This window comes from Amia ocellicauda, chromosome 3 (assembly GCF_036373705.1).
Source record: "Amia ocellicauda isolate fAmiCal2 chromosome 3, fAmiCal2.hap1, whole genome shotgun sequence".
Taxonomy (NCBI): Eukaryota; Metazoa; Chordata; class Actinopteri; order Amiiformes; family Amiidae; genus Amia; species Amia ocellicauda.
The window spans coordinates 37226131-37514488 of NC_089852.1; the positions used below are offsets into that span (position 1 = coordinate 37226131).

Here is a 288358-nt window from a genome sequence, read left to right on the forward strand (position 1 = left end):
TGACCACCATGTACCCATCCTCTGATGGCTACTTCCAGCAGGATAATGCACCATGTCACAAAGGTCGAATCATTTCAAATTGGTTTCTTGAACATGACAATGAGTTCACTGTACTAAACTGGCCCCCACAGTCACCAGATCTCAACCCAATAGAGCATCTTTGGGATGTGGTGGAACGGGAGCTTCGTGCCCTGGATGTGCATCCCACAAATCTCCATCAATTGCAAGATGCTATCCTATCAATATGGGCCAACATTTCTAAAGAATGCTTTCAGCACCTTGTTGAATCAATGCCACGTAGAATTAAGGCAGTTCTGAAGGCGAAAGGGGGTCAAACACATTATTAGTATGGTGTTCCTAATAATCCTTTAGATGAGTGTATATCCCACCCACTGACAGGTGACATGGTGACGAGATTATCAATGTTATTCACTTCACCTGTCAGTGGTCATAATGTTATGGCTGATCGGTCTATATATACAATAGCATTTTTGCCCTTTTGCTATGAGGATTCACCAGCACGAAACAAATAATAGGTGCTTTTACACTGCAATTTCTGATCCGTACCTCTGAAATGGCAGTGTAAATGCTCGGTGATCGGATCAAATGTTCCTCTCAGGGAGATGGTACAGATCCGGATCAAATGCATCGGTAGCATTTGATCCTGGCAGTGTAAACGCTCGACTGCCTCCAGTCCCAGCATGCACTGCGGCGGCGTGTTTTAGAGACAGGGGGCAGACAAACAGCCTTCACATCAGTGGAGCAGATAGACCACATTCCTACTTCCTATATTATACATAATATATTTTTAACATTAATACTAAGTGGCTTTCTATTTTGTGTTAACAAAAACATATATATAATTGTATTTTAATTTAAAATGCATACATGTGCAATATATACATGTGCATGCGAGGACCCCTGTGGCAGATGAGAGTTGATCCTGATCAAATGGCAGTGTAAATGCAACATCACTGTACCTGATGCATTTGATCTGAATCAAAAATGGCCGTGTAAAAGCGCCCAATGAGAGAGAGTCGTAGTTTTCGGAAACAGGTTTAGTTTACAGAACAACAGCTTTTTAACGCACTGAACAGTCTCTCTTACTTTCTTCTCTACTTCTGCCCCGTAGGATATTGGGCACTGCATTTATGCCATTGCACCCTGTGACCAGCTCCCCCAATCACTGTGGCCCCCCTGTTTCCATGCAGGGTAAACCCTCCTTGAACTGTCCACGGACTGAAGCCCACACAATTTACCAAACAATACAACAATGACAAACATCAAACACAAAGTGCCCCACCCCCCAACACATAGAACTGACTGACACTCAGTGCAGATCAATACAACCCCCTCCCACCGAGGAAGCACAAAAACAAAATCTTAACAGTCTTAAGGAACTTTCACACCAAACGCGACCCATGACCCTGGAAGCCCTCACAATTTCCCTCTAACTTACAACACAAACAAGACCAAGGGGGCAGTTAACATGTTATGCTTGTGTACAGTAAGCAGGATTAGTGAGTGGCAATCCCAGAAGGAGCTATATATAGATCCACTGCTGGATGAAGGCCTCCCCATGATGTTTCCACTCGATCTATAGCTTCTCTTTTCCAAGCAACGCCTGCAAAGTTTATTTTTATCATTCACATTCTTTTTGTGGTTGTCTTCTAGGTCTTTTTTAATTGAGTGGGATCTAATTGAGAACTTCCCTTGTTCATGTTTGAGCTGTACTTGCATGTCTGACCTTTTGCCATTTGAACATTTTCACTCTTTCAATTATGTCACATATTTTCATTTGTTCTCTCCATTAATTTATTTTACTATCTACTCTAATTCTTCCATCTACATCTTTCCATGCTTCTTTGTGGCGTCCACAGTTGCTGTAACATTTTAATGTTTAATGACATGGTTTCAGAGCGATAAGTACTGTATGCACTGGGGGTATGCATTGTTCAAATACTTTTTTCTTCAAGCAAGCAAGTAAGTAATGAAGTAAGTTAGTTAGTTAGTTAGTTAGTTTAACCACCTGTTAGTTAAATAATTAGTAGCCCAAACTCTGGACCGTACAATCTAGCATTTCTCAGTGTTTTCATACTTCCAACAAACATGGCAACGTGTAACATGTAACCTTTATCCCGACACTCTTTTCAGAATTCTTCCTTAGGTCTATTTTTTTAATTTGTAAGTGCTGTGCAGCACTGGAGAGCAGGCAGCTCGGGGCTTCTCCCTTGCTACACAACAGCAACCAATCCCTGGGTAGGCGTTTACTAGGGTGACTCTGGTGCTAGTGCTACTGAAACTTTACCGTTTGCATGATAGAATACCATTGGGAAAAAGGGGGGAATGCTTGGCTGGATGATGTGTCATTGAAAATGTGTTGTTGTGGTTATGCCAAACTCCCAGGGGGCACGCGTTGGACATCATTTGGTGATACTAAAATAAAGAAGAAAAGTAAAACATCACAGCTATGTATTTAAGCATTATTGGGTGTTTTTAAGGGGAATTCCCTTACAGCTGTCAGTGCAGAAAGGATTAAGCTTAAGCCAAGTCTGCATTTTAAAAGAGGAACTTCACTTGAAAACACTGAAGAACATGTATGAACTATTTAAAAAAATGTATCTTCTGAAAAGTTTTAAATTCTTGTATGAAAACAAATGAGTGATACTAAAAAGGTGTTAATTACTGTAATTTGTTCTTTTCTAGAGCTGCCATTTTTAGTTTCACACACTAGTAACAAAGTGTGAGATAATTTTTTTATGATCTCGGCAGTAGCACAAAAAAACAGGCAGTTGTTTGGGAAATAAAATAAAACATATACACCTCTACCTTGACATAATGCGGTCCTTGGGAGTCAAAAACCCTTCCCATGTTAATTGCCATTCACATTGAACACAGCTCAAATGCCGCGTGCAATTTGTTTCTAGTGTACCAAGGCAGTTTTTCACTGGATGGTTGGATTAACCTGTAAAATGTCTATTATTATTTAACTCTGAAATGTTTTACTTGGTAATCAATAATGTTCAAATAAAATACTTAAGAACATAAGAAAGTTTACAAAGGAGAGTATGGTATTCGACCCATCATGCTCATTTGGTCTCCATTAATAACTAAGTGATCAAGGATCCTATCCAGTATATTTTTAAATGTTCCCAAATTTTCAGCTTCAACCACATCACTAGGGAGCTTTTTCCAGATTGTGACGCCTCTCTGTGTGAAGAAGTGTCTCCTGTTTTCCGTCTTGAATGCCTTGAAGCCCAATTTCCATTTGTGTCCCCGGGTGCGTGTGTCCCTGCTGATCTGGAAAAGCTCCTCTGGTTTGATGTGGTCGATGCCTTTCATGATTTCGAAGACTTGAATCAAGTCCCCACGTAGTCTCCTCTGTTCCAGGGTGAAAAGGTTCAGTTCCTCAGTCTCTCAGTAGGACATTCCCTTCAGACCTGGAATAAGTCTGGTTGCTTAATTACTTAATATTACATTGATGCCACAGAATGCAATCATGTGCTTTGGCCTGCAACGAAACGGCTTTGCAATGCAATCCTGAAACTTCCAGCTTTGATACATTGCTAATAATCTTGACAAAGGTCACACATTACATATTCATTGACCTTGGGTTCTGGGTTCTAATTCATAATCTCTGGACCAGATCTCTTATTAGCTGTGCATTGTAAAAACACACGTGTCTTCAAGTACATGTTGTTTAGGAATGTTGCACAGTGACTACCAAGAAGCCCGTCATGCATACATGGTTGAAGGATAACCCCAAATGCCAACATCAGATTTTTCAAAACTATTGCATTTACACAGAACTGTTAGGGAGTTTACCATTCAAAATAGATTTTAAATGTCAAAGAACAAATAAGTAACCATATTTACTGAATCACCCAGACTTTTACTTCTCCTTTTGAGTTAGAAAGTGACATACTGGTAATCCACCCTTCTCTGGAGAAGAAAAAATGATTCTCGTAAAGCCCTTGGAAACAGGCAAGAAAAAAACAAAAACATTTAAAAAGCACATTATGTGTGTGTGTGTGTGTGTACTGAAAAAGCTTTGTGGCTGCACTCTGCGAGGGACACTGTGTAGGCTAAACACTTGTTCCTCATTCCAAAAACCTCAAACAAAAATGTCGACATGGTTATAGTGGGTCCACCCATATTCTGGGTCCACAGTAATGTTAATAGTATGATCTCATTCACACCTAGAATATATTGTGCAATATTACTGCAACTGAACTACGCTGAACGTATATGCAAATATGTATGTATTATGTATAACACCATCTCGTGTAAACACATCAAACACAATTATAATCAGAGCAATGACTGCAGGCTAAATTTAAAAATCAAACGGGAACTGCACATTGCTGTCACAATCTGCGCAGCCAGCATATTTGCAGCAGTGGCTTAGGCTGTGCCTGCTCAAAAAACAAACACAAATAAAACCAATCCAAACAACACCAAGGAAGTGCAGGCTGTTATACATTGTAATTGTTAAAATTGTCAGTGAATATAAATAAATGAAATACTTTATTACATATGACAGTTCTGTTAACTTTGAAGTCTGCATTTCTGAATGATTGGGTCCTTTCTCTGTTTAGTACGCTGTGTAGTGACTTTTTCTTACGTAGACTGTAGCCATTCACTGTGAGCTACGCAGTAAATGGACACTAGGTGCTCTGTGAATGGCAGTAAGTAAGAGGTGTTGCACTGGTAACAACGAAAGCTTGTGTGTGGATACAGCAGCCGCGGAGCTGCTCTTCATGGCCGATTGCGTTAATGGTTATTTTTCTCATTTATTTTACATGTTTTAACAGGGGTCCTGTTTGGTCTAATTCGGTAAGTTAGATTAGGTTATTTATATCCCATTCTGGATGCCTCTCTTGCCGAGTTTACTCAGACGAGCACTTTCAGGATTGCAGAAGACTGTTTCAGTTAATGTTTATTTAAAAAAAAGAGTTTATTTCCCCCCTTGCTATATACATTCAATACATTTAACAACAAGGGCTGTGCAGAACTGTTTCAACCGAATTAGTAAAGTGTCATCTATTTATTGTAGTCGGACTACTTTTAACGTGAGGTTCTTGATATGCTGAATTAGTGTTAAAACTGGTCAAATTATGTTATTATATTATTTTAAATACCCATGCAGATGAAACATCTCAATGATGTTATATCCGGATGTAATATACATCTATGTTAACTGGGGAGAGCATGAGAATATATTTAGTTTAGTTTGCTCAATTGACTGTATTCACTTTCTAAAATCTCCCTTCACTTTCAAAATATGTGTTCAAAGTGACTCTTGTACTGCATAAAGAAATCCACAATATCTGTATGCTGTCATGGCTCCCTTTCCTGGGGAAGATTTTTTTTGAATCATTATTACATTACATTACATTACATTATTTGTCATTTAGCAGACGCTCTTATTCAGGGCGACTTACATTTGTACCCATTTATACAGCTGGGCATTTTACTGGAGCAATCTAAGTGAAGCACCTGCTCAAGGGTACAACAGCGCTGCCCACCTAATGATAATGTTCTTTAACCTTCTCATTATGTTTTATTTATATTTACTCAGTGAATAAGTGAAAGATGCCACTTGGAGAGGGAGATACAAGGAAGCAATTCATCCTCAATACAACTGCAAACTATTTTGGCCTTCAACCCTCGGACCCAGCTGTCCTGTCGCTGAGCCACTGCGTGGAGTTGAACAATTTTTTAGACGATGGCAATGAATTTGTGCTCTCTGTGCATAAACCAGATGATGAACTGCTTATGTCCAACAAGGTGAGCAATAATTATCAATACTATTTATAATTTAGCTAAAATCACTTATTTAGCTGGCTTTACATTATGTAGATCTCGACTACTACCAGTTGACATATTTAGATTTTGTGACTGGGTGTTTGGTTGTTTGATTTCATTTTTACTGGGTCTTATCAACAATAACATTTACAAGAAAAAACATCCCTTGTATTGTCTGTGATGCACTGTAATAATTTTAAAAATTGATTTTTTAGGGGGTTGTGCTTTCATTTGCAGGTAGATTCAGACAACCCCCAAGACAAGGTGCTGGTATTCTTCAAACTGCGTCCTGATGTGATAACAGAAGACAATATCCACAGAAATGTCTTGGTCTCGTCCATGTTGGATTCCCCCATTAACTCCCTGTATCAGGCTGTGCGCCAGGTGTTTGCACCTGTCCTTCTAAAGGTGGGTCCTGTATATTCCCACATTCAGTCTTCACATTTATTTCTCTGTAATGTTTCCCAAAATGCAGTACTTAAACCTATGTGACACTGTGCTTTTTGATTCGGAAGGATGAGAAGTGGAGTAAGAACTTTGATCCAAAACTCCAGAACCTTCTAACCGAGCTGGAAGTAGGCCTGGGCTCAGCTGTGAGGAGATTAGATCCAAGTTACCCTACAAAGAGAAGTTGGAAAGAAGATGATGTTTTGGGTATGTAGATTTGTACCTCTTCTTTAACTGTACCAGTGAATTTATCTGACTGTCATGAGCTTCCACTAATTTACTAGTATAAGTTATGAGTTTCCCCAATTAATTTGTTCCATATTGGGACCATTATGTTTAAGAAAACTGTTGAAATGAAATGTTTTTTATACTACAGTCCATTGTCAGAGTTTAGAACGGCAAATGTCTCACAGTGTTTCCTCTTTGCTCCAGGTATTTTAACACCATGTGATGAATTTCAGTATTGGGCAGATCTCTCCAGGGCTGCGGGGAAGTCCAGTATCAAGGAGAGGGCAGCTCATTTCAGTAATCTTTTTCAACAAATCGAAAAGGTTTTTGCACGTTCTCCTTATTTTCCTTGATTTATCAGGGGTGAAAGCATTGTTCATTACTGAGAATAAATACTGAATACTGAATACATAAATAATGAAATGCCTAAGTTACAATAGCAATTCTTATTTTGTTTGACAGGATTACAGCTATCTGGAAAGTGTTTCGTTATCTGATGCTGTAGATTTGGTGGATGTCACAAGGGAAACCGTGGATGATGTTTGGAGACAAACTGAGTACGATCCTTACCCAGAATCACGCATGCAGCGTTTAATGGATGTCATAGGTATGGAACTTGAATAGAACAGGGGAGCTGAATAGGGCAAATGCTGTTTAAAGTACTTTCTTAAAACCACTGATCAATAGTGAAGATCCGAGAGAAGCTGATTTAACACTCAGCTCTCCTTATCACAATCGCCAAATGACATGAGCTGGGATAGGGAGGCCCCCAGATAATTTTTTTTTTTTTTAATCAGAACCTTTTTGTTTTGACTGGTCTCCATTATGAGTCATAAATGTCTTACTTTGACTCCTAGTCTTTTCCCTGTGGTGCTTATTGTCAAACAAGATAAAGAAGTGATTAAGTATTGATAATGTCTTATTTTCCCTGTCTGTTGGATGATGTATTGCAGGCTCCGCCCTGGGCAGGTATGTGCAGAAGAAGCTGGGCTCCTTGAAGCTCTGGGATGACGTCTTTCTCTCTGTAAAGGAGAGCCTAAGGGCTGGCATTACTGTCTGTGAGCAGTGGGTCGGGTGTTGTGAACATCTGACTGGGGAGCTATGGAAGCGCTACACCCCACATCAGTGGCAGGGCGACAAATATTACCCACAAGGCCTTGGGAAGTTGGTGAAACGTCTTGAAGAGGTTCATAGTTTTAGTTATTACAGTTATTATGTTATGTAAAGCTTACCACACATACAGACGACAGTTGTGCAATTGATGACAATTTTCATATAATAGTATATATAATTTAGGAATAATTTATATCATTAATTGTGAGAATGTCGGGCAGTGTGGATGTGATCAGGTGTCATTCTCACTATAGGTCTTAACTATACGTATCATCCATGAGAAGCTACTACGTCTCTTGCCAGCTGATAAACAGCAAGTGCTCTCCACGGCCCGCATTTTTGAACCATTTGCGGGGCTCAATCCCCTGCACTACAACCCCTACACTGAGGTGAGTCACGTTTCTATGTGCAATCTGAGAGCTTCAGACCGTATCAAAGCACGTTTTATAATGTTTGCCGCCACCCAGAACTTTACAGCTCTTCTGATGCGTTTTTTTTTCAATTACAATGAGGAAATGAAAGACTTTTAAAGCTGAATGTGTGTGTTGTCAACCTTAAAGGACACTAAGGCAAATTAATATTGCAACGGAAGTCCTAGACAGAAGTCCTTCCCTGTAGGTTTGAGCACAATCCTCTTTTTGTCATTTCCAGCCTCTGTGGAAAGCGGCCGTGTCCCAGTTTGAGCGAGCCATTGAGCCTGCAGAACAGGAGATTGCCAGCAAGTTGAAAGCCTGTATTGTAGATGTTCAAGAACACCCACAGCAGGTAACCATTTCCTCTTGTGGTCGGTGGCTGTTGGCTCTGTGATTCTGTGCACTTTAAGATGCGGTTTGCTTTTGAAGTTTTGAGTTTTCCAGCCAGACTTAAGAGAAGCTGAAGCTACGTGAGGTGATTTCCAGAGAAGAGGCTCTGAGAGGTTGTTGAAAGGTGTCTGCTAAACAACCATGCCTGGTAACATCCTCTCAGAGCTAGCATTTTGTGTGTCAGCCTCCACACACGATTTTGAAACAATCTTAAAGAGCTGATGAAGCAGAATGTACTTCAACAATCCCTTCATCTAGAGCTGCGACAAAATAACAGGAAGTTATCAAAGCCCAAGTTACCTAATTTTCATAGATGAAGTATGGTTTTGTTGCCGTTGGCAGTCTGATTTAAAATGCTGCTGAAAGAGTACACAGTGCAGTTCCTGACACAATGTTGTGATAACATTTCAGAACGTGCCGATGTTGAAATAATATCCCGGACGTTTTTCTTTCTGTTACTCACATCCGGAGGAATTTTTTTAACTTAAGTTACGAGCCCAAAACCATCATTGCACTCCTGTGTGCTTCCCTAATAGGAGTGATGTCAGACGGATGCAACAGTACAAGCTGTCGCCTGTGTTGCTCTGGACTTATAAGTGACAATTGCGACATATCAGCAGTACAATTGGCCAGTGTTGTACTTAAACAGACTAAACAACATGCAGTGATGCTGTAATAATGCAATTCATCAGATCCCTGCCTACCCTTTCACTAGTACTACAGAAATAACTAAAACAGTACTTTTTATTTCAGCTCCTGCAAACCTTCCAGAAATATAAAGAACTGATAAAAAGGCCAAACATTAGTAAGGATTTGCTCTCGGAGAGGGAAACATTACTAGCAAGACTAATAGACTACACTAAAGGTATGCTGAGGTTCACATACTTCCTGTACCTTCATCAGTTTCCTGTGCAAGGTGGACAGTGTTTAAAATTGACATTTGAAACAATGTAAAACATTATAAACTGCAGGAAATACAATCCTGCTGGAAGTTATATTTGCTTATTTATTATTTATTTTTTCATTTTATAAAATACTTCTTTGAAGGCAGCTAACTGGTATTTAACAGCACAGTATTGTTATAATGAATATTACTCACTTTGTTTTATTTAGGTTATTAACCAGTGTTTTCATGTCCTGAGTCAGGCCTTCGCACAGACTTTGAGAATCGCTGTCATGGGGTCCCCGGAGAGAAATCGGGACCCCTTGCTGGCAGAAACCTCCCTGAAGTTGTCAATAACATTGTGTGGGTCCGGCAGCTGGTTTTAAAGGTAATGTCCTCAATTCAGAAAAGTAATATGAAATCACTGTACTTAATATTTAAGAGCTTAGGCCTTCACCTAATTGTTTTGTTTGTTTAATGTGCTTAAGTGGGAATATACCATAATGTTAAAGCTTTTCTCTTTCTTTCCTGCTGTGGATTACTTTTCGTATAGGTGGAGGATTCCATCAAAATATCTGGGGCCCTCCTGTCCGATCTGTCTGGGTTTCGCTCCTTCGTGAAGTACTCGGACGATTTGCAGGAACAGCTCCGGGCCTACGAGCAGGATCAGTTTGACGATTGGTCCAGAGAGATCCAATCAGGACTGACTGATCCAAAATCTGGCATCAGGTAGGAGGCCTCTGAGGGTGTGGACTGGAGCTGCAGCTGGGGTTGGGTCGGAAAAAACCCTTAACGTGTCAATCCTATGTAGCTCGTTTCCCTGTGCTTTGACACTTACAGACTCTGTATGACACGGGTTTACATGCATCCTCAGCCCTTTCATGTGTTAACCAGTTTATCCACGGGAGATTTAACGCGATCCTCGCTCTCGCAGTTTGCAAGCCAGTAACCGTGTGATGGAGCTGGATCATACTGATGGCACGCTTAAGATCCAGTACTCGGACCGCCTGGTGACTCTCCTGAGGGAAGTACGTCAGCTCACTGCCTTGGGGTTCGCAATTCCTGCTAAAATCCAGCAGGCCTCCAGCACCGCAGAGAAATTTTACAGACAGGCTGTCATCCTCAAACAGGCAAGTTCGTGGAAAGACATTAACAAGGTCTACTACTACTGCAGAGTTGTGTGGGGTAATTAATTGAGGTTGAAGTGTATTGATTGTGCGTGTTTGTGTCGCAGGTGTCTCATTTTTACAACACAATAGATCAGCAGATGATTCCCTCCCAGAGACCCATGATGTTAAACTATGCCTTGGCTTTTGAACAAGTCATTAAGGTAATTCAATACTGTGAATGTCAATTGTTATATGTCTTGCAGTTATTTAATTTTCTGTTTCATTTCACTCTTAAAAGGGCAGTTTAATGGTCATTTGAACGAAAGGGAACTTTAACAAGCAATTTCTTTACCCCTCGTTGGTTCCTCAAAATAAAATATAACCGTAGAAATCAAGACGGAGAAAAGGCATTGATGAAGGCCTCTCCTGTTTGATGTGCAATGGCTTGTTTTATTTCAGAATATCTCTATACTCTGATGCTTAATAACAGTATTTCCAAACCACGTGCCGAGATTCCCTGTTTTGTAAGGCATTTTCTTCTTATGCAGAATCCTAAAGCCCATTCCCGTGAGTCGGGGGAAAAGGTGCAGATAACCTGGGATAACCCAAAAGAACTGGAGGTGTACATCGGTAAACTGCAAACAGCTGCAGAGCGCCTTTCTACAGAGAACCGAAAACTGAGGACGTGGCATATGGACTTCACTGAAAAGGTACTTTTTTAATGTTGTTTTGCAGCGTGTGGTTTATATATGTACAATGTGCACAGGAAAGAGTTGAGAACATCCTATCGATAAAGATAAAGAAATGATCAATTTTAACCAATTCAGGGTCTTTCAAACCTGTTGAATTACTGCATTTAATGACACTTTAAAAGCACACGTGAGATATCATAGCTTAAACTGGATTTCAATGGCAATTCATTTATTATTTTTTGGTTTGTTTTTGTTGCAGCAGATTTGCTTTGGATCCTGTTATCTATGTATCTTTAGAATGATCAACATGTTCAAAAGGTCTATTTCAGACGTTTGGGTGTGCTCTTGTGCTCGATTCAAAGAATGCTTCACATCCTTCACAGATAGTCACCCTTATGAATGTTGATCTACTGCGGCACCAGCAGCGATGGAAAGATGGGCTACAGGAGCTGCGAACAGGCTTTGCCACTCTGCAGTCACAGGTGTGCACGGAATTATATGTTTTGCTTACATATATGTAGCATGTGCAGTCAGGACCCAGTGTGAATGCACATCCATGCCCAGAAAGGGATGATGTCACTGTATCATACTCCAGAACTGTGCACCCTGTGACGTATAGGTTTCTTTAAAGGTCAAAAGACTACTGTTAACATCTGTTCATGTCCCATGATGGGCGTGCACTTTTGTTCTCGACATTTGGATGGATTTCAAAATATGCAAGCTCATGACTCTAGGGAGCCGCGAACGCGTGTCATCACTGAGAGATGTCAAGCTTCACTTCCGCTCTGCTTGGCAACGTCCCAGGGAGTGCCTCCTGGTTCCGCACTGACACTCGCTCACTGACGCTGCAAACCGCACCAGAACTGATGCTTACCATTCAGTCGCTTGGCTGTGCTGTGCGTGCCTGTGGTTTTCAAAACAGGTGCATTTGCATATTTATACACGCTCCCTTTTGGCGCAGCATTCTTTGATCTGATTCGAACCCTGATGGGTAGCCAGTGTATCTGCGCCAGGCATGCAGTAATGTGTTTTTATTATCTATACCGAAGAGTGCAGTGTAAGCGATGTCTTTAGCTTGTCAATTACCTGACTTTTTACAATAGTCAAAGAAAACAATAAAATATGTATTTATGTAACTGTTAAGATGTATTTTTTTAATGTTGTATTTATTATTTTTAAATACAATTTGCATGCATGTGTAGGGCTTCCGCTCCAGTGACATGAAAGCATGGAGACAGCACTGGAATCATCAGCTCTACAAAGCTTTGGAGCATCAATACCAAGTCGGTCTGGAGGCACTCAATAAAAATCTCCCTGAAATAAATATTGATTTAACCTTTAAGTAAGTAGTTAATTTCTAAAGTGTCTTGTGTTTCCTGAGGTTTAGAGTGTGCATAGTATTATTATTTCTTAGCAGACACTGTTATAGTGGAATACATGGGAATGTTTAATTGTCTGCTTTGGTTTTTCAGTCAGGGTTGAAATTGTATCCGTTCTTTTGTGAAGTTCTACACGTTGTGATTTTTTTTCTCTTGAATTCTGCACAGGCAGGGGAGGCTACAGTTTAAGCCCCCCTTTGAGGAGGTCCGTGCCAAGTATTTCAGAGAGATGAAAAGGTTCATCTCTATTCCCAATCAATTCAAGGGAGTGAGTGAACCCGGCGAGGAGCTCATCTTCTCCATTATGATTGACAGAAATGCCAGTGGCTTTGTCACCATCTTCAGTAAGGCAGAAGACCTCTTCGGCCGGCTCGCCCTGGTGCAGGAGAAGTTCAAGGTTTGCCACATTTCCCTGTTGTCTGACATATTTAATCATTCAAAAGCGTTAGAGGCAAGAATGTGCATCAGGTATCTTGGTTCCTTTTCATTCTTAGTCTCTGTAATTTGTAAGTCAAGTAGAATACACATGAATTTAAATATGCAGTGTGTCTGTTATCTATATGATTTATATTTTGCATGTTAATCAATTCATAAATGTAGTAAGTTTATGGCACATGGTTTGTTTTACCATACTTATTTGACCATTTTCCAGAGTACAGGAATCACCATGCACAGCAGATTGTTTTTGTTTTTTTAAGTAAAACTGGTTTCTGAACAGTAGGCTATAGTTTATGTGACGTCTTGTTTTTGTGTGATCATAACGTAATGCTAAAACTGCAGGACTTTGCAATACCTTTCCCCAAATGTTTCTTAACTTCGAGGGGCTGCTTTTTTCTTTTCCCTTTTTATTTAACCCAGATGTATATGTGTTCATGTGTGTGTCTGTCTGTGTGGAAGTTTATGTGGCAGAGTGGCAAACCACAGTTTCTGCCACTGGTTTCACAATAATAACGAAACTATCTAAGGACAGATAAAAACAATAATATTGATATTATGCACTCACTGACCCATTCGCTAATCCCCTGAAATTGTCTATAAATACAGAGAAATGGCTGTAGTTTCCCTAAAAATTAAGCTGTACTTCTGGCAAGCCTCTCCAATATGTATTTTCAAATTCTTATTTACTTGACTGTTTTAAAGGCTATTCTTATTCCCATGTAAATGATCTTCCTTTACCAATCATGCTGTGCTTGTATTGTCAGGAGTGGGTTGTGTTGGGCCAAGTGGATATTGAAGCTTTGGTAGAAAAGCATCTCCACTCTGTCCAGGACTGGGAGAAGAATTTGAAGGCACTGAAAGCCAGAGGAAAGGAATCTGAACGCTTGCCGAGGTATTATATTCAACAATGTGCCGGAAAGAGAGAGCCTTGCAGGATTTTCTTCTCTCCTCAGTGTTTTTTTTTTCAGGAGTGTGTTATTATTATTTTTTTTTAATGTTGACTTTGTATTGCTTTTTTTCTTTGTTCAGCTAAAATACTTGTATTGCTTCACTGAACCAGCAAATGGCATTGCAGGATAACTGCTCACGGTTCCCACCTCAGGTTTGCTGGGAAGTGTGTGTATTGCTGTGTGAGAACAAGCAGTGCAATTATTGAGAATCGTTAAAATGCAAAACCATTTGTGTAGATTTATCCCACTTTCAAGTATTAAGCAGATGTATATCAGCATCTGTTTTCAAAGTAATTGAGGTTTGCCTTTGAGTTCCCCCTGGGATTAACCTACCTGCTGGATATTGATTTATGTTTAAGACATCTGCTTAAAATGTTGCTAAGTTTTCTGTGGTCCCTTAATTTGTTTTACCCTCCATTTTACATTTTACAGCACAGAGAAGGTGGATTGTATTACAATCAATTGTGATCCTGTAAAGGCTGTGATTGATGACTTAATTCAGAGGTTGTTTGATGCTCTTCTCATGTCTTTGAGGAAATCTATTCAAGGTAAAACTCATTGGCACAGTAATTGAATGCAATACTGAAAACACAAAATATGTATAATTCATAGAGAATATTGAAAACTGTATAATTGGATTATGTTTGGTTGCTTGGTTCTTGAGGGATAAAAGCACCTTGTCCTTGGGATTTGCGTACGTGATGTGTACAGCCATCCTTTACTTATTGATGTGTTCTTCTTCACTTCAGCTCATCTGCAGGAAATTGACACATTTGTTACCCAAGCAATGGAAACCTTATCAACTAGACCCGAAAGCATTGATGAGATTGGCGAGGCTAACATCAAGCATGGGGAGCTGCAAGCTAAGAAGCCTGAAGTAAAGATTTCGCCTTTTGTGAAGATGTTTATTCAGAATTATCATTACCACTGAATTCTAAGCCGTTTACAAATTATAACCACATAAAACAATGAAAGTGCTACCGCCCCCGCCTGTAATCTAGATTGTTTTCAATGTGTGGGAAGTAATAAAAAGATGTCACTTCAGATATTTTATTTAAATTCCCACACATTTCAGTTTTCTGATTGGGTACCTCATACAGTGAGGTAGAATTCTTATTCCCTATGACATGAATTTGGAAGTCAGCTGTAGGCCCAGGCTGATGCATAAATATGTGATCTTGGTTTAGGAATTGATTGAGTTCTCATTGTTCCTTGATCATCTTTGTTTTCATCCAGATTTTACCACTATTTCAAGAAGCTGAAGAGAAAAACCGCCTGCTGCGCTCAGTCGCCGGAGGGGGTCTTGATACCATCAGTATGCTGAGAGCGAAGTGGGACAAGTTTGAGCTGATGATGGAGAGTCATCAGCTCATGATCCAAGAGCAGGTATGGAGCAGACAACCATAGATATGGGAATTGAGCTTTGAAACAATCTGAGCAATAATCACTGAATCCACTCTAAGGAGATTTGACTTCTCTTTGTTGTCATATTGATACAGTTGATGTATTTTTGTCTCTTGTGTGCAAGGTGGAGGTGATGAAGTCCAATGCAGAGTCTCGGATCAAAGTGTACCTGCAGGATCTCGAGAAGTTTAAAGCCCGCTGGGATCAGCTGAAACCCAACGATGACATAATTGAATCTGGAGATCAGGATGCCCTTCAGAAGTGTGTCCAGACCATTAAAGATAAAAAGATGGAATTCGGTGAACTGGAAAATACAAGGAAAAAGCTTGTGTGAGTATCATACGGGATTATGCAATATTTCCTATCGATTTGAAAATTGTTTCTACTTTTACTTGACATTTTCTCATGCCTTTAGTGAGGATTGCCGTCACTTTGATTTGGAAGAGCCTGACCTTTCCCTCGCACACGAGATTGTCAAAGACATTGAGGAGTTTTCAGAAATGTGGTCCCTGTATGAAGAGTTCCAGGAAGGACTTCTGGAGAAAACCAAGGAAGACTGGATCACTTTCAGGTCTGAGTTTTACACGTGTATATGTGAAAGGCTCAAACGCAAAAGGGCTTACATCAGACAAAAGTGGCTTATTTTCCTTGTACTTCTACAGGAGCAAGACGTATATGTTTGAAGAGTTCCTGTTCATGTGGCAAGACAAACTCCGAAAACTAGAGGAGCACTCAACGATGTCTGTAAAACTACACAAGGAAATTGACAAATACAAGGTAGGGATATGTATTTGACAAAAACAACCCATTCCGGGTACTTTAACCTCAGAATAGGCCAAGAAACCCTTATCTTAAATGACCTTGTACAGTATTGTTTTCTGTCCATAAGGAATAAATGCACTGTACCCTATTAATGTGCACTGCCGTTGTGTAGATGGTGGTCCCGGTGCTGAAGTACGTGAGGGGAGAGCATCTCTCCCAGGATCACTGGCTCGATCTCTTCCGTCTCCTCGGGCTTCCCAGAGGCAGCACCCTGGAGAAGCTTGTGTTTGGGGACCTGCTCAGAGTCACAGATATGATTGTGGAGAAGGCAACAGAACTGAAAGTATGTGTTGAGTTTATTTTGAACTTGCTTCCATTGAAATAATTTTTTTTAATCAGAAAGGCAATCACTCTAATGCTTCTGTGCTTTTTTCTGTCAGGACCTCAATAACCGGGCCCAGGCCGAGGTCACTATTCGAGAGGCTTTACGTGAGCTTGACTTGTGGGGCATTGGAGCTCTGTTCTCCCTGACTGACTACGTGGACAGTCAGAGCAGAACCATCAAGCTCATCAAGGACTGGAAGGATATTGTCAACCAGGTGGGGGACAACCGCTGCCTCCTACAGTCCCTGAAGGACTCTCCGTATTACAAGGGCTTCGAGGACAAGGTGTCCATCTGGGAGACCAAGCTGGCAGATCTGGACGAGTACCTCCACAACCTTAATGCTACCCAGAGGAAGTGGGTGTATCTGGAGCCGATTTTCGGTCGTGGAGCATTGCCCAGAGAGCAGGCACGGTTCAAGAGAGTGGATGAAGATTTCAGGTCAGAATCTACGCTGTTTTAGGTGTTTCCTATGGTTTCACCTGTCAGAGCTCTTGCTAAAGTAGTGTGCATTGTATGAGGAGTATAATGAAGTGGCTGAAACCCAAGCATTTTCCTTTCTTTTGAAGTGCACTGCTTGTGTTTCTCTAGGTCTATCATGTCCGACGTGCAGCGGGACAGCAGAGTGACCTCGCTGAGTTCCCGAGCAGGGATCAGGAGTTCTCTGGTCACTCTACTGGACCAGCTGCAGAGATGCCAGAAGTCACTCAATGAATTCCTAGAGGTAAAGCTACTGTTTATGTAACATCAGAAAGGAATGTTAGCATTCAGAGAACAAGGAAGAGTAGTGCATCTGAAGCATTCAAATATGATAATAACAATCATAAAATGACCTTGCCTTTAAATAGCTTTTTTGATTCTGAAGAATCCCACAGCACAGCACATGTGGGAGGGCAGTCATTAAGGCACCATTGATGTGCGGTGCTCTCGAGGGGAGGGGAGGGCAACTGCTCTGCGCCTGCAAAGCAAATAAGGGAATAAAGTGAGGAACTACTTGGCCAATTAATTGGAGAGGAAAACAAAGCAGGGGCTGATTGGAATGATGCCTTCGATACCAAGGTTTTCACACCCAGCCAGAAGTCTGTTTTGAGTGGATTGATTTTTTTAAAGCGGTTGGATGGATGTGTTGCCACTTTCAAGATGTTTTTGTCAGAATCACCATCAAGGCAAGATGGATGCTTTTCAAAGCAGGAAGCTGATACAGCCAAATGAGCGAGCGTTCCTAAATGAAGTGAACTTGAACTCATTGTTTGTGTCCGCAGGAGAAGCGCTCTGCCTTCCCACGGTTTTATTTCATTGGGGACGATGATTTACTGGAGATCCTTGGACAAGCGACCAACCCCATTGTCATTCAGTCTCACCTGAAGAAACTGTTTGCTGGTATGTTTGCCTTTTTCCTCTCAGTGAATGTCAGTGAATGGTGATCTTGCTCATTGCGATGGATACGGTCAGTGTTTTGTGGCCATGTGCTCTGAAGAGTGAGTCTGTTGTGCTTGTGGCGCTTTGCAGGGATCAGCAGTGTGGATTTTGACGAGGACTTTCAGCACATCACTGCGATTAAATCTCTTGAGGGCGAAGTTGTTCCTTTGAAAAACAAGGTTCGCATATCAAATGATGTTGAGGTGAGGAACGTTTAAGTTACCAATTTTTTTTTTTTTTTCTTCTTCTTAATTTTTCATGATGTACTTTTACTGAAATGTTTCCGCTGTTGTACCAAACAGGTCTGGCTTAGCGATTTATCTGCAGAAATGAAAGAAACGTTGAAACAGCTGCTGTTCGAGTGTGTTGCCGCCGGGAGACGCTCCGGTATCGATCCCTCGCGCTTTCCTTCTCAGGTATCCAGATCTCCTACAGTTTTCCTGTGAAGAGTTGACACCTTAAAGATAGCATATCAAAGCTCAGATTCTCCGAGAAGAAATTGGGTATTATATAACTAAGTTAAAGGGAGATGGAGACACACTGACTGTTCCTAAAACTGAATTCACTTAAATACATGACTAACTCTTGTGAGATTTAATCATTATTTCTACATGTTTTGTACAAAATGTTTTCAGATTTTGGGCTTAGCTGAACAGATTCAGTTCACAGAAGATGTGGAGAATGCCATTCAAAGTCAATCCCTGCCACAGCTGGAGGTGGAATTGATGGCCAAGCTGGAGCACTACACCAGTGTGGATACGAACGCGGAGGACTCTGGGAACACCGGTAAATTCTCCAAATGTTTTTTTTAATGTTTGCTATTGTCCTAAAGAAGGTTTTATCCACTTATGTTCTTGGGGGTCTTTGTTTTTGCAGATGCCACTGTTTTGCAGCTCAAATTGAAAGCTCTTATCTTGGATATCATTCATAATATTGAAGTTGTGAAGCAGCTTATCGATGCTCAGGTGCACAATAATGAGGCCTGGGTGTGGAAGAAGCAACTCCGATTTTATCTGAAGCAGGACAGGAAATGCTATATTCAAATGGTGGATGCTGAATTCCATTACACCTATGAATACCAGGTACAGAAAAAAATATCTAGTTCCAGTTTGTTTGTCTGCACTCGTTAACATACAAGTATGTATTATTTATTTATTTATTTATTTATTTATTTATTTAAGTAAGCCCAGTAATTCTGCATTTTTACAGTCAGACTATTTGACCACCAGATGGCATTGCATACTCAAGTAAAACAAATAATTAAAATGTACTGAGACGTGGATAACTTGGTGAAATATAGAAGGCAATAATCAGCATAATCTGTTGACAAAGTGAAACATTTCAACATTCTCAAATGAAAGCACAACAAAAACACCTATGACTGATAATTTTGCTGTAAACCTTCTCATTGAAATATCTCCTTGTTCTTATCTGGTCTGCACATCATCTGGGCTCCCTTTCAGCACAATGATTCTAATTTCAGCTTTCCTTTCAGTTTTCAGTCCTGTCGAACTCGTCTCATAGCATATCAAGGGGGAGTGCCAAGACTGGGGAATCAATTTATCTGTTGTTTCCTAAAGTAAATGAGATTAAATGTGGCTGTTGCTTATGCTGATTATATTGAAAATGTTATTCTTCACCCACAAATTGGTCCTTGGGGGTATGAATTGATGCGGATACTGCTTTGACAAATCAAATGTATCTGCTGCCTCTTTAAAAGGAAGCAATAATCTTCAAGAAGCTGCTATAATAGGGATACTGGTAACCTTGACATTTTTATAGAGGAAAGTGCTCAAATTTAAAAATTAACCAACAGTATTGGATGACACTAGTTGACGCATGAAATAATATTTCATTTGTTCAGCTTTAAGGAGGAAAAAAACTACAGGAGTGAAAATATTCCCTTGTGTCCGTAGTTTAACATGGAAGTGGCAGAATGTACCCTGGTAAAACAACCCTACATATTCAAACACGAGATGTAGCACAGTATCAATCTAGTCATCCTTATCGTACAAAAACCTGTGCCTTTCCAGTCAAGAGTGAAGTTTCAAAATGACACTAAATATACCACTGATTTTGCCAGAGATTAACTTCATTGAAATATTGCAGATAACGGTTCTCTGGGAGACGATTAAGACTGAAATGTTAACCACAGGTAGTGATACACGGCTAACCTTGTGTGACCAGATGACTGCAGTGTGTGCAGCAGTGATAGCGCACAGAGGGATATATTTCAGTGAGAGATATTTGCAGGGAAACTATATTAAAAAATAAATGCATAAACTGGGCACCATATTAATTCCAAACATGTTCTTTGGCCTATTTGATGTTCTATAAACTAATCGGCTTCAGTGGGTTTTCGTAATGCACTAAAAACTCTTTTGTCTGTGAAACAGTTTTGTGCGCGCTTGCATTGCCTTGCTGTGGAAGGTTAACTGCAAACGTCCTTTTTTATGTTGGCTCCCCTGTGCAGGGTAATGCGCCCAAGCTGGTTCACACTCCTCTGACAGATAAGTGTTATCTCACTCTGACACAAGCCATGAAGATGGGTTTAGGCGGAAATCCCTACGGACCTGCTGGGACTGGCAAAACGGAGTCTGTCAAGGCACTAGGTGGATTGTTTGGAAGACAAGTTCTTGTCTTTAACTGTGACGAGGTAAACGGACACATTACTGTACACACAGGCAGCCATGCCCTTTCTGTTTTTTTGTGCTTGTGCTGGAACTTGAAAGATATGCAACTGTGACTTGCACGTCTAATGAAGCAGGTCAGAGGACTGTGGATTGTTATCGCAAGCTATAAAGTTCAAACCACAGACCGTAATTAATGGATGCTGATGGCTTTCAGTTTTTTTTTTTTTCTTCTTCCATCCATTGGGTGAAAGAGTTTAGCATTCAAAGAAGTGTGCCAATAAAATTGTTCACAGACTTTATAAAAATAGGGCAGACAAGTGGTGTGAATCCTTTGTAAAATCATTGAATGCAGTTGTCTGGCTTTTAAAGTTATTTTTTTACAGAAAAAGGTAGCTCATATATTTATTTATTTTCCCTGAAAGGGCATAGATGTGAAGTCTATGGGGCGCATCTTTGTTGGTTTGGTGAAGTGTGGAGCCTGGGGCTGCTTTGATGAGTTCAATCGACTGGAAGAGGCCGTGCTGTCTGCTGTCTCAATGCAAATCCAGGCCATTCAGAACTCACTGAAAAACCAAAAAAATACATGTGATCTGCTGGGGAAAGAGGTGGGTACCCTAGACCTGGGTTTGGATTAGACACATGTATAACTTCCATCACAAATTAGCTATATGGGCACTGTTACTTCACAATGTCCAGCTATTTAGTCTTGTGTAACAGGTCAGTTGGTATTTTCTTTCCCTGGTAGGTGGAACTGGATCCAAATTCAGGCATTTTCATAACACTTAACCCTGCAGGCAAAGGGTATGGAGGACGACAGAAACTGCCTGACAATCTGAAACAGCTTTTCAGACCAGTGGCCATGTCGCGCCCTGACAACGAGCTCATTGCGGAAGTCATTCTGTACTCCGAGGGCTTCAAAGATGGCAAGATTTTAGGCCGAAAACTTGTTGCCATCTTTAATCTCTCCAGGTAAGTATTAGTTTACCCAGCAGTAAGCGTTGAAGAAATTGTGACCTCACGGCCTTGTGCAGCCAACCATAATTACTGTTGTGGAACAAAAGCGTATAAACATTCAAGATCGTTTTGTTGGGGATTTGACTGGGAATTTTGTTATTTGGACAGGAGCCCTACTGTTAAAGTAAGAAAGTCATTTGAAACAATGCCTCGATAAATGCATTAAGTTGTATCGGGCAAATGCAACAGGTTATCTTTCATAGCCATCAACCCAGCTATATCATGTTCTCTGTTTTCATTGTTTCAAATTCAAGTCTCAGTTACATTAAGTAGTGGTTCACTATAATGGGATATACCCCACTCACACCTGATCTTATATGGAGTTAAATGTGAAATGCTCCCCATAGCAATTGAAGTTTAGAGCCATATGCAGCCCACTGAAAATCAAGTTGACTTTTTTTTCTATTTTCACATTGGTTCAAACCTTTACCCCAGAGGGTCTTGGGCATCAGCTTTAAGCCATCGAGCCAATTTCCTTCCACTGTGAAGATGACGTTTTTTTTTTTTTTTTTTTTTAAATCAATATCCTGCAGCATGGGCATCTGGCATCCATTGCTTAATTTTGCAGTTCTCTTGAGGTTTAAGGTTATAAAAATAAAACTGATTTTTTAAGTTTGCATCTGTTGTTGTGCTCTTGTTGCTCAGGGAGCTGTTGACCCCACAGCAGCACTATGACTGGGGGCTGAGGGCTCTGAAGACTGTCCTGCGGGGCTGCGGGACTCTGCTGCAGCAGCACAAGAGAAATGAAGGGAGAGAGAAAAGTAAGTGTGATCAGTGGGCTTCTTCATTGGCCTTGTCCTTTGCAGTCTGTCTTCAGTGCCATATTTCTCTTTCATAGATCACTGAGCATAGGCAGGCCATTTCAGATATGTCAATATCTGCGTAATTTCTTATTTAACAAATGAGTGATCATTCTGAATTCAGATGGCTTTCACATGCATAGTGTGTTTTTTGCCTTAAATAAAATAGAAAGCTGACTAGCAGTAGCTTTTTCACTCGTTTTCATGAAAACTGCAGCTCCTTTCCTCCGAGAACCTTCTGCAGACAAAAGGTCAACAATTTAACTTAAATTATAACTTGAAATTATTGCAATAGATTAGAGTATACACCAGTAGAGTTATCATGAAATATGTAACTGTTTCTTTACTGTACTTTATGTATCTATAGTACATATTTTGCTCTTCATTATTATAACTGATCTATTTCAATATTAGATCTTATGGACACTTGTCCAATACATTTGCGCTCTCCTCATGCTCTCTTTCCTCTGTCCGTCCTCAGTTCAGGAGAGTCACATCGTGGTCCAGGCCTTGCGTTTGAATACCATGTCCAAGCTGACGTTCGCAGACAGCTCTCGCTTTGATGCCCTGGTGAGAGACGTCTTCCCTGGGGTCGACTTCCAGGATGTGGAGTATGAAAAGCTCACGGCAGCTTTACAAGCAGTCTTTGAAGAAGCTAAACTAGAAATAATCCCAAGTCAGGTATGGCTCTAAATATGGAAAATGGACACAAGAAATATACTGGTATAACCAAACTATGAATACCTGTATCAGTAAAGGCATTCGATACTTCTCACAATGTATTCAAAACAGTTCTGTGACATGGGAAGATGGCATGTCTGCTGTTATTATTTTTTCTTTGACCATGTATTTATTGGTTTTAACAACAAGCTATTTTATACGATTAACAATTGGTCATTTAGTAACTTGTTATTAGACATGTAATCGAGATAATTAGAACACTAGAACATCCAGTAATGGCTGGAAATAAAAATTACACCCTAGAAATAACAGAACAGCATGTGTTTTCCGTCAGCAGAAGTGAGCTGATTCCCCCTCTGTCTGCCTGCCCCTGGGGCCAGGCCTGGGGTGGGATCTCTCAAGCTCTCAATTTCTCAAGAATCTTTTATTCCATTCATTCAACCTCCTCTGCACTCTGATCCCAGGCTTCTCACATCTGTGCATCTAAAATGTATTGCTATACTAGTGTGGAATCCTAAAACACAATCACATCCCCACTAACAAACCCGCCGTGCCTTAGTTATCCACTTCGGTTCGTTGATGTCCCTGCAAAAAAGGAAGTGAACGTTCTTTTAATTAGACTTGTCTTCTGTTTTTGTTTTTCTCGTCGCAAAAGATCAAGAAGTCCCTGGAGCTGTACGAGCAGCTCCGGCAGAGGATGGGCGTTGTGATTGTGGGCCCCAGCGGCGCAGGAAAGTCGACCCTGTGGCGACTGCTGAGGGCAGCTCTGGGGAAGGTTGGCAAGGTGGTGAAGCAGTACACCATGAACCCCAAAGCCATGCCCCGGCAGCAGCTCCTGGGGCACATTGACATGGACACCAGGGAGTGGTCCGATGGCGTCTTGACAAGCAGCGCCAGGCAGGTTGTGCGTGAGCCCCAGGGTGAGAGCTTGTAGTCAAACACTTCTACTTCTGATGATATTTGTGAAATGCCACCAAACTAATAATCTGCACAACTTTTTAAATTTTTTATACACTATCTTTTGGAGTTCGGCTTAAGGGTCTATTTGAGAGAGTTTCTGTCTATCCACAGAAGTCAGCTCCTGGATTATCTGTGATGGGGATATAGATCCTGAGTGGATTGAGTCTTTGAACTCCGTGCTGGATGATAACAGGCTTTTAACCATGCCCAGCGGGGAAAGGATTCAGTTCGGGCCCAATGTTAATTTTGTTTTCGAGACCCACGACCTCAGCTGTGCCTCTCCAGCCACCATATCCAGAATGGGCATGATTTTCCTGAGGTGAGGAACTTGTTTTGAAAATCTGGTGTTATGGGGAAACTGCCTTCGTATTCACACAATATAACAATCTGTTTTTTATTGTTGTTGTTGATGATGATGATGATGTTTTAATTCACCGTGATGTTGTAGAATCCATGTTACATAAGTTATTTCTCAGTTTCAGTTTATTTATTAACTTTTCACAGCGATGAAGACACAGATGTCAATTCTCTGGTGAAATCGTGGTTGAAAAGCCAGTCTGATGAATGCAGAGGCAATCTGGAGAACTGGATTGCAGACTATTTTGACAAGGGTTTGAACTGGGTTTTGAAACAGGTTTGCTATTCATAATATTCAACATTAATTATTCACATCCATTTCTTTAATGCATAGTGATTCTTAGAGATGCTTTTAATTACGCTCAATGTCTTCAAGGCACGCCATGACAAGAATTAATAGAACTTGCTGTTGCATACATCACCTTGAGTGGTTTCTCTGCCTTCTCTCCCTGCTGTCTCTCTGTAGAATGACTTTGTGGTGGAGACGAGTCTGGTGGGCACGGTCTTGAACGGGTTATCTCACCTGAGTGGTGTCCAAGAGCGCGGCCAGTTTGTGGTCAATCTGATTAGGGGTCTTGGGGGAAACTTGCATTTCAAGTCACGTCAGGAATTTTCAAAAGAGGTAAGACAGCTGTGATGGCCTTAAAATATACATCTCGGCTATTATTCTATTATTTTTCCAAACTTGAGATTTAATTGAGAACCGAAACTCCACTTTATTTATGCTTAAAGATTAATTGGCTTTGCTCAATCAGCCATGAAAATTGATTTACTGACTATAAGTACTTTACAAATGATTAGATGCAATCACAATTTCCTGAACCTGTTTAAGATATTAATTCGGTGAACCCTAATTAAATTGCTCTTTACCTTTGGTTTTAGGTTCTGAGTTGGGCCAGGGAAAGCCCACCTGATCCCCGCAAGCCCCTCGACACTTTCTACAGCCCCGAGAACGGGCGTTTGATGGCCTATCAACTGGAGAAGCTGGAGAACTTGTCGGTGGAGGATTTCAGTAATCCTCAGAAACTCCCTGTCATTCAGACGCCCGACATGCAGAGAGGCCTGGATTACTTCAGGCAGTGGCTCTGCAGTGAAAACAGACAGCCTTTCATTTTAGTGGGACCTGAAGGTTGTGGAAAGGGGTAAATATCAGCCTGTCTGGGAATATGGTTAAGTAAATATGGAACTGCATTTGCACTAATCCATTTGTGATTCGATGCCAGCTGTGTCTTTGTTAATTCAGTTCATGTAATACCCTTGCACTTTGATATGAGATTGACTGATTGCTTTTTTTTTTTTTTTTTTTCCATTCCTGCGTTCTTTCCAAAAAAATCCTATCAATGTGGGTGGCATAATCATTACCAGTACTGACTTCTGTGCAACCTATTTTGCCTCAAGGTTAATGTTGCATTTACTTACCACTCACATTTAGTCTGTATCAACACACTAACACACAGGGGGAAAAGGTCAAGAATGAGCTGGATATTTTTGTCAAGTCGTGATGGAAGAACCTCTGATTAATTTGCAGGAGCGACAATTATCCTTGTGTGTTGGCATTTCAGATTTTATTTTTTTTCTAAGCTTGCCCTTACCTTTTTTTTGATAAAATAATGTTAAATATGTCTCCTAGGCAACAGTTATCAATAAATCATCAAGGCCTAATATGAATCATTTTATACCTTCCTTGCTTAAAGCGGAAAACGGTGTCTATTCTTAAGGTCAAAGCCATTGAGTTGCCCCCTGTAGTCCTAACTATTTTATTCTGAATCCCTCCATGTGTTCACAGGATGCTCTTGCGCTACGCCTTCTCCCAGCTCAGATCCACGCAGGTCGCCATTGTGCACTGTAGCGCCCAGACCTCCTCTCGACACGTTCTCCAGAAGTTAACACAGACCTGCCTGGTTATCAGCTCCAACACCGGACGGGTTTACAGACCCAAAGATTGTGAACGCCTTATTCTGTACTTAAAAGACATCAACCTCCCGAAACCCGACAAGTGGGGAACCAGCAATCTGATTGCATTTCTTCAGCAGGTACAACGTAGACGCTATAACGTTAATAAAAAGAAAAAAGTGTTGACTTGCTTTGAGGTACATTTAAAACGTCAATCCTTTCTTCCTATTTTTAATCATGTCCTGGGTTGTAATTAATAATTAGTGGTTTAGTAAATTTTTTTTAATTTCGTCTAGCCTTTTGAAGCAGTAAAAATAAAATGTTACCTTCCGCTCTTGTAACCTTGTCACAGCAACTGTTGGCTGCCTGCTCTATAAATAGGTATCCCACCCTGAGCATTGTTGGGTATTGTTTTGAAGGTGTTGACCTACCATGGCTTCTATGATGAGAATCTGGAGTGGGTTGGTTTGGAGAACATTCAGATTGTGGCGTCGATGTCTGCCGGTGGGACAGTGGGAAGACATGCTCTGACATCACGATTTACATCAATCGTTCGAATTTGCACCATCGAGTGAGTATTCATATCGTCCCATTTGGTAAAAATACATTTAAAAATAAATGCAGCACTTCCACGGTACAACAAGTCCTTCTCATTGTAATATTAATGCAAATATAAGATGCAGGCACCATTAAAATAAACTTCTGTGCCAAACTCAATGCTGTACAGTGTGATTCTAATTGCACGTTCTCTGGATCAGATGAACTGGATTTCACAACTTTTGTTTATGAATTCATTAACTATTGTATTGATTTCAGTCTTAAAATTAAAGTGGAAATACACGATTAATAACAGCAGCATGTATCGGGAGACATTCGAAAACTATTAGATCAATAATGTTGTGTACATTATCCTCTCCAGAAAGACATGTTGTTTATTCACTTTGACTTTTTACAACCTATAAAAATGCTATAAAAATCAATGTGATGAGGGGTGGAATTGTTTTATTATTGACTATTAAAAGTGCTCATCACAAAGCCTTTTCTGGGATAAAATCTCACTTTTAGCTGTTTGTAATGCATGTTTTTTTGCTATGGGATTATCTTCATTGGACAGATTCACTCTGTTTCCAGGGCCATCAATGAAGAATTAAATACACTTCCCATTCAGTGTGCTTAATTGTTATTGGTGTCTTTTTTAGTTATCCAGACAGAGAGCAGTTGCAGACCATCTACAGTGCCTATCTGCAGCCCGTTCTGCACAAGAGCCTGAAGGGCCACGCCGCCTGGGGCACAGCGGGCAAAATCCACCAGCTGGCAGGGTCCATGGTGCAGGTGTACGAGCAGGTATGAGATGGCATCAAACCCAGAGCAGGAGGGAGTTTGGTTATTTGGCAACTGTACTCACAGCCCACTTTTATTATTCTCTACTTTAAATTGAACTATTCATTTATGTTTTTGCTTCGATTTAAAGTTTTTTTGTGTGATAGATGATACCAAACAATGCAGGACCTTATGTATTTGTATATATCGTCCTTCCATGCTAAAGAAATCCCAGTTTTATACAGAATTAAGGTCGTTGTGGCCTTTGTAGAGCCAGTCACACTGATTAGTACAGATCTATTTAATGCTGACCGAGATACGAGCTTGTTCACATTAGCACAGAAAATTATCTTACTATTGCTACAATTACTATAATTAATATCTTCAGCGTTAATGATGATGATGATTCATTCTTCAATACGAGAAATGGATGCGAACCCTAATGAAAAAATGATGTCTATTCCCTCTCGGTCTGTCAGTCACTGATGTCACACGGCCTTTGCAAAATCGTGTGACTGGGTTCCATTATCGTTTGTTTAGATGAGCAGTTTCTATCTGGAATAGCTTTCCCTTAAGCTGCAGGTGCTTTACAAATACAAATTCAAATTTAAATTAGAATATAAGCCTAGTCTTATCAGTTTCTATTACAGACCTTCAATATCTATTTCCGTTTACTTTACAATAGGTCCAAATATAGCTCGCTGGGACAGTTGGGGTTTTAAATCAGTACTGCTCCACCCCCGCGAATAAAACATGTGGTCCAGTTATTAGACGTACAGCTTATTATTTGGAGGACAAGGATTTAGTGTGTGGGGCGAGAGGAGGGGCGGCGGCGCGTGGACTGTGATTTGTGGGAGCCGTGCATAAAGTTGACTTTGACTTTACAGATTTAAGGTCAGTGTCGGCTGCAACTTCCTGGTGACTTATTTATGGTTTCCTTTGTCTTCAGGTCAGAGCCAAATTTACAGTGGACGACTACAGTCATTACCTCTTCACTCCCTGCATCCTCACACAGTGGGTGCTCAGTCTCTTTAGATATGACTTGACTGGAGGTGAGATATCAACTTATTTCAGTGCACCTGCTAGACAGGCACGGTTGTTTGTGAGATGTTGCTGACGTTTTGACAGTTTAGTGTACAAGTGTAGCTGGCACATAATAATTATTTTTCCAAAGCCTGCCTTCACCTTTTCTCTCTTCTCCTGTGTTTATAATCCTCTGCAGTGTAATCAATGTATTTCATGGTGTCTCCCTGACATGTTTCTGTAATTTATTTATCCGTTTCCTTCGCTTGTCTCAAAACTTTAAATTACCTTTTCTTTCTTTCTTTCCTGCTCACCTTGCCTTTTGAATGCTGTAAATCTGGTATGTAACATTCTCTAAGAATTGTGTTTTTTGTGTGTTTAAACAGCACTGTTTCATTTGCTAATACACCAAATGGATTGCCTTCAATACATCTGGCATTTTCATGTCTCCTTATTCCTTTATTTTTTAGTGAAATCTGAAAACACCTCAGATCTCGTGTTAGAGATCATTGCTTACGAAGGGAGGCGTCTGTTTCGCGACCGTATCGTGACCACAAAGGATATCAGTGCGTTTGATAATATTTTGATGTCCGTGACTCATGGAGACTGGGGCTCAGATGTGCTGGAAAACATGTCAGGTAATCCAGGAGACTAAATTTACAGAAGCAATTGCTGATAATTTGTGCAAAGGGAGTTTCAACATAGAACTGGATGCCAGAGCCTTGGCTGAGATCTTGGTTGTTGTTTTTGTTTTTTCTTGCAGCCTTTGCAGTCATAATAAATCATGAGACCATTGTCAAAAGCTTGATTGGCTGTTTTTAACAACAAGGACTTAAGGAGTGTTGGAGGAGAGGTTGTTGATTCTAGAACTTCCTAACTTTTTAATGTAACAGCCTTTTGAATATTCACATTTGAAAGCTCCTTCAAAAAAGGAAGTATAATTTATGTATTAATCAATTTACTTGCCCTTGTAGTGGTTTGTATATGAAGAACATTGTATATTAGTGCTTCTAAAACCATGTTCGTTGCTCTGGATAAAGGTATCTGTTGCATGCCTTATTGTTATGAATGATTGTTTCCTCTGTGCCCTGACGGACTGTATTCTTGGCAGACTGTTTCTATGTGACCTGGGGGGCAGCCCATGAGGCCGGCTCAGTGGTGGCCCCTGGGCAGTCCCTCCCTGCCCATGGCAAACCCCTGGGAAGACTTCATGCCACGGACCTGAGAGAGGTCGTGCACAAGGTAAGGCATTACAGGACCATGGAGTGGACGAGAGGAAACTGCTGATGATGTCACTCCACTAGCTGTTACACAGATTGGAAAGCACTCAAATAATACAAACACTATATTTAAGTGGTTTGTGACTCTTGCTCAGTAGTGCTCTTGTGGAACCCTTAGTGAAAATACTTAAATGTGTAGTGTTGAGTTACTGATAAATACCAATGTCTGAGTATTATTATTTGTTATTATTATTATTGTTAGAATAATAGAGAAAACACCTATTGTGACCTACAGGGCATAGTGCTGTATGGCAGGGACAACAGAGAGATGGACATCCTGCTGTTCCAGGAGGTTCTGGAGTACATGTCCCGTGTGGACAGGGTCCTGAGCTGCCCGGGCGGCTCCCTGCTCCTGGCGGGACGCAGTGGAGTGGGCCGCCGCACGGCAACATGTGTGGTCAGTCACATGCATGGGGCCACTCTCTTCACGCCCAAGATATCCAGAGGTTACGGCCTCAAGCAGTTCAAAAACGACCTGAAGAATGTAAGTGCAATTCAGTCCTGTTCCAATGCTTCCAAATGTCAATCAAATGCTTCCTTTGGCATCACATGGCCTTATAGCAGCAAATGTCCACTAATTGCACAGAAGCTGGGCAGATGACAGGTCAGTTATGATGCAATTTGTATAGAAAGCATGTATTCAGATCAAAGGTATTTGGTTAATCTTTGAAAGCAGCATATTTTCTGGATTCTTCACTGGGCATTCCTGTTGGCTTCCCTGTGCAGGTGATGCAGTTGGCTGGCATTGAGGGCCAGCAGGTGGTGCTGCTCCTTGAGGACTATCAGTTTGTCCACCCGTCATTTCTGGAGATGGTCAACAGCCTGCTCTCATCTGGTCAGTCTGTACACCTTCTCAAACAGCTTTGTTTTTCCTTTTGAAAAGCAACATGAAAGCTACAAAACCTGTCTATTCCTGCCAAAGAGCTGCTTTTGTTTTCTCAAATGTGATTCTTTTGAAATCAGACCTGATTACTGCCACTTTTCACATTAGCAGCTGTTTCTTCTTCACTGTCTGTAGCGGCTCTGCTGTATAAACTGTTTTTATGATGTGTAATCCTAAACTAAACTGATCTCTTCTAGGTGAAGTTCCAGGTTTATACACAACCGAAGAGCTTGAACCTTTGCTGTCAACTTTAAAAGACCAGGCCTCCCAAGATGGCTTTACTGGGCCCATTTTTAACTATTTTTCATACAGTAAGTAGGTCTTTGAGTCTTTTCTGCCCTTGTGCCTTGTTGTTGCTTTTGAATTTCCCTAGAAAATGAAAGGCTGCTCATGTAAAATATTCAGTGCTTTTCCAACCTCGTTATTTCTGAACACAGACTTCGTGCAGCAGGAGAGCGGAAGTCTTTGTGGAATAGAATCTGATTTTTGGCTCATGGTTAATTTCAGGTGATGCATGTCATGCGTTCCTGAGTAATTTGAGCTAATCTGGTTACAGTGTTTATCAATGCAGGAAACTAATGGAAAATGGAAAGCAAGCTCTTGTAAATTGCAGCAATTTAATAAACCTTAGTTCAGTCTCATATACTTTTTAAATATTATTTTTAGCTGTGAGACGACTGTGATGACTGTGCATCTCACTTTGCATTCCTTCAGACATACTTAAATAAAACCCTGTGGTTGTAGGTAACATTTAAACCACTATTCATGTATTTATTTTTTTGGTAATGTGGCATTTTGATTTGAGCTCATGAAGGAGTGTGATGTCAGTAACAAAAAGGTCAGAAACGATTACCCTCAGTATAGGTTAGGCATCTGCAATGCAGCACTTCAACACTGCCTGGCAAACTGTGGATCTCCAAGCTCACTAACACAAAAAGCCTTGATTATGTGCAGCAGTCCCCTCTGAGCTGAACCTGCTTTATTATTAAAACAGACAAAAAGAAACAAATAGTCTTGCAACCTTTTTGCCAATTTGACATTCAGCCCCCTTGGCTTTTAGCTGAAGCATATCTCCATCCTTTTATCAAATCATTGTATATTCTAGGTGCTCTCTTTAAGCACACGCCCTGTGACAGTAATTTCTCTACTGCATTGCTTCACTGGGTTTCTTTTACAGTGTGTTTACCTCCATTCCAGAGTCCTTTTTATTCTGTTTTTCAGAAATTAGTCATCGCTTTTATCTGTGTTTATTTGGAAGTCTGGATTTATTAGCAGGACAAATTACATATCCCTTTATGTTTCTCAGCTATTTACAGACATGGATTTTGAAAGAACAGTGCTGCTGTTTATAGAAAGCATAAGCATATGAAAAAGCATGAAACAAGGAAGCCATTAACTATGTAAAGTAAAATGTACAGCTTGTGTTATTGTCTAGAAATGGGCTCATATTGTAAAGGTAATTTATGTTGTAAGTCGCCCTGGAGGGCGCCCTAAGGGCATCTTCCAAGAAATAATAATAATAATAATAATAATAATAATCTGGGTCTGTTTGTATGTCTCCATTGAGTATTGTGCTCTTATTTGCAGGAATTCAGCAGAATCTTCACATTGTGTTGATCATGGATTGCACCAATCCTAACTTCACCATTAACTGTGAGAGTAACCCTGCGTTGTACCGAAAATGTTCTGTGCAGTGGATGGAAGGCTGGGCTGACAGCAGCATGAGAAAAGTATGTACATTTTCTGTGTAGTCCTCACAATTGTGAGAGAATAAGAAAGATAACAAGAGTACCAACCAGGTTCTGCATAATTTCCCTGGAATTTCAAATCCTTCGCTGTTAACACATCTCGGATTTGTTCTCGTCTTTGCTGATGTCGCAGTTCTCACATTGCCCTGTTTAAGACTAGCGCTCTGACTATTTCAATGTGATCGACTGAGTGTTTCATTAAGTCTTGTCTGTTCATTTTAAAGATGGCATAAAAAATATATATTTTTTATAGCTTATGATAGTATTACTACAACAAATGTTTTCTTTCTTGAATTAATTCTAAAATGCATCACTTTTTGAGGTGATAATTTAGTACTTTCATTGTATTTAATGCAGTAATTAGAGTTTTAAAGTATCTTTCTTCACATTTAAGTTGAACATGAAAATGTCTTCACTTGTGGTTCCACCACTTAGATCCCGGAAATGCTGCTTTCAAAGACAGCTGGAGACGATGACAGCAACAGCAGGAAAAAAGGACATAAAAAGAAATTGTCAGGTATCCCCAGATTCGACTCAGGTTTCTTCTAATGTAGACTTTGCAAAACACAGTACCTGACTTATGGGAAACCACAGGATCGGGAACTCTGATCCTGGAAAACTATAGGGTCTTATCTATTTAATTTAAACCACTTTTAATTATTTACTAAATACTTTCTTTGTCAGATATGTATCCATTGATTTCAAACGTATAAAACAACGTCTCTAAACAACGTCTCTACAAACTGGGCTGTAGACCAGTACATTTAGCAATAATTTGAAGAAAAAATCATCATGACTACACATGATTTGATTTGAACAAAATCTCTGTGGAGAAAATGTCCTGGTTCTGATGGTAATCGATCATAAGGCCTTTCTTGCCCATACTGTATTTACTGAGACTTCAACTAAGATTTGAGAGATCATTTTTCTCTCTTTTGTTCTTTTATAATATCCTGACCCAGCTCACAATATTCCTTTTTTTCACGCTTGCAGGACATGCTGACCTTACAAAATCTTTCCTTATGATCCATGAATCCTGTAAAGAGTATGGAGCCACGCCGAGCCAATACATGGCTTTCCTTCGCATCTACAGGTCTATATACAGCAGCAAGAAAACAGAGCTGATAAAAAGGCAGAGTCATTTACAGGTGAAAAAGTGAAATCCATATTCCTTCATTGTAAACAGATCTTTAAATATATTAAGCAAGATGCTGTATCCGTGTAGCGGTATGAAATATGACACCAGAGCTATTTCCTTAGCATTGAAAAGTGCTTGTGTCGTTTGAAGTACCAATTAAAAATACTTCTTGTACTGAAATAAATATCAAGTGGCTCTAGTGTCTCTGCCCTCTATTATAAAATGAGGGTTACTATGCAACTGGCTTCCTTTTTTTTTATTTTGTTAAAAACCTGGTAAGACACTCTTTTAATCTTACTCTTGCTGTAACACAGGCTGGCGTATCAAAGTTAAATGAAGCCAAAGCTCTCGTGGATGAGCTGAAAGGGAAAGCGGCCGAACAGAGCACCTTGCTGAGAACAAAGCAAGCTGAAGCAGACGCAGCTTTGCAGGAGATTACCGTGTCCATGCAGGTAGGCCATAACGATCTGTCAGTTGTCTATGCAAACCTGTCCACCCACTGGACTAATACACTGCACTGTAGTTTTAGTGGATGTCCCCAGCAGAATCACTTTTATTCTAGTCTCTCGAGACCCTTCTTTTACGATGGTTCTCCTTGAGGCGTCTAAGTCCAGTGTGTAAAACCACCAGGTGGGCAAATAAAATATGCTGTGTCTAAGCACATTCAAAGCACGATGACAGATGCTCATTTAAAATAGCCCCGTGTTCTCCGGATACCATGGTGACCGAAATACAGAAAAAACATCTACAATTGTATATGATATAATTATTATTTTTTTAGATCACAGATTATTACTTCTTAAATCATGATTAATCTAAGTTTAGAACTCAGACATTTCACAGTATTATATCACAGTTCTTTTTTTAAAGATCTGTATGACCCCTTCCATGGGGAAATCATTTTTCCTCCAGATTTTCTTATTTTACCTCTTAAAAATAAGAAATCTTTTTGTTGTAGAGAGAGGTCTGTTTAAAGTGCAGATTTGTGCAGGTACATAACATGAACAGACTATCAACACAGACAGAGTTGTCCTATTATAGCAATTCTTCAAGAGGATTAGATGGCGTGTACACAAGCTGAAGGAAGCCCCCTGTTTTCTTTATTCTTATTAATATGCAAGTTTTGGAAAGTACCTAAAAATGTTTGTTTTTAGAGCTTCCTGCTGCCAGTTTTTACAGTAGTGTTTCTGCCACAGTCCTTAAATTAGCTCAGATTAACTGATTATGAAAGGAGTTTATTTCATTCATGTCAGCTGATGTTTGCACAATGTTGAACTATTAATGACAACAAAAACAATGACAACAATAGTTTGTATTTGTTTAAAATAGCTTGTTATTATTTATCCTCTATTTTTATTTTATAGCATAGGGATATGACAAGTGTTTTATGTTTAACTGTCTTCAATAAGTCAGTGTGCAATTTAAGGTTATACATACTTTATATTGAAGATTTAGCTGATAGCATCTTGTCTTTATTTTTCATTTGCGTCTTTTCCTGTTGACTTTTCACTGTCATTGTGGTCAGTTATTGGACAGGTAACTCTCCCTGCCTCAGATATTAATTGTAAATTAACCCCGTGTCCCTCTCACCACATTTGCTAGTGTCTGGGTTTCCTCCTACACATTCTAAGCATGATTATGTGTTCTGACACGTCATTGCATGCATTATAGAAAGACTTTGGTGTGTAATTCGCTTGGGATAAGCCCAATGACAGTAATGCAGGAAATTGCAAAGACAAGGAGGCAGCCATGTATTGCCTTAAACAATTACTCACAAGTGTTATTTATTCATGATGTTTTGAGCTTCACTTTATGAGGCCTGTGACTCTGTACTGCTGAGCATAAAATGTACATACCAAAGCCTAAACCTCAATAATAGAAAGGAGATCTCTGCTGGTTGAAAATGAAGAAAAGAAAATCAAAGTATTTTACTTTCCAAACAACTCTTGAAGCAGATACTCCCAACCCACTTCTGAAACTGTTTTCATAACTGTGCCTTCCTAGCTTTCTGTGGTACTGGTGCTAGAAATAAAGTTTCTTATAGAGAGGGAAATTCCTGGTTTTGTAGTAGACAGCTTTCACAAAAAGTACTTCTCAGTTTGTCTGGAACACAGTAAACCAGATGAATTCTGTGGAGCTCCTTTCAGTCTTTCAGTCACCTCTTTTCATTAGAGGAGATAAAATGTTGTATTTTTTTTCCTTTTGTTAAACTTCCATTGTGTCTAAATTGTGCTCCTTGAATTCAGAGAATGGCAGAAACTTAGGAGAGTCGCATTGCAGGATTAGATGGATATGAAGCACCGACGTGGAAAGACAGACAATTTAATTCCTACTGTGACAGTGATGGTCCCCAAATATGAGTTGATTGAATTTATAATGAAATGCCTTTTATTGTAGCTGGCCATTTTCAGAAAATAAAATAAAAAATACGAGACTTGTAAGTCATTGTAGACTGTTTGTAGCATTGGAGGTTTAATTAAGAGGCAGTTTTGTCTCATGTGGAAAGAACAAGGATGTTCTCCCACATGCTGTCTGAGACGTGGAAATCTCCCCCGATATGAGAGGTGTAAATGAGATTATAATGTTGTGTGATATCTCGGGATGTGATTAATCTGTGACTACATTCTGAACACAAGGCTCATATAATGGAGAAGTAAAGTTTGTGAACAAGACAAGCCCCAATCACGCTTCACTCTGCTCCAAGCTCAACCAGTGGGATACATGCACACACACACGCACACACACACACATGATCATAAACACCACATAACAAGTTCTTCTCCCCCGCGTCAGTAGCTCGCTCCCATAGCGCCGCAACCATGCTCTGGCTTAAACTCAGAACTGCATCCCTCCGCCTCTGCAGTCTCCACCTTTGCAGCAGCTTCTTAGCGCCAGCCATCAGGTGGGGGGGTTCCCCTGATCTCGTCCTGATTACCCGGCTGTGGTTATTTTGGTGGTTGTCTGAATTTCTCAGAAGGAAGGCTTTCTTGCAACTGTTCAGTAAGGCAGGGTTTCTTCTTTCTTTTCCCCACACAATACGATTTCAAGGGCACTTATGAATCATGAAAAAGTGGTTGCTGGAGCATGCATCTGCAGGGGTCTTGTTTATGCTCTTGCTAGTTTATTAACATCTTTAGGCTCCCATCACTGCAAAGCAGAGGGCTCAAATCAGGACTGAGCATTGTATCAAATGCTGTTAGCAAAGCACTAGTGGCACTCGCTGTAATTGCCGGTGTCATTGTGTGCCACTATCTACGAACACTAAAACCATAGGCAATACATTTTTAAGTCATTGACTTCCATAAAAAATAAACCAATATATGTTTTTCCCCTTGAAGTCCAGTAAACATGGTCTCCAATACTTTAATTTGCTAAATAAGTCTGAAAGATGTCTCTATTTCAGCTCAAAGTAAATGCTAAACTATTAAAAAGGCCAAATATAAACAGAAACAAATATATCAACAGCAAGATAAAAGATGTGTGGTAAAGTAAATAAGGTTCCACTATTGTGTGGTTCCCCAAAGCCAAATCTCTGACCTCATTTGTTGGATAGCGAAGGACCTTTAAATAACTGTGGGTCTGACAGGAAAGCCAAGAACCAGGTAATATATCTGATTTGTAAATGTGGTTTCTATCAGAATGCCAGTGATCAAAAGACTGAGATGGAAAAGATCAAGTACAAGATAGCTGAAGAAGTTTCAAAAATTGAAGAAAGGAAGGCAAAAATTGACGATGAGCTAAAGGAGGTGCAGGTAAGGCATTTTGAGTGATTGTTTAAAATCTCCCTCAGGCATTGAGTTGTTGGATTGATAGTTTTTTTCACCTTTGTACACCAGACCTGTAAGGTATAAAAGTCTTGTTAGAAATAAACACCTAGTCAGTACTTTATAAATGCGTAGCTTACAGGGCGAAAAATATCCACATCCTGATGCTTATTTTCAGGAAAATACCTTTTTATACCTCCCTGTATAGTTCTCTAATTGGGAATTGTATGATTCCATTTATGTGTTCTACTAGCCTCTTGTAGACGAAGCTAAACGTGCTGTTGGAAACATAAAACCAGAGGCGCTCTCTGAAATCCGCTCATTGCGAATGCCTCCTGACGTCATCAGAGATATTCTCGAAGGTGTGCTGAGGCTGATGGGAATTTTTGACACATCCTGGGTTAGCATGAAGAGGTAAGATATAATTATTTCCACACTTTCGTTAAAAGTGACAGTTTCATTTTAGTTTGACCTAAGATTTAATAGTGTTGTGTTTGAAATGGTGGTTAGTCTCGTGATTAAGATGTCGTTATATGGTTTGGCTGCACCCCACACTTTTTATTTCACTGTAAACCGCTTAGATTGAAATTAAACTATGGAGGAGCGTGTAACACACGTGTTTTAAATGACTGGGCACAGTAAACAGTGGTTTATTGTTTCTATACATTTTTACTGCGCGGTATAACAATTATGCCAAAGCAACCCATTTCCTTTACCAGTAAAAATACTTTTTGATTTCTTATACAGCTTTCTTGCAAAGAGGGGAGTAAAAGAAGATATTGCAACCTTTGAAGCTCGAAACATATCACACGAGATTCGTCAGAGTGTGGAGGAGCTTCTGCAACGTAACAGAGCCTCATTTGACCCGAAGGTCAGTTTCCTGGAGTGATTTATGCTTGTAAACTAACAGTGGCTATAGGAAGAAGTCACCCCATTTAAAATACATCATAATGTCCAGGTCTAACACAACAAAATGTGACTCAAAAGGGGGTGAATAGCCATTGTATACGTCACACACAGTGGTGAAGCCTGTGAAATCTGGAGTACGGCAGTCTAACGGTGTTATTGGTTATAGAATGCGAAACGGGCGAGTACAGCAGCAGCGCCCCTGGCCGCCTGGGTGAAGGCCAACGTGCAGTACTCACATGTGCTGGAAAGGATCCAGCCACTGGAGAAGGAGCAGGCAGGTTTACTGGAGTAAGTGTGGACATGGATTTGAATCAGGAATATGGTTTGAGCTGGTTCTCGTGCTCTCTGAATCTGGGGATCTTGTTTTGCTTAGGTGGTGTTTTAAGCAAGTCTACCTTTGACACACAAGTACAAAAGAGCAGATCAAATCATTACATTCTGTTCTCCTTATGCCCCTTCTTAAAACTACTACAGTTTTCTGTCAGACTGTGATAAACTGGACCGTCAGCACATGGGTCTTATGAAAAGTGAATGTGATATGTTGGTAATAACTAAATTATTTGTCTTATAGTAAATTTGAATATGTAATTTTGTCTTTCACCAGAAACCTGCATAAGACAGAAAGCAGAAAAAACAAACTTGAAGACCAGTTGAACTCTGTGGGTCAGAAAGTGAATGAACTAAAGGACAGGTATTGGTTTTCTCTACCTCTGAACCGATTGCTTATTAGTGTGACACACTTCCATCATCATGCTTTCCTTGTATTTCCTGACATTTTGAATGTTTCAGAAACATTTCACAATTTCACATTCCTTAAAAAATGTAGATACAGAAAATGTGGTAATGGTAAGTTTTAATTAGGGATGCAGGTTAGGGTTTCAACAAAATGTCAAAATAGGTAATTAACATAAAATATGTAGAGTTTTTTAATTATCCACCAAAAACATGGCTTCAAAATTATATAATAAATAAATGTTATCCAGCTGACTTGGATTTGTCAATCCAGTTATGTATAATTATAATTAATCCAGATAACATTTTGCTTGGACAAACCTATGATAGCCTTGATAATAAAACAGATGGGCACATAGAAATAATAAAATGTAATTTCCTCTTTCAGATGTAGTACAATTGTAGTCTAATATATTTGAAGGCATTCAATATTTTCTCTGTAATGGCATAAATAGGCAATTACCTGAGTTATATTGCTATTAGACAGCTTGTGACAAGACCATTTATATCCTTCTGCTACAAGTTGTTTGCAAGAGCATGATTGTTCGGCTCACTGACATGTAGACAAGAAGGCAGCTTGCGTCTCCTGAGCTAAATTTAACTTTGGGGGATGCAAGCGAACATCACTGTCATGAGGAAGCGTCTGGGAGTGCCAGGACTGTTGAAGCACAGGGAGAAACGGTAAACACATGAGACAGCATTAAATCTAAGCGTAAAACTAAGCATGACTGTGGGACAATGCAGCTTCGCCAACTATTCACCACCGGCAGTGATCTTTTAAATCGAGATTAGTCTCTTTTTGGTATGTGTTTGGGAGATGTTTTTCATTTTTTTAAAGGTTCCAATCCAGAACAACAGAGGCTGCAAAACTGGAGGCTGAAGTGAGCAAAGCCCAGGAAACGATCGAAGCAGCGGAGAAGCTGATCCATCAGCTTGACGGTGAACACAGGCGGTGGAACGCCCAGGTGCGGTCATGATTTCTGGGTTTGGTGCGGCCTAGACACGCTGGCCTGCCGAAAGACCCCTCCCAGGACTGTGTTAGTCCCCAGCTGGCACTGAGCAGGAAAATACCCTTGCCTCTGTATGTGTAACCTCAGCGACACATTCCACTCATTTCCCAGTGTAACCCCCTTGATGGAAAACAGCCCATGGGAGCTATTTACCTGGTACACCGAGCTAGCGCTTGATAAGAAACATGCGTACAAATATAAACGCGCTTCAGGGGTTTGTCAAAGGGAGCGAGACGGCCTGGCCTCCTTGGCCGTGACAGTTACTTTAAATGCAAAGCAGTGAACAGCATTCACGTCTGTGCTGCTATGTGTTGCCTACTGTTCAGGAGCAGAATACATTCTTATGCCAGGTTTCATCAGCGCTCCTCGCATGAGCCATCTTTTCAGTGATCCATCCCTACGTTCAGCCCGACTGGGTACAAGTGACAAGACCTGACTTGCAGTATATTAAATGTATAAAATAGCTGAAAGAATTAGTACCTTATGATTCACCTTTCTCTCTCACTGGTAATCGCCTATATATATGTACATAATTATATAAAAACATCTCGGAGAAAGGTAATAGTTCCTCTTTAACAACATGCTTAGAGAGGATTACCTAGGGAAACTGGAATAGTTCATTTCCATCATGTAACCTTATATAAATTAACATCACGGAGGCGCCTAAACAAGTGATCATGACAGTACCCAACAGTAACAGGTGAAGCTCATGCTACGTATGGATCTGTAGTAATTCTGTCCTATAATGGCATTAAAGGATTAGCGAGGCTCCTATTGCTAACAGATTGATCAGTGGTGTGAAGTGTTTTGTACTACACGCCACAGATGTCATTGAGTTGGCATCGTGCCACACGCAGGGAGATGTGCCAGTAGCTCAAGCTGCACGATTTTCAATTCACCACCTGAGGTCTTGCAAATGTTAAATGGGCATGAAAGGCTAATTAATTAAATATGCTGTTAAAGCGTATTTGTCAGATATATTGGGTTTAATGTAGCAGGGATTTAGCTTTCAGTGGCTAATTTCAATTTTGGATTGAACATTTCCAAGTTCTTATCAAGCACTGCATATGATATTATGAGAAACGTTTGCAAAAAACTGGTAGCTAAATACAGCTGGCATGTGCTCAGTATTACACCAGCCCTATTACCCTTGAATGTGTACATAAACTGACTTTATACAACTTTACATTTACTGTGTATGTCGAAACGGATCAATACGTTGGTGTTATACCGTTACTAATTTAAAGAACTTAAAAATGACCATTAAAGGTGATTTCCACAATAGAATCAAACATCCAAAGGAAACAGACGGTCAGTATATTGCATGGGGGAAACTGGATAACCCAATTGCACAGCCATCCACAATGCTGTCCTGTTATATTGTGTGGTGGTTGGAATTTGAAAGATGTCTGTGCACAGCAACAGAACAGCAGATGATGATTAGAGCTCTGATTGTGGGACTTTTTGTGCCATTTGTGTGTGTTTGGCCTAGGTGGAAGAGATGACCGAGGAGCTAGAGACATTGCCTAAGAGAGCCCAGCTTGCTGCTGCGTTTATTACTTATCTGTCTGCAGCTCCGGAGGATCGCAGGAAAGCCAGCCTTGAGGAATGGATGAAATTGTCTGGCCTACAGAGTAAAAATGCAATCTTTTCTCTTCTTATCTTGTTGGTATCTGAGGTGAATTAAGTTTGAAAAAAATTGTGCTGTGTATAAAGAGAGATTACATGCCTGGAAGGGCATAGAACTAAATGTTGTTAATTTTGGCACTATTAGTTCTGTGTTTGAACATGTGGTTTACCTACTGTAGTATTTTCATATTTGTTTTGTTTTTTAGTATTTAGTGAGAGAAATAGTCTGAACTTTAGCTGCATTAAGCTGTGACACTTGTTTGTTTTACAAGAACACATTTAATTAATACTCCTCTCATTGCTTTCATTAAAGAGTTTGATCTGCGCCATTTCCTGTGTTCTGAAAGTGAGCAGCTCATATGGAAGAGTGAAGGGCTGCCCTCGGATGACCTCTCCATGGAGAACGCACTGGTCATTTTACAGGTACAGAAACACAAGACTGGGCTGGGCTATACTTGTGTAGGAACAGCAGCAAATAAACTGAAGCCCCCTTTGTAGACTGCACACAGATATTTATATACATATGCTTAGATTTGTTAATGTTACATAGAAAGGAACCACAAGAAAATCATACACATACAGAAAAAATACATAAAAAGTAGACTTTCTTGTGCCTGAGATGACTGATACATATACATTCCCTAGAAAGCTGCAGCTCCATCACATCTGACACATGCCTGGGTCGTCCTTTTGTAAGAACAAACTGTGATATTCAGTCAAAATGTGATTTTAGCATTAGCTGAGAAAATTGTGCTTGTAAAACCAGAAGTGACTTGAACGCAATTTATTTTCCTTCATGTATGAGCACTGCATCCACTCCATCTGCAACCACAGCAATTTTCCCATTTGTTTAATCATTATCATCACTTTTGTTTCCCCAAACTGTTATTGCTGCCCTAGATCAATGCCTTGAAGTCTCTGGTAAGAGTCTCATTCATTTCCAAACTTGACTCCTCTGTAGCCTTCTTTAGATGGTGTGATTCCACTCATTCTATCTCTCCCAAAATAAATAAATAATAACAGGACTTCATTAGCTTATTGAACGCAGTTTGAAAATATTCCCGTGGCCTGTTGTCCACAGCAGCCTCATATCCAATTTGTAAGTGTTATGGGATGTGACATTGTCACTGATTGATAATATCCATAGAATTACTATGTCCAGTACTGTACTAAACAGAACTGATATGAGCTCATTGCTATGGAGTGTAAAGCCTGATCACATCAAGAATACTAATGATTCCTGGCAGAAAAAAGTCCATTCCTTAACGCTTATAAACGGTCCTTCTCATTACGCAGCGGCTTGCTGTCCATTGTTGGACTTTGATAATAATATGTAAAAATCCCATCTTACAGTCATTGTATTCTGTCTTCAATTCTCACTATGTAGGTGGTTATTATGTTAAAAATGTCCTTAGGCTTTAAATTAAACATAATGGTAGACTGACTCATTCCTTTGAGGATTTTTTTTTTTTAGGATTCTTGTCACATGCTTTCAGTTTATCCTCGGTTAACCACCTTTTTGGCTTCTTCTTTACCTTTTCTTAGCGATTATAATACAAGCACATGTATTACTGTGGGTCTCACTTTGGTTAAAAATTTGGAAAAGTTCATTTTCAGTCAGCCGTTAACAAATAATACAAGCGTACATGGAAATCTGTTTTTAAATACACAGGAAAGTAAATTATTACCCAAACCTGAGACCTCCACCCCTCTACTCCCCAAAATATCTTATCTTATACTTGAATATATGCATGCTTTGCCAGTCTAAACCAGATTCAGGCTGGTTCAAGAAGATGTCTTTGTTTTGTGCTGTTATACTGATGAGCCTTATTCGTCACTGGTAATGTTAGATTTGTAATGGGCTGAATCACTAGATCTTATTTTTATTAATTTAAACGTGTTATAAAAAACATCCAAAAGGAAACATTCATGCAGCCATGGTAATGCCATTTGGCCTGCTCTGCTTAATAGCAAGAAGTATCTCATTGTGATGAACTCTTTAAAAGAAAATGCCCATGCAAACTAATTTTCATATACAATCCAAAGATCATTTTTGAAAAGCTTAATAAGATTCTTGGTATATCCCACCCCCCTTCCTTCTCTGTGTTTAAATCTGCCAGAGAAGTGACACCCTTGCGAATCATCTTGACAATGGGGAGCTGGCAGAGCTAAACCTTGGTAACCCCTTGATAATTGCTTTGGTGAGAAGAGAATGCCGGTCTTTCTTTCTTTCAGAGCTGCGCGTGTCCCTTCCTGATCGATCCCTCCTCACGTGCCACCGAATGGCTGAGGACACATCTCAAGGAGTCTCGCCTGGAGGTTATAAACCAGCAGGTATTGATTGATTCTGAAGTTAGATCCAACTCTTTAGATAGGCGGTGTGCCAATTACACAAAACACTGTGCAGAATTAAGCAGTATCGCTCCCATTTTCACCTTGCAGTGTTTCCCGTTCTTTCCATTTTCAGAAGATTAAGTTTAATTTTTTTAACTAGCTACCTTGAAACATGACACTTTATCGATACTAGAGTACCTTAGATATAGAATAATAGATGTTCTGCACCCCAGGTCTTCTTTATCCCTTCATACTTAAAAACCAATGTCGTATGATGTGCCCATGTTTTCATATACTTTACTTCAAGGTGATATAAAAGCACAGAAGTCCAATTTTGCTTTACAAACCCGTTTTTAATGGACGTACATTCACCGCATAATATATTCACCCTTGTAGGACTCCAACTTTATCACCGCACTGGAGCTGGCCGTCCGCTTCGGAAAGACAGTCATTATCCAGGAGATGGATGGAGTGGAGCCAGTCCTGTACCCTCTCCTACGGAGGGATCTTATTGCTCAGGGTAAGACACTCACTGTCAGTGTGCTAGAGGCAGCCATTATGCATGATGTTATTTAATCTGTCAGTCTCATTGAAGATCTCTGAATTTTAGCTTTGTTCTGGACATTGAATTAATTCAAATTCAATCCTGCTGTACAAACACATTGGTGAAACTTTATCTCTAACTTGTTTTAATAATTGTTGTTCACATAGTGGAGTCCGTAACTTAAATATCACTATTAGTCTGTCTACCTGTCAGTCTGTCCGTCTTTCTTCTGAAAGCCACTTGCAAAAATAAGGAAATTATAAATTAAAAAATATGGATACCAGTTTTGCAATTCCAGCGCACTAAATGCTCCCACATTGATACGACACATTTGTGTATTTTTTGCTTTGTTTTAAAGCATTAATGGAGAAACATGAGCATCTAAACAAACTGCCTCCTTCATACAGTTCTCTCAGTCGAAATGCTTTTGTCACCTTGAGCGTGTTAATGGAGCACTGAGGCACTGAGACGAGCTCTCTCATGCTGCATAGTCAATAAGATGCGACAGGATGGCTTTTGTGTGGAAATGCAAAATATGAAAATGCACAAAACTAATTTTTGAAACGGAAATCTCAGGCAGGCACTACCCCCATCTTTGTCTTGCAATGTCTATCACAATCTTGAGTATGTATTGTTGCTTTGCATGCACACAGATTTAAAATATCTCCATTGAATTCACCCAATGTCTACACTAAATGTCTGAATAAATTCTATATAGGTTTCTGTTTCCCTGCTGGTTCTATATGCGTTGCATACTTACTTGTCAGACAGTTCTCATCAGTTTGATTAGTGATATTCTGTGCATAATAGACTTCAAAAGCATCCTATGTCAATGCAGGCGTAGCACTGAAATCTCTTCATTTATTTTCTGGAGCAGTATTCATAGGTTTGCTATTTTTATAATCCATGTCAGTTATAATATAAGTAAATGTAAATAAGGCTATTGGAGTGTATTATAATGTGGCATAAAGTTGGGAAAACATTCATGAATCTAATAAAAACAAGTGCCATATCTGTAAATTTTCTGGGAAAAACAGCACAGTCTTCCTCCTGAGTTAAAGATACACATGTGTCTTTAGAAACAATACTGGCATTGCTGCATTGCAGGCATACACGTAGGCAGTGCCACGTAGACTGCTTTATCTGATGTTCTTGTACTAATATACCTAGAGCAACATTGTCACACGATGTACAATGCCGATATGCTTTGTTGCTTCTTCCTGTGGTTTGCTTCCCTTTCAAGAAGGAACAATACACACAATAACACAATCTGCTGAAATCCGGAGTACATTTAATCTGGACTGCACTGTTGAGCCTTATGGAAATACATAATTCATCAAGCTAAAGTCACAACAATTGTGCTGGCTTTGAAGCAAATGCATCCAGTTAAAATGTATGATCCACAACAATATTAATAATCCAGCCGAGACGAAAAATAAATACATAAATTATGATTTCATAATTCACTTAAACAATCAACTGATGTACAGAATCCCATTGTTTGGGCCAGAGGTAGACTTTTGTGGACTACATGGGTTGCAGTGTTGAATGCAGTTGGCGCATTTCTGACTCGTTTATCAGGGGAAATAGGTCAATGTTTGTTTGTGGGCATCGTATACTGTGTCCACAGCACTAAGTTGGCTTGTATTACGATTTATTCAAGTCTCAAATCTCTGTGCACTTTTAACCTCATAGATGCACCACTGTAAATGAGGTCATTAGTGTTAAGTGACCAGCTTTAGTGCCTGTCATGTGACTTGCTGAAGCAGACAGATGAAATATGAAGCCCGGAGAAGGTGCAACTGCCCTGAGGGGAAACGGGACGATCTATGTGTCATCTTCCAGACTGATAGAAATAAATTGCTGCTGCCCACTGGGGCGTGCAGTGTTCAGGGCAGGTGCCCGGCTGGTCCCTGGTTGTCTGGGGCTTTTTGTGAATGTAGTCTGTCTATACCAGTTCCTCTTCCGATCCAAAAAATCGGGGATATCCTCCTCCCGTTTCGATGACACCACCTGCTGAGCCTAATGTGTCACTGATCTTTATCAGCTTCTAATTAATCATCTCAACTCTTTCACTCTCACGGTGCTGATTTACAATTAATGAAACACAGGACAGGGGATGGTAAACTTGAAACAATCTTGTTTCGAGAGCTCACTTGTTTCGAGAGCACGAGTTGACACGCAAAACACAATACACAGTAATTAGTATGCCAGGGAAACTATTGTCACCTGAGCACAGGCCTAACATGCTTTCCTGATGTGTTCACAGGCCCTCGTTATGTTGTTCAAATTGGAGACAAGACTATTGACTATAACGAAGACTTCCGCCTGTTTCTCGCCACTCGGAACCCCAGTCCATTCATCCCCCCCGACGCAGCATCGGTCGTGACGGAGGTGAACTTCACTACAACCAGAGCCGGTCTGCGGGGCCAGGTAGAGTACAGAAATATACCTTCAAATATGAAAATAAATACACATGCGTACGTGTTGTTCAAAGATTAACTTGCTGTGTAGATAAGAAATGAAATCTGCAGGATTTGATACATTTTTTAATATATTTAGGCCGTTACTTTCCTTTCTTGCCAACTGATTAGTCTTCTCAACCTGCCACCAATGCGCGATAAGAGATACAGTATTTGCTAGCGTGGCAGTTTCTATTTTCTCTTTTTTTTAATTCTGTGCTGTGGCAAATCTGAGGTTCCTTTGTGTGCTTCCTTGCATTCATCAGATCCAGAGCTAGTCTGGAGAGATTACAGAGAGATTTGTAAGATATTGTGCATTTCATTTGTATTTAGTTATTTATTTATTTGTTTGTTTTTGTTTTAAATGCATTTTAGTGTCGTATTTGGGGGTTGTCTTGGGAGGCAGCTCTTGAGTTCTGTTGTCTGTATTTTGTATAAATGATTCTGCTTTGGAGTTGTGTGTTTAAAAGCCCCTCTGTGTATGTGTGTGTGTGTGTGTGTCTTTTATTGTAGCTCCTGGCATTAACGATACAGCATGAGAAGCCAGACCTTGAAACACAGAAAACTATATTGCTGCAACAGGAAGAGGATAAAAAGATTCAGCTGGCTAAACTGGAAGAGTCCCTTTTAGAGGTATTATTTGCATACTATCCAAATCCAAGTCGATTTTAAGTAGCAGCACTTAATATGTTCAGTTTTACTATCAGTATTTCTTTCACGTTGCAAAAAGTGTTTGTACAGTGACAGAATTTGCTATGTAGTTCAAACCATATTTGTTTTTTGCTAGTTATGGCATCATCCATTTCAAATTTAATTTACTTCTTGTTCTTGTTCTTATTCTTCTTCATGTTTTTATAAGCCCTTAAGAGGTAGCTTAATGGTTTATTATCTTCAGGTGACGTAGGACATAGCGCTCTGAGAGTACATTTTAAATGCCCTTGACCTTTACTTCAGGCTGTGAAAATATTTCCATTTTATAAATGAGAAATTATTAAGCTTGTCTTAAAGGTTTAAAAACTAAAATACAACTGAGACTTAACCCCTGATGATAACTACAGAAATATACATGCTAGCTGCAATATTGATCACAGTATAATCACATGATTTGCTTAAGTTACTTAGTTTTAATGCATTACTTAGAATCAGTAGTGTTATTGTCACTTGTCACTTGTCACTTGAGAGGCAGTGACATTTCCAGTTATTTTGATTTTCCTGCAATGAGATCTATCCTCTATCACTCTTCTGAAACAATACAGACAACATGTAAGTGCACAGATGTCATTTTCATTATAGCTTTTAAGGAAAATGTGCAGCGATAGAAAAATGTTGTGATAGCATTCAACACTCAAGACTGAAACTGCTATTATTGGGCATTGTGAAATCTTTGTACAGATATCCTTGTTTGATTATTATTTTATGTTTTAGACAATTCTAAACTACTTTGCTATCAGTTCATGGCCAAAGGGTAAAGGTTAATGCCAAATAACCGTACCTCTCCCCTCCAGACTCTTGCAACTGCTCAAGGGAACATTCTGGAGAACAAGGACCTCATTGAGTCGCTGAATAAAACCAAGGCCAGCAGTGCCCTCATCCAGGACTCCCTGACAGAGTCCCACAGGCTGCAGGTCTCCCTGGACCAGGTAAAATGCACCTTGTTGAGCAAATACAGAGACATAGACACTTCATATAGACCTTGCATCACCAGGTGAAGCCACAAAAATGGTGTCAGCTGTCAGCATGACGTAAAGTTTATAATTACTCGGAAAACTCATTCTCTGCGGGGTAAATGATTTTGCTTTTTAATTGATCATCTTTTCCGTCTTACCATGTTAATGCAACTAATCAGATTCGCTGCCTTAAAAGTTCCTATGTGTACCAAAGTGTACCACTGGCGATACACAGCTTTCTCCATGAATAATGCACACATTTCCATTTTTCAACAGCTGCTAATGAGGTGCACCTAGAGCATGCTGACCTTATACTGAGTTTATTTTCTAAGACATAATGCAACAGCCCCTTTTCATTCATATGCACCTTGAGTGGCCCTTTTAATGTGATTATTATTATTAGAGAAAAGCACATATGGTATTGTTCCTTTGCTACTTTCCAAATAAAACAAAAATATGAATAAATATACACTTTAAAATGTTATTTATTTATATATTTAGATAATTAAGAAATCAGTAAGGTGCCTTTTTTGTAACATATTTGAAAGCAACGGTGCCCTTTCACAGTTCACAAAAACACCACACACACATGGCCACCACTGTTGTATACACAATTAACTGCAATTATAGTAATTTTGGGTGCTATGGTGCCAGTGATTATTTCACAGTGCATTCAGAACTGTAAACTTCAATATGATGTTGGTCCATGCCAGCTTTTTAATCTTTCATCCACTGAATTCTGATTTATAAATTACTTTTTGAACAAGCACTGTATTGTCTGTCTTCCTCTGCGTATTCTGCACTAGTCCTCTATAGAGCCTCTTGGCGTTTTCTGCGATGCACCAAGTTTTACACAACAAGTGCACGGTAATTGCAGTTATAGAGAGCGTTGTCTTCCATATTTGATGGCTGTCGTTCTGTGTCCTTCGACTGAAGGCATGAGGAGAAAATAATTCCCACTGCAGGCAAAAAGGCACAGAGACTGGTTAACACGAGGGGCCGCTCATTTTACACAGCCGCTTTGCTTCAAGTGTCTTGTTTAATCGAGGGAACCTGTCCAGATCTCAGACATATTGTACAATTTTGAAATTGAATATATAGCAGACTATCTCTCTCTCTCTCTCTCTCTCTCTCTCTCTCTCTCTCTCTCTCTCTCTCTCTCTCTCTCTCTCTCTCTAAATATATATCGCTATCTATCTATGTATCTGTATGGGTAACCTGAATGCAACAAACGAATTCTTCTAGGGCAAAAGCTAGCGCACCCTTTATTTGCAATTTAGATGTCTAGCGTACGTGTCTGAACTATCTACCTGTATCTCGTGCATCTCATTATAAGGGTTCTTGCAATGCAAAGCTTCTTGTATCAGTGTCCTTTTTGATATGTGAATTGCTCATTAGGATTTCCTACAGACCAATTAGAAAATGAAGGGAAAATGAGCAGAAAAACTAACCAAAAAACACACAGAATAGTACAAAGACTAGATGTTAATGTGTGTACACAGCGATGGGATCTGATGATAAAAGCCCAAATCAGAACCTGGAAAACACACACATAAGTAAGACCATAGAAATCCGCTAAATTAATATTTTGGGGGTATTTGCAGCAGTTGTAACTCCAGCACACTGACATACGAATGGTACAGACATGCACACATTCTCAGTTTATTAGCAAAGGGCAGGGAGACGAGAACAGTGAATCTATGACAACAGCAATGATTAGAAGTATGGTGGGTTGCTGAGAATATGTTCTTTGCAAGGCTTGACAGAAAATGTGATACCCCCCCAATATAGGCTATACTTTCTTGCTATAGTAACTTAATACTATAACAGTATATAGGTTGTAAAACAAAGCATTATAGTTTGCTTCTTTTGCAACAATGTTCCTTTTTCCATTGTGCATTCAAGAATAACTGTAATATATGAATTCCCTTTAATTCAGAATCATTAGGTATGGAACTGTGCTTTCATTGGCATCATTTAAACTGCCAGTGCTGGTATACATTAGAGCAGTTTATACATTTCAATGTTCTCTAGTTTCGTAAATGCAAGGAATATACGGTACAGCAGTGTCCGCTCAATTCAATTACATGCGTATAGAGTCACAGGGTACACACAGTGCTATAGGACATGTGGATGCGCAGCTCTGTGCATTTTAAAAATTGTGTGATGTCAAAAGGAAGTACTGTGTGTATATGTATATACATATAAATAAAAGTGCTTATTGGTATATGTATAGAACTTAGGGGTTCTTTGAAGTCACAGATATTCAAAGAGACTCCATCGTATAGTACATGTTTTGAGAAGTGATTGTTGAACTGTTTTAGTTTTAGCTGGTCAAAGTGAATAATCTATAAAGGTTGATACTTTGATACATTTTTTTTGTGTTTGAAGATGATCGCACTTTCCTTTCTCCAGTATGTTTTTGAAATTTTCTCCTCAACTTTCAAAGGCAGCCTGTGGTAATGTGTGTGTGACATTTTGAAAATTAAAACTGACAAATCGTACCTCAGCTACGGTTGCTTCATGGTAATCTATCCCAGTTGTATGTGATTGTCTGTGGTGTGAAATACAATACAGCCACTTAACAAAAGAAAACATGCCATTGATTCTTCATCTCATTTCTGTGTAATTTCAATTAAATGGTGACATTTTGCAGTCCTTTACATTGGGAAACATGAATAGATGTGCAACAACAGTCATACCTGTGTAACAACCAAAGCTATTCTGAGTTGTGAAGTCATCATAAAGTGCTTGTTTACCTGTTACAAATATAGAGTTCCATAAATGTGATTTGATTTTTTTCTCTGCCTCCAAACAAGAACTGTATATATTTATGTCTTAATGCTTGAGTTTTTTTCTTCTTCACATTTTTCACAAGTCACATGGGCATGTCTTTTCTTCATCTCGGAATTTGTTTTCTGTAAATAACCCCTCATCCTTTCAATTTTGAAAAAGGCCAGCAATGAACAGATTATGCTCTAGGGGGCAGTATTACACCAGTCCCATTTAGTTTTCTTCTCTCTCCTCCGCAGGAACGAGATGCCTATCTTCCATTAGCAGAGAGTGCCAGCAAGATGTACTTCATTATAACTGACTTATCCAAAATTAATAACATGTACCGCTTCAGCCTGGCAGCGTTTCTCAGGCTCTTCCAGCGAGCACTGCAAAGCAAAAAGGTAATGCACGTCCCGGGCCCCTCTATTACACCTTTTCAAGCAGATAATTTTTTCCTTCGAACCAGATTTCTAGCTTGATATCTTTTTAGTTTTAATATATTGTGGATTTCAGGTTACAGATCTGAAAGTCAGAAATGTTAACACTATATGTGTCAGTGTATCGGTAGCATTCTGTGTATGAGCGACAGCAGTGTTCTGGTTAAGTATAAACTGGTTAAGTCAAGCCTCTCTGGAAATCAGCCTCTCTGGGTTTGCAGCGTGGCTTACAATCTCCTCCTCCATTGGCTTGTTTTTTATCATTTCGTTTTTAATGCCCCTAATTAAGCATGTGCTTTGCAAAAGGGGCAGAGGGATTTGGCAGCGGCGTATAAAGCCGTTTACCTCTGGATTGCTGGTTTCACTCTGGGGTCAGCCATGGCTGCGAGGCATCTCTGAAGGTCCCGGCATTGTGAATTTGTGATGATCCCAGCCGCGCTGACAGCGCCGTGGTGTAAATTACAGACCCACCTTCACAGCTGACATTCATGGTAAATCTGCGCAGAGCTTATTGAGGATTTGTTTGGCATAGACGTTGACATACCCTCAGACTACGGTGGCCACCTGTTCTTGCTTTCCCAGGATAACGCAACATTTCAGCAAGGTGTCTTGGGGTTTTATTAGGCCCCACATAACGGATAATTGGGCTAATGTTGACCTGATCGCAGTCATCACCATTCGTTATTTCTGCAGCTTGCACTGTTAGTGTCAACATGCATATTGGAAATTGTATTTAGTGAATATGATGAACATGCCCAGCTGACAACGGCAGACTTTTATAGCCTCCGGGCTGCTGGCAAGCCCCTGATTGCCGAGCCACAGACTCTTGAAGTGTGCTTTAGTAGTTGTAGTCTTGCCTCTGACTCCCGTAGCACTCTCGCCCTCCTGGGATGGAAGGAGGCACAGATGGATTGCGATACAGGAAAAAAAGCTTGAACTACCATTGCCCTTAAACCTCTTCTGCTGATTTCACTGGGTCTCTCAGGCGGTCAGTCCAGGGCTCTTCACAAGCTCTCGATTCTCCCCACAAAAACGCCATCTGTATCTACTCTGGAATAATTCTGTCCTGTAGAGGATGAGCCATATCATGATTATTGTGAAGGACAATACATAAATACATACATAAACAGACAGATGGATATAGTGCTTCTGTTTCTAACATACTTGAATTTACACCTGGATTTGATCAGATCTGCTGAAGCCTGTTGAAAGAATACTTCTGAATACTCTCTTAGAGTGGATGAGGACTCTTAAATAGAAATACACGGAGAACAAACTCCTTTTAAAATCAGTTTTAGTGGCTCTTCAGTGCGTCCGTGTCAAGACTGGAGAATACAATTATTGAGCAGGTCAATCCCCTTCCCTATTTACTGCATTTCTTGTAATGTTTTACCTATGAAAGATTTGAGAGAGAGAGAGAGTAGGATACATTTTAAAGAGATGTTATTCCTCTCATCATCGATATGGTTTCTTTCAGTTTTGTGTGCGGTTATAAAAACACAATCGGGAGCACAGATCGGAGTCGCTTCTCTAGTCCAGTGAAAAAGTGTTGCGGCTGTCAGTGCAGAGGCAGTGGGACGCATCTACCACTATAAAGGTTTTCATGCTTCATGCTCTGGTCTGGTGGAAGACCACCAAGCACTTCTACTGTGATATATAACTGACCTTTACTTTGATGCAGGATTAGCGGGGCACAATGTTCCTTTGACTGGTTACATATTGTGCCTCAGGGTGGAAACAAGCAAAACAGGTCATTGCATTCATTGCATGGTCTTTTGGGCCTTTACAAGGTGCACTGTAAAAACAGGTGCTGTTCTTTGTTTTTTGCTCAAATCTGTTATTGGTCAGTTGTTCGAGAAAGATGGTTATTTTTAAGAAGCATAAGAGATACAACGGAAACTAAACTTGGATGCCTGGCATTGAGGATGTGTCAATAATCCTGGTTAATATTCAGCAAATATATCTGAAATAGGCAGCTGCATTGTGGAGGATAGATTACTGTGGATATTAAATAATTAATGTGTGATTGTTCAGTTATTTATTCATATCTTATTTTTGTCATTTGCATGTTTTGTAATTCTGGAGAGTATAACATTTACCAAGCCAAGGTAAAATTGTTTTTTTCCAACTCTTAAGAGCATATATAGGGGGAAAACACAATCGTGTCTTTCTGATTTTATGATATATATGAATAATCTCCTTCAATACAAAGACTAAAACAATGCTCACCATTATTTTTAGGACTCCGAAAACACAGATGTCCGGATCATGTCCCTAGCTGCATCTCTGAAGAGTATGATTTATGAATACGTCTGCCGCTCACTGTTTAAGGTAAGAGTTATCATGCTCTCTGATGAATTGTTTACTGTACATTGAAAAACCGGATTCATTTCCATGTTGGCACTCGTGGGGTGTGATTTGTAAACTCTGCACTCCGAACAGACAGGTTTGATAATGAGATTACTTTGCATGTATCAGTCGATATGTAATGATTTCTATGTAATATTATCAGTGTTAATCATTTTAGCGTGGCTGATAGTGGTTGGTAGTATGCTTTTCATTATCGTGGAAAAATAGGAGACAATTAATATAGGGAGAGATTACGGATTCTCCACTGAATGACTCGTTTGAATCTCATTTGTGGCTCTATGGCATTGAAAGAGAAGCCAATCAAGTGTATATTTGGCACTATACTACTCATTGTGCCGTTCAATGGTATTTAATTACACTACACTCAATTGGTGATTTTAACAGCTTGTTTTGTTGCTGTGCATTTTAATTAGTGACTTTAGTTTTTCTTGTCCTGTCAACATTCTCCTGATTTTATTTATTCATTTATTTATTTCTGATCAGATTCATTCTTTTCAGCCTACGCATAAATACTGTACACAGGCTTAGTGCAACACCGTGTGAACAGAGTGCATTATGGATCCTTTCCATCTTGGAAGGTTGCCTGTGTAAATGGAGACATGAGTGGAATAACCACATTATCCATTTGAAGGGATAAAGATGTTTAAAAAAAGGCAAAAAACCCCCCGCTGTGATTGAAATATTCGCTTTGTGTTATATAGTTGGATTAAGAACAGCCTTTCGTGATCTATTGCTGGAAGGAAAAGGCTGAAAATCTATTCCAATTAACTTAGCAAAAAATGTTATAACTATTATCAGTAGGAGCCTTCATATGTATTCGGCCCCTTGAAGTGTAACTAAAAGTTAATTCAGAATGAAAATACCGGTGTATGTTCAATATATTTTGACACAAATTAATGCAAATGTAACCTAATTGTATCACTATTATGATATAATATTTTTTATATTCATAAAAGGGTATTAGGGTACATTTGGGTTTCTCTTCCATGAATGACAGACTAAAAGGCCCCTGATGAAATTCACTATAGAGGGGCTATTGTTCCAAATAAATTTTGTCTAAATAGAATGGCATGTAGTAAAGAAGGTTATTATATCAAGGGAATCTGGAGCTATCTGTGCCATTTAAATTACTCTGTTTGATCTTCCAAAATATAATTGCAAGAGCAGTCGTTTGGATTGTGATAAGCTACAGCAGTTCTTTTTTTCTTTTGAAGGGGAATATTTCTGTGTGGAAAGACTTGCATTTATTTAGTTGGCCTGTATTTGTCTTCTTACTTGATTGAAAACCGAGTTTGTGTCTCAAACATTCAGCTGTTGCACCAGAAAATCTTTGCTCCAAATAAAGTTCTGGAAATGAAAACTCAGAAAGCTGTTTTGAACTTTGTCTTTTTGCTTTGTTTTGGTGGAAAGTTTGTTCAAGTTAGACCACCCAACTCAGATATTCAGCAAGATGTTGCATTGTACAGTGTAATAAGGACTGCATGTAGCAAGGATGTGGCTGTTATAATGCGGGATTTCAATTTCCCAAACATAGACTGGGAAAGCCTGGTTGGGGTACAGAAGCAGAAACAGAAATGGTTGAGATGATAAATGACTGCTTTCTAACTCAATTTGTCAGGGAACCAACCAGGGAGAGTGCATGCATTGACTTGATATTTTCAAATGACCAAGACAGAGTCAGAGGGACACTAGTTCCATGGCAAATTTGTGATCACAGTATGGTTAGCTTTGAGGCATTCTTTAAAAAAAAAAAAAAAGGCCCAAGTCTAAAACAATGGTCTACAATTTCAGAAAAGCAAACCTTGAAGGTATGAGGCAGCACTTAGAAGAGGTAGACTGGAGCACATTGGATACAGAGTCAGTTGAAAATGGATGGGTATATTTTAAGAATATACTACTTGAGGCTCAGGAGAAATTTGTACCAAAACTTAGCAAATTGAGGACCAAAAAACACTGGTCAAAATGGTTTAATAGAGGTATGCAAAAAAATATCAAGAGAAAGAAAATGTTGTATAGCGCATACAAAAGGGACGGAGACTAAACAAAATACATAGAATATGTTGAGCTGCAAAGAGATCTTAAGAAAGGGATCAGGAAAGCAAAGAGGTAAATATAAAGAAACATAGCTCTTAGAGCTAAAACTAATGCAAAGAGCTTTTTTCAATACTACAACAGCAACAGGACAATAAAGGAGGAAGTTAAACAGATAAAGGGAAAAAATTGAAGTATCTTGGAAAATGAACAAGATGTGGCAAATGTTCTAAATGAGTATTTCACAGAGGTTTTTACAAAAGAAAAGACAGATAACATGCCACAGGTTAACAATCAGTCCAGTCAAACCCTAGGAGAGATCAGGATAAATGAGGAGGAGGTACTAAAGGGACCAGCAGAACTAAAAACAAACAAATCACCTGGGCCAGATGGTATATTTCCAACAGTACTTAAAGAAATGAGGGACATTATTTATAGGCCGCTAACTCAATTATTCCAAATGACACTTAGAACAGGGGATGTGCCAACTGACTGGAAGACAGCAAATGTCATACCAATCCACAAAAAAGGGGACAAAACTGAGCCAGGAAATTACAGACCAATCAGTCTCACCCGCATCACCTGTAAAATGTTGGAAAAAAATATTAGACAGTTTTACAGGTTAAACCATATTCTTGGAGATAGTCAACATGGGTTTAGACGAGGCAGATCATGTCTTACTAATTTATTAGAATTTTTTGAACATGCAACTGCAGCTGTAGATCATGTGAAAGCATATGATATGATATACTTAGATTTTCAGAAAGCTTTTGATAAGGTTCCACACCAAAGACTGATCCTCAGATTGGAAGCTGTAGGCATTCAGGGTAATGTAAGTAGATGGATTATGGGCAGTAATGTTCAGACTGTACAATGCACTAGTTAGAGCTCATCTGGATACTGTGTGCAGTTCTGGGCTCCACACTTCAAGAAAGATATCGCTGCTCTAGAGGCAGTTCAGAGGAGAGCAACCAGACTTATTCCAGGTCTGAAGGGAATGTCCTACTGAGAGACTGAGGAACTGAACCTTTTCACCCTGGAACAGAGGAGACTACGTGGGGACTTGATACAAGTCTTCAAAATCATGAAAGGCATCGACCTCATCAAACCAGAGGAGCTTTTCCAGATCAGCAGGGACACACGCACCCGGTGACACAAATGGAAATTGGGCTTCAGGACATTCAAAACGGAAAACAGGAGACACTTCTTCACACAGAGAGGCGTCACAATCTGGAACAAACTCCCCAGCGATGTGGTTGAAGCTGAAAATTTGGGAACATTTATAAATAGACTGGATAGTATCCTTGAATCACTTAGTTATTAATGGACACCAAATGAGCACGATGGTTCGAATGGCCTCCTCTCGTTTGTAAACTCTCTTATGTTATTAAGTAGCAAGAATGTTTTCATGAGCACCAAACCTAAATTTGGTTCATATTTTTGAATTGGGGATCGAATATTTTGTAGACCTCATATGAGTTTGTTTGCTTTGCAATTTACCAATTTACTTATCACAACCACATTGACCAATCAAAGACAAAACAAATGAATGTTTGTTCAGACTAGGCTGAGGTGGGTTAGATATGAGAAGCTCAGTGATTCAGTATATCTCTTTTGTTTTCATTTTCAGCATGTCAGTAGTTATTGGCTGTTGGGCTGACAGCTTGCTGGTCCTGCAGAGTTATGAGCAACATCAGACGCATCCTGCTAATGTGGTTTTACATCTTTACTCATTATAATCAATATTAAATTGATCGCAGTGAAAAAGTAGGTGTTTGCTGTTTGAACTAAAGAACCCAAGAACAGCTTCAGATCAACCGAAGACTTGCCGTTTTTTTTTTCTCAATGCTGCTCAATGCTAAATGTAACATTTGAACTTGTTATAAATTGTGTATGTGATCAATTAGTCAGTGTCTGTGACAGCATTATTCTTTAATGTTGAGTGCCTTGTAAGTATGCAAATAGTGTTTTTATTTCATAATGGGCTGAAAAAACACATGTTCTGTTTACATCGTCCTGTGGAACACCATTTGTGGTATGATTTTAGTTTGTGTCTGCATTTCTGATCTTAAATGCTTTCAGGACCCTGTTGTTTTGAAAACAAACACATTACTTAGCACTGCTGCCTGCTGTGTTACAGGTATTCCTGAAATATCATGGCCCTATCATTATAATATTTGCATTAATATACTCTGAGCCATAAATCAGCTGATTAATGTTGTCAAAATTAGATCCCTGGTACATTCCTCTGAAAGTCAGTAGCCAACTTTTGACCCGAGACTGTGTTGTTAAACATACTTTTCCTTCAATCCTCATGCAGATGTTTAATTCCCACTAGACTGTTTCTATCATGCACTGAGGAGCTTTACCTCTCATCATGAAACATGCTCCTGATTTGCATTCAACTCCAGCTCACTTGTTAGATCTGTACAGATACTAAATGCTAATAGGATCGAGTCCCCCCACCCTTTTGGGTTCATTTTGACTTAGTAGTATTTATTATGATCAAATTTCTAGTTTTACATCTGTGGTGTCCTTAGTCGTCTTCCTTGATTGCATTAGCTTGGCTTCTGGAACCACAGAGCCTTTGTAAAAACAAACTGTGCTTCAGTTATGTGAGCTCACATGGGGAGTTCTGCTTCATCTTCAGAAAAGTCTTGGCCAGCCAACTCAGAAAGAGGGGCGGGAAAGCTCTGTCAAGATGATTCGGTTTTAAAGGCATTGTTGGATGACGTGTTCATGGAAGACATATGAGAATCGTGATGTAATACTTGGGATTGATATCCTCTGCGGAAACTACTGGTAATTCGATGTTGTTACCATTCCCTAGTTGATATAGTTTCCAGCGTATGTGAATTAAAATATCAAAATGATTGTAATCCTGTTGGATGTATTATTTGATTATTTGGGGAATACATACAGCACAGTGCGCAGCAATGTAAATTACCATTTTGTTATTAACATCACTGTGTTTTGTAACCCTTTAATACAGGACTGTTATTTTAAGTCTTGAGCCCTAGCTGAAGCCCAACCATTAAGTAGAATACTAATGAAATGAGGCTCACACATTTTCTCCCTGTTTACTGCCTGCTAGATCATATGTGACATTTGTGCGATATGTGTTTTTGCAGTAATTAGATTTCAATAGCTAAACATATGTTTACAAATATCCCTGTGCAGTACATTGAATGTTTTGTTTCTTGAAGTTGAGTGTCACTTGGTTTCTTTCAATAGTTGTTAAATAAGATTGTTCTAGACAAGAGGTTGTTGTGAATGTTTGTTTTCTAAGGGGATTTTCATATTTTCCCCTGCCTGTATACCAGTGGCTATGACTCATCAATGTTGTTTTTATACTTTTGGGGGATTTGCTGTTCTCCTTCTTATTTTAGTTACAATTTAAAAATAGTTGTCTTTCTCGTCACACTTTGAACTATTTTCTTGTTGTTGAGGAGCCTGGCGACAGTGTTTGTAAAAGGTTCTTGTGAGTTTAGACGTATTTGTGTGTCTTTCTGAGTTAAGTCCTTGACTTAAAATTGTATTTGTCAGTGAGTGGAATGAAGCTTTACTGCAATCGTAAATACACACTTTGATGCTAATCAGGGGTTAGTATAAAGAAGTTATTTGTAATATTCTTTGGCAAATTATACAGTGGTGAAATGTTTACTTAAAGTTTTAACACAAGATATTACACACAATTCTTCCTTGTAACAACCTCCCAAAGTCCAAAGCTACAGACTAAGTTTCACATAAAGTTAAAGGAACACATTGTAAAACTGAGGTTTTCTACAGTTTAGCTCACTGACCTTTGGAAAAAAAAAATCGAATACAATATTTAATAGAGCTCTCATATGGGTAATGAACACTACATTAAGGCATATACCTACATGTAGCCCACTGCTGATCTTTGCTGTCTTGTAAATCAGTGGACAGTAATGTGGTTATATTGGAATATCGATAAACAGTAGGCCTGCAGCCTGTGGCTTACATTTTGTGTTGCAGTGACAAATTGTTGCTGTAACCATTAGAAGACCTGCAAGTTAAAAAAACAAGGACATATCAGTGTCCATGCCTACTATAAGTGAGTGTCAGTTATATATACTTATCTGTCAAAAGTAGTGAAATTATTATATTTATGAAAAACTAGTCTGTATACTAAACAAAATCAAATTATTTTATTTTGACTTATCTTTATACTAATTACAGTACATGTCTCCAGGGGCAAGGATAGTTTGGCATTTTGAGCCTCAGGGTACATACCGATGTATTTTTTTATAACTGGTTTTCTACTCAAATGTGGAATTTGAATGGAGATTTGTCCACTGATTCTCAGGGTTGTATCATGTTATATTCCCATTTGCTATTCAATATGAGAATCGAATAAGTTGAAATCACACATTCAAAATTGAAATTGAGCAAAGTGTGCTTAATTCAGTATTATTTTCTCCTGTGAAGATAAGGTCAGCAGGAATTGCATTAACGAAAACCTGTAGATTGCATAGACCAACCTATCCAGAACCCAAAATAATTGAATGAAGCTACTTCTTTACCTCTCAATTAATCAACACTATCTGGTGACAACGGACCAGCTGGTTGTGTAAAGGATGTACACTTATCCCTGTGTTCCTGGGGTTTAGTTTTAAGAAACAAAATGGCTGGAACTGAGAAGAAAATTGTAAAAACTTTCAACATGTGAATGATTAGAGATCAGCTGAAGCCATGACCTTGCCAGGTATTTGGATTAGCAGTGTGTCATTGTTGCTGACAGTACTGTTAACTGATAACAATCGCCAGGCGCAGCTATGCCAGAACTGTGGATGGATGAAAACAATAAAGGCTTCGGAGGTCTCAGACGGTGGTCTGTGTCAATTAAGCAAGGTGGCTGACATCAATTTTTTTTTGTTTTTGATCAAATTAACAGTGCACTAACAGCTTGCATGTTCTCCCTCTTATCTGTAGAGCTCAGATTCTTCCACACTGCCACATTTGTGTTTTTAATATATAGTGCCATATTGCAAAAAAAAACAATTCATGTTTTCGCTGTGTGGAGCAGTTTGATACAACAATTTCAAAAATATTTGTGCATCACGTCCCGTATAACTACAAGATCAAGAACAGGCTACGTTCAGTGGATTAATCCGTTTCTTTTATTCTTTGATATCTTTTGATATCCTGTGCCTAATCCAAAATAGGACTTTCTTGAAATTGAAAAGGAAAATTTAAGCAAAACTCAACTTGAATAAAACTGATTTTAGGATAATTCTTAGGAGAGGGAAATTAAGTAATTTCTGAACATCACTAGGATATCTACCTTAGTGTGGATCTTTTGCTATTAGATTTTTAGATTTGAATGTGTTGGCACAGGTATCACCCCCAGCCCTGTAAGAGAGCAGGCCTGGGATATGGCACCCATCCCCATAAAGTTTAATATAGACATAACCTACTTTTACAGGTTTATTACTACATCATGCATTCCTTCTAAAGCTGCATTTATTTTTTATGGTATCACTAAGACATGCTCCCTGCCCGAAGCATAGGAGGCTTAAGGTCTTGCTAAAGTGTTTTATCTTCACAGCAAAGGGATGGGGGTGAGAGATGGTAAGTAAGTATTATACCAGCACTGTAAAATGTCTGAGGAAATTATTCCTTTTTTTATGACTGCTGACTGAAATATGCCACGGGAAACTGCTTTATAAACACTTATGTCAGTGCGGTAACATATGTTGGAATTTCAGTATGTATAGTTTATTAAACGTTAATGTAGATGAGCTTTAAGGAATAATAAAATGCAACCACTGAGGTAGCCTAAACATTTCAACGCCATCGTGTGGTTGGGGGAATATATTTCTATATAAAAACAACCTTGCACAACATTGCCAGATCTAAATGTCTACGCTGCATGCATGAAACATTGCAAGAAGCAGAGATAGTGTTGATTGAATATGTGCAATCATGGCATGAAATAGAGTGGAATTGAAAAGGAACAGGTTGAAGATTTACATAATTTATTACTGCTTTATTGTATATTTTAATTTGAAGGCCATCTGTGTCCAGTGGCTCCTTGTAGCAGGTCCTGTTACTTTAATTACTGATGCAATTGGACAGGAAACTCAGTGAAAGTGCACTGTTTGCACCTTTGCTTCCGAACATAATTACCCATGATGAAAAAATTCAGTTTTATTGTTTAACATTTCCTGCCTTATTTTCTTGCCAGTTTCAATTGATTCTGATTCACATGCAAAGGTATAAGTTCTGTAGTCACGCTGTATTTCACAGAGCTTCATATAATCTACTTTTATCAATAACCAATAGCTTAAACAAACACACTGCAGTACATTACTGACATATGGTTAACAGTGGAGAATATTAGTGATTTTGAATAACAAATATACCTATTATTTTATTATTTTACATTAAACCAACATACGGTCATACTGTGCATTGGAATACTTCTCAGTTCTCCCGTTGCTTGATTAAAAAGAGAAGAGGAATACTGAGGGTGTTTGTTTTAAACATTTATCACCGATGTGCTGGAATCTGCAAGTCAAGCAAAGAAGTTATGCTTTATCAGAAGGGTTTGTTTCCATAAGACGGAAAACAAGATGCCTTCATACTTCTCAGGGGAAGTAGATGCATATCCATCAAATTTCAGTCGTAAACTTATAACGGTTCCCTAGAAGAGACACACAGCAGTCATTCTTGCTAAGTGTCATATGAGAATAATCCTCAGAGAGACATATCTTCTCTGCATGCTTATGTCCATGTCCTGGAAACCATACCCTGTTGAAACCATTGCACACTATATCCAGAATTGTGACTAGACTAACCAGCTTGTCTCCCTGTTGATGTGGAATCTGTATTCAAGGAGAGAGTGGTCTGATAATTATGCTGCATTGGCTGTAGATCAGGGGTGTGTCAGTCTGGTCTTGTACAGCCCAAGAGTCAGTCTCCTTATTTGAACTGAGATCTCAATTACTGCACTGAACTCGTCAATTACTGAACTGGTCAAAAAGAACAGCCTTGCTAGGTCTTTCAGCTGCTCACGATATAGAGAGACCTGGTGTTGCAGTTGAATGTATTTACCCCCTTTATTTCTATTTTTCATTAACCCATACTTATTTGTCAGTGATATGTTTTCACACTATGTTGAATCGGTGTGGCGGCAGAGAGAGCCAAAGTTGACACCCCCGCCCCATCTTAACTAAGATCAATATAATAGTTTAAAATGAAGTCTGTGAATACTTTCAACTGGATTTTGGCTCTTGAGGAAAATATTTGTCCCCATTGCGTGCAGGGTTTATCTTAGGTGATAAATTGTTGCTTGTTTTTTTACTGTTAGAACTAAAACATCCATCAATTTAATTCACAGCATTGATTAATAATATGGAACATTATAATTAATGTGGCAAGTTATTATTATTATTATTATTATTATTATTATTATTATTATTATTATTATTATTATTATTTTTATGGTAGTCTGGACTTCTTTTTAATATATTCTCTGTGAATTAAAGTTAAATGTGAAAATAGATCTTATCAAATGATATAGTCCTAAAAAACAGTATTCATTTTAAATGACATACCAAACTGCCTTCTGCCTCATGTCTGACAGTACCAGAATTATTGTTACTAATGTATTTATTTATATTTACCAGGCTGTTCATCAAGTCTTGAAAGAGCCAGTATTTCAGTATTTAATTAAAATGCTGAAGCCTACCTCACAGATTACTGTTTTTTGTATAATCTGCTTTCTGGTTCAACTAGCTTCATTTTAGTGTCAGACTGATAGAACAACATGTTGTGCCTTTTCTGCAGCAATATTTCCTTCACAGTACTGCAAAATCCAGGTTCAACTTGCTTGTTCAGTATTCGCAAAGTAACTTGAAAATTCAGTGCTGAAATTAGCAGACACATAGCAGACATTTTGTACTCTTTATGTGTGGATTTTGGAAGATTTGTTTGCCCTTTACTACCACAAATGCCAGTACTATAAATTAGGGAACATGTAGCCAAGAGCAAAGGATTTAATTGTTTTTAATAAAATAGTTTCTATAATTCTGTGGCTATTTTGAATGGCATCTAGGCATCTCCATTAATCACTCACATAACAATGATTTGCTAGGGTTGCTTTCATAGACCCAAGTTAGCACTAGTCATGGACTACCCAATACCATTTTAGGTTTAGGTAGAGTAATCCTAGACCTCTGCTAATTGAGGGCTGTGAAACCAGTCATTAATGTTTTTATTAGCTGTACTAAAACCCTATTAAAATGTAAGTGAAGTAAATGTGAAATCTTTTTACTCCCCTTAATATTTCAATTTGGAAAATGAGGTTGTAATCATGTTCTTGTACTGAATATCACGATAAAGGAAAATAGTTTCCCCCCTTATACATTTAAACATAGTGGTTATACACAACAACAGTTTCCAAGTTTAGCTTTTTAAAGGCTAAAGCTATTTGTGCAGTACTCATAGCATCCCAGCAAAGTGGTGTAGAGAGCTTTTATTCAGGGATTTAATTGTATTGCTCGTGTTCATTTATAAACGGTACTTTACCTATTTGTGTGTGTGTGTGTGTGTTAATGTGTGTGGATGCATAATCTTGCAGGTTTACAATTTTGATTGCTTGAGTTATTTTAACTATTTTCCACAGAGAACATTTAGATCACTACAAGCCCACAAGGCCAGGAGCTGAGTTGTACTGTGTTTGAATCCTGGCAGTGAAAGATAGGAACAACATGCCAGTGCCCTGCCAGTGTTGTATAAAGTGTTGTTTAATAACATGCTGAAAAAAGAGTAGTTGTTACAGCCAGCAAACCATATTAACTAAATTACTGTCCTGTAATGTATGGTGACTGGTTGCCACACAGGAAGGTAAGGGAAGAAATTGAAGATTCATCTAAAGTGCATCCAGTTGTCATTGACAACCAAGGAGGTGAATCTTAAGGTAGGCGGAGTGATAGATATACAGGTCACATACAACAGGATACCGAATTTAATAACATAAATGCTTGTGATCTGTAAATAACCATTTCAGGTCATCAATCATAATATTATCCTCTTTTTTTCTGTCCCTGGTCACACTGACACAGTAATTCCTGTGATGATTGAGTGTCCAAACTCACAAAACCTGCTTTTTCATCACTTTTACAAGGCTGAGCTGTAATGAAAAACTATATAAGACCATCGGAGAAAGAAATGGTGTCTTTGGCCTGCTGTGAGGTAAAGATACCCTGAATATCTAATGGAGGTGTATTTTTTATTAGTGATCAACCCTTCATACCCACCCAAAGGATTATATCAGTGTAGAAAACATACTTGTTGAAGACACTTGTTCCCTAGGTTTATCTATATTTTCGAAAGCATTAACATTTCTAGAAGCCCACGTTACCTCACTTGAGTGTTACATCTTTCACTGCAAGTAACATAATTGGCCAGCTGGAATATTCCTGTTATGCAAGTGTGAGCTTTGTGCTGTTCGTCTGTGATGTCATTCAGTTAATTAGTGTGGCTGTTACATCTGACAGAGGGAGACTTTTTGGAAAGACTCAACAAGTTGTGGAAAGTCCAGCTGTTGCCTTCCTGTGTTGACTGTGCAGCCTCCACTCGCCCTCGCAGAGAGATGAGAACAGAGTATGATTGTGTGTTAAATCTGCAGAGTCCATTATAACAATGCAGTACCCTTAACTGGGGTCAAACCATAAGGAATAGGAAGAAGTATTTTAGGCAGCATTTTGGTAGAAAATCAAAGAACATCACTTTTAATGAACATGTGCAGTGTGTTGTGAAAAGTGAGACTGTGCCCTTTGTGATTGGTGTAATTTTTAGTATTTGTTTGGTTTCCCGTAATTTTTTTGCTGTGGATAAATAACTAAAAACAGAACATACAAATTGAATAAGTATAAATCTAATAACATTTTCTAAACTAGGATATTTGAGGCCAGAAAAAGGAATGGAATGGACAAAATATTGTGCAGGAAGTAACAGTGTTGCTTTACAGATGTTTTTAGGAAAGTGTTACTCAGATGGAACTAACTCTGAAAATAAATTGACCCATTCTTTAACAAAATACATCAATCTGCCGAGTCCACTGGATTTGGATCACTTTGCAGGCTTGTTTCTTCAAAGCCAAACACTTGTACACAATACAGATTTGCTCCCCCTCACTGATTTTAAGGGATTGGCAAGATAACACTGGCATGAAAATGGATAACAATCTTGATTAGTAGCTATTGTTGCTTATCTGCTTCAGCCAACAGGACAGGATCTCTCCAATTCATTTCCGTTTGCGTGGGGTCATGCTTGCTTTCCCATACTAGAAAAAAACCTTTGAGAAAAACACTCTGGTGGCTGTGCTATGGAACCAAGGGCCATGTCTGATGTAATGAAGGGAATAATGTTGTAATTAATGTATCAAATTTACCACAATTAAAGCTCCATGGCTTCTCACTATATTGTAATGGTTTGAAGCAGTCATTTTATATAATATATCCCACAGGAACCTTTGCTTCTCAGATAGATAAAGCCAGGGGATATTTATAATAGTGGATCTTAAGGAGGTGTACTGTGTTGCTGGGTGTTATAGTTGGGAAGGTGTAGATGGTGTTGTTATCTCACCATGCATGCCTACATGGATGCTGACACTTTCTGCTAAATTTGTAATACACGTGCTGCCACATTACACCTATCCAATTTCAGAGTATTAGTCAGCTCAGCAAGCTGTGTTTTGATTAAATTAAAACAGAAATACAACGGGTCCCACAGAAACCAAGGTGTTCTGGTTTTACTAGTAGTCAAGAGGGACTCAACCTATGAATTCCATCAAACCAAACAAGACAAATTGGTTCCTTCCACCCCTGTACTCTGAGATACGGGAGTGTGAAGATGTTTAATTGACAGGAGACTTGAGGATATTGTAAAATAAATAAATACATGAATTATACTTGAGTATCTCTGCCTGCATGAGCACATACACTGACCGATCACTCCGTTGGGTGTTCATTTTTTGCAGGCTGATCAGCTTATGTTTGCTCTGCACTTTGTCCGAGGGATGCATCCTGAGCTGTTTCAAGAGAATGTAAGTCGAGTGTTTTTGTTGTTCTTATTTCCCCCGTTTTTATAATGGAAGGAATCTATTCCCGAATGCCAGCGTAATCAATACAACTCATATTCAAAGAGGGAGAGAGGAGCGAGCAGCCACATACCCACATCCTCTGTTCCCTTGGCTAACACAATCATTGCTATTGAGCCCTGGAACGGTGTGCTTACACCAGCTAATTTCCACTGGGAATTATTACCCTGATCAGCCAGGGTTGCTGCGCTCTGATGAGGATTGGTGTGTCAATGCTTAACATTAGCTTAGCTGGTTGTCCCATCGAGCGCCTCATGACAGTGTTGGCAGCAGTGTGGAGTAGCGTTCAGGGCTCTACACACCTGAGTGGAGGGTCGTGGGTTCAGTCGCAGTTGGGAGACACTGTGGTTATACCCTTGAGCAAGGTAATTCACCTAAATTGTGACAGTAGAAAAAAATTTAAACTATATAAATGGCTGATTGTATGTCAAAAATAATAATTCTGAAATGATAAATTGTAACAAATTGTCTCCCTGGATAAGTAGAAATAAAACAATAATAATGTTGCATAATAATATATCTGTACGCAACAAAGCAACACCTGTCCTTGATTTATTTTGTACCTGTGGGATAGCAGTGCTAATGTATTTTGAGATATTCCTCTGGATTTAACATGACATTACTTTAACATAACATTTACAGAGGAGCCCATTCTGAATGGGCAAAATAAATTACTATTCCACTTATTGTGTCTTTTTTCTTTTGTTCCTCAGGAATGGGATGCTTTTACCGGGCTGATTGTGGGCGATATGATCAGAAAAACAGTATGTTCCACTACTGTTTCTTCTACTCTTTTTATATTTTGTAGCACTGCACTCTCCAAAGGCAGCACCTGATAACAGTTGCTGTGAGGTGGGAAACAGATGCTCACAAATGTTAAAAATGTGTGTTCCGAATAGCACACAATTGATCTGTTTTTTTCCCATGTTCCTTTGCTGGGTTAAGGACACACACAAATCTTTGAGAGAGCAGATTCCCTCTTGGATTGACCAGGACCGAACAGGAGCGGTGGCGTTATTTAAGGTACTAAAGTGAAATCAGACAATGGTAATATCTTGCCTTTTTTTAAACATAATTTTTTACCTTTATGTTCATGGTGCATTTCATTTTTGGGGGGTGAATTTTATAATATGGAGCATCTACTTATATATCTAACATAATGAGATGCAAAGCAGGAAGTTCAAGGCAACATTGTTAAAATGTTTGCAGATATGTTTCTGAAGGTCCTCACTGTAACAGCTAATCTCATCAAGTGACCGTGATGCAGATTCCCTTCAGTTAGGTAAAATGTGAAAGTAATGTAAACAAATACTATATCAAGTCTTTGCTTCCATCAGAGTCTGTTGTTTAGGCTCCATGTATTGGCACAGAAGAAATGCATTGCTGTCAATAAAAAGAGACACTTAAGATTTCATCTTCATTTCAAGCCTCACTGGAAGTTTCTAAGGAGCAATAAAATATTTTCTCTGCTACCCTGACAATTTTTGGCCCATCTTCATAAGTTAAATTGTAGCGCTTGTGATTCTTATCTGAAGGTCAGCAGCTGTGGCATGGCCTTGGAAAGAATATTTCATTTTTATAGAAAAGGAAAACTTCCGTCAATTTTCAGCTTTGTGTTTATTTATTCTCCCACTAATATTAACAGAGAAACTCTGTCATCGGAAAAAATATTGTCTGGTCTTGTTGTGGCCGTTGATTTCTCTGGTGGTGGTGGTTCTGTCCAACTCATCATTATTCAGTTATTGTATTCTCCTATAATCCGTCATAATTTTAAATTCAGTTGGTTTCAGTGTAGTTTTACAGCTTACTTTATGCAGTGTGTGTGTGTGTTTGGTACTATGAAAAATCATTTAAAAACAAAAAATTCAATAAAAAGTTGAAAAAGAGGAATGTTTCGTGTTTTATGTCAAACCTGTAAAGAGAGCACGAGCATCTCTGGTTTTGCATCATCTCCGAGTTTTCTTTACTTTTAGTTTACACTTGCCATTTTGCTGGCACCATTCATTGTAGGAGTAGGAGAAATGAGTAATGGCTAATTTGCTCCTACAGCTGTATCTAGGTGGAGGTACTAAAATAGCACTGTGGAGACCTGTATTAGCTTGCAGGTGCATAAAGTTGGTATTTATAGGGGTTATAAGGGTTTACAAGGGTTTCCGCTTCTTTCAGTCAAAGGGAATGGTCTCTTATTTTTTTGTGTAGCTGTCTTCATTAGTGCCTGAATTACAGTAAATGCTAAGTGATTAAGAAAAAATCATATAGAAAATGCAAAGTGTGAGTCATAACCTGCATACAAAGGCATTATTTGTGTACGTCTGTGTATTAAAGCTATATCATATTGCATGCTATTAAACAAACAAACAAACAAACAAAGCAGGACCTCTATCAAGCCTTATACGATTCATTTATGGTGTATTCCCCTTCAGAAAAGAAGTGTTACTGAAGGCTTTGTTTGCTGCCAATAGTTTGCCAAAGAAAGTAGCACTTACTTCACTAACCTACCACTGCACAATAGGTCTGGTTTCATTGTTATTTGAGAATTCATAACAATTTGGTGTTTTTGGTCAGTTCTTGTCCAATGAAGATGGGAAATTAATTTGAGAGCATGGGTTTCAGAATCCCTAATATGCTAATTTAATTGAATATGTTTTTTTCTGGTAACTCCTTTCTAGAATACTTTCCCATCCCTGCATCAAATGTTATGCCTGGACGATGCAGACCTTTGGCTTACATTTTCCCGCAGTTCAACCTGTGAACAAGACTTTCCACCATCCATTGCAAAGAAGATCACACCGTTTCAGCAGGTGAGTCTTGACATCAAAACAAACTCAAAAGAATAGAAAGATATTAGATATTCAGTCTTCACTCCATGGCCAAACACTCCATCTCTGTGTATGAGCAGTAAAGTTGTGATTGCAGAATTACGGCAATATTATATATATATATATATATATAAATATTAAAAAAAAATGTTCATTCTGAAAAACTGTGAGCACAAGGTGATGAAATCCAAAGCTCCATGCAATGTATTTGCAAACCTGTACCCTTTGTCACTGTGGCAGGGAATGGCTTATGCTTGGCAAAGCAATTTATGAATTCTTCTCTTTGTTTTTCTTCCTGTTCCTTTTCAATACAAGGTCCTGGTTGTCCAAGCAATCAGACCCGATAGACTTCAAAGTGCAATGGCATTCTTTGCATCCCAATCCCTGGGTGAGTTGTTTTGCTTACTTGGAGTCTGTTGGCAGCTGCATAAAGGTTTTTTTTTAATTTATTTTATTCTCACCTTACATCTTGTGGATTTATTGCTGTTTTTCATGTCATCTGTTTGATCTGAGTGGTGTGAACCAAATTCGTTATCTCCGTGTACATGTAATTTCCATTTTAGCATACCTCACATCGGGATACAAAAAGACATATAAAGGGATCGAATACAAAAGATTCCAGCCCGTGCTCTTTGTGACAAAAAGCTTTTGCCATATATTTCCACTGCAATACATTTAAGATTGTTTTATTTTCCATGCCTTCATAAAGCTATGTCTGCGTTGCACCCTCCTGCTTTTAAAATAAGGTGTGCATTTCCCCTCTGCAATAACGGCTAGTAAATATGTGCCATGGAATACAGATTTAATGTTAATTATGTACTTAATTTTAGCATATTCATGCAATTGCACTGGATCATTAATTAATTGATCAAACAAGGTCAATATTTTAGGGGGGGGAGAATAGCCCTATTTTACATATTTAGTATAGTCATTCACCTGATAATAAATCTTTAGTAGGAACATAATTGACAATTAGTGCTGATTTATGCATTTGACTGCTTGTTACAACTAGGACTAAATTAGAAACAAAATAAACAAATGGTGTCCAGGGCACTGCTATTGATTTTAACCTAATGAGTCAGCACTAGCTGGGGATCTGTCACAAGAGGTCATTGATCACAGTCAAAATTAACACTACACAACCATCATAAGCTGGGCTTCTGGTTGTGTTGCAGCAATTATGCGGCACTGCTTGCTGGCCTGTTTGAAGTTATCAGCCCTGTCTCCACCTCTGTGAAATGCCAACAACATCCAACAGATCAATTGTAGCATATGTGTTGTCAGGTGCACTTTCAAACTGAGAGAGACTTGCTTTTTATTTAATTGACCTGTCTGCCATACACACTTTCACACCTTGTCATCCTGTCTGATTTTTGTCATTATTATTTACAGTAATTTCTATTCTGTAAGTGGATTAATCATTACACGGGTATAATTTCCATGTTTCCAGTTTTAGAAAGCGATTCAGTAATTTGAAGTTGATTTAATATATAACTGTAAAGATTATATCTAGTGAAAATGTACAAATAGGGATCTTTTCACAAAAAAGAAAAGAAAAACTTTTGATCCAGTTATTATTTAGTAAATTATGACTGAACCACTTCTATGTGCAAAAGCAAAGCAGTTCACTTTGGTTTACTTAGTAGAGTTAATATTGATCAAACTGATACAGGATAAATAAAGTATTTTGACTCCCTGTTAAAGTATGTCAGGTATGCATTGTGCCATTGTTTGGAGAAAATGCCAATTCTTGCTCTTCTTGGGTAGGTCTATTGTTAAAACTATTTTCTATTATAATCCCCCCCCAGTCTTTTTAAAAAAGGACATGTATATATTAATATATACTGTACATATACATGTGATGATAGATATACTGTGTGTGTATATATATATATATATATATATATATATACAGTACATTGAACATATGTAAAGGTGATTCATTCCTTCTCATTATTCTAAATGGATGTTCTGTAAGAAATGAAGGAAAAGTAAACGTGATTAGGCAATTAGTCAGGTCACGGCAGGCCTGCCAATTCTTTTGCACTAGGACTAGTTAATCATGTGAAGGTAGGGTGTCTTATTCCTGTAGTAAATGAGGAGCATACTTGTTAAGGAATGTCTGTCTTTCATTCCTTCTTTCCAGCCCATCTTTGAACAGTTAGCACTGAAACGTGATACTCAATACAGATTACTCAATACAGGTTACTTTACTGTGTTATGAATAAGACATCTGTCTACAGAAACGTTTCATCCACATTTCTTAGTGCATGGGGATCCTCGATTTCTGATCTGTAGATATTTAGACCCTCAAAACCCTGCTTCATTTCAAAACCATCAAATAAGTCTCCCAGGATTTCTTGCGTCTTATTTTTGGCAGTAGAGGTCTATTGTAATGCTTATTGTTATTGTTATGTGTAAGATTGAATTTAAATTTGTTCTGGGACGCAGTACGAATATTAATCATCAGTCCGGGGCTGCACAGTGTCTGCTGTTTAGAGACGGATAACTTCAAAAACATTTGTTGGCAAACATATTATAACACAGAGCAATGTGCCAAGGCCCATCTTTTCCACAGGGTAGCATGTTACTTCAGATGTACATTCAATGTATTTGGACTGCGACCAGCGCTGCATATTTTCTACATTTCTCTTTTTTTTTTTTTTTCTTTCTGGCTTTACTCCAATCCACAGATTAGCTGCTACCTCAGATTTCATTGTGTTGTAGTTTCCAATGGAGGGTTACTTAACAGTTTCAGATACTGAAGGAGTCATTAATCCTTGACCCATGAAATATGCTTTTCCCTCCTTACAAAATAAATAAATATATATAAATCTTAGTTGTGGCACTAAGTATGTATACTGGTTGTTCTCATTTATCAATTGTTTTAGTGTTCCTATCCATGTATGTTATATTCAGACAATAAAGTCTTTAACAATGCAGCAAAAACAAACGGATATTGTTAATGCAGTTATAGGTACAGGACCAGCCTTTTACAGCTGGAGCAATTATCCCAGTTATTACCACATATACTAGGACGCATAACAAGGTTGTTAAACTGACAATTATGTTTTATTTGTGTCCATTAAATATTCTCATTCTAGCTTTTGCTACTGCTAACATATTTTGTGGCCAACGCCAGAACTTATAGTCCAGCTAGTTTTCCTTCTCTTTAGATCAGGAGAGAACCACTCCTGTTCTTCAGGGCTTCATATGAAGGGCAAACCAAGAACTCTTCTGGAGCTGCACAAACCTTGTGTCTTACCGCCTATCTTTTGTTGTTTGAATACATTGTAAGTTTAGCAGCACACACACACACACACACATATTAAACGTAGGGTAAAGTAATACATCCATTCCTTACAATAGTATGAATCGTGTGGCTAATGGACAGTGAGCCCTAATTAAGGGACAATTGATTTTGCCATTTGTAGGGAGCGTCTTGCATGAAAACAGCAGGTAATACTTATAAATCAGCCTGCTTTTCCTTTTAATTAGGGCTCAATATTGACATGGCCTTATGTATTGTATATGCAATATATATATTCACATACGCAAACATTATTTTCGCAAGTCTCTCTCTGAAGCTGCTTTAACACCCGACAGTTGAACCCCGGACCACCCTGAGTCAGAAATCGAGGGCTTTCACATTGTCATTTTCAACCCAAGACAAAACTCTGAAGCCAGGCTGAACTCACCCTTGCTAGAGACTAGGGTTGAGATTTCCAACCTGGGACAAAGAGCTCAGCTCGGGTTGACATTTTTTAATGTGAATGCAACAGATACGCTGCCCTTGGGTTGAAAACAGAAGCGTTAGTAAAAAAAAAAAAACAAAAAAAAAACCATGGCAATAGCACTCTGGTGTGAGAATGAAGTCCAGGAGTTAGTCTGTGGGCAAATGAAAATATCCAGCGACAGACGTATGGAACAGTACACTGTGTTTGACCAAGATTGATAAAATGGAGGTTGAAATGGTCGTGTCCAACCCCCGGGGAGAATCATAACCCATGTTTCATAGTGTAACTCCAGGGCCGCCCTGGTGCACTCGACCCAGGATTAGATGGTGTAGTGTGCTTTAGATAAAGTAATTATCCTCTGTAGACAAAATACATTCTTTTAATAAGACTGTTGAAGAAATGTGCTTAATCTTTACCTTATGCTGGCACTACCCCACTGGAAAACACTGGAAAACAAGATAAAACACCATAAGAGCCACTTACTTACACCACTGATCGGAGTTAAATCGCCTTCAGGATATCTCTTAGCTGCTTTAAGCAAGATGCTAGTCTTAGACAAACATCTTTTGTGACTTTACCATTTTGGGCCTGTTTTCAGACCTGTTGCATGCTATTTGTTGTTTTATTTTTATATGGGTAGGGGTTAGGTTTGACAAGTCTGATCATTTTCCACTAAAGCCAGAAAAGGATGACAACAACATGTGTAGTTCAACCATCTGTATCAGTGACGAAACTGGTGAATGCTTCACAGGACTTATCCAATTGATATGATCTGTTCAAGATGCTCACTCATGTTTTGTCATGATGCACAGAAAGTCTGACATCTTGTTAGATGCATAGTGCATTTTATCCATTTCAATCTGTCTTTGTACGGATACTTGTCTGTTCAAATATGCATGCAAAAATGAAGTAAACAATAGCTGAAACTTTAAAACCCTTTTTCGTAACTGAGGAAGCCTTTTTGGGGCTGGAGGCAGTTGCGTTAAAAGAAGCATTTACTTCTGACTGGAAGTGAATGACTGCTAACCTGATTTCACTTGACACAGAGGGAGTTGTTTTCAAAACAGATTTTTAAAGAAACGGAAAACCATAATACCAAGCTTTGAGGTCTTTAAACTCACTATTTATTGTGCAGATGTATGCAAAAAAAGTAGTATTCTTTCATGCAGCAGTCCTTATTCCTTAATATTTTGTATGGTTATTGTTTAAATAAGTTGAAATGTAAAACTGCTCAGAAGCTGAAAAACAGCATTTATTTTTGTATTATATTTTGTAATTGCAAGTAATAATTACTCTTATTGTAGATGTATAATGTTTTATACGTTTTCTTAAAATTTGAAGCAGTTGACTATAAAGACAGTGTTTTGGCAACTTTTTTAAATTGAATTGAAATGATCCTTCAGATGATCCTGAAATGAACTCTTCAATTTATTTGCATAGTAATCATGTTCATGACAATTCTGTTGTTGAAAGGATAAACTTGCTTGTGTGACTTTCTTCATTTAACCATCCATAACTCGGGTATGGAAGATTGCTTACCCTCATAAAAATCCTTTTGTTTCAGAAAGCACAGCCATTTAAGATCACTTCCGTTTTTAGCTTTCAAATTTGAAATGGGCAGAATGCCATAATGAAACATTTACATGCAAGCTTATGTTTACACTTTGGAATTAACTTTTTATACGGGTACACGTAACAGTGAGCATGCGTGTCAGCGTTCAGCAGCATTGCATTATGTAAACAGGCCTGTCCATTGTGCGCATAGTAGCATTCGATTGTGGTGGTGGAGAAACTAGTCTGGTCTTATTTTGGTCTATTTCCAATTGTTCAATGTGCGTAATACCTTTTTCAGCAGGTTTCACTGACCTTGATTTGCACTAGTCTTGCATTACTCAACCTAAAATAACATTGGATAGTCCTATACTAGTCCAGCCCATTAGGTTGTAACATACATTAAGTAATATTGTTACTACTTGTGGAATTCTTTATATGCTCCATGTAACAATTTGATTCATAGTATGTTCCTTTGGCCTTTTTGTATTGTCACACTGGATGTACAGCATCTGTTGTTATTTAATATAGTCTTGCATTAAAATAAGTGGTGTTTAAAGCAAAGGAAATTGCTAAAAAAAATAAGTCTGTTTGTTACTCAAATATTAATCAGCATTGGGCATTATCATTCTCCTTTTCACATGTACTGTTAACACTTAAATCATAGAAGGTGCTGTGAGGTGCTGTGCTCTGTAATTGACTATTGATTTATCACGGCGCAAAGGCAGGGGTATGTGATGATGCCGGAGCATTCAGCGCTCAACTCTGATTGCAGATTGTGATTTCTTCAGGAAACGAGATTTTACTCTCTGAATAGATGACACTTGTTCACTTATTCACATGGAATTCCAGGTTGGTTTTCCAATTGAAGGGAAAACAATGGCTCCTAACTAGTGACCGGAATTGCGAATGCATTCAGATATTTAGGAAGATGTAAAAAGGAGGGAGAGCTTCCGATTTCTTATAGAGCTACTGACTTAACTCCGTTTCATAGAGTTAATGATCCTTAGAGGGGAGAGAACAGTCTGACTTTCAGTGAAGAATTGTCTTGCATAACAAAGAAATCACAAAGCTCTTTTCTGGCATTGCCTAGTGCCAGGCGGCAAGTTTAATCCCTGCGTTACTGACCCGACTCCAGTTTCTAACCCCCACACATTTTTCAAATCCCACAGCATCGATCTAGGCCTGCAACTACGGCCAACACAAAGAGTGATAAAAGCAGCATTTTGGAGCTGGTGTTATAAATATCTTGGAAATGCTTCTTATTTTGAACAGCTTTATAGGAAAATTAACCTCTGATATGGCCTCTGAGAGTTCTATATATTTTTTTTTCTTGAAGGTATCCACTAGTTTTAGTTGGAGGACCAGGCAGTTGGCTAAGAGAGAGTTAGGTGACATGAAGCTCAGGACTACAACAAATAATCCACAGGCTGACTTTGGGTCACTAAAGTCAGAAGCTGAAAGTGAGTTGGGTTTGTAGAGATGGAATAGTGAATTATAATATCACATGGATTATGACCTTCCCTGGCAAGTCTGCGGGGATTGTAATAGTATACGATATTGAGGCTGTTCCTAGAGCTTTACAGGACATTAAGTTTTAGTAGTTTTGTTTTAATGCACATTTAAAACTTTTTTTTTAACACAAGATATATCATGACTCGTACTAAAACTTAATTGTGGTGCCTTAGTCTTTCAGAAATTCAAGGTCTACTATTTGATCAAAGGAAAACAGCTTTGTTTTATCTTTAAAATATAAAAATATCCACAGGTTGTTTTTTATTGCTTCATCCATGTAGCTGTTGTAAGCATGGCAGCAGTATTTAATTAAAATTGTATTCCAGATGCTGTCAATTTAAATAACATCACTGTGTTTGTTTTTGTAACTGTTTTCTCTGTGTTGTGTATAGTATTTCTCAACTGTCTTATAGGAGAGTGTATACATCTCACTTTTCTGTATACAACATTGTTTGAACATAACGTGATAAAACGCATTGTGGAATTTACAAGAGTGCTTTACTTTACAAACCATAATAGCTCAAATTCAGTGGAAACCTTGATAATGAATAAAAAATAACAGTTTGCTTCAGCTGTGCCGTTTGTGGCTTACACATTCTAAGCTAATGAAGGGGTTGAATTTAAACCCATTTACCAGCAGTAGTAATCCGCCATATTTTGTAGTGTGGTCCAGAAATGCCATTTTCATTTTGTTCCAGCAATGGCCGATAATCAGCTGCCTGTTAATCCTCTGGTGTTTGGCTCAGCAGAAGTTTACAGCGGGAAGATGTGTTCTAATGTATTTATTCAGAATATCTGTTGTTGGTAACGGATGGCGTTCAGCTGCCTGTACACTGCGGGGGCACTGGGGGAGCCGCAGCCCTGGGCACAGACAGAGCAGTGAGCCATAGACATCACTTTTCACAACCTCTCCAGCGCCTGCTCAAAGTTTCCCATGCAAGTGCTGTCAAGACCCAGGACTGGGATGTGTAATTTCTACCGTGTGACAAGACTAGAATCCGAGGCAGTTTGTATGAAAGGCAGGTTTATGACAATGTATTAAATCTCTGTGATTTGTTTAGCCTTGGCCACCCAACGAGCATAAGGAATCTGCCCTTGCTCAGTAAGTCAAACATACTTGAAATTTGAAGGATGGCAAACTTTTATTGAATTATTATTATTATTATTATTATTATTATTATTACTTTTTTATTATTATTAAAGTGTAAACATTTCTCACAGTGACAATCCATCTAGGCCTGTGCCTTACCTGAAATAAACTATATTTATAATCATGCATATTTATCATTTCTGGTTTACTTTGAAGAGGACCTAATTTAACTGTGTTTACGTAGTCCTTCATTCATAGATCTTCTCTCCAGTTGACTTATTGGTTGAATCCATGTTTTGGCATCCATGCTGTTTTGCCTGGCAGCTTAATTTGTGTGTATTTCAATTGACAAGAAAAAGACACTGTAAATAAATAAATGCTTCTGTGGGGCCCATTTTGGTAACAGGTGCAATTTAAATAGCTTTCAGAAATGTACTTTAAAGTCTGCTTTCCTTAACGTTGCTATGGAAATCTAGGGGAAGGTCGTCGATGGCCCTCTCTTTGCCAGAACCCAAGAGCTGAGGTCTGTATTCGGGACTTGAATATGAATGGCAGTCTTTTGTTATGTTTTTTATTTTGTCTTTACAAAGAGTAAAGGCTTCCTAATCTGGTTTTCATTAAGAAGCCGAAGTGGCTTTATTCTGTTGCTCTTTGAAGTATGATATGACCTTCAATGAGTACTAAAATAACTTTATTTTTCATTTTAGTCGCAAATTATTTTTACCATAAGATTCTAGGAACATCATCTTTGCATATGAAGAGTTTTTATTTTTTGGCCTTTGGTAAGGCAAGGTCGTTTTTCTTTCAAGAAGGTGGCTGAATTGTTAACTTTGAGAGTGGTGTAAACAGCAGTGGGATCGATTTGAAATAAATTAATTGGTATGGATGTAGTAAAGCTACAACAGTAATTGACACCCATGATAGTAAAATGTTCCAGTGATATGGCTGCAAATCAGCACTGGCTATAGTGTTGCCTCAAGCCTTTTCAGAGCTGTTGACATTGTTCCTGAAACACATTGTGTGTTGTGTATAGTGTGTCATTATTAATTAGTATCACTTAGGGGGGGGTGACTTTACTCTCAATTTATGCAAATAATACAAAGTTAAAAAAGCATTCACAGTTCTGCACAAAGTGGTCACAGTAGCAAAGATCGATGGAAGGTAACAAGTAACAAGTATTAACTGTTATTACGGAATTAAATTAATGAGTGTACTTGGCAATTATCATGTTTTAAGATTAACAGACATGTACATGTCATAATTAAATCTCTTATCAGGATGTCAATATTTTATGAACGGATTTAAATTATAAGCTGGGTAATGATTTTCATGCCCCACGAGGAGCTAATTTTCAGAGGGGGTGTAGTGAAGGTATCTGTAAGTATATTGAATGCATGTGTGTTTTTCTTTGTTTATGTATCGCTGACAACCGCAATATAATCGCTTCTAAGCTTTTTGAGGCTATTTTATATTTCCACATCTTATTAAAATGAGGCCTGTTGGTTGCCATGAAACATTTGTTGCTGTTTTAATTAAGAGGGAGAATTCAATAAACAGTAAGGCCCATTTAAACATCTCTTAAAAAGGAAAACAAAACAACGGAAAAAACAAACAAACACCATCTCTGAAGTTCAGAGATGTATGTAAACCAGATTCCTACTTGGAAGATAAACAAGTAGAAAAATAAGGATTTGACCTTGGTTCACTTGATGATCAAAACAAAATCTAGCTAGTGGTGTACCTTTTGCTTTATTTGTTTTAATTAAAACCAAAAATACTCACAAGGGTAATTAAAAAGAAAAGAAAATTAGATGAGATGAAGATACTGAGCAAATGCACCTGGTGCTTTTTTCAGTGTGTTGGGGCGGGGGGTAGGGGCGTGGGATTTACAATATTTGCTTATGTGTTACAATTTGTATTTAAGTCCTTACTAGACCCTGATGTGACTTTTTTGGGTGGACAGGAATGAAAGAGCTCTCTCCACCACCTCTGAACCTAAAGAGACTGTATAAGGAAACCCTGGAGATTGAGCCGGTCTTGATCATAATCTCGCCCGGCGCTGATCCTTCCCAGGAGCTGCTGGAACTGGCCAGCGAGACAGTTGGCAGAGAGAACTACCACGAGGTAAATGTGCTCTCCCAGGCAGTACAAACAGTGCTGCTTATCTCAGGATGACAGGAAGATAACAAGAAGATGCTTTTAGGTTTGGGTTCCTCTCCCGTAAAGAAAGCCGATGAAAAGCACCCATGTTATAAAAGAAAGAGCTGGTCTGATATAAATTTGCAGTGCCAGTTTTGTGTGTGTGTGTGTTCCTCATTACAGTGTGGGTGGGAGAATAGAACAGGCAGTTCCCTAAGGTAATTTGCCACCATTAAGGGTTCATAAAAGCCATCTGAACTTTGTCCCTTTTGTGTGACTGTTTGTTTTGCTTTGCTTTATAGCTCAACAATATCAATTATTGGTAGACTACTAATAATGAAACGGCACCAGATTTGTATTCCTTATGCCTCTTAAAGGGGCAAATAGGACTGCTGAAGTGATGTGTATTTTTTCTTGTTTAGAAACAGCCCCCCTCCCCACAGCCCTCCGTGCACCTCCCCTGACCTTGTACAAGCCACTGACTGCTGTTTCTTTTGGAAATGTGTGTTCCCTCTGTGCAGGTGGCTATGGGCCAGGGCCAAGCTGACATCGCCATTCAGGCTCTCAAGGAATCTGCACGCAATGGGGAATGGCTTTGTTTAAAGAATCTGCATCTTGTTACCGCCTGGCTCCCACTCCTAGAAAAGGTGAGCATGTCCCTGTTTTTGTTTTAATCCAGATGTGACACTTGAATCTCCCATTTATGTGTTAAACAACCATTCTTATTTACAAAGATACCTGTGTCAGATTACCTGTATGTTTTACTGAGATACAGTGCTGATCGTATAAAATGAATGCAGCCAAAATACCCCTATTTAATATAGTATTAATCTTCAGTGCACTAATTTCATTCTTCCATGTTCTCCATTATTCAGTGTATTGGGGACTATTTCAATAGCAGTGAATCTAAACTAGTTTGCCACTCTTTGCAGGTTTAATCAGCTATTAGATAACCTTATTCTCCTCACTGTGTGTGTTAGGCCACAGTAAATTAAATAGCAATTGAGTAATAACATGCAATTTAACACCATCTGAGTGCAAATATGCACTTCAGTAGAGACAGAACATTGTCCAAGTGGTTGTTTTCAACAGCTGTTTATATATATAAATATCTATTATATAATTGATTCACAATATTTCACTGGAATAAAAGTTAGCAATGATTGGTGACAGTTTAGCTCTCAGGCCTGGAGAGCAATAGATCAGTGAAAGCATGACTAGGAACATCTTCAGATCTGGCGCTTTCAATTCATCCCTGCTGGATTTGGTGTGCCATTCATCCAGAGACTACCTCAGCTGAGATTCGCAAGCTGTGGAAAAAACAACTGAAATCTGTCTGTACTCCTAATTCCAGTGAAGGTTATTGAATTTGACAAGGGACCTCATGTTAGTTACTGTGTTTATTCCAGAGAACTATAACCAGGGTATGATGATTACCACAGCTTAGAAACTTGGCAAAGCTGATATTTTTTGTGGTTATTTACTTTACTTTGGCTGTAGAGATGGAGGTTTAGGCCAGGGCTGTGTTTCACAGAGCTGGAAATGAACTAGATTTGAATGTTTCTGCAAAGAGCTTTGGGTCTGGCAGGGCCGTTGCTTTAACACTGGGCTTCTGGTATGTGTCATACTTCCTCACTTATTTATAACCCGTTAAAGGGTCTGTGGCAACTCATTAAAAAGGTCACCGGTGTTTGTGTCTGACTTCAGTTTTATCACTCCATCTAGTAGTGTCTGAACTTTGCTCACCGATTCACAGCAAGGCTTTCAACTCAAATTCTGAGAGTCAGTTTCCATTCCCAGAAGAGAATAACACTGGTATTACTGGTATTATCCCAATTTGTGTTAAGAATGCCTAGTCGCAAGGTAGAGGGCTGCCATTATCAAACATCGGTCAAAGGGGAGCGAACAGCTACATTACACTATTTCTCCCTCAATAGGGTCACTGAGGAGAAAAGCAGGGTTTACCTTGGTGCTTCCATGGGTGAATCTGTGAGGAAACCTGATAAAAGCAGCAGCAGAAAAAAGGCATAATATAAATAACAAGTCTGCCAGAAGATGATAGAGCAATCAGTTTAATTTTGTTGTTGTTGTTGTTTTAAAGTAGAAACAAAAAATGCCTTCCTCTTTTGCAGACAACAATCTCTCTGGGGATCTCTTACTCTTAAAAACAATACTTTGTTTTTGGAAAAATGGACAGTATGAAGCCTTTGGAGATCTATAACTCTAATTATGATTGTGTACAGCAGTCTAGGTCTCATATCTCCATTCATTTGAACGTGCCGTGACCTTTTGTACCTTCTTATAAAACATCTTCTGCTCTTAGCAACTGCATAATGTTTAGACCATGTGAGACATTTGAGCTCTTCTCAATACAGTACATTGCAAATGCTATGCAAAGCATACAATGGTCCAAAATCAATTACACAAAATTACTGCAGAAGTTTGATTCGTTACCACAATCAGTATGTATTGCATGTGTGGCATTAAAAATATAGCTTTTTGAGACTTGATTGTATTCATGGGAAACAATGAGCAAAAAGCAATTTAGACCAAAAACTACTACATATGAGGTTAAGCAAAAATGTTTTGTATCACATCACAAACGTGTTTCTAAACATAATTGTTACATGCATGATGGACTGTTTCTTTACATGACAGAAGATATTAAAAGAAGATCTACAGCATTCCTGTGAGTCACTGTGTTTATCCCACTAGTGAGAAAGGGGCACATTAATTTATATCTGCCTGCAGGCTGGAATCTGTTATAAAACAGATCTCTATGAACTGAAATAACACAACAGCGGAATTGCGCTATAAATTTGTTTTTATACACAGAATTGAATAATTGAGTTCATTCCTTGTGTTTTGTATTAATTTTAATGAAATTGATCTTTTATTTTTTTAGATATGGCATTAAAACAAAATAAATAATCTTCAAAGAGGTGATAGTTTCTGATAAATAGATTTTTTTCGCAATATATCAAGCACATTCTTGGCTTTTGAAATATTATTGTATCATTGTATTATTCTGTTATTGTAGCTGCATAAGTCGCCATGACTTCACCACCAATCCTCTCTCTCTCTCTCTCTCTCTCTGACTGGAGAGCTGTATTTACCCCCATTTTAATCAACAAACTGCAGTTCAACATTGGGGGGAAATGCTAAACTGCTGCTAAGGTTTGGGAGTGCTTCCTGTTGGAGATGCTGTGCACTGATTGTCTTAGGAAACCTTTTAAGTATTGAAGTATCTTGTCCTTTTCCCTCAGACCTGAACTAAACTACAAGTAATGGAGACGACTACAAATAAGTTCTCCTCATCACTCATTGAAAACTCTCTGGGATCCCGATAGATGCTTTTTAAATACATTTGGAATAAAAGCAAGGAGACAGCTGCATAAACGATAGTAGCATAGTGTGCTACATCTTCCAAACCATTATGTAAACATATCTCAAGTATGTAATGATGATCTGGAAACACATTTAAACAGCACCCAGTCCTCAGCGCAAGAAATAACGAATGAATTCCTCATAGGAAGACAGTTACAACTATTGAAAAAAATAAATAAAGGAATTAAGTACATTTTTAATTGAGTATCTAGCAGTGTAGAGTATATGAAAGTCCATGGGAATATTATGCTTCCTAGCTAGAAGTGTATTTTATGAATAAACCATCCCTGGAATGTCTTGCTGCGGTTTCACGATGCCTTACAGCTGTTTGCTATAGTAAGTCAAATAAGCACCGTGCTGCTCTCACCTCTGAGGGGGATCGCCCTGGTTTCTTTCTGTTTAAAAATGCACCTCTTGCTATGGTTCCAGGGATTTCAGATATTACCTAAACATATTTTATCAAGTTTAACGTATGTTATTGCTTTAAATTATATAATGTGTGTGTGTGTGTTCACAGGTTACTTGAAACACTGTATCCTGAAAATAATAGAATTAAAATAGTACACTTTTTGGTTCCTGTTTATGTATAGTTGCATAGATCGAGCTAAGCCAAAGATCACTTTAGTTAATCAACTCTAACCGTAATACAGATATACCACACTGGCTGACTAGCTTTTTCCAGGTACCCGTAACACCTGCTACTAGTATGAAATTTAGAACAGAATCCTGTTACATTTGTCTACTTTCAGTTTGTCCGTTTGAGCGAGGAGCCTCTAGTTTCACAATTACCCTTAGCTGAACTTAAGCATTTTTCAAACGCAATACCTCTGGATTTATTTCAGGTGTTTCAGCAGCTCTCATAAATAGTGAAACTCTTTCTTCAGCACCCACCTCATTGTCTTTTGTCAGCTGACCAGAATACGATTGTTGAAAAGGCGATCATTGTATCTGAGTTCGACTGCGCGACAGTTTGACTGTTATTTTGTCAAGCCCAGAATTTCTTTGCAACAGAAACAGATTTTACCCTCAGGGAAAGAATGAGACTATGAATAGTGTTTGTTGATGTATTGCTTTCTTCTCAGCATCTGGGCCAAAAGAAAAAGGATTTCTAGAACAGGGCAGTAAAATAGATCATGACAGTGGGACATTTTCTAGCCATGTAATGGTTTTTAGTTGTTGTTTCTTTGGTTATTGCTTATTGGAGATTACAGAAATGTTAATATGAAATAGATTTTTAAAGATGTATAGTTGAGCAATATCATCAACATTATTTTATTCTTATTTTCTTTAATTAGAATCAGTTGATTGATAAATTTGCGTTGTAGTTTCCATGTAACAAAGCCAAAGTCCAAACACATAGGTACTGAATCAAACCTTTGTCAGAGTGGGACCAATATCCTTTTTTAAACATAGCCCTTGATAATGGACATAAATAAATAAATAAACACCATTAAGTGATTGCTTGCCATGTGTTTTTGTTTATTCTTCTGTCTTTATTCAGGAATTAAATGTTCTCCAACCAAAGGCTAGCTTCCGTCTTTGGCTCACAGCTGAAACTCATCCCAAATTCACACCTATACTTCTTCAGTCCAGCCTTAAGATTACATATGAGGTAAATATTCACACAATTTACTTTTTATTTGATGGCGTTTTGGTTTGTTGTTGTTGTTGTTGTTGTTATTTGCTAATTAAATGGATGTAACAGTAGTGAACATATTTAGAAAAAGCTTGGTCTTGTATACAACAATTTAGCCTTCTCTATAAGGTGATAAAGAACATGAAGAAATCCACACAACTTGACCCTACAGTTTATATAGTGTTTTGACAAACAATAATTTCAGATGTGAAAGCTACATAATGTGGAAAGCTTGTGTTACCACTCTTTCTATAGAAACACCCCTAGTGAGAAAATAAAAACATATTTTACGACAGGAAATTAATTATATTCCATATGCACTTGCATGTTTTCAATCAAACAGTAATATCCCATGATTCAGATTTTGTCATGTTTCATGGAGAAAACGTACCTTTTTACATTCCGAGTGAAATTAAAAGGACTATACTATATCAGGCCCTTAGTGCTTTCTCAACCCAATGAATTAAGATCCTTAGAAGTTCTGAAGAAGGGTTTACTTCCCCTTCAGTAGGAGATCTGTGGTGCCCATGCATATTGTATCTGTCATGCCCTTTAGAAGAATTTTGTTTGCCAATAATTGGAGCGTATGAGATAAAGCCTTAATTGGAAAAATCCCCATCAAGGGTTATTTCAGCATTTTGCAGTGTAGGCTTTTGTTTCCTACAGATTGAAATTTGGTGCTCTTGAAAAGCCTTTAATTCCAGAGGAAATAAAAGATGCATGCCTTTCAAAATACTGTATGTAGTAATTAATGCATTTGAACACACAAGATAGTGTTCGCATTACACAGCTCTGTGAAATGCTTATTTATATTAATACAATACGAGAGATCTTTCAGAGCCTTGTATTTGTAGCTGTGCACTACAGACGCTCTGAAAAAGTGATGCCAAATTACTGATCAGCACGTGTCATAAATGAGCACTATGCTTCTTCTGGATCTGAAACAAAGCCAGTGTTTCATTTCTTTATTGCTTTAATGCACGGAGAAGAGATATGAAAAGATACAAGCGTGGATTAATGATCACGCCAGGGATTTATTTTCCACCCGAAAGATATGCCTGATTCATTTTATCGTATCCAATCTAAGATAAAAGCCTAAGCACGCCATAAATTAGATTTAGGGTAAACATTCTAATCACTTTTTTGTTCACAGGCGCCTCCGGGGCTGAAAAAGAACCTGATGAGAACATATGAATCGTGGTCCCCGGAGCAGATCAGTAAGAAAGGCCTCCTGCCACGAGCTCAGTCCCTCTTCTGCCTGGCTTGGTTCCATGCAGTGTGCCAGGAAAGAAGGAATTACATCCCTCAGGTACACATTTCATCTCCCATAACACCCGAATAAACCAGCTTTTCAACACTGGCTACTTTGGTTTGGGAAAACAACCAGTTTGACATGAGCATGAGTGCTGATGTATATCCATACACTGCTTTTTCCCGTTCCTTCATTGTGTTATGTGATGTTTTGCATTTCTTATACCACTTTTTGGTGTTAAATATCAAAATTGTATATAATAAGATGGAGATGTTTTGAAAATATTGATGTAAATAGTTTGACAAGTTCCATTTTATTATGTTGTGGAAGTTATTTCGGTAACCATTTTCAGTTTTGAATAAACTATGGTTAAAGTCAACCTTTCTACATGATACTACCTAAATTATGTATTTTTCAATATGATTGTCACATTATCTTTTGCAGCGTACAGTTTTGTTTCAATATGTTCTCATTTCTACTGCAGTCTAGTTCGATTATTTAATTTCTCAGGAGTCATGTCTCTTGATTGTGTTTATTCATTCATGTACACATGTGGAATTGCTGGTTGGGATCAAATCAGATCAAGATTTCATCAGCCACAAAGCCCTATTTTTCATAGAAACTCAGGCCAGAAGCCTTCTTCAGCTCCGTCTCTTCACAAAGCACACAGAGTTGCCAGTCAAATCAGCAATTATTTTCGGCTTTCAAAACTGACTGATAGAAATTGCCACAGGCGGCCAAGGGGTTTCGATGAAATTAAATTAAAATGTTCCAGCCCTGAGGAATGCGTTTTCATCTACAGACACATCTGCAAGACTTTTGCATATTGCAGGTTTATTATTCTGTTGGTTGGCTGTTTTGTTTTGCTCAAGATTACATCTGAAAAGGAGGTCGGTGTCTTTTTTGTATTTGAGATATCAATGACAACAATATTGCAGTAATGTCTTACATTATGTATTGGGATGATCTGACTCTGTATCATCTCATTCTTAAAAACTATCTTTAATTTAGTGAATATGGGTGGCACAAAATAAACTCTAATCGGTCATTCATGTACGTCATTTGGGACAAATCAACGCCCAGCCCTCGCTGAAGTTTATTTGGAAGATTTGTGAAATGATTGGTAAAATAGACATACATTATGCATGATTTCAACACTTGGTGCAGTATGTTTTTGTAATTAAGCAAAATTTCATGTTAAAATGAATTATTTTAAAACGGATAAGAATATAAATATTTAAAAAGTATGTTGCGAGTTTGCATGTGTGCGTGTGTGTGTATTCTTTTTTTCTTTTAGATTTATAGTGATACATATTATTTGTACGACTACTGTCAAGCAAGCAACTAAAATGTCTAAAGACAATATATTTAAAGGCACTGATCTCCTGAAACCTGGACTAAATTAACCTTACGGTCATTCTAATTTAATTGAATCCCAGGATTTGCAGCTGATGGATAACAAAGAGGCAAACTATAAATAAGGGCAATGAAGGATTAATTTGAAATGCATTATTGTCATAATTTTTAAAATGAATCTTCATAATGGATTTGCATCGTAAATTAGTTACCAATTTAAGAACGCTAACCAGCAGTCAGTGCTGTAAGGAAGAATCGTATACCATGACAGTAACTGATATGCAGCATATTTGTCTAGCTAAAACAAGGCAAGTTCTTAAACATGTGTTGCAATATACCTTTGCTCTATATCTCTCTTCTGTGCACGGTTACATCAAACTGAACTTACATAAGTGGTTTTAGAGCAGATCAGTTGGTGTTTGCTTAGTACAGCACTGGAAATTTAATGAACACTTAATTCTTGCTTGATTGCCTTTTGATGGGTCTAACAAAGAAGGGTACTGGGGTTATATCCCCCCATGTAGTGTACAATTCCAGTAGTCATGATTGTATTATAATCTTACATGAATATGTATTGCACTGCTTTCTCCTTTATCTGAGTAGAAATAACTTTAAAAATTCGAGGCCCGATATATGATACACAAATGCAACATTAATTTAATCGATTTTCTCTCCTTATTTTCTCTTCTTTTTCTCTTTCAGGGATGGACAAAGTTCTATGAATTTTCTCTCTCAGATCTACGAGCGGGCTTTGAAATCATTGACAGACTGTTTGATGGTTAGTAATTGAAACAAGGAACCAGAGAGTTGGAAACACAACCACCAGTTTCTTTGGAAGGCAGTGTTTCAACTTGACATTACTTTCTTACTCTTTGGTTCTTTTAATTAGCTAAGTGAATGGAGCCGCAGAAGGCCAAGCATACTTGTGATTCTGTTGAAATAGCTTTATTACCTTTATCTTTCAACTTGCACTTGTGAAGTTAGCTACTGTTCTTTTTCAGTGCAATTTCCATTGAAGATAAAAATCATAAAATAAAAATACATAGTTAAGAAAGGAAACCATCATTACAGTTATAATAAAACCTGTGTTCTCCATAGCTGCATGTTGTTTTAATGCTACTTTGAACCAAGTGCAGAGGTGGTCAAAAAGGAAAAGTGTTGCTGTTGAATTGCAGGAACTAAGGACTTCCAGTGGGAGTTTGTCCACGGGCTGTTGGAAAATGCCATCTACGGTGGTCGGATTGACAACACATTTGATCTACGCATCCTGAGGTCCTACCTGGAGCAGTTCTTCAACTCCAGGCTGAATGCAGGGTCCCAGACACGCAGCAAGAAACTCACCTTCTCCTCCCAGATCACTCTGCCCAGCTCATGTAGCATCATGGTAAGAGTTTTGATCACTCTTTCTTCCCCAGGCTGGGATGTAATCTGGCAGTTCTCTCCTCCCTTTGCGAAACAATGCAAACAAATGCCCCAGTGAGAGTCCGCCTTGCCTATACCGTGCTTGTTCATGAACCCTTCACACAGAGATTTGCATTGCAGTTGCAACAAAATATCGGGGGTTGCGCTACAAACATGAATATAAAATGATGTGCAAATGAAAGTGACATGGAGAACTATAAACTGTAGTGATTGATTGCTAAACGCAACAGCTGCCGGAAAGGAAATTAAAATGTATTTTACAATTATTTGTTTTCATTATTATGATTCCACTTTTCTATTAAAATAATTTCTAACGGTTTAGGCGAAGGTAGGAAATTGTTAATTACACTTCTAAACCTTTAATGACTTTTTAACGTGCCTAATGATTTTAATGAATTTTAGGATTACCGGAGTGTTATTGAAAACCTGCCAGAGGATGACAAACCAGCCTTCTTTGGCCTGCCAGCGAATATAGAGCGCTCATCCCAGCGGATCGTCAGCTCCCAGGTAGGAGGTTATTGATGATTATAATTTCTTCCTGTGAAAATAAAAAAGCTATATCTATGTTTTAAATCAGGATGGAAAGTCAGGCAGCAGAGTAATAACACTTTAAAAATAAAAGAACGAGAGAGAGAATACCCATTAGGACTTCAAAGCGACTTGTACTGCATAACTTGTTTTGAAAGGAGACACTAGACTTCCACTAACGAAAGACGACTTGATATGTGTTGACTTCCATAGCTATTTGGGGCAGAGAAGGTCTTGCAGAGGTGGTCTCCGCACACTGTGAGCGGGCAGGGTTTTGCTTATTCATTGTAAATCTGCTAATTATAATGGTGCGTACAAGCCCAGAGAGGTGAGAGGTGCTCGGAATAATCTGCTGAGTTCACACATTCCGCGGGATCAAAGAGTGAAAGATGCGGCCAAAAAATTAGACGATGACACTGACAAAGCGTTATTTTTGCTGGGACGGTGCAGCATCGAAGGCTGAAAAACATTGGGATTTCCTGTGGAAATGTCAGCTTTTGAGTGGTGTGCACTCGAGGGACTGGGAACAACACAATAATATAAGTGTCCATGTTGAAAGAAAAGGCTTCTTCGCTTCCAGCCCACATGAGTTATTGGAGCAGGTGTTTTCACTAGACCTGTACCTTCATCATTAATTTGCTCTTAATACAAACAGGTTTAACAGATAACAGCCTGCCAGTAAAGGATAATATTTCAGGAGAGTGACAGCATTTAACTTTTCATTGCGAAAGGTTTATTTTGAAAATGAATTAAATATGTAATGGTCATAACGTTTTTTCCCCCAATGTTGCAATCCTTTGTGTCAATAATTAGTCAGACTTTCTCTAGAATACTGGTATTTTTTTTAATTCATTTTGCTGGAGAACAATCCTGGGCTCATCTTGTGCAAATCCTAAAGCTGAGAAAATATCGAATAATGGTTGACTTGTCCACAATGCCTAAATGTTATATTTTTTTATCACTAATGGTTATAAGTTTATATATATTTGAATGTCTGACATTCTATATTGTTCCATGTCATTTATTTTTAGTAAATAGCATATTTTAAATGGAAATTATCTATGGAAGAAATATTTAGCATTCTTTCTTGACATTTTATCTTTCCACTTTTCTCATAGTTTAGTTTAGGTAAACAAACCCAAACTATATGATTCACAATTTCTCTATGGTGTAACCTTTATAGTAAATGTATTTCTTTTACACTTGTAACGAAATGTGAAGAAACTGACAGATGAAAATCTAGTAGCACTCAAGACTCTTCTACTATATTATCAAAATACCTAAATAGCAGCTTAATTCATTCTATGTTCAGTTCAGCTGTAAAGCTACACAAAAAATGTTTCAGAAATAATTTATAAACTTCCTGTGGTTTTGTTCTGTTCGTCAGGGTCACTTAATGTAATGCTTCTCAAATTTGGTAGCAATATTTGAGTGTATTTTAAATAATCTTTGTATTTTAACACATGCTTTACTTGCATACTGAGAATAATGTATTATTTTTTTACCCTTGAGTTAATCTGTGAAGAAAACATCTAACGTGAGATTTTTTTTTTTTTTACAAATACTTTTGCACCAAGCTATTATCAACACACACACCTTCTATCACACCTAACAAAACAACATCTGCGTTATTCTTTGTTTGATCAGCATTTTTTGGGGCACAACAATAGTTTTCTTTAGATTTTAGCTTTTTCCACTTACCTCCTTTTGAAATCCATCATTAAGACACACTTTGAAGCATTTTTAAATTAAGTTTTCAATAGTTTTTTTTCTTTATTTATTATTATTCTTTATTAAATTTGGCCCATTTTCCCACTTTTGTCAGGAGTATTTTAATCAGTTGAGGTCAGGTGTAGTGTGTCGGAAGCATACCTTTGAGAAGCTTCACTTGATTAAATTAGGAGTACTGGGATTTAGATCTGCATGTGGGGCCAGTATGAATCAACAGCCTATTTGGAGGTGGAGTATTAAGTCCATTACTCTTTCTGATATCTCTCTTGGGATGAATGTAGAATCTGAGAACTTCATGGCCTTTATTGGAAGTATTCCCTTCACAGAACAGTCTTGTCATATCAAGTCCAGCACCTCCAGCTCAAATGATTGTCACGCGGTCCAAGAAGAGGAGGTCAAACACAGAGTTTAAGTACTACAAGTAATTTGAAATTCACTGTGTTTGATGAAAAGTCACAATCCTTCTAGCAATAAATAGCATATACTGGAAAACAGCTCTGGAGGTGATGACGTATGAAAAATCCAATTTAGACCAAGAAAATTGAGAGTTTTGTCTTGTTTTCTTGTAATTCAATGCATTTACCTAAGACAATCTTGTAGGGAATCTGGAATGTAAACCTTTCCTGTTGGGAGCAAATTAAAAATATCTGTGAGTATAAATTCCTTAGATTTATTATAAAATATGAAGATATTAGTATGAAATAAAATGCTCTGTACTATGTATTTTATTAAGGTCAGCTCTTGGAATGTTTTTCATTACAAACATTTTATTGTGTTAACTTGCATTCTTCAGAAATATATATATATATATATATATTGTAACACGGCTGGGTGTTGGGACGTGTTGACACAGGGTCAAGGTTAGTGCACAGGGAGACAGACAAACCAGGAAGCCACAGATGGGTTGAAAAACGAAGCGTTCTGTTATTTTATTACCGGCAGTTGGTTTGCGAGACGGGGTCTTGTTATGGGTAGAGGCACAAGGGGGTTACGTTGAACTGGTCGAGGAGCTGTCTTCTGGCACCTCGGGCAGGAGCGGCAATACCGTTCCACAGCCTTGTAAACACCTGACCAAAAAAAAACGAGTTAGAATTTGCTCTCTGGTCTTCTCCTCTCCCAAGTGTGCCCCCAGGACATGGCTGTGGGCCAGCTGCAGGACGGTTGGTTGATAGGCCGCAGGTACAAGCAGTTGTTCAATAACCTCACTGTTTTTCTTGCTTATTTGATGAAGCAACCCATTCCTGACAGCAAAATGGGGATATGTCAAAGGGAGCCTATCATCCGGCTGTCTATCCTCCAGAATTTTCACGTTTTTCAGTGCGTTGGCTAGATTAGGGTCATTCAACTGGGCTGTGCCAAATTGGTCTCGAAGGGGTGGGGCCGATGTTTCCATTTGGTCCGGCTCTTCATTCTCAGGGAATCCCGGAGCTACGTTGTCCAGTAGCCCCACCCCTGTCCTTTCGTCAATGAGGGCCGTCTCCCCATCCTCCTCCGAGGATTCCCTCTTCGGCATCTCCCTGGAAGACCTGAAATGAAGGAGGATTACGACGAGCCCATTTTGTGGTTGTGATTAACACTTTTCTTTTTCCTTTTGGTCATTGTTTTACCTGCTGTTTCGCTGTCTCTCACCGTGTTACCGGGTTCCCTTCGGGCTTCTTCCCAAAGTGCATGGAAAAGTGTACAGTCACGCCCAATGAGAATGGGCACAGGTAGGTTTTCCACCACCTCTACTTGGAGTGTACACGGACCCCGGGGTGTGGCTAACGTCACCTGAGTGGTTGGATAACTTCTGGTGTCCCCATGGATGCAGGAAAGGGAGAGAGGTTCTTTTGGGTCAAGTGCAGCAGGGTCGACAAGAGACCGTTGGACCAATGTGACCATGCTTCCTGAGTCGATCAGTGCCTGGACCATTTGGACTCTGATTCTGACCGAACATTCTGGTGGGGGTTCCACTCTGGTTTCCAGGAAGGTGGTCAAGAGATTACAGCCCTTACTTTCCGAGTGTCTGGAAGAAGATTCAGTTGGCATGGGGACATCATTCAGGTGGCATTGCCATGTGATATGTCCGGTCTCCCCACAGCGGTGGCACGTCCGAGCATCTCAGTCAACTAGGCCCCTCGACCCCTTTCCTTGTTGTCGAGGTCCCTTTTCCTTGCCTCTTTCGTAGTTCCAACTAGGTCAGAGTCCTGCCTCTCTTTCTGGGCTTTTCTTTGGTTTCACTCCTTGGGGTTTGTCAGACTTCAGGCCTCGTAATAACTCCACGGTGGCTTGGTGGCGCTCCACTAGTTCCACCAGCTGATCTGTGGACATAGGGTCCCCTTGACTCACCACTTTCTTCATCTCCCATGGTAGTGCTCTCAAATAGCGGTCCATGACAATCCTCTCCAGGACTGCAGAAATTCCTCCTTGTTCCGGCTGCAGCCATCTCTTGGTGAGGTGGATGAGACCATGCATCTGGGCTCTGGGTGATTGTCCACTCTGGAAGATCCAGGCATGGTAGCGCTGCGCTCTCACATACGGGTTAAGGCCAATACGTTTCAGTATTTCAGCCTTGAGGGTGTCATACACTCGTGCCGTCTGCCTCGAGGTCGTGGTATGTCTTTTGTGCTTCCCCCGTTAGAAATGGTGCGATCAGCCCAGCCCACTGGTCTTTTGGCCATTTCTCTCGCTCCGCAGTCCTTTCAAAGACACTCAGGTACGCCTCCACGTCATCATGTTCATTCATTTTAGGGATAAAGCTTGCCACTTCATTCCTAGAGGGAGATTGTTGTGAGCCCCCTCCGGCAGCAGTCAATCCCTCTGTGAGGCATCGCAGCTCGCCCTGCAGCATTGTTGTATTCTGATGCTGCTCCTGGATTAACTCGTGAGTCGACGCGCATTGAGCGAGATTGGCTTCTACAAGTTGTTTAAGTATTGCTTCCATTTTCCAAGGTGACAGGTCTGTCTATGAACCACCAGAGCCTGCCCGCATTCTCCACCAAGTGTAACACGGCTGGGGGTTGGGACGTGTTGACACGGGGTCAAGGTTAGTCCACAGGGAGACAGACAAACCAGCAAGCCACAGATGGGTTGAAAAACGGAGCGTTCCGTTATTTTATTAACGGCAGTTGGTTTGCGAGACGGGGTCTTGTAAAGAATAAAAAAAAAAGGAAAAACAAAAAGAAACCTATACTCCGTGCTCGGGTCTGGCTAACCTCTTGCTGGGCGTCGGCCTTAACTAGCTCCGGACCTCTGAGAGGCTTACCGGGTTAGGAAACAAAAGAAACAAAACAAATAGGAAGAAGGAAGGCTCTTGGTCTTTGGCCCGTTCAGGTTCCTTATTTCCAACTCCCTCCTTTCCTCCCTGTTGTACTCCCTCTCAAACAAAGGAAATCCATCCCCTTATGTAGGAAGTTGAGTTAGGTTAACGAGCACCAGGTGTGGTGGACTCCAATCACCTGCACCTGCTGTGGGGCTGGGATCTTCTCCATGTAGGAACGTAGTACCTCAAACTGCCGGTAGATGGTGCCATTTCCACCTATAGTACCTCCCATCCAAGATCATTCCCCTTACAGCCTTACAATATATACACTCACCTAAAGGATTATTAGGAACACCTGTTCAATTTCTCATTAATGCAATTATCTAACCAACCAATCACATGGCAGTTGCTTCAATGCATTTAGGGGTGTGGTCCTGGTCAAGACAATCTCCTGAACTCCAAACTGAATGTCTGAATGGGAAAGAAAGGTGATTTAAGCAATTTTGAGCGTGGCATGGTTGTTGGTGCCAGACGGGCCGGTCTGAGTATTTCACAATCTGCTCAGTTACTGGGATTTTCACGCACAACCATTTCTAGGGTTTACAAAGAATGGTGTGAAAAGGGAAAAACATCCAGTATGCGGCAGTCCTGTGGGCGAAAATGCCTTGTTGATGCTAGAGGTCAGAGGAGAATGGGCCGACTGATTCAAGCTGATAGAAGAGCAACTTTGACTGAAATAACCACTCGTTACAACCGAGGTATGCAGCAAAGCATTTGTGAAGCCACAACACGTACAACCTTGAGGCGGATGGGCTACAACAGCAGAAGACCCCACCGGGTACCACTCATCTCCACTACAAATAGGAAAAAGAGGCTACAATTTGCACAAGCTCACCAAAATTGGACAGTTGAAGACTGGAAAAATGTTGCCTGGTCTGATGAGTCTCGATTTCTGTTGAGACATTCAGATGGTAGAGTCAGAATTTGGCGTAAACAGAATGAGAACATGGATCCATCATGCCTTGTTACCACTGTGCAGGCTGGTGGTGGTGGTGTAATGGTGTGGGGGATGTTTTCTTGGCACACTTTAGGCCCCTTAGTGCCAATTGGGCATCGTTTAAATGCCACGACCTACCTGAGCATTGTTTCTGACCATGTCCATCCCTTTATGACCACCATGTACCCATCCTCTGATGGTTACTTCCAGCAGGATAATGCACCATGTCACAAAGGTCGAATCATTTCAAACTGGTTTCTTGAACATGACAATGAGTTCACTGTACTAAACTGGCCCCCACAGTCACCAGATCTCAACCCAATAGAGCATCTTTGGGATGTGTTGGAACGGGAGCTTCGTGCCCTGGATGTGCATCCCACAAATCTCCATCAACTGCAAGATGCTATCCTATCAATATGGGCCAACATTTCTAAAGAATGCTTTCAGCACCTTGTTGAATCAATGCCACGTAGAATTAAGGCAGTTCTGAAGGCGAAAGGGGGTCAAACACAGCATTAGTATGGTGTTCCTAATAATCCTTTAGGTGAGTGTATACAGCGCCTATAGAAAGTCTATGTTGCCTTGAACCTTTTTCACATTTTGTTGTCAGTGCCACATATGGTTTGAGGTCGGGGCTCTGACTGGGTCACTCAAGGATGTTTACCTTTTTGTTCCTTAGCCACTCTAGTGTAACTTTGACTGTGACTCGCTTTGGCTGTGTGCTTTGGTTCATTTGGGTCATGGTGAAAAAAAAAAGGAAAGGTGAACTTCCATCCCAGTTTCAGCTTTCTTGCAGAGGGCAGCCAGTTTTCCTCAAGGACTTTTCTGTACTTGCGCTATTAATTTTCCATTCTATCCTGATAAGTCACTCAGTCCCTGCCAATGAGAAACATCCCCATAACATAATGCTGCCACCACCATAATCAGAGTAGGGATGGTGTTCTTTGGGCAATGCGCTGTGTTGGGTTTGCGCCCAACATAACGATTTGCATTTAGGCCAAAATGTTCAATTTTAGTTTAATCACACCTCAAAATGTATTGCCACATGGCTACAGAATCTCCTGAGTGTGTTTTGGGGCTTGGGATATTGTTGTCACATGCACAGTTGAACCAGTCTTGCACATAAAAAGCCTGTAGCTCTTGCAAAGTTGCCATTGGCCTCTTGATAGCCTCTATGATCAGTCACCTTCTTGCTCAGTATAAGGCAACAAGAGGTGGACATTTTGACTTTCTATAGGTACTGTATAAATAGATATTCTACTGATTTTTAATTGCTTTATTTAAATTTCTGCATCAACAGATGCGTAAGGATAGCCCAGCAGCCTCTTTAGATTGATATCTAAAGCATTATTTAGCTTAAAGCCAACACTGAACTATGAATCTGTCTTAGGAAAACTAATTAAGCTATCTATTATTTTTCATGTTTAAGGTACAGTTGTTTTCAAGGGCACCCTGTTTTCTGTTTTATTGAGCTAAGCAGTAATCTATTCAAACATGCATAAAATATGCAATATTATATTAAGTTTAGATTTTCATTTATTTATCCTGGTATACCAGGTACTTTTAACAGTTCTTTGTAAAAAATACAATTCTGGTGTGGGAAATGTGCTCTTAAAATGTGTATGGTCAGTGAGCTGTGACAAACAGGGTTAGATTCGTGTAAATGGTGCAGTGCAGTTTTCAGTCTAAGCTGCTGTAAAGTGAATCTCCCTATACAGAAATCAATGAATCCCTGATGAGAAAATTTCAGAAACCTCAGGAATCCTAATCCTTTTTCTTAACCCTGTGTTGTGTTCTGTCTGGTTTACAGTCTAGACCTGACAAAGTCTGTCTGTCCCCTGTGAAAAGTTATAATTCAAACAGTCTCCCTTTGTGATGTAAACATTTTATGCACTGGCAGAGAACAGAAGTATCCTATAACTTCTCTGTTGTGAACTGCGGCTCGCTATGCACTAGTAAGTTGAGGCTAGCCGGGAGATTTCATGTTTGAAGTAATTAAAAAAAAAATGAATTTGTCCATTTCTTACACATTTGTGAATACAACGATCAATGCACTATTACATTTCAGTTCAACATGCAGCTTTTGAATGATGCAATTAAAACACTGCTTTTTGTATAAGGCACATTTTACATGACTGATATGGATGGAGAATCTTTGGAGCATGTTTACCTGAGCAGCGCACTGACCCAAACATCTAATTATTTTGCACAAGGAACCCACCCACCTACAGAACAGGCTGAAGGTATATGGATTCACCACATACTTAATAAAGATGTACCCACTGTGACTTCTAATGCATTGTAAATACCATTTAATTAGAAGCGTTGAGTTGTCTGGGGCTTTGTAGCAATATAATTAGCATTCTATCTTTGTGATGTGATTAAAATGTAAACTGGTAGCTCAGCACTTCAGTTCTGTTCTAAGCTTTTTTGAGACCATACAAAAAGGCAGGACAAAGGGGTGTATCTGAGTGTCTGAGGCGTTTCTAAACTCCTCCTTTGAAAGTCAGACTGGTACTCAAGCTATCTGTGAAACTGGTGCTTTTATTAACCGCTGATGAGATGCAACATTAAACACAAATTTGTTATCTGCTCGCGGCTCAGCGTACAACAGTTTGAGCCTGGATTCTTGGATTCTTGATATTTTGTCTAGCAGCAGGAGCCCATGCCTGTCATTCCTAGTGCAAATCCAAACCTACTGCTCTTAGATATTTAATGTTGTTCATTTGTAGCCCCCCGTCCTTCCGATCTACAATACATCTATATTTGATCAGCTGTCCTCAACAGGATTATATAAATCTGTGTCTATTTCTGTCAAGTCTCTGCATAGACCTAATTATAATTAATGAAAAGCCTGTCGTGTCAGAACAGTTTCTTCTGAATCTGACTTAAGACATCTTGATGTTGGATATTATTTATGATTCAAAAATGTTACAAGTAATTCTGCCCATGGCCTCTTTGAATGATACATATGGAACTAGACTCACATTGAATCCCTATAACATGTTCCTTTAGTAAAGCACAGGAGCAGGCGATTGTAATTACTGTTCTTCCTATATTAATTTACTTAACCTGAGCCCAAGTCAGCAGTGAAATAAGATTATAAAAAATGTTTTGCTTTCGCTCAAGTAATATCTTCCAATATGTTTATATTATGCCTTTTTCCCTTTGGTATGGGCTGTGGGAAAAACAAACAGTGTCCTTCAAAGTTTTCTGTCGCTATTAAATTCCTATGTCCACAACATAAAATGTAATCTATGAAAGGAGGACATACATTATTTAATTGTTGATTCAATAGTTTTATTTGAAGATTTTACAGCACAAAATGAAGGGAAGATTGCAGCCAAATAATTATCAAATTATTACACTTCCCTAATGAGCACAGACTACAGCAAATATCCTTTATTCCAGTACAGTTTGTTGACATTCACATTATAGATTAAAACAGCAAACTGATGGCAGGATGATGTACAGATGCACTACTATATCCCCTATTAGACAAGATAAGAGAGAGGAAAATGACCTTGAGATGGCACAGAACAATTCAGCATGGTTAAAACAAACAAATTTAGTCTCTTTATTAGCTGGATCTGGTTAAAAAGAAATTGCATTGAGAAATACAGATTTAATTAATATTTTTTCCCCAGTAACTGGGACATTGAATATGTGCTGTCCTTTAGTTAAGTGTTAAGATCTTACATTTAATTTAAAATCAAATTAAATCTTCCCAAAATAAATGTACAATGCTGTACTTATTGACACTTTCAACACAGTTACTTTCATGTAAGGGCTTGCTCTTTAACAGAGCCAATGGGCAATTAGCTTTAATTTGCTTTCTTCTTTGATTTACCATTTTATAAACATTTGTGTGTGTGTCTAATCCTATCAGTGCCTTGGCACTCTGAGTTACATTACCGCAGCACCAACAGTAAACCTGCAGGTAAAAGATCAGTACCTCCCCTGCCTTCGAGGTAGGGCGTACGCTCTGACAGGCTTCACACGGTTTCGTAATTCAGTTTTCTAAGAAATCTTTATTAAAAAGCACTTCCAGGACTTTTAGATTTTTCTTTGTATCCTTTAGAAGGTCATCTGTCATGCATGCCAATTAAATCCTGTTTTAAGTTTTGTTCTTGGTTTGTGTTTGGTTTTTGAAAGCCATGCTACAACGATGTTGTTTGCTCCCCCCTTCGGTCTTTAATTGAATGAGGCTGGCCATATGGTTGGATTTCACAAAAGCCTGAGGTGCTCACTGAGGGAGCACTGTAGTGCTCTTAGGGCTAATCTAGGCCCTGCTTTTGATGTTAAACTGCTCATTAGTAGCTGTAGTGCATGTGGCTGTTCCCTTTGGGCCAATTACTCAACAACACCTAGTGGGAAGATCGCTCCAAATTGGTAGCTTTACTGAGACCTCACCTATGCCCACACGTCATTGGTATGCCACCCTCTGTAAGACGTACAGTGTAACCTAAGTTGGTGTAGTATTAGTAATACCTATTGTAGTTGTAAGCAAATCAGAAGTTCACAAAGTCCAGTCAGCAAAGTCCCTTCACGTGATCTGTGGAAAGGTTACGAGACAGGGTAGCAAAAGAGATTATGTATGTGGTATATATAGATATGAGCAGAGGTGGGTGTCGTAATATTTGTGAGTATAAATCATAATTTGGAGTTTTCAAGCTACACAGGAGCTTTGAAAAACAATAGCTGAACCCAGTGTTTACAGCCCCCTTTCCGACTGAATTAACACAATCGGGGTAGATTTGGAGCTTGACATTTTGTTGTTGGCCTGGTTGGGGTTCAGTCGGGTGTTTAGCTTTAAAATGGTCAGGTAAGCTACTGATGAAATACAATGGGTTTTAGTGAAGTCTCTCCTTACTGCAATGCAATGCAGTAACATACATCAGTATAAAGAATATAAAGAATATCTATCTATACAGGCTTATACTATTCCTCTTAGAATTTGATTGATTTTGTAATCTCAATTATATGTATTCTGCTATACATAACCGTAGACATGTAGGCAAGCACATCCAATGCTTTGTATTCATTTGCATTCTGAATATGCAGATGGATTTAATTGTTGCCAGCAGATTAGCAATTACTGATCATAGCAGCCAGACTCATTATTAGGAAAAGACATTTGGAAGTTATTCTAGTAAATTCCTCTGACATTAAATATTTGAATTAAAGTGGTGCTATTTGGAGTTGGACACTTTCAGGAAGTGATTGCTAAATGTTGTCAGCCTAAAGTTACTTAATGAATATTGTCTCCTGTTTGGCAATTACTGTTTTTTTTAGTGTGTACTTTTTCCTTTTTAAAATAATTATAGCTTGTAGATAGAATCTGCTTCCCTTTTTTGACTTCTGAAATGTCCTAATTGATGTCCAGTTACCATAAACAACAATGTGCAATGACAATTCAGTGAAAAGGTGCATTTTTAACAAGAACATCACCGCCTGTGTTGCTGCTGTAAAAACCCTCTATGATAACTAGGTACTGTTACTGCGATCAAAGGACAAGCACACAGGCAGTGCTTTTGTGTCATCCCGTTGTTCAGGTTAACAGTGGTGTTATCCATAGAGATAATCTGTAAACAAGAATCTTGACAACAGTTCAGCGTGACCTCAACAGATCTCCAAGAATCCTCCTCACTGGTCATGTAGCCACACAATGCAGACGTGATTTGATCTGCAGAGCACTTCAATCCGGATGTGCAGCGCTGGACACTTTAATGAACATCATGTCCTTTGTCACAGAGATCGGCCTGCAGCAAGTCATTATGAACCCATTTATTACAGCTCATGATGATGTGCAACGAAAGCACCCAAAAGGAAATGTGGTTATAAGCATCTGTAGTGGTGGCTTTGACAGATTGTGCTTTAAGCAGAACCTACTGTGATTGCTAGTGGTCACTTAAATCAGTACAATGCAGTCATAGATCATCTCCTGATTTCAGACAGAATGTGTAGCTTTGGTGGTGATTGTACAATAGTGTGTGATCTCCACATAGGATACATAACACCGTTTTAATATATATATATATATATATATATATATTAGTGAGGGAAAAAAGTATTTGATCCCCTGCTGATTTTGTACGTTTGCCCACTGACAAAGAAATGATCAGTCTATAATTTTAATGGTAGGTGTATTTTAACAGTGAGAGACGGAATAACAACAAAAAAATCCAGAAAAATGCATTTCAAAAAAGTTATACATTGATTTGCATGTTAATGAGGGAAATAAGTATTTGATTCCCTATCAATCAGCAAGATTTCTGGCTCCCAGGTGTCTTTTATACAGGTAACGAGCTGAGATTAGGAGCACTCTCTTAAAGGGAGTGCTCCTAATCTCAGCTCGTTACCTGTATAAAAGACACCTGTCCACAGAAGCAATCAATCAATCAGATTCCAAACTCTCCACCATGGCCAAGACCAAAGAGCTGTCCAAGGATGTCAGGGACAAGATTGTAGACCTACACAAGGCTGGAATGGGCTACAAGACCATCGCCAAGCAGCTTGGTGAGAAGGTGACAACAGTTGGTGCGATTATTGGCAAATGGTAGAAACACAAAATAACTGTCAGTCTCCCTCGGTCTGGGGCTCCATGCAAGATCTCACCTCGTGGAGTTTCAATGATCATGAGAACGGTGAGGAATCAGCCCAGAACTACACAGGAGGATCTTGTTAATGATCTCAAGGCAGCTGGGACCATAGTCACCAAGAAAACAATTGGTAACACACTACGCTGTGAAGGACTGAAATCCTGCAGCGCCTACAAGGTCCCCCTGCTCAAGAAAGCACATGTACAAACCCGTCTGAAGTTTGCCAACATCTGAATGATTCAGAGGAGAACTAGGTGAAAATGTTGTGGTCAGATGAGACCAAAATCGAGCTCTTTGGCATCAAATCAACTCGCCGTGTTTGGAGGAGGAGGAATGACCCCAAGAACACCATCCCCACCATCAAACATGGAGGTGGAAACATTATGCTTTGGGGGTGTTTTTCTGCTAAGGGGACAGGACAACTGCACTGCATCAAAGGGACGATGGACGGGGCCATGTACCGTCAAATCTTGGGTGAGAACCTCCTTCCCTCAGTCAGGGCATTGAAAATGGGTCGTGGATGGGGATTCCAGCATGACAATGACCCAAAACACACAGCCAAGGCAACAAAGGAGTGGCTCAAGAAGAAGCACATTAAGGTCCTGGAGTGGCCTAGCCAGTCTCCAGACCTTAATCCCATAGAAAATCTGTGGAGGGAGCTGAAGGTTCGAGTTGCCAAACGTCAGCCTCGAAACCTTAATGACTTGGAGAGGATCTGCAAAGAGGAGTGGGACAAAATCCCTCCTGAGATGTGTGCAAACCTGGTGGGCAACTACAAGAAACGTCTGACCTCTGTGATTGCCAACAAGGGTTTTACCACCAAGTACTAAGTCGAAGGGGTCAAATACTTATTTCACTCATTAACATGCAAATCAATTTATAACTTTTTTGAAATGCGTTTTTCTGGATTTTTTTGTTGTTATTCTGTCTCTCACAGTTAAAATACACCTACCATTAAAATTATAGACTGATCATTTCTTTGTCAGTGGGCAAACGTTCAAAATCAGCAGGGGATCAAATACTTTTTTCCCCCACTGTATATATATATATATATATATTTATTTATTTTCCCCTCCAATATAAGTAAAGCATAGTAATCAGATTCAATTCAGGTTAAGGTTGTCTGAGGTTTTTTATATCCTTAGAACATAATGTAATATATTCAAACAAAAACTAATGTACTCTGACACATAGTGACCACGTCTTTTAAATAACCTGAACATTCATATCAGAATGTCTTTCCTGTCCTTGTTCTGTGTATCAGTACATTTTGTCACTTTATTATTATCTTTCTATTAGTTTGCTTCAGTTTACCACAGTGATCTCTATGAGGTGACCAGAGTTTTGATGAGGAAATAAAAATAACAACTCATGAATGTCATATCAGTTGTTCTCTCGGACCACTACTCCATTTCTGCCCCACTATCTCTCTATTAATTTGCATTGCAAGGGAATGAAGATCGATCAAGAAAAAAACACTATTGCCTTCTAGCAACTTTCCAACTGTCATGGGGAGGAAATGTCAAATCTGTGATAGTGGTTAATAAAGAGTGTGTCGCCCTGCTGTCATCTACAGCATTTAACAGTCCAGCCAAACTGTGTCATCTCAAAATACAGAAAGCATCCACAATGCACCTGAGTTAAGGTACTGTCTGGTACTATATCAGAAGTGCATCTCTGTTGTCTGACACAGTTAATGGGGTGAGACCAGTGATCTCAGCCTTCCTCTGGACTGTAATCTCGGTCAATCGCTCTATATGCTGTGGTAATAACATATCAATCCAGGATAAAACTCTGAATTATGCAGTTTATTACTCTCTAACAGTCAATTTCCATATATATATATATATATATATATATATATATACACTCACCTAAAGGATTATTAGGAACACCATACTAATACTGTGTTTGATCCCCTTTCGCCTTCAGAACTGCCTTAATTCTACGTGGCATTGATTCAACAAGGTGCTGAAAGCATTCTTTAGAAATGTTGGCCCATATTGATAGGATAGCATCTTGCAGCTGATGGAGATTTGTGGGATGCGCATCCAGGGCACGAAGCTCCCGTTCCACCACATCCCAAAGATGCTCTATTGGGTTGAGATCTGGTGACTGTGGGGGCCAGTTTAGTACAGTGAACTCATTGTCATGTTCAAGAAACCAATTTGAAATGATTCGACCTTTGTGACATGGTGCATTATCCTGCTGGAAGTAGCCATCAGAGGATAGGTACATGGTGGTCATAAAGGGATGGACATGGTCAGAAACAATGCTCAGGTAGGCCGTGGCATTTAAACGATGCCCAATTGGCACTAAGGGGCCTAAAGTATGCCAAGAAAACATCCCCCACACCATTACACCACCACCACCAGCCTGCACAGTGGTAACAAGGCATGATGGATCCATGTTCTCATTCTGTTTACGCCAAATTCTGACTCTACCATCTGAATGTCTCAACAGAAATCGAGACTCATCAGACCAGGCAACATTTTTCCAGTCTTCAACTGTCCAATTTTGGTGAGCTTGTGCAAATTGTAGCCTCTTTTTCCTATTTGTAGTGGAGATGAGTGGTACCCAGTGGGGTCTTCTGCTGTTGTAGCCCATCCGCCTCAAGGTTGTACGTGTTGTGGCTTCACAAATGCTTTGCTGCATACCTCGTTTGTAACGAGTGGTTATTTCAGTCAAAGTTGCTCTTCTATCAGCTTGAATCAGTCGGCCCATTCTCCTCTGACCTCTAGCATCAACAAGGCATTTTCGCCCACAGGACTGCCGCATACTGGATGTTTTTTCCCTTTTCACACCATTCTTTGTAAACCCTAGAAATGGTTGTGCGTGAAAATCCCAGTAACTGAGCAGATTGTGAAATACTCAGACCGGCCCGTCCGGCACCAACAACCATGCCACGCTCAAAATTGCTTAAATCACCTTTCTTTCCCATTCAGACATTCAGTTTGGAGTTCAGGAGATTGTCTTGACCAGGACCACACCCCTAAATGCATTGAAGCAACTGCCATGTGATTGGTTGGTTAGATAATTGCATTAATGAGAAATTGAACAGGTGTTCCTAATAATCCTTTAGGTGAGTGTATATATATATATATGTAATGTGTGTGTGTGTGTGTGTGTGTGTGTGTTGTCTCTGATGGAGTGGTATTTATATAATTTTGTTATAAATTATTTGGAAGGATACCTCACTCACTTTCCCAGAGGAGTGGCTTGGTGATGTCTTAGTGGGGATGCTTGTAATCTGATCCTTTGTCCTCTGTTACAGAGAACCTGTTTGAAATCTCAGTCTACCTGCAGAAGCATGCATATATATATTACACACACACACACACACAGTTAGGTCCATACATATTTGGACAGTGACCCAATTGTCATCATTTTGGCTCTGTATGCCAACACAATGGATTTGAAAGGAAACAATCAAGATGTGCTTTAAGTGTAGACTTTCATCTTTAATGTGAAGGTAGTGTCATCCAAATAGGATGAATGGTGTAGGAATTACACCCATTTTTATATGTGGTCCCTCCAATTTTAGGGGCTCAAAAGTATTTGGACATACTAACATAATCATGAATTAAATTGTGAGTTTCCATACTTGGTTGCAAATCCTTTCCAGGTCTGTACTGCAGCTGTCTTTAGTCCCTGCTTGTTCTTGGGGCATTTTGCCCTCAGTTTTGCCTTAGAAATCAAAACAAACCAATCAGAGAGAGTAAAAACATTAGGTGTGGCCAAATCAACTATTTGGTACATTCTTAAAAAGAAAGAATGCACTGGTGAGCTCAGGAACACCAAAAGGCCCAGAAGACCACAGAAAACAACTGTGGTGGATGACAGACTAATTCTTTCCCTGGTGAAGAAAAACCCTTCACAACAGTTGGCCAGATCAAGAACACCCTCCAGGAGGTAGACATATCTGTGTCGAAGTCAACAATCAAGAGAAGACTTCACCAGAGTAAATACAGAGGGTTTATCACAATATGTAAACAGGAAACAGGAAGACCAGAGTAGAATTTGCCAAAAAACATCTAAAGAACCCTGTACAGTTCTGGAACAACATCCTATGGACAGATGAGACAAAGATCAACTTGTACCAGAATGATGGGAAGAGAAGAGTATGGAGAAGGGATGGACCTGCTCATGATCCGAAGCATACCACCTCATCTGTGAAGCATGTATGGCTGCCCAGGGAACTGGTTACCTTGTATTTATTGATGATGTGACTGCTGACAAAAGCAGCAGGATGAATTCTGAAGTGTTAGGGCTATATTATCTGCTCAGATTCAGCCAGATGTTTCAAAACTCATTGGACGGCGCTTCACAATGCAGATGGACAATGACCCGAAGCATACTGCGAAAGCAACCCAATACTTTTTTAAGGTGAAGAAGTGGACTGTTCTGCAATGGCCAAGTCAATCACCTGACCTGAATCCAATTGAGCAGCAATTCACTTGCTGAAGGCAAAACTGCAGGCAAAACACCCCAAGAACAAGCAGGAACTAAAGACAGCTGCAGTGCAGGCCTGGCAGAGCATCACCAGGGAAGAAACCCAGCATCTGGTGATGTCTATGGGCTCCAGACTTCAGGCAGTCATTGACTGCAAAGGATTTTAAACCAAGTATTGAAACTCATAATTTAATTAATGATTATGTTAGTCTGTCCAAATACTTTTGAGCCCCTAAAATTGGGGCGTCCACATGTAAAAATTGGTGTAAGTCCTACACCGTTCACCCAATTTGTAACTACCCTCACATTAAAGATGGAAGTCTACACTTAAAGGACATCTTGATTGTTTCCTTTCAAATCCATTGTGATGATGGCGTACAGAGCCAAAATGATGACAATTGTGTCACTGTCCAAATATTTATGGACCTGTGTGTGTTTGTGTGTGTGTGTGTATATATATATATATATATATGTATATATATATATATATGTATATATATATATATATGTATATATATATATATGTGTATATATATATATATGTGTATATATATATATATGTGTATATATGTATGTATATGTGTATATATGTATATATGTATATATATATATATATATATATATATATAATATATTCTGACAAATTGATTTGTAAGAAAGAGCTCTAATGCCCAACAGAAATTTCATGCTCCAGAGACCGGTTTCCTTTCACACCGTGGCTCAAAGAAAAATGAAGGAACTACCTGCCAGAGCTGGAATTCATAGATAACTGATGGTAACAGTCACTTTAAGTGCACTTCTCAAAGTAAGTGCCACTTGCTGCCTGCCAGCTCTGTCACTTCAGGACGTTGTGCTTTGTGTGTCCTGCCAAGGACCAAAACAGAGCAGGGCATCCTGCGCAACATGCTGTCTCCAATGTGTTGCTTCTTCAGAGGAAGTTTCTGCCTCATTAGGCTATTAGAGGACAAATGCAACACCAATTTCTGAAGGAAGGGTTTGGCAGTTTATGTGCATAGCCCTCAGTGCAGTCAGTGCCGAGTTAGACGCTTACTTCAAGCGTAATTATTTTTATTTTTTCACTAATCGTCCAAAGCTTTAATTCAGCTTCGAGACAATGTTATGTTTGTGGAATAATTGCAGCTATTATTAACACTTAGAAAGGGGAAAAAAATATTGATATTTTTATGTTGCATCCTGCAGCTTATGTAAGTAGTAAGGGGTGAGGATTCACATGTTTGCAACCCTTAAGATTTTGCATTTACGCATACCTTGTACACATGCATCAGTAGGTGCTGAGACAGTCTGAAAGTAAGGCTTTGTGAATAGGACGCAGAGTAGCCTAAACATTGCTACTGGATATTTCATCCGTCTGTGCTGTTTTGACATTCCCTGACCTTTGCAGTCTTTAGTTGATCTGTGTCTGGCAGTCCATGTGGAGTGATGTTCATCTCCTCAGCTTAGAGCTTCTGTTTCTTTAATGATGTCTTAAAGTTCACATATATTTTTGTCTTGTTGCTGTTCTGGCATTCTGCCATTTCTCTTAATGTCATTCTATCAGTGATTTCAAACACTGTATGGATTGGAGGTTAATGTGTATGTGTGTGCATGTGCGTTTGCTTGTGCACATATGCTTGAGGTGTGTATGTGTGTGTGTGTCTTCACTTCTATGAGGTGCTGGCGCAAATAAGGCAAAAATATATTAAGAAAATGTAAATGTTGTAGCCACGCTCTCACTTATTCACTCTCAGTTATTTAGACCAGACTTTTATATTATTACAATTTCATTTTATTGAATCACTCAACGCGTTTCGACACTGCTGTGTCTTTTTGAAGGCTACCTGATAAGTGAGAGTGCAGCTACAAAATTTTATTTTCTAACATAAGTTTTAGAAGTCATAGATACAAAGAACATGCTTTGATACACCATATTTGATGTGCATTACATTTGTCAGAGAATCCCCAGATCTGAACAAACCGGCCTTCTTCACCATTGTCAGCCAAACTGAACAGTAATACAATTATACAATGTTAGTTATATTCATAAGAATAGAAAATATGACACTGTGCCAAGGGAGAGGAACTGACAGTACTGATGCATTTTCTTAAGCATTTTTAAAGATTGTAGGCCTATCTCAGTTAAAGAGGATAGAAAGGTTACAGATTTATTAATATTATTTTTATTATTAGTATTAGTATTATATATTTTTTTCAATCAAAGCTTCCTTTCCATCACATTTTATTTTGAATGATGATTCCAGTCATGATTTTGGGTATTTTTCAATCACCGTGCTTCTCTACACATTCAACACTTGGGAGCTAAAGTGGTGCAGGTGCTGTGACATCACATCATTGGCTATGCTATACAAGTGTTGGGGATTCCCATGTAAACAGAGCTATTTTCAGTGCTTTCACCTCATTGGATTTAGTCTGTTTCCCAAAGTAATTATGGAATTGAAAGTCATGACTAGTCATCACTGACATGGTATGTTTTATAATGTTACCTCTTTGTTCAGTCTGACTACAGGTAGCGTACCCTTTTAAAAGGAAACATCGACCCCGTTCACACTTGAGATTTAGGCCGGCCCAGTCAGCGTGTGACGCAACTCAAGCCCCGGCCCCAGAGATGCGTGTCTGAGAGACGCGGAATAAACACAATAAACACAGAGTAAACATGGGCACCAAGACAGCTCAAACCACTGCAGGACACAGTATTGTCTCTGTATTATTTGAATGTCATATCGATCTATAGCCTTAAATGTACTGTTACATTTTGCTAGCTCACATCTTTATATATATTATAAAAGTCTAGGCTAAGTAATGAGTTATAATGATGTAAACAGTCTACTCGTTCGATTAAAATAAGTCTATAGCTGGTAAACTTGCTATTGTTTGTTCTTGTACTATGTATGATTGAAGTCTGGAATTTAACAGTATTGCGTTGTGAAATTGTGAACGGGACCATAACTTTATTAATTATCCGCATTTTGCATTAAAACGATATAAATTTAACCGAAGCAGGTTTCCATTCAAATCAGTGCATTTTAATACGAGACCAGCTATTTACTATGCAATCCGAAATGCGATAATATTGAGCCGAGCAGTACAATCACAAATGCCAGCGTTAGACTAACCCGCATATGTGACGCACTTAAAACCGCAAGTGTGAATGGGGTGTCTGAAAAAAGCTGGACTAAATTTGAGGCGGCCCAGGGCCGGCCTAATAAGTGTGAACGGTGTCATCCATAGTGTATTGTTGTTTTAATATGCAGTGTGTGGATGAATGCCAATTACCATCATTGCAGTTTAAGTTGCATAATTATGAATAAGTGCTCCAGCTATTACAGCACTCTGCTGTTATGCTATTCTTACATTTTATAAAAAACTCCACAACTGTGTAAAGTTTTGTTCATTCTGCTCAAAGAGTTAATTGAAAAACAGAAACTAATTTAAATAAAAAGTCAAAGTTTGACATGTAAGCAGTTCAATAAATAGGAATGGAAACACATTGTTCGAGTACTGCTATATTAAGTGCATAGTTTTACACAGAGGTGTCCTAACAGTGGGAAAGTATATAGAACACAGGATGTAATATTAAATTAAGCAGGGAAAGAAACAGAAACAGTTCTCCATTTTCACAGAATTCATTTGATGTGCGTTGTTCTCTTGAAATACAGGTAGGATGCATTTCAAACGCTCACTTGGTTACTTTTGGATGGATAGCAATTGGGACTATATTGGGGTTCTTTTTAAGATATAATAATGAAAAAATAATATGACAGCTGCTTAGGAATATGTGTGTATTTCACAGTACTGTTATCACTTAGTCCCATACGATTACAAGCATAATTTGAATTTGAATTGTTCAGTAAGCTAAGAATAGGTATAACTGACAAATGTTTCTAACTAAACATTTCAAAAATCAGAGAATAACATTACATCAAAATGCAAATATGTATGTTTGCACCATGAAAATACATTAGCTTAAGACATGTGAAAGGGTTTTTCCCTGTTAACTTATATACAATTATATATTATTTTATTTGTAGTAACTATCCAATAATAGTAGTAATACACCCTTACTCGTGACTACAATCTGAGAAGTTAAAGAGGATTTTATAATTCTTTTAATTCTCATCCCTGAGTATATATTTTTTATCAGATGACTTGCAATGTCTAGTAATTACTTTGAACATTTCCTAGATTAGATCTATCATTGAAGTTTGAGGAGATCATTTGCCACAGCTGGAAAGGTAATTTATTTTGATAGTGAGTTGGCGGGTGCACTCTTTGGGGGAAAATATTATGTAAAACGTCCACGGATGTACAAAGGCTTTGTGCTTTCCTTAGAAATAACTAACAAATCTTGCACTGCAGTGGAGTACAAAATGGTAGAAGCTGTCTTGGCTCAGTGAATTGAGAAAACAGCTTTGACAGGACACACAATACGTGGAAAATATGACAAATGGACTTCAGCATAAAAAAAACAACAACCCGTAAGGTATTGCATGCAGGCAATAAAAATGTAAAATACAAATGGCTAAATTAATGATAGTGATGTAAGTGGTGTTTGGGCAGTGATGGATCACAAATTTAAACAGTTCACACAATGCCCATATCATTATCTTGAGGTGTTTAGGGTAAAGAATGGCTCTAGATAGACGATCTACATCCTAAACAATACCAGTCATGGATAATGCATTCGGTTAAGGTCCCCAAGTTTATCAAGATTGCAAGATTATCCATGGAATGTTAAATGGTGAACACCGCTAATGAGAGCTATCTAAGTGCTAATATTCACAGTCAATGTCCTGGATTTAATCAGATCTTTTTCCAAAGGACAATAAGAAATTCCAAACACAGTATTTGATGGGGACATGCCTTTGGGAAGACGCAAGTTGTCCCAAAAGTGGTTTAAAATCAAGAATTTAGGTAGCCAACAAACCTCATGTAGATCGCAATGTGTTTTCTGGGTTAGAATCTTCTATCCTGTTTGAAAATGTCTGCAGAAAACCTACCAATGGTTAGATGGGACTATAACTTCACCCCTAAGGCCTACAGTTGCTACCTGTCATGTTACATTTCACTGCAGTGCAGATGATTATCACAGAAGGAGTTGCAAGCTCCTTGAATTACACTTCTTTCTGCTAGCGCTGGACATTTGGAAACCAGTGGGACTGCAGCTGAAGGAAATAAAAAAGAATAATGGCACATTTGGCAGCACTGTGACACTATCACATCAGATACATGTCAGCTGTAAATGTGTGAAGTATATTTGCATGTTACAGAAACAGTAATGCTTATAAAAAGTGTTTCTAACAATCTAGAAATACATTATTCCTCTGGTTCAGTGTGCCAACAATGGTGTAACATCATCAATATCGTTTTAGCATAGAAAAAGTCAGACATTTTTCAAATGTCATGTTTCAGTTACAGTAATCTGACAAGCATTGCTGGATGCTTTTGTGCACTGTAACACACTATTTCTAATGACATAATCCCGCCTGCTTTGTAGAATGTGTGATTGTTGATATGAATGTTCAATTCATGTGGTGAGCTCTGCTACAGTGCTATACACGACAATGCATTTTCCTTAAATGAAAATGTCATTTTCCTTTGGGCTGAATCTTATATTTGTGGGAACGTTACTTTGGATTAGTTTTGGTCTTTGCTCATAACCATTGTGTTTATATCTACTTTAAAGTATAAATTGCTTATACAATTTGCCAGAGTGTTTAGAGTTAGTTAGTAAGACTGCACCTGCACCTGTTCTGCTTTGCAACTATCAAATTGCTTATGCTGCCCCCTACTATTTGTATAGTTTTCCGTATGTTTCTTTTGTTGTTGTTGTTGTTGTTGTTGTTGTTGCTGTTGTTGTTATTCCACTGTACAATGTGTAACCATAGCACTTTTTATTGACAGTTTCTTGTTGAATGCGAGTTGCCTTGGTCAAAGGAATCATCAAAAAAAAGGAATTGTAACAATTCACTCAATTGACTCCAGCTGTTTGATCTAAGCCTCCCAGTCTGTCATAAGTGTGCTTTCCCAAGGCGAAGTAAACCGTATTAGGACTGCAAATGATCTGCCATGCATCACACCTCAAAGTCATATGTGAGAGCTAATGTTAATATCTATATATCAATCTTTGACTTGCAGTCAATGGGACGCAGTGGAGAATAGATAACTTTGGTGGCAGTGCATTGTGTAGTAGTGACATTCAAAGCATGTAGGCGTCTTGGTTGCTCGCAGTCTTGTCAGGCGACTGATTCACGACGAATTTCCTCTGCTGTTTGCCACTGTCAGTTCTAGCACATGACGAAGCTCCGGCAGAATACCGAGCGCCAGGCGGCACGGGGGCAGCCGTAAAAGGCAAGAGTAATGTTCTTATGCGAACTGCCGGCATGTCCTTTTAAACAATTAACTGTTGTTGAGTACAGCACATAAAACAGAAAGCAGGGAAGAGCAGGAGCGGTGTGATAGACTACCCCTAGTATTAATCACTACTGCCTCCAATCTATGTGCGGGTTATGGGGAGCCCAACTGCCTATGGGAGGTGGCAGATGTAATTTAAATGAAATATGACACCCATTACCAAGGGCAGAGTGGTGATGGCTGATGGGTAAGAAGCGCTAGGCAGGATGGACATTAAACATTAGCATATACGGCATATCTTTTGTAATATGTACATGCGTGAGGGTTGGCGTCACCACAGTGTGAGAAGAATGCTGATGGCAATAATATTATATTTGACAAGCTGATCTACATAATCATGTCTCTGGTTCAGTATGTTGCTACCTACTGTAGGTGTCCGTCTCTACCGCAGTGCAGAGAAGTGTCCATTCAGTTCCTGCATAGGATCTCAATGAAGAAGAAACAAGAGCAATTAATATTGTAATTCAGATTCTGGTAATCCCCAAACTATACACAAAAGTATAATTTGTTTATCGACTTGATGTAGCTTTTTAATTGTGCACTGTTGTCTCTGCGTGAGCCTCTATTTCTCCCATGTTTGTCAGAAAACATTCCTTAATAAAACACTTAAAAACAATTTAGTGAAAATATGATCTATGACTAATTGATTCTGTTTGATGGAAGGCAGGGGAGTATTGTTAAAAGCACATTTCTATCACAGGGAAATGGGAAAAGGCCATTAATGACAACAGTGGCCCAATATCAATTGAAAGAGATTTAATGTAATAAAGAGATAGTGAACCATGACCATTATTCACTCGTGATCTTTGTTAAGCATTATTGCACCATGCTATTAGATTTTGTGGATACGGTTCACAAGCCTATTTTATCTTTTTTATGGTAAAGAAACTTCAGTGGCGCAGATTTACAGTGTGACCGATAACCCCAGTGTCCAGAGACCAACAGTGCTTGTAAATCTGTAGACCAGAGCGTAATTAGAATTCAGTCATCAAAAATGAGATACAGAGTGCGGCCTCCACACTTGTTTTAGCATTCCGTTAGAGAGCTTTTTCTTTTTTTTTCTTTTTTTTTTTAATGTTTATTATAAATATAAATAGTTTATCTTGTATATATCATGCTTCATACATTTAAATTAGATTTTTTCCGCTTATCTACACACCATACTACAAAATGTTGAGGGGAAATTTGACAATATTTGACCATTCTTCTTTACAAAACTGTCTAAGCTCTGTCAAGTTCCTTGGGGAGCACTGATGGACAACGATCTTCAAGTCATGCCACAAACTGGATTGAGTTTTTGTGTTCTGCTTTAATTCTCCTTTGCATGTAAAAATGTGCAAAATCGGTAGAGAAAATATAATGAATTCTGATATTTCTTTGAGGCCTCAGTATATGCGATATTACTGATAACCTAAAACTGACTTGAGTTTGTCTGGCTGCGCTCCTTCAATACCCAAGGGGAGTTCCTTATTTGTTAACTTAAATTAACTGGAATACTTGGTTAAATGTAGATTGTGGTGGAGGTTACCAAAGGAAAGAGAGTGCAGTTTTTGTAGTCTGTACAAGAAACCTCTATATGGGAGTTATTCTACTAAGACTGGCATTCTGGGTTAGGCAGGCCTCCCACTGCTTCTAATGACTGCTCTTGGTGTATTTAAGTGATGGCGTATTGAAACACTGAGCGATAATTCCAAAAGAGTGCGGTCTCTAGGCAATGGACCATTTTGTAAATAATAAGCAGCAAAAAGTGCTGAATCTGTGAAATACTCGTTTTGAGAGCTGTGAAGGTTTGAAGACTGAATTATTTGAATAGTGGGTTACCTCAATCCCCCTTACAGCCTTATTTACTCCTGTAACATTTCAGGGTACAATCCCCTATATGCAAAATAATAATAAGCTCTAGTTTAACATGCTATATATCACTGTAATTGTTATGCAACCAAAGACTGGGAAACCTGTGACAGCAGGAATGAAGGTGTGTATGCAGTAGAAGCAAAAGGATTTACTGCATGAATACTTCTGTAACCAGTCTCTGCACATCCATAAACACAATACACATACTATGGCCAAGACAACATATTACTCACAAAATATAGGCTCTATTCCCCCACCATGTTTCTTCATGCCTTCTTAAACATGCAGCTTCTGATACAAGATTATTAGCCTATTAACATTTTTATTACCTTGACACTGCCCTGTGAAATGTTCGCCTAAAACCTTCACAGTACCCAGGTCTTTAAATTGACTTGCAACCTCTGTGGTCAATAGGCTGATTTAAGGTTAATAGAAAGTGGTCACAGTTCACTTTCACCACAGTTACTCTTAGAAACTGGATCACATGAGATTATAAGGATGTATAATAAGCATGTCGTTTTAAATCAACCTGTACGATCTAATCTGCTGCAGTAGTAATATACAGTTATTACTGGAAAAAGCATTTTGGGGATTCATATGGTTTATTGGCTGTATATATATCCTTAAAGAGTTATCTGACTGCTGTTAAAAATATCCTGAAAATGTAATATACTGGAAGCAAATTGTGATTATATACAGTTTACAAAAATGACTGAGACATTATTCATATTCTTAGTTTCTTGCATTTTTTAAATATATGAATGTTAAGGAAAAAAAAAAACTGTTGTAGGTAAATCTGTAAGAGAAACTGAAGGCTTTAATACTTAGTGTTACTCCAGATTTGCTGAACCCATTATTCAGGGAGTCACAGATGGTTTACATGTATGTGGGGGGGTCCTGATGTAGTTTACACTGCTGACTGGGTCTAGCCAATATTGTTCTAGGTGTATGTGTTTTCAAGGGTGGTTACCCCTTCAGTTCACATTCGACCCTTGCCTCGTCCCTCATCTGCATGGAATACACATCACTCAGTGCTGGATTTGGGGATATAAAGGCTGTCAGAAAAGAGCAGAGTGAATGCGTCTCCTATTGATTCTGGCGCAATTCACAGTGGACCTCTTCAGACTGAGGGCGGTTGTTACAAACTGACATGGCAAACACAGCGCCTGCCTGATTTCGTTTGTCATTGCCGGTTAGAATAACACTCACAGAGGATTTCCTTTGACCTTCAGCCTCCTTCTGTCACTTATGTACATTGTCCTGCAGTAAAGGTGCATGAAAAACTAGGTGGAGATGAAGTTTGTGCTTTTATTTTTTAACCTGGAGTCATGGGGATAGAAAAAGAAAATACCACTCCATTTCTTGTTTTATTTCATGAATTTTGTACTTGATTTTCTGGATCATGATACTAGTATACGAGTAAGTTGCATCACATGATGGAAATGCACATTTTAATTCCAATAATAAGAATATGAATGAAGCACTTACAAGCACCACACTCATTTCCACTTCTTTAAGGCAATGGCTTTCTAACGTCAGACTATTTACATCAGAATGAAGTATTGCATTTATTTATTTATTTGGTATTTTTGTGAGGCACGCCTGATAAATCGGATGTTAGTGCAAGGTTCAGCTGAAGCAAATGAAAATAATTTATCAGAGAAAGGAAAGAAAATGAAACACTGCATCACCCTGGAAAAATCAATCAAAAAAAATAATAATCCTACTTTTGTTTCTTAAGTACCATTGCCATTAAGGATATTTGGGGTTTGTATAAATAATCTCCAAGGACATTCTGCTGGCAAAATTGAGGCTTGAAATAGTTCTGTCATTGTCAACTGGTATTAATTATGCTTCGTAAGACAGCAGCTTTATATATACAATATCAATATTTTAGCAGAAATAGGGAAACCTTTAAAGATGTATTTTGCCTTTCTCTGTGTTTTATTTCTCCATTTATTTTTGCTTAATCCAGAGCTGCCTTCTGTAAGGAGTTAAATGTGTTATTCCTTCAGCACCTCTTGTAAACTGACCACAAATTACACATTTTGATGAATTACAAATAATGTCAACCAAATTTTAAAAACTGTAATGATCAAACTTAACACTGTAATAAGCAGGTTGAATGTCACCAAAACCTGCACAAAAATTATATAAACTGATTGCATAAGTATTCATCCCCCTCAGGCAATACTTGATGGAAGCACCTTTGGCAGCAATTACTGCTGTGAGTCTTTTTTGATATGTTTCTACTAGCTTTGCACAGTGGGATGGTGTATTTCTTGTCCATTCATCCTAGCAAAATTGCTCTAGTTCTGACAACTTAATTGGGGATCGTTGATCGACTGCAATCATCAAGTCTCACCATACATTTTCTTTTGGATTCATGTTTAGACTTTGACTGGACCACTCAAGGACACCCACTTTCTCAATTTTAAACCATCTCCGTGTGGTTTTGACCTTGTACTTCGTGATATTGTCCTGCTGAAATGTAATGTTTTGAAACCAGTATTGATTCTTGGCCGACTCCAGCAGGTTTCCCTCTAGGATTCGCCTGTACTTTGCACCATCCATTTCCCCCTCAATCCTGACAAGCTTCTCAGTCCTAGCTAATATGAAGCATGCCTATAACATGATGATGCCGCCACCATGCTTGACAGTTGGGATGGTGTTGAATGGCTAATGTGCTGTGTTGGGCTTGTGCCAGGTGAAATGCTTTGGATTTGTTTAATCTGACCACAAAACCTTCTGCCACTTGCCTGCAGTATCATTAACATGCTTTGTCACAAACCCCCATATGAGATTTACAAGATGGCAACAACATGTGGAAACTTTGCAAGGCACTGTATTTAAACGTTTGTGCTACTAGCCAGAACTGTCTTAAATCATGTCTCTTCTAATTTGTAGCAAGTTTCATACTTTTACTGCATCTGTTCTTCCTGCACTATTAAGTTCTCCAAAATAATGATCTTTAGAAAGGTTTAATTGGCTGACGCTCTGCACAACAGCCTGTTGATGTCTGTAATTGATCTTTTCAATTTTTGAAGACTCCTTTATTAAAGCTGCTTTTATTTAAACTAGCAGAATGTGTCCTTCAGAACACTGACCTATTTTTTTGCCATGCCTGGGTGAATGGCCAAGGTGGAGATACTGATGTCACATCCTATTTCCTTTGCTCTACCAGGTGATTTCCCAACTGCGAGTGCTGAGCAGATCGGTCACTGCTGGGTCCAAGTTCGACAGGGAAATCTGGTCCAATGAACTTTCCCCTGTTCTCAACCTCTGGAAGAAGCTTAACCAGGTAAGATGAGACCCAAACAGCAGGTCTTCGTAGAGATAACTGAGCTTGGATTCTGGGTTCAGTATTTTAGAGTTACCTTGGAGACATTCATTAGTTCTCTAGCTTGTGTGTTCTGCTGCTGTTGCTTTGGATACATGTGTTTTCCACCTTAAAGCAGTGTCAAATGTTGCCTAATGTTAACATTCCTGCCTCACCACTGTCTCCATCCTAAGTGTTGACAGTAAACTGTTATTCTTAAATTAGACCACAGCTGGTTGGTATTTATGTGGTTAGCTTTTTAACAGCTGTAGATGTAGTTGTTCTTGTAGCCGGAACATATTTTGCTCTCCATAATGTAAACTAGTTTTGACATCAATCATTTAAAGTTAGAACAGTGTCTGGTAGCTATACACTACTGCAGTTTGTAAACTAGATTAAGTCATTCGGTTCAATCAGTACTGGCAACGCAGGGTTACAGTTGGGTCAACGTCCAGTTATATTGCAGGCCTGCATTTAAAGTTGTACCCAGAAGACTCAAGGAGCTCTGTTCTATAAGGGTATTATATCTGATTGTGTATTCGTATTTATAAACATATTTTATTTAATTGAACTATGTTTTATATTTTGATGGCACACAAGTTGTAGAATACACCAGAATTATTCTCAAAAACATGTATCTGTCTATTATAAGAAAATAAGAAAAGCTTTGAGACAGTTTTTTTTTTTTTTTTTAATCCTCATCCTGATTGCTAAAATGGGTGGTTGAATGGAAAATATAGTTAAACTGCAGATGTTAAAAATGCTTAATTAGTAATTTAGATGTTAATGATCTTACCAGGACACGTGCCTCTGTTTTTAATTGCACGTGATTCCTTTTCCTACATTAGCACTTCCCATGTGAGCTTTTGTAATTTTTCTTGGTAATTTTGCAACACATTATTTCTGATTGTTAATTTAGTTTGAGAGAAAGTCCTTTTTAGTTTTGCAAGCAATGAAACAATAACTCAAATTTAAAATAAATGTTGATTCCCTCCACTATATGGAGGAATTTAAATGCTATCAACAATTCTAGATATTACATATTACATTAACATCTCTGAGTCTGTATCTGTATGTGTATGTGTGTATATATATTCAGAGAAAGACTCAGAGACTTTAAGGTTTGTCTACCTCAGGTTTTAAAATAATAAGGGCAATGACTCCATGTTTAAAACAGAATGCAAAACTATGTAATGTGTAGCATGATGGAGGACTTTGATACTGTTCATATTTCTAAGATACTCACAACAGTTTTTTTTTAATTTAAAAGGACAATACAGAGTACTTTTTCCTACTTGACTGAATCTTCTCGGATAGTAACTATGGTTTGGTTTTATCTTGCCTAATAAACCATGCTATATTGCTTTAGTGACACCTTGACTTTCCCCAGTGTTGTTTATTGTTCCTTTTCCCATTTGTATTCAGCTCAGAAAGCTTTTTACCAAGCCGGTATCTTTTTAAGGCAGCTGTATTATATACATCTTTTATACATTCTCTGTTTGGAGCTTTGCATGTATTATTCAAGCCAATGGTCAATTCTCAGTAGAACAACTATAGCTAAAAATAAAATTCAGTGTAAAAAATCTTAAAAAATGCATTGAATTGTTATTGGTTTCCTGGCAAAAATGCCCAGATGTCTACTGCCTTTCTTGGAGAACTGCAGATCACTACAGTTATAATGCTGTGGTTTATTGCAGTTTCCAGTTGGGAACATAAGCATGTACAGCATCCTTTAAAACCTTCGTAGAAGTTACATGGCACTGTAATTAGAAGGGGGTTCTTTGGGCTATTGGAAGAAAACAGCTTGAAACATAAACAATATATAGAGAATCATTCTGGAGGAGGTAGCTTGCATCGCAAAGGCTGCTAAAGCAAATCATTGATGTGAACAGCTAGCAGAGGCTCCAGTTCATACAGATTAAAGCCCAGGTTTCTGCTTGCTCAGTCTTTTACAGCAAACACCATTTTAACAATTTATAGAGATATATATACCAGCAAAACTGACAACTAGAAATTGGGCTTCATTTAAAGCACTATGGTTTATGTAGAAGTAGAGGTCTGGTCATCTGTCTGTCCAAGTTAAATCAAGGTCATTTAAAGGTCAGTTTACTGCAGTGGTTTTGCCTATTGCAGTCTGACTTGGTCATTTTACAAAATAAATTGTAGTCAGGAATATTTAATCAGTATTTTTTTTCTTGGGATCTCAGATTAACAATAACAGATTATCATGACTCAAATTTCAGATTATCAATCCAGTTGCTGTAATAGACCGTTCCTCCATTTTCTCCATTTCAGTGGGGGATGATCAATCTTCTCAGGTTTATTTTCACTAAAGAGGGTCTATGGCTATAGTATTCAATTGATTATTTTTGGTATATTTATTTAGTTTAAATAAAAAGTGACAATGTATATTTAATGTGCATAATGTGAACTCCACAATAAAAAGTAAAAACACAAAAACACCTTGTATTGCACTGATGTCCTGTAGTTAGCACATGTGTCTTTTACAGCTATTCCAATTACTACAGTGGTGCTGAAACAGTTTCTGCAGACAAACACCAACTTGGCATAAAATGTTTTAAACTAATTGCCAGTTTCCCTTTCTGTATGTAGCAGATTCAACAGCAGACATTTCTATTGTCAATTATTTACTGCCAGTTTGAGATTGACAGTAAGATTGACCTGTGCAACACCAGCCTGACTGAAGCATCCGATTAACTCATAGCCAGTGTGTGAAGCAGAAATTAGGAAAATGTTTTGATTATGAGAATTTAGTCCTGCTTGGTGAATAATGTTGCCTTTCATCATACAATAAACCCATGAGCAGTGTTAAGGAGTAACTCGCTAATAGTGGCTGCACAACTTTACCATGCTGTTTTTTCCAGTAGCAGATTACTTATATCTGAAGTTTTGTGTTAGACAATAGCAAACTACATTCCCCATTCCTATTACTTTCCAAGCTGCTTTGAACATGCTTATTCAGTGTGAAACAGGAAGGTGTGAGGAAGTGATGATTTGTGACTGGAATACAGTGTCTTAACAAGTGATTTAGATTCCCCAGATTATTATGTTTACATATATTGCTTTTCAGAAATGTATTATTGCTTTAAGATCTCCTAGATGTGCATTGTCACTGCTTGTACAACACTATCCTTTACATCTCAAATGGGCATTGTTTGTTTTTTGATGTTGTTTTTTTTGTATTTGTTTTTTACATTTAATTTATGTTAACTATATGCTAATTTGATTCACCAAATATCTGCAGTCAAGGCAGTGCTTAAATTACCTCTGTGACTGTACTCACCTAAACCAACTCATTAGCATTCACAGCATTCACCCACCCTGTTGGGGATTCTCTCGATTCACAACAACTGCAGTGAGATAATATTATATTATGATTGGTTCCTGATGGATTCAAGACATTCATATTGATTACCCCAGCATAGACTCATAGATTTCTCTAGCATTATTTTTATAATAGGGATAGAAGTCAAGTGGTTAACATTAAAATAAACATGTTTTTAAAATTCTAGCTTTTATTATTTATTTATTTATTTATTTGTTGCATTAAGAAACATAAAGAAACATATCTAATATATTCAATTGCCTCTTCCAGTTCTGTTAAAATTGTTCCCTTGACATTGTCAAATTATATTTCTCACTTTCAGTATGCCTCTCCAAACAGTACGTCTGCCCACTTAACATTGACTTATGCTGATTTGCATATCTTGATAGTGTTTTGTGTGTTATTATTTTCCAGCATGACATTGTGAAGACGTCAGTGATGTACTTATTAGGTATTTGTTTTTTAATTCCAATTATTAGCACTAGCACTATTACAGATGCCATCTACCTTGAGACAAATGTGAAAAGAGTTTTTGTCTGAACCCAGGCAACATTTTTGTTATTAATTATTATTAATAATTGGTGGTCCCTGTCCATTTCAAAGTAACAACTGCTCATTCAAGTTATTTAATAAGATGTGGAATTGGCAAATATGGAGAGCCGCAATCCTGCAGATTTTCCCGGTCTCTCTAAATTGCCAATCATTGGATACCTTGAACACAGGGAGATGTTGCCTAATTAAGACCCACAATTGGTTCAATTAAGCAGTTAACGATCTGGATCAAACAAAAACCTGTAGACCCTGTGGCTCTCCAGGACTAGGGTTAGCCACCCCTGCTATCTGATCTTTACACGGATCTTTATTGGAAAAAAAAAAAAACAGCAGGGTAGGGGGTCCTGCAGGACCAGTGTTCAGAACCACTGATATACTGGATCTTGTTATCACCTGTGCTCTGCCTGTTAGTGACCTGCATGCCCTTGAACTGGGTATTGTGGATTATCTAGCCATTTTCTTTGACCTGGGGGTTCCAGAGGCCACTCAGACCCCAGCGTCCGCTTAAGGTTCGCCACATTAAGCCTATTGATTCAGCACACTTCATGCAGTCCACTTTGAGTTCTCCTGTCAGTGGCCCTCAGCCAGCTGGTATTGAGGACTCCATTATGCTTTACAATGTGACCCTTAGTGGCATTTTAGATTTGTTTAACTAACTAAAGCAGTCTCTTTTCCGCATCATTCCCCCTGGTGTAACAACCGGCTTCGCGCCATGAAATGTCATGTGTGCAAATTGGAATGTAGGTGGAGGGATACAGGTCTCTCTGGTCATGTTCTAGCCTTAAAGCAACACTAGCTATCCTATAGTAATAGATTGACAGCTGCTAAGTCAGCATTCTGTGGGAAATTTCTAGAAAAAGGGTACCGTAATCCTCCTATTTCCACAATTCAGCATTTCTTAAATCCAGTAAAGGACTCTACCCTTGAAGAGTCAATAAAATACAATTGATAATCCAATTTCTTTTTTTTTTCCAAAATTCAAAACATGTCAAAAAAGTCAGATTGTATGACTTGATTGTGTGACTCCTCTGTTGACGACTGCTTATGTACTCTTCAATTCATAGAGTTTCATGCAGATATCTGAAATGATTAGCCTACTCAAATGAAACCTACTGCCTATTCCTTGGATTCTATTCCTACTGCCCTGTTGTGTTCAAACTCTTCAATTCTCTGTCCCATGGCCACACCTATCCTCAATGAATCATTGAGTTCTGAAATCGTTCCGTCTGCTCTGAAATTGCTTAATAATTATCAGCCGATATCTAACTTATAATTTTTGGCAAAAGTTAAAGAACGAGTCGTTATCATTCAGTTATAATCCGTAAACAAGCTGCATGAACCAATTTAGTGCAGATCAGTGCATAGCATTTGAAATAGCTCTCGTAAATCACGATTTATAGATGACCTCTGACTGATATTTTGTTCCATTCTTGTTCTGCTAGACCTTAGTTCAGCCTTTGATACAGTTCACCACACTATCTTGCTGAATAGCTTATAGAAGGATGTTTGTGTTACTGGAACTGCTTTGGGTTTCAGTCATATCTTACAGACATTGGAATCAGTGTAAGTATTCAGGTCAGGCATCTTGGTGTCACCTTTGATCTGAGGCCAGCATTCGAGGACCTTCCTGGCAGTGTTGTGAAGGTGTCCTATTCTCACCTCCGTCTCACAGCCGTTCACGTCTCCCCTAGGCTGATGCAGTGGAGCTAAAGCAGGCTTGGTCTTGGGCTCGATTTGTTCTTCATAGGTTGCTGTGTGCTCAGAATTTGGCTGCTCAGATCCTAACAAAAAAACTAAACCAAAGTAAGCTAAGTGAGCATATCACTTCTGTTTTAGCGTCCGTGCACTGGCTCCCTGTGGATTTCAGAATACACTTTAAATTCTGCTGCTCACATCCAAGGTCTTGAACAGTTTGGCTCCTGATTACATCAGCAAACTGTTATCTCCCTATGTACCTACCTGCCATTCTGTGGGCGTACAGTTGCCAAAATCAGAGTTATTGAGATGTCATGAAAGGCACTGTACTGAATTATTTAGCTTTCTCTTGTCCAACATGTTCTTTGACTCCCTTGTGTTCGCAATTCTTCAATTACTTCATATTTAGACATACGCTTTCAAATCCGAATACGTGGTGTCTTCATCATTCATTAAACTGTGTTTATGTTTCAAGGTTGATCTGACCTCTCTGGAAATGTACAGAACATATCTAGTGCTGATAAACGACCCTGCCATTCGAGTGAAAAAACGGAACCATAATAATTATGTAAAAAATAAAATACATATAAATCTTTAGATACACATCTACCACAGAAGAGAGGAAATGTCAGTTGAATGCAGAGGTTCCAGAATGCTGCCGCCTTATGACTTTTCTATGCACACGCACATTGTGTAAACAGAGACTGGTAGGTGATGTACAAAAAGCATCCTCCAGTCTAGCAACTCAAACAGACCTCAAGGGCTGTACTTAAATGCACACCTCTGTTAATGACAGGTCTCTTGATTGTAACTGGGTGACGGTGCTGGAAATGTTCAATGGAGGTGGGGTGCTGAATTAATATGAAATCTTTATGGTGAAAATATTTTCTCTCTCTCTCTCTTTGCATTTCTGCTGCTGTTCACCTGTTAACAATGACGATACAATGCAAGTATTCCTAGGAAGAATTGTGAACATTAGTAGAATAATTACATTTTGAGAACAAGGACTCAATTTGCTGCAGCTGCAGATATCAGCACTGCTCCTAGCTTCTTAGACATGAAGTTTCAAAAGTATTTTTTTAACTGAGATCAATGGCAACACACTGGTTCTTTCAGTTGTGTGATTCATCGCTCTGGTTACATGTGGCAACATTACAGTTTAAATGATTTTTTAGAGGGCTGTTTTCACATTGAGTGCAGTACTTCTTTTGAAATGTGTGGTGAAATATCTTCTGGCTAGCACGTGGTGATCAATTGTCTTTGCTGTGAAATAAATGTGAATATGCTGAGAAGTGTATGCAGTGTGAAATCTTGACTTTGCCCTCACTCTGAGAACGAGCCGAGGTTACATCCATCCCTTTAAAATACCAAAAGTCAGTTTACAACATGATGCATTTCACAGCTTGAGCCAGAGAGACCTGTAGTCACTCCTCAGGATTGTGATCTTTGTTTCAGGGCTCTTCACTCATTCATCAGAAGGTATCTCCACCAAGCAAGAGCCAGGGTTCCCCCGTGTTGTCTTTCATCATTCTGGAGCAGTTCAACGCCATCCGCCTGGTGCAGAGTATCCATCAGTCCCTGGCAGCTCTCAGCAAAGTCATTCGAGGCACTTCTTTGCTGACGTCCGACGTGCAGAAACTTGCCACTGCGTTGCTGAATCAGGAGGTGAGAGAAAGTCGTTTCAAGGTCTGTTTATGTATGTAAGCAGATTACTAAAAGGACTGGGGCAAGTCTCTTTCTGCTAGTAATGAATTGTACTAGAATGGGAATGTTCAGGTGGATTTATGTGAGGGGTACAATGGCAAAACAGTATGAATGCTGTGTAGCAGTGTACTGCCTGCAGTTGTTTGGCTTTTGTAATGTAGGCCCCTACCTCTACCAATGCATCTCATATTGGGAGCTGGAATTGTAACACTGGATCAAGTAGAAAAGGCTTGATCATATCTCACAGCTCCTCTGAGTCCCAATCTCACAGAGTACAAATTCTCTCAGGCCTGCTCCATATGCACAACCGGCTTTTACGTTTCATCTGTTGTCCCAGTACTTTTTGGTAATGTGGTGTGAATAATAATAATTTGGGATCTAAACTACACCCGGTAAAAGAGTCAGATGTTCTTGAACTATTTCCATTCAAAGTGTAAGCTCTGATCTACTGTTTACTTCCTCCTTTAATTATCATAATCGACGCCACTTAGAGATATCCCTTTTCTGGTTAAAGGGATTTGGTGAAGGGTTGTGCAGCTGAAGGGATTAAGACCACAGTTCTATCAACACTGCAACTTCAAATGTAGCCATGAACAAAGTGAATTTATTTAAATGAGGCCTTGAATTATAAGCAGGAAAAGATACCCGGGGTATTTTTTCGTGTTACGCAATGGCTTTTATAAATCAAAGAGTCTCTTTTGCTGATGTTTGCACTCCTTAGAGATGCGTATCCTCTTGGAGCTCTGTGTGACATCACCAAGTCAGAGTCGCATCCCTCTTACAAAGCTGGCGTGGTGAGATCATTCTAGTGAGTTAATCCGATCTCATGTGTCGCCCACAAAAACTGAAAATCCCAGGTTAGCTTTCATTATCCACTGTTCAACAATCTTATGAAATGTGAGCAGAGATGGAAATTCTTCAAAGTAGTTAGCCTTTTTAAGGGTTTAAATAAGTCAAGTTTAAAGAAATTAGTTTCTGATTCTCCCCAGGTTAAGAGGCTACTTTGATCTGACTCGATGGAGCTTTTTCAAAATTGGGAAGGGAATTGCTGTGGGTTCTCTAGAAACCACTAAAACTGGTAAGGAATTGAAAAAAATATCTGAGGACACTATTTAAAAACGAATGTGTCGAAACACAAGAAAATTAGACAAAAGGTTTCTCTACAGTGGGAAAGTGGATGTGTTTGTTATGGAGGTCCTTCAAAGGAATGAATCTGGGATTATAAAATAATGAGGATCATTTGCAAATGGAAATAGGATCGATAGGATAAGACGAGCAAGGTTGTTTGCGAACAGATGAAAACTAAACATTAGGCTAGAAAAGCTCTGAATGTCCTAAATTACACTGACAAAACGTAAAAGACTTCTATAAATATAACGCTGGATTAAAAAATGAAATACCCACCAAGTAAATATTCACATAATTCTTATATAGATCCTCTTCATACACAGAACAAGGGGGCAATCATTCTGGAGTGAGTATACCCAGCTTTACAACGATCGAACAAACAAACACAGAAGTGGATGAAATGTACATGACTGCGATATACAAATAGAAAATGGATGTCCACAATGTACAGAAATGTAACGCTTGTAGTCTCACAGCATTCTGCACTGTTCAAGAGTTAGATACATGTGCGTTAGGTACATTAACGTGCAATCGCAAGCAATATCCTTGATGATGACATAGTACACATACACGAACATTGATGCTGATGATCATGATAATATTTTTACCATCACAGTTTCTTACAAGTTACAAGCCTTGAACCCCCTGCAGGTTTTGTTTTCTTGCCTATTTTTTCTTTTTTTTCTTTACATACAATATGGACTCCACGGCTCTCCTCCTCTGATGCCACATAGCGCTCACTGTTCTCGAGAGGTAATTAACATAACAGGGAGCTACCAAGGGCTCTTTCAAAGATGGAACATTATAAACACATCCATGTTTTGTTAATCAAATTCCATTAGACTGATTTAAACTCCACCAGACACTGACCTTCTCGTGTTGCTGGGAAATTATGATCAGCTTTAATTTTAGTTTTGACAGAATGTATTACTTTCAGGGACAATTACGTGTTCCGCTGTGGCTGTGACATTGTACCTTGCTACTGTGGGATTATAATTACTAAACAAAGGCTCAAAAACTAAATTAATAAACAGAAATGCTGTGTGATGACTCACGGGCTTTCATGAGCTGAGTTCCTGATTCCTCACCATACCAGTATGTAGATCCACTTAATTTCCTTCTGTAAACTATCAGCATCCTCATTCATAATATGGACAGTTGCAAAATGAGATTATAAATTGACTAATGCTATAGAATTGAATACGTATAATCTTCTGTCTCTTTTTAGCTGTGTTACTTGTTGATAGATATTTAGTTCATGGAATGGTACCCTGTACAATGCATTCAGTAAGACTTTTCCTAATGTAACACTGTAAGCCTAACCTGCTTTTAATTAGAGAATAATCATTACAGTTGAAAAGGTGACATGCAATGAGCCCTACTTAGGATTGTTTTCCATTTATACAATGAAAACTCAATGCTGGGCGATGCGACCTTGTTGTGACCAGAGTATTCACAATCCAGTGTCTTCACAATGAGCTCCGGTTGATTAATTAATTCCTTGTAAATGTCAAACTTTACTTATTAACACTGTACGTATGAGTTGCACCTCTTTAATCTGGCTTCATTCATATTAATTATGTACTTGCATTTTGATGTGATGAACAATTATTTTCTCATTGTTCAGAGCTCTTGCTTGGCCTTGTGAGATTTCGACAACGGGGAAGGAGAGAGAATAATGCTGTGCTTATTCAGCTGATCTCCAGGTTTTCCTGTGCCTAGAAGCAAGATTAGTGGATTTGAAATAATAGTTTATACTGTAATAGTACACCTTAAATATTAGTGCTTGTCTCAATTGGTGCTTTTTGTGCTATGTGTGTCTTTTACCGTGTCATCAGAGAAGAGTCCTAGGAGGTCAGTAATTTACAATATTCAATCTAATGCCATTAAAGTACCTGTTACTGCTGAAATTTGAATACACAACATCAGGCTTACATACAGTGCATCCGGAAAGGTATTCACAGCGCTTCACTTTTTCCACATTTTGTTATGTTACAGCCTTATTCCAAAATGGATTAAATTCATTATTTTCCTAAAAATCCTACAAACAATACCCCATAATGACAACGTGAAAGAAGTTTGTTTGAAATCTTTGCAAATTTATTAAAAATAAAAAACAAAAAAAAGCACATGTACATAAGTATTCACAGCCTTTGCCATGACACTCAAAATTGAGCTCAGGGGCATCCTGTTTCCAAACAAACTTCTTTCACGTTGTCATTATGGGGTATTGTTTGTAGAATTTTGAGGAAAATAATGAATTTAATCCATTTTGGAATAAGGCTGTAACATAACAAGCGGTGTGAATACTTTCTGGATGCACTGTATATAAGGGTTTCTTTGTTTTAGCACTATCAGGACAGTATGTTCCCTGGGTCACACTGGTTATTTAGAACATGTGGTGAAAACTAGAAGTTCGAGCTGGTCTTCAGGAATAGCAATGTGAGGCTCTCGTATGTAGCTGTGTGTGCATTTCAGAAACCTATCTGTCTCTTTTGCAGTGTCCACTGAGTTGGCAGAACAAATGGGAAGGCCCAGAAGATCCCATGCTGTACCTCAGAGCAGTGGTGGCTCGAGCACTTGCTATACAGGTAAAATACAGTGCCTTCTATTGAGAGATGCACACATGTATAATTTATCTATGCTCAACATTCATTACTAAACATTGCAAGTATTCGTGTCATCTAAAGCTCTAGCATTCAGAGCGCCTTCCCTTTCCTCTGTAGTTCTTTGTTTTCTATGAATCCTGTTTTCCTTAGCAATACTTTCAGTCACATATCTCTAAGTTTATTTAGTGGGAATTACTTAATTTAAAAAAAAAAAATACAAGGAATGAGTAGCAGGGTCTGTTAATAGGACAAACCATATGGCAGTGCATGTAGCTGAAACAAGACACACTAGCCCAGGAGAAATGTCCACGGATTAAAAGGCTCATTCAAATTACTCAGCAGTCACATCTCCCAGGGGTCACATACAGCTCTTGTCTTTTGACACTCAACAGATGGTCAGGTTTTTGGGAGATGTGTTTATTTGTTCAGGAACCCAATTATGTTTTTGGAGTTGATTTTAAAACCACAGTGCACGTCTGAACATGTTTTTGGCTTGGCTATGCTGGTTGATGATCTAATCAAAGCTTTACAAAATCTGTGCTACTGTTTCAATATGTTTTTGTTTACAAATATGAGGTGATTTCCCCCCCACACCACCACAGAATGTGCATCATTTGATCAGCATAGATCTTTCTCTGATTAAGTTTAAATGTGCTTCCACACATTATGTTCATGGGGATGTTTGTAACAGCTTGAGCATACATTATTAAGAATTAGTCATGTTTTGTTTTGCATAAGTGTAATACATTTGTAAGGGGTGCTAAGAAAATTAAGGTATAGCCACTTAATATTTTGTTAATCTTGGTTACTTGGAATAATCCAGTAATTTATCAGATTTATCAATTAATTACGGACTGGATTATCTTTATGAATTCCAGTGTTTTTTGTAAGCCAGTGTAGGATAGTTCTACAGTTTCCAAATATTTAGTTTTAAGTGGGAAATTGTTTTCCAATGATCAGCTAAAACAAACCTGTTATAGGTAATTAATTCCTATAAATACCTTTATGATTGGCAGCACCCCTTCAATCCTTTATGCACATTAAAAAAATATCAAAAGATGCATCAAATTAAAAAAATTAAATGGCTAACAAGAAGTCCAATGAATCGAACATGCCGACCTTGACTAAGACAGTGCTTTGTGAATATTAAGCATCTCAAATAGCTGGCATTGAATTATTCATTTCAGAAGATGGTACATGCTAATATTACCTAAGGGAAACACAGTCATTTTTAGATCCCATGAAAAATAATAAACAAATTTAGTAGATGAAGGAAACATTTTCATAGAGTAAATTTACATAATTCAGAGACAGTTACAAGAGGTTTGTATCAGTGCTCGTTATTTACCGGGATTATTAAAGACCCTCTCTGCCTCAGTGTTGTTTAAGGTAAACAGAAACCTTAAATAAAATGAATATGAGGAACACACTGAAATACTCAGGAATGCCTGGCACACTCCAATAAAGTCATAGCCTATAGAGAGAGTGATCAAAAATAGCTTTATGAAAAGTGGTCAGTACTGTTGCTTTGTTTGGCATTGGTTACATTTATTTGATACAGTATGTCTTAAAAACTAATTTTAATATAATTTATTCACTTTGTGTTGTGCTTTTATTTTGTAAGTCGCCCTGGATAAGGATGTTTGCTAAGAAATAAAGAATAATAATAATATTCCAAAGACAGAATAATGTCAAATATTTTGAATGGTTATAAATGGATGAATTCAGCTAGTGTAATATAATCTTTACAAAGATCAATACACTTCAATACCCAAATATTAACCACTGGATTCTGTACATTAAATAAATTACCCCATTAAAGCACCTTAGTTCGTTTTGCTTCTTAATTGTCCTTCTAATTAATTGATTAAGTGATGGGGAAAATGTAAGCCCCAAGGACGGTCAGTTTCAGAAGCCCGTCCTATTTGCATATTCATTAGTCGATGCCCTTTGATTTTCATTTAAGATAACACATGCAGATCTCGAGGTAAAGCACAAAATAAATACTTCAGTTTGACCCCACTTTGCACATTGATTTTATTTAGTTTTATTGTATTTTATTTTTAACATTCAATACATTTTAAATTCTATATTGGATAGATGTATATTTGAAATTGTGTAATTCAATGTGTTTAGTGAGATTATTTGCTTTGGCGTTTAATTACTCTTTAACATTTGTACAATAAGAGAACGATGGATGCGGTTTTCTGCTCAATTACCTTTCTCACACACTGTTAAAGTGCCGTGCTCCTGTTAGAGAATCACAAAGTGTGAGCTGAGCCTTTGTTTCATAGACAGTGTCACTCACTGGGTTGTAGGAGGATGTGTCCAACACTGGGGTTCATTTCTATTTCCAGTTAGAATGCCAAATTGACAGTTCTCATTCTTTTCTCTTTATTTTTGAATACCTCCCAATTCAAGTTGCATTCCTTTTTCAAGGTTCCAAATCAGATTCTTATATATCCATTTCAGTTGAAGCAATAGGTTTCAATCAACTATAACTGGTTTATATGCTCTGTAAAACAGAAATCTTAATTCAGTTTTAAACAAAGGTTATGCGGGAATACTCCTGATATCTCTAGGGAACACATTCCAACATTACAGAGCTGTGCAACAAAAATGATTGTGTGCCAGAAGTAACTATATCCCTGGTGGTACACAAAATAAGCTATCCGCTAGAGAATACAGCACATGTGGAATGATTTTCACCATACTTATGAAAAATCAGTTCAATCACCTCAATTGATGACAAACTAATGGAGAGAGGGGCCCAGATTTATACTGAGAGACAGGAATATACTCCAACAGCATGTTTCTTGAAAAGAACTGGGTAGAGTTGTAAATCATTTTACTGCCATCTCTTGAAAACATAGAATACCTGTAGCTTTAGTATTTATTTTAGTTATATTATTATTTTAGCAAAGCATTGTATAAAATAGCATTGTAGATTAGGCAATAGATAAACACTGAAGTATAGTAAAATATACCATCTGTGTTGACAGGTGTGATATTTTTCCTGACTTTGCAATCAAGCCACTTTGGGCGCAACTCAAAAGGAAGGAAGAGTTTTCTCCCTAACCTTTGAGAATAATCGTATAACTTTTAACTTTCCATTGCAGGGATTAGCTCTGGGCAATAGCTTCCTTTTCCTATTCTTTTAGGATTCGCGGGACAGTGGGTGTTCCTATAACAAGTATTGGAAAGAACATTAAAACAGTAATGCATTGAACAGGTCTTACATAAGTTGTAACAAGGGGCCGGATTAAATCAAAACTTTGACCCACCCGCTAATAGAAAACTACAGAACTATACTCAGTTGCGGCTTTTTTAGTAAGATGCCACTTTCTTCGAATCATTGTGTCAACGTTTTGATTTAATCCGGCCCAAGGTTAGTTATATTGACATTTACATGATATTTCCCATTGTTTAAAATGACACCCTTTCTGCATGATAAATTCCTTGTTTTTATTGTATGTTCAATACCTTAAAGTCTATTCATCTCCTGCTAAATTAAGTTAGTTTACAGTTGGTAGATTTGTGTTAAATTAACATTTCTGTTAATATAAAGTAAAAACTAAATTATAAGTATTTAAAGGAAAAAATCGTGACCACCATATACTGAAATCAGCTTTCTGTCATTGAGAGGGTGTGCCATCTAGTGGAATGGCAGTTTTGTAATTGAGTTAATTGAATCTTATGAGCTAGTAAAATATTCAAATGAGTTATGCAGATTATTTTACATATTGTTAACCAACCTTTAATTTGACATTGCATAATCATCTTTGGACTTGACTTCTGTCTTCAGATTCTAGGATAGAAAACAATTATTAGCACACCTCAAACATAAAGGGAAAGACCCTATGCTTGATTAAATTAGTCCTCTTCCTATAAGTCTTGGATCTTTAACAGATCTTTGCATGTGACATTAAAATCAGTGTTTTTTTGTCGTACTATTTGTATTGTGTACTTAATGAACAAGAAAATGTTCTCCACTGCAAGCTTATGTGTTGTTTTTTTATTTTTCCCGACCTCGAGGAACCCTACATATCAGTGCCTAAAGAAAACAAAAGGTTTTGCTAGAGATGCACAGTCTTGTACCGTTCTTCTGCTTTCCACAGCCCGGAGCCTAATGAACACATTGGCATTGTAGTAATTTCTAATGCAGTGCCAGGCAGAGCAGTCAGCCTGAAACAGGCCCAGACCGGTTTAAACAGAATCCCTGGCCCCTCACTCGGGAACAGGGACTTCAGCCAAGTTGCAGTTCTGTTTGTCTCTGCTGGAGTTGAGCCACAACGCAGACATTAAAACACCTGTCCTTTCTCTGCGATGTCTTTCTGAAGTCGTGTAAGACGCAGAGAAAGAATGAGGCTGAATTTAAAAACCACAATGTGGCGGAGAGTCAATACAAGTGCTCAAGACTGTATCCGTGCTGTGACTTCTTAGACTTGACTGCATACTATCCAGACAACTCTCTGTAACTCCCTAGGAGACAAAACTCCAGTCCCATTTCAACTGACAGATCACAAATATTCCCAGAGTTGTGAAAGATGACCGCTGCACACATGAGTACTAAAGTTGATCTCAGGATAAGACATGGATAAGCCATGTGACATTTGAAAAAGGTTTGTCCCTGAAAAAGCATGCTATTATTCTGTGGTTTACACTCAGTGGCTGGGTTTCAATGCAGGTTTGCTATTAAAAAATGAATCATATTTTTAAGTTTACTATATTAGATTTATTTGACTGGAAAATATACAATCTGCAGTTTTCTCCAGACATCCTCAGAATTGTGATGCAGGAATTGTAGTTAAGCTGTAATTTGTAACTAGAACTAGGCATTACAAGAGTCATTTAGGATTTAATCAGTTCTTTTTTTAACCTGCATAGAAATTAAAACTTTTTTTTTTTTTTTTTTTTTTTTTTTGTTAAGAGGCATGTTAAGAGCCTTTAAAGATTAAACATTTTATCAGGTATAACCACTTTGAGGCATAATAGCACCCTGCATCTCACAGAGCCAATAGATACCTTATAAAGTAGTTTTGTCCTCACCCTGCACAAGCACTGCTTTAATCAGCTAAATAAGCCCATGGTGGGCTAGAGCAGGGGGCATAATGTGACAGTGATTCAAAGTTTAAAGCAATATTTAAACTAATCTCATAAAGAATAAGGTGAATAACCAGCAGTCTGTATGCTGCTGCTTCTTATATTCAGTACGTGAAGCACAGCTTGCCCGCAGGGATTAGAAAAGATAAGGATCAAATTTCTGAAATGGAAAATGCACGAATCTATTTGAACTTAATGTGGTTTTGGACTGTACATTACATTACATTTATAAACATAGAATTCCACCAGCTAAGATTAGCCTACAGATTTTATTACTCCGTGAAGAGGAGTTTATGACACGACAGGCAGGAACTGTCTTTCTGGCTACACTATATTATTATTATTATTTTTTTTAAACAATGCATATATCAACCCAATTCTAACGCACAATTTCTTAAACTTTCTGTAAGAGGTTTGCCTTCATTAGGCTGGCCATTAGTGTCATAGTTTCAGCCAAATCTTGAGTGTGGAAGATATCAATCTGTGGAGAGTTAGGAAGAGTATTTTTCTGAAATTAAAACCTTGCTTTTTTAGTCAACAACTTTCTATTCATGTAATTATTCAAAGTACCAAGCAAGAAGTCTCTTTGGACCCTGCAATATAGTTTTTACTTTCACTTTGGTACTATTTTCAGCCTAGTCTTTTGACTGCATTGAGAGTTTTAGATCACTTACAAGAAAAGCTAAACCAGTTAAATAAATCTGGGGCACAACCATACAAAATAATTATAATGCATGTGTTTAATCATGGAAGAACTATAACCTGTTTCTTACAACCTTGTCATCTCTACCCTCAGACGTCGAACTAACAAAATAATAAGTTGTTAAGAAGGGTGACCTGTATTGTTTCCAGTTTTCCAAAGCGTGAACAATTAGTCTCAGTATAAAAATTTGATTACTTCTAAATATCACCTCTCAATGTTATAGCGAATAACTATTTATTTAAGAATGTTATAGATCCTTTTGATTGTTGTGTATTGCAAGACCAGTGATAATTTAGTCACTGCACATTGCCATTCCTGTTTTGGCTGGTAAGGTGATTATAAATAGTAATCAGCCCAGCCTCCACTGAAGGCATATCATGTACAGAATAGTGCTTGGCAATACTCTTCCATAACTATTTAATTATAGGAGGAGGTTTTCTTTTAATAGCCCACCAGAATGAATGTATTAATTTCTGTGTTGGCATGATTATAAAGCAGGCACAAGGAGTCTGAACAATTTGCTACCGCGTAACCTTTTGCTCCGAACCTCCAATTACTGTAACCAGTTTAAGCGAAAGAGATTTGGACAGTTTTAAATGCATGTCATACTTCTCCTACCCTGACAATTATAGTTCCTCTTGGAGGCAAGCACTTTCTGTCAAAGCTGTTCTCTTTGTAGTGTTATTATTATTATTATTATTATTATTATTATTTACTCTAATTTTGAGGCCTTTATTGTGTTCATATCACTTATCATATATTAATCTAAATCGGTAGCAGATGCCTCATAGTATAGTTTCCAAAACTGAATTCTTTAATGTAGAATTAAATGGATCCAGTGAGATGTAAAGATCATTTTAGTGTTGATAACTACAGGGGAAAATTGCATGAAAAGTGTGTAATATTTTATTCATGATCTGAAAAAAATACCTTCTAATGTGATTTTCATCCCATTGCATGCCTTGCCTTTATACTTTTGAGAACTAATGGTCAGGAGTTATTGAGTGGCAATGCATGTTTTCCTCTGCTCATATATGCCCTCACCCAAAAGATACCATATCACCTTTGATATCTGGTGAACATGGTTGGAAAAATCCCCTCTTTCTCCCTCTGCACACTTCACACACCCAGAGCACAGAACAAGCAAAATCTTGTTTCTCAGAACATGACAAGATTGAAATACCAGATTGCTTGGCTGCAGTTGTAATCATCTTTAATCTTAATTTATGTCTTTGAATCAGTTCTATTGCTAAAGGCTTACACATTTGGCACTTCCTAAACAAGGAATGTATCATATGATAAGGCACTCTCAGATATGCTCTGTGGGAGCGGCAGTGTGTTTCTGAATTGCACACCGTATTACTGGTTGTTTACTTTAAATAAAATTAGTGATGATGTAATTCATTGTTTTATATTGTAATAACTTTATCCTGGTTTCCATGTCTAGTCCTTGGATTCGGAAAGGTTTTAAACTATAGAAATCAAATCATCAGGGGGTACGAGTCTCTTGTTATGATATAGATGAGCGGCACGCAGCTGTTTCGGTTTGGCTATTACTGATCAGAGCACTTTCACTAGGCACTCTTTGGGCTTTCCTGTAACTCGTATTATGCTGCTATATTTGACTGTAGGACAAAAATAACTTACTTGACATTCAACACAGGCCCAGTAGCTGGAAGGTAGCCAAGAAACAATAACTCATTTCATTAAATGGTTTCCAGTTTCACCTTGGTCATACTAATAGAGTCTAGCAAACTTCATTAAAACTTTTCTCGAGTGTGATATGCCCGTTGGTTTTGGGTTGTTGTAATTGTTGCGAGCTGTAGAAAGCTGGGAGCAGTCTGTATTTAACTGCCAAGTTGGCCCAGGCCCAAAACGGAGCCGGGCCTCAGGTGCACATGTGCAAGTCCGGGGCACAGGTGAGAAGGGAAGGCTAAATCCCCAGATACTCCGACCCCAGCTTTAATCACTTCCCCTCATTGCCTTCGCATCGAGTAACCAGGCATGAGCAATTACTTGGTTAATTGAGGTCCTAGCTTAAGTCATTCTTTAAATTAAATTACAAACATAATGACATACTATACTATCTTTGACTTAAAAAGGAGGTCATAATGTATGTATGTATTTGTTCTGTAAAGTAGCATGTAATACAGAGATTTTATTTCATTTAAAAAAATGCAGTAAATGCTCTAGAAAACAGCATGCAGAGTAAGAAATTAATTTGGAGCAATCCTTAACACTCAATTACACTTAATTATCAATTCCTTAATTTGCCGTCTCCACCTTAATTGTTTTCCCTGCTATTTTTAATAATGTTTGCATTATATTAAAGCAACAGGAAATCTGATCTTTGACAAATATAATAGCCAAAGCAGGACACAGTTAATCTGAATACTGTACAACAGTTCTTGCAGTAATTCACAAACCATGTCTACTGTCTTGTGTTTTGTAGAGCTGGGTTGATAGGTCAGAGAAACAGAGCCTCCTCTCAGACACGCTCGACCTGTCTGAACTCTTCCACCCGGACACCTTCCTCAATGCACTCAGACAGGAGACTGCAAGGTAAGGACAACATAACAAAGTACTTCATTGTATTTTTATTGACAAAGAACAGTGTTGATGTCTTTGAAGTTGTAATCTCCAGTGGCCTTCAACTCTCCTATTCAATGAAGATTGATTGATTGATTGATTAATTGATCTAGTCAATGATAAAACAATCCAGTAAATGCACAGACTCTATTCTCAACATCATGTTTTTATATCTCTCCTATCACAGATCAATGGGCTGCTCAATGGACAGTCTGAGGTTCATAGCATCTTGGAAAAGCAAAATTGCAGAGGCCAAGCTCCAAGTCAAGGTACCTCTTTGACAAATAATACATGGGGACAAAGTCAGTCAAAACTAAAAGATATCCATGTTGTTGTTTTTCTGTGTGAAACAGATTCCTTGAGATGTTGTTGTTTTCTTGTTGCTGTGGTTTAGACTGCACAAAGAAAAGAAAATCTTTGGCCTGCTGTGGGAGATTCGATGTCCTTATTGGATTATATCTCGTTGTTAATGGCTATCACTGCTGCTCTCTGTGGCTAGAGTCCGCAGGCTCCACAATACACCAACATGCACAGCAGATCAGAAAAGGAAATGACCACCAACAAGCAGAATTCAGATTCACTCAAGTGATTGGTTATCCTGTGAGTTGTGTTTCTGATTCAACACAGATCTTGGCAGCAAACAAGTGGAACAGGGTGTAACATTAATTCAAATAGATTTTTTGGGGGAGGATTTTATGCATGAAACTTTTGGTCAACATAGAAATTTATGATTTGACAGCAACCAAAATAAATAAGACTTCAAATAACTGTCAAAAGTAGTAGCCATGTCTCTAAAGGCTGCTAAAGAGTATGCAAATGGGTTTGTAATGCTTTATTTAACTCACAATATTATCATGATTTTATTAAATGGTTGCATAACAAGGCTGATGTGTTGTCTGCCTTTGCTGCATTTTAGGCTACAAAATAATCAGAACAGGATGACAGCTTAGTGTTCTCAATGCTCTGTTCTTTCCAGCATGTCACAGGTATTTACAGTACAGAAAGCAGGGGGTGTTTTTGGATACCAGTTACACAGGAAGACGAAATTGGTTATAATGCCTATTTAAGATAATGACAATGGGTAAACCTGGTCCTTATCACTCCATCTCCTGCTTCCAGAGAGGAAACAGGGATGTGTTTCTCCATTTTCCATGATTACTCATTGTTAGTGTCGTGAAGATGCATTGTGTTCACTAATCAGGACTGGGCACCTGTGTCTGATTGCTGATTGAATTTGCAGGAGCGGTCCTGCTCCAGAAATCCACACCTACATATTAATCGCAAAAGAGGGAATGACTATTTTTTTTTTTTGTTAAGTATTTGTGTAAGGGGCTTTTAATAGTGCTTTTTCTCAGAAAGTAATACATCAATAAATAATCAATTGTTTGTAAAATCTGATATGGGTGTGGATTATTTTGGAAAACTTTCGACAAGCTGAACTGTTTGTTGGCAAGTGTCATTTACAGGGTAAAAGCTTTTAATTGTTTCACTTATCTAAACTAACATATAATATACATTAAATTATAATCCCTGAAATTACAGTTAATCTTTCGCTGGCATTTGAGTGTCTGTATGCCTGTATCAATGTTCTGCACTGTAAATGCTGAATTAATAGAAATAATATTTTCTGAATGGACACCTATGTACCCTGCAGAAGACTTCATGACTTGCCAAGAACTGTTTCAACTGCACATCTGTAACACTGTTATCCAAGAGAAAAAAAACTATCTTTTGTTAACTTGGCATTTCTTAAAAACGTATTAGTATTTACTGTGTAATCCAGCCTTTGCTAGTGGGATGAACCCTGCTTTCATGCTCCCGGGGTGCGAATGAATACTAGTCAAAACAAATAAGCTGTGTTGGAGCTTGTTAATATAAATAGTGACATTTAATGTTCTCCATCATGTGTAAATATTTTATGTTTCCCTGGAAGATTGGTGGCTTGAAACTGGAAGGGTGCAGTTTTGACGGAAACCGGCTTTCAGAGAACCAGCATGACTCTCCCAGCGTGTCGGCAGTGCCCTCTTGTTATATGGCCTGGATTCCTCAGGTACTGAATTATTTAGTCTTTGAAACCTTTAGCTTCCATTACTGGCCTCAATCAGTGTCTTATCTCTCCCACACACCGTTCTCTCAATGCCAGGCTTTTATGAAAAAGTTCCACTTAATTCCAACGATGACGCCGTAAGAAGCTTTTCAAAAAAATATTGAAATGAAAACTCATAAGAGCTGCTAATATATATATAATATAAATATAAATAATATTAATCCATATAGATAGATCTATATCCCTAATAATGTAGGCATTTGTTGTTCTATAAACTGGGGTGATATAAAAAGCGTGCATGGGGCTAGGAGTATTTTTAGGACAGCCTGATAATTGTTCTTCACAGCATCTCATTTCTAGAAGGAATATGATCCTCCAGCAGTGTGCAGATATAAAATCCCATATTATACTTGTTTGATCATCCCCTTGGATACAAATAAAGCCATAAGCCTTTCTATTCTGCAATACAGCATGTGTTCTTATATAGATGTGTATATATGTGTGTGTACAATTCTGTGTGTGCGTTTATATACATCATATACAATTTTACCTAAATATGTACTATTATTAAATGTAGAGTGTCATTTTTATGCTGCTCTGTGTTTGGAAAAAGTTGTTTTCATCACTAAACAGTTACTTTAAACATACACAAACGCATGGACCTGGATTGATTATAGTAAAACACAGTCAGAGGGACCTACAGCATTAGTTTGCATACATACAAAGCAAACAAATCTTAAGCACCTGGATGACCAACAATATTTCATGGGTTTTTGTTTATTTTTTATTTTGCCCTTGTATTTGACTATAATCAAATACTTTTTAATTCATGCTTTTTTAGTCATTAAATAAATACAAATGTATTTTTTAATTGACAAGGAAACGGGCTCAGACCTGACTCAGCCATGTGATAAACTCTTGGAGATTAAAGGGTTAATCCCCTCCTCACTCCAGTAAAATTCTTATTCCAGTTTTATGACATCATGTGAAATTCCAATGCAGACCTGCAGATGGGATTGTCAAGATCATACATTCTTTATGTCATCTGGTCATAAAGTCACATTAAGTCACTTAGAGGTCAAACCCATTCTCTGGATATTTCAAAAGGAAGCTTGTTTTTCTGTCGACTGCTTCAATGTATTCAAGCTACAGTCTGCGAATGCACAACAATATAGCCAAAGGACAGTCTGTTCAGATTCCTTCATTGTTTGCATGTCTTCTTTGTTCCTGTTTTGAAGTATTTGTTCCTGTGGAGCCCTTGGCTCGTCGAAGTTTGAATGTTTTTTGTGTTTTTTGTTTTTTTTCTTTGTAATAAATACCAATGCCACCACGAGAGCTTCCCAGCATACTTCATATCTCACATCCATTGGGGATTTTGTTAGAGGGAAGCAATAACAATAGCAATAAGAAAGCAAGGGGAAATCATAAATAAGATGTAGCCAGGAAATACCTTTTGTTTCAGTTCTGAGCAAACCAAGATTGCATACAAATTGGGAGGGCAGTTTTGGTAAGTGTACATAGGGTGAGGGGGAAGGGGGGGTTATAGGTGTGTAATATAATCTGTTGTTACCTATTATATTCTAAATACATATTTTAGGCTCCTAGACCAACCATATTTCTTAACCCATTTTTGGCTCCGTTTACATCAGAGGTTTTAAACGGCGGTCTGTGGACAGAAACTCAGAAATGAGGAAATGCATTAAAACCTGTCAGGAAAGTCAGGAACACTACCCAAAGGGGGTGGGACATCGTAGTTTCCATGGGAACTCAATTAACACAATTATATAACAAAGGTGCCTCTATAGGCCATTGTGAGTGTCAATCAGGCGGGCTCTCCCCCTGCTGCTTTATTACTGACGCTCTTCGACGCTCCATGGAAATGTCCCTCCCCTCTGGGCAGTGTTCTCATCGTTGTTGTGATGAAAACCACTTTTGCACTTTTTCTATTTTTGCCCTTCTGATGTAGTCTCAAACAGTGAGTAGTTGTTCTCAGTCGACGGTCCTACAGCTTCAGCAGAAGAACTTGGCTTTTGACAGATGAAGGCAATTAAAAACCTAACATATGTTAAGAACATTCTTTATAGTATAAATTCCTAGCAGCTTGATTAGACTCTCACACCTGGAACACTCCCAGGTCTGCACCGTGCAGATGTGCTATGAAACCTGATCCGTCAGTCATCAGCTCATGTGCGCCCCAGTTAGATCTGGGTATGCTATGGGTCATAATGCGATTTAGGTTTAAATCTTTTTCTTTTTCTAATTCCGCTTCTTCTTTCTTTACATTTTGCAACAGGGTGCCAGTGGGTCTCACCCTGCTGAAGAGAGCATTTCTCTGCCCGTGTACACCAGTGCTGAGAGAGCGCGCGTGGTGACCAACATCGACGTGCCTTGTGGCGGGAGCCCGGACCAGTGGATCCAGAGTGGGGCGGCTCTGTTTCTAAAGCAGCAGTAGCACTCTCTTTGCATTGCGTTCATCGACAATTTAAATAAGTGTTATCATCGGATTCCAAAGCCACTCATATCTATTGGTTTATCAAATTCCTTTATCTATATTACTCAAATTCATGAAATAATTGCAGTTATATGAAGTGTATTCATTTCAGTGAAATGATGATGATTCTTGATTTGTCTCAATTTAATGCAGTAAATGTGACCTGTGTATAACCAAACCAATCTATTTCATGTTTGAATACTATGACCTTAGTTTTACTTTGTTAGAAAGCCAAGAAGCTTAGGATTTTATAACTAATCCATTTCTGTGTAAATAATCAGACATTTTCTGCTGTGGGAAAATGGCAGCCTTCTGAAATCCAGTTATGTAAAAACTGTAGCCATCAATCTTCTCTGTTGAATGTAAATTATATATAATAATAAAATGTCATGTAAATGATTTCAGAAGCACCTTAGACAAAGAAACTCTTAAGCAGTCCTGTGCTAAAAGGTTGTTCATTTAAAAACCCTCATATTGTACTGTACTTGTAACGTGTTGCAATGAAATGTAGTCCTGTATTTTCTGTCTTACATTAATGAATAATAAAAAATCCAAAGATAACAAATAATGGTTTTGCCTATATATACAGTGCCAATAGAAAGTCTACACCCCCTTTCAAAATGTTCCCCTTTTTTTGCCTTATAGCCTGAAATGAAAGTGCAGTAAAATATATCACATCCTACCCCACAACTTCCAAGTAAATAAAATATTCTAAAAGACTGTAAACAATTAAATGCAAATAATAATTTGAAATAGCTTGCATGGATAAGTGTCCATCCTTCTTGTAATCCTAAATTTGCTCAGGTGTAAGCAATCACACTCAAAAACCATATATATAATTAACTTAATTGTTGTGTTTAAATTTTATTCAGTGTTTGAGAATCCCTATTTAAAATGTAGATGACATTATAAATACCCACCAGAAAAGAAAACCTTCATTATTGATAACAAGATTGATAAAGATGTTTGGTGCCACTTAAGAGATCATACAGCAGAATGACATCTCTGGTTGGTGGCTGTTGCATTGTTTGACTGTGAGTTGACATTAACTGTCAGCTATCATTAACTTAAACTCTTAATATGAAAGAGGTTTATAAAAAAGGTTTACTGTTCTATCAAAGAGCATAATACAGCCCCATTTCTTCTCTTGAGTACTCTTCTTCAATATGTAACAAAAAAAGGCCTACTTCTGCTGTAATTGTCAGTCCTCCCCACCTTTGTTTATAATGTTCTTTTCTCAAACACAGAGCATCAATATTATGAATGTTGAACACAGAAGCAACAACCTTAGCATACATTGACACTTGCTCAAAGCTCATCCTGAGCGATTCAAAAGGGGTCTTAATGGGAACATGTTTAATCAGCTCCCCAGCAGATACCAATTTATTAGCCTGGAGCTTCAGTCTGTGAAGTTAAATACATTTCTCCTGTGTTTGGATGTATGATTCTCACTGGGATAACGAGGGTTCAAGCTTTAAATGACGAAACTGAGTCAGTAAAGCTATTGGGTTGTTCTGGGCTAAACATACCTGAAAACACTACATACAGTGCCTTGCAAAAGTATTCACCTCCCTTGGCGTTTGTCCTGTTTTGTTGCATTACAACCTGTAATTTAAATTGATTTTTATTTGGATTTCATGTAATGGACATACACAAAATAGTGAAAAGAAGTGAAAAGAAAAAAATAACTTGTTTTAAAAAATTAAAAAAAAAAAAACCCAACAACAACCTAAAGGTGGTGCGTGCATATATATTCACCCACTTTGCTATGAAGCCCCTAAATAAGATCTGGTGCAACCAATTACCTTCAGAAGTCACATAATTAGTTAAAGTCCACCTGTGTGCAATCTAAGTGTCACATGATGTGTCACATGATGTATCACATGATCTCAGTATATATACACCTGTTCTGAAGGCTCCAGAGTCTGCAACACCACCAAGCAAGCAGCACCATGAAGACCAAGGGTTGGGTTATAAAAATCAATCAATCAATCAATCAATCAATCAATCAATCAATCTGAAACTTCGAACATCCCACGGAGCACCATTAAATCCATTATTAAAAAATGGAATGAATACGGCACCACAACAAACCTGCCAAGAGAGGGCTGCCCACCAAAACTCAGGGACCAGGCAAGGAGGGCATTAATCAGAGAGGCAACAAAGAGACCAAAGATAACCCTGAAGGAGCTGCAAAGCTCCACAGCGGAGATTGGAGTATCTGTCCATAGGACCGCTTTAAGCCTTCTGGGCTTTACGGAACAGTGGTCAGAAAAAAGCAGTTGCATAAAGAAAAAAATAAGCAAACACATTTGCTGTTTGCCAAAAGGCATGTGGGAGACTCCCCAAACATATGGAAGAAGGTACTCAGATGAGACTAAAGTTGACCTTTTTGACCATCAAGGAAAACGCTATGTCTGGTGCAAACCCAACACCTCTCATCACCCTGGGAACAGCATCCCCACAGTGAAGCATGGTGGTGGCAGCATCATGCTGCGGGGATGTTTTTAATTGGCAGGGACTGGGAAACTGGTCAGAATTGAAGGAATGATGGATGGTGATAAATACAGGGAAATTCTTGAGGGAAACCTGTTTCAGTCTTCCAGAGATTTGAGACTGGGATGGAGGTTTACCTTCCAGCAGGACAATGACCCTAAGCGTACTGCTAAAGCAACACTCGAGAGGTTTAAGGGGAAACATTTAAATGTCTTGGAATGGCCTAGCCCAGTGGTTTTCAAACCAGTCCTGGAGTACTCCCTGCCCTGCTGGTTTTTGTTCCAACTGAGGTTTGAATTGCTTAATTGAATCCTTAATTGACCTAACATAGCAATATACCTTTCAATTAAGTAATTAAGACCTAGGTTGGAACAAAAACCAGTAGGGCAGGGGGTACTCCAGGACTGCTTTGAAAACCCCTGGCCTAGTCAAAGCCCAGACCTCAATCCAATTGAGAATCTGTGGTATGACTTAAAGATTGCTGTACACCAGCGGAACCCATCCAACTTGAAGGAGCTGGAGCAGTTTTCCTTGAAGAATGGGCAAAAACCCCAGTGGCTAGATGTGCCAAGCTTATAGAGATGCACCCCAGGAGACCTGCAGCTGTAATTGCTGCAAAAGGTGGCTCTACAAAGTATTGACTTTGGGGGGGTGAATAGCTTATGCATGCTCAAGTTTTCAGTTTTTTTTTTTTTTTTCTTATTTCTTGTTTGTTTCACAATAAAAACATATTTTGCATCTTCAAAGAGGTAGGCATGTTGTGTAAATCAAATGATACAAACTCCCAAAAAATCCATTTTAATTCCAGGTTGTAAGGCAACAAAACAGGAAAAATGCCAAGGGGGTGAATAAGGCACTGTATAACTCATGTAAGAATCATGTCTAATTCTGTATTTTTCTTTCTTTTTATCAGAGAGAAAATAGAAAATGCTAAAATATAATCAAACCTTGTTAATGGGAGGGAAAGGTGCTTCTTGTATCCTTGTAAGACCTTTAGGTATCTCACCCTGAAGAGGATTGTGCCAGTCACTGGAGCCAATGGGAGATCAATTCCCTTTTGAATACACTGTGACCGGCTGTCTTTTGGTTATTTCTCCATTGAAGCAGGTGTGGTGATCAATAGATACACTTTTCTATTTTATAATTTCATCGATTTCAGTGTCTGTGTCTGTTTTTTGAGTGTTGGCTGGAAGAACAAAGAGAAAACCCAACAATAAGCTGCAGCTGTTTAGACACCACCTAGTGACCATTAAGAATGTGAAATATGTTTGGGTGATATGCTTGGATTTTGTGGTTGTTTTTGTTTTTCCAGAGAGCTGCGCCCTGACTGGTGGAGTGAGTCGGTGACCCCGGTGTCGGGTAGGGTGAGGGAGAACACCTGGCCCGTGCTCGTCTCAGAAGGGTTCAAGTATGCAAACTCTCCAGCTCCCCAGCTCTGTTTAGTCTGCACATATTTCTCATGCACGGGTGAGTGACAGAAACCTCTAATTAGCAAACGCACGTGGTGACGGAGGAGAAAAGCACCGGGCCTGTACCAGAGCTGGTCTTTTTATCTCCTTTGTTGTTTGTGTTGGAAAAGGAAGAAGGGGCAGCGAAAGCAGGTGGAGAATAGGATATTACATTGAAATAAAATAATGTTGGAAAATCTCAGAGGAGACGGTCGTCAAAATTATATGGGATGCATCTGCGTGTACTTTGCAGACCAGATGACACCGAAGACGCGCACTGTAACCAGACAACTGCCAAGAGACCAGCGCAAACCGGTTCCAGTGCAATTGCATTGTGGCTCGTTAGAGAAGCTGGTCAGTGTGTACTTTTATGTATTTTACACACAAACCTTTCTCTGAGAGCAGCATAGAGTTTGCAGAGCTCCATTTACAAGCAGCAAGGTTGAACACAAGAATAAAAAAATAACATCTACTACGATATTTATAGTAGTGCCCATTTAGCTTACATAACTTGTATGCATCACTAATAAAGACAGTTGTGTTTATCCTTTGTGAAACAGTCTTTTAAACCTTAGTGCAAGTGGGACAAACAGTGATCTCGGAGGGAATGTAAGGGTGTATATTCCTTGGTAGCTGCCATTAAAAAAACATTATTTCAAAACAGGGAACACATTTCAAATTCCACTTGTTTTTATTCATTATAAATGATGACAAAGTGTATGACATCATGGCATAGGCAGGGCGTTGCCTGTCACAAGTGATCTATTTAACATTTGGAATGGGATATTATATTGTATATAAAGAGAGCAAAATAAAATGACTGCAAAAAGGACAAGACCAATTTCTTTTGCACAGGAACTTTTCACCTTTACTGTGGATTTTTGATTGTACCAAATTATATATATACACTCACCTAAAGGATTATTAGGAACACCATACTAATACTGTGTTTGACCCCCTTTCGCCTTCAGAACTGCCTTAATTCTACGTGGCATTGATTCAACAAGGTGCTGAAAGCATTCTTTAGAAATGTTGGCCCATATTGATAGGATAGCATCTTGCAGTTGATGGAGATTTGTGGGATGCACATCCAGGGCACGAAGCTCCCGTTCCACCACATCCCAAAGATGCTCTATTGGGTTGAGATCTGGTGACTGTGGGGGCCAGTTTAGTACAGTGAACTCATTGTCATGTTCAAGAAACCAATTTGAAATGATTCAACCTTTGTGACATGGTGCATTATCCTGCTGGAAGTAGCCATCAGAGGATGGGTACATGGTGGTCATAAAGGGATGGACATGGTCAGAAACAATGCTCAGGTAGGCCGTGGCATTTAAACGATGCCCAATTGGCACTAAGGGGCCTAAAGTGTGCCAAGAAAACATCCCCCACACCATTACACCACCACCACCAGCCTGCACAGTGGTAACAAGGCATGATGGATCCATGTTCTCATTCTGTTTACACCAAATTCTGACTCTACCATCTGAATGTCTCAACAGAAATCGAGACTCATCAGACCAGGCAACATTTTTCCAGTCTTCAACTGTCCAATTTTGGTGAGCTTGTGCAAATTGTAGCCTCTTTTTCCTATTTGTAGTGGAGATGAGTGGTACCCGGTGGGGTCTTCTGCTGTTGTAGCCCATCCGCCTCAAGGTTGTACGTGTTGTGGCTTCACAAATGCTTTGCTGCATACCTCGGTTGTAACGAGTGGTTATTTCAGTCAAAGTTGCTCTTCTATCAGCTTGAATCAGTCGGCCCATTCTCCTCTGACCTCTAGCATCAACAAGGCATTTTCGCCCACAGGACTGCCGCATACTGGATGTTTTTCCCTTTTCACACCATTCTTTGTAAACCCTAGAAATGGTTGTGCGTGAAAATACCAGTAACTGAGCAGATTGTGAAATACTCAGACTGGCCCGTCTGGCACCAACAACCATGCCACGCTCAAAATTGCTTAAATCACCTTTCTTTCCCATTCAGACATTCAGTTTGGAGTTCAGGAGATTGTCTTGACCAGGACCACACCCCTAAATGCATTGAAGCAACTGCCATGTGATTGGTTGGTTAGATAATTGCATTCATGAGAAATTGAACAGGTGTTCTAATAATACTTTAGGTGAGTGTATATTTAATTTCTGAGTCAGGACATTTCACACAAATGTGAGAGAGAGCCTTGATAGTAAAGTGAGTAAAAATTAAAGTAAAATCACACACACTTTAAATTGTACAGATTTTTGCTTGGGAATTTACTGAGATTCTCCTGGATTTTGCATGTTTTTTACTCTTTCCTTGTACTTTTATCATTTATTTTGTCAATATGTCACTCTACAAGTGACTGAGATTTATTCTGATTCATTAAAATTCTAGGGCCACAGATTACATTTCAGCCGCGGCAAACACCTTTCCTAATGTGCTACCTTGTGATTTCACTGCCGCACTGCCTTTTTACTCCCATTGTGTCGGTGGACAGGGTGTGTTTGTGATAAGGAAGCAATTTAATTTCTCTCCCAGTGCATTCATTTTCTGTATGCAAGCAAAAGTACTCTTTTTAAACTGTTCAAGTGTTCGGCTCCCCCCACCCGTCCGCAGGCCAAAGTCCTGAAATCAGGAAAAATGTCAAGAGCTGTAATTAAATGTAAATATAGACAAAGGGCTGGTGACTTGAAGTGGAGATAACAGGCCTCGCATACGTACCAATGCTCTAACCGCAGCAATGAAATATTAGAGACTGTGAGCCTGAAAAAGCTGAAACCGTGTACTGTGGTGAGATATTGTTAACAAGGACAAGCTCTTCTCTGCTCTACCCTCTGCGAAACACACAAATGACTTGTTATATTTTCTTTCTTCTGATTAATCGCCATGCTGTATATATTGCCATAAATAGCAGGTGCAATAATCACAATTAATAGGGTGATATGGAAGCCCATTCCAGCGTTGCACTCTCTGGTACCGACTGCAATGTGATGTGCAATGTGGTCACTGCAAGAGGCTGATTTATTTCAATCCATGCTAGTTAAATGGATCCTCTCAAAAGGATCATGTACTTTTTTGAGATTACACTCCTGTACTGCAGTGCAGGAATTCATTGCTATGGGTGAGAGGTGGAGGGCGCTGGTCTGTGCTTCCAGATACTGAACATTATATCAGATGAAAGTGGGATGCAAGAGTCAACATCAGGGCATATATTTGATGCGACATTCATGTTTCACATTATGGCTCGAGCCATGGCCGTGCAGAAGAGCGCTGGAGATGGGACTCTTTTGTTTTTCATTGTCTAAGGTGTTTTTCATTTCCGTGCCGTTTTTGTGTCAGCAAAAGTTATTAATTATGACTGGAGATGGGAAATATACACGGTTATCGTAGTAGTAGTCGCCCACCATTAGTTGGGTTTATAACCACGACTAATGGAGATGAATCCTAGGCTGTCATGATCGACAATGACAGATTACCATCACAACACAACCAGCCAACGTCAGGTTCACAAGGGGCAATTTGGTTTAGTCATGCATGCGTTCTACTAATAGGTGTGCTTTGGGCATGAGCTTGCTGGCTTTCACAAACACACATGTTTACAGTAGGGACAATTCATTATAGCTCATAGCTGCTGTTGGATGCTGTAAACATTTAACCTAAAAATAGAAAACAAACACTTGGTACCTCAATCTGTTATTGATTCTTGAACTTAGGAGCATTTTTTATTATTATGTATTTTTACCTTCTTCATTAAAGTCAGTGCCCTTGCATATTTGAACAAATATTATGAATTAATAAGCGTCAGGAGGCAGGATGATATGTCACCCTACACTGCATTTTACGGTTTCCAAGAAACAGCATATCATACTGTGCCAGGCTGAGTTATTACCACACCAGTGTCTCCTACTGTTTAATAAAGCATTCGTCAGAGTTATTTATCAGTCAGTTATTTTGGGCAGATGGATGATAAGACACCATCCAAAATAACAAGTATGATGATGATTAATGTCTTAATGCTGAAAAGTCATTTTACTGTACTGAAGTATTATGGTTGAGGGGTTTAACAGTATGTTTGACCTTGCACTCGAAAACATGACAGGGTATATTAAAAGGGTGCATCAAAGGTCATCAATGTGGACATGTTTGGGTATGTGTGTTCCATGTAGTTCTGTGTTGGCAGATGGAACAGAAATGCAGGAATACGTTCTCCTGATGCTTCTTCTGGCTTCACTCCATGTCAGGACCTTTCATAGGACCCATGGTTTATGGAGAAGCCTAGAGACGTGTGTATATTGTGCCTGGGAAGTGATGTCATTGCTGGTGACATGTTCTACTGGAGATGCTTCTCAAACAACAGCTGTGATCTCAAAATAAGCTCAAAGGTCAATATATTGACCTGTTTTGGAACCCAAAAAGTGCTGTAGGCATGAGAGCACTTGTCCTGCCTACTGTTCTAGATCAACGGAGTTAAAGGACCTGAATTGAATATAAGCAGTGCTTGTGTAATCTTGTCCAGCAAGGGGCCATAGGAAAGGGACATGCCGAACTAACGGGAAACAGACCAACACAATGTTTTGCTCCCATCTCTATCCAGGGTAATGTTTTTCTAAATCTTAACCAATATTTTCCTCAGGTTGCCATTTTATGTTAGAATCCAGGGTTTAAATTAGTTTTGTATGATATTGGTAGAATAATAGTATTCACTACATCTGCATCATTGAAGAACACTTCTTTTACCACACTATTAATCCATGAGAAATCAAAAAAACAAAATTGTGGACAATGGAATGGAAAACTGTGGACACTACAGAGCTGAATCTAGGCGACAGACAGAACACAGTAAACGTCAGAATCCATAACAGCTCCTCTGATGGCCAAACTGAAATCCAATGCATTTCATCTTCTGCAGCATCACATTTAAACTGTTTGACAGATGGGATTAAAAAAAAGGTGTTGTTCTTTTTATTTTCTCTTCAATATTAGATTATGATATTACCCCTGCTTGCCAAAGTGAAAATAAGAACACGTTAACCTTTTGAGCAGTTCTGCTCCATCTTCACCTCTTGCAGAGCAGCAAGGGGAGACGAGTGACTGCAGAATTTTGAAGTCGGGGTTAATTTATGTCTTCACCTTAATCAGCAAAGTGAAAATGAACACGTGTGCAAAGGTATCTGTTGAGCAATGGATGTAATGAGAATTTCATCATGTGAGACAGCAACTAGACAATGGCTCTATACTCCGAGTACGTATAGACCTGCGCACTTAATCAAAGCTGTGCTCGTTTGACAGCTCCAGACACATTCATCAAAGCTCACCGGGGACTTTACATACATCATTTACATATCAAGGGTTCAGCAAAGGTTTCCTCCTGATAGGCACATTGAATAGGGCTTTGACAGATTTCGGTATTCTAACTAAGAACCAAAAATTAAGCGGCATTAAAGGTAACAGACACCTACTCTGTGACAGGCTTTATCTTGTCCGATCTCTGCTGAAGAGGCAGATTTGAGTTCCTTTCCTGGAGACTAACTCACAGCGATGATGTATTCAAGAGCTCTCTGCACATATGGGGGGAGGAGAGATTCAGAAAGAAACTGCTTAAAAAAACATTGTGTCGTGTTAATAGTTTGTAGAACACGGAGCATGAGTGGAGCCCTGGGACTGATACCAGGCACTGAAGGTCAGGATGTATTCCTCTTGGCTTTACAAACCAAATGTGTAGCCTTTCTTCTGCACAGGTATGAAGTGTGAACATGTGTAAAGCACTAAATTGAGTACATGAATGAAAATGTGAGGACACCTACATAACCCGACAACAGGCCAGTTTCCATCCCTAATGGTGATGGTCATCCATTTTGCTTTCTAGATAACTGAGAATTATTTGAAGATTCTCAAATGTTGGAACAGACAATTACCTAGGTTTTGATTCCCATAATTCTCTGTTAATCTCACCGATTAATTTAAATGACCGCCCATTACAAAATATAGCATGCCTCTGAAATACTGTAGTAAATCCGGACTGAGCGTCTCCTTGTGCCTTTGTGTTTTCTTTATTCTCAAGAAGCTTTGAAATCAATTTGGCAATTTAGTGGAGATACAGTAGACAGTGTATACTTGATGGAAATCTCACTTGAACACTTTCATTTCTAATTGTACAGCAGTGTGACTTTCTACACAGCTGTGTTTCTCAAGGATAAATGAATAAATGCAAGTAATTGTGGCATTGCAGCATGTAGGTAACACAGAGAAGCCGATGAAAGCGACCTGCCGACACAAGATGTAACTCTCTGGGGAAACAAACACAAACCTTTCTTTTGCCTTCATCGTAAAGGATGTGGTTTTTGCACATGGCCTACAGTATGTGCTTATAATGCACGGCTCCTTTAGAAATGTGCTGCCATTCATTATTTCCTGCGAGTGCCTATCTGGTTTTCTTAGCAGCTCCTTCCTGCTTTTATCAGACACTGGCACTTTTCCCCCAGAGCAGTCCTGACTTGTTGACAAGCTATTTTGTGAGTTACAAACACTTTGTTTTGCATGCTGATGTGAGTTTTTCTTTCGAGTTTCCTTTTTTTTTATCTGTACCCTGCTGTGAATCATAATGAAGAGAGAAAGACAAGGAGAAAAAACAAAAACAGGTTTATTAATATTATTCCAAGAATGCCCTAATAGTTTTTACATGTTCAGCAGAGTGCTATCAGTGGTTTGTGAGTTTGAACCAAAGACCAAATATGTATATATCTATGTACTCATTCATTCAAATTCAAATTAGGTTTTGCTTTTACATTTATAGATTTTATACTCATAATCAACTGTATTCTATGTAATACAAATATGTGAATTAGGAAAAAAAAATATTAAAAGAAAGTTATTTACTTGTTTTAGCAGTTTCATTTTTAAACATAAAACACACACACACACACACACAAATAGGATTTGAAAGGATTGAAATTTGAGTTTGGGATATTGTACTTTAGGTAAATAGTGTAGTAATTAATGCAGAATAGTTATTATTCATATTCCATCTCCATAATGCTTGTCTCCTTTTGTTGCCAGGGAAACCTGAATGAAAGATGGAATAAGCCTCCAAGGGCACATTTTGTCATCAGAGGTTTTTGTTGTTGTTGTTGATGCTGTCAGAGCAATATCATTTAGACTAGTACAGAAGTATTTCAAGTTAAACCCACTGGATTGCCATTGCTGTCATCGGGGAGAGTCGAAGAAATATCACACGCTGTGCCTCCTCTATTGCATGACATTGCATGCAAGACTGTTTATTTCAGTATAAACCTATTTTCCTTTGGACATTGAAAGAGTGCGTTGTTGTCATTAGAATTAGAAGTTGCATATAATATCTGTCCAAATGTATTGAGACAACCGACTGAAGCAAAAGGAAAGCTGCTCACGTGGTATGTAATAGGTTAAAGGCCCACCCTGGGCATTATTCATTGCTGAAATCCCTTTTGGTCACAGGAATACTGTGCCTCTGTGGTTAAAGAAATTCCTCCCCATAGTCTCTTCTTGATTCGCCCTTTTAGTTAATTCCAGAGGTGATTGAAGTTCAAGCTCGAGCAGGAATTGTTTCTTGAACCACCATGTTACACCATTGGTAGATGAACAGACCATTAAAGTCCATCAAAATATTAAAAAGATCACAATATACCCCCGTGTTCATGGTGTTTTTTGTAGAAATAAAGTGATTATATTATTGTATTTTATGGTATGTTTAATTTAAAATGCACAGAATTCACACTATTTCTGTGACATCGTCCGTGCAACCAGTGAACTAGATTTGTTCTCTCCTTTGGTGTAATTCTTTAAAACGATAAGTAAGATTAATTATCGCCCTTTCATCATAACTTTCATCCTGATGGTCGGGCAATTTGTCATAAAGGAGAAGTTATCCGTGTTTCAAATTTGGACAGAGGTTATCCAAAGAATAATTCCTAGTTTTGATGATTTACGAGGACAAATAATCTCTTCAAAGGAAAGGGTCTGAGGCTATTCACCAGATACTTACATTCGGTAGAACACATTAACATAATCCTGCTAAATATCCTTCTCAAAAAGACTCTCAGCTGTATAATTTCACCGACAGATTAATGCTACGTTTAACTCATTAATACCTCAAATGTTTTTAAGCAACATTAAAGTGATTTTAGCATACTCTTTTAAGGTCATTATCAAACAATAAAGAAGTTAGACAAAGATAAATATTATTTAATGGGATTTGCACTACTTTGATGTGGATTTGCTGCATAGGTGGCAGGTTGGTGATACTAAAGACTGAATTTCCCTTTTATTGAATAGGCTCCAACCTTAAGCACTCTTTAAGGAAGGGTGCAGGCCTATCTCTGGGGTTCGTTGATCCGTTGTTGTCTCCACAGTGGTGCCCTTCAACGCAGTCCCAGTTGAAACTGTCAGCCTCAACTTCTGCAGATGTCCTGCAATAATGAAATTGGCAGCTGGCACTATAAGGGATTACTGCTCGCTAGGAAAAGTGGAAACTGCAGATAACAGCGTGCATAGTAAAGAAGACAACTTGCAAAAAAACTGATGGCAGGCGGGGTGGAGGGGGTAGTAGAATAAATGCAAAAATGTTCTTACAAACTTCTAGGTGTCTATAATATCGGGAACAGTATCCCCGGGCTGTAGAACTTCTGAAAGTTCTGCACCCAAACTTGTTCCACTGCTGCGGAGGTCTGTTGGTGTTTTTAAAGTGAATTGGAAATGATCCCCTTCTTAATAAAAGCTGTCTAATATAAATTAAATAGTCAATTTAAATTCCCATTGTTCATTCATAATGAATGGTAAAGCAAATCCTATGGGTGAATTATCTTTATAAAAACGGGGGGGAAACAAGAATGGGAAAGAAAAGAAAAAGACAGTGCAGGGTGATTGACGTAGCCTATTTAATTTAAAGTGAGTGCCGCCACGCAATGATTTCAATCTCAGTTGTAGACCTCTTTAAAATTAGTGAATTGTTCTTGCAGCCCGAGATGTTCCTGAAACCCACCTCTGTTTCCTACTGTAGCTTCCTTTGAATCAGGAGGGAACTAATTGAATGCTGTAATGCGAAGGAGATTATTCAATTTCCTAATGTGATGCATTTAAAGAGATTAACATTTCATCACCAGGTGGGATTATCTTGAATAGTCATTATGAGGCATATTTTAGAAAGTAGCTGCATGCTGCCCTCCTTCCTGCTTAATCAAGGCCTCGCTCAAAACACACAACCTGTCATTACGTCAATTAAAGGAGTGTACTTAATATAGCGCATATCTTACAGCAGACAGCAACATAGTTGGGAGAGATCACAGTAAATATATCTACTTCAGTGTGTTTTATAGATAACTACAATTAAATGAATCAATTAATAAATTAAAAAGATGAGAGGAATTTTGGACAAATGCACACAAGATAAGTGCTTGCACAGAAAATGACAAGCAGGTAATGTTTGTGATTTACTGTTAATGCTGTGTGTGTGTGCGGGTGTAGAGAGTGGTTTGAAGTTTGATTAATATACCTTACATTTTGATCGCTGAACATTATCATCATTGTATTGATGCAGTTGAATGACTTACTGTTGTACATTCATTGGTCTTAAAACTGCCTTATATATACTGTGTAATAGAGTCTACAATTAGAATTTAACCACTAGGATTGGGAAAGGCCATTGATTAATTGATTACCTACAGTGGTTTCTGAAAAGACCCTTCCCTGTGGTTGCAGAAAACAGAAATGTAGCAAAGCAACATTCCCAATTGGAAAGGACTTCGAAGGCTTGGGTTAAAAGGACATCGAGTGATAGGTCAATGTGTCACTCATTCATCTGAATATGAAGCATACAGTAAATAGCTTGAGGTTTTCCAACTGGGGCTTTAAAAAGAGTTTTCAACTCAGTGTAACAGCTTGGCAGTCAGACCTTCAGGCCAATATGACTGTTTATTTGTTTAATTATTTTTTACCATAACATCTTTTTGACACACTTCATATCTTAGCAGAAATAGATGCCTTGGGTGTGAAACAAAACTAGAGAGATTAAATGTGCACTTAAACTAACACAAATGTCAGACTTTCTGCATTCGGAATAATAATAAAGAATATATGGTCAGCATTTGAACAACATTTGTGTTGGGAGTGTTAGTTTCACACCGTTTAACTGTCGACCACAAACACCAAAAGAGCTGAAGTGTTATATATGTTGAAATGAAATGGGGAAGAACAAGGACTCTGTACTCAGTTTGAGAAACTCTGTGATACATTATCATCAGCCCGTCTCATCCCCACAAATAATCACTCTTGTCTCCGGGTGTTAATGTTAATGTTTCTGCTCAGTGTATTCATTTTATGCACATCATTTCAGTGCATTTCATTAGCGTCCGGGAAAAAAACATCCAGTGAGATCCATATATTTCCAAATCTGATTTAATGTGTTATGTGTTCAGAAAATGTAAAGCTTTATATTGCCATGTTTTTGGGTTGTTTTTTCCCTCTTCCAAATTTAGAAACTGTAAATAAAAAGCCTGTGGAATATTCAGCACTGATTTACTCTGGTACATGTTAAGAATTAGAAATGGAGGACAGGGATTTGGCTTTGTAATATGCTTATAGCACAATCTGACGACCAGAATGAAAATAAAACACAATAGGCTTCACATTGGGAATGATGCACCGCTAATGTGTCACATTGCAGTGACAGGCTTGCCATATAAGTAGGAGCTAAATCCGGGCCCAAAAAATGCTAACAGTATCTGCCCCTATCAAAACCGATCAGGCCAATTTCATTTATCTCTCGCCTCAAGTCACCTTATAGGTTGCAGATGGGTGTGATACCACAGTAAAGCCCGTGCTCTCTGTAGCCGCCCGATGAGAGCCGAGCATATTCTGTGAACATGGGCTTGTCCTGACATTGTTCTGAGATGCGTTGGGATCGGCACATGGACTCAATCTCTCAAATCCCTGTGGCTTTTTGTCTCAGAGATCACTGCCCTTACATAGATAAGCAATGTCTTGTTACTCAACATTTCCTCCTTCCCTTATTTCTTCCTTACTGGTAACTGTTTCTTTGAAAGTAGCAGCAGAAAAAAAACAAAAAAACAATTGAAATATTTCGCAGGTCTGCATTCCGTTAGAAAGCAGTGTGATCTCTCTTCGAAGAAATCTCTCCAAACAAGTCTCTAGAAAATCAAAACAGGAAACATATGGCAGCCCATGCCTGTAGCGCAGTCTCAGCTGTATTGTTATAACTTCATATTGCAGCTTTTCAAGAGTCACCTTGAACCAAGTTCACAATAAAATACAGACATTTCCTAGATCAAATATTTGTATTAATATTTATGCTGTAGCCTGCACAAATGATAGTTGACGGTCACTGATTTTAATCAGGATGAGACAGCAGATATGATTATGATTATTAATAATAATCAAAATAAGTCTTATTTATAAATTAAAGACCAGCAGCTCTACTTCTGTGCATTTGCTTTTCTCGTTCAGAGCACAAGGCGAGAGCTGGGCTGTATGCAGTGAAATAACCCTTTTGATAACAGCTTTAATCACTGTGCTCAGGAAATAAGCTTCTTGACATTCTGTGCCTGAAAATATGGTTATTTATTTATTTATGTATTTATTGTAAGGGAAATCCAACTCTCTGCACGGCCAAGATTTTCAATAAAAAAGAAAAATTGGTGATTGGAAAGTTAAAGTAAACAAAATACATGATCTTGAATACAAGAATAGATCTGAAAAGTGCTCGAGGGTGTTGTGCTGAATGTGTTAATGACAGGGAAGCTTGCATTGTGGATTAAGATTTGTTTAGGGTGATTGTATGTACATCTGTGCCATTAATTTTACATATTAAACCAAACCCACATATTTCATTATTAAAGTGTGATTATCAAAATGATGCATTAAATCAAGTGCTGGACAGTTGAGGACAATTTTAATCATTAAATGATAAAACTACAGTTAAACACTACTGCCTTAATTATTAAAAGAGAAGCTCTGCAGGAAATAAAACCAGCGTGTCCATTAGCATGTGCTTAATGTTGCTGTTTGCCCTTGTTCAACAACCCAAATATCTGATTCATGACATTTTGTCACATGTGCAAGAAAGCAGCTCCCACTGGATTGGAATTGTTCCTCTGGAACGAGACTTCGAATACCCACGGAGCAAAAGCAAACCAATCTTAGTTCTTTAAATAATGAGCACAAATTTGATCAAATGTCAATTAATATTCTGTTTGCTCAGGGTACTTTTTCCCCCGCTCATGAATTTAAATTGTCTTGAATAGAACAAACTCATCTTTGAGCAGAAATGCATTGAATCTGGGGTTTGTGTGGGTCTGAGTAACGGGGTTTTGAGTGGAATCTGTATTCGACTTTCACTATGTATTCAGCCATCGCACAGAGCAATGATTGTCATTATATGATAAGTAGGTTAACTGAAGTCTTAGAGCACACCTTAAGGTTTCCCTTTGATACGCTCACAATCTTGTTCATGACTAGTCACTCAGCCAGTAATGTTCTGGTAACTGGGGTTAATGGTCTATAACTGCAAAATGTCTATAATAAAGAAAGCAATTAGAAAATATTTCTGATAAACCTATATGGAATAGAAATGTGTTACCTTCTGCAGCTTCATCAGATGTTTAATGTCTTATAACTATAGCTATAGAGTTAGATGTTATGTAATAAAATATAAAATTATACAAAAGCAATGCATCCATTGGAGTTCCATCCAGTCGTTCTGTAGTCAGAGGGGGTACATATGAAAACCCGATTAATACACTTTCCACCTGTAGAATAGAGAGCTCCTGTCCTCATTGATTACATTAAATAATCTATAAACATCCATTGCACTTCAATACTCTCCTGCCTACAGAATTGTCTGCAAATATAAAATGTGTGTGATTCTTTTTTTGGGGGGGATTCTGCCCAACAGTATTTACTATTTTTATTTATGTATTTTCTAGTAGATTTAATATCTTTTAATATCTCATATCACAGCTTTTTATCTTCATATTCCAAAACTCCCATTCCAATCCTAAACAGATCTCTCAATACTATAATTTCCAGGATCCAATTACAGCTTTTTCTTTATTCAAATTGCTGTAGATCTGAAAGCATTGACACTCACCCTTGCTTTGTTATGTGAAAGAGATTAAACTAAAATCTATCAGGGCACACTTGGACCACTCTTTCAGTGTTTCCTAAAAATGTGGTGTCTTCCTTTAAACGATTATGAATGCATTTTATGTAGAGTGCAGGAGCCATTCCTGCCTGTCACTGCTCCACATAACCAGCATCAAAATGAATACTTCATTCTTTATTTAAAAAACATAGTTTGAACCCCAGATCAAAAGCAGGCATTTGAAATTGAACGACAAGTATTCATATTCTTCTGGAGGATGATAGATGGTAGGCTGGCATACTCCCCGTTTCCTCACTGTGGGAGCAAATTTGAAACTCATTTTGTCAAAGGTTATGAATATTTATTTAAACAGTGTGGTACAGTTATGCTGAGCAGAGAGACTGACAGATGAACCAGAGGGAAGCAAAACAGTTACTTTAACCAGTGCTTTTGCTATGATAATAATAATACATACCTAAGACTGAACTGTACTATGTCTGCACTCATTGTACTATTGTTAACTCATTGTACTATTATAATATTGCTTAGCAGACACTCTTATCCAGGGTGATTCACAATTGTTACACTATATCACAAAATATTATAAAAAAAATACACCATACAATTACCCATTTAAACAGCTGGATTTTTACTATGGTACAACAGCAGTGCTCCCCACCTAGGATTGAGCCCCCAACCCTCAAGTCCAGAGTCCAGAGCACAAGCCACTACCCCACACTGCTGCCTAGCATGACTTCTGTCTCTGCTTATTACATTTTTTACTGAATGTATTACTGCACTTTTGTAAGGCTTTAAACTGTTTTTTAAGTAAACTGTAGGTCACCCTGAATAAAGACGTCTGCTTATAAATAAATAAATAGTAATAACAATATAGTCGTAATAATACTGTCTTTATAAAAACAAAACCTTTATTTTAAGTGACAGAGGCGGGACTTCAGAGGTCACTCTTGGTCTGCACATGTGTAGAAGATACTGGGCCTTTTAGTTAGCCTTGCCTAATTTGGGCTGTGCCCCAAAATATCCACTAACAGAAACAATAAAACATATTTTGAAAGAGAAAATACAAGGATAACTTACTTATAAGTATGTGTTGCTGATGTAGCTGTTAAATTCAATATAAAGAAGAGTTGCTTGGTGTCAGCCTTATATCTCCACATAGTTGCTGATGTGGGTGAAACTCCACTGAAGGCCGAGTTACAGGTCTGTTTTGAAGCAAACTGGGAGAGCAGGAGAGAAAAAATAAAAGCTCAGGTAAGTTCCCTTTCCTCTGAAATCATGATGTGTATGAAAACTGCATTGGGTTTCTCTGCACTCACTACAAAACAACCAAAACAAAATTACTGACAAAATAAAGTTAGGGAAATTGTGATCGGGTTGTACCTTTGGTAGAATCTGTGCTTGTGTAATCAATCACTAAATAAATCCTGCTTCATATCTTTGACACAATGAGAGTAGAAGTGGTATAGTGTGTATGGAGTGAACACTTGGAGCAAATACTGCCTACATTGTCATTATAAACAAAAGAATAGTTGTCACTGTTATGTCTATGCACTGTGTAAGATTAAACTGCACTAGAAGCAAATATAGCTATTAACAACAAAACATTTTTGTCTAAGTGCAGCTGAACAGGAGCTCAAACACACAAATGCTGGAGTTGACTTTAGAGTTGGCATCTGCCCAAAAAGGGTTAGGATGATCGCATCACCTTATTCCAACAAAGGACACCATTCTTGTATTTATTTTTCCTAATTCCAGGCTCTGTCCTGCTTGCTACTGTTGAGACCATGTAGGCAACCAGTAGATTCTTGCCTGGGAACCTCTGACACTGGACACTTTTGTCAATTGGAGGAAAAAAACAATATCAACGCCACTATTTCTGAAATGTAATAAAGCATATTCCTTTATAGGAGCCTTTTGAATATCACAAAAATAATCAATTTCAAATAATCGCTTTTTAAAAATTAATTAAGTTGCTGCTATACATATTACAGGATATATTGTATTGATGTATTGTTTTTGACATACATTTCCAGCCTGAATAGAGCGTATTTAGGTATAAATGATTTATCTTAATCACCTTTGACACGGTTATATTATGTGATTCTGTTCATTTTTAAGGAGATGGCATTCAGTGTAAAACAAACCAGGAGTTATTGAAGTCAATTGGTCATATTAATATATTTTGCTACCAATTTGTATGCATTTCAAATGGAATATGCATTTGTGAGGAAACCACCGGCATCCTGCATGAATAATGCATGTGACTGTCAAAACTCTTATGTTCTTCCAAGATCAGAGAGACCTAAAATCAAATTAAAGCCCATTTGACAAAGTATTTGTTTAATAATTTTTATGATAACTGACTTACAATTTGATTTAAATAATCCTATGATTTATTTTATTGTAATCTAACATAAGAGACAGTGTCCCCTTACCTTTTTGTGCCATTAGAATTAAAGCAGTACACATAAAGATATTATCATACACATTAAGTATGACACCTGAGATTTCTTCCTAAATGTCTCTAAATCTTGAAAATTAAGAATCAGGAATAAAAATATATATAGGTAACACTGCAAAACTACACTGCTACCCTGTAATGTAATGTCTTGAGAAAGATCATATTTCTAAAGCAATTTGAATACCACTGGTTCTGAATTCCTTTTAAACAATAAAGTAAAATCATAGCATAATAAGTGTTCTTTAATCGGTGCATAAAGATAGCTAGCCCCCCATTTCCAGATTAAAATGTATGAAACTTCCATACACATTGTAAGACTACCTGACATTCATATGAACCATTCCCTGTCGAATGCCATGTTTTCTTTCTTTCACATGATTTTTCTTCTTCAGCTTGTACAGAAAACCTGACACTACTTTATAATGTTGCCTTTTTTATAGCTGATAATATATTTAAAGGTATAATGCAAGACGTAACATTTGAATGCCTGTAGGGCTGTTATAATCGGATATGGACCGGTGATTCCAAAACACCTACATACATAATTCATATTTATATTGCTTGTTTTTGTGACTGCACTCAGTAATGTGGCTGATACCTCCGTGAGTGTGTAGTTTTGCTTAATTTCATAGAACATATTGCTCGATCTTTCTGTACATCTAGCTTCATTTCTCAGATAAATTAAAGAGGAACACATCGCCAACTTCCATCGGACCCAGCAGAGTCCATCTGCCAGTGTACAGGTATTAATAGGCTGAATGGGTACACACTTTTTTTTTCTTTTCTTCCATTTCATTCTTTATAGCAGCGATTTATTTATCACGTCTTCCCCCAAAACATGAGATTCAGCTTAAACTGCAGCAATTTGCCAATTGCCAAAATATGCAGACAGCAACTTAAATGGGGGAAATAAAATATTGTCCATTTGCAGAACGGGGAAGTGAAAAGGTAAAGCTGTGTTTCCAAAGCTGTGACCTATGCTTTCTCATTACAGCGAGAGAGAGAACAGGTTGCAACACACAGACTAAAGAAAAACGATCATTTTTTATGTACCCTCAGGGAGCTATTTTTACTAATTTGTAGTTGTATTTTCTGTAGGTTGCACACTAATTGGAAGATAAATTATAAAGCAGTAAGATGAAAATGATAATTATTCATTGTAGCTAAAACGTGTAAACCATAATCATAGAATGCTAAATATAATAAACATTTTCTATGTTTTGTTACTCTGTGAAAGGGTAAAACTCAAATAGCTTATAACATAATGTCAGATTGTCACCATCAGCTCTTACACGTACAAATAAAGCCAAGATCACCACATGGGTGGTTATTCATGTTGTCAAAACATTGTGTTTAGAATGATTTAAGTTAGACTGTATATTCTCTTCCAAACTGATCATGTGTAAAGAATCAATCCTGTATTTTGATTTCTATTTTTCAATGCAGTTTTGGGTTTATTTGTGTTTCCACACTAATGAAGGCAATCTAAGATTAGAAGTACTGAAAGTCAATGGTGTCCCTTGTAAGGTTATGACTAAGGCCCTGCGTTGTCTGCATCTTTATTTGTTTTCAGTTGTAATTCAACTGCTATGCCCTAGATGTCCTAATCTATAGTAATTGGATCAACAATTAAGAACTAAACTAAAGTTGTGCTTTTACTAATTAGAGAAATAAAAAAATAACACAGAGATGAAAACATGGAGTCAAAAACATTGCAATCCAAAAGTAATTCATTCAGTGAATTCAGACAACAATACACACCTGGTATTCTGTACACCAATAGGTATCATTTATTTTGCACAACTTGTAACTTATCTGTAGTCCATCATCGAAAATTAACGATGCATGGACATTCATCACGAGATAACCAAAAGGCTAGAAACGTTAGAAAGTAATGAATGCTGAAATGATATTTTATTTTATTTTGACTGGGACATTTGCTTGTGCTAATATAAAAGAGATATAATCTGAAAACGACGTGCATTTCTGAACTAACATTTAATAAATGCAGGAGCAAGTTCTACAGCAGGTCAACTGAAATGGGAATATCTAGCACAAAATAGCTGATTTGCACAAGATGAAAAGTGTACAACTGGTAAAGATGACACAGTGTATCTGGGGATGCAAAAGATCAGTATTATAGGCACATTTTGTTTGTTCTCCAAGGACTATCAATTACCTCGAAACTGACTTATCTGTGATAATGCCAGTCACATGATCAAGGTATAAGGCTATGGTTTACTGCCAAAGTCAGTTTATTTAACTTGTAACGCCCACTTAATAGCCTTCTAACTGCACCAAACATAAAAATAAGAACTGAGGTGAGCAATCTTGAGATTATTAATGAAGTGGTTTAATTTAACAGACTACATGGCAACCTTGCGCAGGGAGGAATGAACAGCAGTCTTAGAAAGTACATCCCATAAGACACAGGGTCCTAGTTATGAGGGACAATCAATGTGTGTTTAGTCTATTTAGTCTATTGCACAATTTCAGATTTTCTCTCTCTCAAATTAAAAAACAATCAAGTAAAATGTTGAATGCAATATTATGATATATATGCATACACCTACCTCAAAAAGTAAAAGTGAGATTCTGCAGATTTGATTTAGTGTAACCAATGATCAGCTGTCATATTTAGGCTCCTAGAGGCATCGTTGAAGCAATGGAGCAGGGAGAATGGAGATCGGCTGCTCGAATAGCCTGATCTGGTAGGGAAATGTATGCTGCATCTGTCAACCTACAGGGCAACGGGGGGAGATAACAGATGGGTAATGTGTTTGTAATTATAGTCGACAGAAATCCCACTCTGCAAGCGTCGGTATAACGTATAGGGAGAGAAAGGGAACTAAAAACCTTTTCAAGATTATAGGAAGATGAAAAATGGTTGTTTTATGGCATCGTTAAGACTTTTTCTCGGACGCCTTTTCACAGAGGCAGTTTCTGTGCAAGGCGTTGATTCAGCCTCTCTGGGTCCGTGATGAGGGAGCAGAGACAGAACTTATTTACAGAGTCTTTCTTATTTTGAATACTTTCCTCAGCACTTGCGCTGACAGGAGACCATAGTAGAACGTGTTGCAACAGAAACTTTTCTAACTGAGCTGACTGGCGGTTGGAATGATTCTACCCTATCATTAAGAACAGTGTATTTTTTGATGACAGCATTGAAAAATTAAGACATTTCCTTTTACATTGTCTTCCAACAGTTTACTAAACTGTTTGAAAACCTGTTCTTGGCACAAGGAACAGGCCATTAACCTATCGTTATCTAAACGTTAAGTCGGAAGCACTGCCCAAGGGGGAGGGGTTACTGTATAACAAAATCGTCGGAAGGGAAGAGTCAGCGAGCTGTCTCCAGACAGGAGCTATAGGAGCTACAGAGGACCCTTGGGGCCAACCTGGGCTGTCCAGTAGCGAGGACCACAGTCACACTCTACTGGGAACTGTCTGCAATCAGCATATACAAAGCTGGGCTACAGAGGTAAACTCTTACACCGTCCACTTACAATAGCAAGGCCGGCTGCTCTACTAGTGCGTCTAGGAGGGAGGCCATATATCTATTTGCACAATATATGGCACGGGCAATCAAGCAACTTGTGCGCCCTCCGCGCATTAACATGGCGTTGAATCCCTGATCCTGCAGGAGGGGGGCCACAGACCCACTGAATAACACACAGCTGGCCAGTCAACTGAGTAGCCACAGCTGGACATAACAGTATATACAGCGTGGTAGCAGGAACATTCATGCTGCCTCTGCGCAGCACAGGAGAAATCATGTTCACTGAACGGTACAGAGCAGCCAGATCCACTGTGCTGTCATAACAAATATACACATCGCGGAGTGCAGGAAACAGATCATGCACCTCCACGTAACAGTTGTCACCTACTAGCGCAGTTAATGCAGGACAATAGCAGGCTCTACCATGACAATCAAACGATAAACATTGCGGTGTGCAGGAAAACCGTTCATGCACTCTCCGCCTAACATGGGAGTATTGGCTGCTTGCTCCACTAGCACAGCTAGGAGCGAGGCCACACCAGCTCTCCAATGTCATACAAACGAACTACATATACCACGGGGTGCAAGAACCAACTCATGCGCCACCCGCGGAACACAGGAGCAGTTGACGCCAGCTAGTTAGACCAGCGAACGCAGGACAACATTAGCTCTACTGTGCTGACAAATGAACTATATACAGAGTGGAACATGAGAGCCTGCTGAAGTGCTTACTGCTGAGGACAGCAGCAGCGGTCTCTTGCTCTATGACACACAGACCTGCTGACCAAGGAACTATCTACACAGCGAGGCAGCGAGAACAGCTCAAGCACCATCAGCTGGAACAGTGGCAGTGAGCTCCAGTCTACACAAGCTAGAACAGAGCCACAGTCCTGCTGTTTATACACACACACACATATATATATATATATATATATATATATATATATATATATACACTCACCTAAAGGATTATTAGGAACACCTGTTCAATTTCTCATTAATGCAATTATCTAACCAACCAATCACATGGCAGTTGCTTCAATGCATTTAGGGGTGTGGTCCTGGTCAAGACAATCTACTGAACTCCAAACTGAATGTCTGAATGGGAAAGAAAGGTGATTTAAGCAATTTTGAGCGTGGCATGGTTGTTGGTGCCAGACGGGCCGGTCTGAGAATTTCACAATCTGCTCAGTTACTGGGATTTTCACGCACAACCATTTCTAGGGTTTACAAAGAATGGTGTGAAAAGGTAAAAACATCCAGTATGCGGCAGTCCTGTGGGCGAAAATGCCTTGTTGATGCTAGAGGTCAGAGGAGAATGGGCCGACTGATTCAAGCTGATAGAAGAGCAACTTTGACTGAAATAACCACTCGTTACAACCGAGGTATGCAGCAAAGCATTTGTGAAGCCACAACACGTACAACCTTGAGGCAGATGGGCTACAACAGCAGAAGACCCCACCGGGTACCACTCATCTCCACTACAAATAGGAAAAAGAGGCTACAATTTGCACAAGCTCACCAAAATTGGACAGTTGAAGACTGGAAAAATGTTGCCTGGTCTGATGAGTCTCGATTTCTGTTGAGACATTCAGATGGTAGAGTCAGAATTTGGCGTAAACAGAATGAGAACATGGATCCATCATGCCTTGTTACCACTGTGCAGGCTGGTGGTGGTGGTGTAATGGTGTGGGGGATGTTTTCTTGGGACACTTTAGGCCCCTTAATGCCAATTGGGCATCGTTTAAATGCCACGGCCTACCTGAGCATTGTTTCTGACCATGTCCATCCCTTTATGACCACCATGTACCCATCCTCTGATGGCTACTTCCAGCAGGATAATGCACCATGTCACAAAGGTCGAATCATTTCAAATTGGTTTCTTGAACATGACAATGAGTTCACTGTACTAAACTGGCCCCCACAGTCACCAGATCTCAACCCAATAGAGCATCTTTGGGATGTGGTGGAACGGGAGCTTCGTGCCCTGGATGTGCATCCCACAAATCTCCATCAATTGCAAGATGCTATCCTATCAATATGGGCCAACATTTCTAAAGAATGCTTTCAGCACCTTGTTGAATCAATGTCACGTAGAATTAAGGCAGTTCTGAAGGCGAAAGGGGGTCAAACACAGTATTAGTATGGTGTTCCTAATAATCCTTTAGGTGAGTGTATATATATATATATATAGTGGGGTACAAGCCAGATGCATGCACCACTGCAACACAATGCAATAATGTACGAACTATATACAGGCTGGCCTCGTACCTGGAGGCTGCATGACAGCCCCTGGAACACATTGACAGGCTGTCAGCAAGTCCAGGAGCAGCTTGCGTGTTCCCAACGGAAGGGACCGGTCCCGTCACGTCCAACCTGTAGAACCAGACAAATGTAAGTGGTGAAGCCCAAGCTGCAGGCCAAGTCACGTGACTCCATGGACAGCGGGATTAAGGAGACCAGCGCGGCGACGGTGGAGTTCACTCAGGGGAAGTCCACCAGGCCCGGTTCAGCCGCACCCTGGGTTCTGGCATAGGCCTCCCCTGCCCCGAGCCTGGGCGGGGGGTGTTTCCGGACAGTCCCAGTCAGCTCTCAGGTCATTCAGGAGGTCTGGCAGCAGTAGGAGGGCCCTTGTGGGCTGCTGTGGCCGTTGGTCCGTTACGAAACTGCAGTGTGGGGGGTTGGGGTCAGAGGGGGGGGGATCTGAAAGCAGTCCACGGTCCTCTGGAATCCTGTCCAAAACTCCCAGTCCTGACTTACAGGAGCAGGGGGAATGTTGTTACTCAATGGAGTGGGGGGAGATGAGGCTGGTTCCCCTTCCATGAGCTCTGACAAGTAGAGTGCCTAGCGGGCTCGCCGCTGTAAGTGCGTCGGCAATGTTTATGGACACGGGGGCACTGCAACACCAACCAGACGCAACCTTGTTGTTGCCGGAGAGAACATTGTGTATTCCAAACACCTGGTGCTGGATACAAGCGCCGCGTTGACCCATAGGCTTAACCACACTGTGTGTGCTGGGTTTCCGGGGACACCGTGTGATCCGGGGTCTGGGGGGCCGAGGGTAGTAGGCCACCAGCCGAAGTGGGGCCTAGAACCGAGGCTGCTCCCACGGAGGGTGGAGCGCAGCAGAACTCAATCCCAGCAAGCTGAGAGAGCGAATGAGAGGAGCACCTCATGCGGGCGAGATCTCTTATGACACACCGAGGCTCAGGCCAGGCAGCCGGGACTCAGATTTTACTGCCGCTGCTAGCACTCCTGCTGCGGAGCAAGCAGTCGGATAATATATGGCACTATATTAAGACACTTATTATTTTTAAATGCTGTATTTGTGAACCGAAACTGAAACCAAAAGCGCAGCCAGAGCTCCGACTAATAAGGCACACAATAGAGACAGAGATGTAGTGAAACGGTGGTGAACAACACTATTAGTGAAGCCAGCCACCTGAAATACGCAGTTTTTAAGGTCTAATGCAACACACAGACACAGAAAGCTCACGTTCTCGGGTCCAGTGAAATGGCAAAAGAGGACGAACCTGCACAGATGTCACGTTTTATAGAACAGAAAGTGGGAAGGGACCTGTTCTGAGTGACGAGCACAGGGGCCAATGGCAGTTTTGATAGAGTGACATTTTCGATTGGGTTCCTATGGAAGTGCGCAGAAACCCCTCCCCCTTGGGCAGTGCTTCCGACTTGAAAGATAACTACTGTACACTACTGCTACCAATGTTGAAAGGAGAATGATTGGATCCACTGAAGACAGAAAAATCTATCAATCACAAATCATTAAAAAAAACTATTCTCCAACAGGTCATTAAGTTTCATCAAGTCACACAGGAAGCTGGACAGTCAGACCAACTACACTGCCGATCACTTCAACCTGGAGGTTTGCTAATCAATCAATGCCAGAAAAAAGGTATTTTAAGGACCTTTTAAGGTTTATTCTGAAATGAAGAAAATAATACCTATTTATGTCTTAAAAATGTTTTTTTATGAATGGAAAGAACCCCCAAAATATAATTTAAATCATTCCTGTTCAACTTTATAAAAATACGCAAGGGGATTTCATGTGCATGGTGGTGTTGTGGAGTTAGGATCTGAAACGTATAAATGCTCCCTTCAGAACATTATCTAGACCAGGTTATTGTTGACAGCAGTGCAGAGAGGACCAATAGCAGGCCCTCCAACATCCAGACAGCACTGTTGTTTTGTTCCATCTCAGAAACACAGCATTTCTTTGGACGATTTGAAAAACCCACTCCAAGTTTCATATTAGCAAGAGGTCAGTATCTAGCCTTTATGTTTTCAGTGTGAAGAAGGAGATTTATTGCAATGAGCTTGATGGATGGTGGCTTGAATTAATGGCTTTGGCATTTTGAAAAATGCCCACACACCCCCTTCAGTCTCTCATTACACTTGAGATGCATTCTTCTGAAAAAATGTCATCACAAATCAGGGTCACGAGGCACAGCTTCCAGTGCTTGATCTGGGTGGAAATAAAAAACAATATTTTTAATTTTGATACTGCTATACATATTTATACCTCCATAGCATAATTAATATGCGTATATATGGCCCATGCCATCCTTGCGGTTGGCGTACACATTTTATTTTTGAATTCTGTTATTAGAATCCACACCCAGAACAATATGCATGACTTTAATCTAAGAACATACCAAGGGAAGGCACTGTGGAAATACTTTATTATTTTTAATCTCCCTGTCTTTCTGTAAAATTTAATTAAAAATACCATTAAGAAGACCGAAATCCGTGAGTGCAATTTGATGAAAAATGTACTAAAAAACTATTTGTTTCCGCTTGTATTGTTTTTGCTATATAAACATGCTGTGTGTGAGGGAGTCCAAAGGAGGATTCTCTTCGGTTAGGATCATTTGCTTTTTATTCATTTCTGAGTTCATAAAGTTAGTTGATTTAATTCATTTATACAACTAGCCAGATTATCCATCAGTGATTTCAAAGTATTTATAGATATTGCAGGCGTGGGACTCTCCTGGTAAAGGCTAGCACTGTCCACCGTTTCAAATGCATCAATGTGATGGAGCACATGTGGGTGTAGGGCTAAAAAGTCTGTTAATCCTTTGTTTTTTTTAACCATGTTTATTAAGACTTGAAACATTAAAAATCTTGCAGTGTCTTCAAGTAATCTTAAGGGAGAAAATCTGTCAAATGGGTGAGAGCAATTATGATGAGTCATGTTCAGAACTACTTGGAGAAATGATATAAACCTTTGTAAATGTGAGTTTAGCGCATTACTTGTGGTTAATAGACCTGAGATCTTTCTCTCCCCCATCTGTCGTTTCCTCCTACCAGTCTTGTTTTTTTCCAGAGTGCGTAGTTTTTCCACAGCTGGTGACAACAAATACTCATGCAAAATGCACCACCCTTTATGACTAATGGGCCCCAGCTTATTAAGGTTACCATTCTGACTTTATGTTGTTGTTGTTTTGTATTTTTATCTAGATTTATATGTTATTTACCCACACAACCTCATTACCATTTCATTTATATTCAAACTTCAGCAATTTCCTGATAAACAGGCCTAAACATTGAAGTCCAAAACAAGAGCTGCATTCCATGGTAATTCCCATGACCACTTCATAGTTATATAAACTATTTGAAAGTTAGAAAATGTCCTTGGTGTATTGTTGGAGCATTTCTTCCTGATAATTCAAAATCCAAATTTTGAAAGTATGCTCAGGTCAATATTAATCATATGAGTTTCAATCGGAGAATGGCACAGATGAGTGTTCCCCACGGTCCATTTCTGAATCTCCTCTTCATTGTTTTAGAGAAACAAACAGAAGTATTTACAGGTTGCCACAAACGGACAAAGGAAAGTACAGGTGAGAGGCAGCCATCTTGTTGTTTTCCTAGTTTCAGACCAGTCTTAGCATTCCTCATTTTGTTTTAACTTTGCCTTAATTGAAGTCAATTCCATTCAGCTGCTGAGTTGGTGAAAGTAAATAGGTTGCAGAAAGGAGATTTAGTCAAGGACTAGCAGGAATTCTGTTCCAGGAGGAGCCAGGTGTGGCCAGTTAGGTGTGAATTGGAGGCAGGCAGACAAAAGCCACTTAAAGCAGCTATTGAGACACAGCTGTACTGTTTCTCAGTCACAAAAAGGTAAGCACTTGATTAGGGAACGGGTACCAAGAGACTGAAAAAAAACTTTAACATTTAGAAGCATGTGGCCACTCCAGTGTCAGGTTTGCAGAATGATTGCCTTCCTGGATGAACTCATCCGAGAAAATTTCATGTGTGAATGCTGTCGGCATGTTGAAATCCTAGAGATCAAGGTCCGTGATCTTGAGGCCCAGCTTGTTGATCTGCGCTGTACTAGTGATATAGAAGAATTGGTCAATCAGCCCATTAGAGAGATGGTGTGCACGCCAAAACCGAGGAGAGTTGAGACCATACAGCAGGACAGCGTAGAGAACTGCTGGGTTCGTAACCGCAGAAAAGGGCGCGCACAAACATTAGAGACATCCCAAGAACTTCAAATGCCCAACAGGTTTAAACTGCTGTACACCGAGTTTGACAGTGACAGCTCAGAGGGTGATGGGAGAGCAGTTGAGCACCAGACCACCATGGTGCCCACTCCACCCCAGAAGAGGGAGGTAGATATAGTAGGAGACTCAATTCTTAGAGGTATAGATCACACAGTGTGTTCTAGTGATAAGGAGACCCGCATGGTATCTTGCCTGCCTGGTGCTCAGGTTGCAGATCTCCCTAAACTACATTCCGGTACTTCCGGTACCAAGTGCATGGCCAGGGAGACAGGCAGAGATTAGAAAGTTTAACACATGGTTGAAATCTTGGTATAGGGAAGAGGGGTTTAGGTTTATGGAGCATTGGTCTTTCTTCTGGGATAGGTGGGACCTGTACAAACCGGACGGTCTACATCTAAACAGAAAGGGGGCTAATGCATTGGGAGAGCGTATGTGCAGAGTAATTGAGAATCTTTTAAACTAGGGACCAGGGGGGCAGGGAGCTCTGACAATGGGAGATGTTACAAGGAAAGAAAACAAAGGGAAACTGCTAGTAGGAAAGTTTGTACCTCAATGCCAGGAGTATAAGGAACAAGATGTTAGACCTAGAAGCCACAGTGCTGGTGGGTGACTATGATGTTGTAGGAGTGACGGAAACATGGCTTACAGAAAATGATGTGGATGAATACAAGTTGAAAGGATACACACCGTTTAGGAGGGACAGGCAAAATCGAAGATGGTGGTGCGGTAGCATTATATGTCAGAAATGACATTGAGCCAGAAGAACTCAAATTAGATCCCAGTAACGAAACAGAATCTTTGTGGGTTAAGCTTTTGAACAAGAGATCCGGAGGATTAGTGGTAGGAGTGTGTTACAGGCCACCCAACTCAGATATTCAGCAAGATGTTGCATTGTACAATGTAATCAGGACTGCATGTAGCAAGGATGTGGCTGTTATAATGGGGGATTTCAATTTCCCAAACATAGACTGGGAAAGCCCGGTTGGGGTACAGAAGCAGAAACAGAAATAGTTGAGATGGTAAATGACTGCTTTCTAACTCAATTTGTCAGGGAACCAACCAGGGAAAGTGTATGCATTGACTTGATCTTTTCAAATGACCAAGATAGAGTCAGAGGGACACTAGAACCAATGGCAAACTGTGATCACAATATGGTTAGCTTTGAAGCATTCTTTCAAAAAACAAGGACCAAGTCTAAAACAATGATCTATGATTTTAGAAAAGCAAACCTTGATGAGGCAGCATTTAGAAGAGTTAGACTGGAGCACACTGGATACAGATTCAGTTGAAAATGGATGGTTATATTTTAACAAACGAAACAAAATACAAAGAATATGTTGAGCTGCAAAGAGATCTTAAGAAAGGGATCAGGAAAGCAAGGAAGGAAATAGTAAGAAACATAGCCCTTGGAGCTAAAACTAATGCAAAGAGCTTTTTTCAATACTACAACAGCAAGAGGTCAATGAAGGAGGAAGTGAAACAGATAAAGGGAAAAAATTGAAGTATGTTGGAAAATGAACAAGATGTAGCAAATGTTCTATATGAGTATTTCACAGAGGTTTTTACAAAAGAAAAAACGGATAACATGCCACAGGTTAACAACCAGTCCAGTCAAATCCTAAGAGAGATCAGGATAAATGAGGAGGAGGTACTAAAGGGACTAGCAGAATTAAAAACCAACAAATCACCTGGGTCAGATGGTATATTTCCAACAGTACTTAAAGAAATGAGGGAAATTATTTATAGGCCGCTAACTCAATTATTCCAAATTACACTTAGAACAGGGGATGTACCAACTGACTGGAAGACAGCACATGTCATACCAATCCACAAGAAAGGGGACAAAACTGAGCCAGGAAATTACAGACCAATCAGTCTCAACTGCATCACCTGTAAAATGTTGGAAGAAATGATTAGACAGAAAATAGAGGAAATTCTTAATGAAAACCATATTCTTGGAGATAGTCAACATGGGTTTATACGAGGCAGATCATGTCTTACTAATTTATTGGAGTTTTTTGAACATGCAACTGCAGCTGTAGATCATGTGAAAGCATATGATATGATATACTTAGATTTTCAGCTTTTGATAAAGTTCCACACCAAAGACTGGTCCTCAAATTGGAAGCTGTAGGCATTCGGGGTAATGTAAGTAGATGGATTATGAACTGGATGATGTATAGGAAACAGAGGGTGTCGATTAGAGGAGTTGCTTCTAACTGGAGTGAGGTTGTTAGTGGAGTTCCACAGGGATCAGTACTAGGGCCTTTGCTTTTTCTAATCTATATTAATGATCTGGACTCTGTGATAGTTATCAAACTTGTCAAATTTGCAGATGATACTAAAATAGGTGCCTCAGCAGATACAATCTCGGCAGCACAGGTTATTCAAAGGGACTTAGAAAATATTCAGTTGTGGGCCGACACCTGGCAGATGAAATTAAATGTGGACAAGTGCAAGGTATTACATGCAGGTAACAAAAATGTCCACTATAAAAAACTCCTCACTTTCTCCATCCAAACAATGTGGGGAAGCAATAAAAAAGGCAAACAGGATGTTAGGGTATATTGTCAAAAGTGTAGAATTGAGAACAAGGGCAGTGATGTTCAGACTGTACAATGCACTAGTTACAGCTCATCTGGATACTGTGCACAGTTCTGGGCTCCACACTTCAAGAAAGATATCGCTGCTCTAGAGGCAGTTCAGAGGAGAGCAAACAGACTCATTCCAGGTCTGAAGGGAATGTCCTACTGAGAGACTGAGGAACTGAACCTTTTCACCCTGGAACAGAGGAGACTACGTGGGGACTTGATCCAAGTCTTCAAAATCATGAAGGGCATCGACCACATCAAACCGGAGGAGCTTTTCCAGATCAGCAGGGACACACGCACCCGGGGACACAAATGGAAATTGGGCATCAAGACATTCAAAACGGAAAACAGGAGACACTTCTTCACACAGAGAGGCGTCACAATCTGGAACAAACTCCCCAGCGATGTGGTTGAAGCTGAAAATCTGGGAACATTTATAAATAGCCTGGATAGGATCCTTGGATCACTTAGTTACCAAACGAGCACGATGGGTCGAATGGCGTCCTCTCGTTTGGAAACTTTCTTATGTTCTTATGATTTGTTTTGTGATGTTACAATTGTTTAAAGATGTACAAAGATAACAATATCTAGGCCAAACCTGCCTAGCTCAAAATCACATTTGCTTTTCCCAGAGATGATAAAAGCTAAGCATTTCATTTCCTCACAATCTGAAATGTTGCTTTGCACTTCAGCAACCACATCTGGTCAAAATGTTGCCAAGAATGAGCAAAATTACCAAAACAAGTTTTTGAGGTAACAAGTTTTTTTTTATTTTCCCTGTGCCAGGTGTTCCCGAGTTCCCTTCCTGCCTCAGTTTAGCTCATTTAGCCCAGACATCTTTAATCTTAACTCCATCTCAAAGCATTGACAGGTGCTGTAGCCCCCTGTATGGGGATGCCGTGATGAATTAAAGGTATAAAACGATTAATTAATCTCCAGGAAACTGCAGATCTATAAAACAGCAGTTTTCAGAAATAATTTTATCAAGATGTATAAAGACCCTACAAACCCATTAGTGCTATTTACTTTGTTTCCCCTGGATACCATATAAAATTGTACATTTATTCTAAAGAATTCCTCTCCCATTCTTCATCATATCTGTATCTTGAACACAATGGAGTATAATGACTTGAACATTTAGACTGCAATTGCTGTGCTGTTCTGTTACACAATATGATATTTTCACGTTCAACGCGCAAACATTGTCTTTTTACCAATTATCACACCAGGGAAATTCCTATATCCTATATTATTCTAGGATTTTACGAAATCTAGCTGTACAGTATTTAGTAATTTTGTCAACAAGTAGTAGATTATTTTTAAAATAAAAAAATCAACCTGAAAAAACATGAACATGACTTCACCTGCTAAGAAACAAATTAATTGAAGCTGGGAAGATGGTGTTTAAGATTTATTTTTAAAAAAAGAAGAAGAAGAAAAATGTATCTTAACATTGAATTATTTCTCTGAGATTCAAGTTAATTTAAGGAAGTCAGGCAGAAGTGTGAATATGAAGTCTTCACACTGCTGGGTGTTTGTTAGACATGTAAGGTTACACATGATCTAGAAAAAATATGAACTGCTTAGGTAGTATGCCTAAATTTGCATAGACAACACATGAACACAAAGCAGTTTATTTTACCAAAATAAATCAAATATTCATAATCTAGGTTTTCGGATTTGTCCTTCAAAAGCGTTTCAGTTTATGTTTTTGGAGAGAAGCTTACGGATGAAGTCGCAAGCATTCCTATTCCCTGAGAAAGTCATCTGACACCCATGTCTAATGAGAAACACAGAGTTGCCAAATATGTTCATGATCCCACCACAATGTGTTTGAAAGACTGTTCGTCTATCAGAAACAAAGTAACAGCACACAGTGTTATAGTGTCATTTTATCTCCCTACAAATGCAACAACTCCCAAACCATTCTGCAACTATATTTGCAATTAGCAAAACAACTGGTAACTGGTAATCATTACTTGTGAATAAGAATTGTTCACATTTAATTATTACAATATAAAACAATGCATCCTAATACACTGCATCCGGAAAGTATTCACAGCGCTTCACTTTTTCCACATTTTGTTATGTTACAGCCTTATTCCAAAATGTATTCAATTCATTATTTTCCTCAAAATTCTACAAACAATACCCTATAATGTCAATGTGAAAGAAGTTTGTTTGAAATCTTTGCAAATTTATTACAAATAAAAAACAAAAAAGCACATGTACATAAGTATTCACAGCCTTTGCCATGACACTCAAAATTGAGCTCAGGTGCATCCTCTTTCCACTGATCATCCTTGAGATGTTTCTACAACTTGATTGGAGTCCACCTGTGGAAAATTCAGTTGATTGGACATGATTTGGGAAGGCACACACCTCTCTATATAAGGTCCCACAGTTAACAGTGCATGTCAGAGCACAAACCAAGCCATGAAGTCCAAGGAATTGTCTGTAGACCTCTGAGACAGGATTGTATCGAGGCACAGATCTGGGGAAGGGTACAGAAAAATTTCTGCAGCATTGAAGGTCCCAATGAGTACAGTGGCCTCCATCATCCGTAAATGGAAGGAGTTTGGAACCACCAGGACTCTTCATAGAGCTGGCCGCCCAGCCAAACTGAGCGATCGGGGGAGAAGGGCCTTAGTCAGGGATGTGACCAAGAACCCGATGGTCACTCTGACAGAGCTCCACCGTGTCTCTGTGGAGAGAGGAGAACCTTCCAGAAGAACAACCATCTCTGCAGCACTCCACCAATCAGGCCTGTATGGTATAGTGGCCAGACGGAAGCCACTCCTCAGTAAAAGGCACATGACGGCCCGCCTGGAGTTTGCCAAAAGGCACCTGAAGGACTCTCAGACCATGAGAAACAAAATTCTCTGATGAAACAAAGATTGAACTCATGTCTGGAGGAAACCAGGCACTGCTCATCACCTGGCCAATACCATCGCTACAGTGAAGCATGGTGGTGGCAGCATCATGCCGTGCAGATGTTTTTCAGCGGCAGGAACTGGGAGACTAGTCAGGATCGAGGGAAAGATGAATGCAGCAATGAACAGAGACATCCTTGATGAAAACCTGCTCCAGAGCGCTCTGGGGCAAAGGTTCATCTTCCAACAGGACAACAACCCTAAGCACACAGCCAAGATAACAAAGGAGTGGCTACAGGACAACTCTGTGAATGTCCTTGAGTGGCCCAGTCAGAGCCCAGATTTGAACCCGATTGAACATCTCTGGAGAGATCTGAAAATGGCTGTGCACTGACGCTCCCCATCCAACCTGATGGAGCTTGAGAGGTCCTGCAAAGAAGAATGGGAGAAACTGCCCAAAAATAGGTGTGCCAAGCTTGTAGCATCATACTCAAAAAAGACTTGAGGCTGTAATTGGTGCCAAAGGTGCTTCAACAAAGTATTGAGCAAAGGCTGTGAATACTTATGTACTTGTGCTTTTTTTGTTTTTTATTTTTAATACATTTGCAAAGATTTCAAACAAACTTCTTTCACGTTGTCATTATAGGGTATTGTTTGTAGAATTCTGAGAAAAATAATGAATTTAATCCATTTTGGAATAAGGCTGTAACATAACAAAATGTGGAAAAAATGAAGCGCTGTGAATACTTTCTGGATGCACTGCATGTGCACACAAAAAATCTGCTCTAACACAATCTTTGATGTATGAATTGCTTAATTTGTAATGTGATATCCTTGTTCTAGTCATTGGAGAAGCATAAAAGTACTGTACCGCTGAAATCCAACTGTTGCAGACTTTTGCAGTTGACTTAATTTTTCTAATGACAATATAATGCTTCCAACATGGGCGCACGTGTGGCCTCTCCTGCTCAGGTATCAAATAAATGATCACGTTACATTCAAAAGTGCCTTCTGGTCGTTTCCCACAAGATTACCCGTAATCTTGGATTAAGACAGACCAGAGGACTCCAGTGCTTTTGGATGATACACAACTGTACTATAATCGAAGAAACAACAAAAGCAAGGTCAATATGAACAGCTCAGGGTGGAGATCAGCCACTATATTACATTTGATAAAGAGCTGGACTGTATTCAGATTGCAGTGCAAACTCAATTGGATTGATTTTCCTTTTTTCTTTTTTAGCCTTACACAACACTTTCCTCCACAACAAGGAAAGTATTTTTTTTCTGTTTCCCGTGAACTTCTATGATAGCGTGTTCCTGTGGTGCCCCCCCTACCCATATCAGGCATTCCACATTTCTCTTCTCCTTTTTATTCCATCAGCCCTGTTCGTCATCTCTAAAGTGAGTCCTTCCGATCTCTTACATATTTATGACATTCTCTTAAAATCTATAAATAGTAAAGCATTGACTAATGATGTTATTTCTCTCGATCAAAGTCCTCGGTGCGAATTCCTCTGAGGTGTCTCTTTACGGTGGCGGTAGGCTAGTCATCACACTGACATATTAATTCACTTCAGTGTAATCTGCCTGAAACTGAAAGCACTTCCACAAATTCAGAGGTTTTAAGGCCGCTCTTCCTGTCATTTTGACATCCTTTTTCCCCCCTTGCCTCCATTAGCCACAGTTCAATTTCATGCCATTTTGATCATTTAGGTTACAATTGTGTTTGCATTTTAAAGACAAAAAACCTTCAGTCACTTTGCATTGTGTCTTTTATACATATCTCCCACTCCAAACATGCTTTTATGCACACAGAGAGGATAAAAGGGCATGTTCCACAACTGTGAAGATACCTGCTTGTCCCTCGGTTGCTGGTGTTATACAAAAATGTTTGACTAAAGGCAATATGAGAAGTGCAATATTATTCTAATAGGCCTTCTGAAATACAATATCACTTATTTGTCTTCTAAAAGGTTTGCTTCTAATGCTTTATTAGAAATTCATCATTTGAAGACCTATTTTTCAGTTTGTATTTTAAGTTGTTCAGTCTAGCTGTTGTACTGAATTGGCTCTACTGTTTGATTTTGAGGCAAAACAGAGCGATCCCATTCATCTTTCTTAAGCCCTTCTCAACAGCACGCCTCCTGGTCCGAGATGCTGGTATGCTATCACCAATGGGAAGTGTTATGCTATTTAAGATAGTCAAAGTGCAACTGGATGCTCTAGGGTAAAACGCAATAGATCAGTTTAATATAGAGACCTGAACCCCGCAGTATCACAGCTAGTGAAGTGTGCTTTACAATCAATCAGCCTCGTGAAAAAATTACCTCCAGGGACAATACGCTTAAATATTTAGAGAGCTATAAATAACTGTGTCACACTCGCCATTCAGCAATGAAATAAAGTGGCTCAGATAGACCTTGAGTTCCAGACGACTATGAATAAAATGAGTGAATGACTGAAAATAACAACAACAACAACAACATGCCTCAATAATTAAATAAAAGGTAATTTTTTTCACATTGTGCAGGCTTATCTATCATTTTTGTGTCCATTCAGGTTTCCAGAAGTTGGAAGACACTTCCATTCTCTCATTCAGAAATGTGATCACTAAAGCTTTAACATCTACAATATGACGAGGTGCTTTTTATTTTATTAAATTTCCTCTTTCTAGTGTTTTGCCCTCATTAAGGCAATATGTACCTGACTGATAATAGAGCTGGATTGTGGATTTTGTTAAACAGATGCAAATTAACCCACCTGGCAAAGCTGGCATCAAATTGTATGTGAAACCAATCCTCTGCCATTATTTGTGTAGCTGAGACAGAGTTATTGTATCCAAATATTTTCCTAATTTCTTTTCTTTTTAGTTCGTTATTCACAAATTAGCTTTGTAGCTACACACATGAACCCCTGTATACCTACAAAAAATTGAGTAGCTAACAAATTAAACTTTTATTGGGGAAAGAATCCAATCCACAGCACCAGACAAATTAAATAAAGAAAGCCATTGCTAACACTTAGGAGAGAGAACTGAAGTCGAGGTGATAGAAAAGCTGCACATCTTCAGACTATTGTTGGAAATAAATTGATGTGAAATTATCATTTTTTCAGCACATTATTTGCTCTGTGCTCAGTACCAGTACTTGTGCACATCAAGCAAATTTATTTTTTAATCAGTACTACCAAGAGTGAAGGTAAGTCACCCCATGACTGAAGTTGACTCACACATTAGGAAACATACAACACGTAAAGAACACAGTAACGGTGTTCCTGATGAGCTGTTCTCATAGGCTTAGATGGGTGATGTATGTTGATTGAAATTTTGTTTTTTGCCTCACCACATAATGAGAGGTTTCTGGTTCTGTTTTATGTGTATGGAACAAACTTCTAAAACATATCTTATAAAAGGTATAACAACATAAGTGTAGGAAACCAAAAAGTGAAATCATGATAAAGCATGAAGAGGTATAATAAAGCATCGTACAAACTATTAAATACCATAGATGATAGAGCAAAGTGCATACATGATGGGACAACTGGAAAACTTTGGGGAAACTGACAGTTTAATTTGCAGATTAACTGGGGTAAACTTTAATAAGCCTGTGGTGGGTCATTTACTGTGATCTTTAGAGAAATTGCTTTATCAATTGGCTGCTAGTAACCGATTAGACATGAAGGTCCATATAGTCTCCTTATAAATATTATTTAGTTGTAGTTATGTCTTTAATTGTTGTTGTTGTTTTGCTTGGTTGCTCCCCAGTCACCAGAATTCGATTAAATAACCTTTAAATCAGTGATGTGCATGAAGGGCTCGAGTGTGGGCCTGCCGATATTATTTTCTAGAACGTTATCCTGGAAAATGTTGAGGTTGTAGGATTTGATTATGGAGTCAAATATTTTTCTTTCTGCGTGCGTATTAAAAGGTGAGATGTTTTTATCAAAGCAAATTACATCTGTGTCAGGAGAAAACACTGACAATTTAATCTTCTTAAAAGCAGTGGTGGTAATGCAGCTTTTGTGGTTTGTTGTCAAAGTTAGAATTATAAAATAAAAAAAAGCCCCTCTGTGAACTGTGGTATATTTTTCACATTTAATATACATGACAATAAATTGCCTCCATTGATTAATTACTATTGGGTTCTTCTTGTTGTCCTCCTAATATTAATCCAGTATTTTATCTCTCGACTGAGTTGGACTTATTATTTTAAGCATGAAGCTGGTTTTCATGTGACATGAAGCACACACTATTCCAGCTCAAGACTTTCACGAGTGGTTTTGAAATCATGGATATGGATTTCTTGCAATTTCTAATCGAATGTGTGTCTCGCCGGAGAAGCAGGGAGGCCTGCAAAAGATAAGAACAGGAAGGTAATTCGTCTGCAGACTGAACAGATTGCCTCACTGAAGGAATGCAAGATAATTGGCCGCCACTTGCTGCTCATTATTGTACCTTTCTAATGGATTGCCTTTGTGTTGGGCCTGCAGCTTGAGTGATCTTGTCGTTCTCGTTTGTGATGACTCATGCTCTTGGCTCGTCTCTCGCTCTCACCTGTGATCCGGCTCCGCAAGCGCAGATAAGACCGCCGTAATGGAGTTCCTGCGGTGAATTAAATTCAAAAGTCCCAGATATGCTGCTCCGAAGGACGTGCCCTGAAAAGCAGTCAGTTTCTCTCAATCTACAGATCAGAGTTTAAACAATATGCTTCAAGAACTTCATATCATACCTGTGCTTTTACTTAATATTGCTTAGGATTCTTGATTAGAAAAAACTTGCCTTTATATACCGATACACATACTTGTGGGTATTAGCCAACTGTCTACTTGTAGCCAACCCACCTAGTCTGAATATGTTGAATACAGTCTTAAGAACATATTTTTATTCTTTAAGCTCGGCAGACCTTTTGTCATGTTCTCTTTTTTCCTTCTCATGATTAATTTTAGATTTCCTTTCCATCATAAATGTGCTTCTGCTTCTGTTCAGTCTGGCAGTGATGGGCTTTCTCTCTGCATAGGCGTTTTGTTTAACAATTAACCGCCCACTTAAACAGAAAGGGCGGCCGAGGTGTCAGTGTTGGTTGCCTGCTGTCTGGGGCTCAAACGTCGGGATTGTACATCCACCTACTGTGCTGCATTAACAACATCCACGGCATCAGGAAACCGTTCATTGAAGCAGCACACGCCTTGCGTAATGGGCAGGATGTATGTTCTTGTGAGCTAGGAGCTTTTTACATATCAAAATAGGTGTTAACCCCCATCTTTTGCACCTTTCAACAAGCCATCATTATGTACCCAGAGACTTAACCCTGTGTCGTCTCTACTTTCGCCGATTGCCTTAAAGGAGCTGACATGTATCTTCTTCCCGGGAGAAATGCTCCAATTCTTCAGAGGACCCAACTCCTGTCTCTCTGTATTTAGATTAAGGTGAAGGAAGAACTGTATGTAGGCTCCCTAAAATAGATACATCTTCTACTCTGGTCAGATTAAAGAATAATGAAGACCATGTCGATTTCACTCTGGTGTGAATATGGTTTGCTGCATTTAATGATGCTGGATAGGCCTGCAAAAGAAACTCCTTATGACTTAAAAATTAGACATTTATATGTCTCTTTAATTGGCTTGTTATTGTCACGAATGTAATTAAGTAAAAGCAAATACTTAGCTGCAGTAATTGCTTTTATTCTATGTACCTTCTACTGCATTTCAGGATTTACAATGATTGTAGATGACATAGCTAACTGCAATTTTTTTTTTTGCCTTTCCCATTTTAAATATGATTAGAGTATCTGTTTTCATACTCCTCTTTTAAAGTGTGAGACTTTCTTCTCTGAGACCTCAACAAGTACTGACAGGAAATGTCAGCCTCACTTGTTTGCTTTGGTCTGAACTTCCCTACCATTGAATTCCCTTTTTGTGAAGCCTTGTATCACATCAAACTCGACATATGATACTTTACAAATTAAAGTCTACCGCTTTATGGGTAAACTCATTGTACTGGATTACTCGACAGTTCAGCAGTTTGAACAATGGCAGAATATGCTGGATGTCACCAATACAATGTGAACTGTTGATTGATGCTAGATGTCAGAAACATGCAAACAATGTCCATTTGCTCATGAGATGAGTAATGTTTACAATTAGCTTCCATAGTGTCCCCAAGGCAAGAAAAGCACATGGTGTAATGACAGCATTAAAAGCCTCCTTTAGCTTAGCTGTCAGGGGATTGCTTTGACTTCCCTATGCCGTCTAGTACAGACCAAAACAAAGGGACAACATTAGAAATTGCCTTCACAGTGGAGAACTCGGTTTAGGGTCAAGGTTAGAATAAACCACTTTTATTCTCTTGGATGAACACATTTCATTGATAGTGACTTAAGAAACATAAGAAAGTTTACAATCAAGAGGAGGCCATTCGCCCCATCGTGCTCGTTTGGTGCTATCGTGCTATCCTTGATCCAAGGATACTATCCAGTCTGATTTTAAATGTTCCCAAATTGTCTCTTCAACCACATCACTGGGGAGTTTGTTCAGATTGTGACGACTCTCTGTGTGAAGAAGTGTCTCCTGTTTTCTATCTTGAATGCCTTGAAGCCCAATTTCCATTTGTGTCCCCGGGTGCGTGTGTCCCTGCTGATCTGGAAAAGCTCCTCTGGTTTGATGTGGTCGATGCCTTTCATGATTTTGAAGACTTGAATCAAGTCCCCATGTAGTCTTCTCTGTTCCAGGGTGTATAGGTTCAGTACCCTCAGTCTCTCAGAGTATCACCTTCCCTTCAGACCTGGAATAAGACTTGAAGCCATTTGTGTGATCATCCCTAACAAAGCACAGTTGATGTTGTGTAATTGTATCTCATACAGTTACATGCAGTGACATTCCCACACCAAAGTAATTTTCTAACCAAAATACACATAAAATATGAAGTGGGTGTAAGCATAGCTCAAAGTCCTTGGACAACATCCAACACTTACGATAGTGTTGTGTTAATTTCACCGCATATATGATATAATTTGTATTTTGTGATGATTCTGCAAAAACAAATTCACTACCTTCTCTACGTCGTGTATTGATTATTGCTTTGCAGGTTAAATGTGCTACTTTATAATTCCTCATTGTGTTAACACCTCAGTGTAATTGTTTGCCTTTTTATAGATCAATTCTAGGTTACAAACATTTCCTCCATCTCCTCTTATTCCACTATGAGACCAAAACGAGGGGGAAAAGTGATTGCGTCATAAAATAAAATAATGTTTTTGTAAAGAAGTTTAGAGAAGTAAAAACTGGCTAGAGCGAAAGGACAGCATATGCCAGCACTGAAAAGTATAAGTTTTATTTTTAAACCTGAGTCGGCCACAAATTGATACTTGAACTGTTTACATTTTGAATAAAGTGTTCATTAAGTAAAATAAAAACATTCCACATCTCCCACACTGCAGTTATTTTCCAGATTTGTAAATATAAATACATCGGAAACAACATAATGGAGTAAAAGGTCCTGTACATGTTTTTTAACTATTATTATTTATTTTTTTGATCCAAAACCATATTCATACTAGAAAGTTCAGCATCCAAGAAGAAATTGCACAGTGGATCTGTCACCTCGGATACTTACATTTGAGGTAGACAATGAATAGTAAATCTAAAAATGTTTAGGAAGTTGTGGTTTTTTACTGATTGCACAGATATCTTGCATTTTGCTTCCATAGATATCATGAATTTAAATATGAAATCCTTTTAGTTAATTCATGCATCTTCTGCTACTAAAGCATAATCCCAACTTCCAATGACCTACATGAAAATGTGTCTGCGCTATGTAATCTATGCCGAACATGACTTAGAAAATCAATTATATTCAGCCCATTAAAGTCAACCATGCTTATCCTTTCGCAGCGGTTCCTCATCTAACATTTACAATGCACTTCATGAGGACTGTATAGCATAGGGTAGCAAAATCACGTTTGGTCATTGAACAATGTTTAAATAAATCTAAATCTAAAGATGGGAAGCATACGTTACGTTAGACGGGAGTGCAAAAACTCATCCACAATATCTTCAATTTTAACTCATAACAAACATTTGGTAATTCAAATGTATATTGAAGTAATCAAAATAATAGAAGGAAATATTCACTGCAAATTTTTTTCCCCTACAATCTTGAATCTGATTTTTTTTTTCTTGTTTAAGGAGCTGCAATCATCGATTTGAAATAAACAAACTCTATTACAAAAAGCACTGGACAATGGACAAGAGAAAACACTTTTACAGACCCAGCTCTGGCTTTAGTGGTCTCTGCGGTCTCTTCCTGCCGTGCTTTTCTACTTTATCCTAGATCTGTCATATGGGACTGAGGTCACCACTCTGAAAAGGTTGTAAAATCATTTCAGTCTTTGAACCATTGTCACATGTCTGTCTTTGATAGAATTGTGTGTTTTTGTTGGTAGAGTTATCAGCCTAACCATAAACGTTGTTGTCTAAAACATCATAGGTAGTGGCAGTCAAAAAAACAACCATGTAACAGATGACCTCTGGTACCAACCATTTCTAGCATTCGAAGGCCAGTCACATGGCTTTTGCTAATGTCTGGACCGTTCTGATGAAACTTCTCGCAGACAATATATGACCATGTCGTTTATTTTTAGTTTTCTACGAGACAGGGGGCATGGGTGGGTTAAACTTTCCTTCATATAATAGACTTGGAATTTCCTAAATCAGGGTTTCATAGCTATGGCATTTAATCAGGAAAAGAAAGCAGTGCCCTGTTGAATTGTTGCCATTGCTGGGAGCAGCAGACATGAGATGAGGCATTACAGGAAGTAAGCTTCCCTTCCATTGTTACCTAACTCCTTGCTTGTTTTTTCCTCTCATTCATTTCTTGTACGAATTACTTTTTTCCAGAACTGCCTCCTTTAAAACTTAATTATCAGTGTTGGGAGGTAAATGATGGGGAGTACAGTGAATCTGAATTAGCCCTGAAGGAAACTGGTCAAAGGTCAAAGATGATCAAATAGAGGACATTAAAATGGAAACTTACATAAATAATGCTTTTGAAAAACCTTGTATTTATAACTTTCCAGTTCTACATGTATCACCAGGGCTAGATTGTGCTGTTAGTCATATATCACACGAGAAGTATTTATATTTAAACAGTATTTCAGGTTAACCGGGGAGCTTTCTGGTGTCCTGGTAGATGAATGTTAACTGTGGACCTTGACAGCTTCAAACAGAAGTAAGACTTGTAGGAAATGTAAATGTTCTTTTCAAACTGAGTTCACCATCATCTTAAATAATCTTATCAGTACTTTAGTTTTCTATATACAGACATTTAGTTTAATTGCCTTCAGGCATCAGACACTGATGGAATAAGAAAATCATGCTTCTAGTTCATCAATTGTTTATGTGTGTGTGAGTGTGGACGACAGAGGAGCAGGGAAATATGCTCAGAATAAGAAGAGGAGAATGAATGGACAAGAAAATCAGATCAAAGATGAAAAAAGACCTAGAAGACCTAGACCACAAAGATGGGAAGATGACATGATAAACTTTGCAGACGTGACATGGAAAAGAAGCTGTAGCTTGAAGCAAGTGGAAACATCTTGGGGAGCTTTCATCCAGCAGTGGATCGATATGGGCTGATGATGATGATATATAATATACACAAACCTGTTTAAAACAAATGCAGAGCGATAAACAATAAAAACAAAGGCAATCAATATTATATATAGTACTTTTATTGAATTTTCGTAACAAAAAATATTCCTTTACTTTATCCCTTTCAAAAGCAATCTTTACATTCCAACACAACAAAGGGGTACTAATTACAATTCTCTTGTTTTAAAGCAAAAGGATGATACACTATGATGATGTCCTACATTTGTATTTATTAAGTGGGCATAGATTTGTTAATGAAACCAACCAACTTATAACTTTCATAAATTGAGGTACAAAATAAATGATTGATTAAGCAGATCGTTTTTGAACTAGGTAGGCAAATTGTTAATTCTTATGAAATGAAAGCGTACAAAGCCTTTATTGTGCACAGATTAATCACTTTTTTAAAATTGTAACCAGCCTGTGATGCATATTTTGGGGGAGGGGGGTTATACAACAGATACAGTAAAAGATGGTAAACCATTTCAAATCTGGAGATGACAGTATTAGAAAATGAAGTGTAAAATACAAAATCTGATGACAGAGATGTGTTCAGTGCACTTCATGATCGCTGAACGAGAGGCATTCCAATCACAAGTAAACATCTGCGCCTGTTTTGCAAACGTGTCATCATTTAATTTCCAATTGGCCTCATTATTATTACATTATCTGGGATGTATTAAACATTTATTTCCAGATACATTACATATTGCTTCCAAAATGAACACACTTAATTTTTCCTCCACTGCATGCATGTCGCATTACCTAAACAAACATCTTGCCATCATCCGAGAGCCTGCATAGCTTTTATTGGCTGCCATTTTCCTGCGGCAGAAATCGAAATGAAATGTAAACCAAATGTGTTGCTCTTGGAGGATTTTGTCACCAAGGCAGTCGAGATCCAGCATGAATTGTCCATTGCAAGCATGACCTGAGCTGCCGGACAGTGTGGCCTTTTGCTTGGAAATGTGCATATGAGCTGTAATTTGATAAATTCACAAATACCTAAAGCAGCTGCATATCATGTGTATTGTGTGGGCCTAGAAGACTCTCTCTTGTTGGATTGAATAGTGTTGCAAATATGTTTATGAATAATATTCTCCAAATGAACAACCCTGGTGCTACACAGCTGAAGTAGGCAGACCATTTAATTTAATTATAACAACTTAACAGAAGAACCCACTCAAATTGACTGGGGAGGTTGAGTACGGTCAAAAGCCAAAATCGGCATTAAAATGTATATATTTTGTATCACTTTCCGTCTGTATTGTTGTTGTAATCATAGGAAAAAATGACTGATTACAATTTAAGTATTATTGTTATAATGGTGTTGAGACATTGCATATGTTTAACTAATATTATTTACACAGAAGTTTAATAAAAAAATAACTATACACTAAAACTGAATAAATGTAATAAGTCCCCTTTTTAAACAACTAACAAAAAAAAAAGTAAATTCCTGCTATAAGAATAGTTAAATAAAAATGCTATTGCATCCATTACAGTAGAGTCAGGAAAAAACAGAAGACTGACGCTTTGAGAGTTTGTGTCAACTGTTACCTCTACGTATTTGAGGCAAGTGATAAACTGGAAGCTGAAAAACTCAATTTACTACGAACTCTATATACATATATACACATTGCATTGATAGGCGTATTTGTTTTCTCTTACTGAAAGAGACTGTGATAATTTATTCCAGATCACACAGTGTTGATATTCTTAGTTTTTTCATTCTTTATATATATTTCCTATCATGAACCACTGAGCGGTTTCATTAAGTGAGTGACCAGTTTTTCTTCAAGGCACTGAAAGTCCAAATACAAGAAATACAAGAATCCCTGTTTCACACACTTCCAACGCTCTTTTCTGTCCTTGCCATCTGTTTGAAAGGCCAGAATTAGAGACGGTAAAGGACATCCGCTATCTGAAGAGCCCTTTGACAACAGAAATGTATTTTCCAAAGCACCACTTTGTCTATTCAGACTCAACTGTTTGACATGGCACGTCGGCTGTGAGTTAAAAAATGTAGCAATTGTTGGTTCTCTTCTTGTGAAGTGGTTGAAATAACTTTTCTTTTTTTAAATCCTCAGTTTTTGAAGTGATGAAAATTGAACCATTCACTACTCAGTATTATTTTTATGTTGAATATATATTTAGATCTGCACTGCAGATAAACAATTTGACTTTGACTCAAATTAATGTTGGGAACTTGCTTCTCACCACAGTCATATCCAGCTGGGATACAGATTTCCATTTGTGCTTACTTTTCCCAAAATATTTATTTGTGTCACAATAGCAAAACTCTGACAGATACATAGTAAAAAGTTACAAGGCAGTATTTATGAATTAAATGCATGTGTTTCAAAATATTGAGTGGACATCTGATTGACAGATTTGGCAGAGTTGGCAATCTTCTTTAGTCCTGCAGGTAATCTACATAAGCAGTACTGTGCCCACGCAGTGCTGCAATCTGACTGAGAATCAATTGCAATGTTTGTTTGAAAGTAGCCCCCATGGCCACATTTAATAAGCCTTTAATTTATTTGTTTAATTATTCTGAGAAATGAAAGTCATGTTCTTAATTTGACAACTATAAACGTTAATCAAAGTGTCCTTTTAAAGATGTACACTTCACTATTAACAGTCTTGTTTTCACAATAAATCTGCATTGCTTGGGAAAATAAAAGTCAGAACTGTACAAAGGTGCAAAAGCCTTGCTAAGTGTGTCCCTGGGTCGCTTAATATGAATACATTAAATACTGATTACCCACCGTTCACACAGAGCACATCTTGTTGCTTTTCATAAGGGAGCGTCTGATTAAGAGCCTGTTAATTCTTTCAGTGTTTGAGACTTATTAACAAATCCGAGTTGATCTAATTCCGTTTTATTAATTCAATCCATACGGTTGTATAAATACCACTGGACATCTGTTTGTACTTTAGAGCTGAGTGTGATGGAGCCGTCTAATGATTGGAAAGGAGCATCAAAGGGAGGGTGATATATAGCCATAGTCGCATGATAAAAGGCACATACTAGAGAAAATAACAGTGAGGAGATTTGTGCTAGTGCTTCAGTGACGACAATCCCCAGGACTGAAAAGCCTTGCACACCCTTTGCAATATAATGACCAAATGTAATAAATGCAGCCAATGTTTCATACAACACAACCTCATGATAAAGAGGCTGCGATCAAATGAGGATTGACCATAAAATAATAAATAACATAATTTGCATATGTGTCTAAGTCTGTAAAGGGTGAGCGCACTGAAGGCAACAACAAAGCACTAGGGCTCCTCTGCTGCAGAGTTCAGTGTGCCACCCTTTCTTGTTGAACAAACAGTTTTTCTCCTCTGCAGGGACGTTCATACTTCAAGAGCTAGGGTGAAATATAACTGAAGCGTGATGGTGTGGAAGTCTCAGTGGGCAAAAATAGAAAGGTTTTCACCTGGTTGCTTCCTAGATTTTACATTTCTGACTCATCTTCCAAAATCTTTTTATTTATTTATGTTGTTTGTTCCTTTGACACTAGAAGTGAAGGTATATCAAATGAATACATATTCTTGGGATGTTTACAGTCTTTGAATACCTTTTTGAAAGTGCCATAGCCTTGACTTATTGGACCCTTTCATTTCTTTGTCCTGTAGAACCGGGGCGGGAAATACAAAAACACAGAGTGTTACAAAAGGAAACATTCAGTCGAGACAACACAAGTGTAAGAAGAAATTTAACTCAAGCACAGCAAGTTGCTTACTCATTTGCAATGGAGGAGAGTAGCAAATGTCCTTTACAAGGGGAGAAAATAAGGCCATCTGAACTGCATAAAGGTCCCATCTCGATTTCTCAGATGCCGCTCTCTCACCGGGGTGGTCGGGAGTGACAGACGCAGTCGCAGCGCTCGTGGTGCTCCAGGTGAATTTCTGCCAGTGTTATGCCCTTCGTTTTGCTTTTCCTTCGGTAGTATCCAGGTTCTGGGGTAAATTTCAGCACCTATGAGAAAAATTGTGGCAGCTTTTCAAACAATTCATTGCAGCAGCCTTTGAAAGAACCATTGCTCGATTATGTTAACTTCTTTTCAGCCCACTGGAAAAGAAACACGCATGGATTTCCCATTTTCCAGTCAAATACAAAGTGGAGGCAGCTGTTACTGGTGCTGGGAACCCTTTAGCAAATACTCCAAAGAAAGCTGTGGTGATGCTGAAATCTCAAGTATCGGTCCAAGTGCACATACAGGTGTTTAAGTTTTCATAATAACATTCCTGTTGCTTCACGTCAAAGCAGTAATCAGATACTGAGCAGCACCAGGAGTATATATATATATATTATATATATATATATATATATATATATATATATATATAAAACAATACCATAACAAGGATTAATGATTGTTTTCACATTACTGAGCATGACTCCTTAAATCAAGCTTTGTGAACTTGACTCTTGCAGGTCCAGCATTCACTCAACTGGCTGTTTGAGTTTTTGCATTGGATTGGATCTGCTAGGTGTGCAAATTGTATATGCTTGAGTGGTGAAGTCAGAAATCCCACTAAAAGCTGATGGAAACTTCCATCAACAAAGTTAGCTGCTGTCGTTACACATTCTGTACTTGTGGGTGCGTTTCTGTTGATTTCGGACGTACAAGGAACAATTGGAACAAACTTGGTTTACCTACTATTTTTGCCTTGAAAATGAATAATAGTTTTAACTTGGAATGTAACTGCACTTAACTCCCTATTAAGATGGAAATACTAGAAATATTGCAGAGAGAGTTTACCTGTCAGTCATCATATCTTTCCCCCACCTTAACACTTTATTTTGAAACGGGCTGCAATATGCTGGTTGACTCAATTAATTGCCAGTCAAGCTTTAAGTGTTTTTTCACTACTGAGGATTAGTGAAACTATACGGTGGTGAACTGCACTTTTATTTTTTGTAAAGTTGTTTCTTAATTAAATCTTCTTCACAGCTTCATGCCTCCTGCCATCTGAAGTTTCTGCGGCTGCTGTGATACAGGCAAGGCAATATTATTTTTGTTCTTAATTAATTTATCAGGGAGTAACACTTTAAGAAAAAAAAAGAAAAGGGAAATCATTCCAAAATTATACAATGGTAGCATACTGTAGTATAATTATTTTAATATACAATACACAGTATTTTTGTAATTTGAATGTATAGGTGTATATTTATACATACACACACCCTCGATACAAAGATTTCACATCTGCCACAAAATATGATATTGTCGTTATTGAAATATGAACATATTAATAAAGAAACTCTCCAATTTCTATTAATATATTACAGCATAATGCATTTGCTTTATATTTAGCATAAAGTACTTCATTTGAATTGAATATTCTTATGCAGATGATTTTCCTAATGTAATCTCCTCCAGGCAGAGATTCAGACTTTGATTGACAGGTGTCAGAGTTAAAGAATAAGCGGTTCATAAAAGCATATCTTATGAGAGCTGGCAATAGCTCCCCCAGTAGTGCTTGATTTATTGACTCAATACTGTTGCCAATTGTATCATAGCCTTAAGACTTTTGCAGGGTAGCTTGTATGTCAACAAATTAAGATTCCATTGTTTTCATAGCCAGTGAAAGCATTTGACTGAGTAAACTGACTTTGGCACCTGAGATATAGTGAATGGAGGTAATTATTAGGGGTTAAATGCTTAACTGGTTGAGCAACATGCTTATTACATGCCCATCAAACAGGTTTACGGTTCCAGCTCTCGTTTCAAAGAAGATCTCCTGTGCATGAAATTATTTAACTGCAGTGCATACCGGCTCACTCTTTAAATTACAATTAACTTTCTTTTAAAGTGGGTCATCTACACATCTGCCAAGTGGCAATCACATTTATTGTCACCAGAATGAAGAGTAAACGCTGAAAGGTGTCAGAAAGGTAGGGTGAACAGGAAGACAAAAATAATCCATCTTAAGTATTTTGAAATGAACTTGAAAAATAGCCTATTTGGAAACTTTTCAATGTTAACCTAATGTGACATAAATCAGATGTGCGTGAACCTCCCAGAGAAATGCTACAGTATGTCAAGCCAATGACTACAGCTCTCGCAGGCATATAGAGGCAGGTACAGATATGCAATATTTCATCATCTAGTTCTTGCTATCAGAGCCTGAAGCGGAATTTGTAGGCTATGTTTAAGTCGGGTTGCAGAGGTGGAAGGGCAGCAAGCTAATCCAGTGATGCATTCTGTTGCTGTTTGTACATAATTTAAAATATTTGTACTATGATTTTAGATATGGCATCTAAGTGGCAGGTGACAAGCTACGGGAGCTAGCTTACATTCAGCTAAACAAACGTTAAAGGGGGTTAGGCAGCTGGGTTTGATTTGAATGCAGTGTGAGTCAGTTTAAGCTAGTTAGGAATACTAACTGAGATAATATTATAGTTATAAACTGAAGGACAGCTAGGGGATTTTCCCTGTGTTTTATAATAAGAAACATGAACAGGCTAAATGTGCAACACTGATAAGAGGAGGAAAATGAATTGGCAGACACATTCCCAGACAAGACAGGAAGCGATGTTTGAACAGAATGGAAATTGGACTGCTTTTTCTCGCCGACTCGTGACTCTAATCTTCAAAGAGTTTGTCGGGTTTGTTTAGCGCAATGGCCACGAGTATCATTTTGAAAGGGGTAATACGAGAAATATATGATTGCTCTCAGCTCTGCGTAACTGTGGAAGCAACAGCTTTCTCTTCTGCTTGGTTTAGGGATTATCATTATGCAATTACTTGGACAGAGAGGGGGGTGGTGGGGGCCGAAGAGAGCATTTGAAAAGTGGCAAACTGCTCATGAGTGCAGTGTCTGATAAGTGAGAGGACAAAACTGTTGCTAAAGGTGAGCTGAGGAGCAAGATGGATCCTGCCTTTCATTTAGGCTAGTTCTGCAGATACCAATGGCTGTGAACGTCTTCTCTCAAGATGGAACGGTAGTTGTGAGTTTTGTGTGAAACTTCTTCCTGACACAGCCTACAGCCATTCATCTCAATCACTGTAGTCCCGATCCCAGCATTTGGCTAGAAACTATATTCATCTACAATTCTCAACTTGTAGCTGTACTGGAAGCCAAATTTTATGCATATAGACAGTTTATTTGCTCTATCCGTCTCAACAGGAACCCCATGTACTTGAAATTCTGAAACTGTCTTCCTGAAGCAGAGTAGAGGAAACAGAATTATTTTTTTTAGCATTCAATAGATCTATTTCGGGTCTGTGTAAAGAGCGTCTCGCTGCACCGTACCTCGTAAAGTTTCTCGCTGGTTTTGCCCGGAGAGCAAGTGCACGAATGCCAGTTTTCTGTACCGCAGGCGCAGTTCCCCCCGCAGCGTTGGACCAGCAGACATCGGGGGAAGAACACGGCATTCGTGGCCTTGAGCTCCTCCCTCAGGTTCACTGAGTAGTTCCTGGGAGTACAGCTGTATCTCTTCACATCTTCGTTCAGCCGGTCGAGGTCAACTGGAGAGAGAGAAGGTCAAATGAGGACAGAGCGCAGAGAACCATTACAACATGCCAGGGCTTAGGGGGAACAGAAAACTGCCCAATCAGCAGTTTGGTGCAGGTCTTCAGTCCGAGTCGGCCACAGCCCAGTAGGTTTTATTGGTCTCCATGAATCAACAGCACCTTGACCACAGAAATATCCTGTAATTGATCCAGCCAGGCCAATAAACACCTGGTTAAGAGCTCACAGTGGAACCTGAAGACATAGAACAGAGATGGCCAAACCAAACACAAAGGCAAAAAATGAAAATACAAAACAAGAAAACCCACTTAAAAGACCAAAGAAGGAAGTATAATAGTGAAGTTAATCTTCTGTGATGAATGTGAAGGTTATAGAAATGTAAATGTGAACATATTTTCAAGTTAAAGGTTTGGCCCCAGAGCCACCCTCAGCAGGGCTGCCCTCTGGGAACAGCCAAACCTCTGTGGGCGCAGAATGAATGTCAGAGATCCCTGGAGGGAGACCTGGCAGAGCCGGCCGGGCACAGAGCGGGGAGGCGAGCGCACACAAAAGGTACAGCTCGTTTCCTGCTAATTGAGGGGGAAAATAATTTATATGGACAAGGGAGAGGTCACTGCTGCTCTACACCAGTCCTCAAAATGTCAAGTAGGCAACTGCACAAGTCACCCGGGTCGGAAACGTTTGCTGCAAACCATTTTCTATCAATTGGAAATTAATATTGTTTCTGCCCATAAAAAATGCTCCATAAATGTTTAGATTTGAAGAAGATTAGATATTTAATGATAGTGGCAATTTCTTTGAGGTCTGATTTTAAAAAATGGAAGGGGAAAAAAGACAATTAAAGACAGAATGTTTTTTAATTTCTTATTCTTTTTTTGATAATGTACAATATAGTGCTGGTTATTTAGTATGTCAGTCACTCTCAAGATGCTAAATGACTGTACACGTTATTTAAGTTTCATATTCTTTATTTGTCTTGTTTAAGCAATGTGCAAGGATTTTTTTTTTCTTTCTTAATGAAAATAAAGGTAAATGCTGACTGCAGTAACATTTCTGCCTGGCTGGTCAGGTTGAATTTCCAATTAGATCCCAGCGTACGCTCTGCATTTACAATCACGGCAGCTTCTCCATCATACCGGCTTAGGGAACTTTCGGAAGAAAAGACATTGCTTCAAAATGTTTATTCAGGAAATGCTGATGCTGGGAAGAGAGAGCATGTGCGACACTTTCAGACTATCACTGGGAAACTTCAATCTCTCTCTCTCTTGCTCGCTCTGTCAGAGAGAGAGTGAGAGAAAGAGAGAGAGAGAGGCTAGTATGGTCAGGATGGTGCTGCTTTCAATATAGATCTCTATAGACAGTCAGAGGGGAGCCATTACTCTTGTGCTTGCGGTCGTGGTAGGTCCTGGCCCTGTAGTGGCCCGTGTCTGTGTAGAGGCTCTCAAGGTCGTCCTGCCATGTGTCCGGGTTCAGATGCTTCAGAAGCTCTTCCACGGTGTCGAAGTCGGCGATGGTCTGGTCCAACGCGGCCGCTGTCAACGGGGAATCGGTCACAGATGAGGAAAACACAGCCGGTCCCTGATGAATCAAGATTCACAGCCATGCGTTAATCCTCTTTCTACCTTTCAAATACTGTAATGACTAAGTGCAGGGGGAAATGAGAGAGCGCGTTGAGATGCCAAGCATTGATAAGGTGTAATAGAAATCCAGTTGAATTATGCAGTCTGACTCTCCAGAGCCTTAATTGGAAGACATGCTTAAAAAATACATAAATGTAGCAACTGCATTGCGTGTGTGTATAGAGTTAACCTTCCTAATATGACATGATTTCTAAACTAGCAGATTTAATATCAGAAGTATCACTTATAATTATGCATTACAATTCACCATGGAGACATCAAGCAAAAAAACAACCAAAAATGAACACTGGATTGAATCTAAAATAAGTAACACAACTGAAGTACAGTATATAGAAAATGTTAAGCCTAATGTTGTCATAATTAGTATCACTTCAACAATCTAGATACAAAAACGCACAAAATAACAACCTGCAAGACCCACAATGGGGTTTGAACTAGTATATATAACAAAATGCAACACACACCATGTTTTATCTACCGGCAGGAGGGAGACAGATGGGGGGGGTTGTTATTTCTTGCAAATACGTTGTGCGTTTACTTCGACATCAGTCATTTAATTTGTCATGGATGGGAGAGCAAATTACTTACTGAGACAGAGATAGTGACTGCTTCCCAATTTGTTTCTGATGCTGCTGGTTGGAAATCATCCTAAGAAAGAGAACAAGAATGAAGATCAAACACTTAACTGGGCCATTAGTTTAATGCACTAAATGGAGACTCTTCCCAAACTTGGGGAATAAAATAAGCTTTATCTGTTTCATAATGTGCATATTGCATAGGAATGTTGTAAAGCGCTAATAAAATTAATCGTGTGGTACTGAAAGAGCGAGTCCTTTGTCACACAGTGTTTCAGTTTCTACTTCAGTACGATGTGCTGGCCCTCGCCTGCGTTTAGATGGTTGCTATGGTGCTGCAGCCTGTAAACCATGTCAAAACGTGACACATCAGTGGACTTTTATCTCAAAGAGCATTACGTTACGAAATTGTTTTCCTGCAGAGTCAAAGATTCTACGACCAAATTCCCTCCAAAACTGATATTTGGCAGGGGGAGGGGTGACAACTGTCACTTCACATTTTAAAAACTGTCTGGATGCAGCATTAGATCTCTGTGGCCCATAACTCATGTTGTCATATTGTTCAGACACTCTGAGCAACAGGTCATCCATAAAAATAAAAAGTCTTCTCCTCTCTCCCTAACAAAAGTTTAAATCTGTCCAGGGAGTTAATCATTGGACAAAGACGAAGCTGCAATCAATGATATTCATTCATATTTGATGTACTTGTATATACAAATATGAATCATCTTCAGCCTTTGTCAATCTGCTGCTGGATGAAGGTCTAAGATTCTCCCACGAACATCTTCAGCTTCTCATGTCCAACTTGCTTGTACTGTTTTTTTTTTGCCATTTCTTAAACATACTCTTGCAAACAATAATGCAGACTCTTTTCAGCCTCTGCTCTGCTAAGTCTACATCTTCCCATACTTTGCTGGATTGTTTTGGTACCATTCTTGTGTACAGGGTCTGTGCTTTGCATTCATACATTAATACTGCCAGTGCACACGGGAATCACTCTCCTTTCAGGCACAGATTCTGGTTTCCCTTGGAAATCATATTGAATCTCCCACAAACCTCCATTCCATTTGCTTCTTTTGTCTCTTTCCAACAGTTGATGATAGTAATTGACATAAATACATATCATGATAAACTATGCTGAGCTCTCATGAACACAATGGGAAAACATAAGTAAATGCTTGCTTACATTTATAGAAAGCAAATTAGAAACCTGTCAATCTAACAAAATCATAGATGTTGGATGAAAGATATTTGAACATCCACTTTAAGACCAGTATTGCAGTGTAATTGGTTTGATTTTTACAGTGTAGTTGACAACGATTAAAAGCTTGTTTAGGAGTGTTTATTGTTCTGTCGTGAGAATATATTTTTATTTTAATATTGATCATACTACAATACAAAAATGTGGCTTTGTCTAATAAGCATTTTCCAATTTCAGTAAGGCAGATGTGTTACCAGCAAATCTAAAAGCGATGTCATAGTAATTAATATGCATCTACAACAATGTCTAAATAAATGCATCTCAGACTTTGACAAAGTGATGAAACACTTTCCAATTAAAGAAGTGCCAATTTCACACTGCAAATGCTGTTAAATATGTGAAAATGTAAATAAACTTTTTTTCTTCCTGCTCGAAACACTATCATGGTTCAAAACAAGGGATCCGACTCAGAAAGCACCAGTTTATGTATTCCATGATGTATAATTATTGCATGTGGCCCGTAGACTGTCCATGGAAATACATTTAAACTAATTAATTAACCCTTCACTTTCACACTGTGCAGGTCAGAGCTGGTGGGTCATGTCTCCAGAGCCTAGTGGTCTTTGGTTTAGCAATCAGTGAGCATTAATCAATATCTCAAATCCCCCCCAATACAATGTAGCACAACTTCTATGCAGTTAGGTAAAGCCTAACATTAATCACTACTGTGGGTGAATGACCTTACCATTTCTGACAAGTAACAAACTACATTTAATGAAATAGAAAATAAACTGATAGAATTGAGGATAGAAGAATGCATTTCAAAAAATGCACACCTGTAACACTTCTTTAATATGAGTATTGGACTCCAAAAGTACAGTTAGGTCCATAAATATTTGGACAGTGACACAACTGTCATAATTTTGGCTCTGGACGCCACCACAATGGATATGAAAGGAAACAATCAAGATGTGTTTTAAGTGTGGACTTTCATATTTAATGTGAGAGTAGTTACATCCAAATTGGGTGAACGGTATAGGAATTACATCAATTTTTATATGTGGTCCCCCCAATTGTAGGGTCTCAAAATTATTTGGACAAACTAACATAATCATTAATTAAATTGTGAGTTTCAATACTTGGTTGCAAATCCTTTGCAGTCAATGACTGCCTGAAGTCTGGAGCCCATAGACATCACCAGATGCTGGGTTTCTTCCCTGGTGATGCTCTGCCAGGCCTGCACTGCAGCTGTCTTTAGTTCCTGCTTGTTCTTGGGGTGTTTTGCCTTCAGTTTTGCCTTCAGCAAGTGAATTGCTGCTCAATTGGATTCAGGTCAGGTGATTGACTTGGCCATTGCAGAACAGTCCACTTCTTCACCTTAAAAAAGTCTTGGGTTGCTTTCACAGTATGCTTCGGGTCATTGTCCATCTGTACTGTGAAGCGCCGTCCAATTATTTTTGAAAAATTTGGCTGAGTGTGAAAAGATAATATAGCCCTAACACTTCAGAATTCATCCTGCTGCTTTTGTCAGCAGTCACATCATCAATAAATACAAGGGAACCAGTTCCCTTGGCAGCCATACATGCTTCACAGATGAGGTGGTATGCTTCGGATCATGAGCAGGTCCATCCCTTCTCAATACTCTTCTCTTCCCATCTTTCTGGTACAAGTTGATCTTTGTCTCATCTGTCCATAGGATGTTGTTTCAGAACTGTACAGGGTTCTTTAGATGTTTTTTGGCAAACTCTACTCTGGTCTTCCTGTTTCCTGTTTACATCTTATGGTAAACCATCTGTATTTACTCTGGTGAAGTCTTCTCTTGATTGTTGACTTTGACACAGATATGTCTACCTCCTGGAGGGTGTTCTTGATCTGGCCAACTGTTGTGAAGGGTTTTTCTTCACCAGGGAAATAATTAGTCTGTCATCCACCACAGTTGTTTTCCGTGGTCTTCTGGGCCTTTTGGTGTTCCTGAGCTCACCAGTACATTCTTTCTTTTTAAGAATGTACCAAATAGTTGATTTGGCCACACCTAATGTTTTTACTCTCTCTGATTGGTTTGTTTTGATTTCTAAGGCAAAACTGAGGGCAAAACGCCTCAAGAACAAGCAGGAACTAAAGATAGCTGCAGTGCAGGCCTGGCAGAGCATCACCAGGGAAAAAACCCAGCATCTGGTGATGTCTATGGGCTCCAGACTTCAGGCAATCATTGACTGGATTTGCAACCAAGTGTTGAAACTCACAATTTAATTCATGAATATGTTAGTTTACTTTTGAGCCCCTAAAATTGTGGGGACCACATATAAAAATGGGTGTAATTTCTACACCGTTCATCTTTGGATGTAACTACCCTCAAATTAAAGATGGAAGTCTACACTTAAAACACATCTTGATTGTTTCCTTTCAAATCCATTGTGGTGGCGTCCAGAGCCCAAATTATGACAATTGTGTCACTGTCCAAATATTTATGGACCTAACTATATGCACTGCCAAGAGTCTGACATTATTTAATGTCAACTATCATAACACTGAAACCTTATCACTGTATTATGTGGTATTCTTCTATCACAAACACATATTTTTCAGTGTTATACAGGAGTGAATGCTGCTCTTGAAACTTCATTATATATTAATAATAAAAAGTCAACTATATATTATACAATAATACAGATGCTGTGTCTTTCAGCTAATAAACCAACAAAGTAGCATATGAAAGTGCACCTTTCTTTGTGAAATCGTGGCACATTAAGCAGAAATATAAATAAATGGCATTGCAATGTGATTGATGTGGTTGTGATTTCAAAAACTTCAGCTGCAGTCATGATAGGTCGATCGTTACAGGAATGACTGGAAATTCCTTATCCACTGTTTCCAGCTTTTGAAACAAATACTAAATCACACATTTCAGATGGCTAATATAATGCACTGCCATGCTTCACTTGAGATCCAAAGCGTTCTGAAAATCAAACCTATTGTGCGTTGAAACATCAAATGCAGACTGTATGCCGTCCAAAAACTCAGTCCCTTTTACATAAGCATGCATTGACAGAGCTGGGTCGGGGGAGTTAAGAATTCATGACCTCACCGCACAGCGCATCCACCCTGGGATCGTTTGTTGATGGTGTTGAGCAAGTATTCTTCTTTAGGTCTAATTGGGGTGGGTGGTAAATGGAAAGTAAAAAAGTTCCTGCAACAAATACGCCTACAGGAACATCTGACGCAAATCACAACCTCACCAACCCCTGGAAGAAACTTGTCAAGACTCAAAACATCACATCATTAACCATTAGATACTGCCAGGGGCTGAAGTATGAAAAGATCCCCGTCCTCTGTAGAAACTGTCAGTCAGTGAACACAGACACTACTCTCAAGCCGTGAAAAAAGCTGTTTTTTTAAGACTAATATTCTGTACAAAGGAATGATTGTAGCATTTTAAAATAAATGGACAATCTTGATATCCACAGTATGGATAAATTTGAGAATACTGAAAAAATATTTACAAAGAAACAAAACTCATAACTGACTGATATGCGTGTGACAAGTTCATACCTCAAGACATTGTAATAAACATTATGTTAAACTCAATGTGCTAAAGAACTCTTGTAACAACTGGATACATTTGTGTAAAACAGCACTAAAAATGTCTTATTTTGTCAGGGCTGTTATCTTTTAAACAGTTGCTTTGGAGGAGTTAAACAACTGTCAAGCAGATAAGGCCTGAGGCCCTGTTATTTTGCGTGATTCATGCTACATTGTTATCTCTAAACACTACACCTAAAGGTTTTGTGCAACAAATTACATTCTCAAAAAGGTAGTTTCTTGGGGGCTTACAGTTTCTTGGGAGTAAAGAAAGAACTGACTACATAACTCTCTTACAAGATGGGCTTCATCTTAAAAAAAACAAGTGCTATTTATTTTTGATATTCGGACGTGTTTAATGAACTGTCACTCAAAAGTGACCACATTGGGAAACGGGAAGTGAGAGGAAATATAATTCACATCTAAATATATTTGATCTATTTAAATTCTGGAAAAACAAATTAGTTATATTAATAATTAATAATTAAAAATGAACATTGTACTTTAATGTTATGTAGTATTAACAATGTGACTATACACACGTTTAAATAATTGAAGAGCAATAATACATTGTTATTTGCCTACTTACCATGTGAAGATACAGCACTTAAGTCGATTCCATTCCACTCCTATGCTATTAAGTATCGTATTGAGATCAAATGTACTCAAACGGATTTAAAATCACAGTCACTTACCACAAGACTGTAATACAATTTGAATCCAGGTTTGGCCACAAAGTAGTCATCAGATTTAAAGGTGACCTTAATCGTGTTGGTTTTGGAGGTTAATCTTGGCGGGGTTTCTTTGTGTCCACACCATCTTCCCCGAATGACTGTGCTTGTCTCTGATGTGTCTTCAACCTCCACAAAGTCATATCTGCAAGTAAAAGATCAGTGTATTTGAAACGTAAAAGACAGAAACATCCAAACGAACATCTCTCCAAAGTATTGTTTGCCTGTTACACTTTCACATCGCACTAGGGGATTTACTAAAGCATATGGAAAAATAATCACTCAAAAGGAGGCCTGCCAATGGATACGACAGTGCTTCAGACCAGCAGGGGACATTTCCTGAATGGAAAAATACTTTGTATATACCATAGAAAACAGGGATTGATTCCCTAGCAATTACATCTCTGAAGTTGATCCCATAATGCTCAGCTTGGATCAAGATTCCAATTCATCAATCAACCACACCACCACCCCCCCACTCCATATGCTATGTCACCAGATAGCCTGGGATTCATTGATTATTGTAATGCAATAGCTGCTTCTGCGGATAACGACAGGAGATCACAGCTGTGTACCAGCATTAAATTGTTGATCTTAGGCTGTTATTGCTCAGTTTTGTGAAGAAAAAGCTAAGATTTTGTGTTAAACAAATAAACATGCATCCTGTGAACATGCAATCCCACACCGTGACATCGCCTGTATGAAGAAGCATCACTGCACACCACACTGTATCCCTTACCTGCAGACGTCATTTTCCGGTTCTTCCAGGCCAAAGTGACTGTCAAAGTCCAGTTGTATCCGCGTGTTTTCTGGGGAGATGAGTTCCCATGTCAGTAGCAGGTTTCGTGGATAGCTGTTTGGAAACCGTGGGCTCTGGATGTGACCATTCTCGGACACTACAACGGTCTCTTCTTTCCGGTACAAGTCTGTGAGGTGATTGCTGTCTGTTAGTGGTCACAACTTGAATAAGTTAGTTTAATCATTGGAACACAAGACAAGAAAACAAATAATAAAAAAGGAACAGGAAAATAAATTAAAAGCATAGGAAACGATTTTCCAGTTTACTTCAGTGATCTGATCGTATTCGGTTTAATAAACAAAAATGCTCTCTGGTGCTTTCGAAAGGAATATATTTTATGTCTTTTAAGAACAATGAATTAAATGCCATTTAAGGAAATGCAGGAGTTGTAAATACATATTAGAGGTTGATTAATACTCATTGAGGTAGGCTGTTATTAGTCGTACCTGTCATAGTATATTTATAATACAGAATGTGATGTCCGTTTGTTTTCTCGACCACAAAATATACATGGCCTCTGAGGTTTAACTGCTGAAGTAGTATTTGATGGGAGTTTTATAAACTGGATTGTAAAAGTTTATGATGCCTTTTATGTGCCTCATGACCCTTGTCCTGTGAGAAGGAATCCCTCTCTGTGCAACTTTCTTACACATACATCCCTCTCAGCAATACATTGATAAGTACATTTTATTAAATGTTCATGGATTGTAATAAAATCTGAAATAAGAAAATTTGCCCAAGTTTTAATTAGGGATACAAATTAAGGTAGGTATGGTCTAAGGGTTACATTAACGTTGGTTTAGAGATCATTATTTTGAGTACCTTAGTTACAATCTGGATTCAAATCAAACTTAGGTTAAGTTTAGGTAAAACTGTAAACTTAGGCTTTCGTTAAATTAGGGGTGCTCTTTTAATGAGTTGCCGGAATCCAGTGTAGGTTTTTGTGCTTGCAATTTAAGCTGTTGCTCATGCCTAAAATGGGGTAGATCAATATTTTGCTGTACAACAATTCTGTCCAAAATGTATTTAATTTAAATAAATTAGTTTAATCTTATTTATTAATGTTTGACTTGTGACTTGTTAAAAACTCCTGTAGGGACACACATGGGCAACAGTACACTCGATGGAAAACACTATTTGACACCGTCTCGTAAACATCAGAAAAGATCACGGACAAACTTTTGAGGGATTCTCAGAGAATTCTGAAAGTTGGTGACATATGAAACAAAATCCAAATCAAGATTACACTGTCCTGACTGAGCTGTTAACTTGCCCTCAGGGATAAACAAGAAGGAAAGCTGACTGGGGCTGGAATTATATCTCAAATTTGACTCACCTGGTAATGAAAAACTACAAATCTGTTTTATTTTTAGTAAGATGCACTCTTCTATCCATTAAGGTGACCGCTATGATGTACAGGTTTGTAGTTTGTCATTAGTGGGTGGGTCAAAGTTTTGATTTCATTCTGCCCTTAGTTTGTTGCTGCTGTTTAGTCACAGCACCCCAGTCCATAAGGGTTAGGGTGTAGATTTGAGGAGATAAATCTTAACTCAATAACTCAGATGTCTGTCACAGAAACAGAAACGTGTACACAGTCACTGATTTTCAATTGATGCTGTCAGGATGGCTGGCTAGCTTGAGGACCAAGAATGTGACTTTTTTCCTACTATGATATTCCTTATTACATTCAAAGTCGAGCGAATGTACAGAGTCCAGGGAGGTTATATTGACAAGCAGTGAAGGAATCTTGCCTCCAGCTCGTCTCCTCCTGTTAGATAACCTTTCTGGGGTCCGTAGAACTATTAAACAATTCACTTCATATGATAGTCGTCGGGGATGCAGAATATTTTCCTATTGCGTTTGGTTTCTTTATACAAACCCCATGAGAATCTTTTTAAATCCAAACTTCTTTGATAGTTTCTAGCTTGCAGCTTAAGTCATTCCCAAAGGAGGCTGATGAAGATATGGCATTAAAAGAAAAAACACAAATCCCTCTTTTAGAAGGTTTCTGAGGTTTGTTTGCAGCTCATTCAAAACCCTCTACAAAATTCATCAGCAGACTTTGTATACATTGTATTTTGATGTTGTCTGAGCATCAATAGCTGGATCACAGGGAGAAACCGACAAGCAAACTGAAAGCATTTGAGCAACACGGCACTGCTCCACATTTGGAACTGTATCCATAGAGATCTCTTGTAAAGCTAGTTACATTTTTTATCCACCTTTAAAAATTGATTAGCACAATTGCTTTCAAGTGGTCTGCAAAGGATGCAAGTGCTTAACTCCTGCACTGAACATTACTATGCAATAGGGATCACATCAAACGGCTTTCAATCGAACCTTCAATCGCAGCCCGTGTGGCCATACATGTCTCTCGCCATCGCCTATTCCAGGAAAACACTAAGGTCAAAGGACTAAAGATATTTCAATATGATGGCCATTTTTAACTACAACTTAAACATAATAGGGGGACTTATTTACTGGACTGTCTTGTAGAGTGTGAGATAATAACAGATACACATAGGCAATTTGTTTTCAAATTGTTTGCAAGATACTTCACTATACATCACAATACCATTTGATTCCCCATAACACACAGTTTATAATGAAATCACCTCACACAAATCTACTGATGTTCTGATTTAAAAGATAAATGGAAGGTAAAAAATAAGTTAAAGTGCCGTGTGTTATTTAATTTTAAATTGCATGAATCTGTATTTTTTGGTGCAAACTAAATGTTCAGTACAACCTTAGTAGTTCTGCTTGAATGCTATGAGTAAACAATGTCCATATTTTCTGGCATACACACATGCCTCTTACCTAACAAGCATAAAACGTACTTCAAGTATTTATTTTCTTGTAAGTTCTTTACAATATCTTGCAAGGTTATCTGCTTTTCTAACACGGTGTTCAGTAAACTAAGGTATCTGCCAGTCACAGGTTATAATTAGTCCTACCACGGTCTACATTGTTCAAACAGAACCCTTTGCCTTATTTTGTTTTTCAGTGACACCATTTTGTAAAACCTTTCCAGTTGCATCGAGCTGAGGAGTACAAATAAGGCACAGACTTCTAATATGGGACACAGTCTTCACCAGCATCTGTCTTTATTAAAACAAACATTGGAACATCAATAGCATATGTTGGATAATATTCAATTTTTTATTTTAATCAAATGCACAGTATAAATACATGCACTACTGTCAGTAATTGTTTTAAATGTCTTAATTGGACAGAGGTCTTATGTTTCTGGCAGAAAATGTGTTTAGTTTATACCTTTAGATTTACACCTCAAGCTAAAACAAACTGATATAGCAAAGGGACAGAAGATGTATTTCCTTTACTCCACTTTTGTTTTTCCTTCCTTCAAAATCATTTCATACCCTTTAAAGGCTTTATTTGTCCAGGATTTACTTTACTTATCCAAATTCTGTAACAAGACAAATAAAACTGTTACCATAATGAAGCTAATAGCATATGATTCAAAAGGTTTAACTGGACCCTTCAAACAATGTTTACTTCCAGGGCACTCATGTTGTGGGATTAAATCCAGATCTCAATTCCATGAAACGATGGTGCCAAATCCAATATTGCTACTCCAACATTTGCTGAGTTTCTAACCCCGCTATATTTGATTTAAACATTTAATAGTGTCAAAATCCATTTCTTACACAGTCCATCTTTTTGCCACCTACTAATGAAATGTTTAATTTTTTCCTTTCCTTAAATATGTAGGCTTAAATCTTTCTAATGGGAAAGCCTTATGATTTCCACCGGTGATCGATTTTATTAAAAGAATACTGATGATGATGGTCGATTGAAAAGGTTATTCTTAACAGATAATTTATTTATGTCCAACATCTTAAAAAGGATTTATCCCTTCCCCAGAAATCACACGGGGGAGCTAACTCACAGGGAGTCAAGGAATCGGAAAAACGAGCGAGCATTTATGTCCGATGGCAGCAACTGACCTTCCCACAGAGACGAGATCCAAAGGCGATATCACATGAAATGAGTGACTGGTGTTAGATCACATTAGGGGTGAGAAATCATCTGAAAAAGCATTAAGAAAACAAATTAGGCTCCTTACGATATAAAAATAAATGGCTTGGTATTAAAATGAGTGTTGAAAATGCAGTGGATAATGTATAGTGCTCTAGCGTAGACTTCTGTAATGGGAAACTCTTTTTTTCTTCCTTCATAGTAATGAATTAATCAATTAACTTATGCACAGCAAGTAAGTCCATTACATTATGTGCTATTCTAATACCATACAACCTCTTGCAAAATGACCTTTTAGCATTGTATCTAATTGGAGTCAATTACACCAGACTGTAAATGGATTAATAATATAGTCCCACCGGTACAGGAGTAGGTCAACCTGGAGGTAACCTTGTGCCCGTTGAGGGAGAAGTGTGGGAGTGCATTACAGCTCTGCCAGTGGACTGGAAGAGAGATTTTGCCTGGTGTTCGTGATGACTTGTGCAGTCAAATTGAAGAATTGAGTCCAATAAATAAATAATAAAATGGACAATCGAGCCAGTTAGAAACAGTAAACCATGGCTTTCACGGTCTCGGCTGTGTCTATTTTTAACCTTCTCCCAAACCCCCACCCCTATTCTTTTAACTGATTATTTAAGCTGTTTTACGTGTGTGTCACAGTGCCAGTGTACCCTGCCTTTGGGAAGCAGGATCAGATCTGCTTCCTAGCTTCTTGCCTACATTGTTGTCCCACAATAGCTGAACTGAAACATTACAGAAATGAGGATAAAAATAAATACAGTTTGGCGGCTAATATCTCCGATGATATTGGGAAATCATGTACAGTATCTATAGCTGCTGAGCCCCGCTCCTACTTACGACTCATTCCAGCATTTTATTCAGTAATTTGTTTTCTAATAATAATAAAGGCCAAGAAGATGAAGTAGCCTGCTTTAATGTAATTCTCTTCTCATGGTGCATTCAATCTGGTCAGCCAGCAGGTAGGCCAGGCAATAAAATACTACCTCTGTGAGAATAATAGGCCAGCACTTCCCAAACTGCCACACTACATTCCCTGACTGACTGGGCACCATGTTTCTAATGGGGTCCTGGTAAAAGTGCGGGATTAAGGAAACCTGGCCTCCCATTCGCAGTGTTATCAGCTGTAGTTCACTTCAAAATGAGTCGCTGAGACCCAATAATTGCTGTGGAATATTCTTAAGCTGGGGAGCTATGCCATCAAGTCACAGAAACAGGAGTTTGATGTTAAAGAGAGGATAATACTGTCAAAAGTGCTTCTGTATGTTATCAAGAATGGATAATATAAACAAAATAAAAAATAAAAAGAATTCCAATGTAATGTTCACCTGATAGAACTTAATACTTTGTATCTATACAAGCCATTATATAGTTAGATGCCAGACTTTGATATGAAGGAAACCTGCTATCATTGTTTAGCTCTTTCAAACGGGTCACAATACTTGATTTAAACAGATTTTCTCTGATCCTTTAAGCAACCATTAAAGTAATACAAATAAAAACTAGAAATACAAATCTGAGGGGTCAAATACCAGCTGATGTACAGAAACCATTCAGTTCACCTTTCTCTCTACAGCTTGATGAATCTTCTTAATGCACTACGTGTAATTTATAAAACAAAGTTCCATGCATTTAACATACTCAGTGTAAAAATGTCCAATAAAATATGTTCTGAACATCTCTAATGTATTATCTAGGACAACTAATGGACTGCAGTCAAATAAGATTGTCATAAGAGTTCAATTACATCTTGATCAGTTTGCAAGCACTTTCTCAGCCTGATTATTTATTCCAACTTGTAGCCTTAATTGCCTTCATACATCTCATCTCAGAGCTTACAGAAAGACCTGTCCTTTCAAGACCCTTAGCTGGAAAAGTACCCTTCATATGGAGAGCTAAGTGGTGTCATTCAAAAGCATGCAAGTATGGAAAAATACATTCAAAGGAATGAAAATGACACAGATATTTTCCTTTCCTTTTATTTATATGTAATTTATTTGATGCTTCCTATATAGAATTAACATAGTACGATTACTAAATCTACATTTGAGCTCCAGAAAACAGAAGCCATATTTGTTTGTTTGCATTTTAGGCGAAAAGCATTTGTTGTCTGTGTTTGCCTCTGCAGTCTGTCCTGAAGGCAAATATGGCTAACCCTGTCCTCTCTGTGACTTCCTTCCAGAACCATCTAAACTGTACAGCCGGAAAGTCAATATTCCCCCACAGCAGCTGTGACAAATGCATACGTACCCATCATCTGAGAATAGGTGCTGCATAATTAAGCAGGTGGAGCATACAGTAAATAGCATGATGCCTTTTTTATATCACCGTTCACTCGACTGTGGAAAATCTGATTAAGAATTACAGCACACCAAACCCCCAAACTTACAAAATACACATCTGAGATGAGCCATAAGAGCTCCTGCAGGGGACAGGAGCACTTGATCTATAATGTATAGCTACCACCACTGGTAGTCGTGGAAAGCCTGAACTCTTCTATCAGCTGAGTGAAGCCAGTGGGACGTAAATTGAATGTTTATAGGTTATATGTTGTAGACGTGTCGTGCCTGTAATGGGAATTGCCGCTGATACTGTGCACAGAAAGACGCACCCAACCAGGGAGACAGAACATAGGGTTTTCCATCCGTGGAAGGGGCTTTATTAATATATTCATATGCTCTTTTTGATTTGTATTCATTTGTTCTGTTAAACTGGAGAACGCCCTTCTAGCTCAAAGCCCTGGTCTACATGGGTACATTTGTAACTGCAAAATTGTCCAGGCTGAAAGCGAATTGTCATTTAATTCATATCCTGGCATTCAGAACATCTCCTTTTAGTTTAATGCTGTTATGCACATTAAGATGACAACGATTTTCCTGTCTACAGTCAAATCATGTTGAGTCGCAGCCTGATTGGTACTTTAATCTTTTTAATGAAAAAAAAGGATACATTATTAATTACTTTACATGCGTTATATATTGCACCTGAGGTCACAATTAAGACTCCTGTCGTGGAGATTGGGAGGCTGCCTGTGGCCCAAACAGCCTCCTAATGAAGACTATGGTGTTGTAATTTCAGTATCCAAACAATAGCAAAGGAGGAATTTGCACAGAATTAAGGCGAGCTATATTTCACAGAAAATTGAAACCTGTAAATTTTCAGAGTAAGCAACGACCTCAGGGGAGCACCCTCTACCAAGAAACAGTCAAATTAATTATGGATGCATAGTTAGTTCAGAAATGCTACAAAAAAAAAGAAAAAAAGACAGCCAACTGGGCAGAATTAGTTATGTGTTGTGTAGTGATGTGTACTAGGACTGCCTGAACCTATTCCACCTGAGACCGGCCCAGCTGCTGCAGTGTAGTATTTGCATGTCCATAAATTCTGCAAATAAATTGGCCCTGAATCTTCTTCACATGGGAGTACAAGCGCGGTAATACCCCAAAGGAACGGCTACTCATTCCAAAATGCAGCACATAAGTAAGTCGTAAAGGTTCAGTACAACACACATACCAAGGATAGCAACTGAAATAATCCATAAAGACAGTAATGAGTGGTATTGGATATGTAGGCTTTAGGTTACACTGCCTTTTCTTTTTCCATAAAACATAATTTTTTAACTTTTTTGGAGAAGTATGTTTTAACAAAGCTTTGAAAGGCCTTGACATATATATAAAAACTTGTAAACCAAAATCTAACTAGGATTGCAGGGGAAGAGTTGAGATCTGACAGCCAGGACCCACACTGAGTATCACTTCAGATATTTTTCAGCATCAAACAGATTCCTACAAGCCCCCCTGTTGTGTCATATTAGCACATTAAAAAAAATCTTGTCAGTTAACAAAAGTTACAGAAAATGTCTATAAACTGTGAACAGTCATTTCAAAATTATGCATGCAGTAAGTTATGCGGAGGGGTCCTGTTGTCAGCTGTACTTTATCTGTACTTGGATGAAGACAAATCTACAAGAATTTGAATAAACAAACAACAAACACACGATTCAGGGGGGTCTTATAATTGTAGCTAGGACATGCTGTCCAAAAACTAATTAAATGGTTGAAGACTGATCCTTTTAAGAATAGCCTCAGATTTGTTTCTTATAGTTGCATTGCACTTAGTCAGCTATGTGTTGATGTGCTTATCAGTGCCAGCCCTGGCCAAAACAATCATAACCTTGCTGTAAAAAAAGAGCAGATAATCTGAAGGTCAGTCCAGACAGAAGACTCAAGCATTTTTGTAAAATGAAGACTGGCACTGAGACACAGCCAATTGCTTTTCTTTGCCGCCTCCAGCACTCTTCTCCCCCTGGACCTCCCAAATCATGGAGACAGCTGGAGTTTTGTTACCTCAAGTGGTTTCATCAAAGGAAAACCAAATGCTTCACTTGTACCCGTTATGTGTTTCTGCCAGAGCTGGACGTGTAGGGCTGGTTTCACAGACCCAAATTAGCACTAGTCATGGAGAGCCCCGTGTTATTGAGGCATAGGCTAGACTAGTGCTATAAGAGGTCTGGGAAGCCAGCCAGTAGTGTTTTGCTCAAAATCAGCCCACCTTGTCTAGTCACTGGACATCAATGGAAGCTACAGAGGTGTTAGAGACGGGTAGATAGTTGCTGTGTGATTTTCATGGAGACCTTTGAATGCTGAACTGTTTTGCTGAGCTAATGATATGCATATATTGATATAAAAAACTATTAAAACAAGCAACTTCACATTGTAAGCATCATTTCTATCTAATGTGTGATAGTAACAGAAGAGAAAAATAGAAATGTATCATATATTAAAGATGGGATAGATGAGACTTTAACTTGATTTGTAAAAGTCATCAAATGGCTAAAAATGGAAATCTGTCTATGAAAGTGAAATAAACCCAAAACATACATATGTATGTGCATGATGGTGCGGTGGTTAGCGCTGCTGCCTCGCAGCTCCAGGGGTCCCAGGTTTGAGTCCTGGCTTGGGGAGCCTGTCTGTGTGGTGTTTGCAAGTTCTCCCGGTGTCCGCGTGGGTTTTCTCCGGGCACTCCGGTTTCCTCCCACCATCCAAACAGATGCTGGTTAGGTTGATTTGTCTCTCTACATTGCCTTGTGTGTGTTGCCCAGCGATGGACTGGCGTCCCATCCTGGGTGTTTTCCTGCCTTGCGCCCTGTGCCTGCCAGGATCGGCTCCAGTTTCCCTGAGACCCTCACCAGGATAAGCGGTTTTGAAAATGGATGGATGGATACACATGTGTATGTATAGATCATAATGCATTCACATTTTGGAGAAAGACTTAAAAATCCAATAAGCATAATGTATTTCAATGTATATTCCTATAGACCTATATTCATAATTGATTACTTATACCTTCAGAATTAGCTGATGGAGAAGAAATAAAATCAAGCTTCTAGTATGGTTAAGTTATGAAAATACTTTTTTGTAGAAAACAGCAGTTTTCCAGGTTTAATTTACATATCCAGAAACTCGAGAAATTGCCTGACTTGTAGCTTCCATCTTTGTCCAATTTACAGGATCACACATTCGTCATCTTCATTTGCACTGTAAATAGAACTATAAAGCACAGATTGTTTTTACACAAATTGAGTACAATGTTTTATGTTGAAAAAAAAGCCTTCATCTCTTCTCAAAAAGCTCTAGCAAAATGAATGTTCTGTCATGAAACAAGTTCCAGTGTCATTAGTTGAAGAACCTTTAGGCTCTATCTTTATTGTTTTCAGTTTTTTAACTGATAATGCTGGCAAAATCCCACAGGTGACTACTGCATCCAAGATACTCAAAAACATTGATTAAAATTGACATTTTAGGCATAATGTTGCGAAATACGGATGCCCCAAACAACAGAGGATGCCTTTGGTCTTGTGTACGTGTATCTATTTTAAAGATGAAGTCCTGTGTATGCAGCTGTCATCAATGTCTGTATGTGCCCATCTGATAATTTATTTGGAAGTACATCAATCACCTGCCACTCAGGAAATCAGGAAATATGGAAATCATCATCATCAAGTCAGGACATTTAAAGAGGCCTATTTCTTTGCCCATAGTATTTTATGTCTGTCATCCTGTACCAATGTCTACTGCAAGGAACTTGTCATTTTTGTCCCTTAGCTGTCTTTCTGCTGTCATATCCATTCTATCACCACGATATCTCATTGAAACCCTAGAAATACTGGCTCTTCATCTTGTCATAAATTGTCTATACCCTTACAGATGGGAAGATAAAAGGCATTTGTTTCAACATCCTCCTAAATTGGCTAATTTTTTTTCGTGACCTGCTCCTATGTTCTTTTCTAAATTGCAATGTTCGTGTTCTCCACATCACTTTATTTCACCCATTCTTTGAAAGACCCCCCAAAGTGTCTGCAGGATTGATTTTACAATACAGCTTTACAATTCCCGAATTGTCCATGGGTCAGTGCTCTCATATTTCAATGACCTACTCTCCAGGTGTACTCCTCCCTGCCTGTGTGCAGACATCACGAAATATTCATTTTACTTGATAGGTCTGCAAAGACAGCGGAGCTCCCATTTACATTGTCAGTCTTGGCTACTGGTGATATGAGAGCTGCAAAAGCATACAGCTTGCTTATTGAACTGCTTCTGGAGGGCTTCCTCCTGAGAAAAATTATCTGGACGTGTTGTTTAGCTGATGTGGCTCAATTGGAATTAGCCTTCTGTTTTTTTTTGTAATGTGCAAAATAAAACTGTTCGCTGTGTCTGTGTTCCCATGCTAAACAGATTGATGGAGCAAACGCCAGGTGCTTTCTGAAGCTTTGCAGAATGTCAGCGCTGACAGATGCCCTACCGTTTTCACAAAATTTTTAATGGTCTCTTGCAATGCATATGCTGATACTCTCATTTATATGTTTAAGCTGGCACCAATGAACTTGGAAGTACTATCGTATCCACCATATCCCCTCCAGCAGGGTAGAACCTTTTCACTCTCCAGAGGGTATGGCACAGCTGCCTAATTTCTGTTGCACAAGTACTTCCAATGTGCTCCAGTGCATCAACCGTTTGCTCATCGGGGCTTTTGTTTTGTTGTGCCACACATTGCATGTGATGTGCTCTGCATGGGTAACTTGGGGGGCTTTCTCTCACTCTGTGCATCAAATCTGTGCATATTCCTCCAAATCCCTCTACTCTTTAGGAGCTGCATTGGGTTTGAGCTCACATTAATAGCCTGCAAATCCAAATAAGTGCCTCTGCCAAATAATAACACCTCTGTCTATTTCCTCTTTCCGCTTGTGTTTGTATATACTGCGTCTAAAGGAAGATGTTCCAATGGTGCGCAGGTCTCAAAGTGTGGCAGCCTCCTCAAATCTTTTTTCTGGGAAGCTAGACCTCTTTGCAAGGCAGCGTGAACAGCTGTGTATTTTTTTAGTGTAAAACAGTGGTCATAAATTACATTCAAAGGTCCAATCTGTCAGCCTCAGGCTATTTATTGGCTTTCAGGAGGCTGATATTTCATTGCTGCGGGAGTGTGATTTGCTCAGTGTACCTTGACATGGTACCACCCAAGCATACAGAAAAGACTCATTTGGAGATGCTGGACTTGTCTAGTCAATTTTATTTCTTCTTTATGTATTCTATATTCACCAACTGGATCTGAACAGGAGCTGTTGCCAAGGATACAATTAAATGCTGAAGGATTGTGGCTGACTAATGACTTCTTCTTATTACCCTCAGGTGGCTCTGAGGCCGCAGTTTGTGTGGGTTCTTTGCCTTGTGAAAAGGCTGGAAACCCACATTTACCTTGTATATCACATGCACCTGATGGGAAAAGCCATGTAGGAGGTATGGAGACCTCGAGTCAATCTAGTTTAAAATGGTAATTCCATAGATCTAAGAGCAATAATAGCAGATAATGGTTGTGGTAAAAACTTGCATGAGCACTGAAGTCATTGCATACTTGATGTCTACTATAAAGTTTGATTGCTCGGTCATGAATGAACGAGACTGTAGGACACAGTCAACCTACCCAAATAAGTCCAGGGACGCCCAGAATCAAAATGTGCTTTAATCATAAATAACTTCTTGCCTCTGCACGCTGCCTGTCTTCCCAGCAACACGTGACGTTCCAGTCCTCAGCAGTTCGAGTCAAGAGCTCATTAAGACTAAATGAGTTCAGCTTTAGCACAACAACAAATGGTGACGTATGACTGACAGTGAAAGAGCGGGAATAACATAAAACATAGACCGTGCTTGTTTACAAACTAGATCTACACTGCAAAAACAGTCAATTAACTAAGCTTGCAGCACCGCGAAACTGTCGCCTGCATGAGTTGCATGCAAACAGTATAAACTCATAATTAAACACATTAAAAAAACATGATTACATGTCATGCCAAAAGACAGAATGAGCAGTCACAGAGAACTTCATAAATTTCCTAGAGGAATTGGTCTTTAACTGAGAAGCTGAGGCGGTGTCTTTCCCCAGTGAACCGTGTATCATTAAATGGACCTTGTTTTAATGGCATTCAGACGGGAGAAATTACGACAGCGGGGGAAAATATCCATTATGTCTCACTTGGGAAATGTACAGCAAGCATGTGAGCCTCAATAAAATATCAAACAGATGGTTCTGCTGCTCTTTACTTCCTATGCGTGTCAAGTTATGAAATGTCTGCCACCATTTTATACTACTGAATTTTGAATATTAGATTTTTATGGTGGTATTTATTTGGCCCTAGAGGTCCCATAAGTCTTTTTGCAAAAGATCTAAAGATTCTTTACACAAGTTTCATGGCTTGGTTTATCACAAAGACTCTGAAAGTTGTACTGTTGTCAGGAAGTATCTGAGATGCATGAGCAAAGGATCGAATGGGTCACACACCAGCAGCACTGTGTGTCCTCTCCCTGCAGTCTTGCCATTTACAAATTCAGAAGCAGAGGCCACCGTTAAAGGTTTCTCCCTTGGATAGTTTTAAACATAGGCGACTGCTCAACCAGAAGAAACTAAATTGTTTCTGTGACAAAACCGGAGGCAGTTATATAAATAACAGAGAGAATATATTTTCCCGTACGGATTTCATTTTACACCCTGCTGCTCGGTACAAGAGACCCAAAACAAAAGCTGCTCAGACATAAACTGAAGATTTGGTGAACACAACTTTGGTGTTGAGAACGTAAATAGAAAGTACACCCCCTTCTGGGCTGCTAACTGCAGAGAAACCCCAGCAGCTGATTTTCTAAAGTGAACTGTGGATTTATCGTAGCACTGTATACACAGGCATATTTTGTTGATTAAACAAAATGGAGATGACTATGTGATCCAGTGGTTACAGACCTGTTAAAGGCTTGTTCAATTCTCTGCTCTACTATTACTGACTCCACTGTTGCCCAATATAACCACAACATTTCACACATGTTGTAAAGAAGCCAAGCTGAAAGGTAAATAGCAGAAAAAGAGATAATTCTGCCAGTGAAGGGTGAAAGGGAAGGAAGGAGGTCTCTAAGCAACTATGAAGCATACTATAGTGTAAAGGTATAACATTTAATCAGTAATACATGCCGTGAAAAGGCTGAACCGAGGAAGATGCAGATAAATGTGTAGAATATGTAGTTTTTACTGCCTCTATTAAGAATTACATTGCACATATCCATCAATGAATTTGCAGTGTTGAATGAACAGTGATGCATGAGCAGATGCCATGCAAGATAGCATTCACTTGTTAAGAATTTCTTGCATGACTCTACAGACACGCATCTTGTGTGTGATCACTTACTTTGCAAGCGGTGCCTCAGTTATACTCCTCACTTAAAACGTTCAACGCACCTATTGTGAACTGGAACTACACCGAGTAATTGGTGGCTGAAGTACCCAAGGGTTACGTCTTGCCATGTACGACTTCTGAGGGATTTGATAGAAATATCTGGGCATTTACGACAATGTGCTCAGAGTAAACTGCCACGTAGGCTCTTTGTTAGTGACACTGTGTTCCTGCAGCTGCTTTTTCTGGACCCCTATAGTATGTGCAGATGCTTAATTTAATTGTACAGACTCATTCTAACACTGAAATTAGATTAAACACTCTGTTAATCACAATTTGGAAAGAGGGGTGGGGGGCAGCTTGACAACAGCATGGTAACTGAGAAATACCCTGAAAGTGACAAAACAACATGTTTACTGACTGGCAAGAAGATATATGAGCAAACAAATGTTACACATCATATTATTTCAATGTTGTTTGTTATCTCATTGGCACACCAAATTGGTTAAATGTGTGTATTATTGAATGAAAACCACATTTTAGGACTGGCAGATATGAAATGCTCCTTCTCTTTCAAAACACTGCACAGCAACCTAGTAATGCAGTTTATAACATCTATAGGTGGATGAGTTGCTACAATAACGCTGTTAAAGGGGTCATCTGTCACACAGCTAGGAGATCAGCCTAAATTGGACAAAACGTACTTCAGTTTAGTGATGTGGAAGCTCTGCAGATGCATTTACTTCAGGTTATATAAAAAGGGTCAGCAACCAAATAGAACCACACTCGGGCAACTGTGAGATCATTTCAAAGAGCACTCCCTGTCATTTTTACTATAAAATTTTGTACATCACGTTTATTTATGTATTTTTAAATTTCTTTTTGCCAGGGAAAAAAATATGTGGTACCCAAAATCACATACTAGAACCAAGAGAGTTGCTTTTAAGAAGACACCTTTTATGTGTCCCTTTAAGGAACAACAACAAAACAAGTGTATCAATGTACTAAAGAATTGAAGCAGCTCTGCATATCTTCTTGTTCATTATTTTCATATTTATTTTGTAACTTGTTTTATGTTCAGTCTGGGCTATTATTATTTGTATACGCTTTGTAGTATTCAGAGACCAAAAAGATGTATTACGGAACTCCAGAAAATGCATTTCAAATGAAGAAGAATACAACTCATAAAGAAACCCTTAAGCCCCGCATAATGAAAGCTCTGTGGATTCAGTTATGCAGCAATATGAGTTTGTGGCGAGCTTGTGTTCTTGTCAGCAACTGTGACGTCTTCATAAAATGGTAGCTTTAACTGAAAAGCAGCGGATTTAAATAAAAAGATTTGGAAGCCATATACTGATTGAACTCCCAGCCTTAGATTCAATCCCTGCGCTTTCTGAGAATAAGAGCCGCTGTGATGCCGCATGAAAAGGCTTTCATTTGTCACACACTTTCAAAATATTTAGAAATAAATATTTTACGCAAAAGAGTGGCAGTTTGTCTTCTGCCAGTGATCATTTAAATTTACTGCCAAAAAATACAAAATCCGTTTAATCTTGTCTTTACTTGCATATTGTTGCTTTACTGTGACAAGGTGTTATTATGAAACAGCAAGGAATTATGTACATCAGGTTAAAGTCTTAAAACAGTTTTGATGTGAGTTTTAAGGTTGGCTTTCCTACCAGGAAAAAAGTGTTTATTACTCTATTTTTTTTTTTTTTTTTGGCTGTCTAATCTTAAAGCTGTCAAACATGAACACACTGAGTATTCAGAATAAGCACACAAGGCATATAAGTAGATGGATCAGCATTTTTTTTTTCTATTCCTGATATGGAAAAAAAATTGAAGAGGGAGTACCATCAAACTGGCAAAGAGACTTCAAAAGAAAAAACAAATGCGTACAATGATGCGTACTGTGGCTGTATAGCAAAAAAGTGTAAGACTGAAGGCTTCTAAAATGTTTAATTAATTATAGTAATACAAGTAAACTGGTCAATTTTATCATCATCATCATCATCAGCATTGGATTCAGAAGCTTGAGTCCTGCCATTTTGTTTCTTCAAAGCCCTGAAATCTTTCAATCTCAGATCTTCCCTCTTTGTAATTCCTCAATCTTTGTTATCTCCCATTCCCATTCCTCAAAGATACTTCCCTCCTTTCTGATACCGAGGAGAGGTGTAATCTGTAGACTGCTCCAGATTGCTTGCATGTGTGGGAAAAAAGGCCCTGCCAACTCTCAGTGGGGTGTGCGTTTTGGCACGCTCTGACACACTGCCGCGCAGCAGGCCCTGACGCTGAGACCCACGGCCGACGCAGATCATCATAAACAAAAGCTTGTACCAATTAGGTTCTGTGTGGTCATCTCGGCTGGGGGGGATTTCCCGGGGAAACGTCCTTCTCCGATGGCTTGTCCAACGGGACATGCAGAGATTCCATGAAATCCGCAAATAAGCAACGTTTTCGTGAGCCGACTGAACTCGCCCCGGCGGACGGTGCCAACACAAGCCCTAGACGCTATCGGATGACTTCAGCGGACTGTATTTACAGCAACAGTGACAGTAGCCACTATCGCTGCTGCCTGAAGGTCAAACAATAAAAAGGAGGTCAAGATGGCATGACAATAATTCAAAGAATGCCATGTATGATGAGGAATGTGCTTAAAGTCACACACAAATTCTCAGTAGGCTAACAGACGAGTTGTTCACCTCTGTCAAGTTACTTTAGTCTTCCTGTTTTCAAACTTCCTTTCCTTGAATGGCTGAAGTATCCATTTCATAGTGCCATGCCTACAGTGCATGAAATGTAGCAGAAGCTAGGAGTGATACCTGAGAAAAGAGACCTTTTTAAAGCATTTTATAAGCATTTTTCTATGAGGATGTATGTTTGGTGAATTGCAAAAATGTTGCATTTAAAACTCTGTAGCAGGGTGTGAGAGTGGCATAATGTTTGGACTCTGATGCATTGTTGATAACACAATGTGCAATTTGTATTTTGAAATATGTGTCCTATTCTGAAAGCTATTTAATCCAGGAAGTTACATGATAGCAGTTCAGTGCAAAACTAAAAACTTACAGAACACAGAACAGGCAGCATAATTCCATGTGCAATAAAACCTGACAGCAGTTTGGTATACACTCACCTAAAGGATTATTAGGAAAACCTGTTCAATTTCTCATTAATGCAATTATCTAACCAACCAATCACATGGCAGTTGCTTCAATGCATTTAGGGGTGTGGTCCTGGTCAAGACAATCTCCTGAACTCCAAACTGAATGTCTGAATGGGAAAGAAAGGTGATTTAAGCAATTTTGAGCGTGGCATGGTTGTTGGTGCCAGACGGGCCGGTCTGAGAATTTCACAATCTGCTCAGTTACTGGGATTTTCACGCACAACCATTTCTAGGGTTTACAAAGAATGGTGTGAAAAGGGAAAAACATCCAGTATGCGGCAGTCCTGTGGGCGAAAATGCCTTGTTGATGCTAGAAGTCAGAGGAGAATGGGCCGACTGATTCAAGCTGATAGAAGAGCAACTTTGACTGAAATAACCACTCGTTACAACCGAGGTATGCAGCAAAGCATTTGTGAAGCCACAACACGTACAACCTTGAGGCGGATGGGCTACAACAGCAGAAGACCCCACCGGGTACCACTCATCTCCACTACAAATAGGAAAAAGAGGCTACAATTTACACAAGCTCACCAAAATTGGACAGTTGAAGACTGGAAAAATGTTGCCTGGTCTGATGAGTATCGATTTCTGTTGAGACATTCAGATGGTAGAGTCAGAATTTGGCGTAAACAGAATGAGAACATGGATCCATCATGCCTTGTTACCACTGTGCAGGTTGGTGGTGGTGGTATAATGGTGTGGGGGATGTTTTCTTGGCACACTTTAGGCCCCTTAGTGCCAATTGGGCATCATTTAAATGCCACGGCCTACCTGAGAATTGTTTCTGACCATGTCCATCCCTTTATGACCACCATGTACCCATCCTCTGATGGCTACTTCCAGCAGGATAATGCACCATGTCACAAAGGTCGAATAATTTCAAATTGGTTTCTTGAACATGACAATGAGTTCACTGTACTAAACTGGCCCCCACAGTCACCAGATCTCAACCCAATAGAGCATCTTTGGGATGTGGTGGAACGGGAGCTTCGTGCCCTGGATGTGCATCCCACAAATCTCCATCAACTGCAAGATGCTATCCTATCAATATGGGCCAACATTTCTAAAGAATGCTTTCAGCACCTTGTTGAATCAATGCCACGTAGAATTAAGGCAGTTCTGAAGGCGAAAGGGGGTCAAACACAGTATTAGTATGGTGTTCCTAATAATCCTTTAGGTGAGTGTACATAGATACCTATAATACATATATATAAAAGTAGCCTATATCTCCATGGGTGTTTTTTAGCCATAACTCTCCACCTCTTTGGACAGATTTGTTAATCAGGTATTATACAGTTCTTTAATAAAACTGTATTTGATCTTGCACATATAGTTACATTTGCACACCATGGTAGAGAGCAGTGAAGTCAGTTTATTAAAATAAAATTATCTTTCTTTAGTCCTCTTCATATCAATGCAACTGGCCAAATCCTAGGTTAAAAATAATGAGAATGTGTTTTGTCAGACTTCTAATAATAACATTTTATTTCTTTTGGTTATGAAGTTAAAAATATATTTCCAAGCACAAGAGTATGGCACTGTTTCAACACCAAAGGTTACTCAGTTGGGAAGTAGCCAAAACAGAACCGACCTATGGCTGCACTTGCATTGTGTTATTTGCCAAGATGTTGTGCCGATATTAAATACCATGCATGTGGCGACACAATGAATGTTTACACAGGCCTCACTAGAGCCATTCAGGGAGTGGCTGCCAACAGTAACTGCCTATAAATACAATATAAAAGTAAGAGTATTAAATATGCTTTGGAAGAAAGTGGTGTGTGTGACCGTAATTGTTATACCGCAGTTAAATAAACAAACACAATATTTTTAGCAGCATTTAAGTAACGGCTTGCATGCTTGTATACTTACAGACATGAGCGCTGTGGTTTCCATACTCAATTTCTTGCTTACGGTATTTTAAAGTGATAATATTAAATGGAGGTGTATGGAATGCAAGCTCGTTTTAGGACAATGACAAGGACATTTTTTACCGAATGGCCAATTGTTTTAATTTCTGTGCCCCTCAGTATCTCATCTCCTAACCACCGTCCTGTTCTGACCTTAAATGTTCTTCTATTGTCTTAGTTGTAAAAAGGACTCTCAGTGTTTTTGACTGGCTGAGCATCAACTGTTTTTACTGTAGCAGTAAGACTGATACAATCTGAACAACTTTTCTTTTCCCATACACGTAAACTGCTTATTAAGGGCTATGGCACTCTGTAATGTATGTTTGCTTACTTTTATTCCAGGAATGTTAATCTAAGCCGCCCTTTCAAGTTTTTCACACCTATCAATAGACCTGTGAAAGTCTTAATAAGTGGTAAAGGATTGCATGGCTTATTTCTATGCAAAGGAAATATCAGACATCAGTTTTGTCAGTAAATCAATATCAACACAGCACTTAATTCAAAACCAGTTACAAGGCAGCCATCCCTCCTGGGTCTTGATTATTTTGTTGTATACCTAAAACAAAACTTTAGGCATGGTCTCTGAAATAATCAAACCCCAGATCTCTCTTTACTGCACACCTCAATTCAAGTAGTTGATTGAACCTATATACTGGAGCATATGAAACTTGGCATCAATGACTGTCAGTGACTTTGCAATTTTTCTTTCAGATAATAGAGAGAGGATTCGTGGTGGTAGATGAAAACAATTCGTCCAACAGATCAGATTTAGAGGCCAAACTCTGATACAAGTATTCCATCAATTAAAGTGCCTGAAATGTTCCCAGCATGAAAAAATAGCCTTATCACTCATGGCCAAAGTACAACCCATTTCGATTTATCTTAGTTTATTCACCAACAAATAAGACAGATCCAACAACAATATGCATTTTTTTATACATACATTTGAAATGCAATAAACATTGGAGTGGCTGGCCAGGCTGTAACTGTCAACTAGGCCCTACTAAGTCAACTTTTAAGCAGTGACTGTTGACAGTCTTTTTTTAACTGTAGATAAGATAAGCTCAGTGTGCCTATTATTTTTTACACGCTACCAGGAAGGAAGTGCAATACTATAGACTACTTATTGAGGGTAATACGTCTGCTTCAGAGATTGCATAGATTGCTTAGAGTTTAACTCCAAAAACTACAAGGGTGCATTCGTTCATAAGGAGAATTAAAATACAACAAATGATTAACCTCAGCCTTCGCTGTGAACTCCCCCAGTATTGTACAAGCAAGGTCAAACAAACAAAAGCCATCTTTAATGTAAAACAACGAGACCTTGAATTTGCAAGACCTGTAAACGATGTCATGTTTAATATTCTATCAATATTAAAACATACAAGACACATTTCGACACTGCCGTGCTCTTGCAAGCCTATCTAGGTCATTAGCTGAAATAGTATTATATTCCACAGCTGGGTAGACTTGGAAAATTGCCAAGTCATTTCTTCCCAATGTAGTATCCGTCAATAAAAATGGAAAGTCTTTCTAATAATCTGTGTAGTAGACTAAATAGTAAAACCCCGTAAATTATCACTAAATTTAGTTATAGAAGGCGTAATTTTATTGAAACTTAGACCAATTGCACATTATAGACACCATTTTCAAAGCTTACATTCAGTACAAGTAAAAAGCAAAAGCATATTAGATGCCACCATCAAGAATTCGCTAACAATTTTTGATTGGTGGGTGGATTGATCTTTTGATGTGGGAATAATCACCAATACCACCAATATTGTTCTTTCCTTAGTTTGAAAGTGTCACAATCCAGAAAATGCTCAAACATAATAGTTTTTAAACCAGTAATCTAATTGTACTGCATGTAATTCCAACAATTCCTGTGTGGTGCTGCGATATTACAAATATGGACTATGAATCCCTCAAAAGGGAAACAAAACCCACATTTGAATACATGTGAAGACACTTGTACTGAAACCAAATACAGTTTCAATGACTACAACTGAACCTAATGAGTGAATTCAAAATGGAAGTCTTTCATCTGGAAATTCTCAACCATCATTAACATTGAATGTGAGCAAAGTGTTCACTTACACTTCCAGCAAATGCACAGCATTTATACCTAGAATGTTTTGTAGTGTGCTTCTAGGTTGTTGGTTTTTCAAATGCAATAACATGCCTTTCCTAACTGGGTCACGAAATGACTGTATAGCATATCGAAAAAATATTTCAAAAAATATTTAAAAAAAAATATATATATATATATAAAATATACATGGCAGTTGCTTCAATGCATTTAGGGGTGTGGTCCTGGTCAAGACAATCTCCTGAACTCCAAACTGAATGTCTGAATGGGAAAGAAAGGTGATTTAAGCAATTTTGAGCGTGGCATGGTTGTTGGTGCCAGACGGGCCGGTCTGAGTATTTCACAATCTGCTCAGTTACTGGGATTTTCACGCACAACCATTTCTAGGGTTTACAAAGAATGGTGTGAAAAGGGAAAAACATCCAGTATGCGGCAGTCCTGTGGGCGAAAATGCCTTGTTGATGCTAGAGGTCAGAGGAGAATGGGCCGACTGATTCAAGCTGATAGAAGAGCAACTTTGACTGAAATAACCACTCGTTACAACCGAGGTATGCAGCAAAGCATTTGTGAAGCCACAACACGTACAACCTTGAGGCGGATGGGCTACAACAGCAGAAGACCCCACTGGGTACCACTCATCTCCACTACAAATAGGAAAAAGAGGCTACAATTTGCACAAGCTCACCAAAATTGGACAGTTGAAGACTGGAAAAATGTTGCCTGGTCTGATGAGTCTCGATTTCTGTTGAGACATTCAGATGGTAGAGTCAGAATTTGGCGTAAACAGAATGAGAACATGGATCCATCATGCCTTGTTACCACTGTGCAGGCTGGTGGTGGTGGTGTAATGGTGTGGGGGATGTTTTCTTGGCACACTTTAGGCCCCTTAGTGCCAATTGGGCATCGTTTAAATGCCACGGCCTACCTGAGAATTGTTTCTGACCATGTCCATCCCTTTATGACCACCATGTACCCATCCTCTGATGGCTACTTCCAGCAGGATAATGCACCATGTCACAAAGGTCGAATCATTTCAAATTGGTTTCTTGAACATGACAATGAGTTCACTGTACTAAACTGGCCCCCACAGTCACCAGATCTCAACCCAATAGAGCATCTTTGGGATGTGGTGGAACGGGAGCTTCGTGCCCTGGATGTGCATCCCACAAATCTCCATCAACTGCAAGATGCTATCCTATCAATATGGGCCAACATTTCTAAAGAATGCTTTCAGCACCTTGTTGAATCAATGCCACGTAGAATTAAGGCAGTTCTGAAGGCGAAAGGGGGTCAAACACAGTATTAGTATGGTGTTCCTAATAATCCTTTAGGTGAGTGTATATATATCACTTCGTTTTGTATTGCAGAGCAGATGGAATAGAAACAAAATGGTTTTCCTGGAACGCATTAGAGGCATATTGTAGTTTATGATTTGCTGTTTTCTTTTCATCAGCTAGTTGGAACAATTTACTATTGATTCTATACAGAGATACTTTTGGAATATTCCTAAGATGTGACTAAAATAACTTCATATTTTGTCCTCCCTCATTGAAGTTTACATCACAGTTCCATCTCCTTTTATTGTACTGAATCTTTTTGGTGTGGAATGATTTGAATTATTCAGCCTAACAGTTTTGTCATGTTGATATTTGTTGAAAGGATCACGCTGGTCAAAACCAATGCAAAGTCATTAGCATAAGTCAGACACGTGAAAAAAATAAATTCAGAACAATGCATTTCTGAGTGTTTAACTGCCAGACACAGCCAGCATTATTCTAAACAAGCCACCCTGACAGAATTTTCAATTTTTCATGTTCAAGGATCTCAGATCATAAGGGGATATTCAGATATGATTTCAGCTTCCTTCATTATATGTCGTGACCTCCGATATATAAAACTCTTTAAATGAAAGGAGCAAATAACGTGATATCACTTCAGCTGATGAATACTTGCACTATAATTGAGCTCAATCGAGCAGTTACAAATCTCTGCTTTTTCCACCTGGGTTAGTTAACATCGACGCTGGCTTTAATAACAGATTCCGTGCGCTAATGGAATCCTGTGGAGGAATTGGCACCCGGCACTTCCTCCCCCTTCCTGGGCAAGGCCAAAAATGTAATTGATACAATAATATTTATGTATTTTTTTGTTACATCAGGGCCTTACATTATAGTAGGAGAGGCAGGGAGATCATGATTATTTGCTGACACAGGCAATAGCATCTGTATCAGCTATAGTCAAAGCCCCGACATGCACTCATACACAAAAACTGTAATGTCAAATTCCAGATTATAATCTAGGAGTTACATTTTTCAGATGCATTCCCTGGCTAGAGACATTTGATTCAGTTCGGCCATTTAGCAAACAGAATAACTGATATGCTATTATTACTCGGCTCTCTTTCTGACAGAACAGTGTTTATCAATGTGAAATAATGTCGCTTTCTTCAATTTCAGTCTTGGCTCTGTCTTTAACCCTCAGTGGGGAGCTACCACTAATAAACAATAACCTTTTCCATCTTCTTTACTTAAACAGCTAATATAACTTCAGAGGAAAGTATCTCCTAGCAGGACATGTTTTTAGTGAATCATGAGGGCTGAAGTCATTTCCAGTTATGGTTGGTAAGCATGGAAACCATTAATGTAAGCTTTTAATATGCTGAAGATGCTTACTGCCTGGTAATAATTGATCCTTGGCTGAAGATCATACAAACATTTGTGCTTTCTGTGGGAAACGCCATTCAAAAGTTGACTGTATTAACAGTAACAGTTTAGTAACAGTCAATCACTTCTGAATAAGGATTGGAGATAAGCACATTATGAATGAAGAATAAAATATTGCAATGTGTCTTTCATATGTCAAAATGACTTCTATATAAGTTTACATCTTTGTAAGATACAGTATCTGTGATGGAAGGGTATCTTGCCAGAGTTTGTGCATCTTGTTACACACATGGTCAAGTCTGGTGCAATGTTACATAGTTGTCACAGTCAATAGCCCTCGCTGTCACAACAAAACCAATGGCATGTACTCAGGTGGAAACCCATTTGAGTAGAGAAATGGCAGACTCCCAGGCAGTGCATGTAAGGACCAGCTGAGATAGGACGCCAGACTGGTAACATGTGGCTGAATGTGAGTCCAGGCACACTTTTGAGCTGGTTCTACCTCTTACACTGCTGGTGCTATTATGGAGTTGTGCATCTGAGAGCCAGTGGACACTTCATTGTGTTGAGGAGAGGAGTTTAGAAAGGATTTGGCATGCACTTGTGGCTAATACATTTACATGCTTAAAGGGGCAAGAGCAACCTGTTCATTTGACAGATAAATAGTTGCAATGTATGTAACATGTATATAGTTCCATGATCACTAGAGTTTGTGGCATACTAAACGTGTTTTTTTTTTTTTTAAGCATGCATTCCTCCTGTTCAATGTTAAACATCACATGGTATCTGTGGAGAAATCCCCGAAGCGGCCAACGCATCGTCACTAAAGCTGTTCAATTCGCCTGGCAAACATGATATGTCCACTATACTATGACAGGTCATCGTACCCCCGTTTTCATCGCCGTCCAAATAGACAGCAACAGAAATCTTACACACAGTCTATGTTGTATTAAACGGATGCCCGACCTTTCTGAACATCTACAACCCCTTCCAAATGAGCATTGCATTGTTTTTCAAAGACCAAATAAATACTCCATGTAATGCACTGAATTTAAATATGTCCAAAGGTTGTTGTTTTATACACTTTTCCTTTCCAACACTTCTTAGACATGGCTGCTATTCCAACAGGAGTCGCCATAAAGCAGCAAAAAGAAAGAGAGGGAGAAAGGGAGAGAAGAGGCACACACCGGTGCTTCGGGGTGTTAAGCATGCATACGCACACACAACACAACTCACCATCACGCCTGATATTTGCAGATCGCAGTGATTTGATAGCTCCAGCCTGGGCTCCGGCGCCGCGGGGCCCGCAGTGCGCCAGGATGGCCAGCAGCACGGACAGGCGCATCGGGGAGCCGGTGTGTGCGCCCTGGAGACCGCTGGCTTCAATGGCAGACCCAGACGGGTCGGCTGGCGCAGAGGGAGGACTGAGAGAGCCGGCCTGGGCTGAGGCTGGGCTGGCGGCTGCGAAGCGCTGTGACGCTCTTCACAAGTTAGAAGTGCATGATGGCTCCTCGGCGGACCCGGCGGTGAGATGGGCTGGGAGCCTAAAACGGCAGCGCCTGGAGCCGCGCAGCAGCAGGTTGATGTCTTCAGTGCAGCGCAGGCAGAGAAGAGCAGGCGTGTTCTAATCTCACAGTGAAAAGGGTGGTTGCTTATTTGTCTTTCTTTCTTTTTTGCTCTTTTTTGGTTTCCAACAAGACAGCTCACATGTTTCAAGACACTGACACAGCAAACTAGTTAGACCGACACTAATTAAAAAAAAAAAAAAAAAAAAAAACCTGTTGAAGAGGGACAGCACGTTGTTTGAGCCGCATCCACGGATCCCAGTCCGCAGTGGAGAGAGAGGCGCTGTCCGTGTGCAGACAGTGTGCTGTCCAGCAGGCAAGGATCTGGAAAGGGTTGTGTGAGTTCCCTCCCTGAAACAGACGAGGAAATACACGCCGGTAGAAGGAAAAAAAAAAAGAATACGGGCTGAGGAAACTTCACTTGCAAAGCAAACAGGAGGAACAGACTGTTGCAGTGGTTTTGCGTTTGCAGGAAAAGATTTGCACGTAGCGGGACTGGTTTCTGGTGCAGACGAATGCATCACAGTGGAGGGTTTAAGTTGTTGCTTCCAAGCACTTTAAAGTTGTCAAAGAAACCTAGATTGACTCGGTAAAACTGTGGCTTCTGCTTATGTCGTGCCGTAAAGCTTTCATATGCAGTCCCTTTTTATGTGCATTTGCCAAAGCATTTTGTTTTCCTGAGCTGAATTAAAATATTTGTATTTTATCTCAGTTTAAGGATTGGGAGGTGGTACTGAAGTTTAATTCTCTCCAGTAAAATGTCAAAAGGCCTACCAGATATTGAAAAATAGAGATGTTTTTATTTTGTTATAGAGCTGTTTACATCTTCATTAATGTGCATTCAAGGGACTTGTATTGGTGGATCTACATACTAAAGCACATAACGTTTAGATAATGCTGTGACATATGCCTTCAAATGCTGACATAGATAAAACAGTTACTATATACAATGTATTTATATTTGTTTATTTATCAGTTTGGCCATGACCTACACATGCAGTGCATCCATTCTCAGTTGAATGTCACAATTGATTAGCTAAAGATGATTTAATTTAAGAGATCAGGTCACTTGCCTTTTAATCCATTTTACTCCAAATCCTTGTGGACTTTGGTATGGGTTTTTTCCCCTCCATGCCATTGCCATTGTTCTGTCCGTCATCCCACCCCTTCTTCAACTGCACCTCCCGAGACTGTTACATCTTTCAGCATTAAGCTCTCCTGACAGATGTTTACAAAAGAACAGGGCATATGTTGTAAAGTATGTTGACATAATGTAATATACATCTCCAACCATACAGAGATCATTCAACAAGGGCTAGGAATTTAAAAAAAAAATAGAAACCTGCTGTTCTTACGGCTGTGTGCCTATTTTTTTCCCCTTCCAAGACATCTATTATTCAATTTAAACAAGATGTAAAACATGATCATGTGTCCTATAGAGAACAGTGACACTGTACGTCTGCATAGGTAAGTTATGTTATTGAAAGCAACATATGGCCTTCATTAGAGAAAGCTGTCCTATTACTTTTGATAATGAAATGTATGTAATAAAGATTAATTCAAAACGGACACACCTGATAATCACAGATCTACAAACGAGCAGTTTCTACTGAATATATTTTTGATTTGAGGTCCATGGCTAGGTCAAAGCAAAAGTGTATCTGTGCTGATTATCAATCTCTATTAAGCTTTTAAAGTGTTCGTACTGGTTTATGAAGTTATCTTCGTATGCTTTCACAATCTTCATGTTCAGATAGCTGTACATTTACCATAACAACCACAATCACCTTTGTAGTTCACAAGCCACATTCTGAATTGGAAAAATTAAAACCTTTAATTGTTTTTTTTAAGGATTCTGAACAAATGTGTGGGCATCACAGAGGCAACTAACAATTAATCAGATAAGACAGAATTATGATGAACAACAGTGTACTGGGGGCCAAAGCAAATATCAAATGGTTTAAATTGAAAAAGCGCTTTGATGATGCTCCACATGGGAAAGGCTGAGGCTGGAAATGAAGAACTGATCGATGTCAAGATTGTTTACTAACCCTGCAGGGAATGTTCTCTTGAAGTATTCCCCTGGGTATACCTTTGTGGCTAGCAGATAGAGTTCAGCAAATCCTTGTACTGGAATTCTTGTGCGGTGATTCACAGATGGGAATTACGTGCGATTTCCACACTACACGTCACTGTCCCAAATGAGAAACCCTAGCCATCTATTCATGAATCTAACAGGAGCAACCTGAGTCTGAGGCAGGAAATATTAATTGTGATAATGTACGCTTACAGGAAGAGATCCTTGCTATGAAGTATTGTAGACATAGTCAGCGAGCTTCAACCTTTGTTATTCCATTGAAAAATATTGGAAGTATGTTATTCATTCATTCATTCATTCAAAATGGACCTTAAAAACCTGATCTTATCCTGTTATTCCTGAAACTTAATGGATGAGGTCTGGTTTAAATAAAATCTTTGAACCACCCTCAAATTCCAAGCATGTCACTCGCTGGTGCCTTTTTGTTTTTCTGCGGCCTCTTGTGTCCACTCAGTTGGATGCTGCTGGCAGGTATAAGGCTTGGAATATGCAGTTGGCAGGTGGGCCAAGAATTTGATTCAACCCAGGTCCTGGTTGTAGATATACAGTAACACATAAATAGCTTCCAAAGTTGTGGCTACATACTACTACTCTACACTAATATACTGTAGAAGTTTCTAAAGCGCCAGACCATTAACATCCATTGGCTTTAACATCAGCCAGATTATTAATAGGAAAACTGGTGATTTGTTAATGGTGTTCCACTGAGATGTTGTAACAGTGTTATGATAAACACTTTAAATTTGCTATTATTCATACATTACAATTTAATGATGATATAATCCTTTATTAGTGTGCTGTTACAATATTTTTTGAAATTCATACAAGATACTTTATATACCAATTGTGTGTCCCGAATAAAATACATTATAAATTACAAAATCAGTTTACACCACGAGAAAAGTCATGAACATGGATTGTGTCTATCAGGAATTTTAAACTCTGTGACTTTTGTACATTCCTCACAATTCTGCACATTAGATAGTTGTAGAATAAGTATATCGAATAACATCCAAAATATTTGCAGATGTTGCCAAGTTATAGCAAATGTGGAACCTGGCATAGTGTCGATATTTGGAGTCTCTCATACTGACATTGAAATGGTTGTTAATGGTTTGTAGCTTAATGCACATTTACTCAGATTCTCTTCTCTTATGCAGATAGAAATCACTTCAAACCCTGACTAGAAGCAGACGCCTTCATAATTTGGATACTCAACATTTTGTGTGTGTATATTATGCTGCATATAGGTTTTTCAGAAATGCACTTAAATATTGAATACTGCTGCATCGGATGTAAGACTTCCACTTGCATTGTAATGGCTCATATAATCATCAAATCCTGACAAGTGTATCTACTGTTAAATTATAATATATAATGTTATATAATGATGGTTAATCAACAGATAATTTCCGAGTTCAGCAGATGCCTCTTGAATCATGCTAAAGGAAGGTTATTTTTAGTCCAGATTTAAGAGACCCTGTTAGAGTATTTTGGAGAGTGTTTGGAGAGCAATTCTTGCTTTCAAAGCTGTAATTTATAATCACTTGTTTTCTGCTGCACACGAAAACAATTCAACTATGAAACAGAGATTATAATTCTCTGATTGTGCTCCCACAAGGTCACGTACTCTAGTTTTCAGCTATATATATATATATATATATATATATATATATATATATATATATATATATATATATATATATATATTACAGATGGAGATATTATGGAGAAAAAACAAAAGAGTAAAAATGGGATGGAGTGCATTTGGAAGAAACACAAAATGCTGTTCAAAGGAAATCTACCCATTTGCCTGAAGAGAAAAGTATTTGATCAATGCATACTACCAGTGCTCACTTATGACTGTGAACCCTGGTCCCTCAATGCAAAAATGATTCAGAAACTGTGGAGGACACAGAGAAGCATGGATAGATGTATGCTTAGAATAACAAGAAGAGATAGAATAAGAAATGACTGGATATGAGAACAAATGAAAATGTTACAATGGCAATGGGCTGGACACATTGCAAGAAGAACAGATGAAAGATGGACAAGCTATAAGCTATCGAATGGATCCCAAGAGATGAAAAAAACATAGAAGACGACCACATACAAGTCTGGAAAATGAAATTATAAACTTTGCAGGCAGAGAAACACCATGTGTTAACCACGCTCTAGTACATTGTATAGCAGTTCATTTGACTAATTTTCAGTGACTAGAATTTACCCTACCATAGTGTCATCTTCTGGAAAGTCTGAATTTTTACTTGCCATGCAGTCATTGTTTTATTAAAATACTGCTTTTAAAGAGACTACAGCTGAACAGAATTGTTTATTCATAGTTCTGGGATAGAAATAAGAGCTGTGTAATTGATACAATACTTTTCCATTAGCTTAGCAAACATTCTCCAAAGTGTATGTCAGATTATAAAACCTGGCAAATGTACAATTCATCTTGCAGTGTGTCATGAAAAATCTCAGCTTTGTTCATTTTGTTGAAGAAACCATTAACGCTTTACACAGCAATTTTGTAATTGCTCTGAAACAGGGAGGCAGAAACTTCTGAATTAGTAAATAACAGAACAGTTATTGCAAATGCATGACTTACAGCGCATGTAGAAGGATGGTTGTCAGGTTTGTGGCTCATTATGTACGCTCAGAATTAAGCAAATTGTGAATTGAAATTGTTCACTTTAAATTTTAAAGAAGCATTTAACTTAATCCCGAAAATAGTGTTGGTTGCACAAAAGCTTTTAACGTAATCAAATTAATTTCCCCTTTGATTTAACTAAAACCCCAATGCATTTACAATTAATATATCTTAATCAGTGATCACAGACATCTAGTTTTATACTTGGTGTACAGCTAAACCCTTTAATATCAAATAAGACATTTACTTCAATTCTTACTGAGTCCAGTAAAGGGTTTGAGTTTTTTCAGTGAGCTTTAAAGTGAGGGGACTTGTATCTTCAAGGCAAAACACTGACCCGCACCATACTGTGATGTCTATGTGGTGGCAATTCATAAACAATAAAATTGAACAGCTGTAGATGGCCAGACTGTGATGACCATAAGATCAAAAGAAAAAGTCCCCTGAAGGCAAGCACGAGAGCAATAAAAACCCAACTGAACCTCCAGAGAAGAGGGAGTAAATGGCATCAAACATCAAATGTTTATCCTCTGGGATCAACTCTATCATGCGCGTGTCTTAAATGCTAACAAAACATTAATGTATTTGCATTCAATTCCACATTACTTGACAAAGTCTACTGCATACCATAACAGAATACAACAATAAACCTTATGTGCATTGATACTTTAAGATGTATCTTACCCAAAATACATGTTTTCCAATGGTATATCAATAGCTAAAATGTTTGCAGCTGTGTTACACATGCCTGTGCCATCTTTGACTGTGTCCCATACCCAGGTTCACAGCACTCCCTCTTGCTCATTATTTATAATAAGAAATGCCCTTGTTCAATCGATTCATGTGTGAATTGATTACATGTCTTTAGGCAAGATGCAGCTTCCTGCTTTCATCTCCACCACGATCCGTATCTGAGCTGCGGGACAGTGTTCTCATTCATTGCACAGTGCATTCGATGAGGCCCTGCAATGGCCCATCAGTTTTGTCAGGCAGAAGGGCAGAAGTCACTCGCAGGCACTGGGCACAACCCAAGAAGAAGAACAGCACTAACAAGGGCACACTTATAACATTGCAAGCCGGGAAACTCTGTTAATTGTTAGACGCCACAGATGGTCCTTATACAACGTGGCCCTGTAACTTTCTGAATTGTTTTCGACACTTTTTCTCCAGGTCAGGGTTCAAAAGCAATTTTCATTTTCATTTGCTCAAACACCTTCCCCTTTGCAGTATTGCCCGATGCTGTGCTTCGTGGGATTGCCTTTCCTGGAAGTGGGAGCATTGATTGTTGGGGCAGCAGTCGCAAATTATATGCCATGTATCAGTTGATTCATGTCACATGTTGTGCCCGGGCCATTTATTGAAAAAGTGGTCCAGGCTAAAAATAGACTGTAAATGGAGTGGCAAAACAATAAATTAAATCAAGGATGCAGCTTTATGCTAAAATTAAAATTGATAATGTCATTCTGCCTGTTTCTTTTATCAGAACCAAATGCATTTCAGAATAAATATGTAAGTACATTGATTAATGAATCCTTGATTGTGTCCCCAGTCAGTTTGTATTTATTATAAATGTATCCAAAATGCTTCCTACTCCTCTGAAAGACCCAAATTGTAATACAAACAGTTGACCTTCCACGATTCTTCAATATAGCTCAAACTGTTTAAAGCTTCAATAAAACTTAGTACCAGCAAACAAACCAAACATATAAATAAGGTAATTATAACATAAATAAGTGATGTCATTGTGGAATCATCAAAAAGCATGCTCTTACCAGGGGACTCTTAGCAACACATCTCCTTTGGACTCTTTATAAAATGCATGTGCTCGTAACTAAGACATGCATTCTTTTTAGGATTTAAGTCAGATCTGATAGCTGGCGATCACAAGAAACATTTCGGATAGTAAATTCCTCGCTGCTGTGACCTCATGCATGTTCTGACAGCACTGCAGAGAAGCTAGTCAGTCAATTCAATCTCTCCCTCTGTGTATTGCCTTCAGTTTTAAACACCGGACACAGAAATTTCAAGTATTGTAATTTTAATGAATAGGAAGGAGTAGTGCTAGAGTTAGAACAAACAGTAGTGTATTTTGATTTCATTATGTGAATAGATAAAATGGGTTTTTGGCAGCACATATCACTAGTTAGTAAAACCAGCAGATCCATATCCTTTCTCTTCAAAAACAGGGGGGTGGAACACAGGCCATTACTTTCATTCTCTATATGTATAATAGTATAAAACCTTTTTATATAACCATCTGAATCTTGTATTATAATTGATTACATTTGATTAAAGAAGGTTACAAAAGACCATTCAAATGTATAATGAACTGTGGAGTTTTTAGAGCTTTTACCTTTTCATTTCACCTGCAAACATATTTAAAAAAAATGTAAATGTAAATGTAAATGTAAACACCTTAGTCGACATAAGTGTCACTGTCTGTTGAATTCCTGTTAAATAAAGGAACAAGATTTTCTGATCACCCTGCAATGTTAAAAGTGATCTAGGAAATAACTATGCATCCCTTCTCCTCTCCTATCTGTGGTAATAGAATAAGTACATGAATGAATGAAGCAATTAATTAAAATGCATATGACAGGGAACAAGAAAGCACCCAAGAACTAAGAGAACTGATGATTAAGACATTTTATTCCAGAAAAATTGGGGGTGTGGCAAAGACCTTAGGCAGTGAGGAAGGCTGTTCATTCCTGTTGTAGCTCAACGACAAGTGAATGTTTCTTTGATTCTTTAAAAATGCCACAGTGTGCAGAAAACCAGCTGCAGCAGAGACAGGCAGGGGACAGGGATATGAGTCTGAACGAAAACTAACCCTCAATGGTTGCACACTCTGTAAGGGCTGGGGCTCTGGGGTCACGGGCTTAATCATTGAAACATTATTGTGGTTACTCCAAACTCCGTTTGTCTGCAGAAGTTTGTGGCGTACTGTACTTTTCAACTTCCTGATTCATGAATTCTGATTATGTGATAACAAGCTTTCATCTGACTGCTGAAGAAAAATATGGAATATAAATGAGGATATTTCCCTTAATCCTTATCTTTAAAAAAAAAAATCTACTGCAGAAACCAAGATCTTCTCCACTGTTCCTTCTTGTAAAATCACCAGCCATATGTTTACATTATAGTCCGTGAAACAATACTAAACATAAATTTGAAAAACTTTGCAGAACCGCTTTTTATTTGGAAAATAAGCAATACTGTAATAGAGATATATATCCCTTTATTAACACCTGAGTTCTCGTAGGTGTTAACTTCATCAGTGGGTGTGCATCGTGGGACATTGTGACACCAGAGGAGGTGTTATACTTCACGCAGAAATGACATATTAGAATAAACCTATACTGTAAAAAAATATCTAAATTAAAAACTGGCAGACTTAATATTGTAAGAACTTATCTCTCAAAGCAGTACAGTATGACGTCTAGCTTAAGGCCTCTGTTTCGATATATATCTGAATCTTTGCAGGATACAACTTGCTGCAATTTGGTTTTCTCTGAGTACATTTTGCAGAAATGATTTGTAACAAGTAGCAGGCTTCACACATTCTCAATATTTGATCGAATTAATAAATTAAATACAAATTCAAAACGTCACCCATTTCTCCGGCATTTTTGTTTGATTGCTGTTTTTTGACATCACTTTGTCTCGCTGTGTATTGCGAGTCAATACCGTGTGATGTCACCCCACTGGGATTTGCTCTTTCCTGCTTCACAGTGGTAAACTACCGTACATTTTAGAAAACGACAAAATAGCGATTCACAAGAAGGCATCACGTGAGATGTCTTTGCTCCCAACTCGTCCTCTGTCCATGATGTTGGTTCTGGACTCTGCCAGCTCCAGTGTCTGACTGATTGACAAGCACTTGACATTTTTGTTTATTTCTTTTAGGCTGTAAAGCAAACTGATGACATTTATCTTCAGACCCTCACTGAGCGCTTTGAATTTTTTCAGCCAAACTGCTCAAAATCAGATCAAACATGCCACCTTCTTCGTGTGATGTAACATATCCCAAGCTCATCTTCCGTCATGCATTTCTTTATTTCTTTCTATTTTTCATTTGAACTAAAATTATCCCAGTCAAGAGTCTCAGCAGGCTCAGATACCCAGTCGCTGGTTAATCCGCTTCTGCTAATGACTGAGTAATTAAGCACATTTTTTATTAATCCAAGGGCAAAGATTAATTTACAGTGTGAGAAATGTCAAGGCAAACCGCCTGTCTACCAAAGAGGCATGTGAATTCAGTCTTAATTACAAACGTGTGCTCATGTGAAATCTGGTAAAAGATAACATCTCATCTTGCAGACTTCAGGAGATTTTAACAATTCTTTTAATTTAAAACCAATAATAATATATGTATAATTATGTCTCATCATTCCTTTTTGCATAGTTCTTAATTTAACCATTAAGTTTGTATCGTCTTCTTGGTAACGGCCCAGATAAGATACTGAATTTAAAAGCATAATATGGTATAGATGATGATCCATATAATACCCTATTCATTCTACCTAGATACCATATGATCCTCCTTTGGAAGGAGACTATGAATAAAATTGCATGGTATACAAATGTTTTGAATTTAAAATATGTTAATGACTTTGAAATAGTATAGTAGTAGTATATATATATATATATATATACACTCACCTAAAGGATTATTAGGAACACCATACTAATACTGTGTTTGACCCCCTTTCGCCTTCAGAACTGCCTTAATTCTACGTGGCATTGATTCAACAAGGTGCTGAAAGCATTCTTTAGAAATGTTGGCCCATATTGATAGGATAGCATCTTGCAGTTGATGGAGATTTGTGGGATGCACATCCAGGGCACGAAGCTCCCGTTCCACCACATCCCAAAGATGCTCTATTGGGTTGAGATCTGGTGACTGTTGGGGCCAGTTTAGTACAGTGAACTCATTGTCATGTTCAAGAAACCAATTTGAAATGATTCGACCTTTGTGACATGGGGCATTATCCTGCTGGAAGTAGCCGTCAGAGGATGGGTACATGGTGGTCATAAAGGGATGGACATGGTCAGAAACAATGCTCAGGTAGGCCGTGGCATTTAAATGATGCCCAATTGGCACTAAGGGGCCTAAAGTGTGCCAAGAAAACATCCCCCACACCATTATACCACCACCACCAACCTGCACAGTGGTAACAAGGCATGATGGATCCATGTTCTCATTCTGTTTACGCCAAATTCTGACTCTACCATCTGAATGTCTCAACAGAAATCGATACTCATCAGACCAGGCAACATTTTTCCAGTCTTCAACTGTCCAATTTTGGTGAGCTTGTGCAAATTGTAGCCTCTTTTTCCTATTTGTAGTGGAGATGAGTGGTACCCGGTGGGGTCTTCTGCTGTTGTAGCCCATCCGCCTCAAGGTTGTACGTGTTGTGGCTTCACAAATGCTTTGCTGCATACCTCGGTTGTAACGAGTGGTTATTTCAGTCAAAGTTGCTCTTCTATCAGCTTGAATCAGTCGGCCCATTCTCCTCTGACCTCTAGCATCAACAAGGCATTTTCGCCCCCACAGGACTGCCGCATACTGGATGTTTTTCCCTTTTCACACCATTCTTTGTAAACCCTAGAAATGGTTGTGCGTGAGAATCCCAGTAACTGAGCAGATTGTGAAATACTCAGACCGGCCCGTCTGGCACCAACAACCATGCCACGCTCAAAATTGCTTAAATCACCTTTCTTTCCCATTCAGACATTCAGTTTGGAGTTCAGGAGATTGTCTTGACCAGGACCACACCCCTAAATGCATTGAAGCAACTGCCATGTGATTGGTTGGTTAGATAATTGCATTAATGAGAAATTGAACAGGTGTTCCTAATAATCCTTTAGGTTAGTGTATATATGTGTGGTCCCCCCAATTTTAATAATGAATTAAATTGTAAGTTTCAATACTTGGTTTCAAATTATTTGCAGTCAATGACTGTCTGAAGTCTATAACCCATAGACATCACCAGATGCTGGGTTTCTTTCCTGGTGATGCTCTGCCAGGCCTGCACTGCAGCTGTCTTTAGTTCCTGCTTGTTCTTGGGGTGTTTTGCCTGCAGTTTTGCCTTCAGCAAGTGAATTGCTGCTCAATTGGATTCAGGTCAGGTGATTGACTTGGCCATTGCAGAACATTCCACTTCTTCGCTTAAAAAAAAGTCTTGGGTTGCTTTCGCAGTATGCTTCGGGTCATTGTCCATCTGCATTGTGAAGCACCGTCCAATGAGTTTTGAAACATTTGGCTGAATCTGAACAGATAATATAGCCCTAACACTTCAGAATTCATCCTGCTGCTTTTGTCAGCAGTCACATCATCAATAAATACAAGGGAACCAGTTCCCTTGGCAGCCATACATGCTTCACAGATGAGGTGGTATGCTTCGGATCATGAGCAAGTCCATCCCTTCTCCATACTCTTCTCTTCCCATCATTCTGGTACAAGTTGATCTTTGTCTCATCTGTCCATAGGATGTTGTTTCAGAACTGTACAGGGTTCTTTAGATGTTTTTTGGCAAACTCTACTCTGGTCTTCCTGTTTCCTGTTTACATCTTGTGGTAAACCCTCTGTATTTACTCTGGTGAAGTCTTCTCTTGATTGTTGACTTCGACACAGATATGTCTACCTCCTGGAGGGTGTTCTTGATCTGGCCAACTGTTGTGAAGGGTTTTTCTTCACTAGGGAAATAATTAGTCTGTCATCCACCACAGTTGTTTTCCGTGGTCTTCCAGGCCTTTTGGTGTTTCTGAGCTCACCAGTGCATTCTTTCATTTTAAGAATTTACCAAATAGTTGATTTGGCCACACCTAATGTTTTTGCTATCTGATTGGTTTGTTTTGATTTCTAAGGCAAAACTGCAGGCAAAACACCTCAAGAACAAGCAGGAACTAAAGACAGCTGCAGTGCAGGCCTGGCAGAGCATCACCAGGGAAGAAACCCAGCATCTGGTGATGTCTATGGGTTCTAGACTTCAGGCGGTCAGTGACTGCAAATTATTTGTTTGTCCAAATACTTTTGAGCCCCTAAGATTGGGGGGATCACATATAAAAATTGATGTAATTCCTACACCGTTCACCCAATTTGGATGTAACTACCCTCAAATTAAAGATGAAAATCTATACTTAAAGCACATCTTGATTGTTTCCAAATATTTGTGAACCTAACTGTGTGTGTGTATGTATGTATGTATGTATGTATGTATGTATATATATATATCAGATTTCAATGCACATATCCCATAGAGCTGTTTTTTCTTTTCACAAAATGGGCAAAGTTCAATGCATTTACCTCATTGACAATAAATACATCTTTTTGACCTCTGCATTTGAAGAAGGCATCACATGCTTCCCTATGGATTTTCAAAGCATAGTGCTCAAAATAATAATAAAAAAGTTGAATACTGTATTGAAGATTTACAATAAAAATAATGATCACATACATTTATATTTTAGTCTCTTTTTTTACTCAAAGGACTCCTAGAATATGAATTGGACAAATACTTGAATACTATATAATTGTAATGGTAATGTACTGTTAAGTGAAGGCTGAGCATTTTTAAACAAACCAGATTAATCCCTATAGTATTACACATTTTCCATGGTCTTTGGAAGTTCAAGGAAAGTTCGCACTTCATTACATACTGTTCTCAGAAAATTACTCTCAGACAAAGGTAGCTCTTTTGAGCAGCACACCAATTGCCTTTGTGGTGCTTCTCTGCTGGACAATTTGGAAATCAAATGCAGTTTGTGAAGCTCTGTGGATGAAATACAATAGTTCAATTGAGAAGCCGTTATTCTTGACTGAATGCCTGCGCTCATGTAACCGATGATATATAATCAAAACTGTATACATGTAAGTATGCTGCAATGAGTGCTTTTATCTAGACAATGTGAACACCAAAAATGTCAAGCCTCTTAATAAACAGAGTTCATTATGTGTTTCTGATGTATGTTTGCTAGCTTTTATTTAATCTATTGCCAAGGTACATACCATCCTAATACATGACTATAAGTTGGTACTGATTCCAAGCACAGTAATAAGATAATTAAATATATCTGGGTTAAACCACAGTAAAGTGTTGGATGGAAAAGTAAAACCACAGTATAAGCAAAGCAAAATTGCCAAGTACTGTGCTAAGTTAAGGATGTCATTTTTAATGAGAGCAGCATAACTCATTCTGATCATATTTTTGATATTATATACAGACAGGTGACAAATAAAAGGAAAAACCAACATAAAGTGTCTCAGTAAGGTGTTGGGCACCACGAGCCGACAGAACAGCTTCAATGCTCTTGTCACAGATTCTACGAGTCTCTGGACTCTACTGGAGGGATGAACACCATTCTTCCAAAAGATATTCCCTCATTTGGTGTTTTGATGATGGTGGTGCAGAGCGCTGTCTAACACGTAGGTCCAGAATCTCCCATAGGTGTTCAATTGGGTTGAGATCTGGTGACTGTGAAGGCCATAGCATATTATTCACATCATTTTCATCCTCATCAAATCATTCAGTGACCCTCGTGCCCTGTGGATGGGGGCATTGTCATCCTGGAATAGGATAAAGGTGATCACTCAGAATAACTTGGTAATGATTTGCAGTGACCCATAAATGACCCCCACAGCATAACAGAGCCTCCGGACCACCTCACTGTAGGTGTCAAGCAGTCAGGTCTGTACCGTTCTCTTGGTGTACCACACATGCACTCACCCACTTGTCGAGAATATGGTGAAGGATGACTCATCTGACATCACTTTTTTCCACATCTCTGATGATCAGTGCCTATGGTTTTTGCACCCACCTGATCCTCGAGATTCTACATGCATCGAAGCGCCTAGTAGAAGAAAATTTTATGCAATGGAGGCGAGTGGGGGCCGCCCCTGTAGCTCCCGGAGACAAAGGCATATGCATTGAGCCTTCACGATATAGCCCCCCATTGTAGGCTATGGTACAACTACCGCAGGTCCCCGCTAGTGGCATAAAAACGCTGCTTTATCCTATGCTTTCCCGGCCCCCCAGAAACTGGCATTCACTTGCCTTACATCTCGCAGCTTCCAGGTGCGCAAACAGCATGCTTTAGCCCACAGGCTCTGTGCACACAGAAGCCGCTATTCACTTGTTTTAGCCTTATTCTCTCAGTTCCGTATACAGCGCTGCATTTGTCGCATTTCATTTGATCCCATGGATAGGCCATGTGGTAGTTGTTCAATAGACTACAATGGGGGGCTATATCGTGAAGGCTCAATGCATATGCCTTTGTCTCCGGGAGCTACAGGGGCGGCCCCCACTCACCTCGATTGCATAACATTAATTGCTTAATTGTATCATGCAGTACACCTGTTTCGAGGCATCTGCATGCGTTATGTTCCTACACTCATTTATTCAGGTTTTTCCTTTAATGTCACCTGTCTCTATATTGATGAAGTCCACTATAGGATTGTACAGTGTAGTGTACATTTTGGGGGTGCTGCTTGAAATAATCAGAGGAAACGTTTTATTTTGGAGTGTAGTTTAGCTGGTGTATTGAATTGACTGAGGAGCAAGATGCATGTGTAACAAGGCTCACTGTATATATGATTGTTATGGGGACATCATTTTCCTGGACACGACAGTTTGAGGGTTTCACAATTATATTGACTGTATGCAAATGGTGCTTGGACATAAGTCTATTATGTCAATTAAATTCGGGAGTCTGACCAAATACTCTATATAAGGAATGTAGCCAGCCATGCAGAGCAATCTAGATTTCCCCCTGGATATCCTGATAGCACAGCACAGCACACTGATTGGTTAATGTGGAGTTACAGCCAGGTTTGAAATAAAAAAATTGGATTTATTTACCTACATCATGAATGCAATCTGAAAACCTCAAGAAAATGTAAAAACAATAATCATACATTTTTGCCTTTACTCATTTTATTAATTCCAGTATTCAAAACTGAAAAGAAACACCTGGCTGCCATTTCACTTGGAGTCATCCGCAGTTTTGGTTATTATCCAGTAGCTGAGGTTTTCAATATAGCATCGGTATATGTATCCTGAGCACTCTCCGCAATCAGGCAGTGACCTTGTGGTTATGTACTTTATCATGTGCAAATGTGTCCTTTCTCTGATTGCACTTTATGTGCTTGCTCAGTGGTCCAAGACCCCATCATTATTATTTCGGGAGTGAGATTTATGAGGGACCAGAATTACCATCTGAAAAGATATAAAAGGTCCTGTGATATTGTAATCAGAAGAGGCATTTATGGCCCATACTTCACAGAACACAATAAACTAAAATAAAAGATTTCTAACTGAATGTTACATTGCAGACAAAACCGCAAAAAACTAAACAAAAGCAGTTACGCCTTTTATAAATAAGTACTCTTGGCACGTATATTTCAATGTCAGTAATTTGTATTTATTGTCATCCTATGCATATTTATTGAGAGAGGAAGGGAGTCATGTGCAGAAGTTTGTGGTCCAGTGTTATTTAAATAAACCAATAAAGCTTGATTTTTCAAAAGGGCGCATAGTTCTTTGGGAACAGATCAGCACACGACATCAGTTCGGTTAGGAGTCCAGCTAATTTAGAATGAATATGTGAGAAATGTAGAAGAAAGCAACTTGACTTGACTAGATGCCAGGATAGCGGAGTATTTGGAACGAGCAAACCCAAACTATTAGATTTCAAACCTGGCTGTAACTCCACATTAACCAATCAGTGTGCTATGCTTGAGTGGGTTTACAAAACAAGCTTCTAGGAATATAATAGAGGGGTATGTGGATCAACTGTTAGCCCGGCCACCATCTTCCCCCTGGAAGGCCCCTTTAACAAGATGAACACCAGAGAAGATGGGGGGCTTCCTCACTGAGGCCTTATTCAATCTGATGAGGGTAATGGAAACTCACAATTAGAATGGAAATTGAAACTGATCGTTGGTCAATGATCTCTTTGAGTCATGTTAAGTCTCCCTCTCTCAAAAAACAAAAATGTACTGAGCAGACAATTCAGAGCCAATTTAATTAATAGCACTAATTAACAGGGAACTCTGAAAGCTAAAGGAGACCGAACATATCAGTATTCAGCTTAGGTTTATATTTTCGGTTTACTGTTACCCTGCATATCTTCTTCTCTCTTTCTCTCTCTCTTTTTTTTTGGCTTGCAAGAGCTAGAGAATTTTTGGACCAATTGGTTGTTAAGGAGAAAATGAATTATGTTTAGCATTTGTTAAGGCATGCGGTCGCTGCAGCTCCTAAAGCTGTACACTTTCCAAGGGTGATTTCCTCCCAGATATTGTATTGATTATATTTGCATTCAAATTGCTGTGGATTTTCAAGCTGCACACTCTCCCAAATGATTTGCTATCAGCTGCGGGATGAATGGCTGACAAGAACACTTCGTCCTCGCATGCTTGGGAAACTTTGAAATGGTCTTGTTATAATTAGGAAAATTGTAAAGGAGCGAGCGAGAGCTGGAGTGCTCGAACAAGACCCACAATGACTGAGTGCAAGTATCCCCACCGAATCTGTGTTTCACATCACACCATCCAATGCATGTAGAATCAGCTGTCCAAATCTACAATTTAAATGTTCATTTCTCAGCTTTTGACAGCAGGCAAAACTAAACTGCAGTAATTGTGCTACATCTATTTTATGAAATGTACCTTCTTAGATTACTGTACTCTCTTTATATACGGTATCTACTAGTACAGGTGTGCACAGCAGCCACAACAACAAAAAGTGACAGGAGCCATTTGCCATATTTTATTCTTTGACTCTTCTGTGGCCTACTTGACCCTGTTGTATGCTCTCCGACTGATCGCTTTTGTTCTGCTCTTATGGTTACGGAAAGAAATATCGTTTAGGAATGTGTTTTAGTGGCACAGCTCCCAGGTCCCAGTCCTATTGCCATTAAAAACAGTAAAGCGAAGCAATTGGCTTATCTGATAACAGATAAGTGCTGACCTAGAATTTCAGACTGGGATTTCATGATTCACTGTTCTCGACATCAACTATTAGAGCAGGATTCCTGTATAGTTTGGCATGTAGGATCGACTCTAACCCTACCCTCTGCCCCATATATATATATGTGTGTGTGTGTGTGTGTGAGAGAGAGAGAGAGAGAGAATTCAAACAATGTGGGGTTAGGTATTTTAATTATTTTCACTAAGCTATATTTCTTAGGGCTATCGGATAAAAGGTGGAATATGGCAAAGCATAAATCACTCTGATGCTCCAATGCAAAAAAAAAAAGGAAGAAAATAAATTAAAGGGCCTCTCTGACTTCAAATTGTTTGATTTGAAGTCCCAGATCTACCTAAGCTGCAGCTGGCAGGCGTTTGGCAAACACCATTATTAAAACATCAGTTTGTGCTTAGCTTCTGTGCCCTTGTCTTGATAAAGCCCCCCACGTTTAATTAGACTTTCACCATATTGTTGCACATCATCAATGGGAATTTCACTAAATCATAAAAAAGAGAGGATAAAAAGAAAAGAGCTGACTCGAAAATGGAAAAGATAACTTGTAGGTCTAATACTATTATTTTTAATAAGATTGTTGCTATTCTTTAAATCTTTAATATATGAATAATGATATATGTAAAATGAATGAGTTGTAGGTGAGCAATATTAAATAACTCTAATACGCTGCCCTGAGATTTGAATGATTAATTTGTTCTATGAAAGAAAAATACGTAATTTCAAGCACAATGGAAGAAACAGTCATGCAAACACAAAGATGTCTCTTTTCCATTTACCTACAAAAGTTCTCAAACAATGGCGATAACAGCGTGCTTAACAAAGAAGCTTGAAAATAATAATAATAAATATATAAATCAATGTCACACAATAGATACGTGACAAATAAATGCATGAATTCTATTGAGGTTGACATCTAATAGTCTAGAACTGGTTGGTGAACCATGGTCCTGGAGGGACACAGTGCCTTCTGGTTTTTGTTTGATCCAGATTGTTAATTACTTAATTGAGAATCTTAATTAGCCAAAATTGAAAGGTATCCCATGATTAGTGATTTAGAGAGACCTGTAAAACCTGCAGGATTTTGGCCCTGCAGGAACAGAGAACATTTGGTTTATGACACATTATGAATGTACAATGTCACCAGTAGGTCACCAGTCACCACATTTAAATACAAAAAATGTAGGTCACCAGTGCTAACTTCACCCTCCTGGAATGGAGCTATTTTAGTTGCACCTTACATTATAGCAAAGTGTAAGACTGTGGCACTGAACATGTTCATGAAGTTAGCATGAATTATCAAACACCTTCATGCCAGTGATAACATTATATATCAACCGAAAGAGGTGAGCGGAGATGAGACACAGAAATCATTTGATGTAAAGGACATTTGTTGCAATAAGCTTCATAGCTTGTGTTTGAACTTAAAATGAAACCCAATTAATTGCAATTAAGAACTGTTTGAAATATTCTGAGCCCTCAGTAGGGTGCAACTCAAATGTAAAATTCTGAAATTTCTCGATCATTCTTAGTAATGATCTGACATTTTGGACACATTCCTACATTTCTAGATGATTCTCGTCAAATCTCAATGTGACTGTGTGAATGTAAATATCTAGGCACACAGAGACCTGACTGAGCTTGACTGAGCTCATCCACAGTGAAGCATTAAACAGCTGTTGTATCTGTTGCCATTCATTATACTCTCAGTTACATTTGAGGCTTTTTAATCTATCTTGGTCGGTTCAAACGTACAAATCTGTTGTGTATTCTGTATGGTCTTCTGAACAGATTGCAATATGGGCTGAAGCAGGTGCTGACAGTGTTAATAATCATCGTTTAGTTTTTTTATATATAAAGTCATCCCTTTCCAGTCATATGTTCATGTCCAATCCACCCGTACTACACAATACAATTTAATCATTGGAAAATTGGGTTTTACTAGAATTTCCTCCAGGCCGCAGCCAGTCCAGTGGTAGCAGTTTCTGTCCATGGTGCTGATGTATCACAATTTGGACTTAATCTGAGAATTTAATTAATTGACCAAGTCCAACCAATATATATATCAGAACTCACTGAAGATCTGTCTAGGGATTGTGAAGTAAATTGTGAAATCTGTAATTGCAGTAATTTAGTGATTTCTGCATGTGATGTACAAAAATAAAAACATGGGGAGGTTCATCTACATCAGAAAAAGCACAGGCAGCCATTTCAGCATTTTGCACAATGCAATCTGTCATATGTCACAGTTTGAAAATGATATATACTTATATTACTTATAATGTCAGATTGTTTAAAAGTTTCCTACCAGTGTATGCGATTAGATCACAAGGACATTTTAATTAACATTTCAGTTTTAAGTATTTTTATTAGAAAGAGTTCATGATAGTATCTTTTTAATATTATTGTGTGCGTGTGTGTGTGTGTGTGTGTGTGCGTGCGTGTGTGTCTGTTGTAAGCAAAATATTATAGAGATTTGAGATTGAGATTAGCACTGAACAATGAATTCTTGACACCGAAGGCCATTTAGATTTTTGTGTCAGCATTGTATGGAAACTCTAGATATTGAACTCTTAATGAATCCAAAAACAAGAACACATTTAGACCTGTTAATGCTGTGTCATCAGGTGTAAATCCAAGTACCATAGACCAAAACACACACACACACACACACACACACACACATATAAATACAATGATAAAGAGTTTCTAATGAATTGTAGGAAAAAACAATTTAAAAAAGCTTCCCACCCCAAGCTTTTTTTCTGGTACCCTCTTGTACTGCTGGTTAGCATGTCATTTATTGCTGCCAGCTTCCAGTGAAAATAAGAGCACGTTGTTGGATGCCTCATACACACGATGTGTCACCTGCTGACCTTGTGATGTTAACAAAAAATTGAACAACAGGACAGAAGCATGAATGATTTTTAATATGGATCTGCAAAGATTCTCTCACACTCAATGGCAGGACTTTTCTTTATGTGATAAGAAATACGGTAAGGTCAGTCAGCCAAAGTAGATGGGGCAGAAAGAGATTAAATTATTTCTCAAGGCTGGGAAAGAATGTTGCAGGCGAAATTCCAACAAAACATATTTAGTTCTTTGTGCTTTTTCCTGTTCTATGTGCAACACAGCAACTACAACTTCTTTCAATATGCATTGCTTTTGTTTTCTTAACTTCATTCATAACACACCAAACACTTATTTGCAATAATGATTAATTCACTGTATTCATATGTGATTGGCTATATGGTATTAACTCTTTTAGGTTCTCTTTACTATTATTGTAAAGTGTATCTAAAATAGTATTTTGAGCCACTTTACAATAATATTAGCTGACTCTTCTACAGAACATCATATGAACTATTTTGTTGTCATCAACATTGTTAAAATCACATTCACTACATGTTGGCATTGTGGTGAGATGATTTTTGTGAGGATATCTCCTGATGTTTTAGTGGGGGGTAGATGAGAACACCTTTATCAGTTGCAATTAAGCCATATGAACTTCCAATCTAATTGTCTATGATGCTGTATCATGTAGTGTCTGTAACTGCTGACAAGCTTCAGAATAAAAGTTTAAAAAAGCAGCACATTGTTTTAAAACTTTTGAAACACTATAAACAAAAGTACACGGACAACAGACAATTGCCAAAAGGCAGCTGATTCCGAAGTATTTAATAAAGTGTTAGCCCACCCTTTGGTTTAATGACTGCTGCAATTCCTTTGGATAGATAAATCTTTCTGATGTGCCATTGCAGTTCATCCCAGAGGTTTTGTATTGGATTGAGGTCAGGATCTAAGCAGGCAATTAACTGTTTTCAATGCTTTTTCCTTGAGCCACTGTGCTACACTTTTAGTTCTGTGCTGTGGCGTTATTGCCTTGCTTGAATCTCAGAAAGAGATTCTTTCAATATCGTTGGTGGCCTGCTGACCAAAACAATCACAACACTTCATGAGACACTCTTCTATGTATTTATTTAGTATGTAAGTCACACTGTTCTGTACGTTTAATATCTGGCAGAGGGATACGTGTCCTATTACTTTTGATCATTTACTATTAATACTAATATTGATATTTTTTCTCTTTGAAATGAGACTGGTGGAATTCTAACACCACAAAGAGTGAGGAACAGTAATTATTTTCCATTTAATCTCATGCAGTTTTGAAGATGTATGAAGATGTCCCCTTTCCTATGCAAAACTGAAGCGCAAGTTATAGCTCAACCTGAACTCCTTTCAAGCATAGCGGGTCTAATTTGCTGATGTTCCACAAATTATCAAAGCTTTGTTTTTCTCAAGGATTCCGCAATATGCAAAGCCTGGGATACAAACCAAAGACAAGACACAAGGGACAGTCCTGAAAGTTTCAAGCTATCTGCAGTTTGCTATCCGGCTTTCAAACAAGAGTTCTTCCTTTGCTGTTTTGTTTGTTTGTTTGTTTTTAAAATGCAAGTCTCAGCTTTTAAGTCTTTTAAAAGGCAGTTTTTTTGTAGCATGCAAATTGCTTCCCGGTGCAAACCATGCCAGTGAAATATTTAAGGAAACATAATGCAGCACCCTACAACTATTTGTATCTTCTCATTTCATACAAATGCAGTTTCCTGGCTCTTTAGTCATACATTTCTAATTAACACAAGAGAGATTAAAAGACCCCATAACAGAATTGTAGTTATTGCATTAAAGCGGTTCTAATAAGCATTAGAATAATTTCTTTTCATAAAATACAAATTTGAACTGATTGCCTTGGCAAACTGACACGATGTGGGATTGTATCCATGAAAGAAATGTAATGCTGCGGTAAAGACTTACTTAAATTCTGAGACAGATTTCTTCAAGACCTTAAGGCAGTAACCATTCTGCTAACATTCAGTTCATTATGAGAGTAACTATTCTCTTTTCTTATCCAGGGAGTGCTTATGTGTATTGGAAAGTCATGAATAAATACAATAGTTGTGAAATAAAATTGATTATTCTCTTACACCACCCAGGCATCACGTGAAGAAAAAAGTACAATGTAGTAACATGCTTGTATTCCTTTTATAAATAATGTTCCTGAACCCCTTGCAAACTGTAGAACATATCTTTATCAGGTACATGTGTTCTTGTTTGTTTTTCCAGCTATGCTAAGATTGTGTGCTCATGCAATACCAAAGCCCTTGAATTATAATGATTGGATAAAATAACTAGTACAATGTGATAAATGAATTCATAGTGTGTTAACACTTTTTTCATTGATTCTTTTGCCCCCTGTAGCAGTTTTTAGATTTAAAAATATAAATATCATCAGATTTGACAGATTGTATAAGAGTTTTACTTTTCTAAAAGCCATGTCATATGATTCAATCTCCAAACCACATCCTGCTGGAGATAGAAACCTTAAATTCTTTATGCATGATATCCAATAGAAGCTATGCAGAAATATAAATAATATTATAGAGGGTTATAAGGGTTACACAAACTCCCTAGATATCCCATTAACCTGTGAATGAACAGAATGATAAACACTTTGTGTATTAAAATGCGCAGCACACTCCTGGCTTACACAGTTGTTTATGGCATCTGCTGCCCTCAACGCTCTCACAGGGCAAAACAAAAAGTTTGTTTTGAGTAAAACTGCTCGCTTCAGGCAAGTGTTTGGTAGCTTAAGGTAGACAGTATGTGCTTGTTGACATGTAAACAGCTAGGTACTTCATGTCCCAAGAATATTAAGCCACTGCCTGGATGAATGTATCTAATGAATCATCCCAGGCTCCCAATTAAGAACATTTTCCAAGCGCCATGCATTGTGTTAGAAGCATGATAAATAATGCACTCAGCAAAAAGCTACTTGTTATAGTTCACTCTTCTTTGATCACATTCTAAGGAAGGATACTAAATCAGGTTGTCCTAAAAGCACCGTCTTCATTAAAGTGTCCTTTACTGTGTGTAGGATTTGAAAATGATGTTCTGAATGATAATCATCGTCGAGGTGTAAGCCTGTTTTCTGTCACTGGGTTGGCATCCTGTGCATTTGAAAATGAGAATACCAAGACAGACTACTATACTAAAGGACATCTACATTTTAACAGCATATTTACATCTTGTTGTTGTTGTTATGTTAGCAATAGTAGTCATATAATATCCGGCATATTTCTCTGGTTTAGTAAGTAAACAAGTGATACATTCAAAACGATTATGAGCTGAATTTGATTTTCTTTGGTTCCGTTGCAGTGTCTCGTCACCTTGATCCGTTATCTCTCTAGGTACCGGTATTAACAGTATTTTCAATGAAGTTCTAACCATTCCTGTCTTGTCACGCATCTGCTCCACATGTCAGATTAATCATGATTCATTTTCTCCCTTGGTATAATTGAGTTCTCCATTTCCCTGAAATTAAAATATAGTTGAAATACTGTTATGAGTACAGGTAGAAAAGAAGATGGGTGAAAATAAATGCAAGCTCTGGTTATTTACTGATCAAGAGATGTGTTCCTCCCACTCATATTCCTGACTTCTCAAGGGGGGTGACTTGGAGACAGAGTGGAGGATGAGTGGGAGAGGATTAATATACATCATTACCACAAGTACTGGGCCAGCAGACAATGCACAATAGACTGCTTTCCACAATGGGTTTAATCAAGTGTCCATAGATGACCAGAGGTGGACCCAGCCATTCCTCCCACAACACAGTCTGTAGTGCAGTGACCTAATGAGCACACCTATGGAGCTAAAAAAAAAAGAGGAACCAAGGGCTGATGCTGAATTTTTCAACCAGAACAGCTCAGTGGCTTCAGTTTGGTCCTTAGAGATCTGTTCACATAGTTGGTAGACCCCTTTTAGGAGTCCCACAGGGAAGATCCTGCAGGTCAATATAATAATAAAGGAGTTTGTTGTATGGCCAGAAGTTCATCACCCAGTGACACAAAGACACACTCAGAGCAGGCGGTGACCCCTGGGAGCATGGGAAGGCTTTTGAAGCTTATGAGTGATGAGTGAATGATATGATAATCAATATTAATCACCAGGCTAGATTAGCATCTATGGCGGAACGAATTAGAACAGATGCAAACAATGTTAAATATATTTTACAGTATTAGTGATTTGTTTACCGTGTCTTCAGAATCCCCAATTAAAAACTTACATTTTGTATCATTAATGTCCTGTATTGTGGAGAATAAGCAGTTATCTACTACCACCTTAAAATTGAATAACCGAAATGTAACACAACAAAGTGACGATTGATTGCACAGTCCAAGTCTGTGTTATACAATTAATTGTTTTATTATAAGCTTCTTAAAGTGCCATGCATTATGCATATATGAATCGGAGGAATTTCAGCAGCACATTTGGAAAATAATATCCTATTTTTTCTGAGTAGGTGACAAAGTCAAGCTCAATGCAAATTCTCAGGTTAGGCATCATTGATTTAAAATGCAGAAAAAGGTGACCCTGTTTGTATACTGTTTAATCTTCTATATCATCACATTCAATTAAAATGTACACATTCAAACAAATAAACCACTGTTTATATTTTGTAGAAATAAATTCTTCATTACAGTAATGTTAAAATGCAGGATATAATGTCTGTAGTACATTATCATAATAATCTGACATGGGTTTTCCAATTGCCAATTAAATGACAAGGGCTTTACACTTTATATTTTTTCTAACTTTTGGTTGTTCCCAAAATTAAGAAATGTACCCATGTACTGAAATCATTAAATAGATTAATTGTATTAGTTAAGCCAGGCCATACACCATACATTTAAATAACAATACATACAATGTGATCATCTATGTAGAGTATATGGAAAACTGATGACATTGGCATTATATGTAGGCAATTTTTGGTGCTCCCAAAGAAGGCCGAGTCAGTAGATAATTGATTGACTTGCTGTCCTGCCCCTTGTTATTGACAATAGGATGAAAAGACTGCAAAAATTAAATGTGAAACAAAACATGTATTTATTTATTTTGACACACATTTTAATCCATACGATTATGGCTAAAGTGTATTCCAGTTTTATGGTTTAATTTTGTAGGGTATTTTCTGCTCTTGTTAAATGTTGTACGAATCTCATTATGAATACAGCTACTTGACTAGAGTTCAATATTAAATAATGTTTGCTTAATATGAATGTAAATTGGAATACCTGACACTTATTGCACCGAATTATAAAGTTCTGATTTCAACAGCATTTACTTTGACTTGTTTCTGGACAATTTAATTAACCTAAAGTAAATTAGTGACGTATTCATTTGCATAAGGGGATTGGAAAGGCATTGTGTTCCCGGTAAATGGCAAAGTGCCAGCCAGTCTGAAAGCCCATCCAGGCTGAAGCCAATACACTAATAGCTAATCAACTTTTGTTTCCTTTTTTTCAAATCCAAAGTTCAGTTCTCACTACATCAGTGATAGAATGGAAATTAATTCTTAAAATGATAATGAAACTTCACCTTCACAGAATGGGCTTTGAGGACATTTGGCCTGTGCAGTTGGTAACAAATTAAATTGAAAATGGAAATGCCAGAAGCCGATCATCATTTTATTAATTCCCAGTGAGTTAGAATCCACAGTTTACAATAAATAACATCGAAAATGTGTGCAGTCCAAAGTCTCCACTAACCAGTATAATCCTCCCTTTGAAGTCAGATGGGAGCATTGGAGTGAAGATTAAACTGTCTGGATTGCGCAGAAACAAATACTAGGACAATTAGCAACACATGATATTTAAGTAAATCCTTTTAAAACTAAGAGGGAAATAACATTCATTTTATTAGTTTTTACAATAATAATTCTTATAATTGATGTATTTCTTTATTTTGCAACTGAAATTTACTGAAAGACAAAGTTGCTGACACTGAAGAGTTGTTTATATTGTTGGGCGAACACTGTGCTCATCCAAGGAGAGGTTTGTTGTTTGCTCCTCCAGTTTAGTTTAGTCTATATGTATTAAGAAACCAACATTTCAAGTGTTTTTTTCATCCTTGTTTGTTCTCTCGTGTATTCTGTGGGAAAGCACAAGGAAAAACATCTGCTACTGGCGGCCTGCTTATCTAATTTTCCTTCTTGTTATATAACATTAGTTGTATCCCTGCCTCTAGTGGGTATGTCTACACTTTTGTTATTGTTGTTTAATTTGTCTGAGGCCTTTATCCAAGATGATTTGCACGTGCCGAATCAATAAAGGGAGTCATAAAACATAGTTACAGAGTCTACAGTAGTTTAACAAACAATTAAAAGCGACTATTCCTGATGCTCCGTTATGCAATCATACATGTTCACAGACCCAAATCAAAGTGAAAAAATACATGCTTTGGATATATAGAATATCCAGTTTTCTGGTGTTATGCCAAAAAGTGTCACCGTCAGAAAAGGGTCTTTTCTGTCATTTCTGTGTATGCCAATCTGCAGACATCTTAGTGTAAACTTCTAATTTTCATTAGTGCTGAATAGTGTCTACTGTTAAAACTTAGACTGTATTAAAAATATAAAACATATATGACACCATTAGGCAATACAGTCAATGCCAAATTTTGTCGCCACGTGGTCTGGGATTAAATGAAAACTTTGACTCACCTGCCAATCAAAAACTACAAAACTGTCCTCTGTTGCAGCTTAATTTTGGTGACACTGTTTGTCAGAGCACCGACAATATCAATCAAGTTTTTAACTGTGACTAGGCTGCTAACTGCACATGTTAAAAAGGGTCTCGGTTAATTAAATAGCATTTCAATTAATTTCCTATAAACAGTCCCTCCTGGAAAAATACAAAACAGAGAAGTTTTTTTTTAAGTGCATGATGATTGAAATATGTATCTTCAGCACTCTTATACCTCGGTGCTGTGTGCCTTTTCTCAAACAGAAGAGCATCAGAAACGCTTGATCACATTCCAAGAAATTGACAGAGCGAGCCGTGCCCATGTAGTCCCCTTGTGGAGCAACTAAGATAAATTATTCAGAAATAAAATCAATGCACCATTAGGTCTTATTAATTCTGAAGGATATGCATTTTTAATTTATTTCCACTATTTTTTAGTAATCTTTTAGATAGAGGCTTTTGGTAATATCAATGGCCTCTGACTGACACTTTAGCCTGTGCTTATCTGGATACCAAACTGGTATGAGAAATTGTTGTCTAATTGGACTGGTTAATAATTACTGTATTGAATGTCATTAATAATGTGTGATCAAAATATCATTTCCCTTAAAGCTTAAATTATCTGTGTTTGTTTTGTCTTGTCCTGCACTGAAGGGGTTAGTTTTTTTTATCCCTTAAGAGATGTGAGCAGATCTAGAGAGAAGGGGGGAAAGATGTCAGAGTATATTTAATTCAGTGTGGAAAGAAAAAGACTGGTGATAGCTTTAAATCAACCAGATTAATCCCCAGTTTCATTAGGCATGTGGTTGCACGTCCCTTTTTTCCATTCCATTTTGCTTCAGCGATTTCTTCAAATTGCATGCATGCCAGCATCTACAATGCATGTTTTCTTAAGCTTAACTGTGTTCATTAAATCAGTTGTTGGTAGGGCAGGTGTGTGGAGTAAGCAGTTTTTGATGAGCAGTTCTATTAATTAGAAATCGCAGAACTGCTTTTCCCAGTGCAAGCAAAAGGGAGTACGCTATCTGCTTGTGCTTTTGTTTGTTTTAACTCATGGTTAATATTTGTGTGTGCGCATTTGTTTATTTGCTTTTTAAGATTCTCGCTCGGAGGATTGCTGCGATAGGTGTTTAGAAATGGTACCTTCACATTAAAAAATAAAATCCTCAGGGGATGAAACTGTAACACAGGCAAGCCAGCAGTCAATTTTTATCTTTTTTCCAACAATCATTTTTTCCCCCACTCTCAGCAAAGATTATCAATAAAGGTGTAGTCATACACATAGTTCACAAAACCACCATGGATTTATTTTCCTTGTAGATATTTGTATATTTAGTAGATACAAATTATAATATATTTTTTCCCTCATTTGGTTATTCAGAAATACATACAATAACTCAAATCTAATGGTATGATGTAGTTAATTCAGATGTAGCTCATTGAACAAATTGTTCAATCTGTGATAAACCTAAGCTAAATATTTATTCATGAAGATTAATTGAAGGTCCCATATGAATAAGACTAAGTACAGTTAGTGCATGGGAACAGCTGAGACTATAATATATCAGTAACTCTTTAAAATAAGGATATATGAATACCACAGGATTAAAACATCAAAACCTCACACACATCATCTGAGTTCTGATGTTACCAAATCCTAACCCTGTTCTATATGTGATTAACTTCAGAAATCAGATGAAGTACATGGCATAAATCACGCGTTACTGCTGTGGTTTTCATATATTAAAGTAGCTGAAGCACTGTATTTACAATCTGACCAATATAAGTATTTCAAAGTTTCTAATAAGATCTAAAGCTGTGCCAAGGCCTTACTATTCTGTCGTGTATGTGTCTGCAGGTGTGTTTTTTTTTGTCAAGGTGCCTTCCCTCTTTGTCTTAAAGTACAGAATATTCTTCACACTAAAGACAAATGCAACTGCTGCCCCCTGCATGCTATGACATGACACCTCAGTCTCAGGCACTTAGAAATCTCTAATAACTAGGACTCACTGCAGGAGACATCAGGCACTCGTTGCACATTGCGAGGAATCACAGGTCACCGGGAAGTTTGTCTTCAATCTCTTTGCCGTGCCCTCGAACCCAGAGGTGGTGCCCTCTAAGCAATGGTTTCAATCCAGCTGACAGGGGAAATAGCATCTCCCTCCACAACCTTATAAATCTATTTCCCCCTTTTATTTCCTAACTTGCATGCAGTTGGCGGTCATTACCTTGCAACTGGAGTTATGCGCTTCACTAAAAATGCTTTGTGCCTGTGTTAGATTTATCTGTCACTTGTGCTAAAACCAACCTCCATCTGACTAGAGCCTGCATAACATTATCAAATTGCTCAGTGTTTAGTCGAAGGAAATAAGAGGGAAAACACTCAGCTTTTCTTCCCTAAATAGAACCTTTTTGTACATGATTTTTCAATTAAAGTAAAAAAGACTATGTCTTCCCCCCTCCCCTCAATTTGCAGAGTCTACTTTCATTCCTCTAACTAACAGTATATGACAGAAGGTGAATTCTACACCTCTTCTGCTTCAAAATACCCAGATATTTAATTCACTTGTATTTAAGATTATTTTACATATGTGACCGGCTTACACTTCAGAATCAATACTCTCTTTCTATGCATGAGCTTACAGTAAGGCCCAGTGAGCTTTATAATATATATTTGATGAGGATAATGGTGATCTCTTAAGTATATACCTTTTTCCCTTGTTTTATTCATTTAAAATGCTACTGTATGTTGCCTAATTGATTTGAAACCCAATTTAAACATGTTCGTGATTTCATTGGCTCCTTGTGGTTCACTGTCCGGAATTCTAAAATAGAATTAAAAATAGTTTATCTGCTATGCTTATGAAAGAATGGCGTGGGTGTGTGGCCTTGATCTCCGTAGTGTTTGGGGTTTTCTTGTTGGGTAGAGCATCCCAGCTTCTAATCCTGATGACTGTGCCGTCAGATTCTTTAGTGCCTACAGAGCTTCACAGTTCATTAAGAGTGCTGAACGGCCACATGTTTTCTCTCCTGCAGCAGCCCATATTATTTATCACTTGAGCTTTGTTCTCCCAGAGGAACAGGCCATTCAGCTCTTACAGGACAGAATCATATCGCCAGGGAGCTCTTCAAGGAAAATCTAATACCACTAGTGGGACTGGCAACCCCCCCAGCTGTGGAGCCCCCAGCGCTTTGGAAAAATAAAAACCCAGATCCATAAACCGAGAATTGTGTAAGGCACCCTCAGATACGAGAGTGCTAGGAAGATTATTGCTCAGGGGTGAGGGCTGCTTGTTTGGGATCTAACTACATTTGCTTGGTGTTTAAGGTGGGCTGGCACACCATTCATTGCTTGCCAAGAATGAAGCCCCCAATGTTGGCTTTGGTATGGCAGAAAAAGCAAGCTGCGTTTCATCTGCTCCACAGCACCACAAGCCATTCCTCTGAGGAAATATCAAGGGACGCCAGGAAAATACTATCTTCACAAAACCCTGGTCTCCTTGTTTTCAATAACTTGGCAACATCCACGGATTCAGGATTGGCCAAGGAAAAAACTGGTAAGACATAAAGCCCCCGTTCCCTGTGTGAGCAGATAGGTGACATATGAATGCCAAGGGAAGGGGAGACCAAAAAAGAAATACATGATTGTGAATACTCGATTGTTATTCACTGCACTAAATTACTTAATTTCTGTGTTAAATCTCCAATTAAAAGTTAATATAAGAGAGACAAACCTTTATAAAATGATATCTTTATAGACAAAATAGCACGGAAATAGACTCGGGACCCATTGTTTTCTAGGCTGCAACCAAATTAGGACATGCTTTTTATTTCTCACTTTTCTTTCTGGTAGGCATTTGAAATTTCCAACTCATACATAAAGAACAGCCTTCACGTTCAAGTCTTTATTTATTTTCATTTTTAATAGCTGACTAAAGGCATTGTATCTGTGAAGAAGTCAATTTGTATATTAGCTTGTGGGCTTTCTATTAATTTGGCTGACTTTTAGAATCAATCTAACTGGAATGATGCATGGCTAATCAAGGTCTAAGAATCAGGACGCTAATATAAAACAGGGGGGGAAATGGACTGTGTTCTTTCGGATTAGTGTCATTTTAATAGCACTGGGGCACCCTTGTTGGTTACAGAATGGACATATATATATATATATATATATATATATATATATATATATATATATAATACAAGAAGGTATCTTCAGGGAATGACTGGTTTAAATTGCTGCAGTATTCCAATCATACTAGAATTGTGTTGGATGATTCAAATTAAAAAGCACCAAGTCTCAGCACCAAATTTTAACCAGGGCAGATTATCCAATGGAAGAGAGTATCATAAAAAAGAGTATTGACAGGTTTAACAGAGAGAAAGGTGGGGGAATTGAAACAATAGGAGATAGACAAGCTTGTTGGGATCATTATGACCCTTTTATGCGCTTAATATGTTCTAATGCTTGTCTTGGTGAAACACAATCAAGTAACTGCATGCCTCCAACAAACTGATAACATAAATGTAATTTGTCCTGGAAATTGGATTGCCATCTGCCAAATAATAAATATCATTTTGAATCCATTCTCTTTAATATGACATGTGAGAGGTTAATAATTATTCCTGTAACATAAGTAGGTCTGCTCTCCAGTGGACAAGATGTATTAATTTAATATCTTCTCTCCCAAAAGGGTTAAGGGCTGGAACATAATTGTCAAGAATTAAATCTTGTCAATTAATGTGGCTGGCGCTGTGGTAGTGCACCCATTTGCTGGTAAGCACTCTGAAGTATATAGATTTTGAATGCTTAGACACTTTTGCCGTGCCATTTAACATTTTCCTTTTTAAATTCTTAATCGATTTCTGTTCTTGACCTAAATCATGCAAATGGTGTGACGCTGTGAGTCATGCAACTAAACGCTGCACAATGTTGTCAGGATAATTCAGTTGTGTGATTATTATTCTATTTCTCTGTCATTCCTTAGTTTGTTTGGGAATCTTCCTATTTTTCTGCGAGACTTACGAGTTTCAACATATTACTGTGCTATGTACTCCTCACATTAAGGAGGCAATGCCTGCAGTACAATAATTGCTTCTGTTGGAACCTTGCAAGTACATATCTCCCAGAATGTGAAAGTAGACAGTAAACTAAAGGCCGACATCCTGCTGCAATATCCCCACCTTTCAAACCAACAGACAGACGCAAGAGGCCTGGGCTGGGGTGATACAAGCTCTGAGATGATACTCTGGCAATACAAAGTTATCCCTAATCCAGCCCTAACATAGACAGCTATGCGGCTTATCCATTCAAGCATACAAAGTAAAAAAAAAAAAAAAACATTTAATTGAGGGAAAAAAAAAAAATCTGTGGAAGAAATACTTTAAATTCAAAAGTGCTTAAGACTTTATTTCCTGCTCCATAATATTTCCACACGGATTACGCTATACTCTCTAAAACTAATTACCATAGAATTTAGCAATTAGGAAGGAAGGTTGATTGCTGAGTGACTGCAGTGTACCACAAATCTTTTCTTTTTTCTATTCTATCATTCTCAATACACCTTCAAAAAGACTCTCTCTCTCTCTTTTGTCCTCGGTTTTATTTCCCTGATAATACTCTTGTGCTGGAGCGACTACAGAGGGAATTTATTTAGGGTATCTGAATTAAAGCGGAGTTTAAAATCAATGTGCTTGATTATAATAGGTATAAGGAGTTGTGTTCACTTTGTTTGGGAGGATTTGATTTGATAAAGGAAGACGGCTGCATTTCTCTTGTGCTAAGAGCGTTGCCTCTCACCTGGTCACTTCACTAAAAGCTTATTGACATTTTGCAGAGCCGCAAACCCCTGTTAATTGGATAAGACTTACGCACCGAAGAAAGGGTACAAATGAATGTTATTAGACACCGCTTTACTATTTTAGTGTCTTCCTTAGGCAATTTGATTAATAGAAGACATGATGCTTTTAAACAGATGTAAAATTAGCAACAATTAAAAGAAAGCAGAAGAAACAAAAGAGAGAGAGTGAGTGGAAAAACACATGAAAATAATCAGATAAATGGTGAGTGTTTCTAGCAGCAGCTTTGATTAATTAAATATATCCAACCTTTTAAATATCACCTGTACACATTCCTATATTAAGGTTCCAAATGTATTAGCCCATATTCATAGCCATAAACCTCTATTAAATATATGTTCTTCAGTGATATGTCAATAATTGATATTTAATGAATGGTATAACCTATATAACTGGCTATATTATAGCTTTGATACCTGCAAAAGGTTTTGCATTAAGCTGGAGTATGCTGTAAATGTAAATCAAAGGTGCTTGAACTGTATATTAGATTTACTGTTGTTCATACCACATTCAAGGTTTTTTTTAAGCTTTTCAAAAAGGTCAAAGATTACAAAATAATTTAGATTTTTGTGCTCAAATAGGTCAACGATTCAAGATAATTTGGATTTAAATGCTTAAACTTACTAATTACATTTTCTACATGAAAAAAGTATTAATGTAGAATCTTTTATTTTGTATTCCATACAGTTTTCTTTGCAACATCCTTCTACCCACAGTACAGTCCTAAACCCTACTCTGTCAGCCAGCTTGACGGGCTACCATCCCAAATGGTGGAGAATTTCAAATTTAGGTTATGCCTTTGACATGTGAATGCAGCAGGAGCGGTACTGCAGCACTTTAACCGGGATCGCTTAACTGCTTTACCTTGTGACATTAACAGGATTCTGTCTGGGGTCTCGGGAGATAAATGTGGAAGCTTAAGCCTGCCACAGTCTGAGACCAACTTGAATTGTATTAGCAAACTGTAGATGTGAAAAAAGAAAGGAAATAGCTGGACCAATTAGGAATACGCTCCATCTAATGAAGTGAAGAATCAGTGAATCAGGGATGTATAAAACTGGTGAAAATTGAAAGTGGTTTACATTTTCTTACATCTCGGCTTTCACTTCCATTGACTTGAATGAACATAAAGTTGCACCAGCTGCCAAGTGCGCTGAATTCTTCTATATGACGCATCTTGTCAGTTGTGAAAACAAACAAACAAACAAATGGAAGATCTGGTTTCTCAAGCTAATGATCCAAATGAAGGTTATGATTTGTATGCTATGACGTTAACAGGAAACAGGAAAATGCATATATATATATATATATATATATATATATGCATTTTCCTGTTTCCTGTTAACGTCATAGCATACAAATCATAACCTTCATTTGGATCATTTTATATATATATATATATATATATGCATTTTCCTGTTTCCTGTTAACGTCATAGCATACAAATCATAACCTTCATTTGGATCATTTTATATATATATATATATATATGCATTTTCCTGTTTCCTGTTAACGTCATAGCATACAAATCATAACCTTCATTTGGATCATTTTATATATATATATATATATATATATATATATATATATATATATATATGCATTTTCCTATTTCCTGTTAACGTCATAGCATACAAATCATAACCTTCATTTGGATCATTAGCTTGAGAAACCAGATCTTCCATTTGTTTGTTTGTTATTTATATATATATATACACTCACCTAAAGGATTATTAGGAACACCATACTAATACTGTGTTTGACCCCCTTTCGCCTTCAGAACTGCCTTAATTCTACGTGGCATTGATTCAACAAGGTGCTGAAAGCATTCTTTAGAAATGTTGGCCCATATTGATAGGTTTGGAATCTTGCAGTTGGTGGAGATTTGTGGGATGCACATCCAGGGCACGAAGCTCCCGTTCCACCACATCCCAAAGATGCTCTATTGGGTTGAGATCTGGTGACTGTGGGGGCCAGTTTAGTACAGTGAACTCATTGTCATGTTCAAGAAACCAATTTGAAATGATTCGACCTTTGTGACATGGTGCATTATCCTGCTGGAAGTAGCCATCAGAGGATGGGTACATGGTGGTCATAAAGGGATGGACATGGTCAGAAACAATGCTCAGGTAGGCCGTGGCATTTAAACGATGCCCAATTGGCACTAAGGGGCCTAAAGTGTGCCAAGAAAACATCCCCCACACCATTACACCACCACCACCAGCCTGCACAGTGGTAACAAGGCATGATGGATCCATGTTCTCATTCTGTTTATGCCAAATTCTGACTACCATCTGAATGTCTCAACAGAAATCGAGACTCATCAGACCAGGCAACATTTTTCCAGTCTTCAACTGTCCAATTTTGGTGAACTTGTGCAAATTGTAGCCTCTTTTTCCTATTTGTAGTGGACATGAGTGGTACCCGGTGGGGTCTTCTGCTGTTGTAGCCCATCCGCCTCAAGGTTGTACGTGTTGTGGCTTCACAAATGCTTTGCTGCATACCTCGGTTGTAACGAGTGGTTATTTCAGTCAAAGTTGCTCTTCTATCAGCTTGAATCAGTCGGCCCATTCTCCTCTGACCTCTAGCATCAACAAGGCATTTTCGCCCCCACAGGACTGCCGCATACTGGATGTTTTTCCCTTTTCACACCATTCTTTGTAAACCCTAGAAATGGTTGTGCGTGAGAATCCCAGTAACTGAGCAGATTGTGAAATACTCAGACCGGCCCGTCTGGCACCAACAACCATGCCACGCTCAAAATTGCTTAAATCACCTTTCTTTCCCATTCAGACATTCAGTTTGGAGTTCAGGAGAGTGTCTTGACCAGGACCACACCCCTAAATGCATTGAAGCAACTGCCATGTGATTGGTTGGTTAGATAATTGCATTAATGAGAAATTGAACAGGTGTTCCTAATAATCCTTTAGGTGAGTGTATATATATATATATATATATATATATATATATATATATATATATATACCAATCAGCCATAACATTATGACCACCTGCCTAATATTGTGTAGGTCCCCCTTTTGCCGCCAAAACAGCCCTGACCCATCGAGGCATGGACTCCACTAGACCTCTGAAGGTGTGCTGTGGTATCTGGAACCAAAGACTGGAACCAAAGATTTTGTATGTTTGCCCACTGACAAATAAATGATCAGTCTATAATATTAATGGTAGGTGTATTTTAACAGTGAGAGACAGAATAACAGCAAAAAAATCCAGAAAAACGCATTTCAAAAAAGTTATAAATTGATTTGCATGTTAATGAGGGAAATAAGTATTTGACCCCTTCGACTTAGTACTTGGTGGCAAAACCCTTGTTGGCAATCACAGAGGTCAGACGTTTCTTGTAGTTGGCCACCAGGTTTGCACTCTCAGGAGGGATTTTGTCCCACTGCATTTCCTCTCCAAGTCATTAAGGTTTCGAGGCTGACGTTTGGTAACTCGAACCTTCAGCTCCCTCCACAGATTTTCTATGGGATTAAGGTCTGGAGACTGGCTAGGCCACTCCAGGACCTTAATGTGCTTCTTCTTGAGCCACTCCTTTGTTGCCTTGGCTGTGTGTTTTGGGTCATTGTCATGCTGGAATCCCCATCCACGACCCATTTTCAATGCCCTGACTGAGGGAAGGAGGTTCTCACCCAAGATTTGACGGTACATGGCCCCATCCATAGTCCCTTTGATGTGGTGCAGTTCTCCTGTCCCCTTAGCAGACAAACACCCCCAAAGCACAATGTTTCCACTTCCATGTTTGACGGTGGGGATGGTGTTCTTGGGGTCTTTCCTCCTCCTTCAAACACGGCGAGTTGAGTTGATGCCAAAGAGCTCGATTTTGGTCTCATCTGACCACAACACTTTCACCCAGTTCTCCTCTGAATCATTCAGATGTTCATTGGCAAACTTCAGACGGGCCTGTACATGTGCTTTCTTGAGCAGGGGGACCTTGCGGGCGCTGCAGGATTTCAGTCCTTCACGTGTTACCAGTTGTTTTCTTGGTGACTATGGTCCCAGCTGCCTTGAGATCATTAACAAGATATTCCCGTGTAGTTCTGGGCTGATTCCTCACCGTTCTCATAATCATTGAAACTCCACGAGGTGGATCTTGCATGGAGCCCCAGACCGAGGGAGACTGACAGTTATTTTGTGTTTCTTCCATTTGCGAATAATCGCACAAACTGTTGTCACCTTCTCACCAAGCTGCTTGGCGATGGTCTTGTAGCCCATTTCAGCCTTGTGTAGGTCTACAATCTTGTCCCTGACATCCTTGGACAGCTCTTTGGTCTTGGCCATGGTGGAGAGTTTGGAATCTGATTGATTGATTGCTTCTGTGGACAGGTGTCTTTTATACAGGTAACCAGCTGAGATTAGGAGCACTCCCTTTAAGAGAGTGCTCCTAATCTCAGCTCATTACCTGTATAAAAGACACCTGGGAGCCAGAAATCTTGCTGATTGATAGGGGATCAAATACTTATTTCCCTCATTAACATGCAAATCAATTTATAACTTTTTTGAAATGCATTTTTCTGGATTTTGTTGTTGTTATTCTGTCTCTCACTGTTAAAATACACCTACCATTAAAATTATAGACTGATCATTTCTTTGTCAGTGGGCAAACGTACAAAATCAGCAGGGGATCAAATACTTTTTTCCCTCACTATATATATATATATATATATATATATATATATATATATATATGTATAATTCTTTATGTTCCATTTCCCTTAACAATAAATGTCCCTGGTGTCCTTAAAATATTGATATTTGTCTGATAAATTATAATAAGATGCTGAGCTCTCTTCAAATGGAAATGTCTCTTGTTTTGCATTATATAAATAAAATAATAGTACTGCTTTGAATTTGCTTTTATTTAAATCAGATTTTACCTGCTCTATATGCCAAACTGTACTGGTGGTACTGATGCTATAGAAAAATATCAATATACTTTTATCCACTTAATACAGGACTCAGTATGTGACATATTTAATTTCAGAAACAAAACCTAATGTGTCTGGAGAGAGAACAGAGAAAGTGAGAAATACAATGAATTTGCAAATGAATTAGGTGCTACTTGCAGGGACAAACAGTGTGAAAGACTCGTGTGCAGTGAAAGCATTTTAATTAATAGCCATGACATATATATTCGTCTTTCATTTGTATTTTCTCTCCAGATGTTTTTTTGAAGGTACCCTTTAATTTTAAAAACTTCAAAAAAGTCTTCAACATGTCACTGCTTGGCTTGTACATACTATCACCCTTTACTATATGTTTTTGCTTCCCCTAATTACAATACTGAGAGTGGACCAACCAAAATTCAATCAAAGATACTAAACGCTCTTTAAAAAGACATGATTGCCTTTTATTTGTGATTTGATACATAAATTAAATGTAAATAGTGTGTTGACATAAATATGCATAAATCTTGATTGCTGGCTCCATAAATTCAAATATATGTTACATAAATATCTTTCACTGTAGTCTATTTGGTAAGTGAGTGTCACATTGTAGTGTCTGAAATCACATTTTAAAATCAGGTCAGGCAGAAAATCTATATTTCTACTTTTCCATTCTGTGATTCATTTGCACTAAAATAGGTAAAGCATTTGATTTGAACGCAAAAGGTTTGGCATGTTTTATTTCCAGGTGCATTTTTACGTAGAATAAAAGAGCCTCATTAGTCAGGGAGTGAATCCCAAAGGCATTTTGTATGTGGAACCTTTTTGACATATGGCTTATGGCTCTAAGATCGTTCAGTTTCAGTGTGTCCCTTGTGGGATCTGTAGTCATAACCGTTATGCTACACAGTTGTGTAGGAAGTCAAGCAGAGAAAGCTCATTTAGGGAACAGAGAGGCCAGGCAAGACAATCTGAACCACATTGCAAAATAAGAAAAATCAAACCGTATGACATAGCCCTGAGTGATCCACAGACAGAAGAAAAGAGTCATAACCAACACTCAGTCATAGGCAGTGATTATGAAAAATGACCTCATAGGAGCATTCTGAAGGCCAGCATAGACTATTAAGCTATACCCATCATTTTCAACAGTCGATCAAAAGATCCACAGAAATATGGCAGGGAAAAAATATATAAAATATAGTGCGCTGTAGTACCTGCATCCTAAACAGATTTGTAAATATAGTTTTTTTTTTTGTTTTTTTTCAATACCAATACGGTCCTACTTCAAAGGGCTAATTTGGTCCAGTGTTGTTAAGCAGAGAAATGCTACTTCTAGAAATCAAGGTTCATTTTGTATGCTGGTTGACAGATCAGACCTAATGAATTCTAGGTCTTTGAAGTACAAATTGTTTATCATTTTCAGTGGAGTTTCTGTTGAATTTCAACATCTTAAAAGCTTAGTGTATACTTAAGCCTGTAATGATTTTAATTATCCATCTTATGACAGTTCATCTCCAATAAGATACTCTGAGGTCAGTGTGTTATCAGTAGGTTATTCCAATCACACCTTTTAATTTAGACTGTCAAAATACACTGGAGGTATAAATGATGGAGCTACATGGATAATCTAGAGAGGAAACCAGATGTCATGTTTTTTCTACAGTGAAACATTGAGGTGGTAAAATGAAGGTCTGAGATCGTTTTCCCATTTAGAATTCAATCTATGATCGATGGTCAAACATGTGAATATGAATCAGGAGTCAGGAATCAGATTTTTGTAATTTCTGTGATTTGGAAATTGTGTTCCATAACAAATTCAGCATGGTGTCCATCCATAGAGCTTTCTAGCTGTGCAGGTAAGACAGTTAATTATGGAGACAAGCAGCAAACAAAGAAGAGAATACGCATACGGAGATACAGCAGCAGGTGTTGTAGATCTCGTTATGTGCGTGGAAATGTGTTCCAGATATTATTTGGTGAATGAGATGGTGCTTTAATGTGCTGCCAACTTTTGCTGTAGAAGGTCATATCACATCTAGTTTGGTTGTTTTTTTAAACTGCAACACAGGAACCTGCTACGACCAGCTCTGAATCTTCACTCCACCTCAACCTTCCCAACTGCAGCACGACAATCTTCAATCTGCCTTTCACTGTGTAGACGCCAGCAGCCGAGAAACCTGCCATGGGCAAAGTGAATTACTTGAAAGACCCCGTGCTTTCTGTGTTGTGCTCAGGATTTTAGCAGTACCTGGAGGTAGTACTGAAGCTGAAAGATCCGATGCCTGTTCGCACTGTATGAACATGTGTGACAGAAGATGTAAAGATCTTGACATATGAACGAAACAGATGGTCCTGAATGTTAAAAGGTTCATGATATAATCCACCTAGGCAGAGCACAAGGCACTGTTAGCACAAGAAAGCCCATTGCGCTAGAAAACACTTTTCCTGTGTCCTGTCTCTAGAGTAAAGCACGTGCAATATTTAGGGCATGATGAGTAGAGTTTAAAGTGGTCGACATTTCTCCATTTAACTTATTTGGACCAATACAGTGCTTAAATATCTCTACATGTACTCTCCTTATGTTAGTTCTATATAGATATGAATGAGGTAAAATAGAAGTAATATGTATATTTCACCTATGAATGCATTTTTGAGAGGAATGCCAGGAACAAAAATAGACAGAAAGAAATAAAAAAAAACAGCAAACATGTCTCTGTCTCTGTGTGTTATATACATGTTTAGTCTATTTGGTAACATAGTACATAGTAGGTACTCAGTAACTACATCTGCAGTTACTCATAAGTACACTGTAATTATGCTTTATTACAATTTAATAAATGTGTATAAAGTGTGACGTACATATACTGTTTAATAATTGTTACATATTAATAAAGCATAATTACACTGCTCTTATGAGTAACTACAATGTAAATACACTGTAACTAGCGAGACATTGTAAAGTGTTACCGTCCATTTATATTGGCTCAGAACCCCCAAAATAAATATTTCCCATTATGCAACAGACTGGGTATTGTTTTGTTTTTACATTGTAGTTTCTGATGTTGCTTTTGCTTGTTTGTTATTAAAAGGTCAAAGGAAATAATACAGAGCACTCACTAAATTGCTTGGTCTTTGGATGTAACAGGTCTGTCATCTACATCCTGGCAATTAAGGATCATTTGAGCTCATGGTGATTTATAGAATACATTATCTTGCTTGAAGACCGGTGCAGCATGACTTTCTGAGAGGTCTACTACGCGGTCGTGGGGAATCTAGCCCTTGTTATGTATGACTATTGGTAAAACAGGATTGGGTTATAATTTATAGGGCTAACTCTATAAAATCTCTAATTAGATTATCTCTGGTGCTACTTATTTTACTGTATTAAATGACATACGTGAAGGTCATTCTCAGTGCTTCAGTCTCCTAACTGGTGCAGTTATTTTGTGATTTATTGTGCCTTGTAAAATGGTTCCAGGCAGAAGAAAGTTTAGAGTTAAGCACTCCTTCTCCCCCACATTCAGTTAACAACCAGCATTTCTATCTCTATGCCTCTCCCTTTCAATTGGTATTAAAGACCATGACAAAGCTTGTTAACAGCGATATTGATATTACCATTATATATTTATATTGCCATTAATATCTTAGCTAGGCCCATCCTTCTCATGGCCAGAGCTGTTAATTATTTTAATCATGTATACTAATAAGCTATTACTATTTCCCAATGCATAAATTGTATTTTAAATGAAACAGCCTACAGGAGCTTTGGTATCCCTTTCATTTGCAAAACACTAATGTTGAAAATGAACTGAATTGAAGGTGTGCGCTAACACAGATGTGTTTACACGGAAGGAGCCCAGGTAATGTTGAATTCAAATCTTTCACCTTTAAAGGTATGGTTCACAGCTGTTGTTTCGTCAACCATCACAAAGGCACAGTTACTAAGCAACGCTGAGTTAAATGTTAAAGTATAAAAATAAAAATAGAATCAGCTTCTTTAACCACTTCTTTAACATCGCTTTGATTAAAAATGCACAAATTATAAGCAGAGATATAGAACATGTCGAATGCATTATAGTTTCTATGTTTAGCTGTACAGATCACATGAATATTCATGAGGCCGTAAATGCCTTTCACTCCGGTGGGCACTATCTGGGTGTAGGCAATAACACCATTTATGTCCCAATTCAACTCGTCAGCCATTTGGAATTCATTGAAGTATTTCAGTTTACTAGTCAGAGTTTCCAACACTATCCTTGTGGCATTCTGATATGTATTCATTTAGTTATTTATTCGTGGGGAAAGCTTATCTAAAATAAAACGCAAAAAAAGCTTAAATGCATGCATGATAGAGAAGTATTTTGAAATATGTAGCCAGCAGATGTATCTAGGCATAGGTGGAAAGGCACATTAAATCAGAAGCATGTGACATGCGTTTCATCCACACCAGCACTGAATTGAATTAGGTGGTTGAAGTGTAATCCATAGCAGATCCTAAAACCCCTCTTCCTGTACGGCACAATTGGACCACACACACAACAAACCTTTGCAAGTGCAGGGCTGGGCCTGTGAAGCTGAAAATTTGGGAACATTCAAATATAGACTGGATAGGATCATTGGATCACTTAGTTATTAATGGACATCAAACAAGCACGATGGGTCGAATGGCCTCCTCTTGTTTGTAAACTATCTTATGTTATTCTTATGTTCTTATTAAACAATGGTGGCTTTTTGGTAGCACAGCTGATTTAAAGTATATTTGCCTTGAATGCAACTTTGCTTTTCTGCGCAGATTACAGCTCTCTCCTTGAACTATCTTCGCCACAGAAGGCCCCTAAATGGACATTTAAATCTATTTAGAACTGCCCAAAACGATGTAGTGTTGTTTCTAGTAGACTTGGGTATGTTGTTGTATATGTATGTGTGTGTGTAAAAGAGAGAATGAATTTAAAACAACCTTCTGTTTAAGTTCCAATTGTTAAAAGTCGGTCTATTTTCCATTAGATGTCGTAGCTCGGCATGTTTGGGAATGAGCCAGTCGACAAATAAAAGCCTTCCTCCTGTTAGTATGTCAGCTACAAATCTCATTAATGCTTCAAGAAAACAATGTGCAAAGTAATAGATATACCATGAAGAATCCTCTTTCGTTAAATAGATACTTTATCACTGGGTTGGGTCTATTCAAGCTTTTTCCTTTTTTTCTGTGCAAAGTTAAATGCTAGAAGAGACAATGTCTAGAATATGCCCCAAGCTTAATTTATTTAAGCATAATAAAAACAAGACTATTTATTACTCCTGTTACTTCAATTCTATTCATACAATTAATTGAGAAAAGAGCTGGGTTAAGTTAAATTCACTGCCATCTGCTTTCAAACTGGAGCACATTAAGTTGATTAATAATACAACAAAGGACATATTACATAAAGATTCTAGTACTGTCATCCAATATTCCAACACATGCAGATAATAGAACATAGTTTAAGGGATTTCTATTACTTAAAACATTTGCTGCACCACAATATAAATGACAGTCACCTCCATTAAAGCTATAAACACAGTGTCCACATATATGAATATTTTGTCATGGTGTATTTACCTTTTAATAGCATATGTATTATGCAGAACTACGTGGCTATTTGGAACCTGTTACATCACAACCACGTTACTAAATAATTAGATACCTAAAACTGCATAAAACATTGTTATTGATTTATTTTGTACTTTATCTTTTTTGTAATAAATCATATTCTATGTCCCTAAGGATTAAAAAAATCTCTAAAACTACTTTACATCACAACTTGCTGAATGTATCTTGCCATATCTGTTGTACATCTCCTTCAAACCTTGTAGTTAGTAAACAGTGAGCAAAGACCCTGGAGCAGGAAATCAGAAAATGACAGTGCATCATACACAAGCAGGATTTTGCATAATGAGCTGACAAAAAACAACTTGGAAAAAACAAAGAAATTTAACATTCAGGTAAAGGGGAAAAACATCACAGGAATGCAAATTATTGTTTTCGGAGTCCAGTAAATTAATATGAGATGTATGATTTATCATTCAAATGTTGTTTCACTAAGGAGAGGGAGGGAAATCATGCTGTAAATAATCATGATACCATGTGCTTTAATTTGCTCACATAAATGCACCCAGGACCAATTGGAGGGCTGATATCAATTAGCTTTTGAACAGAAAAGCTTATGCTGCAGTGTGCATATTTTGTGGGTTTTCATTTTGCCCTGGAAAACGAAGGTATAAGAGGTCTTCTCATCGCAAAAGCTATAATGCAGAAATTGAAGGCAAGACGCATTCTGCTCGTATTTTGCTGAATCCTGGCTCTGCATGCTGATGATGTCATTTTCAGCGGTGAAGGTTACTAGGAAGTGCAGTGTTCAGCTATAGTGTGTGTCAGAGTCCTTGGGGATCGGGGAAAGGTCTTATTTGATGTCCAGTTAATTTAAAGAGACCAAGAGAAAGCAAATAGCATTCTTAACAAAGTAAAAAACGAGAAAAGATAAGATTAACCTTTTGTGTAAAATATGGAAGAAACCCCGGCACAGGATATTGTGATTATCTGAGTGGCTGGGGTGTGTGTGCGTGTGTGTGTGTGTGTGTGTGTGCGTGTGTGTGTGTGTGTGAAGTGGAAGGAGCAGTCCTCTGTTGAGGCTATGTATCAGTCCTGTGCTTTGGTAGCAATGAGAAACAGATTCAGCAGTAACCAATCTAAACAGCTTTTTAAATCCAGTTAAGAAAGGACATTTTATTCATAAAAAACTGTGAATTAACATTCCACGAGTGGAGGCCATTAGACTTACAGAACAGAACCCATTCTTGCAAAAACAAATTGTTTGATTTTATAACAAAAGCCAGTTACCTTGTATGACATGACTTAACGCCCAATAAACTGCTTTTGACCTTGCATTGTATGTCATTTAATACAGAAGAGCTGGTGCTTTTGCTGAATCTGTCATGATCACCCCTTTGCTAGTATTTTTATGAAAGGATTGTTTTTGGCTGTGCACAGCTTCAGGTTTGTTCTGCACCGAATGTGCCTCAAGATCTACAATAGTCCCAGACTGCCCAATCCATTTCAGTACTGGTTTGTGTTACTAGTGGATGCTTAAATAATCCCCAGTCTGGTTTTGTCTGGTTTCAACAATCACAACGCTGGTTCTTTTAAACATCCCGTAATGGATTGGATGTTAAGCTCCCAACATTTCAGCTAGGGGTTCCTCTTAAGGCCATCATTTTGACCTGGAACCTGTTTAAAAATATACTACAAACACACATACACTGTATATAACTTTCCCAGTCCCAATATCAATTGCTAGAGCTGATAAAAATAGGTAAAAAGCTCAGTGAAAATTAATGGAAGTCTAACTCCCCAAAGATTAGAAAGTAGGTTTAATTATAGAAAATACATCTGAGGGAAACTTTCAGTACTGAGGAGAATAGAAACATCCCTACAGAGCACATTAAGTACAGTTAAGGCTGTTTCATTAGTGAGTGATAAACAGTTAATGGAAATAGAGGGTGTATTTAACAGTGCTTATTTTAGAGTAAAGTGTTTTTTCCAGACTGGGGCCTGACACACTCAGCATGATTTTCAAAAGGGGTAAAATAAAATAAAATAAACTTAATAAACTCCTTTCTAGAGGTTAATATAGAATAAATTATAATGATCCAATTTCTGCACCTTTCAAATATATATGAAGTAATTTGGTTACATAAATCAGACTTTACAAATCACTTTCCAGAACATTATTATTTTTCACACATGCATGTGTCATATATAATAAAGTTCCAATCCCACAGATTATTTCACAATGAATCAGTTACAGACAGCTCTTAAAAAATGAGACCTTTATACAAGGTGTGTAAAATAATTACAACTCTGGGACAAAATGGAAAGACATAGTTGATATTTTTCTTGAGAGATAATAAGTGTCTGTCTTTTAAAATGTGTTGTCCAAAAAGTGTTTTGTTTGCTTAATGAATTTAAAAGCATCCATTGGTATTATTTCCTTCAGCTTAGACTTTATTTGCTTCCACTACGGTACTAAAAAGTACAGAAGAAGAAAAACGTTGAATGAAGAGTATTTATTAATATAATATGATATAATAATATAACAGTAATAAGATTGATCATCATTATCATCTTTGATTTATTTCATCTTGGTTCAGAATAATTTATTGCATTATCATTGTAATAATGTATTTAGGCTTGCACACACTGAAAAGGTGCCTCGTGATTGTTCTTGTAAATCCGCCCCCTCCTATAAACCATGCTTTAATTTGCCTGCACTGCAATCCATTTTCACCTGAGATACAGTAATAGGCTAAATTTATGTCAAATAAAGGAGGACAAAATCAAACCATTGGACATGCAGTTAATTAATTGGACTAAATAAGACTGAATTTCAATAGTGAATCATATTAATGATCATGAAGCGAGAGGGTTCTGGTACATCTTGGCATAAACCACACACTATATCACTGTGACTGCTGCTTTATCTGCAGGTTCCCCACTCCGAGTGGGAGCTCATAATGAAGTGCTCACCTCAGCACCTAATTATCTTATTACGTTACCTAATGGAGGTTTTCTATTGACATTTTACCTGGACCTGTGAAGAATGGCCAAAAGAAGAACCTTTACTGAGTTACTGAGGTACTACTATGTAAATACATTGTAACTAGGGAGAACTTTTGTAGAGTGTTACCAAATATTCTTTACCGTAACTATTGGGTTATAGTTTTACAGAAACATATGCAGATGTAGCCCAAGCACTGGCTTATGGTATCAATTCTGCTAAAAGCCTGAAATGAATACAAGTGTATTAAAGCACTATGAGAGCTCCTTAAGTGCAACTTCAGTGCAACTTCAGTGCAACTTCAGTGCAACTTCAGTGCAACTTCAGTGCAACTTCAGTGCAACAAGGCATTGTGTTTAAAATCTCTGCTCCTGTGATGCAGATCTGGATATGCATTAATCCTTGGCACATACTTGTGGAGTGTATTTTATTTAAGTATGCTTTAATTAGTTGTTTATCTGAGTTGGTAACTGAGATTCACAAAGCTGCTGCAATATGTGTGAGCCACAACAGGATTTACAGTTTGGGCTAAGGTGTACTACGGTCCCATTGCTTAATTAATTGTCAACGGTTTACCTTCTTCTAACTGTGGTTATGAAATTAACCATGATAATTTACAATACATTGAACAAAACATGATTGTGTCACTCCCCCATCTAGAATACTATGATCTATAAAATCATTTTTCTCAATTTTGTAATGAATGAATGTTATAATAAGCACGGTATTCACAATTAGACAAAAAGGTGTGATCTAAAAATGTTGCCATTAAAAAACAGAAAGGATACATAATGTGAATTTAATGTTTGCTTGCATATACCAGGGCACAGTAAAAATAGAAAACCACACTTGAACACAAATGGAGCACTACCTGCTTCTAGAGATTATCAAATGCTTGAGATGTAATCAGCCCTGCACATTGACTATATATGTAAAAGTGAGGGGGCTTCTTTTTCTTATGTGTGCATTAAAGATATCCTGGAATGGCATACTTTATCTTTCAGGTTCAATTTTAAATGGAAAGATCTTCAACTATAAACAAAGACTGCCAGGGATCATGTCTGATTTAATCAGGAAATGACTACTGCAGAGAAAATTACTCATGTAGTCCAAGTCTCGTGAAATGAGAGAGGACTACTTCCATTATCAGAGAGGTGTCTAGTGGTTTTTGAATTTAACAACCCACATTTAAAATGTGATCACTTACAAACAAGTGGGGACTATTTTATTTATTTTACCCAGTTTCTACACCATGAAGTACCTCTATCTATCTTCAAAAAGCCCTTAAGTCAAATATAACATTATACTGGAATCTGAACATGTGAATGTGTTGGTAAGTATCAACAAGACATTGCATAGTAAATATTAACCTGAAGAAAAAGTCTTCCACATCTTTGCTTAAAATTAGCCATGGATATTATTGATCCGTCACTCCCTATTACTGAGTGTAATTAAACATTTAAAAAGATACAAGGCTTTACAAAGGGAAGAATCTGAATTATATAATCTTAATTAATACATTTAGAGCAAATGCCTTAACAATTAGCAGTCAAATAACACTGCTCAGTATCATAATACTGTTTGTTGAGAATATAATGAAAAGGGAGGTAATCAAACCACAGTAACATCTTTATGTTGGTGATTGTGTCAGCCTCTGTGTTTTAAATAAAGTTTTGTGAATACCCATAAACAAGAATTAAAATCTGCATGATATTCATATCAGTATATTTTTTCTTTGGGCTCAGAAGCATTAAGATCAATCACCAAGCAAGACAGACAGCTTCATAGTTGTGCAGTGTGAGGAATCGTGCTTCTCAGAGGTATAGTTACAGACCCATGCCTAGTGACCTGGAATCCTTATCATCCCTGTGCCTAGTTTGGATAATCTACGAAATTCAAAGCCGACACTTTGACAAGGGGAGGCTTTTTTGTGAGAGTATCCCAGGGAGTTCAGAACTTCTTCACATGATTTCTAAATGTTTTATGATATTCCATTTGCAAGATTAGATCTTTCAATTAAAGGTGATAGCTTTCAACTCGTACCAGCCGTGCGAGCTGTGATGAGTGCACTGGTAATGCACAGCCAGCACACCTGCCTCAGAGACTCCTCTGCTTGTTCTCCCGGTTTCTTGTGGGAGAGATTCACACTTAAGTGGAAGAGACTGTCCCACCTCTGACAAGTGCTTACACCTTTTGAGAGAGTTATAAAAGGGCAGAGGAACAGAGATGCACGGCAGATTTCGTCCGGCTTTTCTTTTGTCCTTCAAACTTTTTTATTTCAAAACGTTTGGGCTATTTTTTTCTTTTTTTTTTTATCATTATAAAAATGAAAAGCTTTCAGCACTCCTTGAACAGACTGTCTTTTCATTTCTTTCCTTTTCTTCAAGAGCTTGTTTTGGCATCTCCTCCTTGTACTAACTTTTTAATGGCCGCACCATATGTTCCAGCATTATAGCTTTGATGGAATCGGTCCCTGAGGTAGGAGGGTTGATGCCACATACTTCTTTCTTGTGCTTTTTGACAATTGCAGAATAAATAGGAAATCAGGATGAAGCAAGTCATGGATGGCTAAAGCGGTGAAGGACCAAAAACAGTGAAATGTGCCGACTGCCTGACAGGAAACTTCGGTCTTCCTCTTGGTGCTTTTAAACATATGTTACAAGGACTAAATAAACATTACAACAGTGCTGGTTATATTGTTCAGTTTTCTGGTCTTTATTTATAGAGTGAAGTGTAGCCCACTGGGATATTTTACAAGGCAGTAAGAGCCAGATGTTTCTGTTCACTCAAAGTTCCTTCCAGCTGTTCGTTCCTTTATCTTGGACTTTTTATTAAAATCTTTGAGCTCCTGTTTCATCTCGCTGACATCTACTGAAAACGTTCTGTTCATTTGTTCAGTACTGGGCACAACATTATTTTTCACGTCTGCAATTAATCGCTTTTTATATTGTCGTGTATCATTTCTCGCTTAAAAATATTAGGAACAAATTGCACTTCATTAACAACACAAGATCTGTTACTTCCTGTAGCAACCCATGCTAATGTTTATACCACAGTGTTACAACATATGACTGTTAAGCTTTAATATTTAATCTTTTTCCACCCAGACTAACAGAGACACAAGTATGAGTATGTCACAGTGCCTTCTGTCCTAGAGCACCTACTTATGGCACTGGCTTGGAAGGGGCCCAAAAGAGAAATATGTTAGTCCTCTAGTCTAGAGCTGTGAATGACTGCATGAGAATGTGAGATGCCTGGAGAAAACAACACCACATGGGCCCGATTGCGTGTAGCTGGTCAAACTTTACTTTAGCTGCTTATTTACGTTGTTCCTTTCTAAAACAGGTAAACTTTCACAGTGTCCAGTGTCATCTTAGTTTCTCTTTTTAATGTTAACATGTCTGCCTTTGGTATAATCTTCATAATAAATCCATCTTGCACTCACAATTGAGCTAATACCAGTGGAGTCAACATGTCTGCAGTACCCCTGCAAACCTACGCCTATGCATAGTGTCATAAAATGTTACCCAGAGTGTGCTTTAACACTTGAATTTATAACATTTTATCTTGTTCTCTCCTCCCTGAATGATCGTTCCTTATTTGCGTCACATGGACAAGTGTAGAATTTTGGCCTCTGAATTTCAGGATACTTTTGTTCTCACTCTGCAGATCAGATGAACAGAGGAAACACATTCCTTGTATATCAGTTAAACAATCATACTTCAGTAGGCTGGAGCACTTCTGAAGCAGCATTAGGGCCAGATAAGGGACAACTTCTCAGTCTAGCCAAGCTGGATGCTCGCACCAAACTGGGAAATGAATAGAGACACTGACAGACAATGTGCTTTTTTTTTTAATGCTGGATGCAGCCAGCACCACTTCAGGGCAGTTAACATCTAAAAATACAGTCATTGAAATGAGTCACCTAGCCCAAAAAAAAAAGATGTCATAAGAGGGAAGGTGCCACAGATATGAATTAATTTCCCAAGGAAATGTCAAGTTGTGCAAATATGGGATGGCTGAGTTGTGCAGCTAATAAGGAGCTGAAAAGGGTAATGAATAATTATACTGACTTGGCAAGAAAAAAAGAAAAGTATAGGAGCTGAAATACTTCTGTGACAAATAATAATAATAATAATAATAATAATAATAATAATAATAATAATAATAATAATAATAATAATAATAATAAACATCTCGGGGAATTTCCAGATTTCCAGATCATAGGAGAAAGCATTTTGTGTGTTAGATAATATAACCCATTCCATTCTCTAAATTGAGTAGCCATGGAAATTGGCAAATAGGTTCTGAAACTTATTCTAAAAGTTCCAAAATTCCTAATATAACAAATTTTTACCATGCAGTCATATTTCAAAACTGTGCAAAAAACAAAAGACTAAAGCACTCTTTCACTCAAGAGAGTTGCTGGCCTTCATTTGAGTGTTAGCCTCCAATAAACATAATGAAAATGATTTTTCCAGGCACCAAAGAGGTGCCTGTTGAACATCATGAGTTGCGCGGCCGGAGTCATTAAGAAACCACCTTGTGTGGGCTGGAAGCCGGGTGGCATTTAACTCTTAAACTCTCTATGGACAGAGTTGTGAATCACTCTGTGCTCGCCAGCTTACTCATATCACAAGATTTCAGTTAACTGCACACTGCATAAACCCTCTAACATGACGTTCAATATGATTTATATAAAGTACAGTATTTCCCGCAATCAAACTGTCATTTCCTTCTGAATAATTCAGAGAACATTCTGTCTGCACCTCCGCCCCCCTCTCCCAAACCTCATGGCCTGGAGTAGCAACCCTGCCTGTTTACACCCATGCTGTTAAAGTCTGATGCACAAGCTCGGTTTCACAAGGCAACCATTTCTAGATGACAATGACAAGAGCTACATAATAAATAATAAATACCTACATACACAAGTTGTGCAGTTCATTAGCATAATCAGTGATCAGTTTGTTTACAAGTGAATTTACCCCATCAGGGGCTAAAGTTATATAATGCAAGGTTTTAAACTTACTTTTCCCCCCCAACCTATAATTATCTCCACCCACCACCACGTTGACCTTTTTATGGTCTAGTCTGACACATATATGTAATGAAATTAAGGATTTGCCCGAACACACAGACACTATGCAAAATGTCTGATTCAAATGATTTCTCAGCTCTGCTGCCCTAAACACAGCTCAGATTATGAGTGGGTACCCTTCCCAGTTTATCATGTGCTGCGGAGCATCATGTTTCCGCTGCTTAGATGCGATTAAGTCACTGAAACAAGAAGAAATGTTTGTGTGGTCTCCACCTGGGTATCCCAGGTGCTTGCTAAGCATTGGTGTCTCTCAGGGCTCATAAAGACCAGCACAGCAATCCCTGTTCATTCTACCTAAGCCTGACACAGCCAGGTAATTCACCAGCAATGTAAAATTCTTCTATAAATAAAACAAGGAAGTTTGATGCATTGACTAGTTTGAACTAAAACAAAACAGAGATTAATGGTGTGGTGGCTAATGAATACCCACACTCTGTAGCTGCCCCACAAGATGCAGAACACTGAATAATAAGTACTTAAGCCTTCACTGTTTTTAGCACAGTGCATTTTAAACAGGGACTCAGATTGAGCAGATAAAAAGTAATAGTTGCACCCTTAACTAATTATGGGTTGTTGGTTTTGAACATAAACACAAGCTTCCTATTTTTTGAGTGAAGCTTTTTTTTTTTTTTCTTCTTTTATCATACAATTAAACTCTTGTTCAATGTGGGCATTTTCATTACAGAGGAAAATCACTGTATATCAAAGTTTAAAAAAAGCACACGCCAACTTAACAATTTATAATAACAAATCGTGATCACAGCAAAACCCTATTAATAGTAAACATTCTCTCTGCTTTTTATTTCTCAAGAGGATGGTTGATTAATAATAAATAAGATGTATACATTGGCTCATTAGGGTTATCTGATTAAAAAAAATTGAGGGATTTGGGGTATTTTAAATAAATGTTCATGATCTTGACATAACAACTAGTAATACAAAAATCCTGAGATAAGTTGTCTTGTGATTATGATGTGCTTGGATGTGGCCTCAACAGCACACTGTAGATAAACCTTAAACAGTAACACGGGCATGAATTGAACTGATAAGGTACAATCGATACCCCAAAGAGTTATCCCAGAGTTAGTATGGATTCCTTAGTTACTGTTCAATTAAGGAGAAAAAAAAGTTAATTAATAAAGAAATATACAAATAACCCAGTTTCACAAGACGTCTTTGAGGCAAGTATACTGCGAACACAATGTTTATGTATTTATTTCACGCTTAGCTGCAGCGTAACATGCCATTGGAGCATTGACAATGTGTTTTCCTATATCTTCATTCAACTCCAGGCTTTCAGACTTTAAAATCACATTGAAAACGTTTTAAAGAGTTAATGCCCTTTTTCACATCACATTTATTCTAAGTTGTAAAGATTTCAATGTTAAAATAGCAGCCTCAACGATGAATAAAAGGATGAGCAAAAGATATGCTTTTAAGGCCAGGTTTTAGAGTGCTAGGTATTACCCCAGTAATTTCAAATTCTTCATTTTCAATTCTGCCACTTGTCAGTTTGAGAGGAGTCTTGATGGAGAATGGCAACACTCCTCTAAAAGTAGCCCAGACTGGCTGTGATCGATGATCTCATTTCATTTTTGGGAATGTCGAAGATGACAGTGTCGCTTATGGAAATGAAAACCAACAAAACAAAACACCAAAAAAGTTATTTAGTGGTACTTTCCAAAATTTGCATTTAAGTAACCATGGAAAGCAACTTAAATCTATGCCCTATGGCTACTGGTGTTCCTATTTGGAATAAAAACTGCAGAAATGAAATATTACCTGCTGTTGCTCCCCTTTAAGATATGTAGAGCCTGAAATATATTGAAAATGTTCTCAAGCACTGAGGAAAGTCAACCTGTTCATTAGAAAGGGAAGGGGGGTAATGATTAAAACATCTGTTGTATAAGGATTGTATGTATCTGTTTTCATGGCATTTGTGAGCAAATCAAGACCGTTTCAAATGTTATTAACATACTCATATCTAGAATATTAAAGACAATGCATGTTACATTTCAACTGGACAGCAGAAAACGAATCATAATGTATTCAATAGGGTGTAGCCCCACCTACTGTTTACTGCTGCAATCCATTTGATGGATACAGTGCAGGCTCTTCCTGATTCCCATTCCAATAATACAATAATATAATATAATCCTCTGGCATTGAGGTTAGAGTCCTAAATAAACCACTGTGTTACACTCCCTGCATTGTGACACACATGGTGCGTAATCATCTTGGAAGATCCTATTATAAGGACAAACGTGTTTATTGTGCGCTAGTATTCATTGCATGACCTCAATTGTCATGATCATCATCGTTGTCATTTACATCATTGCAAACCTGGCCCAAAGTCATTGATTCCAGTTCATAATGCACAAACTAAAGAGCTAACATAGTATGAAGGAGCCTAGCCATCTTGTATCTGTAACATGCGTCAAGTTGTAATCCTTGTGTATTGTTATCTTGGACCCAATGGACTGACGTGCAGAAGCAAGGTGCTTACGCCACCCATGAGTAGCACACTTGTTTGAATTTCATTCACAAAAGGGACGGCAGCCAGGCCTGGGGACACACAGCCCCCTGCTAGAACTGTGAAGAGGTTGGAAGAGTCTCAGGATGAGGCCACACTCTTCCGCTCAGCTGTCTGCACTGGCACACTCTGAAAAGCTGGAACTCCTTCCGCATTGGAAAGGAACTCAACAGAAAGTGTTTGTTCTCTTCTGTAAACTCTCTTTATTGTGATCGGTCTTGTGTGCGCGCGTGTGTATGTGGAGGGACAGCTGGATCTCTTGGCAATGCTGAGACAGTTTATCGCCCATGAATTTCCTTCTTGTCTGTAAAGTGTACAATTTATTTTCTTTTAACTGGAAGATTTCTTTGGAAACCAGGCTGGCTATCTACTTTTTTATTTGCGATAAATAGAGCATTCTCACCGCCGATCTTCATTGTAATGACACAATGTTGGTCTAAACTAAAATTAGTACAAGCAAGACAGACAATGAGAAGAATTTTACTTTGATTACATTTTGTGTTTCAGAACATCAATGAGACATAAAATAGCCTACTAAAGATCTACCTGGCTATGTAGTCATTGATGTGAAGGAGTTCCAACATTGTTGCATTATTGTCTAAAGCTAAAATTTCTCTGAACTCTGAGAACACTATAGTTACCTTAAGATCGTCAGTTCACCTTGAGGACTTCAATGTAAACCTAGTGTTTCCAAAGACCTTTTCTGACTGACTGTCATGTGTTCAATGTAAGAACCAAATCTGAAGAGACAAAGCAGACAAGCTGCCAGCAAACACTTACATCTTAACAACCTTACAGGTATGACTTCTATAATTAAAAAAGTATACTTGTGAATCTCCAACATATAGCCTGTTCAGTGCTGGATCACACTATCAGCAATGAAAATGTTGTTTTCTTTTATGTGAATGCTCACTATGATAACATCCAAATATCCTTCAGTTGTGTCTGCAGCCTAAAGAGAATAGATACGTTGCCTGTCATTTATCTGAACTCCTCAGTTTGGGTTACATAATGCTGCCATTTTTTGTCTGGGGCTGAAACTAAATCTGCATGTGCAAGATCAGGGGAGATGCTGTGCTGAGACTCTGCCAATTAACACATTATAATGCATTAGTTATTAAATGCATCGATATTAAAAGAACACAGACATCTAGGTATGTTTTGTTTTTGTTAAAATATTAAAATATGCACAGTACTTAATGTGATCTCTGCACAGGTCTTTTTTAAAATGGGGAAATGTTATGCATGATGTCATCTATCGAGCTATCTTGAATTTGTGAAGATCGAATCAAGACAATTTAATAAAATGCATTTCTTAAACAGAAGGTGTCTCAATTATTGCTTACTAGAACTTTAACTGATTCCCCCCTGTTTATTATTCAACGTTTTGGTTTAATCCAGAGAGAGGAATGTGCCAGTACACACTATAAATCTGATTCGGTGCGACCTGCTCTCGAACTTCCCATGGCAGAGCGTTACTGGAAGATCTGTCCTCGACTGTGAGTATGTGATGGAGAAAAAAATGAATGGATGTTGGATTTTGTTTATGCAAAGACTACCCCCCTGCCCCCTGAAGGCAGCTTCAGTCAAATTTGCTTATTTTAGTACCATTTTCAGGCAAAGCCTAGTGATTTGAACCAGGGGTTATTATTGGATGGTAGGGATTTACACTATTTTTAGATAACTGTTGAATTCTTCATTCTTGTATGGGTGTCGCAGGCTGACAGCTCTCTTCACAAACTAGCCAACAGTGAATACCTGTCCACCTTGCACAATTATCTTTATGCTGTGAGGGGAAAAAAGCTCTGTGAAGAGAGACCTCCAAGATCAACCACTGCCTTGAAGATAAGACAATAAATTAAAGATTCCCTCCGGAGGCCTGTGAGAATTTTGTTTTAGAAAGGGATGGCAGATAAGGGTCCTTCAGGAATGTGCTTTTGATCCATTTTCCTTCTGAATGTCACAGCAAATTAGCCAAAGAAGCCAACCAGGCCTTCGCTTGCATGTATTTTAATGCTAAGTAACTGCATCAAATTCATTTGAACTTTAACAACTATGTATCACTGTATATTAAATCACTGCTCTCTGGATGTAAAATGCAAGCTTTTAAAGTTTCTTTTTATTGCAAGAGTTGGAGAATATATTTTTAATGTCACCACAGTCATCTTTTATTAAAAAAACCTTAGCATACACAGTTCTTTAGGGAGATACATTCATTATTATTATTATTATTATTATTATTATTATTATTATTATTATTATTTATATAAAAGTTCACCGAAGGACAGGTCTCTAAAGATGCCATTAAATGTTCGTAATCTACTTCACTCATTGGCGAAGAAATTATTCATTCTGGTTCTGTCCTTCTATTGCACCTTTAAGATTTAACAATTCAGCTCCATCCAATGATAGTGTGCATTAACAAAAAGACAACAAACAAGAAACACACAAAGAAATGTAATTCTTATTATTTAAACCAAAATGTACAGTAAAGTAAAACTGGAGTGTGTCATCTTAATGGATCTAAGTAAAGGGAAGTATCTGGAATGTTATGCATATGTAATATAAATAATCAATTAGGGATGGGAATATAATATTGCAGTACATGGGCACACTGCTATTGATGTCTTGCTAAGATGCTGGGTCTGCAAAATTTTGGAGTCTCTCCATTTTTCATAATTTCCAAACTGATATATTACTATGAGTTGTTGGAATTTCACCATCTTGCCGACCTTACTGTCCACTGTTAGAGCAGTCTGCATGACTACAACCTTCCTATTTATATAGTAGTATAGTGCTCCTTTAATGAGAAAACATATTGCTTTGTGTCGCGACTCTGCATCCATATACATAATATCAAAATCAATCACCACCAAAAGACAATGTTCTTTTTTTTGCTTTTTAGGTTGATGTTTCCTCTTTTCTTCCATATTTCTTCATCACGTGTTTCACAAATGTTTCACAGGCTCCTACATGCCCTACCATCACTGAAAATAACTTTAATATTTGTGGCTGAATAGGAGAGACAGTCTTAAACATTGTTTCTGTATTGATGTTAATGTGATTTATGTTTTGGTGTTGCCTTAAGCAATAGTCTCCAAGAAAAGATCATCACTTTTTATCTTGTTAATTATGAAATTGAAATACCCCGTATCTCAGTAATAAATAACTCTGTCACTCATGATTAAACTAACCGAATTAAAATAGTAGTAGTATTAGTAGTAGATTTTGAAGAGAAGAAAGGGAATTATTATTATTAGTGTTATGTAATTTTTACCATATTTTTATTTGTTATTTGAGGAAGTAGAAAAATGATTAATCACACACACACATCTAAATATCGTAGAAGATGCTGGGTATCGAAAAAGATCATATAGAATAAAAAGAAGGAAATAGCCACACACTTACTACAGCTCCAAAAAATTAAAAGTATTTATTTAGCCCATGCTTCACAGGTTTTTAGCACAAACAACATTTCGATCTACCAGAGATCTTCTTCAGAATATTTATTATTATTTGAGGAAGTGAAACATGCTTTACTCATATTCATAATGTTTAACATCCTTCCACTAACGTTCACACTAAATATCACCCAGATCAGAGAATAGAGTCACTATGCTTACAACCAAATGGACGGCAACAAAATCCACCTCTGTTTTGTTTCAATATATGATACAGCTGTGACCGAGTCAATCTAATGCATGCCCTGTCATTGCCACAATGAAGAGGGCTGGTACAGTGCACGAACAGTCCCTGGGGATATAAAGACAGAGGTGAGAGAAAAGTGAATGAAGTTCACATTGTTAGCAGGATGGGGCAGCCAATCCCAGATTCTCGACTGCAAAACGGAGACCCTAAGGATGTTGCCACAAAACATACATGTGATTGTCATTTGACATTTACTGTAGTCAGAAAAGAATACACAAGAGCTCATTAATATACGGCTTTAAGTTTGTATGCTTTGCAATATCATTGATGAAGTACAGCAGAGGGGAAGTGGGATGTTTTGACTGGAAATGAAATGGTAGCAGAAGGCTTAATATTTAACAAGAAGGACTGGCTTTTATTATCTATGCATAATTGCTTTCATTTGGAAACATTTCTGCTTTTGTTGATGGCACAACTTTTCTCCTTGTTATGTGACTTTAATTTGAACAGCATACAATGTGTGCTTGTTTGTTTGTTTATTTATATGATTACATTTGTGTACCCATTGTTTGTTGATAAGTGATATTGCAAATCCACCAAAAACAGAGCTGTTCTATGCCGACGTTTGTCTCTATGTCAGCACATTGATTTAGGCCTCGCTTGCATCCCATGGTTCTCTCATCTCAGTGATTGCCCTGGCCTATGATTAGCACAGCCTCACGCTTACTGACAAATTGCAACAGGAAATTAGCAAACCGCCAATAGAAACCACCAAACTGCATGAAATGAGGCCTGAATGGGCATCGCTGTAGGCTAGGAAGAGCAAAAATAGAGTGGCTGTAATGGCTTACTTTTCAGTTCAGAAAACATAATGTTCAGGGGGTTCTTGCCAATTATTTTTTTATTTGAATACACCATTCTTCCTTGACAGGAGAACAAAATGGAAAGATTAATTGTAAATATTAAATTAGGGGATTTGAGGAGAATACGTTGAATGGAGGAGACTTAATGGTTAATGAGGTCTACACTTAAAACCTACACCCTTTCCTTTGTTTGAATAACCTCCACAGGGTATAATAATATTAATAATAATACATACATACATACATAGATTTGTTGTGCAAATGGTGGCAGTGTTATTGTGAACAAAACAACTCCTATATGTGGAAACTATTAATATATGCAGTCTGTATGACTAATTGTTGGTGTGTTTGCAGTTGTGTTTCTCTGATTATGCATGTCTGACTCGATAGTGTGTTGTGTGCTTTCTCCTCTGCTTCCACTGCCCTTAATTAATCACTTAGTTAATCACTTACTGTTTCAATTATTTAGGAATATAGCATGTGCTGAGCGCAGAGCAAAACAATATCCAAATACATTATTACAAAATAATACTAGTATATTTCTAAAGTGCAATTCAATGCTGCTAAGAGGAATAAAGTATATACAACAAATTGATATATATACATTGATCATGTTTTTGTTCAAACAGAACTATAATGGTATAACAGAGTAACTATAACCTTTAACTATAACTTTGTTTTCCAAGAGTCATGGGAAAAATGTTATCTTTTGCTTCATACAATACCAATTCACTAGAGCAATAAATGTGAGTTGGCCTTCCAAGACATTGAGATTTTCGGAATTCACAAAGTCTTGAATTACTCTACTCAAACCTTTAATCAGCGCCGTCCGCAACAAACCAGGAAAATACTGCGCAATTATTCATAAGACTTTGACACACTATAAAATTCCAGGAGGCTGATTGCTTTCTGGTCAAAGCGCCATAAGATTCTGCCTGGAGACTATCCATTGGTTCAGGAAACATTGCGCAATGCTCATATCCATAATAAGAAATTGAATGTATGGAATTTGTGTGAATGATACCCCACAGAACATAGCCCAACCCTCTTCGTTGTCCTTCAAGTGGAAAAAAATTTTTAGGAATATATTTGTCTAGTAGAGATACAATGTAATGAACTCCCAGGCAATGGCGATGAGTTGAATAAAGAGATATGCGAGTTTAAAAATTGAATTACATCAATTAGCAGGAAGTCCATCACTGTATTTAGGCAACTGTACTTAGCCATCTACTGTCAGCTGCATCTGCATAAACCCAGCTTTCCTGTTTGTGACACTGTGTCCAGAGATTTGAAATTCACAAGTCTAAAAGCAATATACAAATCCATTGTACAGTTTCATGCATACGTGTGAGGTTTAAGAAATCCCATGAATGGGTTGTGACCTGTGTAAATGTAATCATGAATGAGAGATTCCCCCATTCAAAGGAAGAACTCATGACTGGGATCTTTCTTTTGTTGGCCTGACCTCCTTCCTGGCCCTCTCACACTGTCATATCCAGCATTAACATATAATTTAGAAACATCTGAATTCACAGATGTTTTATGCTTCCTTGGCAGCCTTTCAGCTCTCTGACATTATTAGAATGCTTACCCTCCCCGACTTGACTTTGTTCGGATATCTAGTCATTAGTATTGAGAAAAGCCCGGGTGTTTCTTTTATTTATTTATTTTGAACTGCGTTAGTAAATCATGAAAGTAAAGAATGACAATTCATCATTTAAAATCTTAGTAAGTGTCCATTTGACCTGTGTCCTGTGATTAAATTTATGTCCTGAAAAAAATCTCTACAAATATATGCTTACTTATGATTATTTTAAAACATATCTAATGTATTTTACAAAGGCACAACCCTGTATAAACAAGTACATGTTGACCTACATTCGGATTCTCAGTTATGAGAATTTGGATTGGTAGTTATTCATGTTAACCCGAGAAGTCTGGAGCTGGAATAGTTTTGTTTACTGAAACCTTAATTCATTATTGAATGGAAAATGTGATAAAACAATTTAAGTGTAGTTTCATTAGATGCTACAAACCTTTTCTGTTCAAAAGCACTGATCTGCCAAGTGCTGTGTATCTTCCTACAGTGATTGGCAGCCTGTTGAGTCATGAACTTGGACAAAATCATGGGCAGCCAAGCCCTTCACAGCTTTCAACCGCAGATACACATTTACAAATTAAAATCAGGGCTGTCTTCATGGGCAAGCAATGGAAAAAGGTCCAAGCTGGGATTTTGTGATGATTTACTTTAGTTCTGCTTTAAAATCCATTATTCACCTTCAGTCCTAACAAAAATATATATGTATAGGTCTTAAAAGAAAATTTGTAAAAAGATTTTGCAATGAAGATGACACTTAGAGGACACAT

The 288358-nt window shown here is 38.4% G+C and overlaps 2 protein-coding genes across 3 annotated transcripts; one reads left to right on the forward strand and one right to left on the reverse strand.

Moving 5' to 3' along the window:
• The first annotated feature begins 4729 nt into the window (after positions 1 to 4729).
• dync2h1 (dynein cytoplasmic 2 heavy chain 1) lies at positions 4730 to 142924 on the forward strand. Its single transcript, XM_066699286.1, has 91 exons — positions 4730 to 4836; positions 5582 to 5790; positions 6046 to 6216; positions 6324 to 6462; positions 6688 to 6806; positions 6946 to 7090; positions 7437 to 7669; positions 7851 to 7985; positions 8248 to 8361; positions 9153 to 9264; positions 9546 to 9670; positions 9836 to 10011; positions 10217 to 10412; positions 10517 to 10612; positions 10940 to 11101; positions 11467 to 11565; positions 12286 to 12425; positions 12631 to 12859; positions 13665 to 13792; positions 14283 to 14398; positions 14600 to 14727; positions 15087 to 15236; positions 15379 to 15584; positions 15670 to 15825; positions 15917 to 16031; positions 16189 to 16359; positions 16457 to 16839; positions 16990 to 17122; positions 17661 to 17778; positions 17908 to 18020; positions 18120 to 18233; positions 18453 to 18603; positions 18694 to 18899; positions 20291 to 20473; positions 20873 to 21055; positions 21196 to 21419; positions 22110 to 22225; positions 22746 to 22945; positions 23601 to 23865; positions 24017 to 24224; positions 24410 to 24539; positions 24729 to 24884; positions 25145 to 25404; positions 26049 to 26295; positions 26575 to 26726; positions 27355 to 27499; positions 28425 to 28527; positions 28969 to 29136; positions 29610 to 29740; positions 30014 to 30262; positions 30505 to 30613; positions 30859 to 30972; positions 32249 to 32391; positions 32845 to 32926; positions 33403 to 33557; positions 33862 to 33999; positions 37186 to 37299; positions 37565 to 37725; positions 38059 to 38182; positions 38387 to 38508; positions 38825 to 38911; positions 39791 to 39917; positions 41455 to 41596; positions 41905 to 42014; positions 42492 to 42512; positions 43827 to 43925; positions 44322 to 44445; positions 46739 to 46902; positions 47445 to 47564; positions 48437 to 48571; positions 51631 to 51774; positions 54052 to 54141; positions 67223 to 67288; positions 68056 to 68106; positions 68288 to 68365; positions 70012 to 70143; positions 70477 to 70549; positions 80018 to 80178; positions 80715 to 80840; positions 85082 to 85192; positions 86370 to 86525; positions 88527 to 88602; positions 89000 to 89208; positions 89649 to 89753; positions 118265 to 118381; positions 125448 to 125657; positions 129326 to 129415; positions 137692 to 137801; positions 138016 to 138097; positions 139762 to 139878; positions 142169 to 142924. Exons 2-91 carry the CDS (start codon positions 5596 to 5598, stop codon positions 142325 to 142327), a joined length of 12948 nt encoding a protein of 4315 aa, XP_066555383.1. The 5' UTR covers positions 4730 to 4836; positions 5582 to 5595; the 3' UTR covers positions 142328 to 142924.
• Positions 142925 to 187097: 44173 nt separating this feature from the next.
• Positions 187098 to 228711, reverse strand: pdgfd (platelet derived growth factor d). Of its 2 annotated transcripts, none has more exons than XM_066699289.1 (7): positions 227845 to 228711; positions 202992 to 203178; positions 202217 to 202397; positions 196755 to 196814; positions 195906 to 196104; positions 194308 to 194522; positions 187098 to 191023 (listed from the first exon to the last, which is right to left on the reverse strand). In XM_066699289.1, the coding sequence occupies exons 1-7, from the start codon at positions 227951 to 227953 to the stop codon at positions 190892 to 190894; spliced, it is 1083 nt and encodes a 360-aa protein (XP_066555386.1). In that variant the 5' UTR covers positions 227954 to 228711; the 3' UTR covers positions 187098 to 190891. The 2 variants fall into 2 exon arrangements, with proteins under 2 accessions (XP_066555386.1, XP_066555385.1); XM_066699288.1 differs by having other exon boundaries at positions 202992 to 203196.
• Positions 228712 to 288358: the final 59647 nt, after the last annotated feature.

Coding starts and splice junctions, on each gene's coding strand:
- dync2h1 (XM_066699286.1), top strand. CDS start 5,596: ATGCCACTTGGAGAGGGAGATACAAGGAAGCAATTCATCCTCAATACA. Junction 23,866..24,016: donor GGTTGTGCGTGAGCCCCAGG/GTGAGAGCTTGT, acceptor GTCTATCCACAG/AAGTCAGCTCCTGGATTATC. Junction 24,885..25,144: donor GTCAGGAATTTTCAAAAGAG/GTAAGACAGCTG, acceptor CTTTGGTTTTAG/GTTCTGAGTTGGGCCAGGGA.
- pdgfd (XM_066699288.1), bottom strand. CDS start 227,953: ATGCGCCTGTCCGTGCTGCTGGCCATCCTGGCGCACTGCGGGCCCCGC. Junction 196,105..196,754: donor CAGTCACTATCTCTGTCTCA/GTAAGTAATTTG, acceptor TTGATTCATCAG/GGACCGGCTGTGTTTTCCTC. Junction 191,024..194,307: donor CCAGCGAGAAACTTTACGAG/GTACGGTGCAGC, acceptor TTTTTCTCATAG/GTGCTGAAATTTACCCCAGA.